At 43.3% G+C, this 240,806-nt stretch overlaps 2 protein-coding genes across 2 annotated transcripts; both read left to right on the forward strand.

Moving 5' to 3' along the window:
- Positions 1–71,007: 71,007 nt before the first annotated feature.
- PALM2AKAP2 (PALM2 and AKAP2 fusion) lies at positions 71,008–217,396 on the forward strand. The gene is made up of 6 exons (XM_050913245.1): positions 71,008–71,701; positions 104,682–104,764; positions 195,760–198,151; positions 206,497–206,675; positions 210,091–210,129; positions 216,714–217,396. The coding sequence occupies exons 1-6, from the start codon at positions 71,008–71,010 to the stop codon at positions 216,804–216,806; spliced, it is 3,480 nt and encodes a 1,159-aa protein (XP_050769202.1). The 3' UTR covers positions 216,807–217,396.
- A 16,291-nt stretch (positions 217,397–233,687) lies between these two features.
- Positions 233,688–239,829, forward strand: SLC46A2 (solute carrier family 46 member 2). The gene is made up of 4 exons (XM_050913518.1): positions 233,688–234,777; positions 236,405–236,488; positions 238,150–238,306; positions 239,772–239,829. Exons 1-4 carry the CDS (start codon positions 233,703–233,705, stop codon positions 239,827–239,829), a joined length of 1,374 nt encoding a protein of 457 aa, XP_050769475.1. The 5' UTR covers positions 233,688–233,702.
- The last annotated feature ends 977 nt before the right edge of the window (positions 239,830–240,806 follow it).

The following is a 240,806-nucleotide window of genomic DNA, read 5'->3' on the forward strand; positions in this document are numbered from 1 at the left end:
TCATAATAGTGGCCATTGCTTATTTTTATTTACTTACTTTATTTACTATTTATTTACTCATCTCCCCATGTGCACCCCCCTTGCACCCGCAGCCCGGTGGCTCACTGGTGCTGTAGCAAATCTCTGTCATCCCAGGAGCTACAGGGAAAGAGGAGACAGGCTCCTTTGGAACAGGCAGGACACTAGTCCCTTGCATAAGCAGACTGCCTTGGAGGCACCAGGAAACATTTGAGCAGCTCTGAAACAAGACCTGAGGACCAGTGATCCTGAGCTTGGGGGTCTGCTGCAGTAAGGGTTTTATGAAAAGGGAAAACTCAGGCAAGTGACACGGTGGCCTGTACCTGTGTGGCTGAGAAGAAACTTTGGAAGAGGTTAAGCCAACAGTCTCCGATGCCTGGTCACAAAAGGTTGTCAATTACAGTAGGCAGGTCTTAACACGCTTGAAAAAAGTTAGTTAATGTGTTTTAATGTTCTGTGTGATGAATACACCTTAAGTGACTGCTGGAAAACGTTCACAACTCTTGGTTTGAATGTATGCTTCTTAAAAAAAAGTTTTGAAGACATCACTTCCTTCAGGTATTTCTAAGAAATGTTTTGTTCATTTCTTGAACAAAGAATAACAGCAACAAACTTGCAACTCTACAGGATAATATTTAATCTGCTTTATAAACATGCTATTTGATCTTGGGCTGGCTAAGCTCCACCAGCTAACATGCTCTTTTTTGTTGAATTATGTTAGATATCACATTGTGATTGAAGTCAAGACTACAATCAAGCTGCAAGTTTTTCAGCACAACTTAATTCCCTAATCTGGGCAATGCTTAAGTCATATCCATGTATCTTACAGACATGTTCCTTAGGCTAGAACAAGTGTCTTAGATGACTGGAAAGGCAACAGAAAGTTTTGCTGCTGTGCAAAACCAGATCATACCAGCAAGCTGGAAATGACTGCTTGTTCTGTTCCAGGGCCAGTCATGCCGTACAAGGCCACATCCCTCTTGCAGCACAGCAGAGTAAAATCTCTTGTGTTTGCTGAGGACTACACCTCTCTTCATTTTGCAAGCAGACTCTCTCGCACTGAAACTCCACATAGGAAAACTCTGCATCAGTCTGGGCAAAGACTCGGACTGTTTTGTTCACCTACTAGAAAATGAAATACTACTGCATCACACAGGAATACATTTTGAGGAGCTGCTTATTTTGAGACGGACCTACCTGTCATACTGCTTATGTCTACAGCCCTTCTCCGCATTTGCACATTTATTCATGAATGGTGAAGGGCATCTAACATTAATGTGCGTGCTTACACTACAGCCGTGCAAACAATGGGTGTTTTCCGTCTTTTGGAAGGCAAGGGAAGGCCTGCTGGCAAAGGAACAAGTCTTTCTATAATCTCTGTACACGTCCCAGTAACCTCTTTGCTAATGCTGGCAATTGTGCTGCACACCAGCAGGTCAGACCCAGACCCACTGGGCAACCTGCACTAGCTGGGTTAGGGCTAGCTGGAGGGCAGGGGAAGCTGCATCAAAATATGGCAAGCAAGAGAGGCAGCGTTCGGAGCAGCCACAGGAAAGGAGTAGAAAGGAAAAGGGAGGAATCCCAGCAGAGTTTTAGCTGTGGTTATTCTTGCGCTTGTGCTCCTTGCAAACTCAGTTTTATTGACCCAGGCAGATGCTTGGGAGTGTGCACAGGCAGAGCAGGCTCTGCCACTCCAGGAAGCCCTCTCTCTTGTAGGTGATCTGCTGGCTGACAATGCTGCAGTCCCTGGGCGAGGTGCTCCAGGTAGCTGCCGAACAGCAAAGCCGGGCTCATTGCTGCCTCCAGAGCTCCAGATCTGCCTGGAAAACTCAGCCTTTTTGTGCCAAGGGAGCTTTCTGAAACGCAAAGAGCAAATCTGAAATGCATCCAGTTATGCTAGCGTCCTAATGGGACTGTTCAGGGCTAATATCTGACTCTCACACTGCTTGGGGAAGGAAGAGATTTATTGCACTCTTTTAGTAGGGCATGGGCTGGTTATATGCATATTTGAGAATATGAGGAACCAGCCTCCTGCATGCACCTTTTTTCCAGGACAGAAATACTGAATGCATGTAGGGAGAAAATAATTTCATAATCATAAATAAATTGTTAATATCTGGTGGTCTTCAAGCCTCTAAACCCAAAGACTTTTGGCAAAACTTCAGTTTGGCAAAGATTTTAGTAAAAGTGCCTTTGATGTAGCACTACTGATTTCAGTGGAATTACACCAGGGATCATTATTGCCCATTTTACATGGCACAGAAGAGCATCATTACCCTGAATAGTCCCCATTCAGTAGTGTTTCTGAAGAGCAGGCACATTTTACTGGAGGAGGCTGTCTTGAGCCAACTTTTGACCTTTGTTTTTCCTCAGGATTATCAGCTTCCTTGAAAATTACTCAGCAGCCAGAGGAGTGCTCCACTTTAGCAAGCACTGCTTTCAAGGAGAGATAGTACTGATTGCCCCTCTAACCACTTGTAAATACAAAAAACCTCCCAAAACTACTTGAAGAAACTACCTCAAAAGGTAGCAGCACAGCAAGTATTGGCTTTTATATTGGCATAAAGAGTGAAATGGCAAGTCTGGCAAATGCATCTGGGCCTGAGGTTAAGACACTGCCACACTTCATGTGGAACTGGAAATTTCTTATTCTTTATAAGCAATGTTTATGGAAGTAGGTCCGAAACCAGCAAGACTGATGGTTAGAATTAATCACCGTTCACAAGCAGGGAGTCCAGAGGTGGCATGTAATGGGCATAACGGTATATGAAAATGGTGCTAAAAAGATTTACTTGCTATAATAAAATGTTCCCTGATACTTAAACTTTTGATGCAACATTAAAGCAAAATGCAGCATTGAAGTAGAGATTTTCTTTTCAATACAGCTTTAATTCTACTATGTGCATTTGAGGGGCTATACATTATTTCCTTGCTAGCACTAAATGTAAACAACTTAAAGCCCTCGGGCTTTACTGTCCTGAAGCATGAATCTGGAATAAATAGCACGTACGGGAGCTGTGCACCACATTTATGGCCATCACTGTGTCTACCGCATTCAAACATTTGGCATGAATTCTTCCTGTCCTGTCCAACATCTGTTCACTTATTTCTGTCCTCACCATGATCTGTTCACAGAATCGTGACCTGTTTTTTACCTTTTTTTGCATGGTGCAGAAGTCATTCTGCTTTCCCACACTTGAACAAAATAAATGTGGAGCTGCCAGTTATCTCTGCAATCTCGCTTGTGTGCAGAGAAACCAAATCACCTGAGAGCAGTGGTGACCTACAGCATCGCAAGCCCAGTGCCCTTTCCACTTCAGTAACGGAGAGCCTTTTTAATGACGTGATCTAATTTCTGCTGAAGGATTTAGCCCCGAAGAAATTGTACTCTTGCAGTAAATGAAGGAATACTTATACCAAACTGTACACAGCATAGCTGTTACTGTACAAGTGAAGTGGTGCCTTCTGAAAGTACAGTGTATTCACATTCCAGTATTGGAATGAGCTGTACAAATGCCTGTATTTTTACAATAGTGTATCTATCCATTCTTGGAGCCCTCTAATCATACAGCACAACTTTGGTGCATAAAGAAGCTCCAAGATGCAGTAGAGAGTTAAAGCTTGCAACAGACAATGAAGGAGGAGCAATGCTGAAATACTAGCTTGTGGCCATTTTAATCACAGACTGTTAAGTAAAGCAAATGCACAACATTGTTAAGCAGGGGTAACTTGTACAGCTAGCTATTTTTGGGCTCCATCCTCATGCAAGCATTCTCCTTTTAGCGGATTTGAGAAACACCTCCTATTCTTCCTGGGATAAGATTTTCCAAGATTTTTTCAAGAAGCATAACACAAATTTTGTAGCTGTGGAAGACAGATGGCAGCAAACCGTCTTTTGTTTCCAAGCCACATCTGGCTCTGGTTTGCATCTGGCTGGACTGCCTCGATGCTGGCTGCCTCATTGGACTGTCTCGTACCCAGGAGCTGCGCCCAAGCGCCCAGCACAGCTCTACCACCACCTCCCTATTACACCCTACCCACCCTTGGTGTCATCATGTGTGCCAAAGCCTTCCCCCTGGGTTTCTGATTAAAATGCCCTGCAAAAGGTTTGCTAAAAGCAGGGAGAGATTCTTCCACCCCTACCCACTGCCTCAGCACTATGCCAGTCATCTGGCAGGGGAGAAAATGTTTCCTGGACAGCAAGGTAGTTGCGTGCAGTCCCCTGATGTATGCCTGCCTGTTTGCCTATTATATTTGCAGTAGATGTATAAATATACATAAAATCAACAACTTGGCAAATAGACCCTCTGAATTTTAAGAAATGCTTCTTATAAATGTTTCCATTTCTCAGAGTCTTCTTGTCTGGATTCCTCAGTGTAGTATTTAACGAATGCCTTAATTTTCATCTTAAAAAGGAGAGCCAGAAACATCAAAGCTACCAGCTTTCCTGTTTTAGATAAAATATGCTGACATTTCACCCAAGAGGGAGGATTTTTAGTAGATCATAACATTCTTGTCTCTAAATATGTCTTTTAAAAAATCCCATTGATGCTTTCCAGTTTCAAATTCATGCTATTAATAGGTCAAAAAAAGAGGCTTCTAGGAGAAAGAAATCATGTGATTTTGTAGCTTAAATGTTTCACATAAACAAAGACCAAAACAAAAGCTGCACAAAATATCTTATTTCTGGTGTACAGCAGTTGTACTGAAGGGACTGGCTTCTCCCTGTCTGAGAATCAGCATGGAGATTCTGTAAAAACACATTGAAAAAAGCCTGGATTTTATCTGTCCTCCTGTAGCAAGTGAGGAGTCACTGTTAACTGAATGTCTTCAGTGCTGTCCAAGCACCGCTTTGCCAAAGGCTTTATTAGGACTGCTGTAGCCATATCTAAAACAGGTTTAAAACAGAGAAGGCTGCCTTCATCTTTAGAGTTTGGTCTTTAGAAACTCGGGGGGGGGGGGGGGGGGGGTCCAACTGAGTATCACTCAGGATTTCAGATTTGAGACCACAGCTGAGTATGACACCTGTAGCAACATAGTTCCACATGCAACTGGCCACATTTCTTTTTAAAGAAAAGACAGGAATTTTCTAAAGAGCAGTCAGCCTTCACAGCACTTTGCACTGGATCTAGCCCAGCAGGTACCCACTGAGTTGTGCTACTGAGACCTCTTAAATACCAAAGCACAAGTTGTTAAATGCTTAGCACCTCAGGACCTGTAAATCCATCCTTTGACTGTCTCACTTTGGTTCTTGGTACATGTGATGACTTGGGAGTCCTCTGCTGAGGGGACATGTCAATAGCACGTTGGGCCTGAATGAGCTGATGAAACTTCTGGGCAGTCATCAGCTGGGTTGAACAGGAAAGCAAAGGTCCAAAGCTCCTCTTTGCTGGAGAGGTTACACACTCTCACAGCTGGTTCCTTGAACTAGCACTGCCAATCGCTTTGCAAATTAAAAATCAAGGCTCCCCTTATCTGGTCAATGCAAGGGCCTAGTTTGGTACGTCCCTTGGCTGACCGTTTTTTCCACCAGCTCCATTTCCTTCTTGCCAAGTGGCAAAGTCCTATGTGGCTTTGGCTCCTGATCTTCCTTTTGACAGGTGCTTGTCCTGTCTGCCAACTGATCTGCCGCATCCCTCTGGCAGGATTGGGGCCAAACAGGACACACAGGCTGATGTGCTATTTAAAGGATTGCTTGCAACCAGTGCATCTCTGCTGGTGAACTACCCTGGGTGAGCTGCAGCTGGATTAGACAGTGGCCAGGTGAGGCTGTAGCCATGTTTTTGGTGTAGAAAGCACAGCAAAACTCCCAGAAATAATTCTATTCGGTATAGGCTATTGTTGCTTTCTGCGACAGTGTTGCTGTGTCCTGGGGTACCCGTGGTTTCTGGAAGACTTTTGTTCATTTGTTTTAATTTGTGTCTGGCTAAGAGGTGATGTTTGTGACTGTGAATGTATACTTGTGTCTGTCTGTCTGTCTGTCTACCTGTAAATGTATGGAGACACATCTGTGGTATAAATCAAAAATAACATCTTTGATTAATTTAATAGCAGACTGATTTTTTCCTTCATGAAACACATTACCTTTAGAGCACGCTGCTCTTTTGGTTTTGAAGTTTTAAAAAGTTTATAATTTTAGTCCTTCCAGCACATGCCTTATCATTCATGAGAGTTCCACACTTTTGTTCAAAGATTTCAGTTCTTGCAGGACTGGCTAATTTGTGTGGTTTAGACTCTTGTTTTTATTAAGAACTAAAAATAATTTCATATTAAGGCATTGATGGTAAATAAAGTGTATACTGTAAAACTGACATTCTTAAATCTGGAAGACCTGACATCTGCGTAAACAGTTGATGGATTGCCTGAAATCAACTGTCTAAAGCAGTAATCAGAAATTCAATGGGGACAATCTAATAGTCAGAAGCAGATGCAGCTCCTTCTCAGTCTTCAGATGGTTTTTGTTCAGTCTGTTCCTAAGGTTTGGGTTTTTTTACCTTACAGTCAAAAGCTCTTCGGGAAAAATGGCTGCTACAGGGAATTCCTGCTGGTTCCGCAGAAGAGGAAGAAGCCAGAAGGAGGCAGTCAGAAGAGGATGAGCTGAAGGTGAAAAAGCTGGAAGAAAACATACACAGGTAGGGACAGTTTCCCTTTGCTTGTCTAAGAACAGTCACTCCCCTTAAGGCTAGAGACCTTCCTCACCCAGGTCCCCATCTCTGGCAGCAGCTGATAGCAGCTACCCAGGGAAGAGTGTAAGAGGCAGGCGCACATACAGCCAAACGTGCCCAGAATTTGTCTCCCAGATGTCCATGGTTTGCAAGGTAGAGCCATCGTGGTATCTTTGTGTCTAACGGACTTTGATGGATTTCTCTCACAAAGGAGCTAAAAAGAGGGCTGAGTTCCCCTTTCAGATGCACGTGTGTAACTTGATCAACACTCGAGAGATTCTCCATTGCTTTACACCTCCTACAGCCAAAAGGAGTTCAAAGAGGGGCAGCACTCTTTTGCACTCACTTTTCACTGTTGCAAATGACTTTTCAAAATGCAACAGCAGATGCCACCAGCAGATCAAGTATCTACTGCTTTCAGAAGCAAGGTTTGGGCGTTAGAATTATTTCCTTTTATCAGTTTCCCATTGCAGTCTGAGTTGGCGTTTGTCCTCTTTTTTGTGTTTTCCTTTGTTTTGCTACAAACAATGGGCTCTAAAGCTCGTAAGGAAAATGCTTTTATCCCTCACAGGACAAAGGCCAGAGCTGCTGCTTCTGCCATTTAGGCTATGTGAATTTAGAGTTTTTTCAGCTGGCAGAAAATTGGCAAAAGTTGGTCAAATTTGGCTCAACAGCTTTTACAAATGTGTCAGCTGAGGCATATAAGTGACAGAAAAAAGCAAATAGGACCAACTCCAAAGGTTGAGGTATTACCCTTCTATCTGGTGAACTCAATTTCCTGATGCCAGGTTTCTTATGAAATTTCTTGGAGAAATCACTGAGAATGCTTCTGTGGGGATATACACAAGCAGACCCACCCTAGGCTTGGATGACACTAAATGGCTTCTATGTGGAAGTAATAGATCAGCATGAACGTAAGAGTTGCCTCATACTACTGGTCTCTGTCTTGTGATTCCTGTTAATTAAAACTGATCTGAGAATGTGTATTGTTCTTTTACATCTGTGGTAACTTAAGGCAAGAAAGCTCTTGTTTTAGATTTCCTATGCTACCTGATGTTGTACTCCATAAATTAATGCAGTAGATGGAAAGAATAAATTGACTGAACTTCAGAAATATGTACTGTAATACATATTTCATCTAGTGCTGGATGCTGCAAAGTGCTAAGTGCTCTGACCCCATCCAGCAAAACACATCAGCATGTGCTTAATTTCGGCTATATGAGTACCTCCACTGAAGGCAATGAAACCTGCTTTGCTTAATTAGTTCAAAATGTAGGATGAAAGTCTGTGTAAAACCTTTGCCCCTGTGGTCTGGTTTTTTTCTTCCTTAACTGCAGTCATGAAATAAAATCTTTGAATATTTGGAAGTAATGGAGCTCTCTTCTGGTGTGACCACCTATCTGCCAAATGACAGGTCAGCTGCTTGCTCCTGAGTTGAAAAGACATTTGTTTAACAGCCTCGCTAGCATGCTTAACTCCCCTGTTATCCTTTTAAGGGACTCCAAAGGCAGTAATAAGCTATTGTAATTTAAATGAGAAAATATTACACCTGTAGAGATAAGACAGTAGAGGTTGAGGTCATTAGTCTAATTACAGTTTACATCCATGACAACATGACACATGCAGAGCCCATCAAGGCAGGCTGAGAAGGTAAAGGGCTGTAGAAGGGGTAAGAAGACAGAAGATGTCAGGCATGTTATCTGGAGGAGTGAACTAGAATGAGCTCATCCTGAAAGGATTTTTTTGCTGCCTGTGCACCACATTTCCCCTCTGCATTCCCAGCAGAGAATCAGAGGGGAGGATTACGGGGGACCGTTCATGTGTTCATGTTTGCAGGGACCCAATGGTCCTTTGGACGTGCACTATGCACTGTCCAATGGGACCACTATAAAACAGCCAAACCCTCTAAATGAGGGCAACAGAGGACAGACTAAGCTGGTTCACCAGGAGGATAGAATGAGACTGCAAGACCAGCCATGGAGTTGATGCCAGGGGACTGCATGACCACTGTGCCATGGATCTTGCATATTCATTAGAGTCACACTGCATCATATGTGCAAGCACAGAGCAGCTGCACTATCAGGACGTCTGTGAAAGTCTTGTGGTGCACATGCTGGGTTTGACCCTACTGGAAAATATGCAAAGTCTTTTACATTTGCTCTAGGAGCAGGGTGAAGCTTACTCGTGAAGGTCAATGTCCAACCTTTGCTGGCAGCCAGCACCTGTGCCCCTCCTTTCACAAGGGGGAACATGCAGTCATCCCCTTCCTCTCGCAGCAGAGCATCCCATCGTCATCACAGAGAGCACCATTTCTTCTGCTCACACTGAAGCGCTCAGTGTGAGCGCTTTCTCGTACATCTGCATTTACTACATGAACAGCCATGGCACAAGAGAAATATTCATGTTTATTTGCAGGCCAGACGTAAACAGTAGGTCTGGCAAGCTGAGTGAACTGCAACACTTAGAACAGAAAACTGAAGGAGATAGTGTTTGAGACCAGACTAAGTTTCATAAATGAGGATGTGGGCTCATGTATGTCTGTGCTGTCCAGAAGAGGCAAATATCTCTACCTTAGAGAAACAGTAGGGCTACCTATGGGTTTGTAGATGGTCTTGAAGGCCTTGCACATAACACAAATGCTTCAGTTGAGTATTGCTTTTTCTAATTCAGTTTTAAGTGACTTTCCCACTAAAATCAGCCATTTGGCAAGATGTACACATGCTTGTACTGTTTATTCTTAAGTTAGTGTAACCAGTTCTCCTTTGTGTGGGAGGTGTTTAATAATGCATGAGTGTACAGACTGCTGTTTATTTATTAGAATTCCATGTTATCATGACATGAGAAATCACATACTTCAGCTTGTAGCTTGCAAGGATATGTGCATATGAGTAAACTTAGACATGAGTAAGTGTAATGATTTAATGAGCTCCTTCATCTGCAAAAGCATTTGGAAGGAGGATGCCTACATTAGTCAGCATTTCTGTACACTTCATGCCAAACAACTGAAAAAATATCTGCATCCCAAAAACAGAAATAAAACATAACAAAGAATGCAATACAAATAATTAAATACTACCATTATGCTGATAATTACCAACAGGAGGACACAGAAGTACAAGATGCACATACAAGTTAAAAAACCAGGGAGTGCAAGATTAAGACAAGATGCAGGCATATGAACAGTGTGATAGTGGATTACAGACAGAATGATCATTTGATAGTTTGGGTTAGTTTAATGTGTTCAGAGATTTTAAAATGTATGAACACTAGAAACAGTCTTCATATCCAAGACTGCAAAGTGGAAATAGAAGAATAAGCAGAGTTGAAGCAAGTTTGGTCTTGGACTCCCGGCATTCCTGCTTGCCTAACTTGAGTCTTCAGAATAAGACTTATGCTGCCCCATGTAAAAATCCTGGTATTGTCTTGCATTTCTTTAAAAAAGTGGTTGGTCCGGTGGACTTAACAAGAGGATTGGACCCCTTATTCAACACACATTGAGTCTTAAGTGGGCTGGAAATCTGTCACTAGTGGGAAGGATGGAAAGGCATTGCTGCATTATTAAAAGTTTGAAACCCGGCTGCAAGATCGGTGATAGCATTGTATCAATGGCAGAGCGAAGCCAAACATGGATTTAGGATATCTCTCAGCACAAACTGTCCTTAGACATAGAGAAACCTTAAAGCTAGTTTAGTTTTTCGTGTTCTCCTAAAGATCTCCGGTCAGTGTTAGCAGAAAGCAGCCATTTCCGAGTTTCTTTCCCATTGTCACACAGTGAGAAAGTGACCTCCTGTTTTCTGCAGCTACCTTAGATTTGGGGTAAATGATACCAAAGGAGTAAAAAATGAACGAAAAGCATTTCCCTTCCCTTAAACTTATTCTCCAAATCACAGACCTGAAACATATTGTTTGGGATAGCATTGATACAGATGTCCAGTGAACTTCCACAGACACGTTTCTGATAATGTGTTGTAGGTGAAAAAAGCACTCGAATGAGTTGCATGCCTCCCATGGTTCTTTTTACCAAATGATGGTCTATTATTTTGCAGCAGTGAATAGAAAGTTGGCATTCAACATCTGGGTATTAGCAAGCAGCATTCATAGAACAGAGCAGCCCACTCAAAGCCTGCTGTTCCTTCACAGCATTTGAAAGGCTCCCAAAATTATTTTGTTTTACTAGATTACATTATAGTACATGCTGGCGGCCTGTGTTTACAAAAGGTGAAGAGTTTTCCTTGCGCTGAAGCTTTCATGTAGCATGCCAACATGAAATACTCTGTGACAACATATCTCCCTACTTGATGATGGACACTGGCATGAGATACCAGGACTGGACTTGTGCTCCTGGAGAAAAGAAACCCACTGAGCTAAATCCTCAGTAAAGTGGCATATCCCTTCAGTAATGAAGTGCATCTATTCACGTTGGATGAGGAGGTGCCCATCAACTCCAAGGAGAGACAAATTATTGCTCTAGCAGAGCAGCCTTTTTGGACATGTGGACCAGGCAGACAGCTTAGAGCAGCAGTGTCTGTGCTGTCAGCACATCCAGCTCCTAAAGTTTGCAAAAGCCCTTTGGGGTTGTGGAGTGCTTCACCCTCGTGCATGCTGGTGGTGAGCCGCAGCTGTGTCACCTCTAGAAGAAGGCTTTTCCATGGTGGTCCAGCGTGGAAGGAGAGCTCTGGTGTTAATGGTGGCAGGGGCAGGTCTGTGCTTTGGACTATAGGTCATGAGCTCTTTCCTGGGACAAGCACATGTCTTTGCTGGTTGGTGTTGTCTTGCTGATGTGGGCAGGTGGTAAATACATGCAAAGACTGACTCACTCCCTCCCAGCAGCTCCCATCTCAGAGTGCTGCTGTTCTTCTATACTTTGAAAACCTTGGAAAGTATTTTAAAGAAGTGTTGAACTGAAGGAAGCCTGTGAGAAGGACTGCAGGACAAGCATAGCTTCCATCCAAGAAAAGCGCTTAACCTGATGGACCAAAAGAGATGCTCAACATAAGCTTACACAAGAGAGATGACCAGTGATGGAGGAAGAGAGATGACACCACCCTTCTCAAGCAAAAGGTGCCTTGGTTGCGTGAGGCTCTCTGTTGTTCTACGGTGCTTGACCTAGGTCTACTTACCAGGTATTAGACAGAAGTCCTAATCTAGGTAGAAGCAGATCCAAAATAGAGTAAAACTACTCCAAAGCTGGCAGAATTGTCCTCTTCCTCCATTACTGCAATTGAATCTTTCCAGGTAAATGCTCAGATTCTAGTATTGTCAGAGAGGCTGGGCTAGGCTCTGAGAAGAAAACTCTCACCAAGCTGATTTGATATGCAGAAAATAAAATCTTATTAATGCACTATCTTATTAATAGACTTTGGGTGCTTCACAGATCTCTGATGTTAGATGGGGTCTACAGTAAAGTCTCTTCTCATTGCAGAGTCCAGCAAATACAGGCTCGTGGTTCAGCTGAGCTTGTTGTGGCTGCTGCACCTTTAGCATTTTCTCTCCTCCCAGCGTCCATTCTTTCATTTCTTTCTGATGCCAAGGTTTGTTTCCTGCTTCTTCTTCCCAGGATAAAAACTTAGCATGTCTCAAACTGGGAACTTTGGCTATAATTCAGTCTCTCCTGGAACTGTCACTAATACTCTTTGCATGACAGAGGGAGAGAGAGTACATAAGACAGATGTGAGTGCACTCCTTCAAAAGAAGGATCATCTAATGTCAGAACCAGCCGCTCAGACCTCCCCTAGAGCAGATAGTGCAAGCCAGGACCAGAGGTGCCATAAAAGCCTCCTTAGCAAGGTCTCATCCACTTCCCTTCAGTCTTAGCCGCCAGAGAGATACGAATGGTTGCTGAAGCATATGCTAGTGCACAGAACAGTGTGTCTTCCAAGTGCATACTCCACATGAGTGTGAATGTTTTGCAACTTCCACATTGATGGCAGCTGGAGAAAATGATCAGAAACATTGTCTAGTCAGCATTTTGGGGTTTTACCTAGAATGCCAGATGCAGCTGTAAACAACCCCACAGTCTGCCTCTGCATGCTGCTCATATGACCAGTTGCGTTGGATGAGCTCTCTAAGACTGAAACAGCAAAAATGTCTCCTCATAGCCAGGCAGTCTCTCCAAATTCTGCTTACCTTATGAGGGAAGATCAAGCTTTCTGCACAGGAGCCGCTGTTCGTCCCTAAGCCTTCTGTCTGATTCTCCGCTAAGACTGATCAATATCAGATCTCATCTGCTGAAGCTCCACAGATTCCAATTCCAGCAACGCCTAAGGACTGTGGTTTCCAAAACAGCACATCCTTCACCTCCCATAAAGCTTTTGCTGGGGTGCATTTCATATGTGATACATTTCTTAGGAAAACAGAGACCAAAACAAAACCAGGCAAAAAGTCTCAACAACAGGAAATCTCAGATTTCCAAAAGAACCCACTCTGCCATGTGATTAGAGAATTCCTCAGGACTTGCAGGATGATCTCAGAAAAGCAATGAGTTAAGAATTGCTGGGTGGCAATGGGTTTGAGGTTTTTACATATGATATAATATATTCAGATGTTGCACTTAAAAAAAAAAACCTACTTAAAAATAATAACACAGCTTACTACCTCAGTTCTGAAACTCGACCCATACTTAAAATAGCAGAATGACATGCCAGTGCTTTAACAGTTGCCTAAATGCTGGTGTTCTGGATTTAGGAGTAGCAATCTCAGGATCTTCCGCAACTCCTAGGCATTGCTAGCTTGTAATTATTTAATGATGTCTATGCATCTCATAAAGTGGGCAAAAGGACTGACTGTTCAATTTGAGTTCAATTCCCTCCACTCCAGCTATGTCTGCTCTCCTCAAATATGTGTACCAGATATGGACCTTGATAAAGACACCCATTTGCCTAACTTGGGAGCAAGATATAGAAGAAATTCCAAAGCCCTATTTGTACATATCAGGGAATTTCCATCTCAAGTGCTTCTGACACTTCATCCATGTCAATATGCTATAGATTAAGAGACATGTTCCTCAAGCAGGAAGGGACACATAGGCTTAAATTCAGCCCTGGACAGAAGCAGATTTTCAAGGACACCTTTTGTAGGCAAGGTAACGCATTGTAAAGTAGCATCAGTTTCTAAATGGATTAAAATCTTTAATACAGTAGATCACATGCTACAGCCCCTTGTGAAAGGGGCAGTAACTACCTCTGGGCCAGGTTCAGCAAGAAAAATGCAATTTCAATCATTGCAGCCTTTCAATGAAATGGACATTCTGCGCAAGGCTGGATTTCTGTTGCCATACTGGATGAGACCTAGTGACAGATTATCAAGTGCAAAGCTTCAGAGCCTCCTTGGCTTTAACATTTCAAAGCTAAAAAATTCACATGACTATCCGTGTGATACTGTTTGCAAGATGGGGAAGTCTCTTCATAACACATGTATTTATCATATGTGTTGAATCACCACACTCCCTCTGTATGCAAAGCCGTCTAAGATCTTCACACTTCTTTTAAGCCTAGTAGAACTGACAGGGGTAAATTACAAGCAGTAAATTGTGGTATAGCATACAGAGTAGGAATTGTTGACTTCATTACATCTGAATTAAATCTTAATCATGGGCCAAATGGGATTGTTGCCTGGATTAAACCAAAAAGGACTAGTCTCCATTCCTTTCCTTGTTATGCTTATCTGTGCTGGAGTTGGCTGGTTGTTTGGCTTTCCTTGTACGCCAGCCCTACCACAGGGTAGTCCTGGTGAAACAGCTCCTTCCACGCAGTTAGTCCATATGGCGCTTGGTGGATGGAAAAAACAAAATTGTGGAATTCTGTAACAGAAAGACATGTTTGTGTGGAGATGACATACACATGCACAATTTTAAAAGAGATGACAAACCTGGAGTGTATTTACAAAGAGAAGGCACAGAGTTAGGCAACAGACTGGGTTGATTTTATTGTGTGGGTACTTCACAGTGATTACTTACTTTGTCTTCACCTTAAGTCAGAGGACTTTTCCTCTTCCCTGCCAAACCTCTCTTTATGTGCTGTGTCTGTGTCTGGTAAGGCCAGAACTTGCAGTGTACACACATGCTCACACACACGTGCATGCAGAGCCAGGGAAGACACCGCTGCAGTTCTGGTCCTCAGTAGCTCCCTTCTCCCAAAGGCTCAAGTTCATCCTGTATAATTGCAGGAGTTTAAATAAGTCACCTACATTTAGAACATCATCTCCTTTAGCCTCCCATGCAGTCAGTGAGGAAAGAGCATCACCTCCATGGCCTGCGTAAGTCCATCTCTCTCCCTTGAGTATAGGCGCGTCAGTTAAGTGCCTCAAGTGCAATGGGTAGAATTTAAGCCTTAATGTTACTTCCTGCACAGGTGCCTTCCACTGGGCCTCTGGGCGCTACTATGATGCAAATAGTCATTAATAACCATTAATTATGTATCTGGTGCATCATGTGTTTGTTACCCCAGGCCATGCCCTGTCGTTCTTGCTAGTAGTCAGCACTTAAACGTATTCCTGCAGAGCTGGGCTAGCTCTGAGTAAGCAGAGGTGCAGTTAGAGGAGGAGCAAGGTGCAGTGTCTGGAGCCACCCAGTGGGCATTGCAAGTCTTAGCCTCTTTTTTAAAAGATCTGCAGTCTGAAGAGCATGTCACCTTCCCTGTAAGGTTTTTAAACTGCTGCAGTATGTGAATTCTAAGGCAAAAAATAATGCAAATCCCAGCTGGTGGTCCACAGAAGACAAAGAAAGACTGGATGTGCAATCAGGAATCCTGACTGATAAGAAAGGGACAGCTGTAACAGATTTTATTGAGAAGTTACAGTTGAAGAAAAAAAAAGTCCCAAGGAGGCACATTCAGGAACGGAGAATAATCTGCTGGCACATCTATCATGGTCTTACTATAGAAAAGCAAATGAGTAGTAACAGGGAACCTCAGTGTGTTGGAAAAATGCTTGTAGCCATCCAAGAATATAGCGCATGAATGATACGGTCAAATCAACAACGAAGGACATTCAGAGCACTCAGATCAGCATGTTACAAATGCAAAACATGCTCATAGCCATGTACAAATATGGGCTTTGTAGGATGAAGTGATATATGACTCTATAGTGTAAGACACTGAGGAATTAGGTCCCAGCGCCAGATTGCTATAAGAACCCAAACTAGAAAACTGGCTTGGTATGACAGATAAGCAGAGGGGCAACGAAACAGATGGGGGAGAGATAAGGAGTAATAAGTGGAGACAGTGGGAGAAATTAAACAACGAATGCACATGGATTAAAACCATTTCAAAGTCAGACTTGCATGGCATCTGCTGTGCCCTGTTGTTGCCACAGGTGAAAAAGGACTCAACAGGGATGTCAAGAGTACTGCCAAGCAGTAGAAAAAAAAAAAGAAAAATCAAAGATATTTTGCAAAACTAACAACATAAAAGATGAGTTCAAGGCCAGATAAAGCAGAGCTTTACCTGATTCTTACATAATCAACACCCAGAGCTGCAAATAGGACTCCTGAACAAACAACATGTTGCAAAGTTTGGTCAGCAAGGTCAAGCAAGACCTTATGGCTTATGACCTTAAAATGTCATTAATAGCTTACAAAGAATATTTGGAGGGTGAGGTAAGTTCCAGTTTACAAGGCATTGGAAGCAGACTTGGACAATGTCCATGCTTCTCCTTAGAAGTCCTTCAGCCAATGAAGACTACTTGGTATATAAGGAGTCATAGCTATGAGACAGTGGAAGAGAGTTATATACTGAAATGAGTCCAGCTGGATACTACCTGTGTAAAAGAATCTGTGGACAAGAGTTTGATACACCCTAGGTGTCAGTGACATGAAGCTGCTGGGGCTTGAAAAGGTATCTGCTCTCCCTTCTCTGTAGCTGTCAGTCTGCATCAGGACAGATTCACCTCAATATGGTACCAGAGTCCTAAAAGACAAGTAAGTTCAAAAACAAAGCATCTGCTGAGGAAAAGATGCTCTGAAAAAGATGAAGCTGATTCTGAATAACTGGATCACTGGTGAGATAGAAATTTCAAAAAGCTGTGAAAACATGTTGTAGATTGTAACTGGTCTAGAAGATCTGACAGAACAATACCATGCTCGTGCTGTCCCATGCCCAGGAAAATGAGTTCAGTCCTTCATGTGAAAGATTGTTAAATCATGCCTACTCTGTACTAGAACATTTTTATTAATGCAGCTACACAAGCAAAGCTTCCCTTTGTGGATTCATTTTTTACCAGCAAAAAATATGGACACTTAAATGGAATGAGCTGTACAGGCAGAGGTTATTGTAGCCCTGTATAACCACCTCTCTACTGGAAAACATACTGAAATAAAAATTGTTTAAAAATAATCTACCGTCTAGGCAACAACAGCATGTCAGTGGGATAGTCTGCAGTCAGTAACTGGGGAGAGACACAGGGACCAGGTCTTTGCATCCTGCATTCCTCTAGACAATGTAAGTGGTGCAAAGCGTGTCCCTGGAAATTGCCTCAAGGGAAGAAACCAGCCATGACAGGATGAAGCCCGGAATTACCCCTGCATTAAACTCGTCCCTCTACCACCAATTTCTTGCATGACCTGGAGCAAGGTACTTCAACAGTTCTGCCACATCCCCTATTCCAGTTTTCATCTGTGCAATTATCTTTCCCACACTTTTAGCATAATGTGAGCTGAGCTCTTTGGTACAGGAATTGCTTCTCACTGTACAAAGGGAACCTCACTGGTGCCACTTAGATATCCTGAGCGAATTTTGATTCTTCAGAATTCTTGATGTTCTTCTCTTATTTTGCAGTGGCAACACAAATAAGAAGTAGATGCTTATTAACACAAAATGGTCCATGCTTCTAGAGAAAGCAGGAAAGAACAGCCTTTCAGTGAACAAGGTGATTCACACTGTGACTGGACTTGTGCTTCTTGCTAAGACTGTAAATCTGGCTCTCGGTTGTCACACCATTCTTATGTATCAAAGCAGCATGATTTGAAAGCAGAGAAGTGACGTAGTATTTGGGTGGTGTGTGCAAGTTATGGTGTGAAACTTATGCTTTAACTCTGATATGTAAAAGACAAAGACAGGCAAGTTTAAAATGTTCAGCAGCATCTACTGGGTATAGGCTCTGGTGCTAAGAAAGTACAAAATCCTTCAGCTAGCTCTGAACCTGTGTGCTGATTGCACTGCAGCTGTAGCAAGATGGAGCAGCTCTGTAAATACTCAAGTGGTTGACTGTGCACTCCCATGGCTGGTGGTGGTGTCTAAGCTAGCTCAGGTACCTTAACACTGTGTTGCATAGCACTGAAACTGGTGCAGTCTTCTACACTGCAGCACGATTACATCAAAATCAGAGGGCTGGCTTCAGCCCCAGTGGTTGTGGTAGTTTCCACTCATCTACAGGTAGTTGGTGCAGGACAGGCACAAGCTGCAGCATGGTCTACCTAGCCACTCAGCTGGCTAGCTTGAGCTGGTGTCTAAGTTGCTGCAGCCTCACCCCTATCAGTGTTCAAACAGTGCAAGATCTAGGTGGGTAGGGCACATTCCTCCGTGCTGAGATCATACTTCTGGTGGTGCTGAAGACATGGTTTGAGGTGCCTCAGGCCTATGGAGTGACACAGCTGCATAATTAAATGGGTAGCTTTTGTTGATAATTCCTGGGGGTGTTTTTATTTTTTAATTCAGCTGTCAAAATCCAGTTCCCAAATGATTCGTTCATCTCTTTAATGTGCTGGCGTTTTTCTTATCCTTGCCCATTAACCACTGGGCTTGTTTTATTTATGTCTGAAAGAGCTTCTTTTAGTCATTTGTGTGAAGAAGAAAAATCTGCAGCCTACTAAATCCACAGTATTTTTGGACAGGGTTGCTGAAAATGGCAAATGCATTTCATGGTTTTCCATGCAAACAGATGGAACATTGATTTTTGTGGCTTCTTTTTCTCCTGCTGTCACTCTCGGTATGCAGTGATCCAGGAATCCTGGATGCCCACTGGATCTCCAGGTGGGGTCCATCACCCCACCGGATGCCATGCACAGTGATATATAGTCTTCGCTGCAAAGACTTTATAAAGTAAGCCAGTGAGGCAAGCAATCACTAGAAAAAGAAGTGGGGACCAAAAGCATGGACTAGAGCCTAGGTTTTCCAAGCTTGAGGGAACTGCCATGTAGATAAGTCAAGTCTGTAATCAACTGCTTGACTCAAATCGTAACATAGATCTTTAACACCAGAAGAAACGCGTGTTCTCTGCAAACAGCTACCAGAGAGAGAAGGCAGTTCCGGCACAGACCCTGTCATCTTTGATGGTAGCCCAGGGAAAATGCCCTAAATGGTGGAGTTACAGCTGGGTTATTTAAAGGACATTTCATTTGTAGGAAGCCCTTTTGGGAAACATGAGCTTGCCTACAAAATCTTAACTGCACAAAATGTGAATAAAACAGATATTCCCAGTAAACATGGGTTACTGGTGACAGGTAAGAGTGTGTATGTGTGGTGGGGTGTGTAACACTCTGGTCAAAGAAGTGACCAGAGAAAACAACTTTTGATTAAGTCTTGGAGCCCTAAGCCTTATATGACAAGTTTTCAATTCAGTTTTATTTTTGTGCATATATTTTTTTTCATGTATTTAGAAAATTGCAAATACAGTTTCCTTGTATGAGTCCCTCTTTAGCCTCCTTTCCACTTTTTAAATTTAAGGGTACTTATTAATCAGGTCAGTGAATTTTATACAAGTGATGCTCACAAGAACCCACATTGAAATCAGGAAATGGGCTGGCAGCCTGGTGTGCAGTGAGATGTTTTTGTTTAGGTCCATCAGAAAAAGGGACAGTCATAACAACCCAGGTAAGGTTTGTTAAGACTTTCAGTTGAAGCTAAACCTCTTAGTTCCAAAGGGATAGAAGGGCAAAATGAAATACTAGTAAGTCACAGCAAAAACCTAAGGGTTTTCTGACTTGTCTGATGATCTCTGAGCTTTGTGACTTGGCACACCTGGAATGGGCTCAGAAAGGCAGAAGGCTCCTAAATTTAGAAACATGTTTCAGGCAGCAGCTGCCGCAGAGCAGCAGTATGTCACCAGCAGAGTTGGGCTTGTAAGCCTCATCTTGCTGGCAGCATCCAGGTTGGGAAACCAGAGAACCTAGTTCACCCTCCAAATGCCATTCCAGACAGGTCGCACGGGGCCAGCCATTGATCTGGTCCTGCGAGGATAATCAAGCCCACTGTTCACAAGTTACTCCCAGTAGCTTAAGATATCACTCCTGACCAAGGGGGAGATGGTTCATATCTGTTACACTGGCATTCCAGTTTTGATGCCATAGGATTTTCAGCCAAGACAATAAATAAATAAAAAAAAAGAAAGCCATCATAATGGCATTCTTGACTTCAGAGAACATTGTAGCAGGAGAAAACAATGGAGCTGCCACAGGCTTTGCACATGTACTGCGTTTATGTCCCAAAACATGCAAGGGGAATGCCTCATGCCTTTGATTCCTTACTCCGTTGGGATCGCCTTCTGGGGAGAGCTGTGCTGTCCAGGAGCGGGGTCCAGCATGAGACAACTGCAGGGTGTGACTGTGCCAAGAACATGGTGATCCTCAGCTCTGTTTTCTTCATGTGCAATAACGGCGCTTTCACTTAGACATGACCTAAAATATTTTACCACCTGCCAAAGGCTGTAAGTACCCACCAAGTCAGATGTAACTTGTTATGTCACATGTATGATCACTGAAAGCCCAGTTTTAGGACTATGAGTAACATTAAGTAGTCTTCCAGGCAGGCAGCAGTGGCCAACACTCCCTTGTATCATCTTTTAGACAAGTAATTTCAGGAGCAACCACCCTACAGACAAAAAAGCCACGTAATTCTCTGCTCTTTGCTACTTAACGTCAGCTTAACAAATGCAAATCATCAATCATACTGAAGCTAAGTCACATAAAAATCATCCTGTTTTCCTGTTGAGGCTATCAGCATAAGTCTTCCATGGTTGTGTAGCATCAAGTGTCAGGTAAATAGTCCAGCTTGGTCTGGACAGCAATCTCTGAAAATGATACAAATTTTCTGGAAGGATAGATCGAAAACAGGTTGCAGTAATAGAAGTCTGCCTCACAAGTTTTGAGAACTTATTTTTTCTTAATTAGCTATTTTTTTCTTAATGTTGGTAGTACATAGTTTCTAGCCAGAGAACTTCAATTATCAGGGATTGGTATAGTCAAAATGGTACCACCTCAGGCAATGCAAAACCTCAGGTGTAACAGAGAGACACTGCTGTGTTACCCCTGGTTTGTTAAATGCTTTAATTTAAAACTCACAGAGCATGTACAGAAAACATTATCAAACCCCTACAGATCAGACCAATGTCCACCATGTAAGAGTCGTCCAAAATTCCCCACACACAAAAAAGGACTTGTTCTCTCTCATCACTGTGTCATTTTCCTAGCAGAAGAGACAGGCTTGAAATATCACATGAAAGCCAAAAAATCATTGTTGCAGCAGTACAAGAGAGAAAGAACTTCAGAACTAAACTCAAACTGAGAAATGCCGTTCCCTTCATCCATGCCTCAACTTTTCCCTCTCTTAGGACTGGGAATGTAATAGCTGACAAATGCTTTGATATCTGCAAGCAATAAGCAACATACATGAGAGCCACATCCTGACATCCTGGCTCATGGTGCCCAAGTCTACCAGGGATCCCAGGACCAAACAAATTTCTTGCCTGCACTGTGAGTTGCTACACACCACCTTTTTGAAGGCTACTGTTGCGCAGCATTTTATAGGCAGTCATTTCACTCTTCAAGCATTACAAAGAAGAAAGGAGAACAGAATACCCACACTTTCTCCCTCTCGAGTGCGAACGGAGGACAGGAGAATGGACTGTGGTTCTCGGGTAGTGAAAACACCCGCTCAAATACGGTGCGTGACAAATGAAGACATTTAATGAACAGGATGTCTCTTACAGGTGGCTCCTTGGTGCAGACACCTGTGCTTCAGCAGGCCCCAGCAAGCACCTCCAGACCTCCCTTGGGCACCAGGGTTGCCTTATGTGGCACAGGAGCTCTGTTGAGTTTTCCCAACTAAATCACATACTTGCTTGCTTCAGTGAAGCTCTTCTAGACTTGCCTCGTTTGCAAACGAGGTAATACAGCTTTTCTTTTGGAAGATTACCAGATCAACAATATCCTTGTACAGGAAAGGATGTGAAACAAAATGCCTGAAGCAAAGTAGTGTGTCTGATACTACTTCCTTATTTCCAGTACTTATTTTGTCATCTGTAGTGTCTGTAGGGGGTGACTGCAAAATTACCTATCCTGAAAATCTTTTTTCTCATTAAGAGCAGTGGTATTTTATCATTTCACAGCTTCATTAAGTGTCTTGTCTTAACACTTACGGCATCAGTACAGACTGCAAAGATCATACTGGCATCTTGAATAAGATGAGGAATATATTGATATTTTCCAATCTAGCAGCCCCTGCTGAGCCACCTCATCTCCCAAAGGAGAAGACATTTGAAAAACCTGATGCAATGACCCAGCATTTCTGAAAGGTGATTCTTTCTTCATTAGTCTTTGCTTTTCACGCTGCTGAGCTGAAAAGGGTTCAGTGCAATAAAAGAAAGAAATAGTGATAGCTGGTGTTTGATTAGGAAAGAGGTAGATTGTGTTTAGTAATCTCTGGCTGAACTGCTTGTCATTGTATTAGATATATACATGGCCTAAATGACTATGCATGAACAAAGCTGCAAACGAGTTGTAAGTGGGCTTTTTACTCCTTTTCCTAAATACAAATGACCTTCTTTCAAAGAACAATCATTAAGGAATCGACATGTACTATGGAGATCTGAGCTTTTTCATTCAAGTATTCTTTGAAATACGTGAAAATTTTTACCGGTTGACACAAAAATTTTGTAAAGAGATTCTCAGAAGCTGTAGTAGCCAGTAATATACCAATTTTGCCCCTAGGTATTCGGGGCAAATTAACACTTACACAAATCTATGTTGGAATAATATGTTTTTTTGGTAAGGGAAGCTTTTCCTTATAGTAGCTAGGCAGTAAAAGAGGAGACGGAACATCTTGGTTTTACCTAAATTTCCTGTTTTATGATTTACTGGTGAAAAGTTCATGCTGTTCTATGTACTGAGAACAATTTGTGGAGCTGCATATTTCGGAAGGAATGATTACTTTCATCTGAACACACGTATTTTGGACACGGTCCAATCTTATGTAATTCTTTGAAGGATTTTCTTTCCTTCACAGGAAAGTGTCTTCAAAACAAATAATAGTGTTTTGTGTCTACCGTGGGAGGAATGCTAGCTGGGAAATAGCCCAGAGTGTACAAAGTGTGTTAATGTGTCCATTTGCCCCAGGGATGCTGAATCATGTTTTTTGTGAGACTGTGCTGAGAGGGTTTGCATAATGAGGGGTTTGAAAATTCCATTTTCTCCAGCTTTTCCTGGAGAGCAAGGGTCTAGTTTTTGCTGGATGAAAATTTACCTTTAATAAAGAACTGAGAAGCCTTGGCAGGCAGAGAAGAGAGCTTTCCAAGGAGAATCAAGGTGAAGTGATAAAGCATCACCATCAAAATCACCAAAAGTGCTCCAGCAGCTCCCGTTGCAGCTTTTTATATAAGTAGCTGCTCTGTAGTGGTTAGCTGCACTTCTGCTTTTCAGGGCCAGGCTGATTTCATGCAGTGGATACTGCTTGTGAGGTGTCTGAAATACAGCCTAAGGAGCATGCACCAGTTATTCATTAGGAGATAAAATACTCATTGTCCCTCTTGTCTCCCCATCAGCCAGGACATATGAGAGGAAGGGGAAGGAACAGAGAGGCATTCCCTTTTTGCTGCAGTTGGGTGGGTTTAGCTTTTTGTTGGTAGGATGGATTGTAAGGATTTATAGCTCTCAGTGCTATTAAAGTTGCCCAGTCTTTAACAGCTCTCACAGCTTTCTCTCTCTTAATTGCTGTTCATAGCCATCTTTTCCCCTCCTGCCAAGCCTCTAGTTTCTGTTTTATTTAATTGTTTTATTTTTAAGAGTTTGATAGCTTCTTCAACACTGCAATTCAAAGGACTTGTGGGAAACAGCTGTTTTTTGCAGATTTCTCTCCTCTCATATCCCAGTAAGGTGACCTGCCTTACAGGTAGCCTTCAAGCAGGCAGCTAGGTCAGTAGGCGACATTTGGGTTCCCGCACTCCTCCTTTTGCTGCCGAAACCCCTTTTATCTCTGAAGAGCAACGTAGCATAGCTCCATGGCAAAACCCTCCTTTCCCTCTGCACCTCCTCGCCCCTCCGCACCCATCGGTGGTGTGGTCTTCCCTGTCCCCCCTGTCCACCCTACCCGCTTCTCCCAGGGGTGACAGGCAGGAATGCTCTCCCCTTCTCCAGCAGAGTGGGCTCTGGGGAGTGCAAGAAGCTTTTCCAGGCTTTAGCCCTAGCCTCTTTGCCTCCTTTCATCCCAGGGATCCCAAAGGGGGGGACTTGCAAACCCACACCCATGCGTTTTACTCAGCAGCATTGCAAACCCTTGTATCTGCCAGCTACGTCGTCCATGCTTGCTGAGCAGGGACCGCAACAGGCTTTGGGCATTGCCCAGCCTGTGTGAGCATGGCTGGACAGGGCTGGACTTCACAGATCAATCCTATTAATCCAGAAAAAATGGATCACAGGTGGTATGGAGGTGATTCTTTAATTCCAGAAGGAATCAGGAAATGTCAAAATTATACCTTCAGTTTCAGCACAGGTTTCTCCCCACTCCCCTCTTTTTCCTCATTATCCTCCAAGGGAGACTATTTTTTAATTAAGTGGGAGGGTAGACTTGCAGAAGAGAGGGAAAGTCTTTGTTCTTCGTGTCCCAAATTGATTAGCATTCTTGTAGCTTCGCTGTTTGCTTATCTAAAAAGAAGCCGTGGTTTGACTGAGGAAAGAATAGCTTTTGCGTTTTAATTTTCTCCTAACCAAAAGCTTCTAAGATACCCTAATGATACTGGAAAAGATTCTGGGACTCAGTCACCATTTTCAAATTCATCTAACTAGTAATATCCCCTGACAGGCCCAGTAGAAGAAACGCTTACAGGAAGAGCAAGTCATTAAAAAAACCCTGCTTATTTAAAAAAAAAAAAAAAGTCATAATCTTCTTAACCTCACCTTGCCCAGGAAAGCAAATCTTTGGAGCATGAACTCGTCTTTTTAGCTAACTATGCAGAAAGAGGAAGGTCACAAACTGTGCACCAGAGTGATTAGTCCGTGGCGAGACCCCTCGAGATGGAAAGGTTAGAGAGCCTCTAGGATGACTGTGAAATTACAAAGTCTGTGACTTACGAATGGAAAAGCAAACTAAAAAAGAATGGATTTGGGGTAGGCAGATTTCATTAAACTCAAGAGAATTCATAACTGAAAGCTTTGATGGATAGAGGAGTTATACAGGGTGAATGACCATAAAAGCACAAACAGGCCCAGAGGAAAGGTAAGAAGTGTAGTAAGAGACTCACTGTACTAAATCACTGGCTTTTCCTTGGCTTTAAGCAAAAAAGAAAGTTCACAGAAAATGGAAAATAGTTCAGACTGCTAAGCATAACTTGAATAGAGTTGCAAAAGCATATGAGGACAAAAACCACGAAGGCAGAGGCATAATGTGTCCTGTACTGTAATAGGAAATGATTCTGTGGCAACATTACTGGTAGAGAGAAAGCAAAGGAAAATGTTGATCAGAGAGGAAAGACAATAGATGACACTGAGATAAGAGCCTTTTTTTGTGCTTCAGTCTTTGCTGGAAATGTGTGTTGCCATCAGGTGGCAAATGCAGTTACACAAGGTACATATCCAGAGCAGAATTGAGAAAAACAAGTTGGAGAGTACTGAGATAAATCAAACTGGTTTCAGATCATCTGAGCATGCTGAGATCTATCCCCAAACTGGAGAACTGGCTGAAGCAGTCTCAGAGCCTTTTCTCTTTGAGATCTTGAAAACGGCTGTTCATAGGAAGAGCAAATGTCACACTTAACTTTACCAAGGGAAAAGGGAAAAGAAGAGTTAGGGAATACCAACTGAACTTCAATCCTTAGAGAAGTACTTGTGGTTGTCTAGAAGAATATATAGTGAATTATAAACAAATTAAATTTACCAAATAAGGCCTGTCAAGATACACAAGCTTCCTTGACAGGCGGCTAGCAGATGTTATAGCTCTGGGTCGGTTGAGGATGCCAATCATCTTGACGCTAAGGAGACTTTGATAATTTTATAATCAAGTAGTAGACATAAGGTTTGGACAAAACTTCTGTAAGGCAGATACAATACTGGCAAGAAACTATTCAGTCAAAATTGAAGGAAAAAATTTTGATGGACTCTATGCTGGGTCTGAGACCATTTAATCTTCTCATTAACACCTTAGCTGATGAGAAGGTATATGAGTAGAAGATCTATTCATTAAACTTGAAGACAACATCAAACCTAGGGGAACACAGTGAAGAACAGTGTGATGACTGCAAATGAGAGGTGGTCTTAAAAATGCAGTAGAAGACAAGTGCAAAATTTTACCTTTAGGCAGGCATAACTAACTGTGCAGACAGGGTGGGCTGTGGCTGTCAGCCCAGTTCTCTCAAAAGCATGTGGGAATTAGAGTGAATAAGAAGCTGGACATGAGTCAAGGATTTTGTGCTGTAAAGACACATTGGTATGTAGGTAATGAGACATAAAAGAAACCTCCTCTGCTGATCATTAATAAGGCCCCAGCTGGATTAATGTGCAGTTGGAGTGCTGCACTGGAAGTACAATGCGGACTGACACAAAATCAGGAGGAGAAAACGGAAGTGGTTGGGGCACATGGTCTACAAGGAAAGACTGCTCAGTCTAATGCAGAGAGTAGGTCTTCAAATATTTCATCAGCCATTGCAATGGAATGGAATAACATGTTCTTTGTGTTCACGGTAGAAAGGACAACAACTACTGAGATTAAGTGTTGGCAATGGAAATTCATTAGGGAAATCCTTCCAACGATCAGGACAGTGAAGCACTGGGGAGGCCATGGAGTCTCCATCATTTTGAGTCTCTGAGATGAGGTCAGAGACACAGTCATCAGGAGCAGCACTAGTTCAGCCAATGCAGTCTGCCATCAAGGACCTGCCCAGACCCCTTCTACTGAGCTGCTGGGGCTCAGCACTTGCTTCCAGCCCCCTCCCAGACTTTGCTCCCTGTTTCTGATCACAAAGATCCACAACCTGCAAGAGAAAAATAACTATTTAGGGAAAAGAAAAGTGAACAGGGACATGATCATGTCTGCAACTAGTTTGAAAATAGCTATAAAGATGAGGCAAATAAATTCCAAAGATGAGAGAAGTTGGATTAAAATACCAGAGGACCAGACCTTTAAAAAAAAAGTCAAGCTCTCTTCCCCCAAACCTTTTCCAAGAGTGAGCACAGTGAAGCAATGGAGTAGGCTGCCAATTGCCACAGGGGGATCTCCACTCCCAGATAATTTTAAGAAGGGGCTTGACAGGGGTTTGTTGAGATCCTTGAAGTAAGGGAGACAGCTGCACTATTTTCTGTGTTTCTGTAATTCTTTTGGAGAAGGGAACTGCTAAATGTATATGGAAATGAAACAGAGAAGTGAGAGCAGGAACTGCTTTTTACCAGAGCAAATGACAGACTGTGAAACCCAAACCAGGAAATTAAAAATGTGGAGACAGGGGAACCCAAATTTTTTGCATTGTAAACAATCAGCTTGTTGCACTTGTTGATTCATCACAGTGGTGTATTTTGCAAAATTCAAGACAGGGTATCCAGGGATTTACAGAGTAAATTAGTGTTCAGGAAAGGGTGTTGGCTCTTACAGTGTAGGACAAAGCCAACTTCTTGCATTGCAGGTAAGGAAGAAACTGTCCTGCATGCAAGTCGACCCTGAATTTTTGGTACATTTCCATGAAATATCTGGTAACAGCCACTGCCAAGCACAGAACTGGATGGACTACCAGTGTGAACCAGCTTGCCATTCCCCCTCTGCTCAGTAGCTGGCAAAATATTCTGTGTTGGAGTCACTTGTTTCAGAGTTCTTATTTGAAGACATAAATAAATCTGCTGGTTTGCATTCAGAGCTACAGTTTTGTTCTCCAAATAATTTTACATTGTTTCATTAGTCTGAAACAGACTGTGGATTTTCATCCTTTGTCATTAGAGTCGAAATAGACATCTGTGAAGAGGAACAGAAGGCATAAATTTTAGACTCTGTGGACCCTAGAGGGCAGGATGATGAAAAGCTGAAGCTATAAATGAAATTGTATCCTAAAGTGATGACTTGAATGGGTCAAAACTTAGAATTTCCATCTTGCAGAAAATTCTGAGACTTTGAAATTTCACCTTGTCTCAAATACAGATGAAAAATAAGTTTATCGAAAATGTTATGAAAGAGAGGAATTAATATTAATTGTTGGACCTTCTAGAAACATTTCTTTTGATAAGACTGAAACATTATCAACATTGCCACTTTAACACTCTTATCTGTTCATAGTTTAAATGGTAATGTGAAAAGCAGATGTTTCTGCTTCACAGAAACAAAATATTAAGGTAATCTCCTGTCAGATTATCATGAAATGGATACATTCCCTTAAACATTTTACATTTAATTAAGTCAATGTTTTCCGAAGGAATAATACTTCTTAGGGAAATCATCAACCATATGCCATCATTTTCTAGTGTCCTTTAACCCCACAAATGTCAAAATGGCATATACTTCTAAACAAAGGCAGAAAAATAATCTATGATCAGGCAGATATAAAGCCATTTCCAGAGTGAAACAAAACAACTGCTTAATACTGCATATGAACACTGCATAGTTGTTTAACAGCTATTTATCACATTGTATCTGTGAGGAGAATTAAACAGATATATTTTCTGTCCTAGCAGTTGTTCCATACAAATGGGTCTTCTGAGTATTGTACTGCCCTTAGGTAGTTTGTTATAACTCTTCATTTCATATCTTCCAGATTTCTGCTAAGAAATGCCAAAAGCATTTTCCAGTCTCTGCTATTATACAGCATGTTAAACATCCAAGACAACAGGGAATTTATTAAGCTACTTTCCTAACCTATATGATATCGCTAATCTTGTCACAGGCAAATCGCAGTTCGCTTCCTTCATCCCGCTTTGCGGCTGTCACAACAGCCACCCCATGGCACCCTGCTGGGACCGAGTCTGGCGTGCTCGGTGCCGTACATGTGCAGTGCCAGGCGGTCCTGCCTCAGTGCCTTCGTCATTGGCGCAGACAGGACGGGCACCTCGCAGAAAGGGACCCAGGAGGGGTCGGTGCTGGAGCCAGGAGGGGAGCCCAGCCCTCTGCCTGCTGCTGCCAGTCCCTCCGGCCAGGGACCGTGGTGCTTCTTAGCTGCTCTATTCCCTCTCCTTTTAGGAATGGTGTAGCTGGGATTGATCCCATCTTGCGGTGTGGAGGATGTGGAAATGCCTTCTCCACTCCTCTTCCTACTGCCCGTTAGTCATCCCCTCATTAAGCTGCCTTCCAGGTCCCAAAACACACATTTGGCATTCCTGACTTTGTGCTGCGACAGCACTGTGGTCTCCAGCAGTGCTGCCGGGGCAGGACTGCTCAGCAGCCACTCGAGAATCGCAAGGCTTCCTCCCTCCAGAGGAGAAGTCTTCATTGGGCTTGTGTTCAGTAATGACTTCTACTCCCTGCTCTGTCCTGTCCCAAAAGCAGATTTTAGACATAGAATAGCTCTCCTGCCGTGCTTCATCTTAAGCCTGAGGCGAAGCAGCGTGAGAATGTGTGGTGTCCCAAACATGGACAGAGGAGATGCTGCTTTTCAAGGCTGCCAGGCAGATGTGTCCCGCAGTCTGCATGCCAACAGGCCATCCAGGAATGAGGTTTCCACGAGGGGTGCTGGGTGTTTACCGTGGCGGGATGGTGCCTGCCTTCTCTAGAGGCTCCTGTGACCTAAATGCTACCAGGTCACCTTTCCTAAGAGTCTAAACACTTCTGTCTAAACACTTCACCCTCCATCAGCTGCTCATTTTAAGCCGACAAGAGCAAAATCCTGCAGCACTTCTTGTATGGAAAACGGGCTCTTCTCACTACCACCCCTTCGGAGGACACATGGAAAGGGCCAGCAGCAGCCTGACCCCATATCCGCTTCCCAACAGAAATGTAATCGTAATGTCACAAAGTACATGCTTTTTGCATGCACTTTTTGTTTTGTTTTGTTTTTTTTAAACTACTGGATACTAGGTCCTGACCGGAGTGTCCAAAATACAAATAGTCAACTAAAATACGGAGGCTTATATAACCCAGTTTTCATGATATAATGTCAGGATCCCACCCCAGAGAGTGGGCAGCTGTCTGCAACCGTTAGGAAGCATCTCTGGGAAGGCTCTGGTTTACCACAGAAAAGTATTTTTATGTCCCTCACATCCTCAGCTAAAACTGGAAGGAGGCTGTCCATTTCATCTGTTTTTGGATGTGGGATACACGGGTCACCTACCGGTCAGTGTGGCGTGGGAACAGGCTGCAGTGATGTGCAGAGCATCCAGGCTCACCGAAAAACACTGCTGATCCAGCCCTGGGGGAGAGTGGAGTGCCCTGCTGCCATACCCCGCTGCCTGTCTGCAGGCAAAGATCACACCAGCATGGCTTTGCTGCACCTGGCCCCAGGTCAGGAGAGCATTTCAGCATGGGTTTCTGCCAGGCTTAAACATATTTTAAACATGTTCCTTAATCAAAAATGTTTTTAACGACCCAAGACCAACATGAGGAATCCACAAATAAAATCAACTGAATCAAGATGCCTCCCAAAAGCTACCCAGAATGACACTGGACTATTTTCTCCCTTAAAAATACTGTGACTAAATTCAAGATAAAAGTCTGGTGGAATTCAAGGACAAGAATATCAACAAACATTACACTGAAGTGTGCTCAGCAGGTATCAGAGCTCATTTTGGCAGACCTCTAGAAATTCATTGTATTTAACATATCCCTTTAAAACTCTCATTAATAAACATTTCCTTCCATCCTTTGGGAAACCCTCACAACCCCACTACATAGCAGCCCTGCAGTATGCTAGGGTTTCACATCACCACTATAGCTTTCTTCTTACCATCTGGGGTTTTAACATGAGCTTTCTGCCTGCCACACGTCATTTCCAGTGCTCTGCTCTCGCTGCAGAGTGACTCACTAGATGACTGTAACCACCAGAGGGTTAAGACACAGATTGCCAGCTCATAGGCCAACTCCACATCTGGAACAGCTTCTTCCCTATTATAACATTTACAGCTGGAAGGTTCAGTGTCGGATTTTGGACAGTGTGCTTAGTTTTGACGACAGCTATTAATAGCCTCCTACTTGCCATAGGATACCAATGCATGATCTGTCTAGCTGCTTTGAAACCAAGGAGATGTAGGCGAGAACTGGAAGCACAACTGTTGTGGTTTAACCCCAGCCGGCAACTAAGCACCATGCAGCTGCTCACTCACTACCCCCACCCAGTGGGATGGGGGAGAGAATCAAAAAAAAAGTAAAACTCGTGGGTTGAGATAAAGAGAGTTTAATAGGACAGAAAGGAAGAAAATAATAATACTAATAATAATACTAATAAATAATAATAATAAATTATAATAATACTAAAAGAATTAGGATATACAAAACACATGATGCACAATGCAATTGCTCACCACTCACCAACCAATGCCCAGTTAGTTCCCGAGCAGCGATCTGCCCCTCCCAGCCAACTGCCCCCAGTTTATATACTGGACATGACGTCATATGGTATGGAATATGCCTTTGGCCAGTTTGGGTGAGCTGTCCTGGCTGTGTCCCCTCCCAGCTTCTTGTGCCCCTCCAGCCTTCTTGCTGGCTGGGCATGAGAAGCTGAAAAATCCTTGACTTTTAGTATAAACACTACTTAGCAACAACTAAAACCATCAGTGTGTTATCAACATTATTCTCATACTAAATCCAAAACACAGCACTATACCAGCTACTAGGAAGAAAATTAACTCTATCCCAGCTGAAACCAGGACAACAACGTATGCAAAAATCACCATTTTCATTATGTTTTCCAAGTGAAAGGCAGCATGTGAGAAGCCACCACAGGTGTGGTTGTCCTGATGCCTTGGTCGGTAGAAACGTTGCTTGCTTTAGGGTTTGTAACTTGCAGAAATCATGAGGATGACCCACTAGCTGGATAGTAAAGAAGGCTCTGCTGGCCTTGTCTTATATATTCACCTGCACAGCAGACTGAGGGCGGTGGCTTGCAATCTTCTTTTTAATTTGGTGAAACACAATGGCAGCTGGCATCTCACTAAGATTAGAGAAGATGCTATTTGTCAACCAAGTAATTTCTATTTTCATATTTTCAGAGTATCCAGAAAGGAATGCTTCAGGGCAAGAAGTTCAGTGAATGTAACCAATGGAAACTGATACCATGGGCTTTCTCTTTTTGCCACGCTTTAAAGGAGAAAGTCTTGTTCTCTGCCAGGCAAAAGCTGATGTATGCATAGACTGCAGGAAAAAGCTTTAGACTGATTGATGTCAGAAGTTATTTGTTCAATAGTGCAAGTATATGGTCCCAAAGACCATGTTTTATGCCTTCTTTGTTTCTGGTGTGATAACAAAGTGGCTTGCATTTATTTATCTTACAATGCATGCTAGTGGGAAGAATATTAAAAAGGCAGCTCTACCTAGAATAAAAATAAACTTGCATAAAATTACAGTAACAATGCCAGAGAGGTCTGTGTTTCTAAAATCTGCCACCGACTTTTGATGTCCATGTGTGTCCATCCACTAGGGGATGTATGCTACAGTCTCCCAGACAGTTATACTCAGGATTGTGAGTATTCAGACTCCTAAAGAAACAGAGTACTTTTTTCTGCTTAAGGAACTGACAGATCACCTGAAAGATTTTAAGCAGTAAAACCTTCTGGGAAAAAAAAATGTGGAACAAGAAGAAAAGAATTTTGAGAACAAATCTGGATTTTATTTGCATGCAAATAATACTACTGTTATATCATAGTTTCCAGTCTTTGATCTAGAAACAAAATGTATCCATCCTCCACTGAAATAATCCAAAGATTGGGTTTTTCATAGCAGTGTTACAGAAGATGTTTTCTCTTCATTAACATGCAAAGGTAGAAAGTTGCTCTCATGTAACAAATCCTACCGTAATTATAAGGATATAACAGTAATTCTCTAAATGAGGAAAAGCTCCATAAGAAATTTTTGGTCTCATTGCCTTCACAGTTGCTTCAGGTTTTTGAAATGTCAGCCTGATGTTCTTTTAAAGAATGACATAGCCTTTTTGTATGAGTTGGCATATCTGAAAGTCTTACATCTGTATAGCATCCTTCTGAGACTGAGGACACTGTAAGGAGCAGGAAATGAGAATTTTGATTCAAGCCAAGCAATTGTTTTCCATAAATATGAAAAAAACTGCCATGTGAAGTACACTAAAATAATCTGGTGAATTCAACAGACAGAAAAGTATGGAGTTTTTTTCTAATGCAGAAATGTTATATTTTAACACTTTGCTGTTTCAAAATACCTGGTTTTGCTAAAAAAATTATGGTGATTTCAGAAATAAAAGTGCAGGGAAGCATTGTTTAAACAGTACATAATCTATAAAAAGAACAAATACGTGTTTTTTAAGTGAACTATAGTAAAAAGCTCTATTTTGTCTTTCTCCTGAAAAGCTTTCTATTTTTATGCAACTCCTACCAGTTTCCTCCTCCTCTACCCACTGGCACTGTCCTGCATCTATTTCCTAATCTTCTAGTTTAGCAACCTAGACCCAGCAACCCAACCTTGATCCAAAATTGGCATTTCAGTGTGGTCTCCTCTTTCTCATTTAGGCTGTGAAATAGTGTTTGCTGTCACATACAATAACATTAAACTCACATAAGTCGTTGTGTGGTTACAGGATTTGGGAATTTTTTTAAACAAATTTAAATTTGAGGCCTAGAAAATTATTTCCTTAAATTAGCTGTGGAGAAATTAGCACTTGAAGAAAGACTCTTCTGAAGATTCTCCTCAAAGCCCATCTGATCACAAAAAAACCCCAAGAAAGACAGTCCAGTGCTTAAGGCACTGAGCTGGGAAATAGGTAGATCTCCATCTCCATCTACAATGTGACGAAGTTGCACTCAAAAACTTCTTATGATGAAAAATAAGCACACTTTTTATGCAGAGCTAAGAATTTGTTGTTAAGGTAATCAAAATCCTACCAATCTAACAACAGAATTGTTTTTAGTCTCAGTCAAAGTATTATAGGAGGGGATAAAGGAACAGTATTACCTAAAAGTCTCCAGAATAATAGTTACAACTGTTCTGCCTTCCTAATACTTGCCCTTTTCTCTGCTCTTATGGTCACTCTTCCACAACCCTTTTGGATCATTCCTGGAGAGAGATAAAAGATATGGCAAGTCATTAGCATCTCAAGCTCCTCATCAGGGCAAATATTATGTTGATGGTGAGGGTTTCTTCCGTTTGCCAGGAGGAATGTGATGTAGACGTTGATGGTTTCCTTCTCCTCAGTTCTGAGTCCACTTGAGGCAATTTGTATATATTTTCTAACAACCTTTATACCTTGGTCTTTCTTCATGGGTCTCTAATTCCATGTCAGATATAAATTTGCTTTATATGGAGTATATTATATATGTTAGATAGAATCATAGAATCATAGAATAGTTTGGGTTGGAAGGGACCTTTAAAGGTCACCTAGTCCAACACCCTGCAGTGAGCAGGGCTATCTTCAACTAGATCAGGTTGCTCAGAGCCCCGTCCAGCCCGACCTTGAATGTTTCCAGGGATGGGGCATCTACCACCTCTCTGGGCAACCTGTGCCAGTGTTTCACCACCCTCATCATAAAAAATTTCTTCCTTATATCTAGTCTGAATCTACCTTCTTTTAGTTTAAAACCGTTACCCCTTGTCCTATTGCAACAGGCCCTGCTAAAAACTCTGTCCCCATCTTTCTCAGAAGCCCCCTTTTAAGTATTGAAAGGCCACAATAAGGTCTCCCTGGAGCCTTCTCTTCCCCAGGCTGAACAACCACAACTCTCAGCCTTTCTGCATAGGAGAGGTGTTCCATCGCTCTGATCATTTTTGTGGCCCTTCTCTGGACCCGTTCCAACAGGTCCATGTCTTTCCTGTACTGAGGACTCCAGAGCTGGACGCAGTACTCCAGGTGGGGTCTCAGCAGAGCGGAGTAGAGGGGCAGAACCACCTCCCTCGACCTGCTGGCCACACTTCTTTTGATACTTGTTCTTAGTTCTCTTTGTTGCTCCTAAAGTGGTTTTGTCCAGCTCTAGGTCTGCATGTCTTTATCTGACCATTGCAAATTTGCTCATAGCCATGGGGTCACCAGCCTGTGCCCCATCTCGTCATCCCACCCCATCCTCCTCTTCGCAGCACCCTGTGTCCCTCTTTCCAGGCCTCAGCTGTGGCATCAAGCCCATCTTCCTCTGCACTGATCACTATGGTGGGGTCATAAGTATTTCTTTCTACGGAAAAAACTGCTTGGCACTGCTGTCTGAAAATTGTAGCTACACCATATGATTATAGAAACATGCGCAGAAGTAAGACAAATGGGGTGAGTATAGATAGAGCCTGACAAGTCTTAAGGGCCTTGCAAAGCTGTTACAAAGCTTGGGACCTGTTACTAGCAATGGCAATATTGTATTTACGGGGCTGCAGGGCTACAGAGCTAATTATATTTTCTTTCTCCTGTTCATAGCCTGTGTAAACAACACACAAAGACACATACTGAAATAGCAAGTGCTTCCAGATGTGAACACTCATATTCACTGGGACTAATAATGACATGCTGAAAGCTGATTTGGTATCCTAACATTTGCAGGTCAAGGCTTCAATGACAATTCAGGAGAATGTGGAACGGTTTGTCATTACAATTACCAAGCTCCAGGTTTACAGATGTTCCAGAGGCAGGCTGCTGGACATGAAGCGTTCACCCTTGAGGCAGGTCCAAGCAGATCAAATAAGTGTCCAAGAGATAAGGAAGTGAATACATTCATTCTGCTGAAGGTAGATAAACTGGTGGACCATGTGCTCACCTGGCTCCCAGCATTCAATGAGATTAAATTGGTGTTTGCTAGATGAGGATCTTCCAAGCTTTCCCTTCCAGTTTTCTGAGATACCTCTAGCGGAACAGGACAAACTTGCTTAAAAACACTTGTGTCCACTTGTTTTTCCACAAGTGGAAAGTGTCACTGGGGAGGCAGGAGTCCAAGTGCTGGCACCTGAAATGCCCAAATACCATCCTTGCTCACATTCTCTGGCATTGTACCCCTGGCTGAAGAAGCATAGTTTGTACCAGAGCAGCATGACACTGGCTGTAGGTTTTGGAGTCGGCTGCAGGATCAGGTACGTTCAATGGCTCTTTGAGCAGCCACAAAAAGCTACCAAAATCCTCAGACATTTGTTGTTGCTCTCATAATCTGGCAGCCTCACAAGAGACACAGGAGAGTGAATGGGCAGTGCAGCTGGTCACGTGTTCTTCCCCAGGCAATCAGTCCAGTCTGCTCAGAGGCGAAGTGTGGTGACAGGGCTTTGTGGGTATAATGCTTGCATTGCAGCAGTTTCCCTTCCAGCACTATCAGTCCAGCATCATGCAAAACACAAGCATCAGTTCTCTGAGATCTTGGAATTATTAACACATCACTTTCCCATTCCCTTGCCCCTCACCAGGTTTTTGTCAGGGAAACCGCCACATAATATTGAGAAGCCAACATCTCATTGCTCCTCACAAGATTTTATCACCGCCCCAGTTGCTGCGGTGTCCTCTGGCTGAGCAGTTCCCCTTGTCATCATGAGCTCTGCAGATGAGGACACGATTCAGTGGAAACTCATACACCGCCTTTCCACTGCCAGTGTAGCTTTATTTCTGACTCCCCACAGAAACCCAGCATGCCAAGCTCCCTGGCATCAGCCATGCCCTTTCTGCTGCCATCCTCTCCCCTCCTGCAGCGTTTTTCCTCCCTTCACCTTGCAGTGGAAAATATTGTTAAAGTGTATATGTGTACCTTGCTGGCAGCTAGTGTGTGAAGTCTTGTCTTGGGGTAAGCAGGACAAAGACTGCAATGGAGAAAGCGGAGCTGTTATAATACCCGAGCTCACTAGATGGCCCCGTGCACTGAAGAGAAACTCTTCCTCCACCAATCCCACCTTGTAATATCTGTTTATGCATGCAGTGGTAGGGATTTTTTTATTATTATTTTCCTATTTTTTTAATAGCTGGACCTGGACCCCTTTCCTTGATTCTTTACCGCTGTGGTAGACCTGTTTCTGTCCTCTGGGCAGCAGCAGTCTGTCTGCGGAGCAATCCTTTCCGATTACCAAAGCAAGCCACATAGCACGCAGCAGGAATGGGAAGCAGAAAGGGAAGCTAGTATGTGACCTTCATGATAATACTCTCTTTGTACAAACTGGTGCAGGAGCACAAGTGAAGTTTAGCATTTGGGGCTGTTCAGCAGTGCTCCCTAGATCCATGGAGGTATATTTAGCATTTATGCCTGAAGTTCTGTTGTATTATTTTTATTAGGGAAAAAACTCTGCTAAACAAGCGTTTCGTACACTGTGATATGAGACTCCACACAATCTGTATGGGAAGAGCCAAGACTCAGCAAAGGAGAAACACGTGAGGGAGGGCTAAGGGGAGAGAAAAGAGAAAATATCTACGGGCTGTGCAAGACGTACTGGACATTTAGCACTCTCTGTTAAAAAGTTGCATCTATCTGCAGTATTTTCTTGGTCCCCCTGGCCACAGTCTTTGAGAGCACTCCTGTCAAGCAGGTATTTACTGCAATACTGATTTCAGGGGTAGGAGTTTGAAACAGAAAGAGAGGAAGGGCTCGAAGTCACGGTCAAGTTACCAGTGTGCATCACCTTACCATGTTCCAGATAAGCCATGGTAATAAGCCACAGCCCACCACCAGCTCTCTGCAAATGTGGGGTAAAGCACAACTTCAGCCACCTTCCCGGAGGACTGCGTGATCACGGACAGGATACACCGAGTCATCTGCTGACTCTTGGCTGACAGGTTAGCTGGACAAGCTACAACAGCTAGACTTGTGTTTCTGGGTGAAAATAATCCATCCATGATTACCTACATCATGTGCATGGATATGATAAACTGAACATAGCTCTCCTCAGCTCTTGCTGGTGTGCTGTCAGAGAAAACCACTATCCTCCTTTGTCCTGTGTCTTTTTTTTACTGAGTCTTGGACCTCTTCATGTTTGCAATTGTAGTGACCTGTTCAAAAGCAGCAGCACCCCTCTGCTTTCTTTCCCAGCTGACTGTCACACCAGGAAAGCAGTGGTAAGGCAGTTTGCCCGGTACCTTTGGAAATGGTTTCTACTTTCTGTCTCAATGGCCCCCACCTGAGACAGCCATAGGCAGAAATAATGCTGGGAAAATGTGATGGTGAGAGCTGTGCTGTGGGGCCAGGCAGCAGCCATCCTGTGCAACACCAGAGTGCCCATCGAGCTCTGGGTGGGACAGCAACCACCTCCTGGGCTGAGCCTTCACGTTGGTAGTTGTTGCATGAGCAGCCTTTCCAAGGCAAGTAGATGTTCCTGTCGTCTTTAGGTTCAAACTTCAAGCCATCCAAAAGTAGTCTGAATCAGGCAACTCATGTTTCCCCATCTAAATCGTGGTTCATGTCCTTCTACAAATCAATCCACGCAGAATTTTTGGAGCTCAGCACACGTTCCCAGGTTCCCTTGTTTCACAGAAACTGAGTTTTTCAAGGACTTCTTGGCCTCAAGACTTTGGTACTTCCCAAAGAGGACATGCCAGGGAAGAAGGCAGGAACAAGGAAATGCAGGAGGACTTTCTGTAAGAGGTGACCTTGATGCTGCAAGTCCCAAACGCATAGCAGGAGGCATGCAGTGGGGCAACGAGCAGAGACCAGAGCAGCCCTATAGCCAGAAGGCCAAAAGAGCACTCAGTTTGCATTTGGATTACGGGGAGAAGCCAGGGAGGCTTACAGGCAGAGCTGGTTTGGACACAAAGCTGCATCTTTAGACTGTTCCTACTTATCAGTGTTAACATAGCGTAAGGTGGCAAATATCAGCAATCCTGTACCAACATCACAAAATGCCTCTTTGTGACGGATCACAACAGCTGACATGAATATGAGAAGACAAAAAAACCAAAAAAAGTAAAGGAGAGCGGAAAGAAATGGTGCTGTGGGTGTTTCACACTGCTAATGAGGCAAATTTTGTTAGAGTAGGGCATGACTGGCAAACCCACAGCTCCTTCAGGGACTGTCACGCTGACGGGAGCTTGCACGCTGGCTACAGGGTGTACACCAAGGAGGCTGCCAACAGCAGAGCTGAGAACCGCAAGCAGAGCCAGGGAGCTCAGCCACAAATGAGGGCAATTACAAATGAGGGAGAAAGGATTTAGGCAGTTGGTGGTGTCCATCTGGTGCTTAGTGACTAACCTGCCAGCCCTTTGGCCAGTCATCTCAACAGCCTGCATGTCCAACTGCCCTTGTCTAGTGGTAGTCGTAATGCAGCCGATGCCCTCCCAGCTCCCAGAATATTGTTGCTGCTGTCAGTTTCTATGCCTTATTTCAAATAAGGCCTTTTTAGTTTAATTTCATTTTTAGTCTGCCCATTCCAAAGCACTGCGACAACTTTCCTACTTTTGAGCTGTCTTTGGCAGATTAATGTGGTTACCCTTTAAGCCTTGAGTCATGTGCTTACATCCAAGTGTATCGAGTTCGTCTATTTGAACCACTGCAACTACATACATACCTACAGTTTAATGCCCGTTTATCTATCTCCCTTGTTTAAATTCAAGGCTTTGAGTACTGCTCTATCATCTACTGCCCTATCACTTCAACCGTAAATATCCGTAGATGAAGCCCCTTTAAACAATAAAGCTGGAAAAGTATTCACAACTATACACCAATTGGCACGGAAATCACAGGAGACAAACTTTCAGAAGTACCTACATCCCATTTTCAAGAGCACCTCTATCACTTTTAAGCTTTTTTTGTAAATCTCTGAAGGTGCCTACTTGCATCTTTTGTAACTTAAAAACTGGTCAGTAATTTCTTAACTTTCCATGCCCCCAGGGTGTACACACTTACCTGCACGAAGTAAACTGGGCAATGGGACATAGCCTTCTCAACAATATGGGCATCTGTGAAGCCTTTGCCCCTGGTCTCATGTTGTTGTGAAATTTTAGACAAAGCAAAAGAAAATGTTCTGTCAGTGCTGTAAACCCGAGCAGATTTCCACAATGGTCTCACATTTATTATTGCCCATTCTTACAAAAACTTATTTTACTTGAACACCTTGTTCAAATACCAACATAAACATAGCAGGCACCAAAAGGAGATGAGGGGGTCAATTGTATAGGTAGAACCAAGAATGTTCACAGGTTTGCCAAGACTCAGCTGAGGTTTTCTGCAGGCCAGGATCCTTGAGCATTAAGATCACTGTGAGACTCAAAACCAGACAAAATAAACCTTTTAGACTTTAGGGAAGTTCTGCAAAACTCTAGCCTTTTTTCCCTAGTTCCATAACAGGAATTTCCAGAGATGTGACATGGACCAGTTCCCCTTGCTACCCCATCCCTCAGTACCACTATTGCAGGCATGGGGATTGTTCACACCAGCGAGGAGACCCCTGGGAGGACATTTTGCATAGTCATGGGATCCACTGAAACCACAGAAGGCGAACCAGCTCCTCGCGACCAGCCAGCCCCTCCCTGGGATCGTAGCCAGGAATCCATCAGGCTACTCTTAGCTTTCCTCAGCTTGCTGCAGAAAGAATAATGAGCTGAGTGCAAAGTAATTTATTAGAAAGGAGGGAGTTACCACACTGCTAGATGGCTTTGAGGTTCTCTATGATATTTACGCTCAAAAATGCAGTCCCATGCCACCTCTCTGCTATGCCCTATGGCCAGCTTTGGGCCAACCATCAAAACATAGACCCTGGCATGCTTTTAAAGGTTCTCTTAAAAAGGAAAATAATCCCTTTTCTAACCCATCCTGGGCTGCAGGTGCTCTACTGCCTGGTTTTTGCTCCCCTGATCCAAATCAGCCCAGATGTCTGCTTTATCCAACTTGGAAACTCTGTGGCTCTTGGGAAGTCCAGGGGTCAAGAATTTCACCCGTCCGAGACCCACGCAGGCAGGAAGCCGTCAGCTGACTCCTACCACAAACACGCAGCGCAAAGTCAAGACAAACTTTTCAGCTTCCCACAATTAGAATTGTGCCTCATTCCAACTTTCTGTGAGGCAGTAAGGGGGACTTACGATCCATCGTGGAAAATAAAAAGAGGGCATTGTCATGCTATTAAACTCACTCTCCTTTTTTTTTTATTCGCACTCCAGCACCGTGAGGAATCAGACAGCAGTGACTCAAGTGTGGCTGATGTTAGGTAATGTGGAAGAAAGGGCTGGAAAAGTAAGCCCTGAGCAATCTCAGAGCAATTTTTCCCACTCGTTTCTTCATTCACACAGCTCTGTAGCTGGCTCTACTCACCAGTACAGCTCAGAAACAACACCACACTTCCAGGGATCTCTCTGCAGAATTACAGATGCTGTCAGAGCACAAATTCAATCTCACAATTTCTCCACAGCATGGGAAGTTGTCTTACACTGTAGATGAAAACCAAAGATGTGCTCATGATTACCTGAGCAGGTGGTGGGTGTCTAGGAACTGGTTTGCTGTGATTTCCAGTTGAGACTGGAGCATGGGGACTGCAGCACCCAGGTCTTCTCAGTCCTTCCCACTGCAGGTAGAAACTTGTGAGATGCATCTGATGAAAGAAAAGCGTAATCATGAAACTCAGAGAATTAAAAAATGAGATATGGGCATTGTCCCTGGGAGGCCTGGATAGTTATAGTTCCTCTGGTCCTCTAATGGTGTGAAAGGGTTAGACAATTGTAGGTGACCTCCTGTACTCCTGGCAAGAGAAAACCAGGCTCTGGGTGGCAGAGATAAAACTAGAGCAATTTCTAGAGTACAGTCAGTATTTCCTCAGCTTTCTACCACTCTCAATGAATCCCAGGATGCTGTGGACTTGCTGCTTCCGCCCACCCACCTTCTGCTTCTCCTGGCGTGGTAAACAATTTCTTGAGCTAAAATTCATTCATCATTTTATGGCACGATTTCATTCTTGCCTGGCTGAGCACAGCCAGAGGGAAAAGGCACTTTGCTTTGCTGACTGAGATGCAGTTACCACCACAGCCCCACCTTCCCTGCACTTGTATGCCGGAAATTTGTGCTGGGAGTCTGTGAAAGGAACAGCACAGAGATCTCCATGTGCCTGAGAGGACCAGAGGCCTCCCCAAAAACCCTTGCTGGCCGCAGCAGCACCACCCACCAGCCCGGTGGACACTCAGAGAAAATGACAAGAACAATAGCAGGAAATGTCTAAGGGTGGAAACAACAAACCGAGCACAGCCCACGTTTCTGGGGGCTTCCTGATTGGCTTGATTTGCCTTGGCAGGAACACTTTGGATAACCTTGGAGTTATCCCACCAGGGCAAAACCTCTCCCCAGTGAAGCCGCGTTTGTTCCAATGCTTCCTGGGGCATGGGGACACTTGTTGCCAAGCACAAATAAATAAATGAACACAACATAAAAGCTCTAAGGTAAATCAGATGGATGAAGCAGGATCAGGACGCTGCCATCATCGTGCTCAGGGCGGCAGCAGCTTGGTGCATCCCTTGTTGCTCCCGGTGGAGAGTTTGTCCGTTCTCATGGGACATGTTCCTTGCCTCGCATCAGCCTTCACCCTGGAAAAATGGACTGTGAGTTCCTGTAAGTGAATGACAGCAGAGGAGAGATTTGCAAAGCTCAAATCCAAGAAACTGTTTGCATCAAGAAACAAACAAAACAAGTAACGGCTCCTACTGGGTGTTCCTCTTCCTGCTCCGCTGCTTTTTTTCTGTCCCTGCTGTCCAAGTCACTCTTAGCAAGCAGTGCAGGGGAATGGATTTGTGTATTTGTGAGGGGCACATAATACGGGGGATTTTTAAATGGACCTAATAAAGCTCAGTGCCAGAGGCACGCCAACTCTCAGCTGCACATACTCATCTAACTCCTTTGTCAAGGCCCTTCTGAGGGCACTTACAGGTTCAGGCAGTCATGACTAAAGCACAACACAAAAGGCAAGAAAAGGTTTGTTAAAAAAGGTCTGAGGGAGGCAGATGGGATCCCTGTAAGTTACAGCTTTCCATGCCAGTAAGGTAGTTGTGCTTTAACAGCCACTTGACAGCCAGGATACGGGGAATGTGTCATCATACTAATTATAATCCTTTGGTCGGATTTTCACATTTTCAGTGTAACGGCCTTAATTCTCTGGGGCTCATTTTCATTTTTAGTATTATTCTCAGACTGTATTCAATCAATCACACAGGGTGCCTTAGGTCAGAGTGCTGGATGCTGGGCAGCAGTTACTTCTTACACCAATAAGTAGGCTAAGTACCATGTTCCTTGAAACAGAACGTTTTAAGCCACCACTGCAGAAAGCAAATAGATAACCCCTTGTTTGCACTGAGTCAAGTCAAACCAAAATCATAGAAACCTCACATGTACAGTGGGTATCTATAATTAATAATACCAGCTAACAGATCTACCAGGGATAAGCGTGGTTTGATGTATGATTGGACTGTATAGGATTGGCAAAATGTGTTGGATCAAGATGGGGAAATAGAGGCAAAGTGATTTGCTTTGAGGCTACAGCAGGAATAAAACAGACAACTCTAGCCCATGATTGCTATTTTTGTCAACACTACTTTTCTAGTAAATAACTGCAGCACCTTTTCAGTGATGATCAGATTGCCATATGAAGGAGTCATTTGCATGTGCTCCTAAATTGCTAAAAGTTGCACATGATGGGGGCAGGGAGGGATTCAAAATATCCCAAATGGGAAACCAGCAAGGAGTGAAATCCTGGTTTGTGAGCAGTAGGGAACAAGCTGCCATTGACTTTGGATGGAGCCAGTGCTCTGCCTCAGCAGAGGAAGAAGACTCAGCTGGAGTCTGGTGTGCAAATAACCTGTGTAGAAATTCAAGGAAGACAAGAAATACCAATGGGGGGGGGGGGGGGGGGGGGGGGGGGGGGGCAGTCTGTACCAGGAAAAAGCTTGTCTTTCACTCAATGTGTGCATATCTACATATATATGTATTAGGGCAAATCCACAAATCAGAGCATTTTCAGGTGTGCTCTCAGGTATTCCTGGTTAGGCTTGGACTGTAATATATCTAACATATGTATTAACAACTAGTATATGCTTTCCTTAAACATCCCTTAATACTGTGCTTTTTGGTGCTGGTGTTTAGCTAGATACCTTGTGCGAACAGTAAGACCAGAGATATTGTAGTGTAGCTCAGTGCATCATTTCAAATAATTTCTTCAGAAGAAATACAACACTTGCAATGAGTCCCAGAATGAAACTTTGGTGCACATCTTCATGGCAATAAAGAACTTCTGCGTCTTATCAAGCCAGATAATTAGAATTGGCCGTGATTTTTTTTTTTGTTTGCAGAGAAACAAGCAAATACTGATGTAACCACTGCTATGTTGTATTAGCATCCATTCCAGGCAATGTAAGTAATAAGTACATCAGAGGAAGAATAATATTTACATCAAAAATATTTATACCCTTGAGATTGAAAAAAAAAAAAAACAACCAACAGTCTTTGGCCCAAAACAAGTAGAAAGAATTGTCACTACAAGCTGAGCAAGAGAGGAAAAATACAGTTCAGAAAAAAATTCAGAATGGAAAAACCAGCAGCACACACTTTTGTCTGCTGTATGGAGATTGGCTACAGAGAAAGTCTTTTCATTAGATCAGTTGCTAGCTCTGTAAAACGGCAGGCTTTCTGCCAGACTTTCTTTTTCCTCAGAAAGTTTGGACATATGTATCTTTTCTGGTATTTGTATGGCACTGTCAAAATGGCTTTTCTGAGTGTCCCCATGGAGGGGCTGAGCAATGCACATCCCACGTCACTGCTTCACCCTGGGTAGTCAAATCTGCAGATCAGCACAGCCCAGGGAGTGCTGTGCACTGCATGGGCTCATGGCCCTTGCTTCATCATCCCTCTGCATTCACTCTTCTCTGAGCAAAAGAGCCACAGACAGAGATCAGGGAAAGATATAGGGGAAAAAAATATTACCAAGTGTCTCCAAAACCCTTTAACTCTTTTCACTCTGGTGGACTCACGAACTTTTGCCCAGGCCCTTTCAGGTGAAAGTTCTCCTATACACAGACTGAAAATTGCGTTGTACTAACAAGATGTCCATTGCTGTTAACACGATCAGGCATGTCTCAACATCAATGGCAGCATTCGTGCAGCCTGTATCATTATTCCCCAGTGGTTATGACAAGCAGAAATGCACCAGAAGGTGAGTGACTAGTTTTAGGGAATCATAGCTATATAACATACTATATGTTATATATACACAATAATATATAATATGCTATATATAACGCTGTGCAGTGTGAGCACACATGCACTCCCTCCTTTGAAGAGTGGCTGTTCCCATCAGCTGCAGCTGATGCTTAGATTTTCCCCTTTCTATAATGTTTATAGAAGTGCACACTTCACCCTAGAATCTGGGAAGGGTCTCGGTCCCCTGTGAAGCATGATCCCCTGTGCTCTGAAGACCTCTTTACTGGGGAGCGCAACCTTTAGTGAAGGTGACAAGAGAGCCAGCCCGCAGATACGCATGTTGGTTGAATGGTCAAAAGTGAATGCCCGTGGCTTACATGAGGGGGGGAGGAGACAGAGGAAGGACAATGAGGAGACAGTACACATGGGGATAATGTTTTAATAGGAAAAGAAGTGGTATGATTGGAGAAGTAACAAACGGGGACTGGCTGCGAGGAGCAGGGGAGTCGCAGGGAGGCAGGAGTGGCCAGGAGGTTTCAGAAGGACAGGTATGGAGCATGGGGAAGGGTGATGAAGGGATGGGATCCACCAGGAACAGCAGCACAGGAGTGAGCGAGGATGCAGCAAGCAGCAGGAAGAGGAGGTAGAAGAGGAAAAAGAACAGGTGGAGGAAAAAGAAAGGAAAAGGAGATGGACAAGGCTGGTTTAGAACATGTTTCCCTGTCCTCTGGTCTTTTGCACCGTATTAGCAGAAAACAGTACCAGTGTGCCGGGGCTGAGGAGCTAGCTTAAATCAAGGGAACCTGTAGGTCTCTGGTTACCTGAAACTGAGAGCAAGTCACAGCAACACTTGCCTCTGGTCCAAGCATGCAGCTACAGTTGATTCACAAGATTGGAGGGATGGCAGATGCTGGAAGAAGCATTAAAATCAGAGCAAAGGAGTCAGGGCTGAGCAGCTCCAGAGAGGAAAGCTGGATTCAGGGCAAGTTGGGAAAACCTGTCATGCTTCTAAGGCACGATCCAGGGTCTGCTCTTGACACCTGTGTTCCACAGAAATAACTGCGATCAGTTTGCTTGCTGCCCGAGCGTGTCCTGTGGGCACTTCAGGTACAAGAGTGCTCCACCGCTGAGGAGCAGACAAGCATCGCCAAGTCCTCAAACACTACTCTGGGTCACCACCAGAGCTGACGTCCTGATGTTCTGGAGCTCTACCAGGCATTCCTCTTGCGCTGTCCCCTCTGCTCCTGCCCTTCACTGCAGTGGCCCATGGGTGACCAAGAGGGACAGGAGCGCTGCTCTCTGCAAGACTTGCTGTGTAAGACCCTCGTCAGCTCCCTGGGAAGAGCAGACGGGAGCACAGAGAGCACCTCCCCAGGTCTTGCAGTCCAAGGGCAGGAGGCCAGAGCAGATGGTTGAGGAAAAAGCTGCAGTGACCTGAGGTCCAGGCAGAAGACAACACGCCTCCTCCAGCCCTAGCTAATGGCACTACTTTTAAAACCAGCTTCCCATGTGTTTTGCTTTTCAATGCAGCACTGCTTGCACTCTGAGCTTGCAGAAGTTTATTGCATTTCTGCTGCAGCCCCTCCAGAAGCAGCTGTAATTTTCAATAAGGATAGAAAATAAACTGCTGGTGTCCGTCTGAAGTTTCTGCTGTGGAAAGCCACTAAACCTGGAGGTTACGGGACCCACCTTGCAGCAGCTGGCTGCTAGGTTATCCTCATGGCCATTCTGCTGCAACCCGAGGGGTGTAAATTTGGTGTCAGAATCATAGAATCATAGAATCGTTTAGGTTGGAAAAGACCTTTAAGGTCATCAAGTTCAACTGTAAACCTAACACTGCCAAGTCCACCACTAAACCATGTCTTGAAGTGCCACATCTACACGTCTTTTAAATACTTCTAGGGATGGTGACTCAACCACTTCCCTGGGCAGCCTGTTCCAATGCTTGATAACCCTTTTGGTGAAGAAATTTTTCCTAATATCCAATCTAAACCTCCCCTGGCAAAACTTGAGGCCGTTTCCTCTCGTCCTGTCACTTGTTACTTGGGAGAAGAGACTGACCCCCACCTTGCTACAACCTCCTTTCAGATAGTTGTAGAGAGCGATAAGGTCCCCCCTCAGCTTCCTTTTCTCCACACTAAACAACCCCAGCTCCCTCAGCTGCTCCTCACAGGACTTGTTCTCCAGACCCTTCACCAGCTTTGTTGCCCTTCTTTGGACACGCTCCAGCACCTCGATGTCTTTCTTGTAGGGAAGCATCCAAAACTGAACACAGTATTCGAGGTGCACCCTCACCAGTGCTGAGTACAGGGGGACGATCACTTCCCTAGTCCTGCTGGCCACACAATTTCTGATACAAGCCAGGATGCTATTGGCCTTCTTGGCCACCTGGGCACACTGCTGGCTCATATTCAGCCTGCTGTCGACCAACAGCCCCAGGTCCTTTTCTGCCAGACAACTTTGCCTAGCTCATGCTCTGCCCTGAGCTCCCCATGACCCTTAGCAGGTCATCTCTCAGCTGACATTGTAAATCAGGGACAAAAAGTATATTCCCAGCCTATACATGGGAGGCTGAAATCTCTTCAGGGCAAATACTTTTAGTAATTTCTTTTTTTTTTACTTCCCTTCATTAAAGAAGAAGGTGGAGATAAAACTCACACCCTTTTCCAGGCTTCCTGCCCTTCCTGTAAATGGTGCTAGGTAACTGAATGTGTATCTCCAGTATACCGGTATGCACAGGAATTGCACAAAAACATCCTCCTTCCTTGGCAGCTTGTGGCATGGGTGCTGCATAAGGTCATGCGTTCATTTTGATTGTACATCTGCACTAACCCTGGGTAACACTGCAGTAGCCAGTGCTGCTGCACTATGGAAGAACGAGCACTCAACAGTCATCCCCCAATTGCTCTCCCTCTATTTCTTGGACCTGTCCCAAGATATAAATAACAGTCCACTGTACAGCTGAACTGCTGGCATCTGTTGCTAAACCTAAATGAATTTTCATGTGCATAGCTGCATGTGCCGGCAAACTCTTTTTCACAGGGCTGGACTCACCTGTGTTGCTTTTCTAGTCTCTGGGCGTGTGCTGCCATGTACAGGGACTTTGTGCTGGGGGGAACTGCACGTGCAACCCTCCTTCGCCTGGACCACATCTTGCAATGCATGCCCTCCAACCCCAGGTCCCACCATAATCATTGTGGCCTTTCTGGAGCCTGTTCCGCATGCTCAAAGTGGCCAGCCAGTCCCCTGAAGTACACCTCAATGATAGGAGCAAAGCACAGCGTGGGAGGGAGAGAGGATTTCACTACGGCAAGCCACATGAGTATGTTTGTCCCTTGTACTCTTACGTGTCCTCAGGCATCCCAGGGACAACTCTCCTGGTGCTTGTCCTGCCAAGTTTACTTACAGCAGTAGGAGAGCAAGCAAGTTTCTGCAGGGTTCGATGTCCTCCCTGAGTCTTTGCACCTTCACCTTCCAATTACAAAGAACAGCACACGAGTCCTCTCTCAGATGGCTATTTTATCTTCCCTGCCTTTCTTTTGCCATCCCAGTGGGTACCGAACAATGAACCACAGATGACGTGTCCCTGTACTTGCAGTGTAAGTCCCGTATGTTGTCTGGTGTGACTCCCTGTCTGTCCGGACACGGAGAGCTGCGTGTCTGGTTTTGTGCAGCCCGAGCATTTCATATCAGTTGTGGCTCTCATTTCATTTACTTTATTTTAACGTTTTGGACACTGGACGAAGAGGGTCCAGAGGCAGGAGGCTTGTCCTCTCTCTGGGCTGGAAGGGAAGAAGAAAACGATAGCAATGGTGAAGAGGAGACACAAAACCCAGCTTCACTAGGAGCCTAAATATCCATTTTCATCTCACAGGGCTGGGCCAAGAAACCAGGACATTTCTGCCATTTGTTTTAAACAGAAGTGCTCCAAGAGCTGGATGATTCAAAAGCCAGACTCTGCCAGAGCGGATTAAGCTACCAGGGTCTTTACACAGCTGGTCGGGGAAATAAAGGGACTCGGTCAGATCTGCCAGGTCCTGCCTGGAGCCTGGTCAGGAGCACAAATGGGAGCTTTCGGATCCAAACACTCTGGTATAAGCAGACAGAAAATAAGTGGACTCTTTGCTCTTTCACCTCTTTGGCCACTGGCCAGGGGACTGGGTTCAGACCAGGGCTTTTTTTTTTTTTTCTTTTTTCCCCTCCATTTGCCAAAGGAGGGTCAAGCCATGTGCTCCTAGGCTGTAAGGGCAAGCATCCAAGGCATAGTGATTCACTGATTTCCAGTCAGTGATCTGCTGTCTCCTGAGGCAGTGGGAAGTTTTTAAGGTTGCAATCTCACCCAGGCTGGTGACATCTCCTGTTTGAAGAAGACTGGAAGAACTTGGCCCTGGAAGGCTCACACTTGTAAAAGTCCACAAACAAGGGTGGGCTGTAAATGCCGTGGGGGCAAGAAGTCGTGTATTACGGTGATACGAGGAGATAATACTGACATGAGATAACATCCATTAAAATAAAGAAAAAGCAGGTCATGAAAAAGTGGTTCCATTTGGGGGAAGAGTCACCCCAGAGACCGCTGAAGGTCCCCATGCTTGGGAGATTTAAGACTGCATCAGGCAAACCACCGAGAAAAATTAATACACAAACAGTGTTGCTTTGGCAAGGAAAGGGACTCAATCGTATAACTTCTGCAATTCCAGGTCAAAGCATTTGCCTTACGTAGACACTAAGCCTTCTACACCGGGAGCAGGCAACGTTTTACTAACTAACTCAGTGTAATGATTGTTGGGTTTTACACATTGTGTTTAGCTCAAGAAATCCTGTGGCCAGTGCTTGACTTGCTGGCCTTGATTTGTCTAACCTAGCAGGCATTAATCCAGTCCTAAACCAGGCAGATGCAAAATATCAATGTACAGCTCCCCTTCTATGCATGTATGTATACACATTTACTTCAAACAGCAAAGGGAATTATAGAGTTTTTCCTCTCTTCCCAAGTTCATCAGCTGGTACTAGGATGCAGCTTTTGCTTGGTGAAGGGAATGGTTTCCCTTCCTGTGTATTCAGGAAGATTCATATAGATTACCAGAGCAACTCATTCAGCATCGTGCCTGAATCTCATTTCCAGGCACTGATTGTTGATAATGTATTCCCAGTCTTTTAAGTCACGGAGGTTTTGCCTTTTCAAAGATGCTAATTAAGTTTGCTGCTCTTGATTATCAGCCGCACTCTGTAAACAACAGCCTTTTGGAAATCATAAGATGTGCACTGCCAGCTTTCTGCTTTGAGGGTGAGCCATTCAAAAAGGATGAGCTCTGCAGAAAGACTAAACTAAGAGGCACTGAATTACTCAGCTCTGGAATCCCATTTCAGATCCTGCAACAGACCTGAAATCAAGCAGGTTTTTTGCCGTCAGCACTGCCTGTGTGTCGATATGCAGTGACATCCACAAATGGTCCAACTGGCTTTGGCACAACTGCTGGTGTTTGCTAAGAAAACTAAGCCAATGTGGAAACTAAACCAAGTATTAGTCAGTGATTTCATCCTCCCCTACAGCAGATGAAGGGCACTGTTCACGGCCATGGCACGTAGGTTTCAGCTCCAGTTTCTTAGGCATGTTGGTTTACAGCCAGGTTGCTGGTGCTTGGCAGTTGATACCGGTATAGGAAGCGTGTCAAGGGCTGAGGTGCTGGACTGGGATTTAGGGTACAGTTCCCCTTATCTTCTCCAGTTGTGCTGATCTGAAGAGCCTAAATGCAAGACTCACACATCTTGCAGGGGGAACCCTTTCTCCTTCCAAGTTCATTTTCCAAGGTTATTCTGAACCTGGGTGAGCTAACAGGTACCCTGCTGCCCCAAAAACCTTTACAGTGACCAAAAAGTGGGAATGAGAGGCCCACGGGGTGGAACATTTTTGCCAGTGCTCTTTTGCACTGTGGGAAAAGGCACATGGCTCTGTGCTTGCAGAAGGGTGGACCCTGCATGTTAAATTTCAGTTTCTGTTTTTGCTGGGTGGACAAAAGCTTCGTGAGGGCAAGATCCTTGAGACGGGCACAGAATTTGTGCAGAGATCAATTTCATCCCTACAGGCAAGCCCAGTTATCCCTAACCTTGGTGTTTAACTTCCTGTTTAGTAAGCATCAAAGGGGTTTGTTCCAGTTCTCTGCTTGTGAATCTGCCATTTTAATACCAGCTGTAACACTTCAGGATGTTCAGCTCTGAGAGACCTGGCACTAATTACTGATATACAGGCCCATGTCTTCTTTGTGCCTTTTATATTAGGTTGATTTAGGGCGTCAGTCAAGCAATAGCAAAATAATCAGTTTACAGCTGCCCCGTCCCCCACTCTACGTATGCATCCGTCACCTTTTCCCTTCGAGTGTTTACTCTGATTAGGTCTTTCCTGTTTTCCTCTTACGTTCTGAATACTTGTATATTTTCCTTATTAGTGCTGATGAATGTTCTTTTTTCCACTGACATGTCAGTGTGTATGCTGCAGGCATAACTTCTATTACATTTCTATCTTCACTGCAGAAGTGACATAAGTATTTCTCAGATGCAACCCAGCATGCAGAGCTAGTACAGGCTAAAGAAACTGGTCCATAAACCTGCAGCTGTTATCCCTGTTTATAATGCTGTTACCATCCCACCCTGAAAAACAAAACACTGCTGAGCCAAATGTAGGTATCTGTAGAAATCACGTGTCTGCCAGAGTTAATTAGCTGGATAGAGGAGGCTGTTTTCTTCAGGCATAGTTCTGCTTACTTGGGATTTGTGTGCTCCTGTTGCAAAGCAGTGTGACTGCACCAGCTGTGTGAGTGCCCTGCAGGATCCTGCTCAGGGTCCCTCCTGGCATTGAGGTAAAGGCACCTTGTGCCAGAACAGCTTCTGCCTTTCAGCAGAGAGGAAAATGACAGCCCAAGTCTGTGGGTTTCAACATCTTAACATGGGAAACAGAGGAAATGCTTCACCTAGAGAAAGTGCATTCATCACATTCAGGCTGGAGCACAAAACAGAGCCCTATATCCAAACATAATATTTGCTGGGTACTGAGTGCTAAATGTAAATGCACATGTACACATACCACAGCACCAAACCTCTCCTTCTGCCTCTTCACCTCTTAGATGTCCCTTCTTAACTCCCCTTTTCATCACCTAAGTTAAAGTCTTCCATGCTGCCTGACAGCTCCTTTGGTCCCTGATCCCAGCATCTCTGCAGGAGGGTTCATTTGCTGCTTCCACCTCCAGTCCTCCCAGAAACTGCACTGCCCGCCTTGCCTATACTCTTGTGGCCGCCTGGTTAGGTCGAAATCCTGCCAAACACACAGACCAGACTTCCTTTAGCAGTCTGGTGCATTCCCTTCCTCTGCAGTACTGAACAGTTCTGGTCTGAATTTGCAGGGCATGATGTCTGATAGCTACAGACTATAAAAGAGAAAGCCTGTGAGTAGCCTTAATATTTCCCCCCCCCCCCATCATTGGGCAGTTTCAAGCCCCAACTGGAAGAACCCATGAGCATCCTGGTCTGATCTCATGGCTGACCCTGCTTTGAGCCAGAGGTTGGGCTAGAGACCTCCCGAGGTCACTTCCAGCCTGAATTATCCTACGAGCCTGTAATCTTACTAACCAAGGAATCAGGGTGCCCCCAAACGACAGCAAAATGCTGTCCAAGAGACAGCATCCCTTCTGCTCTTCGTGGTTTGTTCCCCTCCATAGCAGGACAGCACCATTAAAGTGAGCAGGAGGGTCACCTGGCTTACACAGGCAGCTCTTCTCAGCCCCCCTGAAAATTCTGTTATACCCTCAGGTGCTCATGGCAGCTGTCCATTAAAGAAAGCGGCGGGACAGACAGACTAGCAGCAAGGCAGGCTTGGATTTCTGATTGGCGAAATCTCTCCTGTTTGTTTCTGTGATATTCAGGGAAATAGGGCTCTGTGTACATCCACTGAAAAAAACATACCTGTGCCAAAGCAACTCTGGACTCCTTGACCCGTTTTTTCTCCTTATATAAACAGTTTAGCAAATCCCAGTCATCAGATAACTGCTTGGGCCAATAAGCAGCAATACTAACAGTCTGTTTTACACTACTTCTGCCTCATCTGGATCTCTGTTTTCTTTCTTGTTTTTTTCCCTACAATACTCCAGGTATTGTAGTTGTTTATTTAACTGGCCTTATTGTTGTGGCCAAATCTGCTAAGAAGCCAGGAACAAAGGAATTAGAATGTTTCCTTGCCAGGTGTCAAATGACAATTAAGGCACATCCTTTTTAAACTGGGCTAGAAGAAAAGGACATTATTCAATATTTAACAGGTTTACACAGGAAGAATGTACGCACTTTGTATATGTACGTACATGTACATGTGCACTCTGAATGGATTTATTACTGTTTAAACCATTATATAGCATGTTGCTCGAAATACATGTGATATTAGTGCATTTTGTTTTTCAGACCAAATTTGCATGTCTCTGTTGTATCTTGTTACCAAAAAAGCAGGCAGTTCTCCTTATCACTCAGCAATTCTGATGATAGGAAGCTCACTAAAAAAACAAAGCATGCAAACAACCTTCAGTTTGCATTATGATTTTAATTTTTGCATTGCTGGCCCCTATGTAAAAAGGCAGCCCAAAGAAAGCGGTGAAGACTCTAGGTCCAAATTTTCCAGTGAGGTCTGTGGTGCCCAGGCAGTTTACTGATGAATATGTACAACAGCTCACATGGAAACTGTGCCCTTGAGTATTTCTGTTACCTCAGTACCTCAGCAGTATTACCTCAGCCTTTAAGCCTAGAGAGTACAGACAAGAGTGGTATAAAATTGAGCGAAAAGGTATAAAGCAGCCTCCTGTGGATATTAATACTTGGTATATGACCGCTGTGCCATGTAACACGTACATTCTGGCTGAATGATCTGTATTTTTCCTGCCACAATTAGGAATTCAGACCCATTCTACACAAGGCCTGGGAGACTCTCGGTATGCCTACACTGATTTCAGTGGAAAAAGGGCAATTTGCACATATGGGATGAGTTTGTATGCATTCTTACTCAGTGTCACATAGGAGATCTGTGTCCCTACCAGCTTCACCCGTGTTTCTCAATTCTGGCAGCTCTGTCTCCATCCTTTTCCTCTTTAGTAAGTTGCTGTTAATACCACTTCTAAAAGGAATTGAAGAAGGGATTCAGGGAAAAGAAACCCCAAGATGTCTTGTCAAAATAGGGTAACCTAATGTTGCATCTGCCCAACTGGTTTTAATGGTGAGGGTAGGCTGGCACGAAGGAAGCAGAAACTGATGAAGTGAACCAGGAGGGGATGATAAAAGAGACATAAACAAGTAAAAACAACAGACCAAGTAGCCTGAAAGTAAGAAAATATAAATCAAATCAATTGCTGGGTGTGCGCGTACAGGTGCACGTGTGCATGCATTAGAAGCAAACTTTCTCTGGACAACCAAACAATTAATGACAAACCTTCTACAATTTTGAGCTGGTGCACAAAAAATGGTGCACTTAGGATCACACCAAATTACAAGGAGTCTGCTTGCTTATAACCTTACTCATATCAAATGAGTTGCCTCACACCACGTATACTCACAGTGTTTTCATTGTCATAAATTATTAACTAATGTCCAGTTCATTTGAAAGAAAAAGGATTTCTTTCTTCCCCTGTATTTTGTTGTTGCTGACTTCTACGCACTCCCATTTTCCAGTCTCTTCCTGGATCATATCGCGAGCAAAATGTACCAGGCTACAGAACATGTATCCTGAAAATGCTGCTTAGTGATTCACTTGGGAAGAAAAGAAATATACCAATAAACCCCAACTCACCCAGCTCCACAATGTAATTTCACCAAACAGCACAGCAGAATATTTCAAATGTCTTTATCAGCAAGGTATAAATGTTTGTGGATCTACTAATAGTTCATAGGGATAGGGAAAGAAAAGAAGCCACCTTCCTGTTGACTTCTAAATTCATTAAGTAGGAGCATGGCAATGGCTGACCTCAGTGGCAAGTGATTTTTTCACTTCACTAGGTATTTTTAAAAATTTCTTGGGAAGAAAACTCAAGATGAAACAGTATTTTTTGAAAGCTTTCTCCCTGAATCACAACATGAGGAAGGAAATTCATCCTGTATCAAATTGTTCCATTTCAGCAGAACAAATTTTTTGCATTTTTTAGGTTTCTATATTAATTTGGAGAAAGCATTAAGTGGATTGGAGCAGTACTTCCCAACAGTTCATTTTAAAATCACTGCAATTAAGCCATTTCAACTTGGAGATGAGGGGGTTGCCTTTAAGAGAGAAAAACAGCGGCTCAACAAACCGTCACAAATTTGAGACTATTAAGTATTCACATACTTCAGGAGAGCAAAATCTGCCTTTTACCACCTGCAACAACTTGAGGTTGTGACACTTTTGCCTGTCTCTAATGAAAAGCGTTATCAGCAAGTGCCACACATCTTTCATCCTTGCACAATTAGAAAGTGGGGAAAAATTTCCCAGGTGGGTGCCTTAAGTTAGACCCCTGCATCTATATTTAGAAACATGAATTTCACAAGCAACTCAAGCTGTCAGGCCCCTAAAAGGAGCAATCCCTCCCTCCCTCCTCCCTACCTGCTCACAGTCACCTTCTCCTTGCCCTCTGCCTTGTGATCGAACAAGCGTTAATGAAGTCCTGTGCTCAGCAGGGCTGGGAAAGAGCAAAAATATGTCCCTTTAGCTTGGATCAGTGCCCTGATCCTTCACTTGAGAAGTCGTGGCAGAAAGACAGGAGCAAGCAGCTGTGGGTAAGGAAAGTACTGGGCAATGTTGATCTGTTGCATTCAAAAAAATATGGTCCAACAAGCTGTGAGCAGCTACACCTCTTTCTGTAGACAAGGGAGTTTTAGGTAACTATCCCTGTTCAAAAGTGTTCATCTTAGCTCATATTACAGATTGGGGGGGGGGGGGTGTCCAAAAGTGAGAAAATAAAGATGGTAGTATACATAAAAAGAGAGAGAGAGAAAGAAGGACTATTCCTGCACCTGCATAAATCATGTCAATAAAAGGAGGCTTGAGTTAAAGTAATGGAGAATCTAACCCTGATTAAAGTGTATCCCAAATCACAATCAACACACCTTAAGGAGTGAGTGCCATTAGGTCTCGACAAAAGAAATGAGAGTGTTGAATGCTTACTGCCTAGCAAAATAAGTTTATTTTCTGAGCAGCCTAGCCTGGGTATTTTGTTACCTGAAGCCTCTGGGGTCCCCGGTATCATGCAGTAACAGTGGAAAGCATGGATGAATATCCCAAAGTGTTATTGTTGGGAGTGGGCAAAGTACTGGTTCAAGAGAAACTTCTAACACAACTGGTTGACTGCCAGCTTCCAACAACTATTTCCAGTTTCATTGTCTGGAGTACGGAAGCATTAGAAGACACCTATTCCTCTAATTATTATTGCATATTTACAGTTATATGCCATACTGTGATTTCTAAAATGAAAGTGCATATCTGAGAGATGTTTCAGGAATTAGGGTGAAGGGATACCAAGGTATATTTTTAGTTAATCTGTATAGCTTTTGCAGAAGTGGATAATAAGAGAATTACTGTTTTTCTTTTAAATAGGTCTGTCTGTTTTACAAATAATTCACGTGCCCTTCATGCGCTAGGAAAGCAGTTGTGAATAACAAGAGTGAAAGTTGTCCCTGATGACATTTGAAATGCTAATTAATACCTAGGAGACTATTGTTCATTGAAACAATTTTTACATGTTTTATTTTTGTGTATATGTGCATGTCTGTATGTCTTCCACAGGCTGGAACAAGAAATACAGAAATTAGAAAGTGAGGAATCCCAAATATCTGCCAAAGAACAAATCATTTTGGAGAAACTAAAGGAGACTGAGAAATCCTTCGACAACTTGCAAAAGGTATTTAAAAAAAAAAAAGGACACTCGGGCACAGATTGAAACCAGGGTAGACTCTTAGCACTGTTTGAAAGCAGCAGTTATAATTCATGCGCTCATGGGAAGATTGAGGGTAGTTGCAGAGCACGTAGCTCAAACTAGGATGAATAAGACTAGAAAAGATATAGAGGCATCAGATCTATTTTGGTTGGGTTATTTGGATTTCCCCTTCCCACTCCAGCTTTTTTTGAAGAGGGATTTCAGAGACTATCTCCCTAACTTATCTGCAGGGAAACAATGTGAGCTTTTGGCCCCACTAAAATATGTCAGCAGGATCCTGAAAGGCATCTCAAACTTCCCTGCTCCCAGTGGCACCCAGAGATAGTGGCATTCACCACAAACGCCACTTCTAAACATTACAGCCTGCAACAAACAGCAGTGTTCTCCTTTTAGTTACACCATGTCCCTCTCCCTCAGCCTCTAATGGCACCTAACCCTGAGGAGCCACATCCCCAGTTACCCATTTAAAAATTACAAAGAACCATAAAAGCAAGCCTAGCATAAAAATCAAGACTTCATGCAAATTATACCCAAAATATAAAAGGTTTAACCAAACACCTTATTTTTTCCCTTCACAGAGTTTCTCACACCAGGATGGTGGTAAGTGCCTTTTTATTATTGTATAGCTTCGGGTTTAACAAGAGTTGTTACTATAGCTTTGTTGCAAAGGTTTGCAGAGTCGGGGTTCTTCTCTTCATTGTATTTTTCTGATTTAGTGCTAGAGCCATTACCTTTTTCTTTGGTATTGCTATAGTGCAAGCACAAACGTCACTATTGTGGTGAAACAGTAGTCCTTTGGCAGAGCTCCACCTCTTCTTACGTGCAAACAAGGGGAAAGAACAGCATGGATGACTTAAAACAGACACCATACAACTTCTGTTATTGACCCCTTTTGCCACATGATAGCCCTGCACTGCAGACTCCTTTTCACCTCTCTGTGGTCAATCTTCTCCATTGTATATGCTCATGCTCTGTTCATAAACAGTTAAATACAATGAGGACTATTCCTAATATACAGGACCAACTATTGAAATTAGATTAATTCACTGATGAACGATATTCTCTGTGTGATGATTCTTACAGAAGGAAAACCTCGCATGGGTGGATGAGGATGTAATAATTCCTGGTTTATGAACTCAGTGTCACACTACGTGTGATCAGTCTAAATACTGAGCTATAAATTTAGGTGTCTGAGTGAGCAAATAATATAGTTGGTTCCCAGGAAGCTAGAGAGACCCTTGTAGTGCCTCTCCAGGACCCTTAGGACCCGGGAAGGATATCATGCTGATCCATCTGCAGATAAATCTGTGCGCCAGACACTCATTCTCAGTACATGTCTTTGAACTGACAAGATTCAAAATACTGAGGTCATGACTAGCTCCTCGAGCTGCTGACAAAGCCATGCCCAACTGTACTGTGAGTATAGATGAGGAATATGCAGGATGATCCTAACATTAAAGCACTGGGACACAATGGAAGGTTGAGATGTAGTATATAAGCTGACTTGGACTGTCTTTTTGAGGTGATTCATATTACTTAGTAAGAGGGTTTTCTTTTTAACTCAAGGATCTAGTTCAGAAATTTTCACTTCTGTTAGCAATATAATTCAAGTTTTACATTAAATCCCATTGTCAAAAAAAAAAAAAAAAAGAAGTCCCAGACAGGATGCTCCATAGTAAGAACTTACTCTTCCTTCCTCCTGGAGCATTTGAAATTGGCTACCACAAAGTAAATAAAAATCCAGAATGGTGAATATTTTGTACCTATGCAGAGTTTCATCACAGTTGTTGGTAAGTTTCCAAAGGAGGAATGGTGCCTACAGGAATTAGCACCCAAAGTGCACAGGAGCTTTTATGACTCCTGCAAGACGCGATCTGCCTCTTCATGCATGTGATAAGATGGGAACCAAAGGAAGCCCCAGCTAGCAAATACAAAGGGGTGGTTTCCCCGAAGGTATTTTCTTGTAGCAAAGTAGTACTTCATTGGGTTCAAGAGGAGCCTCACTGCTCTCCCAATTTTGCCTGCTTTCAGTGGATCCCTCCCTCACAGACTGAGCCAGGCAAGGACAGCTAGTTCATCGTTTCTGAAGGGTAACAGAAAACTGCAAAATTATGCCAAAGAAGAGAGTGCCTCCGGAATAAATGTGCAAGCAGAGGGAGCAGCGGGTATAGCTAAGTTAACCGGTACCTCTTCTCTTTCAGACCACTTGCTTTATATATCTTGTCTCTTCCTCTCGGCAGCTGGTCCTTGTGGGCTGAGGGGGGCCCAGGTCATCCTCTAAGCAGTACCGTACTCTGATCCTCCAGGGATGACGGAGGCTGCAAGATGTACTGTTAGCCCTCCCACTGTGGGCACAATGTGACCCCACATCTTCACATGGTGAAAGCTGAGCAGGTCCTCTGTTTTCTGCTCTCTGACAACAGTCTGTGAGGGTAGCTGATCAGAGCAGGAAGAAAACAAATTCATAGCTAGCTGCGAGCCCTTTGGTACCATAGATTTTTCCTTCCTTCAAAAACATGTAGGACTTGCATTGTTGCAGCAGATCAGCCATCTGTCTGGCAACCATCTGTAACACATGCTGCAGAGGAAAATGGTAGGAGCCATTGATAATACAGGAAGGCTGTGTAGAACACAGACACAAAGCAACACCGACCTGTTGGGGCAATTTCTTCAATTGCTGCCAAATCCTGAAAGACTTCGAGTCCATAAGTCTCACATTAGTTTGCTCTCTGTCCATCCCTCCCTTTATTCTAAATGCGATGATGGTACAGAAAGTGACTTATCTCACCATTGTGTCCCTATGCATGTTTTTATGCCATATATATGGTGGTGACACAGCTTTTGAGTGTGCAGAAAGCACAACTACAGGGAGTTCAGAGCCCAGAGGGGTCCAGGTGAAGGCTGCAAGGGAAGGGGAGAAGTGGTGGTAAGCACCAGTGGCCAATCAAGTGATTCTCTGTGTCCTTCCTACCCTTCCCAGAAAACAGCTGTGTTTGGCAATGAGCATTTCTGAGCTTGAAGTCATCCAGGCACAATAAACACAAATCCCACATTTTCCAGGGTACGAACACATTTTGCCTTCATAGATCACTGCGCAAGAGAAAGCAGAGCAGAAAAGCTGAGGCTGGGGGCTGTGGCCCTGTCACCTGCAGTCGTGCTTCTGCCGTCTCCTTGGTGGCTTGTCACTGACAAGCTCTCCATTAAACAAGGCCTGAGGTGATGCTAGAAATTACATCATTTGTTGCTGCTCAGGTCTGCAGTCAAAACCAGGCATGCTGTAGTGCTATGCTGCATGCACATAGTGAACAACTGGAAAGGAGAGAGCTCTTACACCGTGTGTGCGTTTGTTTATGGCTCAATGCATATATAAAATAAAAGCCACGTTAAGATCTGACGTAACTCCCTTGACTGCTGTATTTGTCTCAGGGGTAAATTCGTCCTCTGCAATCTTTGGCCATCTGTATGCTAACTATGTGCTGCTACTTCAACCAACATACAGAAGCCACAATTACAGTAACTCTACAGTTTGCACAAACCTCTGAATTTTGTATGTATTAGCATATATTTGGCAAAGATGTGGCTCTGGAAACCTGGCCTGGATTGTTTAGTTCCCAGCACATTGCTTCAAGACTCTTCTGGTTTTATCTCCTCTGATCTTGATCAGCTGTGCAGCCCAACAGCAAAACAGACAAACAAGCATGTCCTCAGAGGAGTCAAGTACAGATCTTTGTAGAGCGCTTTCCACGTGTCCTGTAAAAACTCATCAGCAATTCTTTTTCTGTTGTGGGGTTTTAAGTAACTTCTTAATTTGATCTGCATCTATGGCTGCCACAATTACAGCAGCTTTGGCCACCTGAGTAAAAGCCATTGATCACCACCCTTTGAGTGCAGCCTGTTAGCCAATTTCCTACCCATCTCACAGACCACTCATCCAATCTGTATCTTGCCAGTTTGTCCAGGAGAAGGCTGTGGGAAACAGTGTCAAAAACTTTGCTGAATTAAACAACATCCACTGCTCTCCCCATGTCGATAGAAGATGTCATTTTGTTGTAGAAGGTGATCAGCTTAGTCTGTCATGATTTGCCCTTGGTAAATCTGTGCTGGCTTTTCCCAATCACCTGCTTCATTTGGTTTGTAATAGTTTCTAGGAGGACTCACTCCATCACTTTCCCAGGGAATGAAGTAAGACCAATGGACCTCTAGTTTCCTGGGTCCTCTTTTGGTCCCTTCCTATAGATGGGTGTGAAATTTTCCCTCTTCCAGTCATCAGGGACATCCCCTAATCTCCATGACTTTCAAATATTATAGACAGTCTCCTTGCAACAATGTCAGCCACTTCTCTTCATGCCCTGGGGTGGATTCTGACCAGACCCATAGATTTATGTGGGTTGAGCCCTTGCAAGAGGCCACAGACCAGCCCTTCCTCCACTACTGGCAGGCCAATACATGAGTTGTCGTAGCTACTTGATCTTGTGATCTGAGGTCCAGCTATGCCAGTAAGGACAGAGGGAAAGAAGGTATTGAGAACATCTGCCTTGTCAGCATTGTTAGTGACTAGTTTCCCTGCCCTGTTTAGTAATGGGCCTATGTCTTCCCTGTGTTTCTGCTTACTGCTCACAAATCTGAAGAACCCTTTCTTGTTGCACTTGACATCTTTGGCCAATTTCAGTTCTAGCTGAGCCTTAGCCTTCCTGACTGCATCTCTGCATGCCCTAGCAAGGTTCTTGTAATCCTCAGTTGTTGTTTGGCTCCCTTTCCATAGCCAGTATGCTTCTTTTTTGCTTTTAATTACGCCTAAAATCTCATTGTTAAGCCAGGGTTGTCTTTTGTTCAGCCTTCTTCCTTTCTCTTTGTAGAGGATGGACTGTTCTTGCGCTTTCAGCAGGCACTCTTGAATAACTCCCAACACTCTTTGCCCTCCATGGATACTTTCCATGGAATCCCTCACAGCTGGGCTCTGAGCATATTGAAGTTGGCTTTTCTAAAATTTGGGGTCTTTGTCCTACTACTGGTCTTCAGTGTGCTCAGCAGGATCTTAAAATCCACAATGTTGTGGTCACTGTATCCAAGGCTACCATTGGTAGTTACGTTGTCAAGTAAGTCTTCTCGGTCTGCAAGCAGTAAATCTAGCAATGTGCTGCTCCTCGTCAGCTTGTCCGGCATCTGTAGCAGGAAGCAGTCCTCAATGCATTCCAGGAACCTGATGGATGGCTTGTACACCAGTTTGGTTTTTTTTTTTTCTGACAAATGTCTGAGTAATTGAAGCCACCCATGAGGACCAGGTTCTGTTGGCCCAAGACTTCCATAAGCAGCTGAAGTAAGGTTTTGTCGGCTTTGTCATCCTGATTGGGAGGTCAGTAACAGATACCTAACATAAGATCCCCCTTGGTGATGATCCCTCCAATCTTGATCCAAAGGCATTCATTCAATAAAACTGGCATGGTCTCCAGAGCTCTCCTCTATACACTCAAATTTCTGATTCATATAAAGTGCAACTCCACCTCCTCTTCTTCCCTTCCTGTCTTTCTGAAAGTGTTTGTAGCCATCCATTGTGGTCTTCCCACCATGTGAGTTTTCCCACCAAGTTTCTGTGATTCCTATGACATCTCTCAGACTGAGCACAGAGTTCTAGTTCCTCCAGCTTGTTGCCCAGATTACATACATTGGTATACATGCACTTGAGGTGGCTGAACTTAGGGTTCTTGCCTTCGGAAAGGGCTGAGGAGCATTCCTTACTGCTCTGGTAGGTGTGTTTATCCACCCTGTTGCTTATGGATATGCAGGTGTCAGCTGTGGACCCTACCCCCTAAGTTCATTAGTTTAAATGATTCACTAAGTCAGAGCCAGGCTATTTAGCTTTTAGCAAAGCTTCCTGCTTAAACCTCCATGTGTGGTCTTTCTTACAAATGTGGTGGGAGGGTCGTAATCTGTGTTCCCTCTGATGTAGCCCCGTGGAGCCACAGAGTGCTTTGCAGGTGGAACAGCCCTGCCCTGGGAGCCACTAATTTTAGTGGTAGTCAGACTTTTTAAAGATAATCCAGCCCTTGGAACATGAGCTTATCTGACATTTGGCCACAAGCCTCTGCGTGGGAGCTATTCTGAGCAGTTCTGAAGGTTTAGTTTTGTGTAAGCACCCTTGAAGGATTATCTTGCCCCATATGTTTTCCCAAGCACTTGTCTGTCTGATAATATGGAAGAGTGCCATAGTCCTAAAACACAGTTTGTTGTAAGCAGTACAAAAAGCCACAGGACATGTTTTATGGCATCCTTAGATATTAATAACTCATCAAAGGTTGAAATGAAGATATTGAATGCAGCCAGTTCAAATGCTTTAATTTATGTTCTGTATTACTTCTCATGTGAAAGAAATGCTAATTCGTGTCTCATCTGCTTCTTGTAAAATTGATTTCTTATATCCTTTTTAAAGGTGCTAAATGAAACAGACCTTGTTGCCAGTGAGATAAAGGGAAATGAGTATGTTCGTTTTGTCGGGGAGGGGGGAGAGACAGGAACTCACAGAATCAACCAAGCCCCAACTTCTTCCAGTCAAATACCTCATTTCTGACACATGGCACCACCACTTGCTTCAGAAGAAAGTACATGAGAATCCCACCCCCACCCCCCCACCCTGGCACTCCCTTCTCAGGACAATAATGAGAGATTAGCAGGAGTCCTGAAGCTAATTTTTTAATATTTTATTCTCAGTAACATCCAGAGAGGTTTCTAAACTGAGTCAATATTAACAACACCTAACACTTACCTAGGTATTGTCTCCTAACGCAGGAGGCAAAAAACCCCAACTTACTAAGGTCCGCAGACATGTACAGCATCAAAGTGAGAGTTTCGCCATCAAGCTGTACAACTGATCGTGCTTACTGCTAGACGTCAGTGATGCTAGCTGCCAGGATGCTAGCTCAGTTCCCTGTATAGGCACTGGGGAAAAACAAACACTTGCAAAGGATTTTGCCTCCTGCAGTGCCCTGGGATGAGAACTGTGCCCTAACCGTGCCTATTTATTCTCATGGGCTGCAAAAGAAGTAAGGATGATTAGTTAAGCAGCACAAGTCTGCATTGGTTACACCCACGTGTGGACAGATAGGTCTGTCACTCAAGTCACTGGATGAGTGTGTACTGAAACTACTGTGCCAGCAGTACACTCTACGGTGTGAATAATTACTAAATTTCTGCCATTTCCAGAACACAAAGTGCCTTCTTATTCTGGCCCAGAAACACAGTCTCCACTTCTTTCTTCTGAGAAATTACTTCTGTTTCCAATAATGGCCTGCTCATTTGCTGGTGATATTTCCCAGAATAACAACACCAAGCATTGTACCAATTTCTCATCAGAGGCAAGAAACTCTGCAAAAGAAAGCAGCTGTTGCTGGCCATTACTCAGTCAGCTGTGTCCTAAACAATTATTTCTCCTAGGGTCTATTGCTAAAAATAGAAAACTTTCAGGAAACAGTATGCATTGAAAATATAAAAGCCCATTTGCCAAGACTGCCATTTGTCCACTGAAGTATGAAATAAAATAATATTTCCCTGGCCGAGTTTTTTTTTCAAATTCATCTGTTACAAACTGAACTTATATACTAACTTCCTGGCTTTCTGGAATGAATTCACACTGTGCCTCTGTGCCATCCCCCTCTGACACTGGAAAGGGGAAAGGAGACCTCCTTACCTGAGTCACCTACAGTGCTCCATGGAGGGACGGAGTGTCGTCCTGGGGACTGTGATTAGTATCTTCCTGCAGCCAGCAGCACTGGCAACCACTGTAGGCTGTTAAGGCGGTAAAACCATTTCACTAATACCAGGCCCAATTTTCCAGCCAAGGAGCAGACTTTGGGATTAGAGGTGGTACATGATGTCTTTGCTGAGGATGCCACCAGGTGTAGGGTTTTTTTCTGGGATGGGTGTTAGCCCATAGGGAATGTGGTGAAAGTATCTCCCTTCATCAGATACAGTCAAGCAGTCTACAACAGGACATTTCATTTTCTCTCTCCTTTCACTAGTTCACTTTTATGGTCTATGCTGGTCTTCCTGTCTCACCTGCTTATAACAACAAGAGGCACCAGGGAAGGCAGATTCTGCCTCCTACCCTGACACATGGACCAGGCCGTACCAAGGGCTCAACAACTTAAATTATACATTTTACCAGCAAAGTACCCTTGGAGGAAAAAGAATGCTCTGTTTCACACCAGATAGGATCTTATGTTTGAACAGAAATTTAACCATTTCCATACAAAACTGAAAACATTTCCAGTTGATAGGAAAGAATGTCATTTTTTAATGGTTTTTTTTCTTTTTCGTTTTGGTTTGATGCCTGAACTGTAAGTCAGTTATTTGCCCATCTCTCCTCTGAGCTCTGCTTTTAGCTCAGCCACTGGATCCTAGCAGAACAATATACACTATCTAGTTATATTTAACCCAGCCACAAAATGTCTTCTGGTAAATATTTGTAAATTTCTTTAATGTCTCTTCTAAAGAACATATTTAGCTTATGCTAAATGACCATAAGCTCAAATGTAAAACAAGTCAGTCCTTTAAGACAGCTTTCTGCTAGTTCAGGGTTTGTTAATGAATGATGGCAGAACTGGCCAGCACTTAATACCTACTGAAGGTCACAACAGGCACCCTATCAGTATCTATACGTGATTTCATTATTACCTAATTTCAGCTTTAAGAACAAAAAGCCAAATGCTGGTTCAATAATATCGGAAACAACCAGTGCAAAAGAGCTGTCCTTTCATCCCATTCAGTCAACACTAGCATTTTTAGGCTTTTATTTCTCTATTTGAAATGTCATGTATTCTGGCTATCACGTTAGGTTTGTTCCTTACCTTCCCTCTCTCTCCCCCTCATTTTAAAGGTCACAGACTTGATAAATCCAGAACACCCTGACAAATAATTTTATGTGTTCAACTGACATAAGGTTTGAGTCATCTGGACCCATTCCCTCCTGCCTCAGCTAGTCTATTGAACACCAATCACACGACAGTGACTTTGCACTTTGTTTGCTTTGATCCAATTATCTAGTACAAAGCTCCAGTGACTATTGTCAGGGCTGACAACACTCTGCTGTCTAAGCAATGAAGCCACTGGGGCTTGTAGCACGAATCTAACTGTTTCCTGTTCTCTGACACCAGATGCAGTAAATTACATTTACTCCCAGATCCCTGAACTCCCAACCCTCTATTCACGAACAGCAGAGCCAGTTCCTGGGTGGGACGGAGCAAGCAGAGTAGCTGGTAAGTCTCAAGGAACAAAGTATTATAATACCAGTCCAGTAGCCATGAACTTTTTTTGTTGTATTACCTTAATGGGTCTGGTGTCCCGATATCATTTAAATGCCAGGAAATGCCACTTGATTTGTATTTTGTAAATAAGTCAAGGCTTTTTTAGCAGCAATGAGTACTCTCAAAACAATGTAGTTGAACTACCTACAAGTAGCATAGGAAATGCGTCCAGTTTTTTGACATAGAAACATTCAGTTCTTTCCATCTCTGCTGATACAAATACATGGTATCTAGGCCAAGGTTTTGTCTCCTCCGTTGTACCCATGCAACTCCCATTAAGATGAGTGAGACAGAGAGGCACTCACAAGACCCCGTAAGTGCTTCAAACATTTATGGCATTTTATACTTATTTGTATGCCATTCTTTCTTCCTGGGGAAAAGGTGGGGAGAATTATGGCATGTTTTGTGCTTGGAGTCATACAGACAATTTTCTAACACTTACTTTTCAGATTGAGTATGTGTCTTAAATGTAACAACATGATTGTTAAAAGCTGTATGTTTTTCTTATTTTCAAGATCCTTCTTTTCTAAACAATGTATTCCCTATCTCAAGACCAAATTGCTGCTGGCTACTTAAGAGGTGTCCCAAGGAGTGGGAATGAAAGGTGGCTTACTTGAAGAACGGGTTAACAAGCATAGCAAAGCAATGTCTGCAGCTAAGACACTGTATACAGCTATGGGATATGTCATTTTGTTTGAAGTCCTGTTGCAAGCCATTCCAAAAGCCTCCCTTCCACCAGTGCTTACCCTGATCTGTCTTAAAAGCAAGCTTTTCCCTGTGTGTTTTGTGCCATTTTGTCAACACCAAAAAAAAAATAATTGCTTTCATTCTTGGGATGACCCAGAAGCCTTGTTCATGTAGTCCTTGATAAGAGTATCATGTGTGTGCAGTAGGTTAAAGAAAAGGCAACAGCATATGTGCTCAAAGGTAGACTGTAAGCATCCATCTTAAAACAAGCTCAAAGTCTATTAAGATTTTTTTTTTTAAGGAACAGCCTCTGAATCTACACAATAGGCAGAAGCCAGATCCTTTTGTTTGCACGTTGGGATCTTGTTGTCGTGAAGCACTACATCATGTTACACTGTAATTAAGCTTGTGCAGAAAACTTGTACTTGTGAATACAGGCTGTCATCTTTAAGTACTGCTTTCAGTTTCAACTCTATTGTCAGATAGTTTTGTATTGTATTAATAGAGCACATTTTGCAGTAAATAAGCTCTGGTTAAATAAAGACATTTTAGAAATCAACATTAGTTGACTTTGACAATCTGGGCTGCTAGGTTTTCCTGCAGAGAACAAACATTATGCGTACATGCAGATAAGCAGGTTCTCTTATTCACTTCTCCCATGGCAATGCATTTCACTAGTGAACAGCTTTCTAAGAAACTCATGTATGTTTATGCATTTACTTGCCCAAGTAACTTTAATGTGATCCCTGGGGCAGGTCATAAACTGCATGTTATGCCAATATCTAAAAACACTGCTGCTGAAATCACGGTTGAAGAAATGAAAAGAAAATGTTGACAGTGGCAAATGCTTAAGCAAATTAGCCAAACATAAAACACACAAGGACCATGTCTGTTAACTTTCTAGATCAGATCAGCCAGTAGGACAGAGTCTTCCAAGCAGTGCTAGAACTTGTTGCCCAAAGTAAGACGTTGTTACTTATCATTACTCCATACCATAGATAAAAAGATGTATCTTACAACTTTTCTTAAATATGGCCAGCTCCATGTGATTTAACTATCAGATTTTCCCTATCTGCTTCTGAATTCAGGCCCACTCTACAAGCCTTCTTTTAAGGCATACTACTGAGTGAAATTGTTCATCAAAACAGGGAGGGTCTGGCAGATTACACCCTCTTCTGCACTAAAAATGTGTGCAATAACATGGCACTCAACTATTTCACAGGAAAATCAGCAGCCTTTACTGAAAAGTCATGCCCCAGATAATATTTTTATTTTTTAAAGAAAAGGAGAAGCACAGGAGCTCCAGGTGAGCTCAGGATGCTGCTTCTTACCAAGAAGGTAGCACATGGCCAGTTGGTGGGCCAGTGGTGCCCTCTCTGCAAGGCTGTGGTGCTCAGGAACTTCTGCCCATCAGAGATGATTTTCTGGACGTGCTGTAGCTCCCTCATAGTTCATCTTTGCTTCAGTTCAGCTGGCTGCCACTCAAAAACCTGCCAGTGTGTCAGTTTTAGCATCTTCACCATAGGCTAGCAAACCTCTGTTTTTAACTCTATAATACTGGAAGTTGTTGAACAATATCTGCCTGAGCAGCCCTGGCGAGGTCAAATGATGTTCAGAGCCCACTCACCGAAGGCCCCGGGCCCAAGCCAATAAACAAAATTCCTCTTCCTTTCCTCCTCCCCCTCACCTCCACTCAAGAAACTGCACCTAGAAGGGAGCAAATTCCAGAGTGTTAGTGGCGGCACCTGCATCTTTTTGTTTCATTACCTCTGTAAGTTGGATTAAAGGCTTCAGGGAAGAGGTACTTGCATGAGACTTGAAGGGCACTTGCCCACCAGCTCCTGGACTGGGACGGTTCTGAGCAAGTGATCCATGCCAGCTGCTCTCTGAGCTGCACCATGGTGCAGTCTGCCACAGCTCCTCAGAGGAACCTGCTTCAGGGCTTAATTGCCACCAGCCCTGGGGCGACAGTGTTTTTCCTTATTTCCAGCCTAAATCTCCCCTGTCTCAGTCCATGCCGGCTGCCCCTCAGTCTCTTGCTACACACCTCGGAGCAGAGCCCAGCTCTCGCCCCCGCAGCCTCCTCCTGGCTGCTCGGGCTGCTGTGGGATAGCCAGGCATGAAAACTCCAGCACAGGGAGGGAGATCAGAAAACCGATATGCCTACTTCATTGTGAAAATGGGCATCCTGTGCTCAGGGTCATGACAGCTATGGACACAGCTAGTCCATAAACCTCCCAAAGCAGTGGTAAAACACAGTCTTTAGGGATATTCCCCTAGCTTGCAATGGCCAAGGTGAGATCCCTGCTTCTGCAGCCCACTCCAGCCTTCAGCAACACCTCGCTCCCAGAGGTAGCAATGCTCCTTCGCCCACCGGCACCTCCATCCTCCAGCTCCACGCAGGTGTTTGTGTGGTGTTGCACTTGACCTAACCAGCCCTGCCAGGGCTGACCGAGGTCTGAGCAGATGCACACAGCACATAGATGGCCAGACCCCCCATTTGGCTGGGCAGCCTACCAGACTGCACTCCCGGGGGCCAGAGGAGACCACCTCGAGGGGGCCAGCATGCACCCACTCAGCCATACACGAATTTTCTGTCTAGAGCTATAGGGGGGGTTGTGATGCACACCATGATAAACTTCCTGTTGCTGATGAAATGCTTTGCTTTAAGAATACAGAAAAAAAAATTCTACTGTGTGTGAGTAAGATGACTGAGGGAATATATTAAAGCAAGAGTAATTTTTTATATTAATGATTTTTTAAATACAAGCATACCAAGCTACATTGGTTCTTGGGGCAAGGATATTCTGTACTCACTTGAAAATAAGTCAGGAAAAAAAGCCAACACATCAGTTTGTGGTGTCCCAAGGTAAGACAAACCATGATTATACCATTGAAGTTCATTGGTGGAAATGGTCACTGTAAGTTTCACAAACACTTGTCACTGCCTGTGGTAATTTGTAATTAAGTGTCTGTGGATGTCTGTCCAGGAGCCAAAATGTCTTCATCTGCATACAAGGAATGCTTAAACAGATGACCACTTCTGGAAAATCTGTGAGACCTTTGCAAATTTTTCTTTGAAAAGCTGTCTAGTGAGATGTCATCGTATCTCAAAATGGGTGTTAGAGCAGCGCAGACTGCCTGTCTGTTCCTACTGTGTGGTCTCTACAATTTTCATCTTGTTACTGCGTCCTTCTTAACTGCTGGAAAAGCCTCTTTGCTATTCTAAAGCAGCGTCCCTCACACGCATGTTTTTACCTGTTGTTTCATGATGCTTTGAAAATCAGTTCATTATTACTCTTTTCTTCAACTTTGGCAATGGTACTTAGGGCCTAATTCAAATAAACAAGGGAGCACTTCTTGACCATTTTGTACATTCTCTTAACCTGCAAGCAGAGGTCACTGTCGATGCCTTGGTGTGGAAGCTGAGAGACCTGCCCTGCCACGCATCTGCGGGAGAAATTATCCCATTCCTGTGTGATTTTGTTTTCCCACCTGTAGAACAGGGGTAAACAATGTTTCTTCACCTCTCTAAAATGTTTTGAATGCTACGGATGGAAGAGTTAAGCAAGAACAAGTGTTGATAATAAAACAGCCTGGGTGTTACTTGCAGCAAACAAAACTTGTTACCAGCTAATTGACAGTTTGATGGCAGAGAAGGAAAAGAGAGTAGAGAGGTTCCTGGAGATGAGTTTCTCTCTGAATTTTGAGGCAAGTTCAGAATGGAAAGGTTGAGGGCAACCTGCATGCTGTCACCTCCCTTTGTCTAAATTACACCTAACCCAAGTGCTCTTGGCACTTCTAATTGATCAGAGACAGCTCCACGCGGCGTCAGCTGGAAGACTAGGTCCTGTTTGCCACAGGTATGCCTAGCCTCCAGCTGCATAAAAAGCTGTAGTGTAGTAACTATCTCTGTCCACAGCGTTGCGTCCCACCTCTAACGTAGAACGCTTGGCCCTTTAGAAGCAGGAGGTAGGAAAAGGGGCACCATAGTTTTCTTTGTCTGTTTGGCAATTAACCATTCACTGGCTTTTTTTGTTGTAACATGCACTTCCTCTCTTGTTTTCATTCAAGCTTTGTGCACCATGGAAATTAATGTGGAGAAAGACAAACAGACAGGAGAGACCAAGATTGTCTCTGCTTCACCTGTTGGCCCAGATGAGGCCCATCAAAGAGGATTCAAAGTCTATGATGATGGTACCAAGGTAGTCTATGAGGTTCACTCTGGTGGCACAGTGGTAGAAAATGGAGTACATAAATTAAGCTCAAAGGACGTAGATGAACTTATGCAAAAAGCTGGACAATCAAGTGTAAAAGGAGGGTATGAAACAATGACTGTGTCAGACAGAAATGCAGTAGCTGATGGAAACCTTAGCAATATGAAGGAGCAAATGCTCTTCAAGGAGGCAAAGCTGGAAATGGTACACAAACCCAGCAAAGGGCATGCTGTGAACCCTCAGCCCCAAGACAAACCCTGCAGTGGCGAAGCCCCGGAGGCCAGCACAGATCAGCCAGTGACAATGATATTTATGGGCTACCAGAACATCGATGACGAAGAGGAGACGAAGAAAGTGCTGGGCTATGATGAGACCATCAAGGCAGAGCTGGTCCTGATCGATGAAGACGACGAGAAGTCGTTGCGGGAGAAGACAGTGACGGACGTCTCCACCATGGACGGGAACGCCGCTGAGCTGGTCTCTGGCAGGCCCCTGTCGGACACGACAGAGCCCTCCTCTCCCGAGGGGAAGGAAGAGAGCCTGCCCTTGGAAGCTGCCCCAGGTACACAAAAGAAAAAGCGCTGTCAATGCTGTATTGTCATGTGAACACCTCCTCCTTCCCTGCTCCGGGCAGCTCCTGCTCCATCACTTACCTAGACCTCATTGTACTTCTAACTGCAATACTGTGAACTGGAAGTGAATGCCTCCATTGCCTTGCAGTTGGGTTGCTTTGCTTTCTAGTTCTTCAGGAAGAGGAACACATGGTTATTTTCCCATCAGACGTACTATTTGGGGTTTGTGGGGGGGTTGGGGGGGTTTTTTGCTTCTTTTTTTTGTTGGGTCTTTTTTTTCCTTAATATTGCAGAGTGAGAGATAAATGGGAAATGGAACAAATGTCTTCATATTTATTTGATTTTTATATATATATTATATATATAATGAAAACACTTTTTACATTTTTCTTTGGGTATCTGGCAGGCTTGATCAGATTCCTAGGATTTTGTGGGAGTCTGATTTTCACAGCAGCCAGATATATCAGAGCCTTAAAAAAATGTTGCTTCTCTTTTTTAAGAAAAATCACCTTTAAACATTATTTTATAGATCCCCTTTTTTATTTCTTGGGGGAAGGCTTAGATCATTTTACTGTTTTAATTTGCTAAAACTCAGACAAGTCTTTCCCAAAAAGTTTGCATAGTTTTGTTTTATAGTAACTTTCCAACTTAGTTTGCGGTGTCAGAAAAACCCATCAGCCATTTCTGCTTATTGGTGATACCAAAAGTGGACCTTAATTATTCTTTCTAGAAAATGTATGAATGATGATTTTGCCTTATATAAATCTTCCAGATTACAGTATTGTACGTGTACTTCATCTCCCCAAATTACAGTTGAAATTAACTTGACATGAAAAAGATGCAGCTGTCACACCAACTGAAATGGAGTCACTGATCTAATTATTTGCCTTTCAGTAACTCTGCCAATGTTTATACATGAAGTTTTCCTGCTGAACTCCAGTAGATGAGAGATGTTGCTTTCTGTTTCCTTAGAATATAAATGAACTTCTCTCACAGTCTGACCCTGTTCCCACTGGATTCAGTGACAAAATTCTCAGTGCTGGGAATGGGGGCAGGGCCGGAATTTTATTTTGTAATCCTTAGGGAAGTGTAATTTCTCATAGACTGTACCTCCAGTGCACCTATGTAATGACAGGTGATGGGTCTGATCCTGCCCTGCTTACCCAGGTAAAACTCCATGGAGGCCCATCGGAGTTTTGTCAGAGCAGCTGTTTCGGGAGAAGATCCTACAGCCACAAGGCTAACATTTTCAAAAACTGCTGGTGGTTTTGGATGCTTCATTTTCCAGTGTGGGACATTTCAAAGAGGCCTGATTTCCAGTAAACTTTTCTTCATCTGCCCTCTGAAAATCAGGCCTGTTAAAAACAATTCAAGGTGAAAATGTAAAAAGACAAAGGCATCCAAAATCAGTAGATGTTTCTTTGTTTCTTGGTCCTTTGATCTTCTAACTACAATGAAAAAGCAGCCAGCTTTTTCATGGCAAGATATTATGAGCCTGATTCTTGTCTCACACCAGTTTTGCTTAAGTGTAGCTTCACTCACTCTAGTGGAGCTAGTCTGGATTTATAACTACAGAAGTGAGATTAAAAATCAGGATTTATATTTTCTGATAGTGTTAAAAAGTACCGAAGATTATTCTGAAGTGTCTTTGAAACTATCAGACTTTAAAAATCAATAACAGCAACTGAAAAACAAAAAAGTAAAAAAAAAAAAAAAAAAAGAAAGAAAGAAAACAACAAAAAGCCTCTTTTCAGTCTGAGGTGGCTCCTATGATATTTCTGTTCTTTCTTGGATGGTGCTTTTACTGCATTGTTAGTTCAGAGCATCCGATTAAACAGAGTTCTTGCTCTGTACTCTTTTCTTTCTGTGCCAGTAAAAAAGACACTTGTTCACAGTGGTGGTAATATAAGGCACAATAAAAACATACACATAAAAAAACTGCAAAAGGTTAGGTCACTCAGCCATCAGTATGGAGCTGGTCAATGTAACTTCTCACCACTGCCCAGGTGACAGGAAAAAAAAAGGCAAGCAGAGAGTAGGAAAAGACAGCCACATCTGTATGACACCTGCAGAAATTTTGCTGGCCTCCGTATCTGCTGCAGTGGCCAGATTTAATAGACTTCCGTATGCTCCCTCCACCTCCCCTGGGGGCTTTTGGATGGGAGGAGGACCAAACTCACCCACAGAAGCTCTGCACATCATCGCTTGACTCAGGCTTAGGTGATTAAGATTTTTCAAAGAGGGGAACGGCCGCAGAGCCCCGTGTTGCAACAATAGGTCTGGTGGCTGTTTGTTGGAAACTAGCAACCTGTGTTTTGGTTTTGTTTGGTTGGGTTGTGTGGGTTTTTTTCTTTTTCCCAGAAACGCTAAGCATTTACAATTCTCAAGATTGCTTAAAACGAGACCCTGAGTTTTCAACCCCAGGGTGGCCTGGCGAGGCTGTCCACAGGCACGTTTGGGACCCCAAAGCACTGCAACACAAAGGGTGAAGCCCTTTCCGTCTCACCCCTACCCCGTAAGCGCCACGGGAGCCAGGCGTGCTTTGCAATAGTTCTCTCACTCCGGGGCCTGTTCACCTCACTAGTAACACTCAAAAACAAATCTTCCAGCCATCTCCCCCTGGCCTGGCCAGTCATCTCGTTGCTCACCACCCTTTCCTCTCCGGGTGTGATGCCGCCTTCATGGCCACCCTGGCTTCCCGGTGTCTTCCCAGCCCGATCTTTTTCCCCCTGCTGCTCCTCTCCCCTATGGACATTTTTTCCCAAAGCCTTCTGCTCGGGAAATTTGGAGTGTCGTCTTTACCCTAACCCTCCCTGTCCATGCATCTCTTCAGCCACGTGCTCCCCTGTCAGATGACCTTCTGGTTCAGCACAGACTCAGCATTTTGGGGATGACTCCCTCAGCAGCCAGCTTTGGGAGATGCTTGCTGAGGCTGGGACCAGAGCATGTCTGAGACCACTGCACCATCTGAGGCACAACATGGCAGGGAGGTGGTGGCACGCAAGAGTCCAGAAGTGGCCCTTTAGTGGTTAGAAGTAGAGCACAAGCCTTAAACCTTAAACCTGCCAAATACCTACTGCTCAGTACTTGTAGCTAACATTGAGTGCCTAGGAAGGCCAGTGTTTTTTATGTGTTCATACGAACTCCATGGTTAATGGGCCCCGATAGATACAGAAAAGCTAAAGGTTTGTCTGCACAGGGTTTGTCTTTACGGGTCAAAGGCAGTTCCACGTCTGAGGTCAGGAAAAACGCGAAGCGGGAGCAAATCGGTCTGAACTCGGAGGGCCTTAGCTACGTCGGCTGAAACACGCTTACTCCAATCATCCTCCTCCACAAGGGCAGCAGCCATGCCTGAACGTTGGCTTGTCCCTTCTAGCCATTAGCCTGCAGCCAAGTTACAGGGGAATTCAGATGCATTAGCCTAGGCTGATGAATGTAAACCGGTTTTCCAGGGCTGCTTTGGGCTTCGAAGGGGTCCGTTTTCCCCTCGCCCTCGGATAGGAAGCTGCCTGTGGAAATTCATGCACAATCAGGCGCGAAGGAAGAAGTCCGCTCTACGGTCAAGCAGAGAGAGATTTTTGTAAGGATCATTATGGGAGGGTTTTTTTGTATTGTTTTAAGCAAACTCCCTGTCTGTTTAACTTATGCCATCACATGTACATTTTCAATTTCAGCATGAGGGGATATGAAAAAGTAGAGTCAGAAACTGGTTCAGTGATAGCATTTTGCCACAACAAACTGCTCGCCTTAACTTTTGTAAGAAAAACAAAAAAAAAACCTCTTTTCAGTGTATCTTTTCCTAGACTGGCAAAAAGTAACCTATGAAACTTTTTTATATTTTGTATTTTCTAAGTTTCTATGAACCCACTTTCCATGTTGTCCCTCGTTTGCATTCAGGGACTCTTTCTTTTGCAAACCACTGCATTTTACTTCCATTCTTTCTTTTTTTTTAACAGAAGAAAAATACAAATCAAAAAACACAGCATTATGATTAGTGGCTAGGCAATCTCTTTCAATTACAAGAATATCAATACAGAAAGAAAAGAATTACAGGGTTGTTTTCTTTTTTTAATTTCCCGTGGCTGATGTACTGTATGGTATATGTTTACAGAACTCCTCTGGTCTGCCTTTGTGATGTTATCTAAATGAATGACAAAGTAGGTATGATGTGCCATTTGACAGTTTGCCTTTGCACTCTTGGGTTTCCTTCTTCTTTTTGTATCTTTATTTTCCTTATTTTTTTCCAAAAAGTGCAGGCTGTATTCCAAAGCTGTATAAACACAACATTATCTTTTAATCCCCAGCAAGAGAAGTGTGCACAAGCCCTTCTCCATGAAGCATACCTCTACCAGTGCAATAGGAGACCTCAGCCCTGCAAACAAAAATGCATACACCTAATTCTGCTGTGTGTAGACCTATTTCAGTCAACAGGACTACTCACAGGAGGAATGTGTGTAGGTGTCTGCAAGATCAGGGCATGAATGATTAACACAGGGTGTAGTTTGGGTGTTATTTGTGTACCTGTACCGATTTTATGCAGTGCTGAGTTTGCCCAGGATGGTGTAATCCTAGAGGCTAACTCTGAGCATTTCTACTCCTGCTGAGAAAAACACAAAACAAAATGGTGCTTAGCATCCGGTTGGATCAGGTCCCGAGTCAGCATTGCTACCATGGCAGTGGTATTCATGAGCAAATATTAAGTGGGACTTTCCTGACAGCTAATATGTTAGTCCCCTGCTGTTCTACCTAAGTTCACTACTGATTAAAACCATAGAGATAAAACAAATTAATCGGAGCAGAAAGATAGCATACAGAGTTGCTAGAGAAATAAAAGGTGTTCTACCTTTTGATTCAGTCCAACATCCAAATGGCATACTTGGAAAGTAAGTGGGGATATAATAGAAAACGTAGTATTTTACATTTGTGTATTTTTTTAAGGAATAAATATTTTTGTAATGAGATACAAACCCTAAATGGGGACTGAGTTTCTGAATATCATCCTTCCCATGACATTGAGCCTTTGAACTTTTTCATATGTTTATGACAATGCCCAGCTTCTTGGGATCTTTTGTAGACCTAACCACAATTTTCTCCAGGAAGCAGGATCACAACACTTTTTACAGAGTAAAGTTAGAAGAGTAGAATCCAATATACCTGCTATGAACACAGCTAAACAAGTAAATTTATTTCACAGAAAAAGGTGGGCCTATGCTTTCTATAGCTAGACAAACTTCTTTATCTAGAAAGCCAACATGGTAGGCAAGAGCTACCTACTTTCAGTAGAGAGGTATGGCTAAATAGGAGAACTATATGTTTTTTCACTTTGTCATACTTTATCCAACATTAGATTTCAAAATGTAAGAGATGGTGCCACTGGAAAGAGTAGAACAAAATCATTTAGACAAAGTAGAGGATTTTCCCACAGGCTGAGACGTGGCGTCTTTATTTTTTCTAAATTCACCCAGTTTCAACCAGTTCCCTCTGTCTATTAGAAAGTTTAGGATTTGCTCAGATTATGTTTCATGAGCCTTCTGGGGAGCAAGAATAAACTTTAGTTCTGAGCTTAATCAGAGGTCGCAGGCTATGACAATATCCAACAAAAATGTGGACTGTAATTTTTGTATGTAAAAGAGTAAGTTGTATAAAATGGTTGAATTTATTAAGGTTAGAATATAAATGGATTGTCATCTAGTCCAAAGAGAATATAAATCCAACTTGTAATATAAACTTATAATAATAACTTAGCTTGTAAATAGTGACAAGGGTGCATGAAGTTCTTAAAAATGTCCCACTTGTAATTAAAATCAAAGCATTATAAAACTGAGCCTTTTCCTCATGGGTTCAAAGAGTCTTGCAAAATCTATAGCTTTTTTCCTGTAGTGTTTCCACTTAGGCTGTTCAGGGGATTAAGAATAGACCACTTCTTTTAAGGGCAAACTTGTGAAGAATTCTGAGCCCCTTCCTCCAGTTTGCAAAAGCTTCTCTTATTTTGAGGGTTTTTGCTGTTATTGTATTGCAAAGCTTTCCTGCAATTGTTTCCCAAATTCTTCTCAAAGGAGGATTTAGGGGGTTGTTTTAAGAGTTAATCTACTTTAGAAATTGAAAAAAACCCACCTTAATTAAATTTTAAAATTAGCTAAGTAACTCAAATCCACCAGTTTGGGTATATTTGTACATTTTTAACTTGCATTGGTATGTTAGTGATTCATACCTGAATTTAGACCTTGCATATCTATTCAGTAGGTCTGTAAGACCTAAAGACTTGCCCATAAGCATAAAATTAAGCACCCAAGTAGCCTGTTTTAGTTTAACAGGATGACCCAGACAAGTGAAATTTAACCACATGCACAAATGCTTATAGGGTCTGGTCTTTAAATAATATGCTACAAGCAAAGCTTATGCTGCTTTAACTGTGTCTTCTCATTCCTTTAATTAGATAGATTTTTAAATGGTGTTGTGAAACTGGTGCACTTTTCTGCAGAAAGGGGTTTAGAGCATGGCCTCCTTGCTGACCGTGTTTGAAAGTAGACAAACACCCTCCAGGAACTCTAAAAATGCCCGGTGCCTGAAGAGGGTGGGGGTGAATTTCATACCCGCACACAAACACAACATAAAAGAGGCAGTGTAAGTTTTTCTTCCAAAATTTTTCCTCTGCACACCTCTGTTCCAGACTTTGCCTATCCCCTGTCTCTGTACTTGCTCTCATTCTGGACACTATTGCTCAGCTGCTCCTTTTTTCCCCCTCTCTCTGCTTCCCTTTTTGTGGCCTCCTATGAGCAAAGATAGAGGGAAGAAAAGAGAGACTGGAGTTAAAAACCTCACCTCGGGCCTGTTGGCGTGAGTCCCAAGTAAAAAGAAATGACAGTATCTCGTCCTCAGCGTTTGGACATCTTCCTGCATTTTCCTAGATTCCTAGGGCAGATTTGATACTAGAGGAGCACTCTCCCTGTCCATCTGGCATCCCATGGGTTGCCCAAACAGTGGGTTCCACTAAAATCTTACTATTTAGGTAAATCTGCTGTCTCTTCCCATTCCTGTGGGAACGCACTAAGCCCCCAAGCCCATATGAGCTAAATATGCCCAAGTGCATAAAGTATCAGCATCCAGAAGCCACTTACAGGAGCAGAAGGCAAGCCACCCCCTAATTGTCAGGTTGCTGTTGGCAGGGTAAAGGAGCCAGGAGAAAATGTGAACTTCCCCACAGACTGATCCAGCATGCAAAGGCATTCTCAGTAAAATTAGCTGCCAAGAAGCTACTGGTATCCCTCCAAGATAATGTGCTGGTCAGAGAGAGGCAAACTCAAAAATAAAGAAGGTTTTGTGCAACTGTATAAAGTCCCAATTGAACGCAGCACTTCAGCTCCACCAATCTTAAGCACTTGCTTGAAGTGTAACACATACTTAAGCACTGTGCTGGTTAGGGATAGCCTTGAGGATATGTTAAGATCGTCCCGTATCTGTGATTAAGGTGCTTTACTGATGATAGGCTCAAATTTTGTCCCTGTTATTTTGCAAGTATGGATGTAGGCACTGCTCAGGGGCAGATACAGGAGGTGAATCCATTTGAAAGCTTTTTGCTTTTCCAGTGGTCACTGAATCTGAGCGCAGCAAAGGTAGCCAAGCAAGAGCAGGTCAGGACAAAAGCAAAGAACACATTTCTGAAGGTTTCCTGCCCCTCCTGACTACGTTCACTCCATAGGTGAAGAATGACTATAGGGGTTCAAGAAAATGTTGTGTAAAATGCAGCTTTTATGGTGAATGTAGGTTGTGGTTGAGATTTTTTTTAAGCTTTAGTCTCCCACTTTCTTTGTGAGCTAATGTAAATAAAATCCCATTTTGTTGGGGAAAAACTGCTGTGCTAACACTGGATTAGAATTGCTGGGGATAGCTGCTGTACTTTGTAACCTGAAGTGTACTTTTTTGACTGTTACGTTTTTTTCTTCAGATTAAAAAAATGAGTACAAAAAAACAAAAATAAAAAACCAAGAACACTGCCAGCAACAGCCATGCTGTAACTGTGGCTTCTCTCTTTTTTTTTTCTCTGTACAGTATTACTAGTAAATAAATCTGCCTTTTCACTGCGCCTATTTCTGTGTCTTTTTACTGTGTTTCTCTCTAACTACCACTCTTCAAGATGTTCTGTGATCTCAAGGACGTACCGCACTGGAGCTGCCTCTCTCACTAAAAGAATTAAAGTACTAACTCCATAGTTGGGTTTTTTTTTCCTTTCCTCCGCTGCTGTGCCCTGCTGCTCTGACTGTTATTTTTATTAGATGCTTCAACACATATTAATTCATCGTACCTGTTACTGTCTCATTTCTCTTTTCCCTTTCCTTCTCATGTGATACTTTGCCAAGCATACTGCGGACCCTGTTGCTCTAGGATCACATGGCATCTTTTCATATTTGCAGAAGATAAAGGATTGGCTTTGGTCAGCAAGGCAGTATGACCTGGGTTAACTTATTTCCTAACTGAAGAAAGTATTCCATACAGCATATATAATTCCCCAGAAATAATCACTAAAGAATTTAAGGACTGCCAAAATAAACAGTGTGCAGTTTTCTTCCAGGACTTATCACAGACAGTATCCTCTGTATTTCAGGACTGGAAGAAGCTTGCCTTAGTCTGACTTGTAGGGAAAAAAAGAAAAAACCCTCATGTAGTTTTTTCCAAGATGTTATATTTACCTGAGCTTAGAACAGCGACAGGATGGGTAATGTAGCCAGGCATCATAAGCCTCTTTCTCAGAAATTTAAAAATTCAACTTAAACTCAGCCACTTACTTAAGAAACTCACTACAAATTGCCCATTGCTACATAAGTACCCTCCCTCTGCTCCTTTCACCCAGTAGCCATACAGATAAATGTATACGCACACACGCATACGTATCTGAGCCTTTGCAATATGGTACTTTTTAGTGTCACAGAAGGGAAAATGGCCATGTGCCCTGCTTTGCTGCTTTATAATTTAGTCCTGAAAGTTTTGCATTAGGTGGGGCTTCAAGTCATTTTTTTTCTACTTGTGTTTGAGTGACAGAAAGTCAATTTTGTCTGTCCTAGAAGACTCTGTGAATGACAGGAGAACTGGTATGTTTCTGTCACCAAAGGACTAGAATTGATTCAGCTGAGAGAAGTGATCATAACTATTCAAATTTCTTTGGCTTTGCGAAGACCTTCCTAATTCTGTAGGTGTGTTAACAGGGCAAAAGGAAGTATCATGACCCTGAGTTAGCAGAAGTGTCTGTGTGAAGACCATGAAATCACAAGGGCATTATCATGTGCGACTAATTTAGTGCTTGGACACTTGGACACATCAGGTACATATTCCGTTTGTTGGTGCATACTATGGCCTGTGACATACTCTTATTTTCATTCCACCTCATTTAGTCGTATAGCCATAAGAAGGTTTTCAGCTGAAAACTCCTCCGCTGCACAAAACTGAGTCATCCAAGAAAACAGCAAAACCAGACTAGACAATTTTGATATTGCTGTTTTACTAAAGTTTCAGAAACAAAATATTTCCGTGCATTTCCCCTTTTTAAATCTCTAGGAAAAAAGTGAAATTTTGATTTTTTTTTTTTTTTCCTCTTTTTTCCCACCCTCATAGCATGTAGGAAGAAAGAAAATGCTTAGCAGCCGGTGAGATAGTGTGGCACTCCCCTGAAACTCTTCTGGAGTGGTTCCCTGGAGGTCAATGACTATTTTAGTAGAGTAAGGGCGTATTCAGCATGTGGGAGGCCAGCCCTCTCAGGCTTTTGGTCTTTTTCCTTTATGTTAATAGTTCTGTATCATTCTGGTCACAGAAGGAAGATAGGTGCTTACTCTGAAAGTTCAATACTCAAGGTGTTTCAGTAGTTTGTCGGGGGGTAGAAGTGGAATAGCTCATTTTCAGACAGCCCCTTGCTTTCCCACAGGACCCTCGCAACCTGCCCTTGATCCCTCAAAACTCATACCAACTCAGCAACGCTTCTTGCTTCACACTATGATATTTTTGAGGTTACAGGATGAAACCTCTAAGGCTAATAATTGTAGGAATGAATAATATAAAAGGGACAAGAAATTAATAACAATTTTTGCTGTCCCAAGACCTCCATTTGCATTCCCCATCTGCTGCAAAATGTCTGCTCAGGTGTCCATTCCACTGTGCACAGTCCCATATGAATCCTCTGTAACTGCTCTTGGGGGAAACACAGCCTGGTCCCTAAAGGAGTTTACAAAACGACAGAATATGGCACAGCTGTGCAAAATGTCATCCACATTTACCTGTGATATAGAAAAACTACCTGCTTCATTGTCACAAGTGTATAGTTGAGAGCAACCACCTTCTCCGATGACACAAGGAAGGAGATACGTGCATAGAAGTAGAGTTTGCTATGTCAGACTTGGAGGAGGGAAATTCCCAGCATATAACCCAAAAAAGAATAGAGGGAATAATTAGCTGGCAGAGAGAGAGATTGGGTTGCTCCAAATCAGGGGTAGGGAGGAGTTGGGTTGCTGCGTAGACACTGGCCTGCAAACCTAGGGACTCAGTTGCCTCAGAAAGAAGGGAATTGGCTCCTGTCTTTTGTACACAGCAGTTCCTCCCAGTGTAAGTAAGCAAGCTCTCTGGACTCACTGAGCACTAATAAAGATGCTGGTCCAGGTCCTGGGAAACATCATTTCCAATTGCTGCTGCTCCACGTGGTTCAGCATGACCTCACAAAAAGTCCCTCATCTCCAGATCTACAAAGGTATGTAGAGACAACGTTATCCCCTTGATTTAGATGGGAAGTGTAGGTACCTAAATACCTCTGTGGGTCCAATTTTTTTCACGTTTTACTTCTGTAATTTAGGATAATTAGCAGTACCCTGCCTCATGGGGCTGTGATGATGCATCTGTTAGTGTCTGTCATGAGACTGCAAGAATGTGGGGCATACTCTGGGTACACAGCATCACAAAATGTCTTCTTACTGTTACAGTTTTTGGAGAGGTTCTGCTTGTAACTAACTGCACTGCCAAACCAGAAAAAATAGGCTATATTGCAATCAAAATTGGCCATTCACAGCAGTCAGGCATTTGCTGGAAATGATGGGTTTGCCATGATTTAGGAAAAAAGGATGTAGCAGTAGCACGTTTGGTTGCTTGTAGGTGGGAGAACAAAGGGAGAAGAACAGGTAGAGGGGAAAAAAGGAGATAAATGCAAAAATGGGTCACTTTCTTAGACATGACAAATCAGTTCAGCTTCCTTTTTGAGTATTTCCATAGTATATAATGCATCACTGGCTACAGATTCCCTCCGGCTATAGATGAGTCTGCTCCAGCACTGGCAGCAATATGGTAGCTTTTGAGGGCAGGGGAGAGTTGGTTAAGCTAATTAGCCCTGCTGAGAAAGAGGCTGTCTATTTGCTTGAGCATAACCCCATGCTAAAATGTCTGTACTGCTCTTCAGCCAGTGTCGTTACCTCTAGACAGCATTGCATTGTGGTTTGTAAGCATCCTGTGGCTTAAAAGGAAGGATACTGTTTGGTATCAGCAGAAGGTCTTCATCATTGTATGTCACTGGAGTGTGGTACATATATCGTTCAATTTAAAGCCAATGAGATTACTTAACCCTGACAATTTTTTAAACAGATTGTTGTGCTGCTCAGTTTTTGCTGCATGGTAAGAGGTTTCTTCTCAACATGCTGCACTAAGTTATAGAAGTATCTTTATTGCTGGAGAAATAGGGGTTCATAGACAAATTGGTGGGGAGATGATAGAATAAATGCTTCCTTCTGCTGACCAACTTAGGCAATTTTATATTGTTAGGTATAGCTAGGTTACCAGGGAGATGGGGTAAAGTGATGAAGCTGTTAAATACCATGTGTGGTTGCACACTGAGAACAGGGCTGACATCTGGAAATTCTCCACTGCTGCTATTTCAGTCTGGATTTTTTGTTACAGAAGCTGGAGGTCGTCAGGGGGTTAGTAAATTGGGAGAGTTAACTAAGACAGATACTTCCCACTTACCTGGGAAGAAAACAGCCCTTTACTCAACATGAGAGAAGTCATTCCCATTTTTGCTGCTACAACTGGTGCTGCAAATCTAGTGCTATTTGGGGTCCTTTTTGAATCTCCAGCTCATGGAGTCAAACAATTTGGGGAGAGTCTTTGCTATCATTTAAAAGAGACAAGAAGAGAAACAATAGTTTCTGGGCTTCCTGGCTGAGGATGAAATCTGGAAAATACTTGCTCTAGCTGCATGTACAAGCCCTGCAGAGCTGTGATACTCTGGGTCTCCTGTTCTGTGGTATTTAAGAGACTACAGACACTTCTTAAGCACTGTTGAATACAATAAGGAAATTATAATAAGACATATGGAGAAGCTACTGAAAGATCATACACTGTTTATTTTCTTCACTTATTTTATATGTCAGGATTTAGAATTCACAGAGCTGGAAATACTGTGATTACTTTACTGATTTATCTTCACAGTGCCAAACATTTGCCAAATATAAACCAATCCAGGACCTACCACAGAGGCTGTAGCCTGCCTGTCTCCATTTTCTCTACTCATTACAACTCCTACAGAGGAAACATCAGGGCTGAAAGCTGTAGACAATGTTCAGAGTATTTAAAAGCTGTAATTGAAAGTGGAAATAAAGGAAAGCAACTCTTTTCTCTCGTCCAGCATCAAGAAGAGTCCTCCTCTAATCCATAGACTAAAAGGGATTAAATCCAGTCTGATGTCAAAGGACAACTTTCACAGCTTAACAAACAGCTGCAAATACTGCAAGCAGGGCGACCAAGCCCCTTAGAAAAAAATCCACATGTGCTTTCAGGATCAGGACCTTACACCCCAAGGTAGCCTGGTGAAATCAGAGTGCCTGCGTGGGAATTCAGTCAGGGCAGACATTTGCCACAAAGCACTAGAAATAAAGAAAAGTATTGAAATTAGTTTCAAAAACCATCTCTGATTGCAATAATATTTTTAAAGATAGGTCGCTGAGTGTCAGAGAGACTGCAGGCTGTCAATAACCAGTCCCAGAAAGAGAAAATCAGGGAAGGGAGCACAGGCTCTGATGCAGATACCAGAGAAAGCATGCCCAGATTACTCTGATGAAGTGCACTACCTGTCACCAGCAGCACTGAAGAAGCAATTGTTTTGTCTTTTATAAGGAAAATAAGTGGCACACAAGCAAGATCTTCTCTTCAGGAAGGGCTCTGCTGTAGGCAGAACTTCAAATAGCAAATCTGCTTACAGCAGCAAGAGCCAAACGGGGGTCAAGGTTCCAGTTACGCTGCCTGGGGTACCTGGCATGTACCAATATTACCCACTATAAAAGCACTTGACTCCCCCACAAGTTCCAGCCTTAATTTTCCTCTTATCTGTTCAGTCATTTTAAGTCGTGTACAATTATGTTAAGAAAAGTTTGGCCAGAAGAGTTTATAGAAAAGCTAATAATTTTTTTCAATAATAAGCAATAAGTGAATTACGGTGATACAAGTTGCTGAAAGCCATGTTGTTCAACTAGGTAAGAAAAAAAAAGTCCAGTGAAAAATAAAGGGTTCTTCCAGAGAACAGACCTGTAAAAGATAAGTTGGAGAAAAAATTAACCCTCCTACTAGTCATTGAATCCCCAGGAATGGCATTTGCCCTAACAGAAAAGAACCAGCCATGTGCTTAAATCTAATAACATGGGTAGCCAAATTTAATTCCATGGATCTGCTTGTATCATCCCATTTCATTAAACACTTCTTCACAAAGCCCCAAATAACTGGGAACAGCAGAACAGTCCCCAAGATGAGCCATCCTATACAGCAAACACCCTTTTTGGAGAGCAGGATTATTAAACAGTATGATGTAGAGAGCAAGGTAACAATGAAATGCAGTTAAGTGCGTCAAATGAACTGATCCAGCTTGACCTGCAGCGGTAAAGGTCTTGCTTTCTGTGTAACTAACAGCTTTTCTTCCAAGACGTCTGTTTTGCAGAGATACCTTCCTTTGCCCTTCACTGCTAGTGGGCTTGGAAGTCAACCATGTATGGTACCTACAGAGCATGGGCAGCCAGGATGGTGCTGGGCAGGGAAGGGAAGGAGGCAAAAATTACTGCTGCATGCCCTTCCATCTGAAGGAGGCTGAGAACACTGTCAGCATTAGAGCAGAGTAAATAATATTGTTTCAATTCACTGATGAAAATGAACAATCAAAAGCAGAGCAGGGGGTTCTACCATGCTGAACCCAAACTGAAACTTTCTGAATTGACCAGTTGTTTAAAAACAAACCTGTTTTTTTCAAAATCAGACATTTCAATGCCAGCTGGAGGCATTTAAAAAAAAAAGAACAAACCAAAAAAAACCAAACCCCAATATCTCATTTGGAATACATTAAAAATATTCGTTTGACATTACCAGAACATTCCCTTCAACTTTTTCTATCCAAAATTATTATTAGTGGAATTCAATGTGATTTCATTCTCTCAGAGTTCATTTTTTTCCAGAAACTTTGCTGTTCAGATTGAAGGGGAAAATTCACTTGGCTCCAGCCAGCACAGCACTTCTAGCTGAAGCCTGGAGGGCTGACACTACAATTTCAAGTCAAGTGTGTGTGATAATGAAGAGCTAGCCATAGGCAACAGACCCACAGCTGTACATTGTCAGTACTGGACAATGCTCCTTTCTCTGCTGACTGCGGCCAGCTCCCTGATTTTCCCTTCCCTCCTGCCTGCTGCCTCTTTCCCGTCAGCCGCATGCATATTTGCACAGCACTCCTTTGAGCACTGCTGCACTGCATGGATGTCTCTGAAGTAGAGAGCACTCTGATCCAGTTTGATGCTACCACCAGAAAGGAAGACTCTGGTTTAACATCTATTGCCATGCATATGAAGACTAGCACACTTTTTAACAGATGCTAAAGCTTCTCGGGAACAAACAACTGATGGGGAGCAATTGCTATTACTGAACTCATCCTCCCCTGGAAACAAATCACTCTTCCAGTGCCATGTGTGCATCATGAAAAACCTAGGCAAAACTGATGTCTGTAGGAAAAAGGACTTCAAGCCAGATGTAACGTCTGATCCCAAAACAAACCTTCCCTTTCTCACTTCCACTGCATAAAGGAAGGAGAACTCAAATCAGGTAGTAGAGGTTGAGGCAAGAATATAAGGTCTTTGTGCCAAAAAGATCTTAGTGAAAAAATGTCTTGCAGATCCCCTAGCCCTCCAGAGTGGTCTCAGAGGTAAGAAGCAATCAGAGAGATATTCTCCAGAGAGAAGAACACAGCCTTAAAGCCAGAAACTCTTCGGATCTGGTCACTGCTCACAGGCACTGGTCTCTGCATCCCTTACTCAAGTCACCTGAGTTCTCTCCCTCAACATATCTGCTGTCTATTTTTTCAGGTGGAGACACTGTGCATCTTATGATAGCAATGTGAGCATTAATTAGTGTTTATAGAGACTATCTCCAGTAGGTTGTAAAGCAGTTCTGGTGGCTTCTGCCTATTTCAATATGAATAATTAACACTGAATATAATGGAGTTACCAAGACAGAGTTGCTAGCTCTGTTCAATTAATTTTGTCCTTAAGGAGAAATCCTCTCTTGAATAAAATCTATGTGTTTTGGTAGAGGTAAGCGGGCACTTTCTGTCCATATAAACACATGGTGCTGTGTAGGTGTTGATACTACTGCAAGATAATTCAAGGCCCATGTGTTGATTATTCATATGAAGAGGATAGATTAGAAAATTGCCCCTGGCACTGGCAGAGAACAGGATTGCCTCTCTATTGAAGTAAAAGTGGCATCAATACTCCCCATCAGGCTGTAAGATGGGTGATTTTTTGTAGTTCAACACACTTACATTCCCGCTCTAGCTCTTGCGGTGGGGTTCAGCGAAGACAGACAAGTGCCTAGCTGGGCAAGGCATGGCAGTCATCCCTCACTTCATCTGAGTTGAAGGCAAGTCAGTCAAGGAGAAAACGGATCTACTGATGGAAAGGAGTCCTGTGAGAGAGGAAAAGGGGCAATATTTGTAGCTTTTCTCTGGTCTGCAGGAGATACGGAAGCATCAGGCAGCACAAAAATTGCAGGTGGACAAAAAGTGAATTCTTCACAGCCCTAATGCTGAACATGGGGTCTGGGCTCCAGCCTGCTTGGCAGATCCATCAGGGAGACCTCATGCCATTTACAAATCAGGGTCTTTCTTTTCTGAGAGCAACCAACACATCATCTAGTCTGCAATAAACGAAAAGTCAACAGGCAAAAGTAAACTTGGGAAACACAATGGAAAGCTTGCTTTTGATCATTTTTTGTTTTGTACTGCAGCCTATTGCAAGCCTTCCTTAGGTCAGAACTACCACAGCCCAAACACAGGTCTGCTGTCTTTGTAATTCAGAGCAGAGAGGAGCATAGGCCACAAAGATCAGGAGCCAAGCCAACCCCAAACTTCAGGCTAGGCAAAGCATGGGTTTTGCACAAGGGTGAGAGACAGCCATATGATTTAGAGCTAGATGTCGGTCCAGGCTTCCCCAGAAAATGGGTGAGCCAGCACCTGTGGTTTGGTGTGGATCCATCGGTGTCATTTGTGCAGGGCTGTGCTGTACAGAGCATTATGTCCACATCATACCCACTATTAACCAGACCTGTAGACAAAGATGAGGTGCCTCCATAACATTAACTTCAAACACAGAAGATCCAAACCTGATCTAGACAAATTCCCAGACCTAAAGGTAAAAGGTCAGCTTCAGCCAGAATAAAAATGATAGCATTCAGGTCTCCAGATATGAACTTCCCTCCCATTTGCTGTTTAGGTTTAAAAATAATCTCTCTGTGGAAAATCATTGTTGTGTCAGGATCAGCCCTTGTCAGGCTTCAATCAGTCTCAAAGATTGCGTTGGCTTTATGCTGGACTCAGAAATGGACTGACCGCATAGTCATGAGTAGTTTTATACTTGCAGAAATTCTGACTTGTGTGTAAGTGCATGTGTGTGTTCATGTATGTGTAGACAACTTCCCCCTCTCGACACAACAAATCCACGCTTGAGTTTATGAAAAAATATTTGGTATTAATTCTAAACAGTGTATCCTTTTCTCAGTATTTGCCTTTGGGTTTTTCAAATTTATCGAATCTCAAGCTCACTGAGAGAAGAGTCACTTCTTTTTGTTGGCAATATATCACAAGTATCTTAAAATGTGGCAAGAATAGGGTGAAGGTGGAAAAGTTCTGACGTCTCATGTCAAAAAGCGGGCCTCAGACCCTACATCTTACAAAATCTGGTAAACTTTCAGCTGTGCAGTACTACCCTCTCTGGAAGCAGCAGCTGGAGTCCTGGCTCCACTGCAATCAATGGGAGTCTTGTTTCTGATTTCTTGGGACCAGGATACACAATGAATCTGTGTGTGTAAATCATTGCAGGCCTGGATCCTAAAAAATTTACATGGAAGGATGTACTACTTTACATAAGCCATAAATTTAAATCAATATACTAGTATTACAAATACCTGCTTTCCATGGACAGAGGTTAAGTTTAAAAGAAGAGTCTATTCTGCTGCCATAAAGTCCTGAATATCCTGTAAAGCTTTCCAATGCAAAAAAGCATTTATAATTTTATGAATACAGTCAGTGTAGTGTATCCCTTTCCTCTAGTAAAGAGATATGAGATTTCAGTCTGGACATCAAATATTTATGAAAAATTTATAAAAAAAAGAACTTCCAGCACAGCCATGATGGATAGCCTACTGAAGGTATGCAGAAAACTTTACTTGGCATTTGTTTACTTCTTAAAATTCTGCCTGTATAAACTTTAGCCTATGTGACTTGTTGACCCACCTTTAAGATTTTGCAGTCACATCTGTGCATGCCCAGCTTTGAGATGAGCAAGCTCAAATTCCAAAGCTTCTGAAAATACAAATTGTTCAAAGAAAAGTTAGGATGACATTTGGATTAGTTCTTATTACCAGCAAAGCTGTATGGTTTAGTACAAGTTCTTCTTTTAGAGTTCCTCTTTTTCATTTGTATTTTAATCAAAACTGTCTTTTGTACAGTACTGTGAATTAATGTATCAGCAAGATAGAGGGCAACATAGTCTGGGCTGCAATGCATATAGATCTTAAGTCAAACAATATTAATATCTAGCAAAATGGACAGGGAATGAGGGGGTGATGTATTAGACACAGGAGGGCTGCTGGTAGAAGTGAACTCAAGGGGTTACAGGGTAAATAAAAACATCAGAACTGTTCCAAGAAACTGTTTAATCAAAAACTATTAGTATCATGAAAGTGACCACATTTTAGAAACAATACGTGGTTCCAGAGGACTATAATTTTTGTTTTCAGATAAAGTAATAAACCCAAGGTGGTTACATACATGAGCCTTGGCTTGGCAGCTGACGTAGTGTAAAGTTAGACCTCCCTCAAGAATCGTAACTAGTTTGCAGCTAATAGCAAAGTGATAGCATCTTGCATTATAACATGTGTGCCTTGTGCAACTGACTTGGTACACTTGATTTTACTAAAGTACCAAACAACATAAGTATTTGTGGAATACCACTCATTATTTCCAGGCAGTAAGTGAAGAATTGAATGGAAGTGTGAATGGAAGTGAATCTTTAACAATTAAAGTACAAAAGATGCTGTAAGCTATATTTTAACATTTAATGTCTATATTAAGACAAGGCAAAGTTATTACTTAAGTGTAAGGTAGATGGCTTCTCACCATGAGAGTTAGTGCCTTATGACCATTCTGCGGAATAGGAGTTGGGGTACTTTAAAATGCACTTCAAATCACTCCTGAATATTTGCACTAAAATAATTCATGTTCTAAAGTTTTTCTTAGGACCAGAAGGAAGATGAACTGGATTAAATTCCTGTCATCCTACAATATAGTTTGCTAGTAAAAAACTCCTAAGAAAGCAATAAAATAGTTCCATTTCTCCTCCCTGAAAGACCCAAAGAATGGCGGCCCAGTATATAAAGATAGCAGATACCTGTCTCCAGAGACAAGCATACTAGGACATCCTGTCTGGGTCCCACTGGGATTAGTGCTGGAAAATCTGCTGTCTCTAACTGAGGCTGGTTTTGGCGTATTTCTGACGAAAACTAAGAGCTACACTACATAAAAGCCATCCTTGTGATGTTGCCAGTTTTAAGTTCCTCAACCCAGTGCATGGGTATAGCATGGCTAATAACATTTTCACCCAGCCCCAGACACTGCCATATCTGAGGACTTCACAGTCTTCAATGCAGTGAAATTTCACAGTATCCCATTAAGGCAGAGGAGTGCTATCATTGTTATATGAAAAATGAGGAACTGAGGCAGCAGGAAATGAAGTGGCTGCCTACGATGTGGGAGCCCAACCAGTTCCTCAGAAACAAGTATTTTCTGGTGCCGACGTGGCTTGTCACTGTAACCATGCATGCACGTTTCCTCTGCACGGAGAATAACTCATGAACAGAAAAGCTACCAGGCGGGTAACTCTTCTTCTCAGCTGCAGGGAGCCCCACTAAAAACCCATACACCCATAGGGTGCTTATGTGCCCAGAGTGGGAACAATTACAGACCCCAAACCTCCTGCATGTACATTTACATCCCACCAGCTAACACTCTGCCTAGCAATGACCCGGCAACCATCATGAGGAAAGCATCTGCTGCCCCGTAAGTGTGCATCATTGGCATTGGGAGCTGTTAGGTATGGAGGCAAGCTCTTTTTATTGTATAGACCATGCTGTTTTGCAGAGTGTGCTTACACAGAGCCAAAGAAAGATTACCTACCATTGCTTTATGGCTGTCTTTGTGCTGGTGCACTGATACAGGATGGAGGGAAATGTCATGGCATTACATAGTAGAAGCATGACGGTTCACATTAGAGAGGCATCTTTTACTGCTTCCTTGTACAAGCAGCATTCTGACAATGTTTTTGGATGGCAGAAAAAAACCAAGAACACAAATGCTATGTCTTCCTTTCTCTTTTTCTTTTCTTTTTCAATTTTCTGCAACATTCTGGTAACTGAGTCTCAACTAATGCACAGTTTTCCAGTGAGGATTACCCGAGTCACTGATTTTCAGCAGGAGCACCCTGACAGAGGCAGGCAAGGCAATCAATATGCCTTAAACCACAGTAGCCAGAGATGTCATTACACAGCAGCAAATGTAAAGTAATACCCCATTTTACCAGGATAAGATCTACCTTTTCGTTTTATAGCCAAAATAAAATAAGAAATTACAAACCAGGAGCTGTGTGGCAAACACTGATCCATTAGAAAGTAAAAGGTGAGCAGTCCCCCAGGTGAAGACGAAGGGAGACTATTTTGGTACCCCTTTAGTCTCCCCGCATTGTTTCTCAGATCCCCCATAGCTGAAGGCACCAAGACAGAAAGGAAAAGCAGAAATGGTGAAATGCTAGCTTCCAGTGCTCATTCTCCAGATATTGATTTGGAGAATGAATAAACTTCCTATTATAATTCTAAGCAGAGTTGGGCACCCAGCAGTGACTCTTGTAGAAACCCAAAAATTAAAGACCTAGCTCAGATTCAGGGAACAAGGATTCATAGTCCCATTCCACTTAGGTTGCACTGAACAAGCCTCTGCTTGTGTCTCCATCTGTTTATTTCCATTATGTATATACAAAGCCTTAGGCCAGGCACTGTCTCTCAACTGTATTTGCATTATGCAGGAAACATCTCTGCCCATAAAGTCTATTAGTTTCTAAAGTGTAGGCTTTAGGGTAGCACTGAAAATTTCATATGACCATCCCTGTTTTCCAAACAAAAAAAAAATTCTATCTGAATTCAACTATTCACCTCTTTCTGCTAAACATAAGGAAGCAAATTCAGCCCTGATACAAACGTGAACATCTCATTGACTTCAATGGCCATTCAGCTTAGCTATGTCAAAGCTGAATTAGGCCTTGAGTCTCAAACTGTCTTGTCTGCTCTTGCCATCTGTCTTTCTTTGTTAACCTAATTCCTTATTAAATAGGGTGTCCGCAGTGAATGTGAACCTATTCTGCTGATTCTTTCTCTGCAACAAACATTGCTAGAGGCTAAAATTCCTGAAAGTTATGACTACTTTGACTGCCTCTGCTTCTGGATAGTATGTGAGGTTCTTTTAAGGTGGCCTGAAATTCAGACTGTGAATGTTTAAATTTCTGAGCATTCAATCCCTTTGCAGTCATATCTTAAACATTCAAAATGCCTAAGCCATTTAGCAAATCATAACTTATAACAGTACACGGATTCATTGTCTGTCCTCCTTAGAGGTTTCTGAACTGGTAGTGCTAAACATGGTAGTTCACATACCATGTAGACGATGACAGCGTTATAGGGGGGGGGGGGGGGGGGGGAAGGCAACAGACAGATAAATGTCTCCATGTTAACAAATCAATGGACAACAGATCCAGAAAACATATTAAAGGGACAAGGCAGAGATGTGTCCAATGACATCCCTAATCTAGTGATTGTGGATGCTGGGGGAAGTACAGGGGAAGGTCTGAAGATACAGGCTGGGCACAGGCGTTCTCCCTATATGAAGTCTCTTACTGCTGCAGAGACCATTGCTCTGGTCCAGTGGGGCATTTCTTGTGTTGTTAGGAACTGTCTTTTACTGAGCTAGGAGAAGACTTGCTGCTGTTCTGAGCAACAGAATGTGAAAAATCCAAGCAACCTACCTGCACAGTTAAAATAAATTAAGCATGACAGTTATTTTTATCTGTTACTCAGTGCAGGTTGTGAAAAGAATATTTGAATAGCCTGAATAAAGGAAGAAGCAGACATGAACTTAATTTAAACTCACACTGAACTATTCACAAATTGAGAGCTGTTGAGTATCAAGTCATTTTGTTGTCATTGAAAGCAAAAAAAACCCCCAAAACACCAAAACCCACCTCTCATCTATTCATTATGTCTCCACAATTTCATGTTCCAGGCAACACTTGACATGAAAGCACAGTGGTTCTTTCAAAAAGAGGCTTTCTAACACACTTTTAATTTCTAGAAATTTCACAAGAAACTTAGCTTGCTAGATTTCAACAGGACAGCTTTGGATGTGCAGCCTGACATTTGGGGGCTTACTCTTAAACCTTTTGAAATTTCCTGATCTTTCTTTCTTTCCAGAGCTGGAATCTCTCTACAGGGCAGGCTGCCTCTTTAAAATGTTACAGTTTAAAATCTTATAAAAGCAAGTAATAACTCTAGCACAGGAGCAATAACTATTCGAGTTACAGGTAATATGAAAGTTAACTGAAACCCTGATGTAATTTTATGCTTTCTTCATGCTCTATTCCACTGGTATTATGGGCTTATTGTCAGGATGAGAGCTGTGAAAAATGTTTATTGGTACCCTGGTACAGGCTCTATGCTGTTTTTTCTCAACAGGGTAGCTAATTCTCTTAGGAAGACACTTTACTGAATCAACACTCCTCACTGTTCGTGCTAAGGAGGAGTGGAGGGAACCAAAGAAATAGGACAGATAAAGGCAGGTGCACGTACACCACAAAAGCTACATTTTAAGAGGAGCTTAGTTTTGTTTATCACAGTTTCAGCATGCCTCCAGCTAGGCTCAGGGCTCAAGTTCTTCAAATATGTGACTCCCCGGTCACATATACTGTCCATGCATCAGCTTCCACTTCGGTGTAGCCTGCACAGATGTACTGCCTCATCAGGCAGGAAAACCTGTCACATCATGGGACTGCCTTGCACGTGAGTTCTGCCCCAGCAGATAATGAGGGTGCTGTAAGCTAAAATCATGAGGCTCCAAAAACTTGAATGCAAGCATACCTACCAAAGGTGAAGCATTAGCTTCAGCTGTTCTTTGATGCACTGTGGAATGCAAGTGTTTAAAGACATTAATTGCCTCAGGAATGTTTTTAATTTCAAATTTAGACAATGCATATCATGGGACAGATAAACAGCTGAGAAAGAACAAGTAGAACTGAGCTGATGATTTCCACAAGTCTGCAGAAGTCAATCAGCATTTTCTTACTGACTTTGAATTGTGCCATAGCTGTTTGTTCTACCCTTGAAGAGCCATGTTTAGCATACCACAGACACAAGAGTCAGAGTTTTTGTATTGCATCAGCAGGACATGCTTTAAGGAGCACATGTTGTGACTTTGAAGAACTGAGAGAGGACAAAGCCAGGATCCTGTCCCCTTGGGAATACATGGTTGGCCTGTGCTCATTTAGGAAGCGCAGAGAGAAAGCACCTCTTTAATCTCCCGTCATGTTATTAATGTGGAGGTTTGGTGGGGCTCCCAGGCAGAATCAGGTCTTACGTTTCAGGATGCCATCTTCACATGAGTCCCCAAAGTGCTGGACAGCCTGGAAGGTTATATCCAGTTAGCCCATCTCTGTGCAGCAGGACTCAAAGAGTACTCATGAGATGTAGCTTGTTATACTTCTCATAATGCCCTAAGTATTGGCTGGAAGGTGATGGATGTGGCATCATTTGACATTGCACATTAACTTGTGATCTTTCCTTAAATATTAAGACTTTTAGGTGCAAAATACAGCCCAATATCATGATACAAAAATCATAATTTATTTTCTTTTTAGTTTGGGTTTGCCGTTCAAAGCACTTGATTTCTTCCTCTATTAGAAAGCCAAGCAATCCTTTATTGAACTCTTTCAAGCATACGGCTTGGCTAAGAAACATCACTGGAGTTTTGACTAGCAAGTCATGCCTCTTTTGAATGTTGTGGCTGGGAAATGAAACATTTCACTACCTATTTTAATTCTAAGGAGGTGATATGTGAATAACTGAGGAGGATAAACCATATCTGGATATTATGTTTGCCTGTCAGTTTGCTTTTTTGAGAAAACAAATAGTACTTTGAAAGCAAACACTGTAATTTTTCCTAATTATATGTCATTTCTAAGATTGCCAACCTTATCCACAGAGGCCAGAGGCTGATGCATCTTCTCTAATTGAGCAGTAACTTACTCTCTAAGTACTCCCTCTGAAATGGCTGAAACTGATTATCATGCAGCACAGCCAAGTTTAGGTGAAGACAGGTGTCTTCATCCTTAAATGTCTGGATCTTATCTCTGATGTCCTTTTTGTTAAAAGTCAGATTATATTAACCTTACATCAAGCAGTGATTTTAATTTAACTGTAGAGTTACTAACCCTGTTCAGTGCTCTGGATCTCTTCTTGCAGATAATAGATCTACTCTCAACTTCAGGTGAACCAAAAATCTGGCCTGAAAGGGTGCACTCTCCTGGATGGCATGGCTTTCCAGCAGTGTCATGGCTCATGCAATGATTACACCAGTTCACCTGCACCTTTCAACTCTCTTGTGCCTGTCTAGGGAAGAGCAAGATTTGACTCCACTGTTGCAGAATTTACAGGATTTGCACTAACATGTGTCTAGTACAAATGCAGGGTTGAGGTGGGTTCTTTCATACCTAGCACACTACCACAACGGAAGATAGTGACAAGGCATTAATTAATACTATCTTCTGTCAAGCAAAACTGGCAGTTTTAGCTTTGCAATGAAGTATTGATACAAATTTGTCTGATTGATAGAAAAATTGCACATTTTTTCAAAACAACTGACAGTACAGTCTTAACTCAAAAGTATGCAAAACTGGAGGTCAAATGTTAGGCCAGTCCAGACAGTTTGGGCTAGGTCTGCCTCATTGCAGTTTGGCCCGTAACAACTACAATCTAATGAGGCAGATGAGCCCACTCTGTTTACTCAGGAGTCTTGCTGTTGCCTTGTCAAGGACTGAAATACTTCTTCAGGGTCTTATGCTGAAAATCCCCTTGTTTTATTTGTTTAACTCCTGGGTTAACTGTGAAAATCTTGCAATACAGCTTTTTTAGCAGTGTGGAAGGAGGCTTCTCAGAATAAACTATACCTATTTATTCCTAAATCCACCAGGTAGATGTGTGCAGTTCATTTATTTCTACTGCGCCTTCAGTGAACCTGCCATTTTTGTCAGCCGTCCAAATGCAAACCAGATCCAAAATGTCACCCCTGAAGGAGACCATGAGGCGTGAGAGGGAAATTGACAGTGATAGGTCCTCGTATATGCACTCTGTTACCTGCAGCTAAATGTCAGCAGAGTGTGATTGTCCCTCCTCCTCTGCAGTAATGCAATCTGACACATATAAGGATTTACCTTGTTGAGCCAGACTGGTTGCTCACCACAGGGAAGAGCAGAAAAGCATAATTGGAAGAGTCATCTAAAGACATAGTTTGCTGAAAAATGGAGATTGCTTTCCTCCCATCCCCACCAGGTGCACTGCAAAGGCATGGCCATTTACTTCAGCAGTAGTATCCACTAATGGGGAATGTCCTGCCTGCTGCTAAAAGTCACTGAAGAGGAGATTAGGTTTAAGTGGATACGCACCACTTTTGACTGTTGGAGATGTATCCATAGCATCTTCCACATACGCACGTAGCACTCCCAACTGTTGGTACATGCAGCTGCAGGTCTAACTCCAGGTTACAGAAGGGCTCATAAAAATATACCTCATCTGCTACAGTGTGGGCAAGATTAGCATGATGAAGACAGGAGATAAACTGTCTGACTTTGCAGTTAAGGAAATTGGACACAGCTCTTGCAGTCCTCTCTGTTGGCTCTGCTGAGAAGGTTAGAAGCTCATCTTCATGGTATTTACACACACGCATTTCTTGGGGGCAAGAAATCCTCTAGGTGGATGCAGTGAGATGAGCACCACAAGCTATTTGTCTCCCTCACTGCATTACAGACATGCACTTTCAGCACTGTTTGTGTAACTGATGGCTTTTCTTTCTCCTAGTAGAGAAAGGTTATCGGTAGCAGATAATCTTTCTGCCACCTTCTGCTTTCTTTCTGCGGTTGAGCTTAAGATGTCATGATTAAAAAGAATTTGCATGAGTCACTTGTGCTTCCCTTCTTTATATCATTAAAGGAGTTCTCTGCTATTTTGAAACCCTTGTGCAAGGCAATGAATTCATTGTTTGGCTGCACTGCTGCCACATACAGGAGCTAACTCTAGGCAAAGCTAGGAGGCTATCCGCTGTTTTAATGATAGAACATCACACTTCTTACTTGGCATTTCCAAATAAAGGAATGTACTCCAAGGCAAATTATTACAAGTAAAAGAAACAAAATTCACAGTTTTTCCCTTCTTCATGCCTCCCAATTCATGTCAGAGTTTTAGCTTATTTCCTGCAGACATTTTTTCCTCCAAAAACTTCAGTGTTTCTCTCTCAATTTCATCATAAGCTATTCACTGTGAACAAGATTGCCAAGATTGGGAGCAATTTTCTAAGCAACATTGCAATCTCATTCTCTTAGAATAGCTTTAACCTTAGGGCTGGTCTATACTTAAGGTTTCATTGCAAAATATATGTAGATTATGGTTCTGAGGGCTTTTGCTTGCTTTGTAGTAGAAATGGTGAACTTCATAGCACACTTGCAGCTATTTTATCCTACTACAACTAACTATTGAAAGGGTTTTGCCCACAGAGTTAAATCTGCGAGAAAACGCACGCACAATCTGAACCAACATTAGTTCATCACTGCTGGTCACGAGAAACGATGTTGGTATGTAGAAATTCCTCATTAAAACGAATAAGGGACAAAGTTTGAGACTGGTGTTGCATGACCTTGTAGTGAATGACTGAAGATATAGCTGTTCTCCCAAGCTGCCATCACTTCCCACACAATTGAAGCATGCAAAAGCCATGTCAGAGTATTGCTAGCCTGGGCTAGTTCAAGTCACTCCTGAAAGCCTGACTAAGCTGAAGAGAGCTAATCCATCTCTGTGATGGAGATCTGCAATGGCTTTAACTACTCCACCTGCAACCACCAATGCAAGTCTGTTTAGGTGTTTCCCAAAATGGTACCAGACTACGTCTGCAACTAAAACGTGCATCTGAATTTTGGAGACTGAGCCTTCAACACCTGTTCTTAGTAGAGATGCAGCACAGTGCTTCTGGCATGGTCACAATTCAACCAGCACGCTCTGAGGAATGACACCAGCCAAGGCTCCTTTCTCATGGGGCATAAGTAGGTGTGACTTCCGTCCTACTAGTCCTAGTAGGGAGATTTTTGCCTTATTTGTATTTAAGTCCAAAATACATCACAGTGTGAAAGTTGAAAGAAAAAAAATCATTTGGAAGAGAAAAGCAAATCAGCAAAAGAGAACTGTGACATTAGCTCTATAACCTGTACATCCACTCCAGCAAATAACACCACTATCAGATGCAGAAAAACAGATTAAATAAGCTAGCGCTCTTAAGACAATTGCTATCAGAGAGACACTCACTTCACAAGTGGCACCTACAGCACTCTCCATCATAGCTTTTCTAAGACTGAAGATTCTATGGAAACTGAGACTAAAATCTTTTCTTAACTCTTAGAGGTAGCCCTCAAAGCATGGTTAAAAGGGTAAGAAAGTTTCTTTACTATTGTTTCAAAATATAGCACGGGTGCAATGCCTAAACATAGCGTATATTAAAGAAAAGTAAGTGCGAAAAATAGATAAATGAGTGGTTTTCTTCACCACTTAAGTTATGTCTTTGTCTTCATGCTGGTATGTGACCTCTTCCAATCTGAACTCCACGAAGCCACCAAGCTGAAAGGTCTTTTTTCCTAGACACTGTCTCTTTTTTTCTCTCCCTCTTCTTCTTTGAGGATTTTATTTTTCTGAATGACCTTTTATTATTCACAGGAATAACTGGTGACAAACTCTACTTTGTAGTTTAACATGGCATCTGTCTGCTGGCTTAGCTGGGCACTGCCAAGTTAGCAACATGAGGACATACTTTGGTTTTCGTTTTTAGTGACAAGTCGTATGTAGCTGAAAGAAAGCAGACTGAGGAACAGCAAGAATCCCTGTGGTTCAAGTCAAGTGAAAATAGTTGCTCTAATAAATTCCCTCTTTGGCCTGTTCAAGACCAAATGAGGTAGTTTCGTGATGATCCAGGATTTATGTGGTTGGAGCTGTCCTGTTTCCTTCCAATCTGAACGGGGCAGGACGCACTCTGGTGAGCAACAGCCTGGCCGGTAGATCTGAGATGCCAGCACCCTCCAGCAGGCAGAGAGGGCCAAACTGGGAGCAGTAACATGTCCTTTTGGCACATGTGTGCAACCTGCCTTGGCTCTGAAAAGGACTAAAAGTGCTCCCACAAACAACCTCCACAAAAGTCTCAGTGGAAGAGGGTAATAAATCTTAAACTGCTCCAGCTGCCGTGCAAGCAAACATTTGACTATGCCCTAACCTTTCATAGCAGGTATAAATGACTATCATGTCAGAAATGAAGAAGGCTTGATTTAGTATGATTCGATCACTGCAGTTTTCCTGGTGAATACCCACAAGTGCTTTATCTACTTTTTCCTCTGAGGAGACAAATCTTTGCCCTAAAGGTGTTTCCTGATTCAGCTCCTCTTATGCTACAACCTGCCCCTTTACTGCACCAGTTTCTTTTGCAAGAGGATGTAGGCTGCCAGGTTTCAGATGGATACAGCCTACCCCAGTGTTAATGGTTGTATGGTACAGGGCTCAGAGTTGTTTCCCACCAGCTTAACAAAACAGCAATGGAGTCTATATGCTGAAAATACAGAGCACTATGGCTAAAACAAATAGCAAAATTAAGACTCTAAGTCTGTGATTTCTGGGTAATTTTTGCGTTTGTGAAGGATTTTCTACAGGACTTGTGGGCCCCTGTAGAAAGTTCACATACTTTGGTCGCTAAATTGCACCTTAAAGTTTCCTTTCGTTGTCCAGATCCTATAGAAGCAGAGCAGAAACCCAGACAGGCTGACAGACTGAGATGGATGGAGCAAGCACCCTTGAGATGAGGGTACTGCCCCAGGTCGCTACTAACCAACACAGAGGTACTTCCCCCACGGTCACAGTGCTGACCATGAAGAACTGTCATTCAGAAACAAACTGCTAAAGTCTCCCCTTGTTTGTTAAGAGCAATGAGTGGGTGTGCACAGCAGTTTTCCAGATCCCTCATCAGTACCTCTATTTTTCATCCATATTCTGCACTTTCACTGCCAACTACATCACCAGGAACTGGGCATCTGCCTCTTACACTTAAATTTCATCCTTCCTGTCTTGACAACATCCGTTCCTTTCTCTCCTGGCTGATGCGGGTGAGCTGAGAGCCCAAATTCCTTCTTATTATCTGCACCTTGATTTCTCTCCCAAGTCTGCATGGATACGTCTCTTAAGGAAAGAGACTGTTAGCTCAGCTTCATTCCTGTTGTATTGTCCGGTCCTCTTTATTGTTAAACTCCTGTCATCCATCAAACCCTATTCACAGTTGAAATCAACAGCAAATAAAAGAAAACAAATAAGTCAGCACAGTGCTACACAGAAGTGAAACTAGCATGCACAGAGACGGATGAAAAGCCACTGAGCCCCAATAGTGCTGATGGAGCTGCCGCGCAGCTGTTCTGGTTGAGTTACTTCATCACTGCTGTATAGATGATGACAGATGTAAAACTTTAGCTGTGCTAATGGCAGCATGAACTGGTACTATGTGCAGCCTTTACGACATGTCCATGGATGTGAACATGCTTGGGATTTTTTTTTTAACCCAAGGGTGATTATAAAGTTGCCACGTCCTTCATGCAGATCAAGTCAGAGGTCCATGCTGTGGCAGATACAGCCTGTCACCAAATACAGTGTGGAGATGAAGTCTGCTCAGGCTTATGGTATTTATAAGTTTGTAAGATTTGGGGGAAATCTAAACTTTTCTTATGCGTGTTAATTTCTAGGCCTTGGACTTTCATGACTTTTTTTCTAGTTAAATACAAGTATTACCGCTGTAATGCTCTCTTCTTCATCTTTCATGTGTTGCCACGTCGATGGGGAATATCACTTACAAGTGGACATCTTAAGCCTATACCAGTGCCCACCAAGGGCTATGCAGAATGCTAGTTGTGGCACAGGTGTGAAATTAGGCAACCCACATCTCCACTTAGCATCCTAGTCACCAGACTGCCCTTTCATGGTGGGCATAGGCTGCATGTACATCAGCACTTTGGCAGAGAATAGGAGTATGGTTTTTAGTGAACTCACCCCTCTTTCCTCAACTACACTTGCAACCAGTTCAGATGTGGAGTGATTCACACTATGTGATGAGACTGTTGAGTCACAGGCAAGAGTCTTTTTGGGGGAAACCAAACCAGAAACTCTTCTGCAGGGTCACATGAAATACTTTTCAAACCCTAGTGGAAACATAAATATTCAAATCAAGTATTACTCCTTCTGGCACTGTGGTAACATGCAGTCCAGGGAATCAGACTAAATCCAGTCTGACATTAAATCCTGGAAACACTTATAATATAGATCTAGAGATGTCAGTACCAACTGCTCCCATCCTCTGATCCGCTCCTACTGCACAGCTACTTGCTAATGCAAACAGAGGCATCCACACAAGGATAACATGCAGAAGGCTTCGCAATTCCAAATATGCTGCAGAAAAAGATGCACGGGGGCCTGAGTATGAAGGGATGCTTTAGTGAAATGGTAAAAGAAGGCACACAGCTCTATTTTACATCTGTATTTGAATAGCAGGAAAGCATATAGCAATCAGTAGACACTCAGAGGCCCACTATGCTAAAATGCTCTACAGACATATAACAAGGAGGGTCCTGTAGAGATGAAAGCAAAGGAGGGATCAATCCTGTGGTAAAGTCATAGGATAAGACTTCTGGCTTTGTGGACTTCTCCAGAATGCTGAGAGCACAACAAGAAAGAAAGATCCCAATTTTGTTATTACGCACTTCCCCTGGTTTTAATGCAGTCTTTAAACCTTGCTGGGGACTACCTATTGGCTCTATGGACTACATGGACACCATAGCTCAGCATGTGGGAAGAGGAGGGGTCAGCTCCAAAGAAGCTGTGCTGGAAAAAGTTAAAAGCACCTACAGGATTTTGGCACGTAACTTGCACTGACGCTTTTTAATATTCTTCCCCCAGAGCAAAAGATGTCTATCTGAGGCTGCCAAAAAGCAGGCAAACCCACCAGCCAATATTGTTAGAAAGAAAGATACAGTACTGTACTGTGTAGTCAGTGCCTCCATGTATCCATAGGTAGACTACAGCTCAAGCTAGCACTATCAGCATGTGCCACTGTCCGCTGGACCAACAAATAAGCAAAAGGCATCTCTGACGCACAGATCCTTTTGCATAAGTAATCATAACACAACTGTGGAGTATACCCAGACAGTAATGGTTTTAAGAGACACGCTCAAGATCATAGAGTGAAGTAGCAGCAGAGGGCATGAATAACTGTCCTTGTATTGACCAAAGGCTGCAGAGCCGTTTCAAGCTGTATTATTACATGAGCCATATTTCAAATTTAGTAGGTGCACACAGTGCTGTGGTAGCACAAGGAACATTATTCAATGTATTCTTACTGCAAATGTGTACATTCAACAGTGTTACTGGAAATGACATATAAATCCTTATACATCCTTATTCTGTGTAGAGGAGATCGTGTAACCCCTATAATTTAATTTCACGGTTTAGAAAATATTCACCAATTTAATCTGACTCTAATCCACCATTATTTATTGTAATTATTGCCATTGCTATGGAAATTCCAAAACCAATCAAACAGCTGTCTGTGGCTAGCTATGCTTAAGCAAGATTGTCCCTGGAGGTGAAATCAGCAGATATGTTCTTACCTTCTTCAAGGTTTAAGGTTGATGTAGAAATAAAATAAAACTGCAGAGGTTCTTCTTCCAGACAGGACTGACAGGCTGCCCGCACCATGCCCTGCGAGCTGCACCTGTAACCTGACCTCACCCGATAAGCAGTGGTGACTAGTGCCTGGCCGACGAACAGTGTTCGCTAATGAGATGCTCTTAGTTAGGGTCCTAGATGCTCCTAGTTACTGTTCCCTTGGGATGCACAGAAGTGCTAAAACGTCCCCTGGCTTCTCCCCAAGACGGGACGAGCTCATCCCAGGGATGGTGTGAGCACAGGCACACCTTCAGCACAGCAACACAGGTGAGCACAGAGCAACCAGTATCTGGGGGGCTCCCTGGGGGTGGCAAGGCTGGACCTGGCAGCCAAGGCCATCCCACCACCCCATCAGGGACCAGAGCAGCCCCAGCCCCGGCACTGGGCACCACCCTAGGGACAGGGATGGCCGCTGCAAGGGCTGAAATTGAATATGTTCTTCCTGAGCCATGGCGTGCTGTATCAACTCCCTAGGCACCCACTGCATTTTCTCCCAGCGGTGGCTGCCTATCCACAGCACACAGAGCTGTCTCCAGCTGGCAAAGATATTTTTCAGTCATTGGTTTTGTACCCTTTCTGCTTCCTTTAACAACGCTGATGAGATACCAGGCTGGTGACAGGGCGTGGCTGGTAGATATGGATCCAAGCAAAGTGTCCTGGTTTCGGCTGGGATAGAGTTAATTTTCTTCCTAGTAGCTGGTATAGTGCTGTGTTTTGGATTTAGTGTGAGAATAACGTTGATAACACACTGATGGTTTTAGTTGTTGCTAAGTAGTGTTTATACTAAGTCAAGGATTTTTCAGCTTCTCATGCCCAGCCAGCAAGAAGGCTGGAGGGGCACAAGAAGCTGGGAGGGGACACAGCCAGGACAGCTCACCCAAACTGGCCAAAGGCATATTCCATACCATATGATGTCATGCTCAGTATCTAAACTGGAGGGGGTTGGCTGGGAAGGGTGGATCACTGCTCGGGAACTAACTGGGCATTGGTTGGTGAGTGGTGAGCAATTGCATTGTGCATCACTTGTTTTGTATAGTCTAATTCTTTTAGTAGTAATATTGTCTTTTATTATTATTATTATTATCATTATCATTATTATTATTATTATTTTCTTCCTTTCTGTCCTATTAAACTCTCTTTATCGCAACCCACAAGTTTCACCTTTTTTTTTATTCTCTCCCCCATCCTACTGGGTGGGGGAGAGTGAGTGAGCAGCTGCGTGGTGCTTAGTTGCTGGCTGGGGTTAAACCATGACACAAAGCAAAGCAACCTCTCAGCTATGCATGTTCTCCCATGGGCAATAAAATGTCTTTGGTTTTGTAGGCGCAGGAGGATCGGATATGCTGCCGAGGGACCCGCCGGGACCGTGCTCCTGTGAAAGTCCTGAAGCCGAGGAGGGTGCAGGGGTAAGTCTCCTCCCACTGTGTCCCTGTGGGAAGCACAGGGATCTGCACTGCACTCAAACATAATGCTTGATGGCATCCCGCGCTCGGTGGGATGGGCCACATGTTCAGCTGCGAGGAGGTTGTCGTGGTGGGAATAGTTTGCACAGCAGACCCCGTTGGTGTAAACTGCATTTGCTTGACTACCACAAGGTCTCCTCCTAAATATTTGAAAGCCCAGTGCAACGCTTGGGGTTAGGAGGATCTTCAATAAAACTACACCTCTTGGGAGGTCTTGTTAAATAATCCTGGCAGCTCACTGCAAGATGGTGTCAAACCAATGCTCAATCCTTCCTCACCATCAGTCAATCCCCTGCACTTCTTCCCTTGCACCTTCTCTACTTCTCAGGCCCCTCTGCAGTTATCGCTACCCCATCTCCTTTCATCTGCTGGAAACCCACGCATGAGCAGCTCATCAGCATGAGGAGGGCAAGTGTCTGAGAAGCGTTGCCCTCACCTGGTAGCCTGGTGTGGTTAGTGGTGCGTGGAGACACGCTGTTTTGCTGGAAAAGGCGTGATGGGGATATTCCTTTTTCTTTGTTGTTCTCGGTGTGATCTTGTGCAGCCATGTGTTTTTAACAGCAGCAAATTAATTCATTGGTAAGATGTTGGGAGTGGACAGGGAGTGCATGGGCAAGTGAATTACTGCAGGGCCAAGACGTTCATCTTCAGGGCTGCTGACACTGCTGAGCGTGAAGCACATATATCTAAAGACAAAAACAACTATGTTAAAAACTAAAGGCCTCTCCAACAATTTTTTATCATAAATTGGATTATTAAATAAACATGCAAACTTGGATACACATAGCCCATATTAATGCCTAAATTTACTTTAATCTTTTATATTTCTTTAAATTAAATTAAAATAGTAATCAAGGCTGTTAAACTGGTTCAGATGAAACTGATGAAGCAGATTTCAGACTTCTGCTATAAAAGCAGAGGAATTTTTTCTTTAATTACAGTTAGTTAAATTTAGCCCAATAACTGAAACTCTTTCATTCAGAGAAGCATTAAAAGATAAAAATGCAGCAAGTTCGTATCTTCTTCTGGTCTATGAGTAAAAACTGGTGTGAGAAGCTCAGATCAGCTAGCTTTAAGATCTTAAAGGCCATAGTGAATAATCAGCTAAAGTCAGCACCTGCAAAAACTCTTTTTTTAATGAGGAAAATGTAAATGCAGAACATGTTTTGAAAACCTTTTCTTAGATTTTTCTTATAATATTTACTAGTTTCATTTACCATTCAAAAAAACATTAATAATTTTCTCAAAATCCAGGTTTCCCGCAGTTTTTGTTTAAGTGCTAATAAAATCCAAAAGGGGCTGGGCCAATGTGATGTTCAAAAAAAACAAAACAAAACAGATCTGCTAATAAACAACAAATATGAATCTAACTAAATGTGGTTAACAATTTAGAATGGACCATATAGCACAGAATTTCATACTCTTGGCTATCAAAAGCAACAACCAAATTTAAGGTTAATTCTATATAAAGCAGCAAATCAACACGTCCTCGGGGTATCAGTCAGTGGGAATCCACCTTTCTTTAGGCAAATAATTTACAACACAAACAATAAAAGTAAGGTTCAAATTGATAATGCAAAGCTGTCAAAATGAAGCTTTCATGTTATGGTTAAACCAGATATTTAAATCATTCTGATTGCAGTTGGAGCATGGACTTGCACAGGCATTCCCAGACATTTTGCACTGGTTGATATCAGCGCTCTGCTCAGTGTAGTATTGCTTTGTGGCAGCTCATATATCACAAGCAGGACCTGTAGGACTGCTGGGAAAGCTCTGAGCTAGAGTTCAATCAGTCCCTAACTTTCTCTGGCTTAAGTTAAGGTCATACTTAAGGAAGAGGGGAAAAAAGGTTCAATGACTGTGGAATGCAACTTGTTTTAATAACACAGTACTTCCAGTCCTTGGGAGTGTAACACCACGCAGAACAAAATCTGACATAGCGTTGTTTTCTCCTTGGTTTTAAAAAAGAGATCTCAGTTGTTTAATAATGACCCCCCACTGAAGGAGGAGGTTTAATGGCAGAACGTTGTAAGAGGGAGGCTGACTCAGTGCTGCCACTGACACGGCATGAGCAGAATCAGCAAAATGCTAGCACAGAAAAGTCAATGAAGTCCATGAGAGTATCTTTACCAGCATGGAAGAAAATTAATTTAGTCATAGCAAATGACGAAGCGCTGAAATTTTCTTTAATAACTTGCTAACAATTTGTGGAAGGGAGAAGCCTGGCGTTTGAGGCAAAGACTATATGGAGCAGCTGGATAAAAACGCTTTTGAGCTTGCATTTGCTGAGAGAGACAAACCCAAAACAATTGTCCTTTCTATCGCTAAACAGTCAAATGGGCAATGTTATTTTCATATGAGAAAACCATCAATTTTAGATTACCTCTGAAAAGAATCTATGCAGACCTAGTTGCAATATTTTTTTGATGATACCAAGAGAAAGTAGATTCTCAATTAATGGAAATCAGGAAATAGAAATCGACATATATCTCTTATTTTCAACAGTCTGCTTACTCCAAGTGGAGACATGGACCATCATAAAGTTCCCTTCAACTTTAACAAACTATCAACAAGAAACAACAAGCTATCCCTAGGTCCAGACTGTGCTCTTGACTGTATGGGTCAACTCAATGGTAATTGCATAGGTTTCAATAAAGCATAGAAAACTCTTATATCTAGTGGGTAATGACATTCACAACGAGTGAAGACAGGGTATGGATCGGTAAACAAATGTTATACTTGATCCTAGTCATGAGTGAAGTAATATTCTCCCTTACAAGAAAGGAAAGATACGTTCCTCCCAAAGAGCCACTCCATGTAATGTGCTCAGAACTAGCCAAGCTGGACCTATTGTTGAACAAGCCAAAGTTTATAAATGATCTTGGAGTTTTTTATGTTTCTTCCTTCTTTTCTAAACAGCAAAATGCTGCTTCTTCATTGTTGCGTTTAAAACACATCCTGTTATGCTTGCAGCTCTTTTTGGAGTGCAGGTTCAGAATACCATATGGTCTGTTACTGAGCCTTTCTTGCAGCTTTTGCTCAAAAAGGAGAATGGGGGGGGCGGGGGGAGTAGCATAAACTGCAGCTGTTTTTCTTTATTTTTCCACCATCATTACTGCTGACTGGTAACAAGGAAGAAGACGTACATATACACCATTTGGCTTCTCTGCAACACCACTGTACAGGAGGTTGGGAGATTATCTTGGTGAACAACTCCTAATTTCAACAAAACTTTTATGACCATAAAAAGATCAGCAGTAGGCTGAAAGAATTTGTCTTGCAGTGAAAAGGATGCTGCTATTTTGCTGGAATATTTTATCAGAGATATAGAATTTCAATTTGCTCTTTCATTGGTTTTATGAAAGATTGTATCACCGAAGAATCTAAGCGAGTCCAGGAATCTCTGGAAAGATTAATTAATTTCACTGGGCAGCTGCTTAAAAAAACCCAAAAAATCCGAACAGATCCAGGATACAACCCCTTCCCCTCATCCTCCCCCTCACCCTGCTGCCATAAATGCATTGTGGCCAAAAACTTTACAGATAACTCAAAATGACAGAGGCTTTGATATTTTCAGCACTCTGGAGCAGTTTAAAAGGGAGATACTCTTTCTGCACAGTACATGTATCTGAAGCTTGTGAGGCCAGACAGCAAAAATCCCTGGTCATCTTTTGAAGTGTAAGCCTGCATGGCCTTATATCCCCTCCTCCCTGACCCTTCAGGAAGTTTAGGACATATCTTGCTGCCACGCCAGCCATGGAGGGGTGCTGCTGAAATTCAGACGTGTATGCAGTAAAAATCCAAGGCAAGGTACAAGCCAGCTTCAAGGAGTAGAACAGTTTATTTTCTGCAGCTGACGCTTCCCCTAGTTGGCTCCTGCCAGCTCTCATCACTGGTTTTCCCAGGTTGTGCTCTCCATCCCTGGTCCTGGCCACAGCTCACCTCGTGCTGAAGTCAGCAGAGCTGGGCTGGGTAACAGAGAGGAGGATTCATCTGGGTTACTGAACTGCATGTCACAGCACACAGCTAACAGTTCATTTCCAATTATGGTCTCTGCTAATTGCTCTCGAGTGCATCGTCATATCATGACCGAGGTAGGCAACATTGGTCAGGGAAGCCAGAGGATCATCAGTCATTCAAAGTGATCAGAGATATTACGTTTGAGCTCTGGCATTGTAATTTTATTTCTGTGGCTCTGCATGGAAACTGTTAAAGCAAAGTAACAATACTGTCAAGCTGTGGCGCCTGTGTAAAACATGCTCACCTACCTTCATATCCAAAGACAAATACAATTGCCTACTCTGACAGTATGTGAGTTAGACATTAAAATGCACAGCAGTTTCGTAGTGCAGAGCTGCATTTCCATACAGAATACTGTGTATTTTTAATTAGCAGGCCTATAATCAGCTTGTCTTATCATCTCATTACAGTTTCATTTTGCCTGATTTCACTTCTGATGATTGGAAAATGCAGTGAAGCTAAGACACCTCGGCTTACTGCAGGGACAGCCAGTCCTTCAGGCTGGCCATGGGTTTAGTCATTGGGCCTGTTCCCTTTCTAATTCAAGAAAGGGACACATCTTTAGGAAACTGTGATATTGTTGTTTGAGGAGAAAAAAACCTTCTTTGTCATGAGAAAAAGAATTTCTTCTTTGAATATTATCCACTTGTCTCTGACTTTCTGAGAACCTTCAGGTAGGCTTGGGTTTCTCACTTAATCATTTTTAGTATTGCCATCCATCCTGCAGCAAATGACACACCCCAGTTGGAGGCATTTAACACCATTGCAATAACACTGGAAGGAACAAGCATCCAGCCTTGAATATAGGGAGGGCTCAGTAAAATGTCTGGAGAAGGCAGCTTAACTGCTGAAGTTTTGTACTTCAATGTGCAAAATTTAGAAGATTAAAAAGTATCAAGAATTTGCAGGACCTCTCATTAAGGCTGTAGCAACATAAATGTGGAAACATTAGGAGTATGGCAAGAGGGTCTTGCTGTTCTTCTGTGTAGTAGGGATTTCAGTCCCTGGAGGCTGACAGGGTTCCCCATGCAGCAGTAAAGGCAAAGACAGAAGGATTTCTCTTCATAATTGTCAGAGCACACCTGTGGCAACCCTCCAGGAAAAGATGGCATGAAAAAATGTGCCTTTCTGCATTTAGTTAATGTTTGGAAACGGAGTAAGCATTGTGTTGGCTTTGCCTGGTAATTAAATGCACAGGGTTTAAGAGTACTGACTTGTTTCTCACGCTGCTACTTGTGAGCTGAAAAAGTTAGGAACATTTAAATACGAGCAGGTAAAATTCAAATGGTATTATTTTTAATAGTTACAGAAATAGTTTTGTGCAATATTATTTGTCAGCTTTTGATTCCCATCTTTCTTTCCTGGTATAAAAAGTTTTGTGTAACATCCTTTTCTGCTCATCACACTTCCTTTCACCAGACCCTGCCAGTTCCTCAGATCTTTTAAAATCCACCTGTCTCTCCACATATTCACCACAAGGGTCTTTTTTGCTATGACTGCAACCTCTTCTAATCCAGGCTCCTTTCCCAATTTCTGCTTTCTACATAAATCCATGCAGGTGTTTCAAAAAACCAGCCTGTTTTGTCTGCTGCTTTCACTCTCTCTCTCCCACTAGATCTCTTTACAAGATCTACCCAGATCTCTTGAAAGCCTCTGATCAGAGTCCCTTCATATTTTGTCTCTGCTGCAAGTCCCAGGTTCCCACCCAGCTTAGTTTCTGCTAATTGTTCTTCTCATTTGCTGCCACTTTCACTTCAGTCTAGTCTCTGGTGTCTCCCACAGTTGCTTATCTCCCTTGTTGGACTCTTTTTCCTGGGGTGACTCTGGCCCCAGTTTTTCCTGCAGGGGCAAATGTCTTTGCTCCTCAACACTCATTATTGCTTACATTTTGATAACATCTACCGGCCAGATAAGAAATCATTATGTTGAATGAGATAAACTTACTAAAGGAAAGCCTGTCTCTAGTCGAGGTCTCAGTAAACACTTCAGATCCATCTAAGAGCCATGGCATAAAAAAATTTCCAGCTCTCTCTTCCATCGCAGTTTTGATGATTAATGGCAACAAACTATAGCTGTGTTATCTTTGTTTGCACAACTGGAATTGGTAGTTACATTTATAACTCAGTCCTTGCAAATACTGAGAAGTTGAATGCTCAGTGAAATACACCGTGTTTGGGCGTTTATGTGTAGATATTTAAACATTTCTGCACTGTATATTTTGTGAATGGGCTACACAAACAATTTTACTAACTCTACAGGACTTTCTCTTAACTATAGAGCCTAATGTATTTAAGCTGCTGCAGGACAACACTGCTTTATTCTCTGTAGACAACTTTATTCTTTGTCTTGTCATTTTTATTGTTCTAGTGGTAGTGAATAAAACCCTGCATCTGTTCCTCAGGAAGGATTTAATCCAAAGCTCATTGAATGCATTGGAAGAGCCTCCATTGGGCTTTGGATCAAGCTCTTTAGTTCACAAACAAATGCTCTTTGTGAGAATACGCTATTCAAGTATTGTACAGAAGAGTTACAGAGGTTCTGTATTTCTAAAATAATGATTGCTCTTTAAATCATTTTTGCTATGCCTATTTAGTTGGAGGAACAATATGCAACTGTATGTAATTGTTGAAGTACTGTAGTCTGTGATTATCTTGCCCCAGCAGTTGATATAATTGTTGAATATGTGGTAACAAGTAGTGCTATATTTACATGGCTCTTCCTATGCACACAGTAATTCAGAAAATATATGGAGATATGCTCCCTGCCCCTGAGGATGTTCAGGCTCAATCAGGCAAGCTGGACACAGGCAAGCCATCTTTCACTGCCTTATGTTGATGTCATTGATGAAGCAGACTTGAAAGAGGGATTTGTAGAATAAAAGAGGGATACTACTGAATGGGATTTTTTCTCTGCGCTTAGGAAAAGGAACAGACTGAAAGGAGACACAAAGCCCACAGTAGGGGCAAGAAACAGGGGCTATTGTGGAAGAGGATACAAAGAGACTGATATAAGGCAGGAGTAATCAAAGCAGAAACATTAGCTGGAGTAAGACTGTAAAGAGCTTTAAGTGAAACCTTACAGCTCCAGATTTGCAATGACTGCATTTTCCACAAGAAGGAGGGAGAGCCACGAGTCAGTTATGCAGCAGTATTCCCGTGAGCTGCAATAAAAAAAATTTCTTCCTTATAACATCACAGGTACTGAATACTTCTTTGGATTTCTTGTGAAGGGGAACTAACAGTTCCTGCGAACCAAAGAGAACACGGTGCCAGTGAAACTTGGCTGGTTTTGCAACTGCAGAACAGAGTAACTTCTTCACGTGGGCGTAGATTACACAAATAGATACTACTGGGTATTACTCCTGTGACAGAATTGCTTGCAGTAAAATACACTACAATGTGTGGTAAGTGCTGGCAGGGCTACACAGGTAGTTTGTAAGCCGATGATGACTAAAACAATTTATGAAGCCAGTACTAAAACATTACTCACTCAAGGAGTCACACTTAAGTCAATGAGATTACTCACGTAGCTAGTTGCCGATAGAGATCTTGCCAAGCTATTCCACCACATAATAGATGTGTGTAAATGAGCCTGTTAGTCAGCTGAATCACTTCAGAAAATAATTTTTAAGTTGATACTACATTAGTATTTGAACTCCCTAACCACAGCTGAGGTCCCGTTATGTTCTGCAAACACCCACTAACAGGCAGCCCCTGTCCTAAAATTCATCGACTCATATAGACAAATGAGGGAAAGTGACTTGCCTTCAGTGACATCACAGATCATCAGCAACACCAGGAATAGAACAGGGATCTCCAGTCAGTTCCCTACCGGCAGCTCCCTGCCTCTGTAATACTCAACTTTTCATCCCCATACTGAATATAAAGCATTTATGAATGTGACCTCCAAACTTTCCACAGCTCTTCTGCTGACTGAATGATGGATCTCTGCATTCATTAGTTTTATAAATGCACAGAGAATACACAGAAGTACCATTTTCATCTCACACACATTACCGCAAGCCAGTGCATTCCCTCATCCAGCTCATCTGCATGTTATTCTGCAGTCAGAGAAATAACCAGAACCACAAGGAAAGGAAAATTAATCTAATCACAAAATTTCTGACAGCTAATCTAAGACATTTAAAAATCTGCATCCCAAGCAAAACTCATTTTTCACACTCAGTGAAATTCAGTGTGGAGGCTACCAGATCAGGCATCACATTTCAGGACCGCATTTCATTTTATAAATGTTATACAAGTGCCTGGCATATCCAGCATCATTATCACAGTATTTTCCTTCCTTTCTTTATTCTGCACTGCTCTCAGGATCTCTGGGAGTTCATAGAGAACAAGAACAGTGTGCTGGGCTGTAAAACAGCAGCCTGAAAGAATTTCTTCCTAATAGGAAGAGGCATCCCCTTTGAATTATTCTCCATTTGAAGGTTCACTGCATAACAATAAGAAAATCTGCCTCACTGAAATTAGGCTCCAATACACTGACAAAGTCCCAAAGCAAAGACTCCAAGTAACAACTCCTCTGTCTCCTGAATAAAGCAGGAGCAGCAGATATGGATATGGCTTCACTCTCTTCTCTCCCTATTTGTCTCTCCTCCAAACATCTCTGTCTTTCATTTCCTTCCCTTTATCTCCCCATCCTGAGCTGCCCTGTGTCTCTTCCCCTTCCTAACTCTAGGCACTCTTTGTTGGCAATAGCTCTGTCCTCTTTCTGCCCATGGAAGAGGACGCATCTGTACAGAGGCAGATTGTAAACTAGGTCAGTTTATGTGGCAGAGAAAAAAAGCGTAGAAGTAAGAGCCTTTTTGTATAATAACAAGGTCTCACATAAGCATGTGGCCCAGTTGTCAGAGGTGTTGAGTGTCTGCAGTTCCCACTGACTTCAGTGGCACTAGTCCTCTTGTCCACAGGCTGTGTATATAGAAAAACATCCTCAGTTTTGCAGCCCCCTACAAGCAGAAGTTCAGATACGCGGTTGCACTTCCTTGAGCTTTCCCAAGGACATCACGCTAATCTCAGGATCCGTTTTTGTCGATTTTTCCTACATGGTCAGCACAGCCTTGGGATGTACGTTGGTCAGTTGTTGAAGGAGGAATGAAGTAATACTGGGGGTGACATATCCCCTTTCAGTTCACAGGGCACATAAAGCAGGCCTGAAAGGGAATGACAGGCGAGGAACTGTCATTTGAGCGTTAAAAATAACTACTTTTCTTGACAAATATTGGGTTAATGCAGCTGATCTTTATACTCTTCCTACTTTCAGAGTTTTTAGGACAATAGTGACTAATCTTGCAATTCATTATTTAGGTAAAGGTATTTTAACTTCACAGTAAAAATTAGGGAAGGCTGCACTCTGGCAAAGATTAATTCCTTCTTCCCCCTACCTGAAGTCCTCTGTAATGCTGTAAAAAAATTACAGAGCATTAACAAAATACATCTTTAAAACAAAACTTTAAGACATAATTTTCTTCTACTGTTCTAACTGTTGAAAACGCAAATTAGAAGGAATAGGCAAAACTCATTAAAATATACACAGTGAAATCACATTTGATTTCCTCTGTGGTATATTAGTCATGTGCTACCTAATTAATACTAAGTAAATGCATCCCTGTGACAAGAAAAAAAAGAAAAAAAACACAAAAATTTAGACAGTGTCAGTGTTACTTATGGTATTGCTTTATCTAATGGAACAAAATCTGTGCTGCAATCACGCAGTTCAGTCCAATCCTGTATGAGGCCAGTAAGCAGGAGAGGAGCTGAAGGTAATTGTTAGAACAAAAGGGCAGAGGGGTGGGAACCCAGGAAGAGGAGCTCTGAAGATCCCCCTTTGGCAGTGTAACATCTTTGGTTGCTGTGAATATCACAGATTTTTCTCTGCAGTGCAGTGTTGCCAGTCTCCAAAACTTGAGGCCTTCAAAAAGCATTAGACTGGACTATGCTTATTTTAATTGTGTTTCTGAGGCCTGGAGGGGACCTTTCTGCATGGTTCTGAAGTTTTCTGCAACTAAAAAAGACTGAGTTATTTTCTTCCCTTCCTTCCTTGTGGTAACTGGCTTATTCTGTTTCTAGCAGCTGAAGTTTCTAAAAACCCAACAAACATGGTCAGACCTGTGAAACATCCAAAAGGGATGCAACCCCATGCTCCTCTTCCTCTCTTTCTCCTTCGCAGCCCCACATCTTGCCATTTGTATGGCATACCTATCTGTGGGAGTACAGACTCTTACACCTGTGGGGCAGGCTGGTGGGCATGAGCAGTGATGCATGTCCATGCACAGTTGCTTCAGTCAAGTGACAGACGCACAGCTTTCCTTTGCTCCCTGCCCGCTCCCTGCAAATAGACTGAACGGAGCTGTACTGCAGTTCTAGCACATGCCCTGCACAGCCACACCGTACCCTAGAAGGACAAAGGGTAGGAGCCCTGCTTTGGGCAGATAACTGAGTCGCAGACATTCCTGGGAACATCCCTAGATCATGCAGCTGAAATACCCCTGCTCAGAGCTGGTCTCCCTTCGTCCTTCCTGTGCCATATGCTAGTGGCAAGTAAAAAATGTGAGTTAAAAAAGGCCATCCTTGATCCAGAGAACTTACAGCAAAGTATGAAAGAGAGAAAACAGATGGCTGCAGATACGGAGAATGGCAAACTGTTCCCTGGGTCAAAGACCTTGGTGGGGTTTTGTCTGTACCATACTCTGTGTGCTTTCAGACACATATATTTGCAAAGAGGGTTGTGGGCACATACAGTTAATTACTAAGATAGCTTCTTACTTACATTAATAGCACCGGCTTACAGGTCTGCAGTTATGTATGTATGTATCTATTTCCTTATACCGTTAGCTTTTATTATAAGCCTTTTTCACTATTATGGCATTCAGGTAACAATGTGCCTGTGTGTGAGCATCTGTGTCCTTGAGTTCTCACCAGAGGATACAGCAGCTGAATTATCAACAGCAGCATGTAACCTCCCTTTTAAAACATTGGCACCTGAAGAGTGGAGGGTGGCAAATGTGACACTAAACTTCAATACAGACTCTGGAGAACTAGAGGTTTGCAAACCTCGTGCCTGTACTGTGTAAATACAGAGATGCTAATTGGGTTAGAACTAAAGGACACCTCGATTAATGCAATTTATCTCAGAAGAGTCAACATTGCTGCTGTAAAGTCCTGCCTTAAACAAATGTCTTGGAGGTCTCTGAAAGGGTCAACAAAAAAGTGGATAAGGGTAATCTAATTCCCATATGAGACTGGGTTTCTAAAAGGCTCTTGACAAAGGTTTTTAAGGAGACTAAGCAGCGATAGCAACAAGAGGAAAAGCCCTGGTGTAGCTCAGTAATTGCTTAGAAGATAAAATGCAAAGTACAGGAATAAATGACCAGTTCTCACAATGGAGGGAGGTGCTGGATGGTGTGGGGTTCTGCAAGGGTCAGTGCTGGGACGTGTGCTGTTCAGTGTACTCATATCTTACCTGGGAATGGAGTGAAATAGCAAAGTTCATCAGCAGTATTAATTTACTCGAGTCAGTAATAAGAAGACAGACTGTGAAGAACTACACAAGGACATTATGAGGCTGACTGGGCAATATAAGAAATTCAGTGTAGGTAAATGTGAAATGATGCACATAGAGAAACAATTGCGTAAAACAGCGGGCTCTGAGCTGGCCATTGCATGAGTAAAATCTCAGGGTTATGGCAGGCAGTTCCATAGAAATATCAGCTCTGTGCTCACGAATGCCTCGTAAAATATTGTTGAGAGAAAAACATCATTGTGCCACTGTACGAATCCACGGTTTGCCCACATCTTAAATACTGTGTATTTCTTCATCTCAAATAGGATCTATTAGATCAGGATGATGTTCAAGTGGGCATCAAGGATGATAAGAGGTACAGAACGATCTATGGACAAAGGCCCCCATAAGCAACCTACAACTCTTCAGCCAGGAGAAGGAATGATGTAAAAGGATTAGAGTGGAGGTCTGCAAACCCATGAACAGCTCAAAGAGAGGGTTAGGAGCTGTTCCTCATCTCCAGCACAGGAGTTGAGGGGATAATTAAGTTCGTATTGAAACCAAAAATAAAAGGCAGAGGTTCTTCACAGGAGGGGTGGCAGACCAATAGAAATCCTTGCCAGCGCCTACTGTGAACGCTGCAAGCGCATTTGGGTTCAAGGGGACATTGAAGAAGCCCGTGGAAGTCAGCTCCACTGCCTAAAATATATTTTAAAAAAAAAAAAAAAGCTAAACCACACCAATAAACTGAAAGAGAAAAGAAAAAAGAAAAAAACAACCCAATCATCAGCAAAACCACCCCGAAACCCACGGCTCAGGAAACCCCCAGAGCTGCCAGCGGCGGGGAGCTCCCGCTTTGCACATCCCCCCGGAGGCGGGCCGCGGGGCCGCCGGTGCTGCGCCGCTTCCCCCCGGGGCTCGCCCCCCCCCTCCCTCCCGGGGCTCGGCTCCCTCCCCTCCCGCCCGGCGCGGGCATCCGTAACAGGAGAGGGCTCGCAGCCGGCCGGGTAACCCGACCGCGGCGGGACCCGGGGCGCGGGGAGGATGCGCGGAGCCTCCGAGCGGGGCTCATCGCCCCGCGGGACGGGACGGGACGGGACGAGGCGGGACGAGGCGGGGCGGGGCGGGGCGGGGCGGGCGGCGGCTTTGCCTCCCTCTTCCTGGCGTCGGCGAAAGGGGCTGGGCGGGGAGGGAGGAGGAGGAGGAAGAGGAGGAAGGGGGACTCGACGTGCCGGGGCTGCGCGCGGAGCTGGCGGCGCACGCTGCGCGCCGGAGGAGCGGGCGCGCTTTGGCGAGGTACCTCCGTGCGCGGGGGTGCGCGTGCGTCCGTGCGTCCTTCTGTCTGTCTGCCTGTCTGTGTGTGAGCGCGGCTGCGGGTGCGGAGGGAAGGCAGGCGGCGGTGGCTGCGGCTCCCGCGAGTTGTCTGGCCCTCGGCGGGATGCGGGCGGGGGAGGGGGGGGGCGGCGGGCAAAGGTGGAAACGCGGGGGCAGGGGGGGAAGCAAAGCGGGGCGGGGGAGGTAAGGGGGGGGTCGGCAGAGATGCGAGGAGAGGCAGGAGAAAGGCGAGGAGGGAAGATGGAAACGCGGGGAGGGAGAGGCGGGGAGGGGAAGGGAGAATGAAAATGCGGAGAGGGGAAGGGAAGAGGCAAGGAGGGAAGGGGAGATGCTGGTGGCGGGGACCTGCCCTCGCCCTCGCCCACCCCGCGAGGTGTGCCCGCCAGCCCCGCGCCCGCGGGACCCCCCACGCGTGCACATTCCCCTGGGGCGGGAGGGGCTCACGGCGCGGGGGTGCGGGGGGTCGCGGACCGCCGGGGGTGCTGGACGGGGCCGGGGGGCCGGGTACAGAGAGCCGGGTCTGTGCGCTCATCCCCTCCATGTCCGCAGGTGGAGGGGCGGCTCTTCCCCCGCCTCGGCTGCGGTCTGGGGGTCCGGGGGGGTCTTCGCAGCCCTCCCTGGGGGGCGGCCGCTGTGCGCGGGAGCCGGCCGGGCTGGGGGGAGCGGGGAGGGTTGAGAGCCGGGGTGGCGGCGTGGAGGGGGTTTGGTAAGATCCTGAGAAACCCGTGACGTAATTATTTTTTAATCAGCATGGTTTTTTCATGGCCATCTCAATTTTTCCTGGACTCCCCTTTTTGAACCCAAAATCTCCTGTATCTTTGTTCCAAGTCGTTCTATTTTTAGATCCCTCAGTAACAGCGAAGCATGAGTTTTAAATATTTTATTTCTTTTTATTTGGCTTCTGCTTAGGACCACTGCAATGTAAACTTCTCAAACATTGGTGTCTCTTCCTAAAAAGTTATTGAAATTATTACTGAGGTGGGCAGGCAGGCAGCTACTGTGGATATCAGTGTTTGAGTTCCTGATAACATTAATCATTAGCCATAAAGAGCAGTCATCATAGTGAAGTTTGTTTTTTATCTTAAGATGAATCGCGTATCAGCTCCCAGAAGATGTACATTAGGGCAGTAAGTCCCAGGCTAACATTAGAAGAGATAGAGTAGATCCCCCAGTTGTGATTTTACCAATGAAATAAACATGTTGTTTTATTTTGAGCTGTGATCAACAGTTCAACGTTGTAGTGATATCCCCTGATTCTAGCATTGTCTCATAGCTCTGGTATGTCAATTTGTATTCATGCTGTGTAAGTGTTTTGCAGAGGTTTTGCGTATCTGACAGGGATTTATTTCACTTTCACAATTACATTTTCTGGTCTCACCAGCCTCAGGAGCCCAAGGAAGGTATATATACATCAGTATCTGTGGTAGTACATGACTTCTTTTTCCTAAGAAGTGCAAGTTATTTCATATATTTTTAGATCATAGCTTTTATGTCCCTGCACGCAGCAGAGGATGAAGTTATAGCTGAAATTGTGTTCATTTAAGCGTATTCATTGTAAGTATTTCTGACTGGTCAATATTGAGTGTTTTTTATTCGGTTTATTTTCTTTTTTTATCTGAATGACAGTCCATTTGCTGCCCTTTGATAGCCTCTGTCAAAGTAAGTTTGCACAAATTTAAAATGTTACATACATATATTGGCTTTAGATAACTGCTGTGTTGTTTTTCGCATTAGTTTTCAAGCTCCTGTCAAAGAGTACAGGTCCCAGGTGAGCTCTTAAGTAAATTAAGCCACATTTATAGATGTCTTATAATAGTGCCAATAAGAAGTAGCTTTTGTGGCAGCTGATGGTTATTACCCTTCTCTGTGGATATGCAGCTTCCGTACTAAGGGATGTGTGCATAACTTCCCAGTCCTTTTAAAGTACTCAAAACTGCTATTGACTTCAGCCACAGTTTTGGCTAAGTGAAGAATACAAGATCATATGGCTTACAGCATGAAAAGTATACCCAGCAGAATCCTGAGCAGTTTGATGTATACTTTGATCATGGGATAAGTTAATTCACGCCTGGTTTGTCCTGCCTAAACTGCAAAACTCAGTTTTGCTACTGGAAACACCTGCTGATTTAGCAAGCACTATTGATACTGCATTTATAGCAAGACATGAAGAGCTACATAATGCAACATCTAGAACTGTCCCTATTATTACCATTCACAGCGTGGTTTTTCTCTCGTGAACGTGCTGCAGTGCTGATTCTCGGGCAGTTCTGACTTCAACTGACCGGCAGTTCATTTGTGGTTGTGGGGTAAACAGGATTGTTCAAGCTGCCAAAATTGTCTCTCTCTCTTCCCTCCCCCTGCCCCCCTTAAAACAATGAAAAGCTTTGGCGGCTGTCTCTCGTAGCAGTCCGTGCTGAAGGGGCACATCTTTGTCCTCATGTGTGCCCTGCTGCTTGGCTGCCTAAAGTCCATCTTGAATTCTCTGTTACTTTGATACAACTTCTCATTGCTTGCTTCCCATTTCTAGGCTGATTCTTTGTATTTGTTTTGATGCCAAAAGCTAATGAAGGTACCCTAGCAAAATTCTGCACTCACAATTCATTGAGAAGTCCTTTCCAATACTCCCACCCACTAGGAGCAAGAACATTGAAGTTGATATGGATAGTCTTGGCATTCAAATTATGTGAGAAAAAAAAGTTGGCCTGCTTATTTATGGTGATGCTCACTTACCTGAGTGTTGTATTTGTCCTGTAGAGGGGTGTTCTTTAATTGACTGCTGCACTAGACCACTAGTGTACAGCTCTATAAAATTAAGTTTAATTATGAAATATAACAGCAGCACTGAATGAATGCCAGCAAATACAGTTCTATACATCTATAATTTGTGTAATTGTTTTTGAGCCATATGCCAAAATGGTACTCTCTTTCTTCTACATCTCCAAAATTTTAAGTTATTTCTGCTTAAATAATTGTAAGACTTTGGGTTGCCTTGCTCTGGTAAATTACTATTCCACATCAGTCTGTTTCATCCTTCTGAAGGATAAATACTAATTACTTGTGGCAACACAAACACAGTTGAGCAAAGTCCATACTCTATGAACTCTCCTATCTGGGATTCTTCTGCTGCTAAGAATATACTTCACAGTACAGCCTGATGGAGGGGGACCTGGAGAATGATTCTGCAGTTTAGTCTTCAATGAGGAAGCAAACCTTGCAGTCTTCCTCTATCCTGGGGTAGGTCAATTAGAGTTTGTTTTCATCTCAGCCATCTGAAAATGAGATGTCCGGTTTGAGTTGGTAACATAAACTACCTCTGTGGTCCAAGAAATGTGAAAGGTGCTTCCAAAGAGTCAGTCATCTGATATATCTTGGATTGGGAATATTTTTTAAAATAGCCTAATGGTAACCTGTCATCATAGCCATCGTGGTTGACTGCAGGAATCTAGATGTTGACTAAGATGGCATCTCAGGGCCCTTCCGATACTGTTTTCTGTGGTCAAGTGGGAATCATGGTAAATCAGTACTGAAATGTGTACAAAGCTTTAAAAAAGATGCATTGCACACAGTAACTTTAGGAGACCACAAACATATCTTGCTCCTTCCTGAAAAACAAGTCTCAATCCTCAGTGCAGAAGTTGCCCAGCTGTGAAATGGAACTCTTGTTTCTTGCTTTCTCTTCTCTACATTGGAAGATCTTCAGGGCTGTTTTACAATCTTCACTCAAGCAAAGTGTGTTGAAACTGTAATTTCAGTTGCTACTGGAAGTCTCATCCTAGTTTATAAAAAATTATATTGTAACTACTGTTGAAAATTATATACTACAGAAATCTAGATTTTGTCATTCCTTTTCTTATCTCCCAAATAATCATATTCACAATACTTGGTTGTTCTGGTATTATGACAAAATGAACAAAAAAGAGGATACATTTTTCATATTAAAATTCTGGGTTAGCAATACAAATTATGGGCTAATTTTTGGTGATGAACAATCTTCAGTAATCCATTGCAACTGTAAAACATACCATTCTTAATTTTAAAAAGATCCTTTGACTTAAGTTTATAATTAATGAGAGTTCACTCTTTGTTTATTTGATGACAGTAAGGTACTGGGTTTACAGGAAAAAGCAGAACTGTGCCTTTAGAGTAATTCTTCTGAAATGTGGTAAAAATACTTAGGTGTAACAAGACTCAAGTGTTGTATCGCTTGATATACTTACATGCAATATACTGCAAAAGTGAGAATTTTCCCTAGGTATTGTTTAGCAGAGAGAATGATTTCTTTAATCTCTTATTAATAACAGAGAAAAACAATAATGTATTTAAAATAGAGAAAATTCCCTTCAAAACATATATACATCTTCAGAAGGGTTAGGAATTTTACTTTAAAAGACCTGCATAAGCTCATGGGAAAACTTTGGTATGTGCTACTGAATCACAAAAGCGTGTCCTGTTCATTTTAGAATTTTTTTTTCCAGCTTCATCTAATTGACTAAAGAGATGAATCATGATCCAGGGGAAAAGGATGCTTTCAAAGATCTGGATTTTTTTTCCAGAATCTGTTGATTCCACTGATGTCTTTTGTGGCTCTGGGTATCATAATTTCCCTCTTCTCCCATTTTCTCAGTGTTAAAAAGGAAAAAGAGCAGAAAACTTTCTGTGTGTAAATTGCTAAATTCACATCACTGTATGTACTTTGGAAGGGAAGGGTTCTCCATGTTTTAGCAGCTTTTTTTCTACATGTTTTTATATTGCTTTATCTAACATCTGTTTGTACAATATATTCATGAATCAGGAAAACCTTTTAAGGGTGTAGTGGGTATAGTACTACCAGTAAAAGGTGGCTTATATCTGTCTCATTCCCTTTCTAGCAGCTAAAGTTTACCAGTTTACAAAAATAGTGAGGAAAAACTATCTCCTGCCTTGATAATTACAAAATACCTTTAAACTGGCAACACATTAGGATGGTATGGACTTAAATAGAACAAAAAAAACCCAAACCACCAAAACCACAAACACCACTGCCTCAATCACTGAGTAACTTAGTAAGTATGACAATTCTGTTGACTGGGCCAGGGTGCAAATACAAATGCAAATGCATGTGAAGACATATGTAGCTTCCTTCCTAACAGTTCTTCTCAGGGACTGATATTTGACATTACCGCTGTTGTTTTTTATCCAGTAAATCCAAGAATTCAAGTGGACATCGTGTGCTTCATTATTTGGGGCAGTGGCACCAGCATTGTTTGAGTTGAGCTTAGTAACAGCCAGTTTTTCCCCAGTACTCCAGGGAAAAATACAGCTCCATCTGTATACATGCTTGGACTGCGCTATTTCTGTGTCTTGTTAAATGTGGGGCAAGTTTAGTAGTGCCAGTTGAGAATAATTCCCTAGTAGGATTGCTAATATACAACCCAGATCCACCCATCTTTGAAAAAACTTCACCTTTAAGAAGTTCCCTTTTTTTTTAATAACTCTTCTTGGGCAGGCTTCAGGAAGACATTAGACCAGAAATAGGAACCAGCTGAAATATACATCAGTATTAGCGTCCTGCCCCAAACCCCACTGTCAAACTAATTAAATTAGTATAAACGTATTAATAAAGGTTGCAGTATTGCCACAAGTAAAGAAGAAAAGATTATTTTTGTTAAAGCAGCTGAGGTTTAACCAGCAGTTTTTGTACAAACCTTTTCCTCTCTAGTTTTGTTCTATTAGGAATTTATCACAGCGCTCCTGTAGCTTTGTAAGAAAGACAACGTGAAACCAATCTCAAATCTTTAAATATTATCCTGTCAACTTTCCTCGTAAATAGGTCATTTTATTTCCAATTTTAGAGTTCCCCATTAGCTGCTACCCTGCCCCAAGAGTGAGCGCAAGAAAAGGTTTTTGCTGGTGATGCTCTTGAGAACCCACATGTTGGTAAGGGAACTATTACCAATAAACCCAGAGAGTCACTTAAGCTGATTTTAAAACAGTTAAAGTACATGTAAGGTGAAGAGGCCGTTGTGGTTTGTGCCATGGCTTGATGTCCCAGCTGTCCCTATGTCTTCAAGAAGCGTTTTACTGGCACAGGTTGTTCTGACTGAGGAGAGGAGGACTGTGGCCAGCCAAGGTCTCAAGGAAGGGCTGGAAGACCAGGTATGTGAGGAGGAAATGCAGCCACAAGAGTTCAAACGTGTTCAGGTCTCAACACCGTGTTGTTTTGACTGTTCACAGCCCACGGCTGGGACAGGGACACACCAGGACAAGTTCCCAGCAGCGTTCTTCTGACACGGCTTGTCTGAGCTCGGCAGAGCAGTGAGACCGATCCAGTTCTTCGTTGTTCCTTGTTCCTGCTGCTGGTTGCGATCATCAAAAAGAAAAATTCAGACAAAGTTGTGGTCTGATTCTTTTAAGTCTTTTCCCTTTCTCTGCATTATTTTCAGTATTTTCATGGAGTCATTTAGGTTGGAAAAGAGCCTTAAGATCATCAAGTCCAACCGCAAAACTACTTACAGCAATTTTATATTTTTCTGTTGTGAAAGCAGTGGATATATTGAATATACTGAAATTCGCTTAATCAAACCAACTGTTTTGGTCATTTAGTCAGATCTAAAGAGTAGCAGAGAAGAACCTATGCTGGCTTTAGATGCTGTTGTTTCATCTGATAGGAGCCTGAGTCTGTCCTGCATCCATTTGATGCTCCCAGTCTTCACGATGCTTCCTGTCACTATCTTTGGGCTGCCTGTAGTTTGTACTTTCACTTATACTCTTCTGGTTCAATTCCTGGCTTTGTTTAATTTAGAAGTGTCAAATAGAGACTTATTAGCTTTCTTCACATATCTTCTTGCTAATGCAAGCTTGTTCTTCCTCTCCAATTCTCGAGTCCATATGAGTCCCCTCTGAATCCCTGGTGAACAGCAGCTCTGAGGAAGAAGAGCAGCAGCCAGACTTTTGGGGAGTTTTTTGGAATTTGGGTTGTTCCACCTGAAATGCTTTACAAGAGGAGCCAGCACAGTCTGAAGAAGTGCCCATTCGCTTTCTGAAAATGAGGCCTTTTAACAGCGTTTTTGATGGGCATTCTCAACACCCCTATCCTGTTGCCTGTTTGGCTTTCTGGGGTGATGTATCTGTAAGGCCTAGATTTATGCTCATCGTGCTGTATAAGATGTGTTTATCAACTTGGTTAGTGAGAACAGAAGTGGCATGGTACAGCGGATCAGGATGTATATTGACAAAGATTTCTAGGGAATAGTTCTCACTTTAAATTAAAAATACCTTTTAATTAGTTGACATTTTTGACCAGGATATATTTTAAGCCCTTAAACTTCTTGAAAATCTTTTTCCGTCTAATTAATTTAGAGATAGCAATGGGGAGCTCAGGTAATTTTGAAATTTCAAGGAGGATCAGCCTTGGGGGAAAAATTCACATTTGGAGTTGTCACTGGAAAGCTGACAACAACTACTAGGATATTTAGAGAGTCCTGGAGCCAGTTTGTGAAACTATTAGCATATAAACCGGACTTACCAGAATTTAGCTTTGAGTGGCAGTTTATTCCACAGAACTTTTGCTGATTTCTTGAAGGTGGGTGAAGGTATGATGGTGGCCAGTGTCATGGTTGGATCCCAAGTAGTGTTTGGCGATTGAGCCAAACTGGGATTGATGGGTACATAAACCAGTCTTTCAGAATCAGCTGTGCTGAAAAAAAAAGCCTGCGACAGAATTACTGTTTCTTGTAGGGCGCTTTCTTGCTCATGTCCTTTTGTCAGATGTCATCAGATGCCTTCTGCTCTGAATAAAATGTTTCTAGGCTATTCTGCCTCTTATTCATTCCCCAGGCCTCTCCATAATTCAGGGCTTTCATCTGTATAGCAGCAATGATTCGACAGCAAAATTTCTTTGTTCTTGTCTGCTTCTTGTGGGATATGTGGGAAACCCAGAAGTTCAGCTCTCGGGCATGTCTTGCCTACTGTTCTTGTTGACTCTGGCAAGTCAGTGTATCCTGCTGGCCTGGGTAAAGGACATGACTTCTCTGTGACGAGCTGGATAGGGTTTGTATTAAACCATCTCCCGCTGGAAACCTGTTTTCTTTCTGGAAGAAAAGGATGATAGGACTGTTCTCTTGCGTGCTCCAAGACTCTGGATTATCGCAAGCTTTCTGAAGGGAAATCAAGCCAACACCCTATGTTCTCGGCAGTGTGAACTGTCAAAAAGGGACTTTCCAAGACAGCCTGAGAGGATATTGCCAACTGATCACCAGCTGCCTGGGATGTAGATCCTGTGAGGGCAGAGGAGCATGTGCATAGTATTTTTTAAGCATTCCTCTTTCCATGCCTGTGGGACATGTTTCTGCAGAATGGAAAATAAAACTGGGATCCTGCAGGTGCAGATGTTACAGTGGGTGTGTCTGTTGTCATGTTAGGCACTGGTAAGCAACCCAGAGGCAAAAAACTAAAAAAATATGTAAAAAAGGCTTGTCACATCAACAACTCAGTTTCTATTAAAAATAGTGGTGAGTGTGGAAGAAGGAGAGCGAGAGGAGGTTACTTATGCCAGTGCTCATTAAGTCGAGAGCCAGATGGCATTTAAAGCCATGACCAAGTTGCATCGGCCAGAAGTATTCATCTGCAGATGTAGAGAATCTGAGATAATTAAAGACTAAAGCACTTCTACCAATGTAACATGTGCTGCCTTTGCCTTCACATTTGCCTTGTGACACACGGACAGCACTCACACTACAGTGCATGGTCTCCAGAGGATGGCAAAGTCAGGCTCAGGTTGTGCCCCCCTCTCAGTTTCATGGGAGGGATTGATTCTTCAGTGCTTTACTCATTGCAGACCCTTACACTTCTGCAGAAAAAGCATGAAGCATCAGACCAGAGGTCTCTGCTCACACCTTCTCTTAGAGGGTTTGTGTCCTCTAGGCACAGGTGTAGCTGCTGGTCCAGACTGGGGGAGTGAGCAGTGAACATCTGAACACCAAAATGCCAAGTTACCTCTGCGGGTACTCTGCCACCTCTTTCGGCTATGCGTTCTTAGGTGGTGAGGGCCTGTGAGTTTAGTAGGAGTGTAACAGCAATGCATAGTGGGATGGCTGTATTTTATGGATGGGGACTGACTCTCTAGTTAAAAGGCCTCCACGAACGTGTGTGCTTTGCCCAACATCCCACTGGCATCAGCCGTCTGTCAGAGTGCAGCTGCGTTGGGAAATGCATCATGCAGTTTACATCTTCTTTCTAGCTGGTGGATCTAATGAATACTTTAATTTCCTTGGGAGACAGAAGGGAAGGGGAGAAAAAAAAAGGAGACGCTGCAGAGCTTGCAGTTCTTATTGTGGCAAATGTGAGTTTGAAACAGGATACGTGAAATTTTTAAAGAAGAAAAGGCGACCCACTTTCACGACAGGAGGACTTCACTTTGCTAGGCATGATTACAGGATTTTGTAGTGACTTGATGGTTTCTTCCCTCAAGAACGTGGTGGTGGGCTCCAGCACCAGAGGAAATCCATTGTGGAGGGTCATGCTGACAAATTCTCAGGCTCCTCCTAGTCAGGACCTTGAGTATTTTAAGTGGACAGTATGAAAACAGGCCTGTACTGCTCTCTTGCATTTCATGTTTGGGACTAGATGCTGGGTGATAACAGTTAGCTTTGGGTTGGTGAAACAGATTTTGTGTATATATTCTGTTGCTGGATATCAGTGAGCTGCAGACAGTAATAATTCATGCTGTAGAACAGTATTCGAAGTTTACTTTTTCTAGTAAATTCAGATTTACTTGGATTATGTGGGCTTGATGTGGAGCTTGCTATAGACGATGTAAATTTCTCCACAGAAAAAAAGTCTCATAAGGAGACTAAAAACCAATTCTTCTCCAGCTTACAAGAAGCCCTAAGGAAGGAGTAAAGTCCTCTCTTATTTAACTAAAGAGCAGCTTCACTGATAACAAGTTTTGGCTTGTTAACTGTAATATTTGGGGTTTTTTAAATCTTTAAAGTTTCAGAACATTTCCTGGGCTGAAGAGTTAAAAACTAACAAAAACATTTAGATTTCGAGTGTATTGTAAAGATCAGAAGAGTCTGAAAGAATGACTTCTCTGGAGCCTTTGTTGTTCTTGTTGTTCAAACACTGAGGTTTATACCCTTCTCTGAAAAGCTCTGATAAAAGCCACCCCTCCTCCAAAACACCAAATCATTCAAACCCAAGGCCCAAGCTTTCAGTAATGCCAACGTGTATGGTTTGGCAAGAGAAGACCCTATCATTTTTCTCTCTGCTAACAAACACAGATGAGCAGAGAAATATGGTATTAGTCTTTCTCAGTATTTCCTGCAGTCTGTGACAGTGTTGCCAGAGTTTCTTTGGTTTGGCTGTTACAAAGATAACAACAAAAAAATAACTGTCCTTGGAGTTGCAGGGCAGGGTCCTACTTCTCCTGAAGTCTGTGATGGGAAGGAGATGCGGAGATGGGGGGTAACATCAGGGAACTCTGCTCAGGGGACTGACCAGGGGAGTCAGCTTGGCCAGGGCAATGGCATTGGCTCACATCCTTGCTCAGCGGGAGCGAGAAGCTCTTGCACCAGCGTATTTTCCAGTCTGTGTCGCCTTTGCACTGTCTCCCCTTTCCTTCTCAAACGGCAGCATCCCCAGTCTCTTGCTCTGCAGAGCAAGCTGTCCCCTCCCCCCACCTTTAACCTAGTTCTTGTCTTGCAGCCACCTCAAAACTTTTCTTCTTTCAGTGTTTTACGAGTTTCTCTTTGAAGTGTTTGCTGGCACTGGGTGTCGAGGGCCTAAACAAGAGTGAAGTGTACATATCCTAAACCCTTCCCAGCTCTGGTCACGGTCTGATTTATGTGAGGTTGAGAGGAAGATTGACGCATTTTGTTCAGGGAAGCTCTCTGAGTGTTCAGTTGATACTGGAGGTTTCTTGCTCACGTAAGCTGTGTGTTTAAAAAGTAACATGGTATGTGACAGGAGCAGTAGGAGAACCCACGAGAAGGTTATCAGCTGAACCAAATTCTGCTGCCAGCTGTGCACCAGTGAACATCAGTAACTGGCCCAGCTGCTGGAGAGTTAATACAGAACTGGTGGTGTGGCAGAGAAAAAGATTTTGACCGTTGTCATCATGACAGTCCTTCAGTCTGATTCACCACAGAATTATTCGCGTTGTACCTTAGGCTGGCTTGACTGAATTACATTTTTGCTCCTGAGATATTGCCTACATTTACAAAAGCCCTCCTGGAATGCAATTACCAGGCAAGTCTTTTCACTTTGCTGATACATCCTGTATCTGCATTTTCAACATCAGATATGTATACATGGCATGCATAACACTCATCCAGAACATGAAGCTAGGAGGAGACCTTGAAGTCTTGACCTTACTCCTGGTCTCTTCCCACAGTGCTGCTTCCCCTTACAAAGGGCAGACCAGGAGCAGTGCCCTAGTTTTGGCGAGGAAAGCCTCAGGATCTCGCCTGGCACAAGCTTCTGCAGGGCTTAATGCAAACAGCCGAAAAGCGCGTAATTCATCCATGCATTTCTTTTTCTTTCTAGAGTGTTACTTTCTCTGAAACAGCTGTGGGTTACTGCGTTACCGTTCATTCTTTCAAAGAAGGAGCAGAGCTTTCCAAGCAAGAGCAGCAGTTGGCTTTTTCGCAATCAGTGGAAGTTACCAAGAGAAGCAGCACTAGAAAGCTGCATCAGAAATAGCTTTTCACTAGAGAAAACCTCTTAAAGGAAATTAGTAAGAGTGAAGATTTAATTTTTGTTCTTAAATTCTTGCTCTTGAGTGTTGCAGTATTGTTGCTGCAAGCCAAACAATTTATTCACAGCACCTTTTAACAACCAAAATTAACAAGATATTTAGGAATCCCTGTTAGTTCAGGCTCATAGTGGGAATGCTGCCCGTGTGCTGTTACTTTCTTCTTCCTCGCGGTGGTAAATTTGGCACTGTGTCAGAATGGAGTAAGCTCTTGCTACTTGCTACTTTTGTTAATGTTATTGGGTGAAGTCACATATGCCTTTTCTCGCTTTTAAATCCAAATTGCTCTGGTCTTGTGTTTATACATTGCCTGGATCTTCTGTGAGCATTGTGTGGGTACTTTTACTGAGGTCGGTGGGATTTCTGATTTCTTACGTGACCATGGCTTTTGCCTCTCCTTTGTCTTTCATATGTATGTGGCTTTTTTTTTTTTTTTGTCCTTATAAAATTAAGTCAACCTGCTGGGATCAAACTCATTGCATAGAAGGAAAAAATGTGAGATGTTTCCTGCAAACAATTGATGACAAACTCATTGTACTAAAGCTTGTTGAAAAGGAACTTTTTTTTTTTTTTTTTTTGGAAGGTGAGAGTAAAGGAATTTCCTCCTCCACCCTTGTGTTGTTGAGCCGTAAACTGATATTGTTGAGAGGGAAAAAAGCAGCAAGGCTTTAGTTTTCCTCAGGATATTATTGTGTGATTTTAGTGAAAACTTTTAAAGATACAACTGTCACCCTAAAGGTTTCAGCAATTCCATTCAGAATTGAAAAATTAGTTCTTTGCTTGTTTTTAATTTAAAGCATAGTCAATTCAGTTAATTTCCACAAAAGACATGCCCTTCTGAAGATTCAGAGATTTCTCTGGCTAATTTTATAGTTCAGTGAGAATGAAATCTTTTTTACAGTGCTCTTTATGAAGCAGTTTGATAATTATTCCAGCAGATAACTGAGTTTGCTCTGGCAAAACACTGAAGCCACACAGAGTACAGTCTTGTGTTTTTTTCTGAGGAGTATGACTACAACTTGCTTTTGTCATTCAGTAACAATTATGTATTTAGCATTTTGGCTTTTTATTAGAGGCTTCTTAACGAAGTAAAGCATCGTTGGTGTCTGACACCTGGAGCAAGAAGTTCATTCCTGGTCCAGCCTGACTCCCATCGAGGGAATGGGAAAATGCTCTTTAAGGGTGGTAGCGGGGTGCGGTATATTCCATTTCTGTATTTATCAGTCAAGACGCCTAAACTCAGGTTTGACACTAGCCTTTTTTAGTTTGTGTTGAAGTTACTTTTATTGAAGCACGTGCTCAGCAGCAGGGTCTGAATCCTGTGATGTCCTGTGCATTTATTTTACTTTATCAGACTGTAAGTAGGCCCACCATCCCACCTTTTCCTGTTTTCCTTGGTACCCGCGGGATTTCCCACAGACACAAGCTGTTGCAGGAATGCAGATCCCAAGCTCTTGTTCTGACATCTCTCTCAAAACTCAAATTGTCTTTAATTTATTTCCCTGATGGTCTAGTTCCTGTCACCACTCAAGTGAAATAGCAGGGATAGATTAATGCTGCTCTGAATATTATTAATAGTTCATTGTTGCATCCCTAATTAAGATTGGAAATTGGATTTAAGTAATTATATAAACCTGTTATAAGATACAGTTTCTGTCCCAAAATCTTAAGTAGACAAAATAGAGAATAAAGAAAGCAGATACAGCTCGTGGCTTAGTAGACAGCATTGCTACTGATAGACTCGACAGGGCTGCCAGGTCCCAGCAAAGAACAAAATCATGTTGTCTCTTTGCATACTAGTTCCAGTAAAATTCAAACCTAAAACATTTTTTGATGGTTGTGACTGACAGGCTGAAGTTTCTACAAGTCTTGGTTTGACTCTAGGTAACAAGTCAGCTCCTCTACCACAGGTGAAGAGGAGAAGGATGTAAAATGTGGGGTAGGTTCTTAATTTCAGCCTCCTAGGTTAACTCTCGCTGTTCCTGGACATGCTTTTAGAAGTCATAACTATATCCCCCCTGCAGGACCAGCCGGTCACAGAAGTTGGAAGGAGCCTTCGAAGGTTACCAGCTTTTTTCCCATTGCGGCAGGGCAGGATCAGGCATATTGCTTATTGCTTATCCAGACTTTTGCATTCCTAGAACTGGGTATTCCTTGGTCGTAGGTGGAACAAAAATTAATAGTTTAAAACGTGTAGCGTTTTTGGTGGTTCTAGACTTGTGTTACTCCACCCTGAAACTGTCATAAGATGAAGCCTGGGAAGTGGTTGGAGGAAACAGCGAGGCAGAGGCAGGGCGAAAGGAAGCTCTCACGGTCTGAGGCTAGGATGATGTCAGGAAGAATAATTGTTTTGTACTCTTAATTGCTATCTTGAATCATGCAACCCCAGCTGACATGGGTGGGGAGGTAGTGAGAATGTGGCATGCCACAGCTGCACTGACTCATGGGGCAGTAGTCACCTGCTGCTCACTGATTTCTGGCTTACCATGAAAGGTGCAAGGATGATACAAGTGGGTAGCGTGGGCTGATCTAAAGCCCCTTCAATTTGTTAGCTTGGACCGTGGCTCAGTCACCATATGTGGGGATAATCGAAGCAGAATGGGAGTTCATGGCTTTATCCCATTTCAGTGGAGCTGTGGTAGGGCAAGCTTTCAAATCTGCAGTAGCCTCTCTAGAGGCACATGGATAACAATGACTTAACAAGACCTTGTACATAGTTCTTACAGCTTTCCTAAAGCATGTTTGTTGTCTACCAGATGCTCTGATCTGTTGAAGAGGAGTTTAAAGGAATATGGCACATTAAGTTCAAGGCGTTGGTTTTAGTATAGAAGTTGTAGAACATCACCTATATCTTGCAAGAATATGAACGTAAGCAAGTAAAAACAAACAGAAGTTAGCCTTCTAGGTATGTTATATTCTCAAATCAGTGTATTTTAGTTACCTTATTTGCACGTACTGATAGGTCAATTAAAATACACTAAGTACTGAAGCATGGGGATTTTGAGGCTGAATCAGACTCAGAGAAGATTTAGCCAGAGCAATTTGCAAGGGGTTCTGGAGGAGAAGGGTACAAGATTACTTAATTTCAAAGTAAGTTTCCCCTTAATTTCCTTGTTAGAGGCTAACTGTCCCAAAATGTGAGTGGCTTCTGGCTCCTTCCCAAACATTTGACTTCTGCGTCAACTCATTATCTTCATAAAGCTGACCACATGAAGCAGATCTGTAAAGGGGTCTCCATGTCAATGCATCTCTTTTCATACAGCTGTTTTTACTTGTGTGCCTGCTGTTGAGTACCAACTGTTTTTTTTAATTGGAGAGGTACAGATGAGTATTTTGATTTGAAAGCATGTGTGTGTGGTGCACCATTTTGCTGGGTCTTCAGAATGCTCGTGTGATTGGAAAGGGATGTGTATGCCAAACATTTGGTTAGCAGCATTTATAGCTTACTTGATCTAATACCCATTTCAATGTATTCCTTAAAGCCTGTCTCATACTAAAGAAAGAGTTGCCTAACAAACTGAGCCCATGGTATGTCCTACTCTGGAAGAGTTTCCAGCGGTCTTGCCAGGCAGTGGAGGCTGTGCAGGAACAATAAAGCCAGCAAAAAGTTTTCTGTCGATTTCAGGTAGGTTTGGATTTAATTGCATTCCCCTACAGATGGCATGACTGATTTAAGATAAGCTGAAATTAGAGGCAGGGGGGTGGAGAGAGAGAGAGGCGGCCTGGTCTAAAACCTGATTAGAGCCACTGTGCTGCTGCTTTTGATCAATCTGTCAGTGCTCTAGGTCAGAAAATAAGGCTGATCAAGTTTATAGGAAGAATCTAAAGCCAGGAGAAAATGTTGTGTCATACAACCCTTACTATTTTTTAGTCAATTAAGACAACTCGCTGGAAAATTTTTTAAATTTCCCTAGTGATGTATAACTGGGACAGTATTGAATGTGCAGGGGAAAAAAAAAAATTAAAGGTTGACATCTGTCAACAGAAGTTAAATGGAAAATATGTGGAACAGCACTGCACAAAAGTGATTGAAAATCCCAGGGGTACAGCAGTGAATGACACAAGTTTGAATCAGTAAGGGCTCATAAACATGTTGTAGCTTAGGTGGTTATCTTGTTTAGGGAAATAATGCAGTGATGGAGAGGGTTCTATTCAACTACAGTTTCATTTGCCTTGAAACTTAAGGCTTTTTATCAGCAACTTCAAATCCAATTAGATTTAATTCTCTGCCGTTTGGAAATTTCACCATTGTCATGCATACATTTTCCAGCTTGGAATCTTACTAGCCCTTGATACATCCATTACTTGCCAGCAGTTTTTCACATTTTTTCCATATGGAGATTCTCCTTGAAATTAGATCTGAGTTTGTGTTCACTTGAATTTCAGATTAGTCTCCCTAGTTCAGTTGGTAAAGAGTATCTTGGTCAGAATCCATCTGTAATAAAACCTTGATCTGGTCTCGTCACTATTAATTTACTGATCAGAAAGACTCCAAGTTATCTTCTGTTGCTCTTTTTTACACACTGATTTCTTACTGTGTACTCCCTCCAGCCTCACGTTTTTGTTGTTGATACAAGTCTGTAAGTGCTGCTATAGAGCTAACATACTCCTTGCTCCGCCAACTAATTAGCATGTCTTTGGCAAGCTGCCTCAGGTCTTTGGGTCTGAATTAACTCACCTGTACACACTGCTTAAAACTAGAACATCACTGAAATATCAGTGTAGGGGTAGACTTGAACAACTAGGTGACAGAAGGAAGGAGAAGGTCTAAGAGAAAGGCCTTAGCACGACAGAAACTCTTTCAGAAACTAAGTCAACGTTTTGAAAGAGAGCAATGAGTTGTTAACAGCCAGCTCTTCTCAAAACGTTGGTTCTTCATCTGCAGAAGGCAGAAGATAACATCTTGACTGAGATAGTGCTTTCTTACGCTTCTGTGCACATTTAAAACTTATCCCTCAGGTCCAACGTTGCCAAGTTTTAATCCTTGGGATTGAAGCTCACACCTTCTTCCTCAAGCACCTTTTGTCATCTCAAGCAGTCAAGGGATAGCTGATAGCAATGAAAAATGACTTGCACAGGATGGGAAGGAATGTCACACACCCCAGATGAGCTGTGTCTCCGTGGGGAGCAAGGCAGTCAAGGAATGCAGCCTGAGCATGCTGTCCAGCCTTATGCCTATCAGAAATGCTCACATGTGCTACCCAGGGTGAAACAGATCAACAGATGGTTCATAATCCACATTCTCTACAAAAATGATCATGTATGTCTCCTAATCCGTTAATGAGTGATAATAACATGTTTCTTTTGCTGTTCATAGGACTTTCATTGTGCCCTCTGGCAAGCACAAACAGGCCCCCTCTGCTTTCCTCTCTCCCTTTCTGCAAGGCCAGAAAGGAAAGAGCCATGGCATGCCATAAACGGAGACAGTGCTCTGAGAACCAACAGGAAGCCTTTCTGTTGCTCTGTCAAACTTTTGTAAGTTTACAAGCATGCCTCTTCTCCTTTCAAGCACTCTCTGGGTCTTGTGGAGCAGACAGGATCCTTTGCCATTTATAATAAAGATTATTCAGGTCAAATTTTGCTGTCGGTTGTGCTGCTGTGACCCCAGTCAGCGTCCAGCCCCACCACCCACATCCAATGAGCAGCCCTGTCAGGGAGGCACTGGCAAGAGCAGATCTAACATAACCATCCTACTTTGTCATGAACGCTGCTGCAGCAGTGGTAGTCCATGTGGAAAACCACTGTCCTGCCAGAAATCTGGTTTTTATCCTCTTTACCCCATAAGGGAGGCACGCACGAGTCTGTTTCACCTCGAGAGCAGAGCTCTCAAGGTAAGAGGGATTCTAACAAATGCTGTATGTGCCGGTGTCATGGTCAGGTTTTGACCATGAATATGTTCAGGAATAAGGATACAAAACCAGATGTGCCAAGGAAGGTGAGAGCGGGCAGTCCATATTTTATGATTTTTTTTCCAAGTGGGTGGGAGCTTTCCTAAAATGTGGGAGGTTTCAGAATGCATGGATAGGAGTGAGAGAGGCGGAGTGAGAGGTCTGCAGCCTGCTGCTTCCCACAGTGGGTTGGTACCGAGGCTTATTGCCAGCATTTGCTTATTTTCAGTGGTGTGTTAAGGAACAGTAGTTTGCATAGGTTTTGGAAGAGAGAGGTGAAAAGAAGATTTCCATCTGGAGATAAGGACAGCTGGGCAAACTTTCACATGAGACTGTCATGAAGTTTGGAGTCCTTATGACCTCCGGCTAATCTGAAGAGCACTTCATGTTTAGCCAAGACAAAAATTGGAGGTAGCACTCTCTCCTACTTGGCTTTTTTGTTGCACTGTGTTACTGAATCACTTCCCACATATATACCGCATGGTGTGGGGTTTTTTTCATCCCCTTGTGTGTACTCATCTTTTTAAGGTTTGTATCTGTGATTCTCAAGTTCACCCTGGAAGTCATCTGCTCTGCCTGCAGAGAAGTCTAGCACAAAGAGCATGTATGGGAAGCATAGCTGAACGTGGAAATGGTCACAACAGATAACTGAACATAGACCCCCGTCCAGGGAGGAGTGTCTGGGAGGAAGCTTAACAGCTGGAGAAGGGATGGTTGGGTTATGGCAATGTGAATGCTCCCATGGTGGCTTTTTCCTCACTGGAAGAGGCCAATGAAGTTTGGAAATAGGGCTGGTTAGCAATCCTTTGGCTGCCTGAGCAGAGCAGGGAGAGATGAAGCCATGGTCATGGTGTGTTAGAGTTTCAGGAGGGATGTGGAAACATAAATGAGGGTTGACATTTGAGCTGGCAAAATCTGGAGCCAGCTCAGAAACCACAACCAGAGGTTTTCACCTCTGCCGCAGTGCAAACAGCGTCTTCCCACTCCAAACATCCACTTCCAGTAATGTAAAGGAAGAGGTTACTCCCTGCTATGTCCTCTCTCCTCCACGACAAAAGTTAGGGGGGAGCTTATTCAGCTGCTTGATAATGCAACAGAGCTTGGACCGCTGTCAGAGCTTTCATCTGGTTTAGTAATTTATTGCTTAATTAAGTTAATATCGTGTTCTGCACTGAAGATATGGCTGTCAAGGCATTGCTTAATTAAGTTAATATCTTGTCCTGCACCAAGGCTGCGGCTGTCACGGCACAGCCAGCATCGCAGCTGGAGGAACGAGCAAGGAACCAGTGGCTGAGGGGTCAAAGCCCTGTGCAGACATGCCCACATCAGTCCGAGTTTGCCCTTGGACCCGAGAGAAAGCCTCTTCCCAGCCCATCATGACCTCATGCTGGGCTGCGCTCCAGTGGGAACCCTGCGAACCTTCTCCCACATCCCTGATGGCCGCTGGGGCTGGGGTGGGGTGGGCCGAGCGGGAAGTGAGCCTTCCTCCCCAGGGATGCGTCTGGGTTCTCCATTTCGCCTCGGCCTGGGGAGGACCTCTTGCTTTCGCTTACCCAAACGGCTCACACACCTGCCCCAGCGAGTGCAGAGGCTCACACCCCAACCTGACCATCAGATGCTCTTTTAAAACTGCTGTTTTATTGCTAGTGCAATGCTTTCCTTCCTCGGTCTCTTGCAACTACCAGCTGTGCAGTCGCACAGAGGCTCCAAAGCAGAGCCTGGCCATCTATCCTTTTGTTCTCCCTCTCTGCCATCTCTGGCTCTTCAGCCACAGGTGAAGGACCGAGCAATCAGCAGAGCCAGTGGGAACTTAATTTGTGTCTAATTTTCTGCCATCATTCACCTAGTTCAGTTGCACACCCTTGCAAATTTCATCTGCAACAGTAGGTCAAACCCACATTCCTTAACAGTAGGAAATTGAAAGCAAACACATCCTGCTTCAGTTATTGAAAGCTTTAAAACAAAGATGTCCCAAATGTGATTTCATTTGTAAGTAGAGCAATTTTATTCTGCTTTTGGGGTTGTTCTTTTTTTTAAAGGAAGTAAATAAACAGTTTCTGCATCTGAAGTAAAACTTTTATGACCATCATTAGCATGTGTGCAGTTTTGAATGAATGGGACCTAAAAATACGCAGCATTCCTTTCCCTGGGGTAGATTTAGTGGGCACAGTGTTACTCACTGTTACACCACTTCAGTGGATTTCCTCAGACCTGAGGAAAATACTTCCAAGTCATAAGTTTTAATTTATACTAATAAAAGTGTTCAGATTTAAGCTGCAAAGCTGCAATTGTTGCCTCCTGAAAACAGTTTTGTTCCTGTCTTCTAATTTTTTTTTTTTATTAATTTGATTCACTTGTGGCAGTGGCAAGTTTTAATGGGATTTCTTTTTAATTAAAGTGAGAGCATATGAATCCCAGAGGGTAGATCCTGCTTTGTTGAAAACTGCCCTCATACAAATAGGATGCTGTTCCATTAACAGTGCTGCAAGAAATAGATTTGAGCATTATCAGCAAGGCACGATGATAGCGCAGTCCTGCTCTAAAAATGTCTGAGATTGAGAGAGGCCCTTCTCCATCTTGATGTGCCTTTTATGAGAGAAGATAAAGGCAACTAAATATAGCGAGGATGGTAGCTGTAGCCATTGACGAGGGAAGAAAATAAAATTAAAGCTAATGATCTTTGTTATTTGGAAGAACTTAAGTGCTAGGTTATCTTTTCAGTCCCAAACTAAATGCAAACCTGTGCCAAGCCTGAGCCTCTCATGCTTGTCCCCTGGACTTACATGTCTGTTTGTATGAAGTTGGGAGTGGGAACTTCAGGATTGAGTGCTTAGGAAGCAGGTTTTAAAAGCAAAATACGGTATAAGATTTTTTTCCTCCTCCCCCTAAAAATATCATCACTTCATTTTGAAGAGGAAGAGAGGCAAGAAACAGGTGAGCCCAGAGCCGGAGGAACCTGCCCAGCGTCCCTACTTACCAACTTTTGTGTCTGTGACCTGCTGCGCAACCCTGGGGACCAGCAGAAACGCTAGATAAAGCCCTCACCCTAGTTCAATTAATGGCAGATACCTTGTCAACTCCACTGTGACGAGAATATCACCTGTTGCATTTCTCTGGGTATTTTGTTGTTATTACTGTGTGCCTTTATGGTGCTATGTACCACTTACATTGCTCAGCTCCGATTCCCAGAAGGCGGCCTATTCTAAGCTTAAAAAAATAATAATTTTGTTTGATTAGATAAAAGGGGAAAAAATCAGCTTACATATATGGGAAAATGCAAGATAAAACCTGTCAGAGGAAATTATATTATGTTTTTGTTAGGCTCAAAGAAATGTGTTTTGTATTGTGCAAACACAAAACAGTTTGCTCTCTTCCTGCACAGCGTGCCATCTTTTTTCTTTCTTTCTTTTATAAAGGTTAGGACTTAGAAAACGCATGTTTTCTGGAACATTTTTATTTTACTAATTACAGATTAAATAAATCTAGAAATACTTCTCAGATGCCCTTTGTCGTGGCTTAACCCCAGCCAGCGACTCAGCACCACGCAGCTGCTTCCCCCTCCCCCCTCCCAGTGGGATGGGGAGGAGAATCGGGGAAAAAAAATGTAAAACTTGTGGGTTGAGATAAGAACAGTTTAATAACTAAAGTAAAATAAAATATAATGCTAACAATAATAATAATAATATTATAATAATAATAGTAATGAAAAGGAATATAACAAAAAAAAAGAAAGAAAACCCCAGGAAAAAACAGCGATGCACAATGCAATTGCTCACCACCCACTGACCGATGCCCGAGCAGCAATCCGCCTCTCCTGGCCAACTCCCCGCCATTTGTATACTGGGCATGAATTTCTATGGTATGGAATAGCCCTTTGGCTAGTTCGGGTCAGCTGCCCCGGCTCTGCTCCCTCCCAGCTTCTTGCACACCTGCTTGCTGGCAGAGCATGGGAAACTGAAAAGGCCTTGGCTTAAGATAAGGGCTACTTAGCAACAACTGAAACATCAGAGTGTTATCAACATTATTCTCACACTAAATCCAAAACCCAGCACTGTACCAGCTACTAAGAAGAAAATTAACTCTATCCCAGACGAAAACAGGACACCTTTTTTCTCAGGGACTCTGGCAAAATGAAGAAATACAGTGATTCGCAGTCTGACTTTCCTGTATAGCAGCATCCCAATCGCTTAGTCTTTGCAAGTCTCAAATAATTTGCAAATTACTTTGATAGTGACGTAAGTAAAAATAAGTGACGTCTGTCTGCACCTCATCAACCTCAGGAGCTTGGTTAGGGAGGAAGCAAGATGAGAAATAATTCAGTTTTGATTTTTAAAAACTAAAATCTGATCCATGAGGTTCTGCAAAAGCAAAAACAAATATTTTTTTGTGTATCCCACTTTTAATTCAGTAGCAAGAACGAAATAAAAAACTGTTAACTAGGTGCCTTTCATGGCTTGGAGAATAGTAAGATTGTGTTTTCTTTTTATCTGTCACCACTGCGACTATTCCATGTGCCATTAGTGGTCTTAGTAATCTAAATTCCCTATACCTCCCTCTTCACCAAAATGTGAGACAGTCCGTAAAAAAATTTAAATGAACACAGACTTGATGGGGCAAGAAAATCAGTAATTGCTGAGTCATGCCTCATTTTCTTGCAGTCCCAGCTGCTAACCTGCTCTTACTAATCAAGCAATAGAGGCTCTCATCTCAGCGTGTTTAGATATTTGCACAGCACTGCATATTTTATGATGGAAATCCCATGTGCATTACTGGGTTTTTTTTTATCAGCCTATCTCTTCTATGGTTAATGGCTTGGTTGGAGTTTACAGAAACACACAGATACAGAAGAGACACTGCAGCAGAAAGAGTTTACATTTGGCCAACTTGGCATGCAGCTCTAATTATGTATTGCTGTAATTAATCCATCATCTACTGCAGAATCTGACCTGAGCAAGAAAAGTCACTGACCATGATGACTAATCTTTTAATTGCAGGCAGACCATATTTGAGGTTGCTGATGTTTCTCAGTGTTTGCAGAGAGTGGGACACAGCATGGTCATTCCCACCCCACCACCAAACAGCCCCCTATGCAGTGGGAGACCCCAAGAAAAGTGATGCACAGGCTTTGCATGGCAGGTTTAGAAGAGCCGAGTTTAGCATCTAATACACCTGAGGGCCCTGAGATAACTAAGCTATATATGTCCTTCAGCACCTGAAGAGCCTTCAGCACAACACGGGGAGCCTCTTGGGGGAGTCATGACTGTAAATCTGGAATAGGGGAAAATGCTATAAAGCCAGTGACCACAGTCTGAAATGAAAGCAAACCTAGAACTTTTCATGAAGAATTCAAAATTAACTTGGTGTGCATGAAGTATTTTTAACCTTTGCATTCTTTTAGTGAAATACTAGTTTGTCTTGTCATTTCAAGTGTCCCTCAAACAGATAAAATCGCACCGTGCTCATGATTCAAGGATACATCAGCTGAGGGCATCTTGTCACATAGGGCAAATGGTGAACATGCACTGGAGATTTTCGGTGTGCTTACGGAGCAGAATTTAACAGCAAAATATTATCATTATGTTAGGCAATGAGACAGACCTCCCAGATAATTCCTGCTCATTACCTCTGTCTTATTCAATCCAGGGGGAAAGCTTTGTTAAAATACAGTACTATGCACCATTTAGAGGTGGGAATTGCTGTTGGGGTACTTTCAGCACAAGTCCTGTCATGCACATTTTGTATTGTTCTTTGAAATAGGAGACCCAGAGCGATAGCATGTGGCTAAGATCTCTAAATTTACTTAAAGATACAGCCAGAAGGAGTTCTTGAAATACATTTGAGAACAAAAATAGGTCAAGACAAAATGTTTTGCCTTTGGGTTTTCCACTAATCATTTGCATATGTTTAAAGTTATAAACCTGATTTTGTTCCATAGTATTACCTTTACAGCTTCTGGGTCATGTTCTGCTTTTGCATACAGCATTCTCAGCTCTTATGAGCATACTTGAGAGCTGCGCACCTTGGTTTTGGAGGGCGAAACTTGGCCATACAGAGACCGCTGACATATACACACTGTTGATTTCTGGGTGTTCATGAAGTAGTCCTGATGCATATGAAGATTTTCCTCTAATTTAAGGCATACTAAAAGCATATGTCTTCCAGAAGACTTTATTTCTGGTTAGGAACAAACAGGGTATTTTTAAATAGAAAAGAATAACTTGTCATTGAGGTGACCTTAAAGATAAAACCTCCTGCACTTTGTTGTAGCAGATAAGTTCAGACTTTTCATGTGGAACATGTTTTCTTAGTGGCTCTCCATGTGCCCCCAGGATTTATGACCTGATTATTACACTAGATTTACACCTTTGAATTGTAAAGTCCATTAAATTGTTCAATGTTCTCTTATTCTTACATCGCTCAAAAAATGCAGCAATGGAAATGTCTCCTTAGGCAGGACTTCATTGCCTGTGGGTTTTTTGTTTTTTTTTTTTTTTCCAGAAGGGTTTTTATAAGTCTGTTGGAGCAAACTGTTGGACTTGTGCAAGAATGTTAATGGATCTTTTGCCTTTGAGTTGTTTTCAACAAATACGACACCTGCTCTTGGCAGACCAAGAGCAATGCTTTCCTGGTGCCTGCTTCCAGGTGAGTGGAACCGTTTTGAAAGGGCCCTTAAATCTCTTACGAATTCAGGGTTGACTAAATGCCATCAACAGTTAGAGCAGTTGCTAGTATAGTCTACTTAACCTACAGCTGACCCTTTCTGCAAAAAAATGGGGTTCACGGCAGGTCAAGTGGATTGAATAGGGAGAGCTTGAACATTTGTGATTCACTAGGGGAATGGTCAAGATTGGCCCCCAAGCACAGGTGTTTCAAGCAAGAGTGGGGTGTGATGCCTCCTTTGGAGGCACTCATGGCACTGTACAGCCAACATCTCCCATTCAAATGGGTGAATGGCTCTGGCAATTTGCACCCTGCCATCCAGGGGGACCACAGACTCCTTCCCTGCCACACATCTCAGAGCACACCCATCATACAACAAAATGGAGGGATCCCATCCCTCTGTTCTGTGTGCATGTCTGCCCCATTGATCTTTTGAGTTAGGTGACAGGAGATGCTTATGTGGTCTTTCACTTGCCCAGATATGCATCCAAAATGTGACAGGGGTAAGAATACAATGAGAAGAGGTGACACAAGTTAATTAAGATGAGAAGCTTAGTGTTGATCACAAGGGGATCATATCCTGCCACATAACTGGAAGTCTGTCCATCATCACCAAAATTTACATGTCCTTTATTGTATGAGCAAATATGCATTCCCTCTGCATGCCAGAGTACACATTATGTGATGCATATTGTTCTGGGCTTGTAAGTGAGGAGGGTTCAGGGCCAACTGAGGCTAAAGGTTGTATTTTGCATGTTTGCATGGCGCATAGGTACACTGCAGCTGCTTCCCAGACAGAACATCAGAAAATATGGGTTATCACCATGCCATAGTGCTTACCAGCACTAAAGGTTCACACAGGAAAGGCAGAAACATCAGTGAATATCTCTTTATTTCAAATGGCCGTTGCAGAAGTGGTTTTTGATTGCTCATTGCTTTGGTGGAATGAGGGACTATTGTGGCAGGAATCATTGGCAATTTCCATGAGCTTCTGAAGTGAAGAGTGTTTTGGCTATTGTACTTCATTGGAGGATTGTTCAGTGTGTGAGAGGCAGCATAAAATAATTTACAGTGATAACAGGGTCTAGAGGAGAGGAAAGGAACTACCAGGACTAAGATTCATAGTAAGGTAATAGCTTAGGCAGTGCAAGAGACATCAAGATATACACTTAGAGACCTCTGTCAAGCAAATCTGGTCTTCTAAAATGAGACCTGATGGGCTGGTGGGAACAGTGCTTTTTGCTGATTGGGGATGGTACACTAGGTCTCTCTTGGCTACCTTTTCCAGAAAGACATGGGGAATGGTGGTGTACTGGAGAGCTCTGGGAGGAAGCCAACTTGCTAGCAGTGCTTCATCCAACCAGAAGTTGTTTGCTGAATTTGGGTAACACCAGAGTTAAACATTGTTTTGCCGTATTCAGAGTATCACTTCTAGTGAGGCTCATCTTCCCATGTCTCGTGAAGATCAAACAGGCAAGAACGATGCTGCCAATCAGACGCTGAAATATTAGAAATTTTAAATGCTGTCAGATGGCTCAAGCAAAGGAGAGGTGGAAGGTTGTCTGGATGGCTTGATGCAATCTTTTAATCCTCTGGAATCTCTTCCAGGAGCATCTTTAGCTTTCTTGTCATTGTCCATATCAGGTGGGTTTTTTTTTTACTATAGTGTATCTGACTCTGGAAGAAGCTAAGTGAAAGCACAAAAAAAAATCCTGAGCTATCAAACCAAATTACCAGGCTTTTAATTCATACAGGATGGTCCTCTCCAGGGAACTTTCAGGCAAGGCAGCCAGATCACAGCCAGCCTTTCATTTCAGCCTTTGTTCTCAGCACAGAGCACACCTTTTTGCATTTCAGGATTGTTGTTCATTTATAGATTTACAAAAGCACTTTTCCATTGAAAATCATTGCATAGAAAATCCGGGAGCAAATGCTTCCGTTGTCTCGTTATCCTAGAGGAAGAGATATTCACCAGCATCTGTGTATCAGCTAGTATAAGTTGGAGCTGAGCTCCGTGCTTCCTCCTGGTCAGGAGAGGTGTATGTGCCCCTTGTTATGCAAGATTTAAAAGTGTATTAAAAGATAGCTCACCTCCTTCCAGGTAAAGGGTTTGAATATAAGTGTACCAGAAGAAATAATAAAATCATTTACAAAAGCTATGTACATACCAGCACTGAAGCATGGAAGTTTCAGAGGCTCCTTGATTACCTGTGCCTTGTTGAAAGGACCTTCAAAGCAAGCGAGACATTTTAAGGAATATAGATCAGAGTCTGTCTTTGTGGATGTTCTTCTGAGACACAAAGATTTAGACCATTCCTCTCTCCCACCCCATTCACTGGGAGGTGGTGCTGTGCTTCAGTCACTCAGTTTTGCTTCCCTTGCAGCTCCAAGTGGTGTTTGCTTTGAAGCAGACACACCATCGTCAAAGCGTACAGTCTAAGGCAGACAGAAACTGTAAAATGAGCAAGGAGGAAAATAAGGAAATAGGAAAAAAGTCAGTCAGTTGTTTCATACCACTGTCAGCTTCAGCTTCAGAAAGAGTGGATGAAAACACTTGGGCAGGCAGGAAGGACCAGCAGTGTACTTCAAGGACAGGCAGAAGATTTCTCCTGTCTTTTTTGGACTTACTTGCTTCTCCTAAGGCAATGTTGCTAAGATAGGGATTGGAAGTGGGGCAGAGAAAATTAGATGAAGTTTTCTTAGATCTAAGTATTATATTGATATGACCCAAGAGAATAAGAGAGAAAAAAATAACAAATGAGGAAGTATTTTCCTAGCACGATGGGCAAGTTTGTGAGAAACAGTGAACCTTGTCATGTAGGCTTCTTCATTTAACTGATTCAAGATCCTAACCATGTCTGGGAATATGCATAAATGTTTTTCTGCAGAATCACTTCATTTTAGTCATACTGTTCTGTGTCTTCAAAGCAATAACCGTCTCAAGAAGATCCGTCCTTTTCCTAGATTATTTTTTGCACTGAGTGTCCATGAATGAGCTTAATATAAACAAAGTCACAATTCAGATTTTTATGCACACAGTTACTCTTTTAAGGAAGAACTTTTGTCTCATGTTACTTCACATAATTTTTCAAGAACGTCCCCTTCTCTTTTCATACCAGTTACGCCCTTGAATGTATGCTTTTTTAAAACAGCATATGCTTTTTCCTTAAAGGCACATGAAAAATGTCCTTTTTCACTAATATAACTGTAATATATGCATATTAAACTCTTTTAATGGAGTTCAAGGAATCATAGAGGATGCCGAAGGTGAAATGCAGCATGAGAGCAGTGAACAGTAGAGCAGTTGTCACTAAGAACAGCCCTTGTGTGTCAAAATACACTTTGTAATTAACCTATTAAAATCTCTTAATAACACTTTAAAAATGTTTCCCTAGTTTCTTTTGACCTTGGAGGCAGTCACACAGGTCAGTCACATGCCTGTGGATTGAGGGAAGGGCTAGCAGTTTTACACTGTGCACCCTTTGGGGAGAATTCAGTATATGCAGCTGTGTTTAGCATAAGGAGGTGGTGTGGGGAGGAAGGACAAACCTAGACAGCAAACCATGTGTGCATTCTGTTATTTAACATGGATGGCCTTTTGTCCTGTCCTTTGGCAGCATTAACAAACCAGCATCCCCCAGGACTTGACCTCTGAAAGGAGGCAGGCAACCGGAGGTAGGGTTGCTACTTGGATCCTCTCTTGCTCTTTCTGGTAGATCTCCAGGCATGGCTTTTAGGATCTCACTTCAGGTGTTTATTTCATATGGAAAAAACACAGGGTGGATCTGCCCCAGGAGTGCCACAGGTGCTCTGGAATTCATATTACCTTTGCCTGTTTCTCCTGTGTAAAATGGGGCGTGGGTTTAGCAATGCTGCTTAACATCTCAGCCGTGCCTTTGCTTTGTTCCCACTGAAGTCAGGTGAAGTTCTGCACCCAATTTCGATGAGATAAACTGTGAATAATGGATTAGGCAAAATTGGCCGATGTTGGTGCTTTTGAAAAGGATTCCTCCCATAGTGCTTCCAAGATAGACCAGACAGCATCTCTTGCCTCTGGCAGAGACACCTCTGCCTAAGCGGTGAGAAAAGGCCAATGAAATCAGAGGGATTAAGAGTCCTGGTGGGGAGAGCAGGAAAGAATGAGAAAAATGGGGATGGGCCAACAGGTTCTCCATGGGCTCGGCTGGGAGTCCTGGGGCGCAGCATTTCGTGTTTCTCCCTCAAACGGGTCTCTGTCACACCAGATGCACCAAGCTATTCCTGCTTAAGTTGGGGCAAATCCGCCTGCCAAGAGGAATAACACCACCTCCAGCTATTAGGACAGAGTCCTGCACCTTCATGCAGTGCAAATAACCGGCCTTCCCTTTGTGTGAACATTTCTTTGATAATTGTTCTTTAGAGTAAAAGAGAATAGCTTTCCTTTTGACTCAGCAAACAGACCTGGCTCAACATGGGGTGATAATACTCTTTATCAAGTGTGAAGAAGTGTTGTCCAAGTCCTTCATCCTGATAAGGCAGATGTGAAGAGGTAACAATGGTGTGGTAAATAAAGTGTCAGGAGGAAGTGCAGGACTTATCTTATGTGGCCGTAGGTTACAGTTGCAAGTATCTCCTGCCCCTCCTAAACAGGTGGCTGAGCTGCTTGTAAAGCATTTCACGAGTCCCTGCCCTTTGTAGCATGATGCCCCAAGGCCATCCTTAAGCACAGAGCAGCTGCACAAGAGACTGCCATTATTTGTGTACAGCTAATCAGCCACCATGCAGAAGAGGATATGAGCAAAACAGAGGGCCACAGCATCCTGCCCCAAATCTCCCCAACACATGCAGCTTCTTAAAGGCTTTGCCTTTGTCTGCTGAGTGCCTGCTCTACCTGTGAACAGCACATCCCCCTTGTTCCAGTGACTTGGGCAGTGCTCAGTCTGCCCACAGCATGGATGTGCTCAGCATTTGCATCAGTTCAGTTAAAGCTTCCCTGAGCCCTTTCTAGGACTCAGGCATCCGCAAAGAACCGGGATACCCCAAAATGGTGGCCTTGCTGAAAGTGGTGCCATGCTGAGTTGTGAGCAGTGCTCTTTAATGAGAGGAAAGGATGCCAAGCAGTCCAACTGCATAGTAATACGGTATATAATCTAATTACGCTAATAATCCAATCTGGTACTTCAGGGGGAAATCCAAGAGTCTATTGTAAGCAAGAAGATATTTTCTGGGTTTTTTTCCCACTAACATGTATGAAGGCCAGGCACAATAGGTTACTCTTCATTAGTACCCTTCAGAGTAAGCATTTGTGCTTATCTGTCCTCCATTTCTTTTCCTTGTGGCCATAAACAATTGTCTCATCAGCCCCAGCAGTTATCAGGGAAAACCGCAGTGGGACTGTCAGAAAAATTTATAAAACCCACAAATAGATAAGGCTCAGCCAAGAAACATAAAGTGGTATATGTTCCCCACTTTCTGTTTGGTTTTAACTTGAATTGCGCAATGGCAAATGCTTCTTTCCAGCTGTCTGGAATTCTTTAATATCTTAGTGAAGACTACGTACAGTGACAAAACTGAATGTTATGAACACCGTCTTTTAATTAGTTGTCTTGCTCCCTTTTCCCCTGCTTGTACACCTCCACAGTCATCTCTGAAGGCAAGTTGCTGTGTCTGTTCCCTTTTAGCTCTTCCACACCTGTGATGCTTGCTCCAGTTTCAGCTCCCTCCATCTGGCTCCACCCATTAATCGGGACCTCCAGAGGGAAGCAGGGAAAGGTGTCACCAGCACATCCACAGCATCCCAGACCCTTGAAATTGTTCTCCTGTTACCGTAAATTCGGTCGCAAAAGAACAACCCTCTAAGACTTAGTTTGAAGTTTTAGAAGGCAGGCATTCTTTATTACAGCGCTGGATGCAGGGGGATTGCTCCACCTAATGTGCATGCTGCATACAAAAATCACAGTGTTTATATCCAGTTACCTAATTAGCAACAATTAGTAAAAACACGCCTAAGTTTATACTTATTGGCTAGTGATAAACATTTCACTCATTACTGGTCAGTCGTATCTAAATTAACTCCGCTTGCGATGTAGACTAGCACACACGCTCCTTACGGGTGGGGGGGGGCAAGTTTCTTTGGTCTTGAATTGAGTCGGTGGTCGTGGCTTCCCCCTGCTGCTTTTACCTTTCCCCTAGTTACAAAGGACTTCTCCGGGTTTTGGCTTATTTTGTAATTCAGTCAGCAGAGCTGGGGGTACAATACCGATATTGAGGAACATCTTGCCATTTTATCACATATTGTTACTTGCTGAAGCCTACATAGTTTCTAAGTACAAGGACATCCTTCCTCTTATCTACTGAATAGGACAATGCATGTCTTATTTGGTAGCCTAGTATTTGGCAGACAACACTTAATTACTAAACAGAGTTTAGTTATGGTATCACTCCCATGGCGTAAGGTGTAAACCTAAGAGGAGGCTGTCAGGGAGCCATTCTTGCAGCCTTCCTTCCCCAGAAGATTTCCGTGCTTAACCTACTAGAAATAAGGAAATAAGCTAGGTTCAATGACAGCCACAGAGAAGTGCTCCAAGAGAAGTACAAACAGTGACTTTGTTTCATGTGCCTTCATTTCTTGCTTTTTCTCACCAGCACCATTTGAAGGCAGACACCTTATTGGCTTGACTGTAATAGAAAAGAGTTTCAATTAACTACACGAAGAAGCCTTGCACTGACCTTGAGTTTCCTTTGCCACACTTAATACAAAAGGCGCAAGAGTAAAAGCACCATTATTAAAAAAAAGCCACAACTGTTTAAATACAGATGGAAAAGGGAAACACAAAAATGGTTTGGGCATGATCTCTGTCTGAGGCTTTAGGGGCACATAAAATGGGATTGGACAGTCTTTCAGGAAGGGGCTTGTTTCCTAAATTAGGGGAGAAACCATTGAAGAAACATCAGAAGCTGGGAAATGGCATCTCAGAGAGGGAAGATGGTGGCAGTAAGGTAATTTTACTGTCTCTAAAGATGCAGGTAGTTCCCTGCTGCTTGCTGCTCTCTGTCTTGTTCACAGGCTGGCGTTGGTAATCTGTGCTAGGCATTGCAACTCATTTCTGTGGATCTGCTTCCACCAGAGAGCTGTTAAGCAACAAAAGGTTGCATTTCTCCCAGGCTGTATGCAGCATCGCTAATAAGACATGCTTCATGGAGAATACCTTGCTGGAAGCAGTGTAGAGGGAGCACAAAGGGAAGCCTGTGACCTCCAGGCAGGGAACAGCAGTGGGTGGGCAGGAGAGGGTATGAAAGTGTTGCTGTGCCTTCAGGATAGCCTTTGGGTGGGCTTGGCACACCTCAGCGCCGGGCTGTCCATGCCTTCTTCCCACCCAGCGCTCTAGGACAGTGCCTGTGGAGCACCGAGGGGTGAGGAGGGCTCTTCAGATGAACCCCCTGGAGGGAGAGGCTTTCAGCCTCCAAGGTCACTCTACCCTGTCTCGGCTTGCAAGGGCTGGCTCAGGCACCGTCTGGGCGTCACAGCCCAGTGTGCAGGCTTTACAATAAATAGGAATCCACACATACCTCCACAAAGCCCATTCACGTAAGCGGCGCAGCAGTGGAAGTGCGCTCCTCAAGCTTGGTCACTCCCAGCGGGTGGACCTGGAAGCACAGGAGATTTCGTAAGAGAAATTCCTAGGTGGAGTTACGTGCTGAGAAACTTGTTCAGGCTGCAACGTTTATCTTGTTTTGATGGTATTTTTTTGGTGGTGCTTCTTAGAAACCAAATGACTGCTTCCTTTCTGGCTCAGCAAGGCACTCTTACACAATACTAATCAAACGGTGTCAGGGTTTCCTTTTAAATGTTGCTTCTGACTCTAAGAGGTAGGCTGCTACTCGCAGCCAGCACCCTGGCTCCTTACATCCAAAGGTGCTCCAGCTAGTCAAAGCATGTTTCTACGCAACTTTGACTCTCACCTGTCCTTTGCTTTTGTTTGCAAGTTACACAAGGTAGAAAGATGAGTGTTGGCATTTTGCTTTCCTTGCCAACGGCAACAGTAATAGGAGCACACAACGCACTCTCCCTCTGCATGAGGGCAGGAGTGTCTCTGAAATAGGCTGAAGGGATGTATAGGCAACTGACAAAACTGCAGTGCTGCATTTAAGATTAAAGAAGAGAAATCAGTGAATTGACCTTTTTCTTGTTTGTAATCTTTCAATTGAAAACCAGATCACACACCTCATATTTACCTCATACGTTATCTATGCTTTATGATTATTGTATTAGCTATCAGATTTTAAAATGCATGTGTTTGGTTTTGAATGAGCGTATACTGCTAGCTGAATGATTCAGCTCCAGGAATCTTGACTTTCATGTCAACTTAGCAGTTTTTTTAGTCTTGCACCTGAGAAAATACTTCAAAGTGAAATGTAGCTATTTTCCAAGGACAAGAGTATCTCTCCATATGCAGCACCACCTAGTTCTGGGAAGTTTGGATCCTAGCTGAATGTTGGTGGTTGCCTGTGAAAGATAGGTAAGATCAGCCTCTCTATCTGAATTGCTTTACTCTGGCAGATCTTCGTTCTTTTTGTGTTATGCCCATCACTGCAAATGGCAGCCTCAAGCAGTGATAAAAAAGGCCTGCAAACAACGTCATACCTCAGCCCAAAACTTGCATGCACCAAAGCAACCTCTTGAGCTGAATCTGGGATTTTAGACTAATTTATCAACATCTCTCTTCACGTGTACTCAAATGACAGTGTTTCAGCCATAACAGTCATCTATGGAAGGCACAGCTGGTCTCAGTATCTTGAGGCAAAGGAGCCTTTGTGGCTGTGTAATGAATAGCTGCTCCTAGTACCCATACAGCACACCCAGCCAGCCGGATGGAGGAGATGGTGCAATAACCATATGGCTACCAGTTAAATACCAGTAGGAGATATTTTGTCTTAATGCGTTGTGACTACTCAGTGCACGCAAAAAAGCAGCATGTAACAAATGATGCTGCAAAGGCATCATGGTATGGCATTAGTCAGGGAATTAGTCCCACTGCTGGGTTTCCAGGCAGTTGCTAATGCCTGGAGTGCTTTCATCTTTGAAAATGCTCCATATCTTAAGTGAGACTCTTGTGCAATAGCAGCCTTTATCCATCCTGGCAGGGACAAAGTGAAATTTTGTGCAAGCAACATGAAGTTATTGTTAACAGTAAGTGCATACTGCACACACAGCAGGAATATATCTCCTTGTGCACCAATACTGACATACACACATGTGTGTGAGCGTGCACAGACATCTGTGTGTTACTGGGTGTGTGCACCAAAGCAGCCTTCTGCCTCCTCTTCTCCCCCTGCAAAGGTTATTTCCCATAATTGTGCCCTACAGCAATGACATCTGGCGTAAGAGAAAGCTCTGACTAGCTCGGCCTCTGTCGGCTCTGGGCAGACATTCGTTAAGCACAATAATGCCATGAAGGGAAAACTTCAGTTGCCATGAAGAAAACTCAGATTGTGCTGCATGTTGGAAACACTGTAAGTGGGTGAAGCTACTTATTAGTGCTAAATAGCGGCTACTGTCTCACAGCCTCTGTCAGCGGATGGGAGCAGTAGGTGTATGCACAGGCGTCCGTCGTTATTGTCAGAGAGGGTCTTTTAGTAGAAAGCCTTCAGTTTAAGAATTTCTCTTGGGGTTCAAGAGGCAGTGCAGTAACTTTTCATAGCTTATATATAAACAGTGCTTCATTATGACTAATTAATGGACAGAAAATGAGGGGATTTGTACAAATCCTGTTACAAAATTTCTCCGTTTTTAAAGAGATCGGGCTAAAAGGCAGAAGAAAAGAATCATTGTACTGGAGAATTAGAGGAAAAGAGTGTGCCCTAAGGCAGTTGAGTGCTTTGCACATGATGGGAGGCTGTTGTAGCTGTTGAGATTTAAAATAGGATGAGACTTTGTGTATCGATAGAAAATGAAGAAATGACAGCGATGGGCTAGGGCAATGCTGAGCATTCATCAAAACCCTACATAAAACACCTGACACACCTGGAGCTATGTTTGACCAGAGTTAAGTAAATGGAATATTTATTACGTGAAATGACAGGGAGGAATTTGACATGGCTGGATTTTTATTGATGTTTGTCCAGCTGATTTTTACCTCTGTGAAATCCAAGCTGCCAAGACTGTTGTGTTGTCATTGTATCTTTTCTTCTTGAGACATATTTCTACATGCAGCCTTTTCATGGGGTGAATTCACAGATCCTTGTTCCTTATCCACCAGTGGTTCTGCAGTGGTCTTTATCTGAGGATACAGTGCCTGAATACATCCTTTGGAGCCAGAGCTTGTCTTCCAAAGACCTGAGCAGGGCACACGCCATTAGCTGTGGCAGCTCACTGCAGAAAGGATAGGACCTAGGCATGAAAAGACATGGTTTTGCAATAAAATGAAAGATTAAAACAAGGTAGGAAGAAGCCATGAAGGAGTTAGGAGGGATGAGGCTAACACACTGCAAGTTTCTAAGATTTTGGATTGAGCGGAGCTGGTCCCCACTCCCCAGACTTACCCAAGTTATGTTTGGAGACTATTTATTTCATACTTTATGCATATGGATGCAAAACCTACCTGCTCCAAGGAAAAGCAGATGAGTTTCAGGCTAATGTGTCACACTGCCAGCTTTTTCTCCAATGAATTGTGTGATCCAACAGATTATTTGGCACACTAATGTATGGTATTAATCCTATCCCCTAGGAAAAAAGAGAAAATGTAACATAGAAACCATAATAAAACCATACAATACAGCTGGTGAACTTCACACGGCCGGTGAACAGGAACGTCTTCATGTGGCCAGGACTGCCTGGGACTTTCCAGTTGGGACCGCATCTTTCCCTTTTCCCTCTTTCCATTCCTGGAGCTCTTCTAGTGAAAAAGTCAATGCACATGAGACCCAGATGTAGGTCTTATGAGAAATTTTAGGAGGGAGGGGGAGACCGAGTGAGCAGACGAGAGCAGAAATTTTCCTCCATACCCAGCTTCCCAGCCCCAGCAGAGAGCATGCCAACAGGCGTTCTTCTGCAAGCACCGAGACCCACCTGACCATGCACGAATAACCTCTGTTAAACCTTCAGAAGGCCAGCGCGGATTTCTCTGCTCCACAGCCCTGAAATCAACATGGCAGAGAGCCTTCGAATGCCTGCAGATAGTGTCAGCGCTGCTCGCCCATGCCTGATGCTGTGCCAGCAGTGCCCGAGCCATGCTCGGCTGTGCAGAAGAGGTGCTGGCAGAGGGGCCAGTGCACAGCGGGGAGTGGGGTGCGAGGAGGGATGGGGCTGGTAGGGGATCAGGAGGCAGCAGGGGCTGGTGCTGGTAGCGGCAGGGCGGGAGTGGTGCTGGATGCAGGGAGGCTTAGATCCATATTTATGACATTTATTATTTATTGCATTCTGCAATAAAGCTTGGCAGGGCAATGCCTGGGAACTGGTGGTCTGAGAGGTGATTGATTTTGTGGCTGTGGTGGTACGGACTGCTCTGACACGAAGCATCAGAAAGAGCATGATGTGAAGGGAGAAGGGATTTTCTCCCCGAGTTCCCCACTGGCTTGTTGAAACTTTCTCCTGTGTAAACAAAGCGATTGCGTGAGCATCCTCAGTTTCATTTTTCCCTTCTGATGCCATTTCATGCAAAGGAAATGAGCTGCAAGTGTTTAGCTTGGCACTGTAACTTTGGTAATCGTATCCAGGGCATAGAGTAGCATGGGCTGGTGCTTAATCATTCACTCATTAGCTCAGTGTCGGTTGAGCTTGGAAGACAAATAGAGGGTAAGAAATTGTGTCAGCCCGTCTGAAAGGAACAGGTATAAGACAGTTCAGGAAGGACGACATACTTTCTGGGCTTCTTGGTGCACTAGCTCATCGCCTTTCCAGCACAGCTGTTGCTGCTGCTGCTACCAATTTTGGAGAAAACGTCTGTATTTGAAGTGCCCATCTGCTTGCAGCTGTTGTCATCTTTTAATTGGCATAATCCTGTCGGATGAGAGTAGCACAACTGTGAGCGTCTCCTGCACTGTCACCCGACTGCCAGCACCTCCTGTGTCACGCACTCTTTTTGTCCATACGCTTTCTGTATAAATACCTTCCTTATGTACCCAGGGAGTCCCCTGAGGGCTGTCTTTACTTATGTGGCTATACAAAGAGGATTTCTCCGTCCTCCGGCTATGATTACTTACCAGTCAGGGCACTTCCAAAAGGGATAGGGACACATGAACACCGTTGTAGACACCAATGGTAAGACCGTACCTGGAACACCATGTGCATTTCTGGCCACTCTTGCTCCAAAAATATGACTTGATACTGCAGTTGATGCAGGGGGGGTCTGCGTGGACAGCAGGGAGATGAAAGCCTCTCATGCAATTTGAGATTAAAGGAGCTTTACTTGTTTAGTCTAGAAAAATGCAGACTGGGATATATCAGAAGTTTATATATGCATCAGGGAAGGAAACACCAAGAAGGGCAGCAGGTTACTAAACCAAATGGTCAGTACTGGAAAAAGAACAAACAGGGATGAACTACCCATTAGTAGATGTAGACTAGAAACTAGAAGCCAGCCCTTAAGGATCAGACTAACACTTCCATGGCAACAGCGGGGACAAATTTTCTTAGCTGTTTTTAAGGCAGAGCTTGAATAAGTTCATGAAGAGAATGAGCTGACAGGCTTTCCTGCCGTAACAGGTGATGGGACCGACCAGATGACACAGGAGATCTTGTTTCCTTCTTGTATCAGTCTGTTCACAACATGCATTTATTAAAGTTCCTACAGCAATTTTGCAGTGGAGCCTGAGATACTGTAAATGGAAAGCACATTCGTGGATTTGAACTGTACACCAACACTACTTCAAACTATGAGCTGAACAAGTTTCACGGGATTAGGAGGGGGATGCCTAGCCGGTGGCTTGGTAGCTGACCACCCAAGGTAAACACAGTGCTTAGGAAACTACAATGCTGATTTATGCTGGGTGATGTTTGTGTTTGTTCAGTTGGAAGCTGGATCCAGCCAGACATGAACCACTTTTTTTTTCCTTTTTACTGAGATTACTTTTCAGCCATATCACCAGACAGACAACCAAAGCCAGCATGGCCAGGCAGGAGGTCAGCAGAATTGCAGCAACTCCTTTAGGACTGGCTTGCACTGCCGTGTGACCGTGGCTGCCTGCTCTCCTTGCGTCAGTATCAAACCACAGTGCCAGCACCATTATAAGTACTGTTGGGCTAATGAAAAGGCTGTTTTTCCATGGTGATGCTACACATGATCCCGACTGTGGTTATATAAGTGCTTGTGGTATTTTCTGCCAAACCACAAGAGGTTGCACTTTTGCGATTAGTGCATAACCTCTTATGTAGACAGCCCAGGGACAAGTGTGGCCTACTACCTACAGAGAGACACACTAGAAAAGCTGAGAAGTCACTCAGTATCTTCCAGGACAATTATATCCATATATATTCCAGCCAATTTATATCCATCCCACACTACCTTCTGATGTGGATGTGTTCCTCTCGTTCTTTTTATACTGGGTGTGTCAGAGGTACTCAGGAATATATATATATATATATATATATAAAAATCCTGGTTACAGTGAAGAATTTAAGGGAGTTTCCTCTTCTACTAATTGTTTCAGAATTTTTGTCATCCTTCCCACTTGTAAAAGTGTTTGGCTTTTGGTCTTTCAGAGGTTAAAAGGTGGGCAAGCAGCCGTTGGATCTGATTTGAAAAGAATATGAGTGAGAATTCAGGATTTCCTGCTTAGGGAGAGCCATGTGAATACCAGTGAATGAGCCCAGTCCAAAGCTCATTGCACTGTACAGTTAGATACCCATTTAATTACAAGTGTTTTGAGCCATGCCTTAAAAGCACAGGTTGCTGAGATCCCAGCGCTAGACTGTGGCTTGCAAAATGTCTTCTTCCTGCATTTTTGGTGGCAGAATTTGTTTGACAACATGCTGCTAAGCTCTTACAGATCTTCACCAAGCCAAGTAATTTTCTGTATGATGTAAAAGTAATTCATGCCTCTGTATTATCACTAGTTGTATGCAGTGCACAGAATGATGTATTCAAGGGAAGTTTTGCATCCAGTGGCTGATAAGATCTTAGTATTCATGATCTCATGCATTCCTTCTGAGAAATGTAGTCAGGAGAGCCACACTCACGTATAGCTGCGTTGCAGAGCATTTGGACAGACTACCCTTTTCTTACACCCTTTCTTACTGCTTTTCCTTTCAAACAGAAGGTAGAAAATTGTGCTCCTCAAGTTTCTGCTGTTCATGTGAATTAATCTTTCCACACAATGTTAGTCCAGCCTGTAGTCACCTAGTTAGCCTTTTTTTTTTTTTTTTTTTTAAACTTTCAGAATGAAGGCTTTTTCTCTTGATGGGATAAGCTTTTCTTAAGTATTGAGAAAATTATTTGGTACTGAGCAACTTCTTGCCTACACTCCTTACAGTATTACTCCTTGGAGCACCAAGTATCCACTGCTGATGTAATCGCTACACACTGTGTTTTCCCAGACATGGCAGGTTTTTGTTAGGAGGATGGAAATTAATAATAGTAGCAGTGTTGTATCCACGGAGGTTTACTGGGCAACAAGGGCGACTGGCTTTGTAGAAAGAAGCAATATCTTTTATTAGCGTGACCGAAAGAAGTAAGAAAAAAGACCAATGTTTTGGGCTTAGCACCCAGTCATCAGCTCATGTGCATGGTAACTTGACTTTCTTCCACAAAGCCACAGGATGTTTTCCAGATTTGCATGTTCCAGGCTTCCTATCCAGGCCCCAGATAAAACCTTGCTATTTTTTCCAAGCTTTTTCATTTGTGTATGGAAATACGCTTACCCTTTGGGATATGTGATTGGAAAAGACAGGTTCCTCATATTGCTGATATTGCATATTTTTGGTGTACTATCTAAGATGTTGTGTAGATTGTCTGGTGATAGAGATAACTTCAAATCTGATCTTTTGTGTCATGTATAAAATGGGGATAACAAATGATGTGCAACAGAAGAGGAGAGGTAAGATGAAAAAAGTGATAAATTTAAATCAGGAGATTTGGAGACTGGCTGCTTTAAAATTTCTAGCTCACTCCTTTCCAACCAGGAGGTAGGAATGGAAAACCATGCCTTTGTTCCTACAGGAGGACTCTTGCAATAGGGAGGGAGGAGCAGTACAGTAGAACCATAATACTTCTAGTAAAAACAGTAATAATAACAAAAAAGCAACAAATACTAGAAATAGCTGTCACTCTTTCCTGAGGAGCTCACCAGGCTGAATTCTTGGGCTTTCTTATTCAGTCCTGCAGTTCCTGTTATTGCAATATTGTGCTCATGAGGTTCAGTAATTACAGATTGAGACTAGGCAGGATTAGACTCCTAAGTACTTTTGCCCAAATTTCAGATCATCAAACCATGTATTTTGTTGTTGCCAAACCTTGCAATTACTTAAAGTCTTTGAGTGCTCATTTCCAGGACAGAGAGAGCCTCTGGCTCCTGTATAGCAGTGTCCTATGCCAGCCAGGCTACATTCTGTACAACAGGTACAAATCCAGTTTTCTACCTTTTGTAAAGGAAAAACAGAGCACAGTGATACATTATTTCTCACACCAGTTTTGTGTTTGCACACTGCATACAGCATGGACAAAACCAAAGGCATTTCAGGAAATTTCAAATGTCTTGGTATCAAATATCAGAAGTGGTGAGCAGAGGAAGGGGAGCCAAGGTCTTCCTCACACTGCTGGGACTGTATCTGCAATACACTCTGCTGCATGAGACATGGCATTTCAGTGGAGCACTGAGAGACCAGGAAAATGCAGTGAACCATTTTAACAGGGAGTAAAATGAAAATTGAAAATCTTGCGTGTCTTTTCTTCTTGGGTTCTTTGAATACCAAAATTAAAAAAGATACAATATGGGTACTTCTCTCACATGCTGATTTTATATGAAAGAGTATTTTTCATGCATTCTTCAAAGAAGGAAATAAATTAGCAAGTGTCCTCATAAGCATACTTTTTGCACACAACTCACAAAATATGCTATAAACACCTTTCTGATAAAAGGCACGGTGAGATTAAGTGATTTTTCCCAAGAAGTCAGAGCCTGGGATCGGATTTGATCTCATAAATTCCAGTCTAGTATTTTAGCCACATGCATTTTTCACAGCAGGAGGTTTCATCTCTTTGATGAAGTGTCTCATCTTCTTTACTCATGGACAACTGGAAAACAAACAACTGTTACGGCTTCATCAGCTTGAGTAAGTTCTTAACCTTATCCAAAGGCTTTGTAATTATTGGGAAATAAAAGGAGGCGTAGAAAGGCAGCACTGGTAAATCCTGTGCTGTCAGAGTCTCACAGGAAGTCGAATGACCCTTGCTTGAGAAACACAAACCACAAAATGTGGGTGTGATATTTATTGGTATGTGCTTTGCATTCTCCTGTGAGGACCAATTGCATTTTGCATCGCTACTGTAAATCCTGCCTGCCTTTTCCAAGTTTTCAACACTAACTCTTCTGAAAACGACCTGCTGGAGAGAAACGCTGTGAGGGTTAGTATTTTGACTTCTGACTGAGTCCTGGAAAGCTCTCCCCTGATGTTAACGATTTCTGGTAAGAGGGAAGAAGGATGGGCTTTCAGACACAGTGGGCCTTCATTAGCAAGTACTGTCAGTGTCAATAGACCCCCCGCTTGGTTGGCACAGTCATATCTCTTTGTGGCTTCCCTTTAGTATATCTGTTTGTTCACTGTTTCTCCCTGAAGACAAGTCAACAATTGCATTAACTTTCTGATCTTGGTATGGGAATGTTTATATTAATTTCCTGACATCAGCGGCTCTGTGATCTCTCATTTAAAATCAGCTATGGAAGGAAGCTGTTTCAGTAGTCCTGGTTTTTTAATTAAAAAGAGAGGAGGGAAAGCCCAAAATGAAAAGGGAAAAAGAAGGCTAATTTTTGCAGAAAATAAGCAGGTTATATTTGTATGGGTGCAAAGTCACAAAAGTTCAGATTGTGTCTTTTTAACTGTTTACCTGTATGAATATTTCTTAATGCAAAAGACGTAAAAGCAGCTTTAACGTCTTGTTCACAGTTAATTAACTATCCTAAATATGGCTGATCTATAACAGTATTTTTGGCTAGCAGTTTTTGAGCTATTCAAGACCACTCAGTTCATCCGCTAGGAAAATCAAAGATCAGAGGTCTTCTTTCTAAGAAGCTTGTTTAATATTCTGTATTAGGCCAAAACATTTTGTCATTAGGATTTTCCTTGGGATCTTCTAGGTTTCAGGTGTTTTGGCAGACTTAGTTCACTGTTAAGTCTGCAGAATCGTATCTTAGTACTTAGGTTGATCTGTTCTGTATCTATATTCTCATTTACCTTCAGAAATAAATCCTGTGATACAGAATTCATCATGTAGGTAATAAGCAAGGCACACAACCTTTAACAAAAAATGGAAGATATTAAGAGGCTACAAGATGAAGATGCATGTGGACAGGCTTGTTTCCATTCCATCGCAGTTGTTTGCGTATCTGGCCATGGGAAAGTTCAAAGGATGTGTGGAATGGCCATTTCTTACCAAAATCCGCATTTCTACCCTTGGTCATACTGAAGTAACAAGGCACTTAACCTATTTTGTGTTTGTAACCTAAGTCCTCCTGTAATCCATGGTAGAGTCACGTCCAGATTCTTACTGAGGAACAGAATTTGTCATTTGCTCTTCTTCTGGTTGTTACAAAAACATACTAATTGGTGAAATATTAGTCATGGTACCCGGGTTTGTCTAAATCACTTTCAGCTACTGAAGAAATAACCAAAGTTGCTTCCAAAATTGCCTTCAGAAGTGTCAAAGCAAGAGGTCAAAACACAGAGAGAGGTGAAGGAAAAGAGAGTTGCTCCCATGACTGGTTATCGAGCAAAGCCACCTCAGTAAGCTGAGCAGAAGCCAGGGCTTTGTGTACTGTGTGGTCAAGGTTGTATACACATTGTTAAAGCCACTGCTAAGTGATGTATGTAGTGTATAATTTTGATAATTTTAAACAGATCTGCACTTTTACATTTTTTGAATTGTCACCATGTCTATGTTAATTGTGCACATGCAACAAATACGGGTATAGTAACAAACTTCTCAGCTGAGCCAGAGCTTGGGTGCGTGTTTGTAGTTTGCCAAGTACTTGGTGAAATCAGCACTTCAGTGCTTGTCTAGGTTTTTTTCATGGCTGTCTATCACTTCACTGCCAAGAAAGACAAAATATTTATGAGGAGATACATTTTCTCAGATAATTTTTTTAACAAAACCACTGAGTGTGTGAGAGTGCTTCTGCTGCTATTCGTGCTGCAGTAGGACTTGCAGAACTGTGTTATGACTATTTTCAGTACACTGAGCTGATGGGGGAGCAGCGCTGTGCACAGGCACCTCAGTTCACTGCTAGAAGGAGCTGTAAAGACAAGGCTTGCACAGTTCTTCCTGCATCCCTGTAATTTATTTGGGTGGGATTGCAGCAGTACAAGTACTGGTGATAAAATATTGAGGATCACTGAGTCAGATTTGAGTCCATATAAATCTAAAATTATTTCTTCTTCTTCCTCTGCAGAAGGAAAGACAAAAAAAAAAGGTGAGGATAAGTTAATTACTTGATCTGTGTGGATGGATTTGCATTGGTGATGGTTTGTGAGTACAAACAGCTGCCCTTAAAGAAAAGCAAATGTGGCTATGGTGTGCATTCAGCATCCCACCGTTTTCTGAGCAGCAGCAGGGTACAGAAGTACCATTTCAGTTCATCACTGAAATAACATAAATGTAGAAAATAACAGAGCTTTATTCTTTTATCAGTTTAATCTCTTGGAGACTAGGCCTTGGTCTCTGACTGAAAAACTGACAATCTATTAAGGAAAACCTACCCTCAAGCAAGGCTGCAGCATATCGTATTTCCAATGCTGCAAAGAGCTCACTTCAGTGTATTTTGGAGAAAACCTTTCAGTCTCATTTGGGGTGGTAACTTAATTTACTAGTGTGGTTTTATCGTGAGAGTGTTTATAGCAGCTTCTGTGTGAATTTATTCAGCAAAATCATGCCGATTGCCAAGTAGAGGTCAGGATGCCAGAGACAGGTAAGGGGAATCCCTCCTGACAGGAGGAAAAGGGATTTTCTTTGAGCCAGGCTAAAAGATAATAGAAAAAATAAAAAATGCAAAGCTACAGATGGTTTCTGATAGCTGCTTCTGGACTTGTGAAGCAGAGTTGAATGCCAGCAGTAGAAATACAAACAAACTCGAGATTTGCAGGGGAGGGAGCGCCCCTGCGATGACGTGCTGTCCACCATCGGCTCCTCCAAGAGGAGGAGTGGGAGGTTCAAAGGTTATCATCCTATTTATGCTAATTGAGTTTGAGCTAAGCTCTTCCCAAGAAAAAAAGCCTCTTATTGTATTAGTTATTCAGTTCCTCAGGGTGCAAGTGGAATGGCTGTAATGCTGTCTTAGAGTCTGCTCGGGGGCCCCTTGAAGAGTACAGCTGAAGGATTTCTCTCAATTTAAGCATCCCTCAGATGAAAAGCAACCAGGAGACCTGAGAGACTTGCGTGCCTTTTGCTATTTAGTCTGTCTACAGAAGGGGCCAAACATGTTCAGGTACACAGCACCCTGGCAGGTCCTCTGCCTGTCCATGGAGCAGGGGCTGAGGGTAAGAACAATTTTGTTTTCGTAATATTGTAAACAAGCATAATTTGTAATCTTAAGAATGTGCTGTAAAGGGGAGGCAGCATCAGAGCTACCTACACAGAAAATGAAGGATCTGTAGGGATGTGTAGTGTTTATTCCTTCATTGTGTATTTCCATGTTGCTGTTACTTGAGGGAACAAGTCAGTTGTTACGTGAAAACGTGTTGTGTTTGTTTATGTGTCTCTGTATTTATATTCATACAGCAAACATATGTCACTCTATACTTCTGTATGTAGGAAAATATTGTTAATAATTTTCATTTCCATAGCCCCTTCTATCCCTAGGCTTTTGAAAGATTTATAGGCACAAATTAATTAAACCTCATAGCAGTCTTAGGAGATGCATGTTAAGGTAGAGTTGCAGCCTGGATAAGTTCAGTATTTTATTCAAGGTCATGCAGGAAGTCTGCAGCAGACAGGAGAATGCAATCCAGATCTTCTGATTCTGTGTCCCTCTAGTTGTTTAATACCTGTTAGTTGTCTTCTAAATTGGATTTTCTTCAAGACCTTTAGCCTTGAGGACTCATGAAAGTACAACAATTAACTGTAACAGTAGAAAGTGTAAATTTAAATCAACTTGGCCTGTCATTATTTGTATACTTATTCTCCCAGTACATTGCAGTATTCTTTCTGTGAAAGCAGTCTCCTAGTCTCTCATGGCATTTAATATGAAAGAGTTACTTTGCAATTCAAAAATACCTATTGCATTTCCTCAACTCTTGAAATATTTGGTATGGTTTTTCTTTCCAAAAATGCCAAATGCCAGAAATACCTTTAATTTTTGAAAATATGTTTCTAGCCTCAAAAGTTGCAAAGAAATACTGAAAAATATGGCTTCTAAATACTACCCCCTGATTTGCTTCTTTCTGCCTCCTCAAAAGAGGCAAATCGAAATTAAAATGCTATTTGTATAATTTTGGTTTTACAACTTGCAAGACTTGTGTCTCACTAGCTTTTATGATTTTTGAAGACTGATCTTTTTTATCAGTCTCTCTAGAAAGCGCATCCTTGGAATGATCAAGGTCTGCATACACAGCTGTTTTTCTGTACAGAGATAGCTTGTATTCGTTGTTGCTAAGTCCATTTTGACTATTCCCTTTCTCATCCTTTTATCTTAAGGGATCCAAACTATACAGATTGCATAGACCATTTATCAGTCATTACCTAATCTTTGGGATGGAGGTGGGATTTTGTGCTGTCAAAAGGGTGGCACCAGGACTTCCAAAGTGCTGGTATTTGTGCAAATTCCCCCCCCCCCGGTATGGGCTCTCTGGGATGGTTGTGGGATCTCCTTCAGCATAGGTTTTAGTTTTTTAACTATGCATTGCTATATTATAAAAGCTTACTTCTGGATAAATATAAATCTGCAATATATGTGGTACTGGCTTTCAAAATTAGCAAGTCTCTAAACACTGTGTTTTTGCAGAAGCTTCTCCCTTCTTTTCCCCCCCGGTGTCTTAATCAAGCATTACTGAGAAAATATTCAGAAAGTCCATGAAGAGCTTTTTTGTCCTGGTTCTATTTTAACATAGATAGCTTTGCAGTCATAAGTTACAGCAATCTGAGACACCCAGTATATTACCAGAAGCTGTAGATGAAAAGAAAATTTGACCATGTGTCCAGTGGATCCCTGAAGGTATGGCATTCTTCATTGAATTGTATCCAGTGCAGAGCTGTTTAAGTACTAGAGCAATGATAATAAATTTTGGATGTTTGGATCCAAATGCATTAAGATATCAGAAAGCAGAATGCCAGCATTGGCTGCAGTTCAGTCTCTGGGCTTCAATTCAGGGTATTGCCTAAGCCAAAAATTAAATAGGGTGCCTGGGGAACACTCACATCAAATAAAATCAAGCACCCGCTTTCTGTCAAAAAGGTTAAAAGATTAAATATCTTTACTGTCCTTGCAGTACAGTCTTGTGGTTGTGATACCAGCTCAAACAGGAATATGTGTATTTCTGTTCTAATTGAAATCCATTGGGTAGATGGCCACTTCACTGAAGTAAGTGGTGCCTTCAGCTTTCTTTCCTTCGTTGCTTACTCAAAAACAGGCAGAGATGGCTTCTCCCTAATAAGTGATACTGCACCCCCATATGGATGAAGACATGCCTGCTATGGCTATGCCAGGCTGTGAAGTCATAGCCTGCTGTCCACATACCATGCATTCATTACACATGTGCACGGACAACTATCCAGGATCAAGCTGGGAAGTGTTACATACAGCTGTGCTCAGAAGGTGCGAATTCCACAGGACTTTCTCTGGGTAGTGCTAGGATGCTTTGAAACCTCAAGTATGGCAACGATGTGGAAGCTGTCCATAGCCCCTGGTTTACAGTTCTGCCTTGTACATGTTGAAAACAAACAATACGGTTTAATATAAATATTTATTTCTGTAAGTTATTTGTATTTCTCTATTGCAATGAGCTAATTTAGTCAAGCCAGTGATAAATTTCACATTACCTTTTGCCTCTGCAGGCACTGTTGTACATTAATATTTATTAAATCATATTAATTAGACAGCTGATGAGAGTACACCATTGACCTTTCTGGAGGAAGGCTGCAATATTTCATCTCTACTCTTAGGTAAGCCTTTGGTCCAGCCAAAATCACCATTTAGCATTTCATACTTGGAAGACTGTGCAGCTCACCTTTGATTGGCATAAAAGCTGTGGTCAACGTTCAGGCTTACAGCCTGCTCCTGCTGAAGTCAATGGCAAAACTCTCCTTGGTTTGAACTGGTGCAGGGCTGGGTGTACAAAGATAATGTGACAGTAGTTTGGAGGTACTATTTATAGTGACACCAAAAGTGGAGAAGTTTTGCCGAAACATTATTGCTAGGGGCTTTGGAGCTAGCAGAGTTATGATTAGTGAAAAGGCAGGGCCACCCTCTAGTCTCTTGGTACATAGCAAAACCATTCTAAGACTAATTAGGGGCACATTCAGGCAGTGCAGTATTACTAGTAATTTGATTTAATAAATGCTGCTCATTTAAAAAGCTGTAATTTGTGCTCAGCCCTTAGGAAGTAAGAAGGAACTGCATGAACATAAATTCTGTAAAGCAGAGGTACAGCCTTTCCAGGTGTGTGACTAAAGGACATCATAAGCCTCACCAGAAACAAATAAAGACTGTAAATAATTAGAGTTCTGCAGTTGCTCTGTCAGGTTTGGCATTCTGAATTTTACTGAACTGTTGAGTGCTGTATGTTTGCACTAAATCGTTTTGAATTTAAGATCAGATAAAACTGAAAAGGTCTTATCAGTAAAGATCCTTTAATTTCATTGGGGTGCATTTTGCTTGGCTGGGTGGTGGTTTTCCTTTGTACATACAGCTGTTTCTTCCAGCATCTCTAGATTTTAGTACTTTATTAGGTGATGTGGTAAAGGCAAGATTTGGAAGAAATACTCAGGTTATGATCACATGCAAATAATCTGTTTCTAGCCGATGGCTCCCAGATTCCAACTACCACCTATTAACTGCAGTACTGAAAGCAAGTAAATTTTAATACCTAACCAAAACTGCTCATTATGTCTTCAGTGATTCAGATGAATTAACTCATGGCTTGTTCTCTTCAGAGTACAGAGCTGATACAATTTCCTGGCATTTTTCAGGAAGGAGGCTCTTGAGAGTGGTATCTAACATAACTCTCCAGCCCTTGTAAGAACCTGTGTTCCCAGGCAAATAAACAGCCCCGCACAGTGAAAAATAAATCATCTTGCCTTACAACTGAAGTGGTGTTTTCAGACCGGTAATTTGTCTTCGTAACAAGTAAATACAAAAACATCCTAGGAGGAGCTGACTTATGCCTAACGTCATGCGGTAGCAGAAGATGACTCTGATTGCATAGATTTGGATCAGGTACTGCCAGTCCTTAGCATACAAGGTCCTAGCAAAGCACCTCAGTGTCCTACAAAGTAAACAGAAGAAAGGGCAATGAACACCCAGCATGGCTGGATGGTACTTGCTTGCACGGAAGTGGTTCTATCCTCTCTGTACTGCCAGGTTTTTTGGTTCTGTTCTGACTGTTGGAATAGTTAGCATTTCTCTGAAACTCTCAGTTCATGCAATTGAAGGAGCATAGAAGAATGTCAGCTTGCTTTAAAAATAATTAAAGAAAAGTTTCTAGATTTTTCTGGTTGCAGAGAAAAGCTTGAAAAAAGGTCAGACTGACCTCTGAGGGCTTAAAAAGCATGAGGAAAATAAAAAGGACTCTATAGCTACATTTTTGTACTTTTAAATGGCATTTCTTGGCTTTCTGGGACATTAGTAATGATGTCTGAGCAAATGGAATTAGTTTTATTGCTGTATGATTAGGGAGGTTTAGTACCATCAAGTGCCAGCAATACCTGTTTGTGCACATTATTATAGTAACATGGGTCATTTTCTCCCTGCTGTTGGTAGTTACTCTGCTACAAACTGTATTTAAACCACTTCTAGCTTGTTGTTTCTATTGCTACGTGATGCCCATGATTCTGCCTTTCAAAAGTGCTCCCAGTTCTCTTCAGCTTCCATTTTCCCTCTTAGTCTTTAGTCCTTTAATGTTGACCCCATGCAACAGAGGTCTGCCCAAGGTATAGAATCACTCACTATCCTTTGTTTTGCATATGACCAATGAGCAAACAATTACATTTTTAATAGATTGAAGAGGAGGCTTGTGAGAATGGGATTTGAATGGTTGTCCTTTAAAGATTCGGGGATGATGTTTCCAGGCTGCACGTTCAGCAGAAGACATTTTCAGTTTTCTCTTGAAAACTACATGTTATTTGCTAAGCATTTCCATTTTTGTACAAAAAAAAAGAATTTTTAAACAACTAGTGTTTTCTTGTATATTGTATCTTGGAACTAAAACCTCATAAGAATTAGAATTTTAAAGTAAGATTTTTTAATGGGATTGGAAAGCAAAAATACAAGCAAGCATACTTTAAATAAGGATAATTAACTGAGTGGAAGCGATAAGGTCCCATACTGAAATCTCGTGATATTTATCTGGTTGCCCTTGAGTAGCCCAGCAATTTCAAACCAAGAAATCTCCTTCCAAAATCAAAGAAATGCAAATAAGTAAAACACATTAATTTGAATTAATAAATCTGGGACCCCAATATCTAATTTACAGAAGCATCTTCTAACAACAAGAAGGCCTGACTCTTTGTATAGTTCCTTACTTTCTAGGTTGTAATAATACTCTCTGCTAATTTTTATCAACATAATTTTAACTGTGCACTTCAGAACCTAAGCCTGTATTTCTCCAAAGGCCTTAATGCCCTATGACTTTTCTAAGTATTTCCTTCACTGTAAAATATATCTGCTTTGATACTGAGCATCATTGTTGGCCAAATGAGAAAAATTGTCCTCAGTATACTGGCATCAGTCAGCTTGGAGACTGCTAGGTAATTTTTGAATGCAACATCAGAGCAAATCCAGGGAATAGTCTAGGCACCAAAGCATGAATTTTGCTGATACTAATAAAAATCAGGAAACCAGAAGCCAAGAAATGGGAGTTCCAGACATCCACAGAACTTACTACAAACATAAAAAAATTGCTTAACATGTTGCAGAGTATCATGCATTCATCTCAGCTGAGCTCAGCCTGGATTTAGGATTTAAATCTTAACACCCTGCATGCAGGAATCCCAATCACTTTTGCAACAGTGGGGCAGAAAGGAAACAATGGTGGCAGCAGACCCTAGAGATGATGGAAGAATGGAAGAACCTGAAACAAAGGAAGGAGAAAATGAGGGATAAACAGACCCACCCATCCGGGAACAGAAGGTATAGGAAGGCCTTATATGAAATAGAGGTCCCAGTGCCCTCAGTGTTAAAAGACTGGAAAAGGCAGAAGAAAGGTAGTAACAGTTAACTGAAGGAAAGAAGAAGTGATGGTATCAGCAGGTTCGCTGACCAGTAACCAGAAGCTGGGTGGCAGAAGTGTCTTAATCTGTTTTGAGCTGACCACCATGTTTGCTGTCCTCGTTCAGTGAGAAAGACTTTCAGGGCCCCTTCTCCATACAGTTATAACTATATGTTTAAGCATGCTGCTGTGTACATTCACTGCCATTTTCTGGCAGTAGTAAGAACCAGATTCTGATGATGTGTTCATAATTTATTCTGGGCCATTTTGGTATAAATTCTAAATAATTAAAACTTGGCTCCAGTTCCCATTAGAAGATCCTTGCTCACTGTGTGCTGGGAAGGCATACCTGGACTTACGGACAAAAAATGGAACTTTTGCTGAAGTCAATTTTTTATCATAATTCCTGGAAGAAGAACTTGTCCAAGCCATGGCAATCATCAGGGAAATAAGTTCTTGAGCAAAGTCACAGTAAAATACATCATTAATCATAACGCACCCACATCCAGGCACCATATCACCAGACACTTCATTGGAGGAAGGAACAATACTGTTGGTATTCATGACTCATTATATTCATGGGTTATAAGGTTTAAAGAGTCAGCTATGATCACGTTATGACTGGCATTGTGACATAGACAACTGGATTTCCCTAAATTGACTTCTGTTTGGATTAGAGCTTATCTTTTAGAAAAACATCCAGTTTTGATTCCACATGTCCTGCAAGGGAGCATTTATCACACCCTGTATTAAATTGTTCCCTTCATTAATTATGCTCACTGCTAAGAGCTTCCTGTTAGAAGATAGGCATTACTTTACTCTTGGTCTCTCTGAACATTCCCCAGCACAGACAGAAATGTCTTGTGTTCCCTTCTCCTCTGAGGACTTGGCTTTGAAGATTGTTGAGCGATTGCTTTTTTTTCCTTGCATAACGTGTGAGCTTGGAAGAAGTTTTGATTTATGGCATTAATTACAGTCTGTCTAACCATCTAAAAAACCTTCTCAGTGTTTTCCTTCAAGTCTCACCCTTGTCATGCCAACACACACCTCTGGCTGGGAATAGTAATGTTGATGGCGTGTGCACGGCCTCCACTTTTCATCCATACTCCTTTCACCTTGTTGTCACCTGATATTGCACCCTGCCTTCATGTGTCCACCTCTTTGCTTAGCTCTGGTTGGAGGCTGTGACCAGGTTATTATTGCTGTGTTAAAACTAGTATAGTGTCTAGTACATTGAGGTCCACATGTGGGCTGTGCCTAGAGCTTCTGAGCATTAATCAGATTTCCTGATGAAATGGTCAAGGTGAAGCGTCTTGGTTAGAGTTCTTTTTGCAGTTTTGGCATAGTTTGGGGCTGTACTTACTTGGGGCTGTACTTACATTACCGTTTCCACTACAAAATTGAAATGTGTGTTGACATCAGAGACTTGTATCCTCATCCCTTGCGTCGGATGAGGACCCTCAGCAGTCATGTGCATCCCTCGCTGCAGAACAGGCAGGTTTTGAGGTGAACCCAGCAGCGACGTGGACTCCAGCCTGTGTTACTAGCCCAGAATGGTACTTCTGCCGAACCCAGGAACGAGGTTTCTGTGTACAAACCAGAGTGGTGACGGGATGTAACATGCAGGTGTGAGTCTGGGTGAGCTTGGCTTTGAAGACGTACCCTTAATTACGCTGCAGGTTTTGGCAGTGCTTCTGTAATAGGTGGCTGTCGCGTCCCCTTACAAAGCTATGATCTTTTCTTTATCCTTTTTGCGACCACGCTAATGGGTAAGAAGAGATGTCACTGCTAACGCACCGATAAGCACATAGCCAGGTTGTCAGTTAGTCAGTTGCTGAGATGTTCACAGTTCCCTAACTGAAGGCATGTATTACCTTTGGGTAAATTCTGCTTAGCTGACTTACTCAGCGAAGCTCTGTCCAGATGTGCTTCTGGAAGTTATCAGCTGACATAATATGAAATAATTCTATATGCATGTGTATACAGAGTCCAAAGTTGGAAGGTGTAGCCAAGCAAGATGGTGCCCACTGAGCAGAGTAGCAGGGTGCTATGAAAACCATTTCTGGGTGGAAGAACAACACACGCTTTCCACACCCTGACAGAACAACCCAGAGGTCTCACCCAAGTCCCACCTAAGTCAAGTTGAATTATCCTTTTGCAAGCTGGGTACTTCGCCTCCTAGTCAACAATGTGAATAATGGTTGTCCTTGGTTTGGAGAAATGTCAGCCCTTGGACTGTGGTGTGGGTGTTTTAAATTCAGCAATCAGCAAACTTTTGAAGTACTCTGGGTAACTTTCCTATTGAGGTTGTGATGAAAATTAAGTAGCACTGTACATGTTTCTTTTCAGAATCTGAGATTCTCAAGCATTAGAAGTTATGTTAGTGATCAGATTGGTCTTCTGGCATATATTTTATTTTTCCTCTTGATGGGACCTTGACAAATCCCAAACTTGTGAAGTTGAACACCTGAAATTCAGCATTTAAATCTGAATGTATACACATCAGTAATGTGTATCAGCCCCAGAAACCACTTTTTAAGGTGTCAGGAACTGAATCTGGGAGTTTAACTTTAAGCACCAGGGTTTCAGCATTCTTGTTTTAAGGGCCTGGTCTGCAGTGTTTGTGGTTCCAAAAAACAATGAGCTCTGCTTTCAATACATCTGGAGCTGGTCCAGCTCTCTGCTGTTGTCCATGTGCAAGCTGCCGCTCACCATTCCAGAAAAAAGGCTGTTTCCCACGTTCATCCCACTTGCAAACAGCAAAACAACTTAGTTTTCTTCAAGTGGCTTTTTTTCAGTGAGTGACTTTTTAATGGTACATTTGTATCCTTGTATTCAAAGAATTGTTGAAAGTTGATGGTGATTTTGAAGTGGTGCTACGATTATGGGTTTAATTTTATTTGCCTTTTAATAGTAGACCTGCTAAGAGGATTTTTTTTCCACCTGTGATGTAAGAAATGTTAAACACTATCTGATGAAAATGCATTTGTTATTTATAGGTAAATCCAATTATTCAGTTAGTTAATGGATCTTAAAAATAGCTGTAAGAAATGGTCATTCATATATTTGCCAGCAGCTGACTGCCACTTTCCCCCATGAAGAACATCTATTCTGATTAATTGATTGGTGGGTATTCAGCTTTGTGAAAGGAAAACCAGACCTGTTAGCATAGCTTTATCTTACATATCGTAGATAACAGACAAATCAGTGCTTATTGAGCCACCCTGTAATTGCATTAGTCTGTAAACTTCTGGTGGCCTGGTTTCCTCTCTTATTAAACTGAATGAGAAGGGTTGGAGACATGCTTGGATACTTGGACTTGTAGATTAGAGATTTCCTTTTTTGGAGGTCTGCTTTACTGGCTTGTTTTTTCATTAAAAATGAGACATGATTTTGGTCTGGTGTTATTTTTTGTTCTGCCAGAAAACTGTAATGCATTAAGTCCTGCATGTAAAAAATGTTTGTTTGTTCTAAGCTAAGTTTATTTATAGCTCACAGATCTCACATGATGAGGACTGCCAGCTTTAAGTCATCATAAAGAATACAAATTGAGTTCTGAGATTAGCTGTTGTATTTATTCTTCTAGTTATGATAACTAATTTAGGTCCCTGCCTTATTTTGAATGTGTCAATTTTGATAAATGATATTCAGCTCACAGAGTACACATGACTGCTGTCTGTCATTCAGTGAATTGCAAAGTACATAAAAAGAAAAATAAAATGCATTTTTATCCTCCTCTTAAGTTCTTTTTGAATGAGCAAGTTCTTGTTAACCTGTCAGTCAGAACAGGAAACCACCAAAACTAACATGTCAGTTGGTGGGGGTGGGAAAAGTGCTGCATTGTTTTTGTTGTGTGAAAATTAGCTTGAGATTTTTCCCAGCATCCTGAGTTCCTAAGCTCCTGCATCAAAACCAGAGAAGCCACCTGGGGGCAATAAAGTTAGACAGGTGCTTAAGCATGTTTTGGGAGCCTACGGCAAGGGGAAGGATTTTTGAACGGGATGCCACAGGCATGCGTGGCTGCTTCAGCTGGCAGCTGCCACTGCCCCGGCCCCTTCCCCTGGCCCTGCGGCTGCTCCTAAGAAAGTAAACAGCTAAGGTTTGTCCCAAATCTACTGTATGACCAGAGAATCCTGTTGAGACAAGAGCTAGGCAAACACCAAACAAATAGACAGTTTGTACTCCAAACCTCAGGCTTTCAGCTTAAAAGTGATTACAGTTCCAGTACTTTTATAGTAACTGTTAGTAAGCAAAAGAAATCTTGGTGTTAACCCTTTCCTGCAAGCTAAACCCCTGTTTACTAACCAGTCGGTCAAAAAAGCGACAATGAGAAATAAAAGTGAAGCTAATACTTCATTTAAAGTTGTGACCCTAGAAAGGCAGACAGTGCCAGAGAATCCGTGGAGTCCTCCAGGGTTACGCTGTTGCCCTTTTCCATGAGTATCTGTTCAGCTATGGAAGGAAGAAGGATCAATGTAAAACCCTGAAAAGGATTGATGCCAGCATGGGCGTTTAGTTTTCCTCTGGTGGACAGAGGACAGCTGTCACGAGAAATTTCTCATAAGCCCCACACTGCATTTCACTGACAACCGTCCTTGCCCTCCCTGTGGTTGTCTGTGTGCAGGAAGGTGGGAGGAGGCTTGAAAATGGGCAAATTTTGTCTGAGTTCCATGCTAGTGTAATAATCTGAGAACAGAGGCGTGAGTCATGTGGTTTCCCCCTTTGATAGCTATCTTTCACTTGGCGGTGCTCCACAAGTAATTCACAGGATGGTAACCCAGCCCTTCCTACCTGACTTTGAAGCTGCTCTGCCTCTCCCCCTAGACCATGCTACAATTTTGTGGTGAAATTTTGGCCCAGTTTACCCTATTGCAGGAAAGGACTTCCTGCACTGGAGGGAGAGGAGGTGTTGGCACAGAGCCATTCACCAGCAGCTTCCAGGTAGAATGGAGTGGAGACATTTCAGAGCCTTTACAGCATCTCGGGTGCAGTCTCATACCTAAGGCATTAATGCCCGGGTGTCTAACTCAAGAGTTTGGTTCCTTGGCATGAGTCAGGCATTTGACAAGTTGCTTACGCTTCTTATTTTTATAAACATTCCCCAGTTTTAGGTTGTCTCAGTTTGGTGGCTGGCTTACTGGAGAGAATGAGGGGCTGAACCTCCACACTCTTGGTAAAATGTACTAGGAGGGTGGTCCCCTAAGAAAGCAAGACATTTTAAAAAATATTGATTTAGATCATTTTGTAAAATGGAGATAATTTCCTGGCATGTTGTAAAGCACCTGGGTCCCTACTGTGTGGTTTGAGGTCTTTGTATGGTGGGACTAGAGAAATGTAAATGTTCTGTCCATCATCCCTATAACAGCAAAAGAAATACTGATGGGCTTTATGGGTTTCTTCTTGTGCCTACGGTTTCCAGATTGCATCCTTTAATACATGAAATTGCAGTGTCATCCCATGTTTCTCCAGCTGCCTCTGTGCAGACTGTTACTTAATCATACAGGAATACAGGCTGGGAAAACGCTCCAAGCTGGGCAGCCTTCCCCAGACCTAAAATTTGCCATGAGATAGCATATATTGGCATATGCATAGATGCGTGAGATGAAGCTCAGCGTAAAGTCATCCTCTAGCCCCACAGTGAGTTACTACAGCGGGGGCTGTTCCCTCTCCATTTCCCTCTAGCTATATAAAATTGCCAGGAAGAGGAAGGGATGAGCTCCTTCTCTGTGCAGGTATGATCATTGTGACTCCCGGGTGTATCGCTGCTGGAGAGAGCTTTTCACGGCTCCTAAAGACACCTGCAGATGGGGGACACAGTCTAGTACAACATTTGCAGTTGCTTTCCAAAACCCTGCATCCTTGTCATTGTTAGAGCCTTAATTTGCTGAGCAGCCGGTTTGAGCCCAAGAAATCATTATGAGTTGATTTTATTGTTGCTATTGTTGTAATAGGAGGAGGGAATTAAAAACAAATGTGTCAGTGCTGATGTTTGCCTAGAGTGTGAGACAGCACATTGGGTTAGAGACTGATATGTCACCCCAGATTGTAGCTGAACACTTGAAAATGCCAAGCAGGAGGACTGCTGGGCAGTTGATGAGCTGTGTTTCAGTGTTCCATTCAGAGTAGAATCCATACACAGAACCTCAGCAGAAGTCAGCTTGGGCAGAGGCAGGATGAACGGGCTCAAACCACAGGGATCTCGCTATTACAAGATGCTACACGACAGGAATGTGGCTTGATGCACTTAGCATGACCTCTTTTACCAAGATGCGAGCACATGGTGGATAGAGGAAGCCAGAGGAGGAAGAGGGACAGCTGACACTGAAGAGAAAGCTTGAGGAAAACCAAAGACCAATAGAAGGAAGAGAAAACATTCTGGAAAAAACTCAGAAAAGATAAATTTCGGACACACGGGTTTATGTGGGTAATCATCATTGCCAGTTCTCCCATCTCCAAGAGGCAGCAGCTCCCGTTTCTCTCTCAGCAGTGATGGAGCAGAAAAGGTCTCTGCCAGAGCTCCCCCATGGAGCCGCTGTGATGCTCACAGCTGCCCGAAAGTTCCTTTTAAACGACAGCAATGCTGGGAGGTCTCATGTTATGGACTGTTGTCTCAGGGTCTGGCACACAGTTGGCAAGTCTTCTGTCGGTGGTGAACACCTTCATTAATAAATGTAGCTTGAAGATGTAGCTTACAGCAGTGCACCCAGCACTCATGCCTCACAGATGTGGCAGAGTGCCTGGAGGGTAGACTTCAGCAGTTAGGGAGCCGCTGTATTTCTTCTCATCTGTTGCTTCTAGCAACGTAGACTGCTGCAACTGCATTTGCTAGATCTTGCAAACAGACATAATGAGGATTAGCAATATAGGGAGAGCTTCAAAATGAACATTGTATGTTCACAGTGTGTGTTCAAGTGTGTTTACAACCGCTGCAATGTCTTTTTATCTTGTCAAAGAGATGTAGACAAGTCAGTGTGAAGGAAAATCAACTCTGTTAAAAAAAAGGCAAGGGAGATAAACAGTTGCCCCAGATAATTCTGAGGTTAGTAAACTGTTTCAACCAACAGCACTGTATTTGTATACTAAGATTTGAGGTCTGTCAGTACATAACAGTTTGTAATTTCTGTATCCAGGGCCTAATTCATGCTGTCTGTGTTGAATATCTAGTGAAAAGAAACTGACAAGTATGGCAATACAGTCCAATAGGGTATCAGCAACAGTCCTATAAGCTCTCTGCATTTCACACAAGAGTACAGATTTACGGAGAGCTCTTTGCCATCAGTCCTTAAATGAGGAGAAATAAATTTGCAAGAGAATAATTTCAAGAAAATAGGAATTGTCATCAAGAAATCATGTTGTAATGTTCTTACACAATAAAAAATAGGCTCTCCCATGTATTCTATGAATTAGCACACAAATAAAAGATATCTGTAGCCCTCTGTTTAACAAGATTTTAGTATTATACATCTTTTATTTAAATTGATTTTTCCTTTAAAATGCCCATGACTTTCATAGTCTCAGATACACTTCAGGATTAACTAAGTACAAACCTGTATGCACATGTATTGACTTTCAGAGTGCCTTGCCTTTTCTTCTGATTGTGTGAACTTTGAGCGTCTGCCTTGTCCTAGAACAAGTTGTGCTGCTTGGAAATTTCTTGTCTTTGTGTGGTTTTTCTGCCCCAATATGGAAAAGCTCCTGCAGCATTCTCCTTCACCTCCCTCTCCAAAGTGCGAAAGGCAGTTCAGATATTTCCAACCCAGCATTTTTTTAAATAAGAAAATATTATTGCATCAGGAGGAGTATGCTTATAGTGGAACATCGTGCTTGTTTCAGTGCATTTACTGTTGGCAAGCTCATTCCTGTTTTCTCCTGTTCAGCTTTATAGTTGAATCTTGTGTCTCAGAAGACAGTGGACTTTCAGGGGGATCCTTTAGCTGCAGAATTCATGTTGTATCACAGTTTCACCTGCTTAGACAGAAATTGATTAATTGCACTGATTAATTAATTGAAGAATGAACTAAGTTTTAACACTGAATTTATGTAGGATGTTGTACTGCAAACATATCTATACCTTTTTGCACGCTGCCATCAATAAAGTGAAGCTTAATTTTATAGCAGGGAGCATTATAAGAAAATTATAATGACTAGGAAGATAAGCCAGTGCCTCGACACAAGCTTATTGGTAAGACACTACTGGAAAATTTTAAATAATTGCCTCTAAATACTAGAAAATCACTGCAACTAGGGAATGCATGTTCATGTTTCTTTTGTAATTAAAGATAACCTTAACATTTCCTGATATGCCCTTGCTCATTTGATAAGCAGCATAGTGCTCATCTTTGTCTGTATGCCTGGAGTCTTGCTGGGTGGCATCATCCTCTATTGGCGTTAGATATACGTCTAAGATTTAAGCTGTGACCAGCAGACACCTTCCTTGTGTTTGCTTTTCCCACACCTTTCTGGAGTCATAGGAAAGCAAGATTATGGATTTCTGAAAGCTTTTAGTGAAATGAACTTAAGCTGGAATTTTAGACCAGGAATAGCGTGCCTGTATGTCCTAAGCTGTGTACGGCTGTTTTTCAAGGAAAATGCAATTATTTGAATCCTGGACTCTTGTGAAGTTTAGCCTCAGAAGTTGCTGCCTGTCACAGGAGAGGCTTACCGTCAGTCGGCCAGTCAGCATCATCTTGCCGCTGTGCAGGATTCCCTCTGAACACCCAACTCTGCTGGTGCTGGGTGATGGTGATGGGCTGGGGTTAAGGGTTTGGAGTGGGAGGGAGGAAGTCAGAGAAAAGGATTCTGGACAGTCTTTTCCCTGCCATGAAGTAATTTTATTGTTGCTATTGTTGTTTAATAAACAGAGCCACCCTACTAAGAAAAACAGCTACCCTATTAATAAAACAAATCAATTGTAATAGAACAAAATTGGGCGTGTTTTGACATTTGCCAATATTAAGTATAGAAGAAAAGACAGCTCAGTAAGTATAGCCAAAGAAGCCTTAAATGCAACTTGAAATATACACATCTTTGCTAAGCTTGGGGCTGTTTGACATTTTGTAGTGTTGATTCTTGGTTTGCAATAGGCTAGTCATATTCAGTTTATGTTGATGAGTTGCCCTGTGCTTCTTACTGGTCTCCTTTAGGTAGATGGCAGATAGCAGTGGGTGCTGTTATTGCAACTTTCTTTTCTTTCCAGACTGCTGGGATTTCTCCTTTCTAATTTTCTCTGTATATGTTTAGTTAAAGTACTGTGTCTGTTCAAAGCTATGGCAACCCTGCCTTTGCAACAACCCCATACATTCTCACATTATGCTTAGAGGAACTTGCTGTAAGTCTGTTTTATTTAACATATTCAACAGAGGGTAATGGGAGGCTCTCCTGATAATACCTGACTTTCTTCTGAAACCCCAGGTAAACTGCAGACAGCCTGAAGGGATTCTCTGACTTCAGACCTCTAGCTCCCTCAAAATTCAGTAGGTTTTCCATAAACATGGGAAAAGGTTTGACTCCACTGAAGAAATCCTGACTCCCATAAGCTGAACTATCCTCTCTGTTTTGCCTGTGCAGGATATGTAACTCTTCATCAGACGGCACCAGAGTTTAAACACTCAGATTTAGGCTGAATTAATAGAAATTAACAGGCATAACTCTGACTTCCAAGACTGGGAGTTACCTAAACATTTTGTTCTGTTTAAAACAAACATTCTTCTGTTAGCTTTTTCAGAAGTCCCAAGGATCTTTGTTTCCAGCCACCTTATCTAAACAAATCAAAACAAATGTTGTGCACAGGTTCCTTGCTACCACAATAAACGGCTTGTTTTAACTCGGGTGGTTGTGGAGTGGTTTTGTGTGTTTTGTGTTTGCCTGAGAAACAGCCTCAGCATGTAGGATGACAGGTCATCTCAAGTGCTAACAATATTTAAAATCAGTCCAGAGGAAGCTTCTTCAAATCACCTTGCATTTATGGAGAGGCAAGAGCCTGCACAGGACCATTCCCATCAGGCAGCTGATAGGGGACTGCTCAGTTACCCCTTTGGTGTACGTGCACACCTAACACATGAGAGCACAAAGCAGCTGAAGATGGCTTGTAGCAGGGCAAAGTGTCTTTCCTACTCTTATTGCTAGTGCAGGTCAGGCCAGCTTGAGTTACCTCACCTTTAACACTAAGGAGAAGCTCATCTGCTTGCATACCTCTCCAGCGAGGGATGCTGAAACGAGCTTTAGACTTTTAAACCTCAGAAGAGTGGAGGTGAAAAGTTTACTGTGAAGTGACTGCAGTACATGGCCACAGCAATCGCACTGGGTGGCAGCGGTTGCATCTGCTGTCACAAGTTGTGGAGTGCAGTTTTCACCCACCTCAGCACCCACAACAAAAGCGTAGAGATAAGCCAGTGCTTTTGAGAGGTACTGAAAAATCAGAGAAAAGACAAGAGGGGAGAGGAAGTCCTTCCCCCTATATATGGCTTGCAACAAAAATAATTAATGTGTCATTTCCGATTCCTTGTTTGCTTGCTAGAGTAGATAAGGAGATGAACAGCCAAATATTAACTGTAAGTATATGAGGAAAACAAGTAAGTGGGATGCTGTATGACCTTTCTCACTTGTTTTTCTTTTCATGAAGTGTTGCACTGTCAGCTGATTGGCATTTATGGCTCCAGCCCTTGTGATTTTGACAAGGTATTTTATGTTTGCCGTGCTGGGAGTAGTAACCATGCCACGTGCCGCTTTCTCTCTGAATGGAGAATGCCCCCGAGCCCCAGTTTTCAGAGCAGTCAAGTGTGAACACATCTTTTAAGAAGTTTTACCTGTTCAGCATGGGAAATAAGGATGAAGACCATTTTTAGCTTTGGAAATTAATTTCAATCCAGGTAGCTTCAAGAGAGGTCCTCCAGGTATTCTTTGAGTTGGGTTGAACACAAACTCTTGGTTTTCACCAGGGTTAAAGGTTTCTGAGGTGTGAGTCCTACTTACATTACCAATCCAGCTGCCAGCATGAGTAGACGTTCATGCGAGTGCAAGTACACACCAGAAGCATTTTCCTCCCGAAGGAGCTGTAGTCTTTCTCCATCATGAGAAGACACAGTCCTAACAGCAAGCAGTGACACAGGCTGGCACTGGTCCCTTCCCCTGTGAAAGTGGGCAGCAGCAAGCAACCACACTGCACCCCCCCACTGCAAATTGCCTGGAAAATGCAAAGCACTAGTGAAATATAAGAGACCTCTGCTCCCCCATCAAGGTTTAATGTGACAATTTCCTCTCGGAAATTTATTTTGGTGGCCGTCCTTGGGTAATTCATGCTAAGCAGTCATTCTGCTGCTACAGTGGCAGACCAGACTTTGTCTGAAACACGGGTGTCGGGTGGGGGGAGTCTGCTCTGGAAAGGAGACGTTTGAAGTGTGAGCGAGCTGTCCATGCAGCCTATCCTCAGAAATTGGTTTTATTTCTGTCTCATCCCAGTTGTCTTTATAAGAAGAACAGGAGGTCTGGTTACAGCACCAGGGGAAATTAAACTGACAGAGCCAATTTGTTCTCATAAAATAAATAGAAGTGGCCTTTGGGTTTAAAGCGTGTGATTTCCACGAAAGGAGGGGGAAGAACAATTAAGATTGCACACCAGATTAAATTATTTGTAATTGCTGGTTATCAAATAGCCACTTAAACATGAGGAAATATCCAAGAAAACTATTTATTTTTTAAATTTGTTGCAAGAAAGAATTCTGTCAGATTGGCTTCCCTGCCTGCTGTGAGCCCTCTCTGCAGAAAATTGGAAATTGGCTTGTGAGCAGGCATGACCTGACCAGCATCACGGGTGGATGGGCACCTGCACAGAAAACTGCCTCCCCTCTCCTGACCTGTGCTCCCTGCATCTCCTTGCACCGTGTGGGGCCACACAGAGAAGTCAGAAATGTTTTACCTGGAGAGAAGTCTGAAGAATGGAGCAATTCACTTAAAAGCCAAAAACCACTGAACAAGCCAGTGACAGGGCTGGCATTAAAAGCCTTACCTATCTCCTGTATCTTTGTCATTTTACTCTGGTCCCTTGCACATGACATCCTCCAATGTTCACCGCCCATATTTACTTCTCTGCTGGCTTGATAGGGTAGATTTGTAGAAGAGGTATTAAAAATCAGAAAGAGATCCTTAAAATGGTTAGTAAACTTTTGCAGGTGCATGCTCAAGCACCACTTTTGGTTCCAGCAGCCAGCCTTGTGGGGCACTTTTCATTTTACAGTCCCAGACAGAGACATCTGTGGAGATAATATAGTTTGAAGATAACAAGCTGAAATGGTGAATCTGGTCCCATAAGACCTTCCTTTGTGTGCAGGCAACTCTGCTGTGATACAGAGGAGAGAGATAACACTTTCTCTAATGAGATATGTATCATGAAAAGACTGTTGGTACAGAAGGAGGTAAGGGAATACTTCTGGTATTTGTTTTTTCTTCTGCTATTGCACGTCTTGAATTTAGTGGTCATATAAGGGTGCTAGTCCAACAGGCTCAGAAAGTCAGGCAGGGTGTTTATTGCTTGAACAGGAAAGGGATGCACAAGAGGATTTGTTTGGTTTACCTTAAGCTTGCATACACTTTCCATAAAGAGGAGCACCTCCTTCCCCCCCCCCCCCCCCCCTTCCCTCCAAGCACATGTTTCAAGAATAGAATTAGCCCTTTGCAACAGGTTGTAATAATGACCCTGTGGTTCAAGGGGTGCAGTTATCTCCAGCGTGGGAAGGTCTTTGGGCTGATAGGGAAGCATCTGTGTCCTGAGGTAGCTGAAAGGACTTGGGTTTATATGACCACTATAGTTTTGTTACTGCTTAATCAGGAGGTGCAAATCTCTTTAAGATTAATCTCTTAATCACTGCAAATCTCTGTTTCTGCCACATTTTTAAAGAATTTGTGGCCCCTGCTTTGTTTAACCATAACCACAAGTTGCAACCAGCAGCTAAAATCTGAGATGGCTTCTCCCAGAAACGCTCATAGCATAGACTGTGCCCCACATCCAGTGCCTCATCACTTATCTTGAAGGTTCACAGAGGAGGGCTGTTTTGTATTAAAGTCTCCCAAAGTCACGAGGCCCTTGCAGAGAACATGTGGCCAACTACATCTTTTTCTTTGACTGGTTGAGCTCTTGCTTACATATCTCATTTGCCTCTACAGGTGGCTTTCTGGCATGGACAGAGCAGTCTTGTGGCCAGTTAGAGTCTTTCTCATTGATAAGTTTAATTCAGCACTAAAACTGCATATGACCTGCCATTCTGAGAGACAAATTTGGCTATAGACCTGAGGATCCTCAGATCTGCAGCCAAAAATAGGCGTTGCCTGCTTCACACTGGCTTTTCATGTACACAGATTTAGCCGCAAAATCCAGCATCCTTGCCTTTTATGTGCATTTGTGCTGCAAATTTGGAAGATTAGAGGCCTGAAACAGGTATATCACTTTGATTTGGTCCTTTTTTCTCAGATACTGAGGCCAGCATCACTCTGTCTTTTATAATCTTGCCCTTGATGTCTCCAGAAGACAATACTTCCTGATTGTTCGGTGGGTCTATGATACTCATATAGACTCTCCACCGCATTTCAATTTTCTCATGCTTACTGCCTTTCAGTATGGCATGATGTAGGGGACCCAGGGCCCAGGGACTTACTGTCTATAGTCATGCAGGAGAGGTGATGTAAAATGCAGACATTTCAAGAATCTTTGCACTTCAAGTAAGAGGAATCATTTTAAAGTATTCTTGGACCACTTTGACATAGACTTCTGGTATTTTTATTTGTTTCTTGATCATTCAGCCATTTCAAGTTTCTGTTCAAGCTTTTCACTTCAACCAAGAGTACTAGAAATATTTTTTTTTAAATAAACTTGAGGTTCTATTGGAAGGGACTAAGGCTTTAAGGAAAAAAAAAACCAACAAAACCCAACTTATTTAAATTTGATGGTAACAGTGGGTCTGAATGCCTGAGGAGAAGAAAGGTTGGTTGTTTATTTGAGGCCAGCTCTAGCAGAAGAGGGTTTAACAGGGTGTACCTGCTGCCTTTGCTACTAAGCTATACTGCTATACAGTACACAAGATCTGCATTACCAATAGCCCAGTTCATTCTTGCAACATACCAATATCTTAAGGAAATGTTGTTATTCCCATTTCCCAAACCTAATTGGTATGAGAAACAGATGATTTAAAAAAAAAAAAAAGCTATTTTCTAGTGCAACTCTTTTAGGTTTCAGTGAAAAGTGAGCATTTGCACGTCAAGTGGGCAACTCTTGTGAGTCTGTAGCAGACAAGTGTCTTGAGCACACCTGGGTAGTGCTCCAGTTACAGCTCTGTCCTCCAGTGACCTCCAGGGCATGTGGGGCTTTAGACGGTTGGTGGCAGGGAGAGTACGTAAGATAAATATCTTGTGACCTTCTGCTCCTTCAGTGACCATAGGTGAAGCAAGGTTACTTGAAATTTGTATTTAATCAATAAGGAGCTACAGAAATTGCATTTCAAATCCATATAGTTTAATACAGAATTTAATTTCTCTGTGACGCATTTATCATCATAGTGTAGAATTCTTGGATGATCCAAAGGAAAAAAAAAAGCTAATATAGGAAAAATTGTAATTGTGTATTATAATATCTGCCTCTTGTCCAGGCAGTATGAGAGGTGGTATATGAAAGCACACAGTATTTCCTGTCACTTTAGGCTCACCAAAACCACTCTTAGTTTTATTTTAGGACAGGGAGGTTGAATGTCTTGTCTTGTTTTCCTGTGAGAACCTTATTTCCATTCTGTTTTCATAGATTCATTCAACAGGTGACAAGGAGCTTCTTACCTACCCATTTTAAAACTGTAGGGGCTTGACTTGCCTCATTTAACATGGCTCAGGCAGGTGGTCAAGCATTGGATGAAGTGAGCTACCACTGCCTTCAAGGGTTCTCACGTCAAAAATACCACTGCTGTTCTTTTTCATCATTGCTGGTAGAGGATGGCTGTGCCTTCCCTTTGCTGATGCCCTAGAAGTAGTGAGAAAGCAAATTAATATCTTATGTAATTCTTCAGGTGAGTAAAATATTCTATTCCAACACTTAAGCTATGTCATCTATAGCAACACGTGTAAGGTGACACTAAATTCAAGCCATTTTAAACCAAAGTCCAGAGGGCCTTCGCAGGGAATGCCTGGTCAGCATAGCTCATGTTTTTAGCTTTAACTATCGAGCCTCCAGGAAACCTAATCCAGGGGTACTCAAATGTCACTAGCCCACAGGCAGCAGTAATGAACAAGTACTGTGCTGTAGAAAACATTGTGCTTTTTTTCCCAGCCACCCTCCCTTCTAATTTTTTTTTTACGTTCCCTGTGTTCAGTTGTTTTCCATGTGGCTGACACATTTCCTGCAGGCTGGAGACCACCACCCTGACCTGAATCTTCTGAAGCAGGAGGTTACCAAAGGTGCCCTAAGCACTTCAGTTAACGTTTAAGCCTCTCCTGTGGAAAGAATATAGTCAATCCTATTTTTGTTTCCCAGTAGGTAAAAATTACTGCTAATTACTGCTTGGAGCTTACGTCTTTCTCAGCAGCCCTTCGTGTAATTGCTCCTTTCTATTACAAAGCCAGCCACACGCTGTGTTGTTGAATTGTGCCTCCTCCCGCCCCTCCCCCCCCCCCCCCAAAAAAACCCAAACCAAAAAACTTACAACAGTAAGCCCCTGCTTATGCTAGCTGAAAACAGGTCTTTGGGTCTGTTGCCAACATGATGATTGTGAAGTGATCTCTAAGGAGGTGGCTCCCTTACAGGCTAAGTGAAGTCATGCTCTTTTTGAGTAGTGTGAACTGGCGTTTTCCTTTTAAAACAGCCTCTTTGTGTGAATGGGCTGAGGGTGTGGGCTGCCTCTTTTTTTTTTTAAAAACCAGCCCTCCCTCAACCTATGACATCACAGTCCTGTAACGAGCTGGGGAAGGAATTTGACTTAACGAGCCAAAAAAAGTGAAGGCTTTTGTGGAAAACGACATTTTTTGGGTTTGCTTCAGAGTTTACAGGAACAGAGAGAGAGAAAGGGTAAGCTAAGATTTCTGACCTGTGACTTGTATCTTCATTGAGCCTTTATCATTCGATAGCGGGAGGAGTATTTAAAATACCATTTTTCCCTGTGATGGCTGTGGAATTTGTCGCTCTGTGGCTGGTCTGTTCATTGTAAACAGTAGGCAGAGCTTTCTGAAATTTACCACTTTCTACTTAGGTGTAATACAGAGGAATATTGGTTCTAGGGAGAAAAGATACTTCTGTATATCCTGTGCATGTGATAACTAGGAAAACCGCCCGCATGTTGAGTGTCTGTATTCTTCAGGCAGCACTTGCAAAGTCTTTTGGCTGAATTCTTTAGTTGTTCTGGAGGGTTATGTTTCCCAGTAGTCGAATGTGTTATTCTTCTTGACACTGTAAAGCAAACTTCAGTTGATGAAGAGGCTTTAAGGGTGTCTGTTCAGCTTCATCTTTTACCTGCTTAGCACTGAAGGAAATTAAGCGTAATACTGTGAGCAGTCACATTTAGCAACAACAGCATTCTTGGTTTCTATGGCATTTGATGCACGCTGTGACACTTAGTTGATAGCCCTGTGCGTGCACCAGGATAGCACATTCTTTAGCTCCTTAGAAATGAGGAAGGATATTCTAGGATAAAGTGTCTGAAAGCCAACATGACACGATCTTTCCTTCTAGCCTGTGCTTTGGTTTTTATGTACCCAGACTCCATAGCTGAAGTCTCGTGCAGTCACTTCAAATACTGAAAACTGAGTTACTGCTTGTGTAATGGGCTAATAAACAATACTCCTTTGAGCGGATCTGGTTAAGCCATTTTTGTCTGTTCCTCCTCTCCTCTGAAGCGACTTGACCTGGAATGTGTCAAACTTCTGTTTGTACAGAAATGTGAGGTGCTGCTTGCAGTTTAATGGGGAGCCTTTTTACAGCTGTTTAAAATACCTCCAAGCAAGCATTTCCTATCAGATAGCAAATTGTCTGAGAAATACAGATAACAGCAACCCTTGATGAGACAGCTTACTTGGTGTTCATGATCTTGGCAACATTAAATGAATTAACCAATACTTATTTCATTTTTCTGTAATTAGGAAAAAAGAAAACCAGCTGAGGGACTGGAGCAATCAGACTTTTCAAGGAGAGCAGTTTGAGCTGGAATAGCCAGTTCAGTTAACACCATTTTCCCCCACCATTATCTTAATTCTCCACTTGCTGAAAGAGCGAGTGATGAATGCCTTAATCAAATAATATCCTAATGTAGTCCAGATGTGCTGTAGGTCATTTAATCAGTGGCTTTTCAGCAGGAAAAGAAGGAATAATGAGTCTTTGGTTGGAAGAGGGGAGGGGAGCAGGGACAGAGGGACGGGAAGTAGTAGGTGCTGAAAGGGAATCTCTTATTCCCCGGGATTTCTCGACTGCCTTTTTCCCAAATAAGGAACTAGAAAAAAATCCTATCCAAGTCTCACTTTCAATGAAATATTCTCCTGCGGGAGATAGTGAGATGACTGTAGTGCTTAGTTTGTGTTATGAGCAAAGCTTAGATGAAGTTGCTAACTGCTCACAAAGCCTAACTCACATGGTAGGTCATATTTATAGCCTGGGGACAGCAATGGCATGTGGAGAATTTAGCAACATCCTCCTTTTTAGAGACTGTATATATTTGGCCTCTTACTAGCAAAACTGTTCTGTAGACCCTGTAGTCTGACTTCTTTTTCTGTTAAATTATTTAACTTAATTATTTGCTGGCCATTTGTTGAAATGGTGTGTCAAAGTCCCTGATCATCTCAGCTACATTGGACTCGTTTAACAATAGCAGTTTTCATCTTGTGGGTGTGTGTCTTTGAATGGGTATTTTTCTACATGCACCATCCAGAAAGTTAAATTACGTGCATGCCCTTAGAGGAAGAGCCCTGCGAACTGCAGTCCACTAGAGTTACAAGGTTTTGACTCTCGTGTAAAACCTCTAGCTTGTAGCTCAAATGCTGTTTTCACCATGGCGTGTTTCTGGAAGAGGGGACCGGAGTGGAAGCATTTTTGTGTGGTAGTTTCCTGATGGGCTCTGAGCATGGTGACACATTGGAGAGCGTGACTCAGGGGAGGTGGTGTGCCAGGCTCTTGTTGGAAGTGGCTTCTCTCCCCACTTGTGTGCGTTAACACAGCTATTGGCAGAGACTTTAGTTATATCCTTTGATCACCATCATATTTTCCCCCTCTCCACTTATGTAAGTAATTCAAGTGATTTTTGAGCTAGGACTAGGCTAGATTTCCTCTTTCTTAATGTCCTCTCAGTTTTCCTTTGATAATGTTCCAGTGATCTGCTTTTGCCTGAGTCTGGAGGTAACAGCCTAAAATATATTTTCGGTAAAGCTAAATATAAATTGGGACCTTTTTAAGCCACTACATGCACTCACTTTATAGAGTTTTAGGGGTCTCTAGCTTTAAAATAACCCCATTTCCTTGAAAAACTGGGAAGAAGGCAATCCTTAGAGTGCTCAAGCCAGCTGGCTGGTTCAGCCCTGGTACTCTAACCTTCCCAAGGCTTACTGCCTGCAGTGAAAGAAACATTGTCCTGTTCTTTGTGCTCTGGGAGGAGAAGACTACCATCAGGTGAGACATGCTGTACCATGCACAGTTACCTAGGCACACCTTCGTTTAAGGAGATTTTGCTGTGATGGGTCTTAACCAAATGGATGAGAGCAGCTGTAACAAGTCCTACTGATAGAGGCAAAGCATCAATAATAATTCTTAACCTTCTACAGCTCTCAAAGAGAAATAGGTGTTTAGCCTTTTTTTCACATTTCTGAGCATAATTTGTTCCTTTAGCCCTCTCTGCGGCATCACTCCTAACTGTCAAACTACAGTAGATCTTGAACAGCCATGCCCTTTAGAAATGCAGCAAGTATTAATTAGGCTTTAGGAAATAGTTAAAAGCAGTATGATCTCCAGCAGTTGGTGTTTGTGAAGCAGAGAAGTGAAAGAAAGTGAAAACTAACCTATCTTAGGCTTTGTTTGCAAAGGTTTGTATGTGCTTGCTTCAGTTAAAGCATTCAGTTCCTAGTATATTGCCCTTGAAAGTAAGCGGTGAAGGAGCTCCAGCATAGAGAGATCATGTATCTTTGTTCAGAAAATGCAGTTTAGGCCATTTATGAAAGATTTACAGAACTGTATCAGCCAGTGAAAGAATCTGTATCATCAGAAGACTTTAATTTAATACTAATACATCTCAGAAAGCCTACTTGTGTGCTTATGGTACGTTTATCTCTGTTCCTCCAATGTATTAAAACAGTTTTCTTAGCAGCCCTAAGATCTGCTCGGAGAACCAGTGAACTGCGTGGCCTTTTGTCTCCATTTACTGCCTTCCTCCTGCCCCTGCCTAACCCAAATTCCTTCCTCAGGAGGTCCCTTTCTCATGCACCAAAATCATTAATATGCCAGTATTTTTCTCTAGATCTCGCATTTACAGGGGAGGGTTGTAGCTCCGTTCTTTAGATGGAACAGGAACCCCCCGCCCCCATGAAAAGACTAAGGAATTTTGGAAATCCCCTTGTCTCATTGTTTTTTCGTGCAAGTGACCGTAAAGGTCACCCTTTCCTTGTGCTGACATTATCTAGATGGGTTAGAGAGTATTAAAAGCAAGGCTTAGTTTAGCGTCCTTTCCCCTCCCTGCTGGAATTAGATCATGCTTTACCAGAGCAATTGTTCCATCCTCGATGTGTGTTGGGCAGATTTCAACTGGAGCATTTTGTGAAATTGTGATTTTTTTTGTGCATACATTCAGAAGCCGTGTTCTGCTCAACTCAGTATCTATATTGGTCACTCTGTTAAGCTGAACATTTTTCTGTCCTTATTCAATTGGGATTTCTCCGCTTTCACTTAACATCAAACCAGAAGCTGAACGTGAGAGAGTGCTACTAACAACACAGCTGTGAGCTCTGAGCTCAGATCCACCAGCACCAACTGAGCGCGGCCTATCCAAGTGGACTCTGCAAATGCAACGGTTCATGATACAGGACCTCATCTGTGACCTTTAGCTGTGAAGAAGAAATTTTTCTGTTCCTTAAGGACTGTTCATACCTTGTATTCCTTGCCAGGTAGTGGACAACTTTCTAATTGTGTAATGTTCCTTATGTATTAGCTGGATGCAGTGCTCTTCATTTCCTCCAGCAAACTGTTGCACTTCCTTAGGTAGCATTGGAGACTGCTTCAGGAGATCATATTTACCATTTTAAGTGACTTAACACCACATGCTCTGTAAATCAAATATCCCAGCTGTTGGAAGCATTCATTCTTGTTTCAGGAAAGACAGATTTTAGAGACAAGCTACAGAAAAGTAAGTCTTAGGAAAAATGTGTAACGAAGTTAAAAAGTACTAACCATCTGTGGTGGTGTGGTTGATCAACACGCTAATATGTTTGTATTGACCTTGAGTCTAGGGCTGCCTCTCTTCAGCATTGGTTTATTTCCCATACCCTCACACAGAGTGTACTGTCCTGATCATTCTGTCCTGGGGACCTGAGTGAAGCAATAGAAGAAATAATACTTAACTGTGCATTTTTCTTTTGAGATAGAAATCAATTTGGAAGTGAAAGGAGCATCAGGAGTAGGATTTGAACTGATGAGAGTGATGAGAGAGTTAAAAACCACATTTTTCTGGATGAAATGCCTTCTTATGCATGCATTTACTGCTCTAATTCAGTTGCACTTTCAGGCTGACCTACGTTACAAGAAGCCAACATTGCAGAGAACAAGAGAATCGTCTTTTGAATGCAGGTTCTCGTACCTGAAATATTATCACCAATTTCCTGATCTCTTGGGTACTAGGAGCTCCCGGTTCTCCCCATGCGTGTGAAATGCTGCTGTGGAGCTCTTCAGGACATCCTCTTATCTGGATACTGATAGAAAATGGAGGGGGGGAGGGGTGGACTGTGGCAGTACCAAACAGTGCTGCAGTTTCTGAATGAAAGTTTAATCACAGCTTCCTGTAATTTCAGATTTGCATCTTGATTACTGTAGAACTGAACAGAGCTTTCACAGCAAACCTAACCAGCCCCACACACTGTAGTATCTGAGTCTACACCACATGAATATATACTGCTTTCCCGAGTGCCAGCTATGTAACCATCCTGCTCTAATAACCTCTGTGATTTTTTTCTTTATCAGAGGTGATATTTCTTTTCATTCAGAAGTTAGCAGCCTTTTGTCCCTAAATGTTCATTTCCATATAAATCACTCGGTCCGTGCAGGTGCTTCATGCAATTACAGTTCTTTACAGGAGTGAAAATATTTCATAAAAAGTAGTTAACCTTTTGGGTTGTTGGGTTTTTTACAACAGCTGCACAAGCATTTAATTTAAAGAAGGCAGATACCTGTTTTTCTTGCCCCTGTAGCAATAGTTGAAATCCAGTCATTAGGGTTGCAAATTCTTCACAGAGAGACCAGATCTGTATTTTTAGGGAGTAAGAGAAAATAACTGGCACAAAGGATCAGGTGGCTTCCTACCTGTAGAAAAGTGCTTCCAATTTACATACCTTGGAGTTAGTGGGAAGTAGTAAGGGTTATTCCAAAGGTGGATCCTGGCTTGCCCAGGAAAAACTTTAGCTGTTTGTCATCGAGGGCACAGAAAATACTGGAGCTATAGAGACATGTTTGGAAAAATATGGTATCATTCATTATGTGCTCATCATTAAAATATCCTACCATACAGTATATGTTCATCATTAAAGTATTCATAATTTTTGAGCCAGTTTTCTCCATCCTTAATTTATTACAGCAGCAAAAGAAGATTGGTCTTTGATTTGATAAAAGAGCTTTATAGTGTATCAGATGGGGAAGCTGAAGCCTGTGGCTCAGCTGGAATGAAAAAGAATATTGCAAAGCCTGTCACATGCTTTCTGAGCAAATGCAATCACAACTCCTTCTCTAAAACGGACAAAGAAAGGACATATGGAAAACCACTCAGAAAATGTCACACAGCAAGCTCTCCAAGTAGCCACTTGTTTGGGCACTGTATCCCCACGTCCCTTATTACTATCTGTGTTCCAAAAGAGCCCCCCGCTGCTTCTTAGGGGGAGGTAGTATGAAGTTGCATTGATTTTTAGACTGTACTCTTGTGATTTCTGAAGTGCTTAGAAGGAGATAAACGAGCTTTTCGTAAAGAAAATTTGCCTACTGTACTGTATGGCTACCTCAGACAAGTCACTGAAGAGCGTAGAGAACTGCTTATGGAGAATGTCACTTGTGACACTCAATGCTAACACATTTTAGTCATCAGAAATGGTTTCCGTCTGTGAATTGAAGACACTGTGTACTGCACTGTGAGAGGAACAGGCCAGGTTTTGCTTTTTGTGTGCAAGCAGGATTATGAATGGAACTCTTCAAGGTAGTGCCAGCATGTGCCTGACATGTCTTAAATTAAACAAAATTTGGCAACAGGATTTGGGGATATATTTTTTTTTGAAACTTGAATTTTATCCAATTTCATTAAGTGAAAAATTGTAAATTTTTTGGACACCAATTTCCATAGTATTTTTAAAACCTTTTGGAGTCAGTACAAAAATATTGTATGGAAAAATGGGACATTTTCACACAGGAGCAAGAAGACAACACTTCGGTTTGGGCCTTTTTTTTTTTTTTTTAGTGAAAAGACATGGTTCCTGTAGGTGATATGAGTAGAAATCCCCTTCCTTTCCTTGAGCCTCGCATCATCAGCTGCATCCCTTTTCTTCCCCAGTTCCAGGATCTTTGTGAAGAGTTTTTCTCTGCTGCTGCTTTCTCTTAGCTCACCCAAACAGGAAATTTTGAAAACACAAAGTGTTTGGCCGATTTCTTCAGACTGCTTTCTGCAAAGGCTCCCACCTGGAGCATTCCTGTCCCTCCAGTGACGAGAGTGATCACCGCATTTTTGGAAGTGGACGGGGCGGCAGCCACCCTGTGAGAGCCTGCCATGGGAGGGAGGGAGCGCACCAGCTAGCGTAAGATGGGAGCTGTCACAGTGGTTGGGCTGCTATTCCCATCTGGGATGGGGTGGGATGCTTTCTGAGCACCTGTTGTGTGGTAGTGAACATGAGCTGTGAGGGATGGGTGCTAGCACCTTGTATGACTCTGCTTTTGCTTTTCTTGCTCGTTAAGAACTGCAACACTTCCGTGTGGTACCATTCTTCTATAGAAAACAACTTCTTTAAAGAAATACTTGCTGTTGCTAGCAAGAGTGGAGCAATACCTGTGTTGGCTAGGGGTTTTCTCACTGGACAGGGTGGCTGTCTGGAAGCACAGAGGTGCAGATGACTTCTGTATCTTTGCAGAGCTTGGAACTGGCTCCATCTGTGACGCAGATGGTGACTGCGTTCTTCAAAAGGATGAGCTGAATGAAAGCAGCCGCTCTCTTGAAGGTTTGCCAGAGTCAACCCCATAGCAAATCCATCATTTGGTTCCTTCTCCTTTGCAAAGAGACATTGGAGATGCAGGCCCAGACAGTAGGTGAAGAGGGAGAAGATGATTGACATCAGCAGGAAGGTGTGGATTAGCCAGTCAACCATATGCAAATGTGATTTTAAGTTACGCTATTGTACTAAAACTGCTAGAGGCACGTGTCGTGGTTTAATCCCAGCCAGCAACTAGGCACCATGCAGCCGCTCACTCACTCCCCCCACCCAGTGGGATGGGAGAGAGAATCGAAAAAAAAGTAAAACTCGTGGGTTGAGATAAAGACAGTTTAATAGGACAGAAAGGAAGGAAAAGTAATGATGATGATAATAATAATATGACAATAACAGTACTAAAAGAATTAGAATATACAAAACAAGTGATGCACAATGCAATTGCTCACCACTTGCCGACCGATGCCCAGTTAGTTCCTGAGCAGCGATCCACCCCTCCCAGCCAACTTCCCCCAGTTTATATACTGGGCATGATGTCATATGGTATGGAATATTCCGTTGGCCAGTTGGGGTCAGCTGTCCTGGCTGTGTCCCCTCCCAGCTTCTTGTGCCCCTCCAGCCTTCTTGCTGGCTGGGCATGAGAAGCTGAAAACTCCTTGACTTAGTATAAACACTACTTAGCAACAACTAAAACCATCCGTATGTTATCAACGTTATTTTCCTAATAAATCCAAAACACTGCAATACCAGCTACTAGGAATAAAATTAACTCTATCCTAGCCGAAACCAGGACAGCATGGCGGCCCCGAGAGTTAGATCCAAGAGCAGAGGGGAGAGAGTTGAACAAAGCACTGGCTCAGTGATCAGCCAGTGGGAGGAGAAGCAGGTGCTACAGGACATTTCCAAAGGAAGATGAAACCTGAAGAAGTGGAAAGTTGACAACGCTAATGATGCCAGGAGACCAACAGCATCAAAAGCTGTCTTGAAACTTGGCTGGAGTGATTGGTAGAAGCCCGCAATGAGGAAACTGTGTTTTAGATTTTTTTAAACCATGAAATGTTTTTAGTTGTTTAATCTTTTCCTCTCTCCCCACCACCACCACTGTTGCTTCAGAAGAATGTCAATGTGGCTCAGAAGAATTGCCTCCCACTTGTTGTCATATGCATTTTGCCTTGCATCAAACAAAGGAAGGCACTGGCAGTACATTTGCTGGGTCTTGCTAGTAGCACACCCACATTTTTTTCCTTCTAAAAGAGTTGATTGCCCAAACACTTACACTTTTGTAGATGAAGAATTCAACCAAGGAGGAAATATGCTAATAATTCTCTAAGCTGCTAATAACTGCAGTTTACTAAAGTGCAGCAGCATTGTAGAAATGACACTAATTACCCAGTTGCATCTTGACTTAAACAGAAATGAATGCACATTCAGAGACTGTGTAAATGTAACAGTAACTTCTGGGAAATCTGGGTCTAGATGAGCAGTGTATGGGATTCACTGTGAACACTGTATTGCTGACTACAATTAGGATTGAATGCAGCCTTTCTCCCATTTACAGGCCTTTGTAATGGTGGAGGCTTTGAAAAGCCTCCTCCCTGTAGGCGGCAAATACAAAGCTGTTGGTACATACTTATCACCAAGGAGCAAAAGCAGCCCCCTGGCAAGCTCCCCTCTTTCTGCCAAACAGCTGAGGCAGGGGGTCTGTGTGCATCCCACCGCCCTCCTCCTCCTCCTCCTCCTCCTCCTCCTCCAAGCCTCCTCCCACCCATGGTGTCGTCACCCCAACGTGTGCCATTTTCCCAGATCCAGCCAGTTATCCTGGACAGGCTCTGTGGCCTGGACTGTCTTGAAAAGCTTTGTTTTGTCAGCTGCTTCCATCCTTATGATCTTCTCAGTTATCTTCTTCAGGTAATTCATCAGTAAATTGACTTCTGCTCCTCACAGGAGTGTCTGGAGCATACTCTCATTGCCATGACCTCACAAAATTGTCTCCAGATTCTGCCAGAATGTGTTGAGGGAAAAACTGGGTGGTTTTTTTAACCGTATTTTTTTTCCTCCTCTGGCATTCCTCCCTGACTTCTCTGCCCTGCTGGGAGCCCTTCTCCTTGCTCAGTTACTAATCCCCAGCGAAGAAAGGCTCCTTTCCATAAGCAGCAATGTTTCCTCATAGGTTTTACTGCATAATTGTCCGTCTTACTACATAATTAACATGTGCCACACTAATTGCACAGACACATGCCCTTTCAGAATTACATACTGTCATAAGTGCGTGCCCTGATTAGACAGTTACGTGTATATGCCTTAATTGTGAACTATGGATTGCAGCTATGATGAGAGGATGGGCTCTTACTCGTTAAGAAATTGGTAAAATACTGCGTCTGTGGTTCTGTTGCCTAACTTTAATACCCAAACGTGGTATGATCTGAAATGGTTCATACGTTAAAGCAGTGATAGAAGGAGACGTGCTTTAGTGAATGGGGTCTCTGGGACAATCGGGGGCATATTCCCAGCTCCATGGCATGGAGGTACTAGAAGCACAGAACTGGGGGGCCCTTTGGCTCTGGTTTGGCTCTGCAGGGAGATGTGTTTCGGTGGCTGGGGTGCATAGCTTCGTTACCCGATTTTCTTCATCCGTTGAAGATGTGTTCTTGCAGCTGCAGAGGACATGTAGTTAGCTAACAGTGTCACTAATGGCTTTGATCTGTCTGATTAGAAGCAAACGTTAGCAGGAGCATGATGGCATACTCGTGGTTTGTGTGAAACGGGACAGCCAGCACTGACGCTTATGTCCCTTGGCACAGACTGCGCCAGGTAGCGACATTCCCCATTTTGCACCAGCAAGTCAGGCAGGGGAGATTTAAACCCAAATACCAGAAAGGTATTGCAGTCTTAGTCCTCTGACCTGAGTACCCGTTGTGTCATGATACCCAGAGTTCTGCAGGCAAATCAACAGCAATTCTTGGCCTTTCAGGTTAAAAGAAAGTTTATTCTTTCATTCCTGCTGTACCCACTCAAAAAAGTAAGGACTTTTTATACTGGTTGTTCTGTATTTGTTTGCAGAACATCTGATTTCTTGAATATATCCTTAATAGGACTAAAGAAGAAAATGCCCACATTTAGATATTTAAATGGTAAAAATGTAACATGCTTTAAGAAAAGCACTGCTAGAAACTTCAGCTGAAGAATTTCTAGGCTCAACAGAAAGTGAAATGCAAGTAGAACCAGTCAAGTATGTCAAGTGAAATACATAGACAAAAGCAGGTTGGTTGGTTGGTTGTTTTCAAAGGTTTTTCCCAATGTTAAGCACAATTAAGAAGAAAATATCAAATGGCTGAAGCCAGCATTATCTTCAACTGTGTACAACTACATAACTAGACAGAAAACTCCTTCAGATTGCTTTTAGAAAGAGAGTTCTTCTGGCTGGCTGGCTGGCTATAATTCTTTAAGGTGTGTCAAATGCATTTTACTGCCTATATAAACCCAGAGGCAACGTGATTGTTCAGGTCACTGCTAAGTGCCATTGTGCTCCTAGCTGATCATCTTCCGCTGCAGCGTGTATTAATAGCATGCAGGATAAGGGACAGCAAGGGCAGGGGTGACTAGCAGACAATGGTGCCCTTGTTGGGTGGCCACTGAGTTCACAGGGCTTGATGAGTGCCGTTTGCTTCCCAAGCCCATGCCTCACACATAGAAATACAAGTGGAAAGGGAGCCAGAGACCTCAGATATCACATTTCTGTTTTAAAATGTTAGTAAAAGTGAATAGAAGTGTCACTTTTGGTTTTCAGGAGTTAGGAAGAGTTAGCAAGAGTTAGCGAGTTCTTTTTGAAGAATAATGCTGAAAATGCCCTCTTCTTTTCTTTTGGTGTTTCCTTTTTTTGCCTTTCAGCAGTAAAGAATTATTGAGAAATTCATTGACCTGTTACCAGCTTAATCAGAAGTTCCTTCAGACTTTACTCATGGGAAGTTCAGTAGGCTGCTTGACCAGTAAAATCTGCCCATACCTGAACATAAATAGTGTTTCTTTCAATATCCTCCTTGAGAACAGAGGCAACACATCAGGGAGACATATGAATCCAGTGCACCTCCACTGCCGATCAAAGCAGTGGGAGGAAGGAGACCATGACTCTGGTCCCTGTCATGCTCCTTGTGGTGGTCTTCATGCCGTGGGAGTTGCAAATGCTTCCTGTCTTCCAGGTCCAGTTGCATGTGGGTTTCCGTGTGGGCTGGAGAAAGACCCCGTGTCTTTCCAGCACCATGTAATTCTACCCTATGTTTGATGACCAGGGTTGATCCACTGAGAAATGAACATTCCGTGCTGCTGCCACGTCCTTTTTCCTAACGTGGGATGAATCGCCTACTCTTCCTGCATGTTAGCATCTGTTTCTACAAAACAGGGACAGTAATACTTTTCATCTGTAGAAGCATTATGAGATTTCCTTTAGGTGCGGAAAGCATTTTTAAAATACCAAGATGATAGGTGTTGTGTGCTGCATGTGCAAACCTTTGAAGAACCTAAACTGCCAAGTCATTAATAACCTGGAAATCCAAAGCTTATTTTTAGTGGCAAATCAAGACACAGGCATGAAATAATGACAAAGTGAGGATGGTAAGCAGATGGGAGATACTTAAATGAAAGTTTGTTGTTGTTTTAGTGCCTTGTCCAGCTTATGTTAAGGTAACTTTCTATTTTTTGTGTTGATGATTTGCCTTGCCTTCCCACACTCTGAGGGGCTGCTTTAATCTCAAGTTTAAGAAGTGCTAGGATTTGCTTTCCAGGTGGTGTTTACTCTGCAAAAAATAAAATGTTGCTTTTTAGGACTTCATCATAGTTTTGTTCTCTTTTATTCTAGAAATCTTCCAGAATCCCTGAGGATGACATCAGATTGAGAAAAAACAGAGACCAAAACTGTGCCAATTTCTTGGAGCCAGCTACTGTGCTTGCTACAAAGGAAGAGAAAATGGAAATTGAAGTTCCAGTTTCTGAACATAAAAGCATCACCACAGCGGCTTCACCACATCCCATAGACAATCCAACCCAGTTCTTTTCCCCTGCTGCCAGCCACAATGGACTTAAGGACAGGCATGAATCTCTGGACAGTGAAGTTGCTAAAGAGATCAGATACCTAGATGAAGTGCTGGAGGCAAATTGCTGCGATTCTGCTGCAGATAATACCTTTAATGGGACATCCTCCCCTGAACCAAGTGCAGTCTCCGTGATGGATGGCTCAGGAGCATCTGTTAATGTCAGTAATGATTCAGTACCCAGTGAAAGGGAAGAAAATGTAGCTGACAAGCAGGCACCCTTGGTAGTTGAACCATGTGAAGCTAGCATAACAGATGAGAACCTGAAATCTAATGGCCATTCCTTGGGTGGACTGAAAGAAGACACTAGGGAGAGTCTGAAGGTGCCAGGAAGTCCCACTTCTTCAAACAGTTCTAGAAGATCCTCTAAGGATGGAGAAACAACTCTTACAACCCTTAAGAAAGAGGCTAAGTTTGAACTACGAGCCTTCCATGAAGACAAAAAGCCCTCAAAGCTCTTTGAGGATGAGGAAGAGAAGGAAAAATACAGGGTCCGCAAAGTGAGACCATCAGAGGAAATGATGGAACTTGAAAAGGAAAGAAGGGAACTCATTAAAAGCCAGGCTGTCAAGAAAAACCCCAACATTGCTGCCAAATGGTGGAACCCTCCCCAAGAGAAGACCCTGGAGGATCAACTGGATGAAGAGCATCTGGAGTCTCACAAGAAGTACAAGGAGCGCAAGGAGAGACAGCAGCAACAAGGTGCAACACCAACATCCCCGAAACAGGTCAGCTGCTCCTTTGTACCACCAGAGCCAGTCAATATCAAGAAAGAGGATATTGTCACAGAGCAAATTGACTTCTCAGCTGCCAGAAAGCAGTTCCAGCTGATGGAGCATTCAGGTCCATCTCAGGGTCAGGCCCCCCCGAGACGGTCAGGAACACCCAAAATGTTCTCCATCAAACCCTTCTACAAAAGCCTCAATTCTCCACATGTAGACAGGCCACTGTCCTCCGTGACAAGACCCGTTTCAGTGTGTGGGCAAACAGGACAGCTTGAGGGTAACAATGCCACTGTTATCAAAGCACAGAAGGTCTCCTGTACCTCAGAAGATGATACAAGTGCTCAGACTACCACTGCTGACCCAGTAAGAGAGTTACCGTGCAGTGATAGCTCCAGAGCCGGACAGGTCTCAAAATTGTGGGCAGAGGATGGAGAATTCATGAGTGCGAGAGCAGTCTTCACGGTGGTGAAGGATGATGGACAGGGCGTGCTAGACCAGTTCCCGAAGTCAGGCAGTGCTTCTTCCCCTCCAGAAGAGCTCGACTCCGGTTTGGATGACTTGTCTGTCAGGTCTCAGGATACCACCGTCTTGGAGACCCTTTCCAATGACTTCAGCATGGATAACATCAGCGACAGTGGTGCCTCCAATGAGACCATGAGCGCCCTGCAGGAAAGCTCGCTGGCTGATTTCTCACTGCCGCAGACCCCACAAGCCGACACTCCAGCGGAGTGCAGGGGTGAAGGCATCTCCAAGTCGTTCAGCGACCCGGGCTGTGACTCACCCTCCTCTGCCTTGGCAGACTCCATGTTGATTGACGACCAGCTGGAGTACCACGCTGGCCTGCTGGTTCAAAACGCCATCCAACAAGCCATAGCCGAGCAGGCGGATAAAGCAAACTGCAAGGAAGAAGAAATCTCAGCAGAGAAGGAGATCTCGGTCAAAGAGCAGCCAGCCACCACCGGACCAGCTCCAGCCTCCGAGGAGCAGCAGAACCCAATGTTTGAGCCACCCCAGGTGTCTTCACCTGTGCAAGAAAAAAGGGACACCATACCAAAGACTTCAAAAGAGGAAGACTCAGGACCCAGGGAAGGGAAGAGTTTGCAGCAGTCGCCCGTGTACTCAGCCAGCCAGCCGTTCCTTGTGGAGGAAAATAGGCACGAAGTCAGCTATTTCAGCAAGTATTCAGAGGCAGCTGAGCTGAGGAGCACTGCCTCCATCCTGGCCACTCAGGAGCCTGAAGTGACCGTGGGCCCTTTCAAGTTACGGTCGAGGAAGCAGCGGACTTTGTCGATGATAGAAGAAGAGATCAGAGCTGCCCAGGAACGAGAAGAGGAGCTGAAGAGGCAGCGGCAAGGTCTGCAGGTGGCACCGAGCCCTATTATGAAGAGCGCACCACCCATGCCCACCAGAACCGTGTCTTACAAAACTGCACCAGGTAAGAGCCCAAAGCGTCAGAGAGGAAGTGAAATGTGACTGAAGGGTCAGGTCAGATTTGGTTTCAGGTCATTCTTGCGTGAATACGTCGTTTTGCAGGGGGCGGGAGGGTTGTCATGACTTCATCTGCCTGGAAACTGCAGGCAGGAGGAGGGCATGGGACAACCCAACTTTCTGTCTGTGAGCACGCCTGTGGACTTTTTTGGTTTTTCCCAAATGTAGCACAGAAGTAACTTACGTACCCTGCTGATTGGCATTAGGAAACCCTGCGCTCTCTTCATCCCCTGCCATGTTGTACCATGACATGTCTTATTGCTGTGCTGCTCAGACCACTCACTGAAATTTAGGATCATCACAAGGAAGGACAGCAGCGGTTTTTGCAGGTGTGTGGCTGTTTGAAAGACAAACATACAAAGCCTTTTCTAACAGGCTTTCTGTTCTCTTGCACGTCATTAAGAAAGTGCGAAGGTAGTGGAGATTTACAGATTTTGAGGTTTTGCATCAGATTTCTTTTTGTGTGCGTTTTGCTTTCTGTTTTCAGGTATTTCTTGGTCTTCTTAATGAACTTTGTCTGGTAGAAAGATCTCCAGAGCTGTGAGTTGCCATGTATTTCAGCTGGTGTCATTCACTGCTGAACTTAACAGGCGTCACAAACAAAATGCTTAACAGATTCAGTAGAAGTCCTTCTCTGCCTGATCAGCTTTTGGGTCCTTGTGGTGGCATTCACAGCAGTTACAGCATATCTCTCTCCTCCTTCCCCTTTTCAAAAAATAAAATCAAGCACTCATGCCTTCTTAATATAACATAAAAAAAGAAATCTAAAAAAAAAAAATAGAAACACATGCTAGGCTTATTTTTGTGTAGTGATTTTTATGAGTATAGACCTACATATGCTTTGCAAGTACTTAGAAGTTTTTATATAAGTGTTCATTGTGAAGAAGTATTAATTTTACCCAGAGTACTTAAATTCCGTCCTTATTTCCACTTGTGTAAATCTGAGCCAGTGATGCTTCCAAAAATTGTACAAGGTGATCCTTTTCATTTGAAAGTCATGGCAAACTTGAATAAGGTCTGGATTTAGTCCATTACCCAGTCTGATTGTGAACTTGGAGTGTTATGCAGCACATAAACAGCTAATACTTGTTTTTTGTTTCTTCTGCAAAGAGGATGATTTTAACCTGTGTTTCTTGCCAAAAAATGTAGCAGATGTCAATAATTTCTTTGAAGTGCTATTGTTATTACTCCTATAGAACAGCATTTTTGATAGGGATTCTCCATAAACTGAGGTGTGTTAAGCAATGTCTGACAAGATGTGAAAGACAGGCCACTGTAGACCTCAGCTAGGAGGACTCATTGTGTAAAGGTATGCTCATGACCGCTTTCAAAAATAACATCGTCTGTAGCTGCAAGTCCTCCAAACGAGGCTGATAATGGTTGCTTTTTACTCACAAGTGATGTTGGAAGGGCTGCTGGCACTAATGCTTGTTTTAACGGAGCATCTGGGAAAACTGTACTTCTGCTCATTCTTATTTCTCTACACAACAAGGCATTTACTTTGTGTCTGATGTTAAAATGTTCGTTGTAAATTACATTCTAGTGAGAATGATAAACTTATATTTATAATGAATCATTCCAGACAGTTTCCTTTAAATGTCCAACTGCCGTATGTTCAAGAAAGGAAATTGGGTTCTATTAGCCAATGACTCAAGCTACTGCAATTTGCAGTTGGTGACAAGGCAAAGAATTAATTTCTAGGAAAAGATGAATATGTGGCAATGTGTAAGGATGTCATTGATCAAAAAAACCACAAAGAGCATTGTCAAAGTCATTCTTAAATCTTCTACTTTTGGTGCTTTCTAAACAGGGGATGTGCTCTAGCAGAGCTCTCAGCTGGTGGAAATTAGCTCGGCATGCTTAGCGTTGCAGGGTGCATACCCTCAGCTCATCTCATCCTTGCTGTCCCTTTAGCCAGCTGTGTTGCAGTTAAAGCTTGCAGGCGTCCTTAAAAATAGGGAGAAGGGATGCCATGCAATCCCTTGGAAGACTACAGCAACTTTCCTTTTATTTTAATATTTCAGCATCTTTTCAATATTTACAAAAACAGAGACAAAAGGTGATTCAGCAGAGGCAACAAAATCTGGCTGTAAAGCTTCATTGTGGCCAGTTACAGAGGTGATTTACAGAGCAGAAAAGAAAATCTCCTTCTGGGAGGCACAGTAAGGAATATGCTGTAGAACATGTCTTATCCTGTAATCTGAACATCTAGTTTCACATAGAAGAATAATAATAGTAATAATAACAATAACAAAGAAATAGAGGTACTTCTGTCACCAAATTGCCTTTCCCAAAGAAAGAATTGGCGCTCTTCTTTTAACATCAGGATACCTCAGCAGAAAGGGATTAGGGGGTCAAGTCTAAATTTGAAAAATCTATTGCTAATCCTTAAGTGGGGAAGTAAAAACTCACCAGAACTCTTTTGAGGAGGTGCAGTAATTAACTTAATTAACAATGGCCTACCTATCAGGTTGCTTTTTGGTGGTGGACTGGGCAGAGCAGCGTTACTAGGGCTCCTGGTGGTCCCTGGTTATTTATTACTCCTGCCCCTCTTCACTGCTTTGAACGTCGTTATGTGGATAACAGAAACACAAACCACAAAAAAGGACAGCAGTGAACTGAACTGCTAATTTGCCTGAAGTGTGGAAGATTAACACAATTCATGTGGGTGTATGTGTGAAATAACTGCTAATTACTTTAGATAGCAAACAGGCTGTTTTTACCACCCTGGCATACAACTTTCATAAAACTGACGGTAACACTAAACTTGGTGTCTGCCAACCACCCAGCACAAGCCAACGTGGTTCCTAGTAATAAACTTCTGTGCTGCTAACAAGCATCCCTTAAATCTGTTGGGGATGCTTCGAAGCAGCCTTTTAACCCATCTCAGATCGCTGGAGCAAGACACAGAGTAATTTCAGTAGAACAACAACTATGTGTTGTGTGCACACAGGACAAGAGCTTCTGCAGGGTACTCCTGAAAAGGCGAAGGGAAGAACCTGTGCAAACTCCTTTCCCAAAAAGCTGGATTTCCTGCATGAGGAAACACAAGAAAAACCAAAAAAATGATTGAGCGTGGCTAAATGGAGAGTCATCGTGGATCCCAAAATATTTGTGGAGCTGTATTTAAATTTGAACGTTTCCTGTGTTGTTTTGCTGCAGCACCTGCTGCACTTGGCGAGGTGTTGAGCAGCTGCATAGCAAGCCAGTGGTTTTCTCCTACAATGTGCGGGCGGTGCACCATCCCTCCTGGGCAGAGTAGGTGTGGCTATTTGATAGTTTATTTGAACAGGATGATGAGTGTGTGACACGAGAGGATCCAGTGTGCATTTGGTGGTGTAATTCACTTGTTCCTTTTATTAGGAGTACTTAGACTATGAAGAATTTGTGTCTAACTTCCTGTAGTGCCTGGCTCTAGTAATCCTGTTCGTCAAAGGAGGTGTGAAAATCATTACATGACGGGTCTTGGTTCAGTGAAGGCTTTTCTGTTGGAGAGAAAGCCTTTGTGAATATTTGCTGTCTCATGACGAGGCATGGGGAAATCCCTAACACGAGAAGCCATGCCTGGGAGAAGCTTTCCTGAAGCTGCCAAATCTGCCTTTCTGGTGTTTGTCACCAAAGCATTGCCAGCTGAGGCAGAAGGCACGTTGCAGTCCCTGCACTCATGTGCAGGTGCTCAGACCCGTCGGCATTCACATCTGGGAGAGCTGCCCACCAAGCTGTTGTCCTCAGTTGATGAACTAGATGAGAGAATTTCAGTGGATGGCAAAAGCCCTGAGGGGGAGTTGCAGTTTAGAGATGCAAGTGATCGGGTACCTTTAAATTTCAGGTAACTTCCCTCCAAGTAGTGAGGCGTGTGTGCTGTCTTCTTCTTTCTTCTCCTTGCTTTCTTGTCCTGAGTGACAGCTGTGGAGCATAAGCCTCTGTCAGAGAAGCCACTTCAGCTTGAAAACCATTTTCCACTTTCATTTTTCACTAATAAATGCCTACACTAAGGAAACTTCTCAGGTTCAACTGCAGCCTGAAGATACTTTCTGTACGATGGGAGGAGAAGCAGAAACTTTGGGGCAAGATATTTTTTATATTTGTGGCCATGGCAAAATTTTTAATGCCCTGTATACATGTAAAGAATAAGGATCAGGTATAATACATATGCATGAACCCCTTTTTAAAATGAGAATTTTGAGAATGGCTAGAGCAGCAATGAAGACTTTGAGTTTACGGAAGATACCGTTTCCTTACCCCTTCATAAGCACCGGTATGAAAAAAGCAAAGTTCATCATTCTGTTCAAGGATTCCTCTGGAGTGCTGATCACTCATGCCCTGAACACCTCCAGGAGTGCCCTAACAGCATACTAACCCAGCTCATTTGTCATTTGCTCTCTTATTCCCTCCCTAGTGGAGAATGTGTATGAGGTGAGAGGATCTTTGAGAGGTTCTTTTTTTAATGTTTGCTTGTTTGTGTGTTTGCATATGCATGTTGCTCACCTGGTGTTCAAGACTAAAGAAGCCCACCTTTCACCTGGGGTGGTAATGAGGCTCCACATTACCAGAGGGACATTTTTTTACATACTTCAACTATCTTCTGACTCCAGTACAGACTAGGCTTGCTGATAGACTGTATTTTGAGCAATCAAAGCAATTGATTTGAGCGATCAATCTGTCAAAGCAAATCAAGCAAATCAAATTTGAACAAGCAATATATCTTGCTGAAATACCTTATTTTGAAAAGTTTTCTCTGCTGTGTAGATGTCTTAAAAAATGCCAACAGCATCTGTGAAATAATTGCTCTTACTTGTGTGAAGCCCCATGCTTCCCATCTTCTTTCTACCTTAGTTAACACTACATGATGGCCCTTGGTGCCTGCTGGTTACTTAGTGGTGGCTCAGGCCCTTGTCCCAGGGCCTCCCCCCAGTCACTCTTTCTTCTCGATATTGCAGCAAATCAGCTGAGCATCCTTCCTCAGCTTGCAGCAAGTGCTTGGACACCCATCAGGCTCCACAGGGTGGCTAAGTCACCATCACAACCCCTCTTGCTCCCCAGAGCTGTGCAAAGGTTTTGATCAGGAGAAAGCTAATTTGTCCCCAGCTCTTACACGTCTTTGATTTTGCAGAGAGGTGTCAGGCAATGTCTTGCAGCCACCAGACTGGGACACAGCAGCAGCTGCCCCTTCCCTGAACTTCCCCTTCCCCTTCCCAGGGCTGAGAAAGAGCATTCTCCATAGGAGCAGCTCCTACCTGCCCCAAATAGCACAAGAGGCAGGAAGTTAAGAGAAATCACATTCCAGGAGCTCCCTGCTAGGTCCCTGAAGCCAGAGAGTGGAGGGAGCCATCACCAGAACTGAAGCCACAGAACACTTTTTGGAGTCCCTTTGAAAGAGGAGAAAAATGTAAATGTGTAAGTGAAGATTTGGGATGCTATAGCCTGTACTTGATATCTTGCAACAGCTCTAAAGGTGACCTCAGGGGACTACCTTCCCCTGGAGGGGAAGACGTTGCTGATAACTGCTGTTAACTTGCAAATGTGACTATCAGGCTGCAGTTTTTGCTAGTATCCCACAAGTGTGACCCTGTTCCCATTTGAGTCAGAGCACAGTTCCTTTATTACTCAGCTTGGATTTGGGCAAGGACCACCAGCAGTGTCTGTGTGCATCAGGTGTGGGCATGGGACTGTAGAAGTAGAAAGTGCCTGTGATCATCGCGTCTCGTGATGCTTTTATGCTGAATGACACTTCTGCCTGAGAATAGTACCTTATCCTGATGAAAATCTGCCAGAAGAAAACTAACCCAGCAACATTTCTAACACAGTCCGAACTGGCAGAATAGGTCTACGCTGGACTGGAGCTCTGCATGAGGTTCACGGAGTTTTTCTGTGGTTATTCTAAGAGCCCTCAGACACCTCATCGTCTAACCACAACCTCACTGATGGTTGTGCTGGTTGCTTGCCTTTCTGACACTGTTGGCACTGGTAGGATCTCACTCTTCCACCTGCCTGCCTGTTCTCACAAAATTTTTAGGAACTTGAAAGACACTTAATCCTCTGTGAAAAGCAGTTGAAATGACTTTGTGAATTCCTGAGTTTTTAGTGGAATTCAGACACTTACACAGAGAAAATGGTTGTATAAGCATAATTTCTTGTGGATATAAACCAACAAACCTGTGTTTTTCTGTGGGCAAATCTCCTTACTACCTTGGCTTCTCTATTTGTGAAAAGGGAACTGTGACGCTGTTCATGGTGACACTGCCCAGCATGCGCAGAACAGTTGCATGTTGCTGCAGGGTTGCTGCTACAATACAGAAATTGATGGGCCGTCCATCCAGGGAGGATGGATCTTCTTGGAGATATCCCCTTTCTAAAATGCAGATCCCCAAAGCCTACAGTTTGCATTGTTTTCCAGGGGAAGTGGAGTGGAAGGAGCCCTTTTCAGGCATGAGGCTTGTCCGTAGGTCTGAGCATCCTGTGATGTGTCTGCATCCCTGGGGGAAAGCAAAAGGTGGGCAGACATCTGAGAAGCCTGATTCTTCCTGCATTACTTGCATACGTCCAAGACAGTTACTTACTAGTGTAAGAATGAAGTAATACAGCAAGATATCTGGCCCTTAATCAGGTCTTTTATTTTCAGCAGACTTTTTTACCCACTGGACCTAATGGGCGAGATGATGGTTGTTCTTACCCTCTCCTGCTGAGCAGTCCAAGCTGACACACATGGGTGCAGCTAGGCAGCTCAGGATCTGCTGTTGGCCTCTGCTTTGGCAGCGTATCTCCTGGTTGTGGAGCTGGTGCTGATGCAACCCAGAGAAGAACCTGCGCCCCCAGAAACTCCCCCTCCCGTCTCTGGTGGGGTGATCTAAGGGGGATGAATTCCCAGCCTCATCCCTGCACTAGCCAGCTTAAGCTAAGCCTGTAACGAGAAACTAGCGATGCTGGGTTTTTCCATACTGGTCAGAAATGAAACAAGCCCGGCAAGGGGATTTTTTGTAAAAGACCTCTGCAGCGTCGACTCAGGTTTCACTTCTTCCCTCAAGAATAAATCCTGCTGATTGTTCCAGGAGGTTTCAAGGCTGCTCTCTAGTGGCTACCGCTGGCATGATGCTTTTTGGAGGAGCAGCTAGGGTTTTCATTTGTCTCAGCAACAGGAAGTTTCAGGAAAATCTGCACGATCCTTCTGATTACTTCACTTATTTGTAAGGGTTTTGGGGTGGTTTTTCTCTTCTTTTTTTTCTTTCCCATCCATTGAGCCATCTTACTTCAAAGAGCTGACGTGCCATGGAAAAGGGAACCTGATTTTGGTTCAGCATTGCTTTCTCCTGTCATAGCTGAGGACCCCCACACCTTATTCCCATGCCCACCACCTGCTGGCATCATACTCATTCTTCCCACCGGGACAGGATGGGCAGCTCACCCCAGATCAGCGCCTGGTGATGAGAAACGCAGGCTGTCCTCCCCGGAGGAGTGTGGGTTGTCCATCCCCTGAGCTCTCCTGCAGCTCATTGCAGTGGTCTCCTTGCTCTGGCCTGCCTTTTACCCACCTCTTCAGCTGGGGTCACTCTGCCTAAAACAGGCTGGGTGAAATGGGCTCAGTCAGAGAGCAACCTGACTTCTCTCTGACTTTTTCCCATCAGGAGACTGAAGGGCCCTGTCTGAACGAGGGGTGTGTGGGACGGAGACCTCATCCTGTTCTGCCACAGGTCTCCCTCCAGGAGCACCCTCTGCGACTTGCAGGAAACAGCTGCAGGGAAGAGTAGTAGCTGGGATGAACCCAAAGCCTTTCATGCTTACAAAGCAGATAAAAAGCACTGGAAGAAGAGAAAAAGCTAGAAACACTTAACAAGATGCCTTCTTTGGACATCTCACACGTGGTCCCGGGCATACAGTGGTGGCATCCTGTGCATTGTATTGTCTGAGCCAGAAAAAAAATTGTCTTGCAGTTTTCCAGAATCTTACAAACATTCCAGATCACTGAAATGTGTCCTGTAGGAGGGAACGGGGGTAATTCAGCCAGATACTACTGTAAACAATAGTGGTGGGTTAAATTTGCGTTGTATCATTTGGTAACTCTTCTAGGTTTTGTAAAAAGATTTTGTAGTGTTTTGGTGTAGTGGATTTCAGGAAGAAGGAGAGTGTTTTAAAAGCCCATCTCTATCCTGATTTACCAGATTGTTTCATAGACTTCATTCCAAACTGTTTCTTCATTCAAACCCCACTGAACATGCTTCTCCAGCTGTCGTCTTTTGGCAACAACTTGTGAGTTCTTCAGCTTAGAAAGGGTTGTTCCTTTTCATGTCATTGCAGGAAAGATAGAGAAGATCAAGCCGCCTCTATCCCCCACCACAGAAGGCCCTGTCTCGCAGTCTGACCCGCCGCCCGAGGAGCCTGCGGGAGCCCAGCGACCCAAGAACCTGATGCAGACCCTCATGGAGGATTACGAAACACACAAAACTAAGAGACGAGAAAGGATGGATGACAGCAGTGTAAGTGCACTTTTCCTTTTCACTTTTTGCTCTGCGATACAGACCATGGCTTGCGAGAACCAGCATTCAGACAACAAAAATATTTATTTCCCAAGATTCTGCTCAGATCACCTTGCAAGTGTGTAAGGATTTTAACACATTGTAAGGGCCAGTGTGTTTGAAATGGAAGGATGGGGGCCAATGGAGAGGAAGAGAGAGTGTCACTGCAAATATCAAAGGCAACTCATATTAAATTTCATTTTAATCAATTAAGTTAATTAATAATAAGGGCAGTGGGTAATAAGTCCACCCTGCAATTGGCGGACTCTATTAGTTCACACATCACCAAGACCCTCCAATGGGTTATTTTAGTCGCCCTTTGAACTTTGTGGATCAAGCATGTATTCATGCCTGTGTTTGTAGACCCCCAAAGTCACGTCCCAGTGTGCTCAGGATTCAGTGTAAGTGGATAACTTCCCCAGAAACCACCCCTTGCAGAACTGGATTGGAAATGTCTCAGAAATTAACTTGGATCCTTCAACAGGCAGCATGGTGTTTCCCGCTGGATTTTTTGTCTTTCTTCCACACAAACAGAAAATCAGCCAGAATTTCAGTTTGTGAAATGAGTGCCTACATTTCAGTCATTACTGTAGCAGAGTTAACTCAGTTAAGGTGTTCTTTATTGGAGGCACTAATAAGAAGAGCCATGCATTTCATAGCTGGAAGCATCAAAATTCAGGTGCAACCATTATACAACCCATTTCCCAACAGAGCACGAGGTGTTTCTTATTCAGACTCATTATTACTGTGGACAATGAGTGCAGAAGGTAGTGAGATATAAGTGCGATATAAAACTTCTTAAATGGACACAGTGTTTGCTGAAGCAGCCACAGTCCTCCAGGCATTTCCCAGAGATGGCAGAACGATGACCCCAGCACCAAAGAGCTCGTGCTCCAAACAAACTGCTTTCTAGTAACGTTCATTAAAGGTAGAATCTCATTAGGTGTATAGAAGTAAGTGAAGGTTTGTAATATGAACACTGCACTAGTCTGGCAGGTTGTAATCATTACTGGTGAATATTGCACAGTAGCATAAGATACTTAAAATCAGAAGGAATGCAATGTGGAGGGGTCCTGTTGCATTTCTGCTGGTTAACTAAAACGTAGTAGGAGAGCTGACTCAAAATGTAAACAGATTAATTTCCAGTGCACACCAGAAACTTTCTGGTCCCTTCTTCTGCTGAAGCCGTTGAAAAACAAGATCTCATCACCCATCAGGCTCCTCCTGCCTATTAGGAAGCCAGCTCGCGCACAGGAGCGTGCCTTGTTCTGGCAGCGGCATCTTGGGAAGGAGCCGCTCTCTGGTTTCCCCTCCCTCCCCAAAGCACCCACTGAAATGGGGTGGCTCCACCTGCACCAGTGAGTGCTGTTTTCTGGCATCTCCCCAGAGGATCTCTTTCCCTGAAGAGCGCTCGGAGGCTTGCAGGAGACATGTCACACCCTCACGCCCTTTGCAGAAGCCGGGAGGAGCTTTAAAAAGAGAGGGGCGTAAAACTCCTGCCGTGCAAAGCAGAGCTGGTCCTCGGGAGTCCTACAGCAAGCATCTGTCAGTCTGGTGGCTTGAAACCTCAGCATGGTGGAGAGGCAGCTCTGCTAAAGAGGTGACGCTCAGCTGGTACTCACCCTGCCCTTTTCCTCCACCCCTGTGAAAAGCGAAGGTGACTTGCCCAGCCCATGAAGCGGTGTCTTGTGGCTGAAATCTTCTCCCACAGCTGTGATGGTCACATGCCGTTTGTCATGCATGTTGTAGCACACAAAAGGCATGTAAGATGTCATTAGACCTAACTCCCTTTGCTCAGTTACCTGAGTGCAATTCCTCAGGTGCTTGCAGAGCTGCACATGTGCCCCCTAGAAAGCCGGGTGGCCACGATTGCATAGTCTTCTCTGCAGTTTGAAGTGAGCCCTGATGTCCTGACCAGAGTGCTGGTCTGGGCAGCGTCTGGCCGAAGAGGTGTGCTCTGGGTGCCAGCTCGGCTTTCTGCTGCCACTAAAGCTGCCCAGGCACTGACCGCCCAAAGATGCACTGCCAGAGCATTGGTGCCAGTCAGACAACTTGTGGGATGGATCCTTTTCTGGGATGAATTGTCAAGGCTGCAGTGAATTCACAGAGCCCCAGTGCGCACCGAAGTCCTGCAGTGTTGCGATTTGTTGTTGGTCTCCTTTTCTGTAAGCCCATTGCATACAGCCAAACAAGATTTACATTCTTGCTGCTGCCTACCCAAAATCCTATTAGAGGGCAGCGTCCTGCAGAGCCCAGGGGGAGCTTCCTCAGACCAGCAGGAGTGTTTTGTTTCTCTTCCAGGCCTTTTTCCACTCTCCACTTTGTAAACAACTCCCACCATTAACAGGGGAAAGATAATTCAAATAAGAAGCATTGCACTTGTACCACTGTTAGTTTGAGCTAATATTTTACATGCCAGGCTAAGCAATAATTGTTTAAACAACAAATAGCTTTGATTTGTCGGCAGAGGACATTTCACTGTGTGCTCAGGAAAAAGATTTCTGTAACTAATGAAACAAAAGAGCAAATCACTGGCCTGTTTTTAAAAATATGTTAAATATAGCTGGGGAAGGAGCATAACTGACAACCAGACAGGCAGTTGCCACTTAGAGCATTAAGTCCTGAGAGCTGAATGTGGCTCAGCATTGCTCTTTGTGAGTAAGGGGAACCAGACTTCCTCGGGTACTGGGAGCAGTCAGGGTGCTGTGGCACCCGAGGCTGAACAGAGCCAGTGCTGCTGCAAGGGCAGAAGGCAGCAGCCACGGTCTCCTGAATGGCATTGTGGAGAGGTTTGATGTCCATGGAAACTCCCCCTCATATGCTGAGCATACCAGTAGTACTGATGTATAGAGCTTCAGTTTCTCCCTACGTAAGACACACCAAAAGGCAGGAGGGTAGTTTGAGTAGGACATCTACCCTGTCTCTCCTTTAAACATCACCACCTTCTGTTTTATGGCTGGCTTCAGTGGCTACAATGCAGCCGCTCTGGCCAGGGCTTGCAGGTTTTGCCTTTCAGAAACAGAGGGCAAATCAAGCGCATCTGCTCTTGGAAGAACTTCACTGCTCAGGCAAGGGGGCAGTTTCTTCCAAAGAGGACGTGTTACAGTAGAGGTTTCAACAGGTGAGAAAAAGAGAAAAAGCAGCAGCAAGAAAATGAGTCAAGCACTGATGGTAAACAAGACTGAAACTGGTCAAGCAACGTCATTAAAAAAACACCAAACGGACTAATTTATTTTTTTTTTTAATGACACCAAGTTGCTTGAAATCTTATACTCTGGGATGTGCCAGTTCTTGCAATTTCTTTATTTTGTTCTTGTTTCCTAGTTATAACATGCTTGTTCAATGTACTAATGCTGGTCTTTTCCCTTTCTACCAGTACACCTGTAAATTACTGTCTAGCAAGGTTACTTCTGAGGTACTTTTCAACTGCTTATTTATTTTTGCTTCCTCTTGCATGGTGATTCCAAGTGCATGTTGCTGCAGTTTGCATTTTCATACTGTGTGCCAATGCTGTTTCATATCAAAACCGGGATGCAAATGTGTGTGTGGGATATTCCCTCATATCTCTCATCAACAAATATTTGTGTGGCTGGTTTTCTAACCCTTGGATTCTAGTTACAATTTCTGGCGTGGGAGGGGTTGTAATTAAAGGGATGGGAGCTGTTGCCCAGGACTGGAGCATTCCTGGGGTGTGAAATGAGAACTTCTCCTTAATCCCTGTTACCATTTAGCTGGCAAAGCTAAGCCTGGGATCCAAGCATCCTCAGATGCTGAGTGAAACTGCTGTGGCTTTTCATTTGTCTCTGATTACAATGTATTTAGCACTATCAAAATCTCTAGTATTTGGTAAAGAATCTGCACACCAACCTTTCATCTGTGGAAGAAGAGAGTCAGATCCAAGCACACGGCTTCAGTCTGGTGAATTTTGTGAACCTGTCCTTTGTTCCTGTCTGTTGTGATATGTTGACTGATCACAGTCCCACAACTTAGCATCAGTGTTGGTCTCAGAGTACAAGAAACCCAGACCTGCTAAAGAAAAGGTATTTACAGTGACATTTGGTATTTTAGCAAGGCAATAACTTATCCCTACCAAGCTGGACTCTGCCAAAGGCAACAATTTTAAGAGCAGGGAGTTGATACCAACTACACTTTCACAATGTTTGTTAGGAACGAGGTGTGCAATAATGTGAACGTTTCAATTGCCTGTAATTTTCTGTGCAGACTTATGTGTAAATCTGGACTTCTCTAGGAGACACAAACAGATTATGGTAATGACTGACATTCATTTCATGTCCAGCATGAGCATTTTTTATAAACATGAACCTTCCACTATTTCCCTATTCCATAATGTATTTGACCACATCAGCTACCTCAGGACACGTATATGAACATTTTCTGTCCTGGAAAGTAAAGCAAAGTCAAGTCTACACCATTTCCTATTCATTAAATAATTTAGTGTGAGTTTTATCTCACTGATACAAGCCAGTGATTGATCTTTGTGTAGAGTACTTACAGAGAGTTAATCAGTGTAAGAGCAGTGTGTTATCAGAGACCTGTTTTTAAACACAGGTTGGGCCTCTTCTCCCCCATAATATCTGCACAATAATCTGAGTTACAACTTATGAACAGTAAGTAGTGATCAGAGCGTTTGATATTGTGTGAGAGGCAGAAACTCAGGTGTAGATTTTACATGCCCAGCCTTGGCCTTCTGCTGGGAAGGGTTGCATGTCCACCTTCTAAAATGATGATGATACAGGGAGTAATGAGCTCGAAATGAATGTGCGTGGATGGGAAAGGGGATAGAGATGAAAAAGGCTGTAGGACACAGCGATTCTGTACGCAGGTGAAAGTATGCCACGTGGCTATTCCCCAGTGTTAAGCCTCAGACTGAAGAAGCCGTTTGGTTCTCACTGGAAATCTGTAGCTAAAGCCGTGCACTTGTTTCAGAAGGAACAGCAAGACTGAAGGCATGATGCCCCCCTACTCTCTACTGACCCCACAGCTGAGCTGTGACTCCTATTCACCAGAGCCCTCCGTAATCCACTCTGGTGCAGGCAGGTGGCTCAATTTTAATCGTCGTCGGCAGTGCTGGAGCTGACCCAGCTGTGCTTGCGCCGGCGGGGAGCAGGGGCTTCCATGCAGTCAGCCTGTCAGCTCTGCTCCGGTAAGCAGCAAACCCCCAGCAAGGTACAGTAACTGCTGAAGTTAAGCTACATGCAGCAAACTATAGCTTGCTTCGTTAGGTTGATGTGGTTTTATCACCTCCAAATTCCTGCAGCCTATGTTAAAAGCACATCCATCTGCTCTTTAAAGAGACCACAGATAACTACATGCCTGTACATATACAGGTTGTTTTTATCCTCAGAATCTTCTGCTTTTGTCCTTACAACTATAAGTATCTTCAAATTTATGGGACATTATCCTGAGTTTGCTTAATATCAATCATGCTGTAGGAGATACTGCAGTAAGGTGACATTTATGCAACATTAAAGGCTACTGCTGAAAATTTTTGTGTTACAAAACAGAAAACCTACATACTACATTTGATGGCAGAGGGCACACAGTTTATGTTTTAATACTGACCGGCAGCAGTATAATACTGTTACTGTCTTGTTTCAGGTAAACACATTTTTGTTTCAGATACCCAGCTCCTCACTGTGCTCAGTAGAGGTCTGGTGTATTCAGTGAAGAGCATTAAGTAGGTATAGTAAAGAAAATACCTTTATACTGGAGAAATAGATGTTCCTTGTCCCTCAGTAGTTCCAGTTTTATGTTAAAACATTTAGTTTATCATTCCTGAGTGAGAACGCTTGCGTCTGCAGGAGCAGGCAGCCTATTCCCTGCCTTTGTGCTTCTGTCTCTGTGCATAGTATGCTACATGGAGGTGTCTTGTGCAGTGACTTTCCTGCATGGTACTGATAGATTTTAGACACCCAGATCTTTGCATTTTCTGGTTTTGTTGCTTTTAGTTCTTCCAGGTCCAGATGGGAAGAATCAGTAAAATATTAAGCTCCAGAAAAATCAGTTTGCTTCCACGTCAGTTTTGCTGTTACTGTTCAATAAAAATTAGCCTGTACTGTATAGTAGTCAATTTCATTCAGTGGTGGGCATAAATATGCTTTGGACTAAAGCATATCTGTGCTTTGCTTTTTATTCTCTTGTTGCCAGTACGAGAGCAATTATTGTTACATCTGATGGAGGGAAACTCAGGACAGGTTAGTCTCAATCTCTAGGATGGATGGAAAACTAATCTTAGACCTGACAGTTGTAGCTGTTTCAATCTTTTTTTTTTCCCCAAATCCTCAAAAATAAATGAAACCTGTCAGGGAAGAGCCCTCTGCAATTCTTAGCGAGACCCCAGAGCTGCAACCACAAGATCCACACAGCAATTTTTTGCAAAGAGAGGTGAAGAGCAGTTTTTACAGCCCTACGTATCTTGGTACATTTGTCTTTCCCTCACACCTACTTCTGCTCTCCAAATTTTTCCTCTTCTATTGTAGCTAGTAGTCAAATCGCCTCTCCCAAATAAGACATTTTATATAACGTTGCTTTTTTCACTGACATGGCCTTACCATTAAGACATAGCCAGCTCATTTCTTCAGCCTAAGCTTGAGTGAACTGTCTGCTTCGTGATCTTTCTGATTTTTGGTATACGCCTTCTGCGTGCAGTTATGAACCTGGCTGCCTTAGGACACCCTGACCACCCAAGCCTGGCCCTGCCTGGGTTGTCCTGCCTGCACCTGCTGAGCTGACATGGGGCATCATCAGGGAGGACACTTACAAAGAGTTGAGGTAGCATTTTGTAACGTGGCCAAAATGCAGCATGTTACAGACCACCGACACAGCCACAACAACAAAAGCAGAAGACTTTCCTTCCTTTGACCTGCTGTGGAGAGCCTCTGGGTGCTGGTCTCATGATGGGTCTGCAGACAGCCCTGATATCTGCCAAGAATATTTTAAAATGGAGATCGTTTGCTATTTTAGGCAAGCAGCTTCCTGGGTTGTGAATTCAATGCTCCATTGAGGAGTCCCAATTCTCCACTCAGTCATTCCAGTTGCATGCTATAATTACCCCATTGTTTCCTCTAGCGAGTGTAAAACTGACACAGCCTAGTAAAAATGAGGGTTATTCTAGGTCAAACACTCTTTTCAGTAGATTAGAAGAATAATTCTGGAGTAACTATTCAAAAGGACCTTTAGCTTATTAGTATCTGCTTTACTATTTAGAGGGCTTGTTTATTAATACTAAGCCAGACATCAGTACTTGTTTTCCTGCAAAGGCTAAGTCCACGTTCAATGCCCTCTTGGTATCTCTGATATAATTCTGGAAACAGTTTTCCTTGGAGCAACCAGCAACATTTTCAGAAGTAGACAAGCTGCTGGGCACGTTTGTAGACAGGATAAATGGAAGAAACCCTGTTGCCATCCTTTAAGACAAAGACGAGCTGGTTGATCCAAAGCAGAAATGTTCGAAGTTTAAGGGTCCTGACTGTTGTAAGCCATCACCAGAGACCATCACAACATTGTGATTTCCAGCAAGCAAGACACTGACTGGAAACTGTTGTAAATTATGTAAAATCCATTTTATTTTTAGCTAGCATAAATCTACAGGCCAAATTCAGCAGACATCATTTAAATATACCACTGCTCACTGACAGTGGCAGTTTTGGTTTGAAATTTATGCTGAATTTGCTGTTTTTTCATGTAAATTTCAATATCCAGTGGGGAGAACAGTAATTTTCTGTGTTTTATTTAATCATTATCCCATACTGGTCTTGATAGTCTCCTGTCTAGCAGTATTTGTCTGTTGCCATCCAAAAAAAAAAAAATCACTGGGTTTTTTCCCCCCTTCATTGCTAACCCTGGAGCAGCCACTGTTTTTTCTTAATCTGAGAAGATAATAAGATGATGCCCCAATACCCGGGCCCAGTTTTGCTTCTCCATTGCTCAGTTTGGGTTGTCTTTCCTTGGTTTGGGCACTCAGAATCCCAAACATGTTGTTTAAACCACTGGTCCTCATCCCTGCAGCGGGAGTAGTTCCAGTACACTGCTTACAGGCTGATGTCTCAGAAGGAAATTTTTTACTGCTTTTGATTTTTTTTTTTTGATGAATTTTTAGGTTTGTGAGCACATTTGCCCTCTACTGGGTAAAACAGAAACGGCTCAGCCCTGCTTCCCCTTTCCAGTGGTCACTCTGCAAAAAGAGGCAGCATGATTTTGGGTAAAATTTCAGCAAAAAATCCCTCCAGTGGACCTGGACCAGCTTTGTAGCCCTGGTCAGTGCCAGGAAGCAGATGGAGCTTTAGCTCAAAATCGTCTCTGTTGGCTGGATTTTGCCTTTAGTTCTTTGGCTTGTTCATAATCATAGTCAAAAGAAACTAGGAGGGCAAAGAAATAATAAAGCTGGCAAAACTCCACCCTACCTTCAGCTCCTGAATGGAGGTCTGGGTCTTAGTGTAAATACAGAAATATGTTCTCGTTCCCATAAGCAAAGTTATGGCCTGTAATTTCAGCTGACAGTTCAGAGCTGATTTCCTGATATTGCCTGTACAGGAGCCCTAGTACCTGTGTACTTTTCCAACCACAGCTTGTCACAAGCTGAAAGAAGAGTTTCTTTATTCTTAAATTATTTATTTTTATTCCAGTCAAGACTTAAGTCCTCACTGGATCTGACTTTCTACGCAGAAGAATAAAATAGCATCATCCTTTCTCGAAAGGCCAGCTACTCTTCTGCAGTCCAGGAGCGTGCAGAGCAGTTTGCAGGAAGCATTAGGGACCGGGGATGGCAGGCATTGTTTCAGTGACATTCATGTATTTGTTGGGGGTTTTTTTACAATTTTTTTTTTTAACTGACTGTTTAAACATTTCACAAGTTTACTTCTCTGCGATGGGTGGTTTAAAACACATTGAGGGCAGTGAATGTTGGCAGCTTTGTAGTTTGATCGTGGAGCTGTTACTCAGTGTCGGTCAGAAAATAACATTGCCATGTGCTTCTGTAAAAAGGCTCCACATCCCTTTATGTCTCACTCTGCTGGGAGGAAAACACCCGCTGCCATGCATTATTTGCCAAGGAGTACATCAGATGCACATCACAATAACACCTTTTGGTTTCAGCTGATTTTTTTTTTAACCGTGTTAAAACACATATTAAAACTGTTTCTTACTTTTTTAGTTGTTTCTGTGTGTGCATGTCTGTGCATATGTATAATACATACACAGTGTGTATGTTTTTATATGTGTGCGTGTGTGTGTGTGTGTGTGTGAGAGACTCTGTGTGTGTATGAAAAATATATAAATGCCCATCTTGTACCAGACTCTGCAGGCTGTACAGGCCCTCCTTGTGTAAATCTTCTTTCCCATATGCATGGAGTGATTTTTCACTCCAAGAGCACTTTGATCACAGTGCATAGACTTTCCTGTTGGCATAGCTGCAAGTCAAAGACCACAAGAAGATGCAGGGGGGGCTGTCTAGTTCTGCCCGCAGGGGTGAGGTGCTGAAATAAGCAGCAGGCTGTTTTCCAGGCTGCATGTGCAGCTCCAAAGCAGCCTCTGGACAAAGTTGCCGGGTGGTTGCTGGCTCCTGGTACTGAAGGTGTGCAGCTGCCTCTGGGGAGAAGACCAAGACCCTGTCCTCTGCCTTCCCAAGGCAGGGATGGAGCAATGTGCAGCTGGGCTGGTAAGGGGCAGCTGGGGCTCCCCTGAAGTGAGCTGGATGCTGCCAGACAACTCCTACCAGTTCTGTCCTCCCGTGGTGTGGCTTTGTTCTTGTGTGCCATCCCCCCCGCCCCCCACCTTCGCATTAGCAAGTGCTTCATCGCATGAGTCCTCCCAGTTTGCACGAGGTGCGGCACTGGGAGCCCTGCAGGAAGGGCTGGCCTGGCTGGTCCCTGCCTGCCCAGTTGGTCCCTGCCTGCCTGGGCACACAGTGCGGGGCACCCCGGCACAGGGGCCATGGGCAGCTGAGTGACGTGCTGTGTTTTCCCTTTCTCTCCTGACCAGGTCCTCGAGGCGACCAGGGTGAACCGCAGAAAGAGTGCTCTGGCGCTGCGTTGGGAAGCTGGCATTTATGCCAACCGGGAGGAGGATGAATAACCACGCTGCAGCGTGAAGACAGCGACCAGGCATGCCGAAACCAAAAAAAGAGAAAGGAAGGAAAAAAAACAAACACAAAAAACCACCACAAAAGCAGCAGCATTTTAGTCCAATATTTATTAAATACACAACAAACTCAATGATGCACATAGACACAGAAATGATCCAACTCCTGGCAATTCTAAAACAACAGGAAAAACCCACCTAGAAAATACCCCCTTCTCCTTCCCTCCATCGCCCCTCTGAAATAATGCAGTGGGGAGGGTGCAGGGGGTGGGAGCCCTCAGGGCAGGGACAAGTGGGCAGTTGTCCCCACGGACCGGAGAGGCTGCAGGCACATGGCAGGAGGTCGGCGTGGAGGAGCCTGCGGCCAGGGCTCACGCTTGTGCTTCCCGCTGACCGAATTGACAGCCCTGCCTCGCCCCTGGGATCACCGTCCCCCCAGCAGCTCCCGTCGGACCCTCCTGCAGTTCCTTTGCCTCCCACAGTCGCTGCACCGAGACCGTCGGCGTTACTTCGGCATACTCTTATCCAGCCACAAAACACAATGATATTGCCCTCTGTTGCTGTTTCTTTGAGGAGACTGAAGGGTTGGGTTTGGGATTGGGGTGGTTTGGGGGGGGGGAGGTTCTGCTCCCCTTTCTAGTATTTATCTGTTTAAAAGGAAAAAAAAACCAAACAGGGAGGCAGTTATTGCAAATGTACAATCCAGTAGACTCAGTAAAACAGTCCTTGTGTTGCAAACACAAGCCATCACAATTTAGGAGTGGAATAGATGGGGATGAGAGCTAAGCCAAATGGATTACCTTAGCTTTAGGATCCTATATGCTTGCAATATCACCTGAGCTCCAGGTTCTCAGAGCATATTTACGTAACAAAGTTTCTACATAGAAAATCTGTATTTAGCGGATGACAACTATTTTTTGATGGTGGGGAGGGAAAAGAGTGGCATATGTGTAAAATCTATGAAGATGGATAATTTGAAGTAGAAAGGTAGTGGGAAAGGGATACAAATAAAGGACATTTAATTTTTAAATGAGGCAATAATTGAACTAAGCCAGACTCTGGCCTAGAAAGAGGTATGAAATAAAGAAGAAAGATAGTTACGTCTTGAACTATATTTATACAACATAAAAAGCCTTTGAAGTAGAGTACTTTGTGGAAGTCTTCATGTTTCCAGGCAACAAAAAAGCTAAAGGGCATAATGAGTTGGAAAGAGTGAGCAAGGAAGAGCAGACAAGGGAAGAAAACATTATTTTTGCCGTTCAGCCAGTGTTTTCAGTGCTACAAGCAAACCATAAAGCCTTTAGTTACTGCTTAGGCTTGGGATCAGCAGTGAAGGATTAGTGTGGATCTGCGTGTGCGTGTGCGCATGTGTGTGTGCGTGCGTGTGTGCACCTGTGTGTGCGGGTGTGTGCATGAGGCTGGCATACCAGAAAGTGTATGGCAGTGCGTGTACTGATTATTTTCTCCAAAGCTGTTTACCAGCTATAGGGGTGAGTGCTAATTTCTTTTTTTTTTTTCTGAAAGGGGATATAAAAACAAGGCACTGAGTTAATGCAGTATTTGTGATATTAAAATTTGACCCAACATGGTATTTGCATGAGTCACAATTGCAAAGTATTGACCAGTTTTGTAAGCTGACAATTAGGAAAAGAAATGTGGTATTTATTCTTGTGCTTTGTATTTGTATGTAGTATAGAGGCTGCGGGTTTACTCTTTCTTTTCACGCAAGCAATACAATAGGAATATTTTACAACTGGGAACCATAATTTCTGGACTAGAAACCAACAAGTTTGGGAGGTGACAAAAAAAGAGACACTGAGCTTTTTTCTATATAAAATATTCTGTCTTTTTTATAAACAAACAATTATTATTTTGACATCTTTTTAAAAAATCATCAGCCAGGATACTGGTCCTCCCTTAAGCCTTTCCTTGGTTTCATGACCTGCTGTGCTGTTTTATCCTGAAACAGTGAGCTCATTTAAAATGAGTACCGATACTGTGAACATACTTCTGGTGCTTTTCTTAAACAAACACAGAGCTTGCAACCAAATTATTCCTGCCCCCACCCCCCCATCCCAGTTCCTCCAGCGTGTGATTTCTGTCCGTGGACACTATGATTTTGAGGCTTATTGTCAGGGAATTGTAGCAAATACAATTATATGTACCTGTTAACTCAGTTCTGTCAATTGTCTTCCTAAGTGCTATTGAACAGAAGAAAACCCTGCTGAACTGAGTGTTCACTGTGATAAGGGCAGCAATCTTATCTCAAGGATGCTCTCTAAACCCAGGTGCATGGGGAGGCACCATGCCTGTGAAGGAATTACATACCTAATGAAGTGGACCCGTTGTTCAGAGATGGCAGTCAACAGTGAACTGTGATTCACGTCTGCAGGCGGGTCGTTACCATAAGACTGTAGGAAAAGCAACGCTACCAATGCAGCACTCTAGTGAGACCATATATCGTGTAGCCACATCCATGAGCTCTGCACATCTGTACCAAGAGGAGTCCTGGCTCCCTCCACCTTTGGGGAAAGCTTAAGTGAGACTGGGAAAAAGGGCTTTGCTGAGCAGAGGAGACGGCCCCTGTACTTACGGTGAGGTGGTCTTGCACCAAACAATGCTCTTCAGAGTTTCCCCTAATATTTACTCCCTGAAACCGGGGCAGCCCTGGGCTGCCTTCCCAGGAACCTGTATCTTTTTCTTTAACCCGGAGCCCTGTTTTTTCCTCCTGCTCTCTCACTAGAAGCCAGTGATATTGATCAGGCATCATAAGACTTCATGCTTTGCCACATCCTACCCTACCGCCACAATCAGCCCTCAGTCTTTGAAGTGAAAATTAAATTGTTCCCCTAGAAAGGGGATGTGGCAGTGGGGAGAGGCCAGGCAGCAGTCCTCTGCACTAGAAGCATTCGCTTTCAGCCCCTGCGACAAAAGTATTTGCATGTATCAGTCCAGGACAGTCAGACTTTCCACCCAGCAGAGTTTTTCTCTTCCAGAAATTATGGACACTTACAGTCAGCAGCACATTCGGTGCTGTGGTAACACGAGTGCGATGCAGTTTACTTGCCTCTGTTATTTCATTTGCATGCTACCAAGCTTAGGTGTTTATAAGTATATGCCAGTAATACATATCTATCTATATATAACTATATCAAATGCAACAAAAGAGCACTATTGCAGAGTTAACTTTGTCTCCACAAAAGAAACGCTCAGATCCTTTCCCGTGGCAAAGACTGGTTTTAATGAAACTGTGTATTGAGAAATAGTTAAGCATTAGCATTTGTGATTATAATCAGTTTGGGGTTACAGTGCAGGTTTTCTGAACAATTCGTTTTAAAAGCTGCCAGTTTGGGCTTCATCTTGCTCCACACTGACATCATCTGAAGGAAAATACAGTAGCATTGACACGTTTGGCAACCAAAAGGCGGCATCCTTGTCATGACTTATCAACCAGTTTCAACAATACCTGGCTTTCTGTATGTTAACCACTTAAATGTTATCCTGCTTCTGTTTTATAGTGACTGTGAGGCCTACAATGCAAGTATATAATTATTTTCTCATTAAAACAGAAACCTGTGTTGTGTTTCTATAAAGCTGCCTGTTTCTTCATGTTCTTGCAGGAAGGTGTACCCCCGCTAGCAGCACGTGGCTGGAAGAGAGTGGCTTGTGTCCCACCTCCCAAGGCAGTCGGTTGGTCTCTTCCCCAGTTCTTGACTCTGCTTCTGTCTTTTTGTCTAGAGGTGAAAGAAATCTCTTTTTCTCCACTCAGTGGTGTCAGCTGCAGATACAAGAGCATCCCTGAGCATTTCTTCCCATTAACATGCTTGTTGAGGGTTGCAGAGGCCAGATCTGCTTCATGATGAATTGCATGAGCTTTCTTACCTTGCTTCCTTCACACCTGCCGGACCCCTGCCGTCCTGCACGGCAAAGCACATCATTTCAGCCAGTCGTCCATTTCTCACATGCCCAGCTGCAGCAACCAGCTGCTTGCCCATCGCTGCAACCCCTTGCCCCCCTTTCATGATCAGGTAGGCCGGGAGAGACCGCATCCCACACCCCTGCTAGGAAGCTGCCGTCACATTTGCCTGCGAGAGCTGGAAGGTGCCAGAGCGCTGAGTGCATGGCAGCTGCAGACCGGCCGCAGGGACTTCTTGGGAACTGGGCAGGTTCACGCCAGCCTCTGCCCCTCCCTGTGCCAGGAACAGTCAGGCATTTAATTACAGCCCTGCTCTGCAGCCCACGGGAGGAGGCGGAGGACACCGGTGGTTCCGGTGGGAGTTGGCTAGGGCCAAGCGCAGCAATTCGGTCCGTGCTCTCTGTAACACAAGCCCTCCTCTCCCTGGTGCACGCAATATCAGAAATGCCTACGGAGAAAAGTCAGATGTGGATTTCCTTTCCAGTTAGTAAATACTGCCAGAAGTCAGGAAATGGGTTAGAAAACAAGCCTGAAAATTTATCCACCAATTCTGGTCTCTATGAAGAAAAAGAGGTTATTGTCTTTTCAACACAGAAGACGCATTCTATCTTCCTTTGCCTTTCCTTGCTCTGTGCTAAGAAGGATAGCGTATTGGACTTCCTGGCGTACAGTGGGAAGGGAACTCCTCCTAGACCTCTCCTTTGCGTTTTTAAGAGAATTAAAAGCGGAAACTGGACATCTGCAGGGCAGCATTTAGACATTGCAAAACTGACGCAGTGACGCCAGTGGGTGGCAGCAGCTCAGGAATTTTTGCAATGCGTTCTGCTGTTACCAGCTGTTGGTATTTGCTTAATAACACACGCTTAGCACGTCTAAAATCCCTGTCACCCCATTGCATAGCCAAAATGGCATGCACCAAGCTTTACAGTATTTTTACAAAGTAGTTAAGGACTATAAAAGAGTCATTTTATCCATCACTTCTGCCGTAGTCCCATATAAGGTGAGGATATTGAGCCTCTGATAGTTGTAGGTGGCTTTAAGAGGCCTCAGCACAATGGGAAAGAAAATGGAGAGGCAAAGGATCTCCTCTGCAGAGGCGGGTTTGATTAAACTACTTTAAAAGGAGAGAACATTCGGTACAGTGTTTTCAGTTGTGAGTGGGAACAGATTAAAAAAAAAAACCACAAACAGGGTCTGTAGTGTAAGGAAGCCAAGTCACAGCACCACAAGCTGTAGCAGGGAAGGGGCAGGGCTAGGCAGGACCAGAGCTACAGATATTAGCATGGACATTAGCACTAAAGATTACTTTCAATTACGTTCTAGTTATTGAATTGACCAGGACGGGCAGTCCAGGAAACTGTTAGCAGTGTGTGGGTCCAGCCCTGCACTCCTCTCCAGGTGAAAGACTGAACAGCATCCCAGTGCTTCACGTGGTGCAAGACTAAGGGGCAGGGGCTATCTTGTCACATCAGCAACAGCGGGGGGGGACGGGGACGACGACACCAACCACAAATTAAAAACCAAACTAACAAACAAACAAAAAACCCAAGCAGTGACAGAAAAAGCCCAAAATGCCATCCAGATCTCAGGGTCTGCTGCTAGCTCTGGCTGAGGCCTGATATAACTGGGAACCTAACCCACTCCTTTGTCAATGGGGTCTCCAGGAAGAAAGCTTTTACAGTAGGCACTAAATGTGGCGTCAGCGTGAGAGCTCCTGCTCAGTCCCAGGCATGTGTCATCTCTGCATTGATTTCAGGGTGGTGTGCCATCAGGAGCTAGAAATGTTTCAGGCATTGTTCCAATCTAGAGTGTGGCAGTAGTGGCAAGAAAAATCAATGAAGGAAGAAAAAAAGTGTGCAAAGCTACTTTGTCATGTTCTCTGTTACTGCAAACTACACGGAGAAGATTGCATGGTGGGGATTCATGTGGCAGCAGTGACATCTGGAGGGCGGATTGCACTGACCATGGGAGGACCTTCATTTCCAAGGATATGCCCTGGAAGCCAAATTCTGGGAGCAGCCAATACCCGGGATGGATGTGCTGACTGATGCATCAGTCTCAGGGCCCTATCAGTGCCAAGCCCACTACGATGGCACCCGTGTTACTAATGCAGCAAGCCCTCTTGGGATCAGCAAAGGATCAGGAAGAGAGCCATGGCACATCTCGCGAGCTTCCCAGGGGGAGATAGTTGGGATGGGGACCCCAGAAAACACTGCTGTGCTTAGCATGCCCTGGGCATGCCTCCTCCTATACGAGCTTCTGGGGTGCACCAGACCTCCCAGCCAGCCCTTGTTGGGAGCAATTGCAAACTCTGTATTGCCTCAGCAGGCAGCTTCGTGCAGGGCTGTGGCTAGGCATACAAAACACTTTGCAAGGGGCTGTGCTGCACTGAACTGTTGCTGTGGGGACTGTTGCTGGCTGGGAAGGTATATGCAGGGCAGGGGGGAAGAGTAGGAGGCTGGAAATAGCTCCACAAAGACAGGAGGGTTTCACATTGGGCTGCAGCAGACAGACCAGGGCAATGCACTCCCCCTTGGGGTGTCACTGACCACAAGAGGTTGTGGCTCAGAGTGGGGCAGGATGCTTATGTACAAATGGCCCCAACAAGCACTTCTTCCTCTTGTAGCATCTGGGAAACCTGAACTCTCTTGGCCTTACCTTAAAATAAGCATCAAGTCCTCAAGCTGCAGCTGAAACACAAGAAACAAAACCACATGGATAATGACATAACCCTGGTGAAGCAGCACTTTGCAGCACTCACGCAACGCTTCAAAAGTGTTGCAAACAAACAACCAGTTATTAGAAAGGAGGGAAGAGCTCGGGTCTCTCAAAGCGTCATCTCCATGGAGAATGGTGGAGTTTCCTGACAGACAGTGGGAACTGACTTGCTGGACAGCTTTGTCACCCCCGCATTGCGTGGAGGAGGCAGAAAGTATTCAGCCCTACTTAATTGGAGTGAAAGAAGGAAGGTGCTAAAGTAGGGCGCTTGCTCACTCCCTGGTAAGGCTTGTTTGCTTCTAGGAGCGTGGCTTTGGGGTATAGCACCGGCCCAAGGTGGATCCAGACTTTCACAGTATTACCCTTTCCTGCTCCCTGCCATATCCTTGCCCTCTGCTGTTCCCTTCTGGTTTCCATATTGTCCTGGTTTCAGCTGGGACAGAGTTAATTTTCTTCTTAGTAGCTGCTACAGTGCTGTGTTTTGGATTTAGAGTGAGAATGATGTTGATAACACTCCGATATTTTAGTTGTTGCTAAGTAGCACTTATCTTCAGCCAAGGACTTTCCAGTTTCCCGTGCTCTGCCAGTAAGCAGGTGTGCAAGAAGCTGGGAGGGAGCAGAGCCGGGGCAGCTGACTTGAACTAGCCAAAGGGGTATTCCATACCATGGAACGTCATGCCCAGTATATAAACAGGGGGGAGTTGGCCGAGCGGCGCGGATCGCGGCTCGGGAACTAACTGGGCATCGGTCAACGAGTGGTGAGCAATTGCATTGTGCACCACTTGCTTTGTATAGTTTAATTCTTTTAGTATTGCTATTGTCATATTATTATTATTATCATTATCATTGTTTTTCATTCCTTTCTGACCTATTAAACTGTCTTTATCTCAACTCACGAGTTTTTTTTTTCCTGATTCTCTCCCCCATCCCAGGGGTGGGGGGGCAGTGAGCGAGCGGCTGCGTGGTGCTTAGCTGCTGGCTGGGGTTAAACCACGACACATATGATGCTATCCGCACCCAAAACGTGGCTGGTTTGGGGCAGCAAGACTAGATCGCTCCCATGAGCACAGGTATCTCACCCTACTTCCACTAAGCCTCATGGGATGGAGAAGACCCTCGATCAGACCAAGACACCAACCACAGGTCCCTGACTGCCACTGCAAGGCCCCATCAGCCTCCAGTCAGGCTCCCTCCCAGGCTGGTTTCCTCTCCTCAGGTATTTAACTGGATTTACACTTCTTTGCCAAAGCACCCCGTGGAAGATGGATAAACCAAGACCCATGAGATAAACCTTAAGTGGACCAGATCCAAAGGTACCAAAACACTTAGATACCTAAATACCTCTAAGGACCTTGTTCTTTGAGGACTACACAGCACTGAACTCAGCTGGAACCCCAGGAACTGAGCTTGTGCCAATGCACTATATAATGATGCAGGTGTGCTAGTGGGGTTGACTTGAAAGGGTATTGGGGGAAAGCCAGGTGAAACAAAAACCTTCTCTTGGTTGCATTACTCATGCCAAAAGGGGCATGATCACAGCTTTTCTTTAATCCTGTGTTTGAGGAAAACAACAGAGCCAAGCCCCAGCCATGGAGTACTGCAGAGAAGGCAGACTGAGCTTCTATGAGGTGGAGAGGGTTGTTTTTGAAGAGAAAGTTAATTGCAAGTTGTGGGACTTGATGTATAAAGAAAGTGAAAATTTCTGGCAGGAACGGAGGGGGGGATCAGTAATGCAGGTCAGAGGGGATTGGTATGAACAGTGGAAAACAGAAAGATTAACAGGGGAAAATCTTGCTGATGGGAATTTTTCATGCAGGGAGCCATTTCTGAAGACAGCTGAAAGCACGCCCAGACAATGTTTAAGCAGGGATGGAAGCTATATGGCAAAAAGCATATTTATCCAAGCTCTCTGCAAACCAGATGAAAAACTCTGCCAGTTACAGCATGGGTCTCACATGCTGCCAGGTCTGGACTATGCTGGTGCAGGACAAGATTCAGCTCAGCTGTCCTTCTTGGCCACTGTTTGCTGAGTCAGTCTTCAGCAGAAGGGAGTCAGGAAATAGCTCAATTATATCATTGCTCATGAGCCCCATAATTTATTGACATGCAGATTCTTTGAGTTTATAAATTAAAAGATAAGTCAATATAGCCTGTCTAAGCTTTGCAGGATGTTTCCAATGAATTTATTATCAAGATGCCCCAGCACTAAAGGATCAAAACAGCATTTCAGCACCCCAAAGGGCTTTATTTTTCCGATCTTGCTTAATATCTTGTTCTCTTCCTGTACAGAAGTATTAAATCAGTGTGGTTTTAAATGTCGGGGAGGTCACTCTCTCGGTTTACTCTGTAGGCATCTGCCTGCTTTGCCCTAGGCTGCCCTGGCTATGTGTCCTTGCAGGGGGTGCCTGAAAGCTCATGGCCAGACATGACTTGTTAGCTGGTAACAGCTCCCACTGGCATCTTGGAGGTGACATCCAACACAAAATCCCTGAAGGTGTTGAACTGGGATAGCTACCGACCCTTGGAAAGTGGTGGCGTGGAAGTGCATCACACGTGGCAATGAGAGGCCCGAGCCCCCATTACCCGCGCATGGTCCAAGCCCTGCAGCAGCAAAGCAACCTCATCTACAGCAGAGCGAGAAAAGCAAGGTCTTCTGGAGGGAAGAGCATGCACTTGACATGGCCCTCAGCTGTGTCCTCTTGATTTTCAGCAAACAAGAATGTCTCAGGTCCTACAACAACTGGGAAGCTCATCAGGTGTTAGCAGTCCTTTGGGAGATGACTGCAGCTGGGAGTCCTCCTTTCAAGGGCATCACTGGCACTCAGCTAGTGACCAAGGTGCACTGTGCAAAGCCATGCTGAAATGGGTAAAGTGGTTGGGAGATGTTTCCCCACTGCCCATGTACAGTTAGCAGGAGGTATGAAACCACTTGGAGGAACTTCCCAGGAAATGCAGAGGTTGTAGTGGGAAGAAGCAGTGCTGCTCTCAACCAGTATGGGCAGTTCAGCAACTACGCAACAGGGCATGAAAGCGAAGTCTTAGCTCAGCAAAGCTTTGAATACCCCAGAGTGCTGAAATGAAGGGGCAAGGGAACAGCAAGCACCAGTAACTAGCAGCTGTCTTGCCACACAGCTTAAAATTTACAGTTGTATACATATTTATTCATGCTTGTTAGATATTAAAGAACTGCAGCCTGGAAAAAGTTAGCAGCGACAATATTGCTGGAAAGCTGCCCAGTCTGTCTTGTTTCCCTCGTACCTTTTACCTGATACCCCTCTTCAACTCCAAAATTTCCTGCAGATACAACGGGACACTTCAGAGAAAGGAGAAGAGGCGCAATATTTTAGTCCCATTAATGTCTTTTTATACATGTACTGGAGTCCTAAGGACACACAAAATCTGCCAAGGCTGTTCATTCACTATCTGCCTGGGAGGGTGCTAGCTAAAATTCTCCTGAGTAGAATGCAAGGAGTCCTGCATTGCCCCTATCTACATGAGCTTTCTCCAGAGCCTGGAGCTTTCTCCTGGAGCACCTTGTCTGATGCAGAGTTGTGGGCCTGGGGAACCCCAGACACAGCTTCCCTGTGTGTCGAGTGGAGGTGACACCTCTGCATGGGGTTGCAGAGCCTCAGCAGCCCTTGCTGCTTTGCAGGGAAGGCTCCTCCAGCACGGGGGCTGCAGCTTGCCTACCCAGGCACATCTCTGCTCTCTCATCTGAAGATTACCCCGTTGGTGCCATTTTCCACTAGTGCCCTGCAGCAAAGCGGGTACGGACACAGTCCCCCATAGCCTTCCAGCCACCCTTCATGGAGGATGCTGGCGCCTTTCCCTGCTGTCCCAGGGACCTCTCCACCCTGCCAGCTCCAAACAAATGCCCCCACCCTCAGGCTGCAAGCTGGGTAATTAGCCAGGCGTGGCTGCAGCATGTGTTAAAAAACAGGGTTGTCCCTGTAATCTGCTGTGCCTCGTGATGCCAGATTGCGTGGAAGTCTTCAGCTGGCATTGGGGACTGTTTGCAGTGAGACAAACAGTGATAGGCACCTGCCATGCAACCTCGTACCCCGAAACCACCTTGGGCTGGGTTCAGCAGCCACCACCAGCTGCGCTGAGGGGCTTGCGAGTTGTCCATGGAGGACCTGCCTGGCCCTGAGCAGATGGTGCTCTGTAATCAAGGAAAGGGTTTGAGAGCTTGTTACCGAGTTTCTTGTGTTTTTTATTTCTGAGCTGCAGAGGTTCTGTAAACAGCCCCCACTGGAAGAGCTGCCACCTGCAAAAAGAGGCTCATAAATGTCACCAGAGTGTGCCACAGCATCTGCAGCTTTTGGGTTGTGTATGCGGTTTCTTGGGGTTTTTTAAACAAACGACGTGAATGTGTTTGACAGGATGTTGTGCATAAAATAGCCTGGGAAATTTAAACACCCAAGTGACTAAAACCATAGTTAATCTTTCTTGCCAATTTCTGTGCTCAGGACCTAGCCCAGCAGAGTAAACAGAGAGGCTGTGAGGAGTGAGTTACCGTCTGCCTGCTCTGAATGTCCAGGGTGGATATCACTGAGGTCTTACTGCAGGTGATGGCTTCAGCGCTTGCTTTACCTTCCCTCAAAATGCAAATTTAGCCACACAAAGGGCTAACCTGAGATCTGTCAGGTGAAAACAGCTGGATTACCAGGCAAGTGTGTCTCCAGAAGAACTAAGATTTAAAGAAATATTTTACCTTCCCTCCTCTCCGCAAAAAGCACTACGCCTTACACAAAGCACAAGGCAGAGCTTGTATCTTTAAGCATTTATGATGCTTTTGATTGTTTCCACCTCTCGCCCTGGAAAACGGGGTGGATTCATCCCTTTTCGCTCCACTGTCCTGATGTCCTCTGCCAGCTGCTGTTCTTACCTCCACGGAGCTGCAGGCTTATGGAGAGATACTCATTCCCTCTAATTGTACCTGGCTAGGATTGAGTTATCTAGCAAAGGTCCTACCAGCACAGAAAAATTAGTGCTCCTCTTTCCCTTGCTCTTCTTTTCTTCTTTCCCCCCCTCACTCCACAAGGATGGGTGGCTTACTATTTCTTTTTCCTCCTTTATTCTGCCACATTAACCTTTCCAATATGCTCTGTGTATAGTCTTCCTCTAATTCACGTCCACACTTAACACACAGTTCCTCTCGAATCTTATAAATCCCAAGTCAAATTTATCCACACACTCCTAGAGCTTTTTTTCACCTTTAATGCGTTTTCTCAAACTTCTTATTATTTAAATGTGCTTGTAGGCTTTTTGGTACCCATTCACCATTGCCATAAAAGTTTCTAGACCTACATAAAAAATGAAAATGTGAAGTAGATAACCAAAATTATTTCTAAATAGCTTTGGAGAGCACTTAGAAAGGGGAGGGCAGTGTTTGCTTTTGAACTGAGTTTTTACAGATTATTGACTGTAGTTCATTCAGTAGTGAAATTTTTTAATAGTCATGTTTTTGCTATGGTTATTTCATTTTTCCAGACTGCCCACTTTTGCTTTATTCAACATAGGATTGCTTAAGCTGTAGTTCTAGGACAGTTTGTTTCATCCCATTTCTCAAGTCCATTGCTGCCTGCACATTCTTGAACTTTATAATGCTTCCATGCCAAACCCATATACGCTGACAACAACTTGAAAAAGACATGAATATTAATGAAAAGGAGGATGTGCACACAAAAAAAGTCATTTAGCACCAGGATTATCTGGGGCTTATCTAAGAACTACAGCAGGATTTGTTCTGTGGTCCAGCTGATCAAGCAGACACCAGGTACTGCAAGAAGCTTATTTTGCTGCTTCCCTGGAGAGGATCAATGTTAAGGCATACAGTTAGCTGTCAGCAGTATTAATCGCCTAAATTCCTCAAGCTAAAGAAAAAAGACGCCAACTCAGCAAAAAGTGTGTGTCGAGGATGCTGGGTTTTGTCTTTCCAGCAGAAGGAGAAGCCCACAGGAGACTCCAACCAGGTAAGCAGGAAACTCTGAAATGAGAAAAATAGACAAAAACATGACATCTGGGGGTGAAAGCAAGACAACGCAGGTTTCTGGTGCTGCTCGGCCAGCCAGTGTCTGTGCCAAAGGAAACTGGACAGTGCTGCTGTTTCCAGCTCCTCACTGCTCTCCCATGTTGTTCTCAAAGTGGTGGGAAGCACCAGCTTCTTCCAAGGGAAGGCTGGTGGACCTCCCCTACCCTGGCATGGGGTCACCCCTCCTCACTGTGCTTCACGTCAGTGCACCTCATGAGGTCTCTCTGTGAAGCAAATCTGTTCAGCTTTTTGCAGCCTGCACACTGGCCTGGGCTTCGCTGGTGTGGGGCAACAGGTGAGGCCTCAAGGCATGGGGGAACGAGGCACCATGTGCTCACACTGCTTGTGGCCTGGGCTTCCTCTTCCTTCCATGAACAGCAGAGGAGAGCAGATGTCCCCATACATGATCGCAACATGTCTGGTGGTGCTGCACCTCCTGAATGCCGGGCTGCTGGCCCAGGGGTCTCAGTGTCTGAGACACCTCAAGGTGCACCTATAAGGGCATGGTCCTGCATTTTATTACGGCAATGGTGGACTTACCAGCTGTTGTGCTACAGACACTGGCACCAGCATCTTGAGTTTCCAAACAGCCTGGATGTCGTTTTCCAGAGCCGCTGAAACAGGGCTGATGGGGTGGTGTTTTACATCCAGGCATTAGCGTCTACCATCAGCAGCTCTGGATCCCACAAGACAACTGCCCTGGACCAGGATGCCGCATCCCTGTGGCAATGCAGCAGCTGCCAGGAGCCGCTCCCTCTGCCCTGTGCACCCAGCTTTCTGTGCAGCCTCCGCTCCCCCTCCATCTCCCCCTGCTCTGCGAGCAGAACCACACTCCTTGTGAGGACAGGGGCAATATATAATTAAATGCCAACCAGTGAGGAAGCCAACCTCGCAAACCACAGAGACAAAGAGCATGGCTTGGCATTACAGTGTGTGGTCATTTATGACAAAGACGTATTTTCCGAAGGAAAACAGGCCATCACTGAAATAGCTGCTTCTCCCCAGTGTTTTCAACTAGCTCTCCCTCTCTCCGGTGCCGTAACACAACTGCAGCTCCATCCGGGCTCAGACCCAGGCGCTTCCCAGTCCCCAGTCCTGTTTCCCTGCCTTGCCACTGCCACAAAGCCGCAGCATGCGTCAGGAAAATCCACACGTACCGAGGAGGAGGAGGAGGAGGAGTTACAGAGCTGATTTACCGCCTCAGAGGCGAAATGTCTTGCCAGCCAGAGACCGTAAATCACAGATCCCATCAGCAGGCTTAGGCAAGGGAGATGAAGAGGGTTTACTTGCCCACGTTGGATTGCAGTCCTGGATGTCAAAAGCACCTTTTCAGACAAGGAGTGCTGAAGAGCAAGCTCCAAAATGCTGGTACTTGCCAAGCCCAGCTGCCCCAGCATACTGAAATCCCTACAACAACCCTGTTGAGAAAGAAAAAGTGATGTAACTGTCGTAAGTGGTTTAAAAAAAGAAAAAGCAATACTGCATAGGAATGTATTACATAGCCACAGGGAGACATTAAACACCTTTATTTGGCCAAACTGACAAATGTCCAAGAGCTGGTGAAACATGGTGCTGACCTGGCCTCTAGTGGGCCTCCAGACAAGATGACTCTAGAGAGGGATGTCCCAAAACAATGTGTTCCTTTCCCAGCTGGCTACACCAGTGTATTTTTGCTTTTAGACTAGTCTCAGTGATTCTGTACGTGCATTTTTCTTAAATGTCAAGGGCCACTCTCTTAAACACAGTGGAGCCTTAAGAGCCTTATGCTGCATGAATGTATTTTAAAGTGGATGCAAATGTCCCTATAAATATTAGTAATATGAGAACTGGGCCCCATGGAAAAGCTGATGCTAGAGAACAGTAATTTTGAAGTCTTTGTGGCATCAGATGAATATGGTATTCATGAAAAGTATTTTGCAGTGGGAAATATTCTGGAGCCTGGGTTAAACTCTTACTTTAGCACTCACTGTTTTGCAATTACTGACGTGAAATGATATCCTTCCACAAGAACTAGTTCTAAAAAGTACATTTACTGTGAATGAACACTCAGAATATCCTGGAAATATATATGTAATTCATGAGATCACTAATGGCATTTAGCACAGTTCATTAGCTATCTAGGCCTGAATAGCATTAAGCATAACACACTATCACCTAAATGTCAAGAGTGTCAGATGAATAAGCCAGGCAGCCTGTACATGCAACAAAGTGTGGAGGAAAAATACCCCTTATTTAAGAGTTGAGCAGATCTGCAGTCTCTCAAGTGCAGTGCCTGTAACATGCCGCTGCACTCCAAGATAACTAATGTCCCAAATTGAAGCTTGAATGGGACAAAGTCATTTATCTTTCCCTCTAATGTGTGGTGGAAGAGACAGGGCTCCCTGGGTGAAGCGAAACGTGGCAATTCCTCTGGTTGCGTTTGTTGCTTAAACCGGTCACAGGCTGATGCTTTGGGGTTTTCAGTAAGGCTGTCTGGAATTTCCATCCTCTGGAAATATTCCAGGGTTTGGAGAAAAAGATTTGTCCCACTTCTGAATAAAAACTAAAGAAACTAGACACTTTTTGCAGAAAACCTGGAAGAAAAAAAAAGCCAACTCTTGGAACAACCCACATTGTATTTTACAGTTGGCTAGGAGTCTTTTGGCCTGACAAAAAACCAAATTCTCTGGTGAAACTGAAACTGTCTAGCAGCAAATCACTCTAGCAGACAATTACCCACTCCTTTCCCTGTTAGTTCTTGAGACTTTTTTCCCTTGAATCGAAATACAAAACAAAAATTATTGCACAACTAAACTAAGAATGAAAAAATGAAACTCTTAAGCCATGAGTACACAAGCATTGAGTAAATGTCACCTGAATCAATACAGAGTGCAACAGATGGAGGTTTTAACATTGTTCTTGCAAATTAATCATTAATTTATTTTTTAAAGTAATCATCATAAATCTTCCTAGAACAGATTGTTATTCTGCCTGTTATGATTCATTAAACCAGTGCAGAATGAGATCATTATCATTTAAGTTAGCATTTTTGAGGCTGCCAAATATCTTCCGAGTATTTCCTGCAGCTGGAACCGCAAGCATCTTTCTTGGAGCTGGCAGCCTGCTTGCGCCATATCCTGCTCCAAGAGCTTCTTGTGCCTCAGGCCAGCCACATCGTCATGCCCGCAGGGACCCCGAGCCACTTGGGGTGGGTCACTTCACTTGACCCCCTCGGGCAGCAGCAAAATTGAAGGCTGACTTTAAGCTGCAAAGCTGCGTGTGGCATCAGTGCCTGCAGAGAGGCACTGCCACTGCCCTGAGGAGCTGGGACTGGAAAACGCTTCCCTGGAGGTGGGCTCTCACCCACCCCAGCTTCCAGCTCAGCTGGCTGATTACTGGGTCACAGCAGTCGCCGATGCCTTTGGGTTAATTGGGACTTTTGTCCTCCTCTTGGAAATTCCCACATCGTAAAGCCAAAGGACACAGCAGGCAGACTGGCAGCCGTGGGAGGCAGGTTACCAAAAATAGGCTTTTTCCCTTTTAATTTATTTTTGGTGTAATTTCCTGACTGCGTTATTGAAACAACAATGACATAAGGGGCACGATGCAGCAACAGGGCAGACGGGAGCAGGTAAGAGCAAAAGAGCCAACAACATATTTGTGTAGAAGAAAGGAAAAAGAGCTGGTGGTAAGGGGAATTCACAAATTACCTGACAAAAAAGCACACAGCCATCTCCTGCCCCTGGAGCAACCCTGAGAGTCCTCTGACACGTGAAGGATGCCAAAAGGGAAAAAACCAACCAAAGAAAACAAAAAACAAACCACCACCCCAAACTGCAGCAATTACTTGATGAGGGCATTTTCACTTCCTAAACTGGGAGAGAGAAATTCCCCTGGGTCATCTGACCTCTGTTGAAACTACACCAGGAAGAGGAGCAGCGGCAGTCGGCGAGTGCAGGGCGTTCTCCAGCTGTACAAAAGCCTCTAGTGTGTGAGCCAGAGATCAGAGCAGCACAGGGATGTGCGTGCGTGCGTATACATAGCAAGGCGAGGTGCAAATATCCTCCCAGCCAGATCATCTCTTGCACAACTCTCTGATTCTGTGCAACCCGGCGGACCTTTTGTTTTTTCCTCTGCTGCTCCTCTCCAAGCATGTCTCCAGAGCAGAGCTTCTGAAGAGCCATTTCCTCCTGCGCATCCCCCTGAAAGCAGCTCTCCCCAAGAAGAGGCAGTCACCAGCAGCATGGTGGGGGTCACAGCGATGAGGACGTGGATTGAGCCGGTGGTTGCAGGTTCCCAAGTGGCCAGCGCCTTCTACGACACGGCGCTGCTGCTGGTGGTGAAGAACTACTACAACCAGACCAACACCACCACTCCCTCCCATGCACTGGAAGATGCTCAGCAGAAGGCCGTCTCTAATTTTTATATCATCTACAACCTAGTCCTGGGCCTGAGCCCGCTGGTGTCAGCCTACGGCTTGTCCAAGCTGGGGGACAGGATGCATCGGAAGATCCCCATCTGCTTCCCTCTTCTTGGCTACTTGGGCTCCAAAACTCTCCTGCTCCTCCTGATCCTGCTGGGCTGGCCAATCGAGGTGATGTATGGGGCTGCTGCCTTCAATGGGCTGACAGGCGGTTTCACCACGCTCTGGGCAGGTGTCATGGCTCTGGGATCCCTGGGGTCCTCCGAGAGCAGGAGGTCTCTGCGGCTCATCATTATTGAGCTGGTGTACGGCCTCGCTGGCTTTCTGGGAAGCATGGCATCTGGCTACCTCTTTGTTGGCTTCAGTGACCGCTATCGAGAGGGCACTGTGCTGGTGGGCTGCAGCATCGCTTGCTATGCTTTCTGCCTCCTCTACAGCATTTTTGTCCTGACAGTCCCCAAGCCAGCAGTTTCCAGCCCAGCCAAAGCCAAAAGCGCAGAGGAGGTAGGCAGTCAGCTACCAGCCCACACAGGAGCAGGAGCAGCAGCAGCAGGGAGTTCCCAACCTTCGGAGAGCAGCAGCTCAACTCTAGTATCCCCCTCAAAACTCATCATCATCATGCTGTTTGTGGCAGCAATCCTCTATGACCTTGCCGTGGTAGGTGCAATGAACGTACTCCCACTCTTCTTGCTCAGGGAGCCTCTAAGTTGGAATGCCGTGGAGATCGGCCACGGCAATGCTGCTGGGTATGTGATCTTCATCACCAGCTTCCTAGGGGTATTTGTGTTCTCCAAATACCTGAGGGACATTACCATGATCATGATTGGAGTGGTATCCTTCAGTGCTGGCATCCTTATCATGGCCTTCGTGCAGTGGACATTCCTGTTCTACATTGGTGAGTCGAACGGCCACTCGCACGAGCGAGTGCACCCTGAGAAAGGGGCTAGGGTGTTTTGGTGTCAGGAGAAGGGGTTTTGCTCTGCTTCACCACAAATTTCAGAGCAGGGAGCTTAGCAGACCGTCACACGAGCAATTCCCAAGAGGGCTTTGTTATCATTCCCCTCTCCCCACATTTCCCTTTGTACTCTTACACTCAGCACCCTGCAATATCCAGAGGAGGCATACACTCCTGCCAAGGCTTAGTTTCAGGCCAGTTGACTTGTAATTCGTCACTTGGTCATAGCCCAGATCTGAGCAGGGGAACAATGCTCACACTGTGGGGGAGTGTGAATTGTTGCTGGCTACCTGTACTAGTTGGACCACACCGCTGCATTAACGGAAAGCACTTGCTTCTTGTGAGGTAAGGCTTAAGGCTACAACAGAAACAAATTGGCAAAGGTTTCCTATTAAGCAAACATCTTAAGATGTGATTTATTTTTGTTACATTAAACCATTTATGGCCGATGGGAAACTTAACAGTGAAATGTTGGAGCTGCTTTAGCAACTAAAATGTCATGATAATGTAGTGTACAAATCTTACGCTATGTATAAATGACCAAGGTTCAGGTAACAATAGATGGGGCAGCATCCCACAACAAAGGAAAGGCAAATTTATGGATGGGAGGTAGCCTCTGCAGGAACACAGAAAACAAAACCCAAGAACTGCATCCATTGTGGCAGTGAGATGGATGATTCATATCCGACAGAGTATCGTGTGTTGCATGGCTTTGAGGTTTTGCTTCTGAAAGTGAGAAAAAGATCTAAGAGAAATGGCCTGAAGCAATTTTTCTGTCTGCCCCTACAGGGAATGAGAAATTGAAAATCAAACAAAGTTATTCTAAAGGGAAAGACAGTAGGATATTATATTTGTGTACTAAGCCAAACACTGAGTGAAATTTTTAAGAGATTTTGTTTGTTTAGGCAATCGGGCTGGAGAACAAAAGATGAAAAATTATAATAAAAAATGCTTGTTTAATATTAAGTCCATCATGAATGCATGCTGCTACACAGTGTGCAGGATGCTTCTTCCCTGCATTGCAGAAACACCTTGGTACACGAGACACGGACCAAGTCTTCACTGAGGTTGGTTCTGCTGACAGGGAAGGTAATTCCAGCTCCCTAAAAGTTTCCACGCTAGAGAAAGCCTAAAATACTGCAAGCCAGAAGCATCGAGGTAGAAAAGAGCTATAGTGTTATAAAGGTACTGTTCCTGTCAAGGCCATGTAGCATGGGGTGCTATCTCTGCTGGTTAGACTCAAATCGTCGGCCTCACTATCTCAAAGGACAGTGCTATATTCCATCTATGCTGGGGTTTTGGGCTGAGACCAGGAGACCACAGCTGGTTTGGGGAAAGTACCTCTGCTAGTGGGAGCAATAGGTGGCTTGTCCACCATCGCTTGGATGAAGTGAGGACCTACACTCCTACCAAAGATTTGTACTTCTTTCTGGTACTGAAGGGACAGGAAAAGGTGAAGCAAAGGCCCTGCCCAAGCCAGAGGCATGTAGTCTTCAAAAGCAGTGGTGGTTGTGTTGGGAGACAAGGAGCAGGTACTGATGATAACTACATATTCACTGCATTGCAGCACGGGCAGTGATGCTCTTTGCCCTCATCCCCTTACCAACCATCAGGTCCATGTTATCCAAGCATGTCGAAGGATCATCCTATGGTAAGTACTTTGGTTACCTTACTAATCAAAAACCCCTCAAATCCCTCCATTCAGCCTAAGGTACAGAGAGAAAAGTAAGTTATTGCTGCAATCTGTGCTTTGCGTAATAAAACCAGAACACTTGGTACCACAAATGGCAAGGGAGGAGCAGAGAAACTTGCAGGACAAGATTGTCACATCCAAACTTCTCGTCCTCGATTGCATCATCATTTATCCACAAAATTTTCAGCATGTGCTTCAAGAGATTACTATCAGCGTGCAGCTCAAAGGCAGGGAAAATATCTGAGGTGCTGCTCAAAAAACACAGTACTCCAGGGAAAACCAAGAGAAGCAAGACATTGGGTTGAAGCAGTGTGATATTCACACTATTTAGATTTGGCTTCTTTTATTTCCAGTTTTCGGAAGGATGGATTTCTTTCATCTTTTTTCATTTATGCTCTCTAAACATGTCTCCAAGTGTTACCTGGCAATTTATTCCTGTCAGACCATGATTTAACTAACAAAGGATAACTTTTGCATAAAAATTGGCCCTTTTTGGTAAACAGGAGCAGAAATTCTTTTCTATTAAAAATGTATTAGAAAATAGTAAAATGTATGTATTTTACAACACTGTATTGAAGGGTACCATTTTTGCCCCAATGAGCTAGATTTAGACACAACAGAGAGGCCTGGCCATGCATTCAAACAGCACCTCAGGCCCATGACTGCTCGTGCCTCCTCCAAACACATTCCCACAGCCATCCTTTGCATCCTCTTCCCTTCTGCCATACGAACACAACACTGCTCTGTCACCAGTTCATTCCTACTGCCTGTGCTCCTCAACACGCTCCATAGCAAACTCGCTGACCTGCCACAAATAGCGCAGCTCACACCCCAAATTAATCATTATTATTAATCATAATGTTGTTTTTAACCTCCACCGTGAGCCATACAGGCTGCACCTGATTACAGTGGCAGACCAGCTCTCGAGCAGGACCACGCAGCAGAGCAGCCCTTGCCTCCTGGTAGCAGGGTTGTCTCCTTAGGAGGTGGCCGCTGGTGCTGTGCAGCTGGAGGAGGCTGCCAGGGCAGCAAGCTCAGCGCACAGCCCTGACCTTGCTCCCAGCCTGCACGTCCCAGCAGGGCTAGGTTACTTCCCCTTCCCCCATTTACCACGACAGAAACAGAAGCAAAAAAAGCTGTTTCAACTAGGATTCAGTTTATGCCTTTCCTCCACCCTAAATAGCATACAAATCACATGCACCTCCCCATTTCAGGCATTATCTTTTTAACACAGTGGACCACTCTTCTGGCCTCGGGCAGAAGCAGACCCTGACTAAAATCTCTCCTGTCCTGAAGATGTTAGCCCAAGACTTCTTTCCTACCTCCTAGGGAAAGGAGCACTTATTGCCCTGTTTATTGCTGCTCTTCCAAGCAGCTACCTCTACATCTAGCCTGTTTAAGCAGACAGTTTTCTAGTTGGACCTTTTGTCCTATGCCTAAAAGAAGGAAAAGTCATTTAATTCTGGTATAGAACAGAAGCAGATACAAGCTCATGCCATCCGGCACTTGTGAATCAATGACCACATTGCTCTTCCACGCAGTAGTGATCCTGCATTCGTCAGGGAGGTACCAGAGCTGTTTTTTTCTCCCTGGTAACAAACTATGTTCTTGTTTTACAGGTAAGGTGTTTATCCTGCTGCAGTTGTCTTTAGTCACCACAGGAGTAGTGACATCTACAGTCTACAACAAGATCTATCAAAACACACTGAACTGGTACAGCAGCTTCTGTTTCATTTTGTCTTTTCTAGTTGGCTGCCTGAGTCTCCTCCCTTTAAGGTAAGGAATACGAAGGGTTTTGTCCAAAAGGACATGCTGTATTTTCTCCATGCTCCCTGATTCTACATCTAAAGTGTATAATACAGATGGGAATTTTTTTTTAATTTATAAAAAATTTGAAGAAGAGAAACAAAAATCTTGCAGAAATGAGCTGACAAATATCAACGAGATTCAAAGAATGAAACCTGCAAGTGTTTTTAATCTTCTTTTCATTTAACATACCATGAACTGCTGTAGGAGGAATATTTGGCAGAGTTTAAATGCTGATAATCCCAGGGGACAAAGCCTTCACACAAACGAAGTGCTTGATATTGTGAAAATAGTAGTAAGTAGAATGAGGGAATAATCCCACACAAAGTAAAACATTTTTTAAAAAATCCATTACAGGTTACTTACCCATTGTGATAAAAAAGAATAATCTGAGTCTCCTCAGGTGTTTCCTTCAAAGAGAAAACATTACCACATAGTGAAGGAAATGGTTAGTTTTCTGATCCAGTGAATTTGCCCAACTTTACAGCTACAGAGCAACTGAGAGGTACAATTTCAAGAACAAGTTTTAAGCACAAAACCAGCTTAATTTGAAGAGAGAAAGCTGAAACAGCACCTCCATCTACTCTTCCAGAATTTTTGAAAGATCTCCCTCCAAATCTCACCTTGCCTGTCATCCCCTCCCCAAGACCCTCCAGCTCACTACATTACTAGAAACAGCAAGACTCTTCCAGGATGCCGTTAAAGTGAATTGTGTTAATGTCAGTATTTAATCCACGCAACAACAATATTTTCATTTAGATATAAGGCAGGCACTGGATAGGCTAATGTCTGATCCCAGGCAAAATTCTTGCCAAGTTTTGCTGTAATTTTTAAAAAAAATAATAGTAGAAAGTCTAAAAGCACTACGTATACCAACTTCAGTGTTATCACTCAGGACGAAAAGAAAAAGCAACACTAAGGAAAGCTCCTACACCATCAGCTCTGCCTCGTCCACAGCAGAAAGGCTTTCTGGGCTTCTGTACACGTTTGACACCTGGTGTCAGCAGGACTATGAGTGTGGGGAAGGCTACTTCATACTCGTCATTCCCCTGTCTGCTTTCCTCATATTTTCCAGACCCAAGAGTGACTCGTTTCTTACGCACAACCCTGCTGTTTAACAGCGAGTCACTGCTAGCTACTCAATGCTTTTTAATACAGGCTCCAAATAGAAGTTAGCACTGTTACCAGCACAAACACAGGGAATTAGGACTTAAAGTCTGAAAGATGACAAATGGTGCCAATGTCATTGCTTGTACACAAGAGTAACTTACAGAGAGGCTGGCAGATTCTTGAGTGGAATCACATAAGCACTCAGCTAGCTCCAGACACCCCAGCAAAATTTAAGCTGAAGAATTGATGGGAAAAAAGCAAACTGTAGTTTGAGAAAGTAGTTTGCTAGCTCTCTTGTAACCTGCATTTTTGTTGCTCTTTACAGCATCGTGGCCATCAAACAACGTTCAACCACTGGCTCCCTTCAGATTCTGACCAAGTGACAGAGGCTGTACTAGCTAAAGCATCTTTTGGTCTTTATCAACTCTCTGAGCTACCGAAGTGGAAAGTTTGCCAAGCATTAGTCCCCACAGTTATCCTGATTACAGGAAGCATCTCATTTCTGTTTCCATTTCATAGCATGCCACAGCCTCTCAGCCACTGAGCTCACCCAGGACAAAGAAGTTTGCCTTGCTATTTCTGCAGTACATCATCTTGCAGAGTATGTGCATTGGCTATTGCATGCCAGCAGTCTTCAGAGCATTTTGCTTTCCTGCTAGGCTGGTTAGCAGTAGTGCAGAGGGACAAGAACAGGGTAGAAATTAAAACGGCGTTTCTAGACACATCATTCAGTGTGGAAGGGGAAACCAGATGATCAGTTTTCCATTAGTTCCTTCTTGTCTGTTCATTCAAAAACGTCAGGGCAGTTTTGTGACTTCGGCTGAGGAAGCAGGGGTCTGCAAGCCACGTGCTGTGTGCACAGTTGTCAGCAGGACACACCTGCTCTCTGAGTGCTACAGAAGATGTGTCAGCCCAGACGATCAATGTTATGTAGAAGACCACTAAATACAGAAATACCAGTGTAAAAAAAAAAATAAATGTAAGATTAAGACACTTTTAGTAATCCCTACAATAAAACACTCCTGAACAGATGTTCACGCCCCTGAGTTCTGGGAGGTTGTCCCACTGTCCCTGGACAGTGCTTTAACAGAGCTCATGGGAGGACACCTATGACTCAAGAGCCGATACCGGCATTTCAACTCACACCACCAGATGTACTACTCTTGGAACAGGTTAAGAACAGGTAAGTGCAGCACACTACTCCTACAGGCTTTATGGAGGTGTAGGGACACTGATACCAGGTAACAGTCACCTTGTCACCCAAGCCTCCCAGCCTCATGCTGGGTTGAAACCCCTACCAAAAGGAATCTGACACAATACAGCAGCTGGCATGAGATGATGTCAGCTAAATCCAAACATG

The sequence above is a fragment of the Gymnogyps californianus genome, chromosome Z (assembly GCF_018139145.2).
Source record: "Gymnogyps californianus isolate 813 chromosome Z, ASM1813914v2, whole genome shotgun sequence".
Taxonomy (NCBI): Eukaryota; Metazoa; Chordata; class Aves; order Accipitriformes; family Cathartidae; genus Gymnogyps; species Gymnogyps californianus.

What these genes read in the sequence shown, in the direction of transcription:
- PALM2AKAP2 (XM_050913245.1), top strand. Translation starts at nt 71,008, where the DNA reads ATGGAAATTAATGTGGAGAAAGACAAACAGACAGGAGAGACCAAGATT. An exon ending in AAGCCGAGGAGGGTGCAGGG is followed by an intron (nt 104,765 to 195,759) that starts GTAAGTCTCCTC and finishes CTTTTATTCTAG; the next exon opens with AAATCTTCCAGAATCCCTGA. An exon ending in AAAGGATGGATGACAGCAGT is followed by an intron (nt 206,676 to 210,090) that starts GTAAGTGCACTT and finishes CCTTTCTACCAG; the next exon opens with TACACCTGTAAATTACTGTC.
- SLC46A2 (XM_050913518.1), top strand. Translation starts at nt 233,703, where the DNA reads ATGGTGGGGGTCACAGCGATGAGGACGTGGATTGAGCCGGTGGTTGCA. An exon ending in GACATTCCTGTTCTACATTG is followed by an intron (nt 234,778 to 236,404) that starts GTGAGTCGAACG and finishes ACTGCATTGCAG; the next exon opens with CACGGGCAGTGATGCTCTTT. An exon ending in TGTCGAAGGATCATCCTATG is followed by an intron (nt 236,489 to 238,149) that starts GTAAGTACTTTG and finishes CTTGTTTTACAG; the next exon opens with GTAAGGTGTTTATCCTGCTG.